General features: G+C 41.7%; 7 protein-coding genes and 1 long non-coding RNA gene across 14 annotated transcripts; 4 read left to right on the top strand and 4 right to left on the bottom strand.

The window, feature by feature from the left end:
• The first annotated feature begins 28,397 nt into the window (after positions 1-28,397).
• On the top strand, positions 28,398-32,441 carry shhb (sonic hedgehog signaling molecule b). Its single transcript, XM_014140393.3, has 3 exons — positions 28,398-28,924; positions 29,748-30,009; positions 30,386-32,441. The coding sequence occupies exons 1-3, from the start codon at positions 28,616-28,618 to the stop codon at positions 31,060-31,062; spliced, it is 1,248 nt and encodes a 415-aa protein (XP_013995868.1). The 5' UTR covers positions 28,398-28,615; the 3' UTR covers positions 31,063-32,441.
• A 35,512-nt stretch (positions 32,442-67,953) lies between these two features.
• Positions 67,954-88,171, top strand: cnpy1 (canopy FGF signaling regulator 1). 2 transcript variants are annotated; one of them, XM_014140394.3, is made up of 7 exons: positions 67,963-68,164; positions 71,216-71,267; positions 71,713-71,815; positions 81,507-81,622; positions 85,283-85,492; positions 86,422-86,518; positions 87,999-88,171. In XM_014140394.3, the coding sequence occupies exons 3-7, from the start codon at positions 71,722-71,724 to the stop codon at positions 88,037-88,039; spliced, it is 558 nt and encodes a 185-aa protein (XP_013995869.1). In that variant the 5' UTR covers positions 67,963-68,164; positions 71,216-71,267; positions 71,713-71,721; the 3' UTR covers positions 88,040-88,171. The 2 variants fall into 2 exon arrangements, with proteins under 2 accessions (XP_013995870.1, XP_013995869.1); XM_014140395.3 differs by lacking the exon at positions 71,216-71,267 and having other exon boundaries at positions 67,954-68,164.
• Positions 88,172-93,071: 4,900 nt separating this feature from the next.
• LOC106569236 (homeobox protein engrailed-2b) lies at positions 93,072-97,897 on the bottom strand. Its single transcript, XM_014140398.3, has 2 exons — positions 97,028-97,897; positions 93,072-95,058 (listed from the first exon to the last, which is right to left on the bottom strand). Exons 1-2 carry the CDS (start codon positions 97,491-97,493, stop codon positions 94,718-94,720), a joined length of 807 nt encoding a protein of 268 aa, XP_013995873.1. The 5' UTR covers positions 97,494-97,897; the 3' UTR covers positions 93,072-94,717.
• An 8,198-nt stretch (positions 97,898-106,095) lies between these two features.
• paxip1 (PAX interacting (with transcription-activation domain) protein 1) lies at positions 106,096-126,718 on the top strand. Its single transcript, XM_082960870.1, has 20 exons — positions 106,096-106,311; positions 107,401-107,535; positions 108,930-108,973; positions 109,107-109,170; positions 109,264-109,374; positions 109,971-110,612; positions 111,479-112,397; positions 112,578-112,672; positions 112,812-112,907; positions 119,908-120,045; positions 120,938-121,059; positions 121,320-121,504; positions 123,190-123,301; positions 123,490-123,592; positions 123,765-123,933; positions 124,513-124,613; positions 125,792-125,926; positions 126,027-126,102; positions 126,223-126,287; positions 126,410-126,718. Exons 1-20 carry the CDS (start codon positions 106,231-106,233, stop codon positions 126,419-126,421), a joined length of 3,405 nt encoding a protein of 1,134 aa, XP_082816996.1. The 5' UTR covers positions 106,096-106,230; the 3' UTR covers positions 126,422-126,718.
• A 3,513-nt stretch (positions 126,719-130,231) lies between these two features.
• On the bottom strand, positions 130,232-208,045 carry si:ch211-207d6.2 (sickle tail protein homolog). Of its 6 annotated transcripts, none has more exons than XM_082960869.1 (20): positions 207,490-208,044; positions 186,779-187,065; positions 176,706-176,901; positions 176,261-176,459; positions 174,672-174,768; positions 162,816-163,612; positions 161,931-162,058; positions 161,613-161,782; positions 160,792-160,976; positions 152,200-152,336; positions 151,811-151,958; positions 151,197-151,719; positions 150,549-150,831; positions 138,163-138,419; positions 137,772-137,948; positions 137,356-137,472; positions 136,604-136,687; positions 136,408-136,506; positions 133,769-133,900; positions 130,232-133,115 (listed from the first exon to the last, which is right to left on the bottom strand). In XM_082960869.1, the coding sequence occupies exons 1-20, from the start codon at positions 207,713-207,715 to the stop codon at positions 132,579-132,581; spliced, it is 4,779 nt and encodes a 1,592-aa protein (XP_082816995.1). In that variant the 5' UTR covers positions 207,716-208,044; the 3' UTR covers positions 130,232-132,578. The 6 variants fall into 6 exon arrangements, with proteins under 6 accessions (XP_082816995.1, XP_082816990.1, XP_082816991.1 ...); XM_082960864.1 differs by having other exon boundaries at positions 134,791-136,506; positions 207,490-208,043; XM_082960865.1 differs by having other exon boundaries at positions 134,791-136,506; positions 136,604-136,684; positions 207,490-208,043.
• Positions 208,046-218,223: 10,178 nt separating this feature from the next.
• On the top strand, positions 218,224-241,309 carry c14h10orf67 (chromosome 14 C10orf67 homolog). The gene is made up of 16 exons (XM_014140411.3): positions 218,224-218,530; positions 218,797-218,917; positions 219,661-219,804; positions 219,915-219,989; positions 220,239-220,391; positions 222,550-222,697; positions 223,805-223,863; positions 224,020-224,085; positions 229,612-229,677; positions 235,088-235,207; positions 235,314-235,402; positions 235,660-235,725; positions 235,893-235,980; positions 236,757-236,837; positions 236,921-237,014; positions 239,846-241,309. The coding sequence occupies exons 1-16, from the start codon at positions 218,445-218,447 to the stop codon at positions 239,965-239,967; spliced, it is 1,578 nt and encodes a 525-aa protein (XP_013995886.2). The 5' UTR covers positions 218,224-218,444; the 3' UTR covers positions 239,968-241,309.
• Positions 235,778-247,639, bottom strand: LOC123726677 (uncharacterized). The gene is made up of 3 exons (XR_006758774.2): positions 247,515-247,639; positions 239,802-239,956; positions 235,778-235,973 (listed from the first exon to the last, which is right to left on the bottom strand). It is a non-coding gene; the product is annotated as an uncharacterized LOC123726677 (long non-coding RNA).
• Positions 247,640-248,348: 709 nt separating this feature from the next.
• Positions 248,349-249,652, bottom strand: ptf1a (pancreas associated transcription factor 1a). Its single transcript, XM_014140479.3, has 2 exons — positions 248,964-249,652; positions 248,349-248,856 (listed from the first exon to the last, which is right to left on the bottom strand). Exons 1-2 carry the CDS (start codon positions 249,562-249,564, stop codon positions 248,648-248,650), a joined length of 810 nt encoding a protein of 269 aa, XP_013995954.1. The 5' UTR covers positions 249,565-249,652; the 3' UTR covers positions 248,349-248,647.
• Positions 249,653-256,666: the final 7,014 nt, after the last annotated feature.

The raw sequence follows: 256,666 nt of genomic DNA, 5'->3' as shown, positions 1-256,666 counted from the left end.
TGATTAACAGAAGTGAACAGGAAGGTGGGAGTATTTTGCCACTAGAAAACCGTTTAGCCCAAATACACCCTTGCCCTCTGGCAAATTATCATTGCTTCTCACCAATATTTACTGTCTCTATAACTCTTCTTGTTACCCACACTCAGCATAATTTTCTTCTTGAAGACCAATAATAGATGAACCAAGCAAATGATAACCCTCTCCAACCTACACAAGTGTATCCCTTCCTTCCCTCCCTCAGCTCCTCAAGTCAGGTTCTATCTCTATTTATATCTCTAGTCATTAAATAACAGCTCACAAGTATGTAGAGTCAGAGTCAGTCTGAATAATTGTTTCTGCCATCCTCAGTCGCTCGCAGTCCTATAAATAGAGCCAGGCCTGGTGCTGCATTAGTAGGAGAGGGACTGATTGGACTGAATTTGCTGTGTGAAAAAGGTTCTTAGACCTTCTGTAAAAATAACTACTCCTGATTACCTTGGTTGGCTAAAACAGTGGGCTGCATGCAATTAACAAAGACTTACACATTACCTTTCCGATGATTACACCTTAGAAATAGTTCACAGGAAAGAACCCCTCTATGAATCTAAAGAGATATAAGTAACACACTCATCTGAAACTATTGTCTAGGCCTGTATCCTACATAGACCAAGTGAAAATGGTAGGTTTATTATAAAACAAATTATTTGTCAGTGTTTTTTCCCATTCAACAATTTGTGAATGAAGGTTTGTGTTAACTAATTCATAATTCCTTATTCATTCAGTGGTTTGGGAAGAGAGAGAGAGCATGAAGGAGAAGATGAGACTGGAGTGAGAGTCATAGGCTTTTTAAAGACAATGCCTTGAATTAATTGCATCCAATGAGCAATGGAATCAGATTAGAGTCTTGTAACAGGACTTCCAATTAAGCCTGACAGACTGCACTGGGGAAAGCAAATGTGATTAAACTGAATTTCACATTGTGACACTGCATTGTATTACACTGCAGGCCATGTAGAAAGAGTTTAGCCCACCAGCATACATTGTTATATACCAGATATAGGATGGTAAAGCGTGGTGATCATAAGCGTGAACATTGTATCAGCGACTTCATGAATAACCTGAACCAAATTGATGCACATTGTCATTCTCTCAAGCTGATGCTGGCATTGTAATTTTGGGTAAGAACTAGGTGATTCGCTTTCAACTTATTTGGGAGAGCGGAGGAGCTGCTGCTAATGCTGTTGGTGGTGGCATGGAGCTTTAGGCCTAGCTAGTATTGATTGACTTCCTTCATATTGTACCTTTGGGAGATTGCGAGAGGTGCAGAGGCACTTAGGATATTAAACAAGATGCGAACTTTAGTGGGCCAACCCTTTTAGTGATGCCATCAATTAAACTGGCATTGTGTACATGGGCACTGTCTGGCAGCTGAGGCAGACAGCGTGGGCATGCAGGGTAGCCTGGCAGGTTCACTTTCAGAGAAGAACTAGTGCCAATGAATGATGCAATGGCATTAACATTATATTCCCATAGGAGCAAACTTGTCATGAGAGTTTCTCAAAATACTCCATTACTGTTGACCTTGACTGTATTTTCAATAGCATGAGGTCCAATTATTGAGGTCCAGCACGATTCATTGACCTGGCCAAGGCTTTCGACTCTGTCAATCACCGCATTCTTAACAGCAGACTCAACAGCCTTGGTTTCTCAAATGACTGCCTCGCCTGATTCACCAACTACTTCTCAGATAGAGTTCAGTGTGTCAAATCGGAGGGCTCTGGCAGTCTCTATGGGGGTGCCACAGGGTTCAGTTCTTGGGTCGACTCTTTTCTCTGTATACATCAATGATGTCACTCTTGCTGCTGGTGATTCTCTGATCCACCTCTATGCAGACGACACCATTCTGTATACTTCTTTGGACTCTGTGTTAGCAAACCTCCAGACGAGCCTTAATGCCATACAACATTCCTTCCGTGGCCTCCAACTGCTCTTAAATGTAAGCAAAACTAAATGCATGCTCTTCTACCGATCGCTGCCCGCACCCACTCGACCGACTAGCATCACTACTCTGTACGGTTCTGACTTAGAATATGTGGACAACTACAAATACCTTGGTGTCTGGTTAGACAGTACACTCTCCTTCCAGGCTCACATTAAGCATCTCCAATCCAAAATTAAATCTAGAATCGGCTTCCTATTTCACAACAAAGCATCCTTCACTCATGCTGCCAAACATACCCTTGTAAAACTGACTATCCTACCGATCCTTGATGTCATTTACAAAATAGCCTCCAACACTACTTAGCAAATTGGATGTATTCTATCACAGTGCCATCCGTTTTGTCACCAAAGCCCCATATACTACCCACCATTGCGACCTGTACACTCTCCTTGGCTGGTCCTCGCTTCATATTCATCGCCAAACCCACCGGCTGCAGGTCATCTATAAGTATTTTCTAGGTAAAGCCCCACCTTATCTCAGCTCACTGGTTACCATAGCAGGACCCACCCGTCTCAGGAGGTTCCGGACCGTGGACCGTCGTTGGAGGTTCCGGACTGTGGACCGTCGGAAGCTCTGGACTGGGAACTGTCGCCGGAAGCTCTGGACTGGGAACTGTCGCCGGAAGCTCTGGACTGGGAACTGTCGCCGGAAGCTCTGGACTGGGAACTGTCGCCGGAAGCTCTGGACTGGGAACTGTCGCCGGAAGCTCTGGACTGCCGACCGTCGCAGGAAGCTCTGGACTGGGAACTGTCGCCGGAAGCTCTGGACTGGGAACTGTCGCCGGAAGCTCTGGACTGGGAACTGTCGCCGGAAGCTCTGGACTGGGAACCGTCGCCGGAAGCTCTGGACTGCCGTCCGTCGCCGGAAGCTCTGGACTGGGAACTGTCGCCGGAAGCTCTGGACTGGGAACTGTCGCCGGAAGCTCTGGACTGCAGACCGTCGCTGGAGACTCTGGACCTTGGATCGTCTCTGGAGGCGCCAGGCCATGGATCATCACTGGAGGCTTCGAGCGTAGAGCTGGCACAATGCGTCCTGGACAGATGACCACCTTCGCATGGCAAGTGCGGGGAGCTGGCACAGGACGCACTGGGCTGTGAAGGCGCACTGGGGACACAGTGCGTAGAGCCGGTGCAGGATATACTGGACCGTGGAGGTGCACTGGAGGTCTGGAGCGTAGAGCTGGCACAACGCGTCCTGGACAGATGCCCACTTTCGCACGGCAAGTGCGAGGAGCTAGCACAGAACGCACCGGGCTGTGGATGCGCACTGGAGACACCGTGCGTATCACCGCAAAACATGGTGCCTGACCGGTCACACGCTCCCTACTGTGAGTACAGGGAGTTGGCACAGGACGTACTGGACTGTGAAGGCGTACTGGAGACCTGGTGCGTATAGCTGGCATCAATCGTACCGGAACGATTAACACTTCTCAGGACGAGTACGAGAAGCTGACTCAGGTGGCCTCAGACAGCTAACATGCTCCTCAGGGCAAATGCCGTGCATACTACGTCAAACCAACAGCTCTCTCTCATCACTCTCCTCAACTTTCGCCGCCCATTCCTCGCTCAATCTGTCCCAATATTCCTCCTCGGTCTCTGACTCACTCCTCGGCTCCGCCGACCACTCCATCTGCCCCCCCAAAAAACTTTTTGGGGCTGTCTCTCGGGCTTCCGTCGTGGTTGCGAATCCCGGAGTCGTCGTTGATCCTCCTTTGCTGCCTCCGCCTGCTTCCATGGCAGGGTCTTGTCTCCTGCCATAATCTCCTCCCACGTCCAAGAAGTCCTCCTCTCCCGTGCCCAGGATCCCTGCTCCTCCTGGTCACGCTGCTTGGTCCTGGTTTGATGGGATATTCTGTCGTGTGTATAGATGGACCAAGGCGCAGCGTGAGTAGCGTTCCACATCTTTATTATAAAGTGAAACTTAGCAAAATACAAAACAAACAATAAATTAAGAAACAAACCGTGACTACAGAGATGCTACGTGCACTAACTCAAAACACAATATCCCATAACCCACAGGTGGAAAACATGCTACTTAAGTATGATCCCCAATTAGAGACAACGATTACCAGCTGCCTCTAATTGGGAATCATACACAATCACCAACATAGAAAAACAAACCTAGAACCCCACATAGAAATAATAAACTAGACTAAACCCCCCAGTCACGCCCTGACCTACTCTACCATAGAAAATAAAAGCTTTCTATGGTCAGGACATGACAATAGCTCCAAGGAACATGGTATCTGAGACATTCAATCATAGTTTCTGACATTACGGCAGCCAACAGCTACCGTATTTGTCCAAGCCTATGAAAACATAAAGAATTTATTTGAAAACACGAAATGCTCAGAACCAAACATGTTTTATGTGCTATTAATGGCTGTTTCAAAATCTATTAACACCCATTCACGGGAGGTTAACTTGTCATAAAACCTAGATCAATATTTTACAATTAAATAAGGTTGTTTGTCACTGTATCATTTTATAATGGATTTTCCATATATTTTCCTCCATGTTAGCGAAATATTGCCTCAGCAACGTATTTCTGACATTGGAGAATGTGAGGTACTATATTCCTGATGTATGACGAATGACTAAAATCACTGTATGAACCTGAAGCATTTGTTTTTAATTCTGTACAGTGGACTCAATTACTCGGTTTACTCCAATGGCTTCATGGGCACACTTGCACACTCCTTAAGTATCTTCTCACGTTGTGCCTACATTATCTTCTCATGTTGTGCCTACATTATTTTCTCACGTTGTGTCTACAGTACCACTCTGTCAGGCTTTCACACTTCACACTTCACACACTTGTTGTTTGGTAGTGTGTTTCAGCTCATTGTCAATAGTAAATCAAGCAAGATAATCTGGAAAAACCTGAAAGTCTGAAAAAAGCTCCAATTGTCAAGATAAGGATTATAGCATCTCCTTTTCAACATGTCTCAATTGAATTGTACAAGTATCTTGGTGCAGTACTGAGAACATAGCCTACTGGCCCATGTCAGATTTATAGTCACTCTTAAAACGACTATTTTTCCTACGAGTTCATTTGGATTACCTGTCATATAGCAAGGTGACTGATGAGCGACCCTCTGTCTCAGACCAGCTAATTGCAGAGAGACATACACGGTTGTGTGAGTTTGATGGTCGACTATGGGTAACGTTATGAGGCACTTCAAATGAAAGATAGATCACGTCAGTTGTCTGTGATGTCCTTGAGCTGCTTATGGTGGGTAATCATTACCACCCATAAAAAGGAAATACGATGTCTTAATGGACATTCTATGTCTGGTTCTCTCTTGCAATTAAAATGAAAAAACATCAAGAACAACCATAGGTCCATTCCTACTTTAAGGTGGACCTTGCTGCTCTCTATTCCAAGTGGTCTTTTTTTATAAAAAATGTCATGGTATGTATATTTAAATACTTGATGACCTTAGCTTCTTTATGGTCTACCAAGGACACCAAGGGCTCCTAAGAAAAAGAGTTTTACAATTGAGGAAAAGTGATTCACAAAACGTTATCACAATCTTGTAAGATTTTGTTGTAATACCCATGATTTAGTCTCAGTATCCTTAAAGGAAACCATATCAAAACATACATGATTATTTACCTGTAGTTGTAATAGATGGGTATTGTCTGTAGGAAAATCAATATCATATAAGAGCCCTCAGTTCTACGCTGTATTCCCTACAGGCTGTATGTAGTTATTGCTTATCACAATTTCTGTACACCTCAGCAGATTTATCATTAGTGCAGTCAGTGTATTCTAACAGAGAGACTTGGGCCTTCAGTGCCAATCACTTATTTGATTATAAAGCAGTCAAGTTGAGTCAGCTGCTTTGTTCCATTTGATGGGGTCTTATACTGTAATGGATATAAAATGATAGTATTATCCTTTGCTTTTTGTTTCACCAGTAATAAGAAGGTATATGTTTTCATACTTCTCAGATTTTTCAATATTATTGTGCTCTATGTTTTATCACACACAAGTCACAGCCTCCCATGGTGCCACATTCAGTCTATTTGCAAAGTAAACAAACAAAGCAAAGCTATTGAGTGAATACCAGTAATAGATTGGATCTCGATCTTAATGTTAAACTGAATTAGATCATTTGGTTCAGTGAGAAGATCTAAAGTGCCCTTCATTAATTCTTGGAGATGATGTTGCCATGTTTTTTTTTTATCTCAAGAGGAACATAGCTAGAGAAAAAAAACGGAATTAAATACAAATCCTACATTTAGGTTTTACTTAATTTACTAAGTGCTACGTTATGTCAAACTCTCGTCTTAAAGATGGATTTTCAATAAATCTGTATGTGGTTAAGATGACAGAAAGCTCCACATATCACAATATGTGGCAGAGCTTATTACAGCCTGAGGAGTTATCGATCTGCCATTTTGTATGATATTTCACAGTGCCTTATGGCACTCATGCCCTGAAAGATGCCCAATACAAGCCTGGCTGATGCAGCCCATGTGATCACAGCACAGGGATAGCTGTGACAAACTGGTCTGGAAAGGAGGCTATTTGTTAACGCAAAATTCGCACAGAAATTGTGCAATAGGTTTGATTGGTTCTCTCAAATGTTCGTTTTTTTCCTCCTCGGGGGTTGAGATTTTAAAATCCAACCTTTGTAATGGAAGGGGACGGTGCTCGGGTGCTGTGTGTGGCTGTGCCTGTGGGTGTTTGAGTGAGAAAGATACAGAGGACAGCCAAAAGCAAAGCCACCATCATTATCAACGCATTGTGCCGACCACATCAAAGAGCCATCCAGACTAGTTAGGTGTTAGCCAGACTAGCCCAATACTACCTTCAAACCAAACAATCATTATGCACATGTCTAGTGAGGCATGTTTGCTGCTGATGTGTAGCAAAGGCACCTCACACCACATATTCTTACTTGTAACAAACACAAGAATCAACTTACGATTGACAAAAGAATGTCAATCTATACAAATATGATTGAATTGTCAATTTGTTGGTAGAACTGATCGATTTTAACACTGGTTGCTGAATGTTTGTGGTAATGATGTCAACGTGAAAGGTTATGAGGTTCATAAGCTGATCCATTGAATGGTGGCTGGGAAAAAGATTAGTGGCAAGAATTATTGCTAATTCCTGTACACATTTCCCATAAAATCCTCTTTTGTTAGTTGTTCAGTGCTGACACTCCATGTTGTTCTCTCTAACGGGCCATTTAAAGGGCCCTATATTCCCCCGATGAGAGGGCGCTATTGACCGAAACAGGATTACATATTTTATTTGAATGTTTGTAAAATTGAATTGTTTTTGTTTTTTGTAATGACATTATCTAGTAGTTGCTTGCACTGTAAAAGAGGATGAGAGTCATTTTATACTGCAGCTCCATGTTAGAAAACTCCACACAAACACAATTTCAACCACATTTCTAGTGATATCCAATTCCAACAGTTAACTCGGATGTTTCCTTAACGTTAGCATCTAGACTAAATACATCAACAACTTATGTGGTTGTTGGGTTGGGTTATCACATTTACCAGTAAAGACAAAGATTTTTTTCAAATGCAAATACACTGATTATCCAACAAACCTTGTTGTGGATTTGCAAAATGATTGCCTCAGTTGCCTTGTAACTGTTGCAAAAGGCTTATCGAGAACAATCTAGAACTTATGGTGACCTTTTCTCCCCTTCAGCACTAGAGAATGTGACTGACTTAACTAGATATCTACAGTAAAGGGGAAATAAAATTACCCCATGAATGAGCTTTGTGTGGAGGATTTATTTATTATAACAATTTTCACTTTCCTCCTATTTCTATTCTTCCTAAAATACAAGGATCAGAGCATAATACATCACTTGTTAAAGAGAACCGCAACAGTAAAGTCGTTAGCACAATATGTTTTCTCATACAATACATATACCATTACATCATGGAAGGGTCATGACCACAGGTGTCAGTCAGAAAGGAGAAAAGGTTTGCTGAAAGGTTTTTTCTGTCTAAATTGTTTTACTTTGGTGGAAGCGTTATATTTCCTGCTCTAGAACATGAGACAAGACTCAACAGAGGAACGAGGTGTGGAATACTTGCTATACTATAGCTGAGTAAAAATCCTGTGGTTGTGAGTTTTGGGTGTGTGAGTGTGAGGAACTTGTGTCAACGTTGGCACATTTGAATAGGTTGCTCATCATTATGGTTCTTGTCAGGCTTACTAGCGTCATTTCAATGATTTTGTATACTTTTGGATGGGGGCGGAAGTTGGTCTAAGTGGTGGTAAATCTGAACTATTGATATTTTTGTATTGACAGTGAAAAGCGCAATACACTAGGAAAAACAATTTTCTCTAACACTGCACACATTTCATACATTTGTATAGTGTGATTGCACTAGAAGTTGATATAACATCAAACAAGCTCAATATGCATCACATCAAAATCAATGAACACAAATGTTATTTATATAGCACTTTTAACAACAATGATTGTCTCAGAGTGCTTTACAATAACTCGGCCCAGACCCCAACGAGCAAGCAGCAGTTATGTGGCAAGGTAAAGAAAAGATGGAAGGAGCCTTCTTTAGGTGTACATAGTAGGAGTGACAAGCTGAGTATACAGTTGAAATCGAAAGTTTACATACACTTAGATTGGAGTCATTCAAACACGTTTTTCAACCACTCCACAAATTTCTTGTTAACAAACTATAGTTTTGGCAAGTCGGCTAGGACATCTACTATGTGCTTGACACAAGTAATTTTTCCAACAATTGTTTACAGAAAGATTATTTCACTTATAATTCACTGCATCACAATTCCAGTGGGTCAGAAGTTTACATACACTACGTTGACTGTGCCTTTAAACAGCTTGGAAAATTCCAGAAAATGATGTCATGGCTTTAGAAGCTTTTGATAGGCAAATTGACATCATATGAGTCAATTGGAGGTGTACCTGTGGATGTATTTCAAGGCCTACCTTCAAACTCAGTGCCTCTTTGCTTGACATCATGGGAAAATCAAAAGAAATCAGCCAAGACCTCAGAAAAAGAATTGTAGACCTCCGCAAATCTGGTTCATCCTTTGGAGCAATTTCCAAACGCCTGAAGGTACCATGTCCATCTGTACAAACAATAGTACGCAAGCATAAACACCATGGGACCACGCAGCCGTCATACCGCTCAGGAAGGTGACGCGTTCTGTCTCCTAGAGATGATCGTACTTTTTGGAGAAATGTCCTCTGGTCTGATGAAACAAAAATAGAACTGTTTGGCCATAATGACCATCGTTATGTTTGGAGGAAAAAGGGGAGGCTTGTAAGCCAAAGAACACCATCCCAACAGTGAAGCACGGGGGTGGCAGCATCATGTTGTGGGGGTGCTTTGCTGCAGGAGGGACTGGTGCACTTCACAAAATAAATGGCATCATGAGGCAGGAAAATTATGTGGATATATTGAAGCAACATCTCAAGACATCAGTCAGGAAGTTAAAGCTTGATCGCAAATGGGTCGTCCAAATGGACAATGACCCCAAGCATACTTCCAAAGTTGTGGCAAAATGGCTTAAGGACAACAAAGTCAAGGTATTGGTGTGGCCATCACAAAGCCCTGACCTCAATCCCATAGACAATTTGTGGGCAGAACTGAAAAAGCGTGTGCGAGCAAGGAGGCCTACAATCCTGACTCAGTTACACCAGCTCTGTCAGAAGGAATGGGCCAAAATTCACCCAACTTATTGTGGGAAGCTAGTGGAAGGCTACCTGAAACGTTTGATCCAAGTTAAACAATTTAAAGGCAATGCTACCAAATACTAATTGAGTGTATGTAAACTTCCGACCCACTGGGAATGTGATGAAAAAAATAAAAGCTGAAATAAATTGTTCTCTCTACTATTATTCTGACATTTCACGTTCTTCAAATAAAGTGGTGATCCTAACTGAATTTTTACCCGGATTAAATATCAGGAAATGTGAAAAAAACTGAGTTTAAATATATTTGGCTAAGGTGTATGTAAACTTTCGACTTCAACTGTATTCAATCGGATCTCAAGATCTTCAAGAGAGTGTCACCATGTATACTACCAAAAGCCTTGAAGTCTATGAAGTGAGAATGGGGAAGTTCAGAATCCTGCTTGCTCCTTCTTTAGCTTCGTGTCAATGGCAGACGCTGTACATTTTTGGTGATGCAGAATAAAAAATGGTTTATTCAAAAATGGTTGATGGCATTACCCCCAAATTGAGATTCACTTTCCAACATTAGATTCACTTTCCAACAATATAATATTTAAAAAACATTATATTGTGTACATTGTCAGAAACAACGATTTAATTGGATTTCTTAATCTATGGCTTACCCTCGTTCACCATTATATAATAATTTGAACTGTTTATGATGTTGTACTTGGCACCATTGTAATCCTTGACCATCAAAACATAGCCATAGACATTACATTTTCTGTGTTATCATGTTTGATTCAGCAGATATGAAGGAACATGTGTTGTCCGGCTTTGGCCAGGGGGCGTTGGAGGTTCGTCACTCGTTACCACAGCCACAAAGTCATAAACCATGCTTATTTTTTAAATTTTTCATCATATAATGTGATTTTAAACCTGTGATTTTAAACTTAACCCTAACCTTAACCACTCTGCTAACCTTATGCCGAACCTGAACCTTTGACTAATACCAAAAATGAAGATCGTTGGTGCGCAGGCAAGAGGTGAGGCTGGAGGTGAGGTCTTTACCAGAGCTCCACTGATGGGCACAGCAGCGTAGATCAGCTCCTGGCCCCTCATCAAAGATACTGGTCAGTCACACACACACACACACACACACACACACACACACACACACACACAGAGCACTGATTACATTATCAATGGTGGTTATGATTAGCCTGGGGGAACCAACCTGATCACTGCGTTGACCTTTCTATTTCACTTCAGATATCATAAAATGTGAAGTGAAATAGAGTGGTGAGCACAGCCATCAGGCTGGTTCCACCAGGCTAGGTTATGCCTTGGTCATTATATGCATCTAAGAAGTAGAAAATAAACAACACATAATGTCAGTTTACAAAAATGATGTTTCACAATTGGGTTATCAAATGTATCAAACTAATGAAGTGAGTAACCTTCTGTACTTGTACAAATGATGAGCCTGTGAAAGCTGTTGCTGACAGGTGAAGTTTGCTGGCCGGATAGCTGCTAACATGTGGCTGACTGCTCCATTGATAGGAATGCTCACAGCGAGGGCATGTCTGCATGATGGTCAGGAGGGCCTCCTTGATGGTCTTCTATATGCTGCATGTTCGGCTTCAAACTGGACATCTCTCGACCCCAAAATATTGTGGGGGCTGTTTTGTTAGACTTCAGTGCGGCTTTTAACGTTATTGATCATAGTCTGCTGCTGGAAAAACGTATGTGTTATGGCTTTACACCGCCTGCTATATTGTGGATAAAGTTACCTGTCTTTTAAAAAAAATGTAACCTTTATTTAACTAGGCAAGTCAGTCTAACAGAACAGAGGGTGTTCTTTAATGGAAGCTTCTCCAACATAATCCAGGTAGAATCAGGAATTCCACATGGCAGCTGTCTAGGCCACTTTACTAACAACATGCCACTGGCTTTGAGTAAAGCCAGTATGTCTATGTATGCGGATGACTCAACACTATACACGTCAGCTACTACAGCGACTGAAATTTCAGAGTGGGTGGCAAGGAATAAGTTAGTCCAAAATATTTCAAAAACTAAAAGCATTGTATTTGGGACAAATCATTCACTAAACCCTAAACCTCAACTACGATGGGGAGAAGTCTGTCCATAATAAAGCGTAGCTCTAACTTCTTAACAGCACTATCAACAAGGCAGGTCCTACAGGCCCTAGTTTTGTCGCACCTGGACTACTTTTCAGCCGTGTGGTCAGGTGCCACAAAAAAGGAATTGGGAAAATGGCAATTGTCTCAGAACAGGGCAGCACGGCTGGCCCTTGGATGTACACAGAGAGCTAACATTAATATTATGCATGTCATTCTCTCCTGGCTCAAAGTGGAGAAGAGATTGACTTCATCACTACTTGTATTTATATCAAAAACATTAATATCTTATGTTTCACCAAGTCGTGGCTGAACGACGACATGGATAAAATACAACTGCCTCTGGTAAGACAAGGGAGGCGGTCTGTGTATATTTCTAAACAACAGCTGGTGCACGAAATCTAATATTAAGGAAGTCTCAAGGTTTTGCTCGCCTAAGGTAGAGTATCTCATGATAAGCTGTAGACCACACTATTACCAAGAGAGTTTTCATATATATTTTTCGTAACTGGGTCTATTTACCACCACAAACCAATGCTGGCACTAAGTCAGCACTCAATGAGCTGTATAAGGCCATAAGCAAACAGGAAAAAGCTCATCCAGAGGGGGCACTCCTAGTGGCCGGGGACTTTAATGCAGGGAAACTTAAATCTGTCTTATCTCATTTCTATCAGCATGTTAAATGCGCAACCAGAGGGAACAATCTCTAGACCCCCTTTACTCTACACACAGAGACACGTACAAAGCTCTCGCTCGCCCTCCATTTGGAAAATCTGACCACAATCCTATCCTCCTGATTCCTGCTTACAAGCAAAAACTAAAGCAGGAAGCACCAGTGACTCGATTAATAAAGAAGTGGTCAGATGACACAGATGCTAAGCTACAGGACTGTTTTTCTAGCACAGACTGGAATATGTTCTGGGATTCTTCCAATGGCAATGAGGAGTACATCACATCAGTCTCTGGCTTCATCAATAAGTGCATTGATGATGTCGTCCCCACAGTGAACGAACGTACATACCACAACCAGAAGCCATGGATTACAGGCAACAGCCACACTGAGCTAAATGGTAGAGATGCCGCTTTCAAGGAGCAGGACTCTAACCTGGCCGCTTATAAGAAATCTCATTATGCCTTTACATGAACCATCAAACAGGCAAAGGCTCAATACAGGACTAAGATTGAATCGTATTACAACTGCTCAGATGATCGTTGGATGTGGCAGGGCTTGCAAACTATTACAGACTACAAAGGGAAGCATAGCCACAAGCTGCCCAGTGACACAAGCCTACCAGATGAGCTAAATTACTTCTATGCTCACTTCAAGGCAAGCAACACTGAAGCATGCATGAGAGCATCAGCTGTTCCGGATGACTGTGTAATCACACTCTCCATAACCAATGTGAGTAAGACCTTTAAACAAGTCAGCATTCACAAGGTTGCGGGGCCAGACAGATTACCAGGACGTGTACTCCGAGCATGTGCTAACCAACTGGCAAGTGTCTTCACTGACATTTTCAACCTCTCCCTATCTGAGTCTGTAATACCAACATGTTTCAAGCAGACCACCATAGTCCCTGTGCCCAAGAACACTAAGGTAACCTGCCTAAATGACTTTCCACCCGTAGCACGCACGTCTGTGGCCAGGAAGTGCTTTGAAAGGCTGGTCATCACTCACATCAACACCATTATCCCAGAAACCCTAATTTGCATACCACCCCAACAGATCCACAGATGATGCAATCTCTATTGCACTCCACACTGTCCTTTCCCACCTGGACAAATGGAACACCTATGTGAGAATGGTATTCATTGACTACAGCTCAGCGCTCAACACCATAATGCCCTCCAAGCTCATCACTAAGCTAAGGTCCCTGGGACTAAACACCTCCCTCTCCAACTGGATCCTGAACTTCCTGACGGGCCACCCCCAGGTGGTAAGGGTAGGCAACAACACATCTGCCACGCTGATCCTCAACACGGGGTGCAAGCTCAGTCCCCTCCTGTACTCCCTGTTCACCAAGGACAGCACGGCCAGGCACGACTCCAGCACCATCATTAAGTTTGCAGATGACACAACAGTGGTAGGCCTGATCACTGACAACGATGAGACAGCCTATAGGGAGGAGGTCAGCGATCTGGCCATGTGGTTCCAGGATAACAACCTCTCCCTCACCGTGATCAAGACAAATGAGATGGTTGTGGACTACAGGAAAAGGAGGACCGAGCACGCCCCCATTCTCATTGACAGGGCTGTAGTGGAGCAGGTTGAGAACTTCAAGTTCCGACCGCAAGGCACTACAGAGAGTAGTGCGTACAGCCTAGTACATCACTGGAGCCAAGCTTCCTGCCAACCAGGACCTCTATACCAAGCAGTGTCAAGGAAGGCCCTAAACATTGTAGACTGTTCTCTCTGCTACCTCACAGCAAGTAGTACCGGAGCGCCAAGTCTAGGTCCAAAAGGCTTCTTAACAGCTTCTAGCCTCAAGCAATAAGATTCCTGAACAGCTAATCAATTGGCTACCCAGACTATTTGCATTGTCCCCCCCCCCCCCCCCCTCCTCCCTCACCTCACCCCCTCTTTCATGCTGCTGCTACTCTCTGGCTATTATCTATGCATACTCACTTTAACTCTACCTACATGTACATATTACCTCAATTACCTCGACTAACCTGTGTCCCCACACATTGCCTCTGTACTGGTACCCCCTGTATATAGCCTCGCTACTGTTATTTTACTGGTGGTCTTTAAATATTGTCACATGGAACTCTATTCCACATCAAGTAACTGACGCAAGTAATACATTTGATTTAAAAAAAACAGATAAAAAATACACCTTATGGAACTGCGGGGACATGGAAGCAACACAAACATAAGCACAGACACATGCATACACACACACGATAACATACGCACTATACACACACGTACACATGGGTTTTGTATTGTAGATATGTGTTTGTTGGTGGAGTAGGGGCCTGAGAGCACACAATGTGTTGTGAAATCTGTGAATGTATTATAATGTTTTTAAAATTGTATAACTGCCTTAACTTTGCTGGACCCAAGAAGAGTAGCTGCTGCCTTAGCTAATGGGGATCCATAATAAATACAAATACAAAACTGCAGCAGGCAATCTTATGAGGTGGTGTTGACTGTAAATTCCATTTGGTTCAAAAGAAAGCACAAAGGTTTTGGCTAATGCACTTCACAACTAAAATGACCCGACTAGATGTACCTGCTTGAACATTTCACATAACATACATTACCTGCCGTGGTTGATTAACCTGTCTGTGTCATCACGGCAGTAACTCGGGTAACGATCAAAGGTGTCATGATTTTATTTTTATTTTTTATTTTATTTCACCTTTATTTAACCAGGTAGGCCAGATGAGAACAAGTTCTCATTTACAACTGTGACCTGGTCAAGATAAAGCAAAGCAGTGCGACAAAAACAACAACACAGAGTTACACATGGGATAAACAAACGTACAGTCAATAAGACAATAGAAAAGTCTATATACAGTGTGTGCAAATGTAGTAAGATTAGAGAGGTAAGGCAATAAATAGGCCATAGTGGCAATATAATTACAATTTAGCAATTAAACACTGGAGTGATAGATGTGCAGATGATGATGTGCAAGTAGAGATACTGGGGTGCAAAAGAGAAAAAAATAAATGACAATATGGGGATGAGGTATTTGGGAGTGCTATTTACAGATGTACAGGTGCAGTGATCGGTAAGCTGCTCTGACAGCTGATGCTTAAAGTTAGTGAGGGAGATATATGTCTCCAGCATCAGTAATTTTTGTAATTCGTTCCAGTCATTGGCAGCAGAGAACTGGAAGTAATCTGAGATAAGGCGGGGCTTTACCTAGCAAAGACTTATAGATGACCTGGAGCCAGTGGGTTTGGCGACGAATATGAAGCGGGGGCCAGCCAAGGAGAGCATACAGGTCGCAGTGGTGGGTAGTATATGGGGCTTTGGTGACAAAACGGATGGCACTGTGATAGACTACATCCAATTTGCAGAGTAGAGTGTTGGAGGCTATTTTGTAAATGACATCGCCGAAGTCAAGGATTGGTAGGATAGTCAGTTTTACGAGGGTATGTTTAACAGCATGAGTAAAAGAAGCTTTGTTGTGAAACAGGAAGCCAATTCTAGATTAAATGTTGGATTGGAGATGCTTAATGTGAGTCTGGAAGTAGAGTTTACAGTCTAACCAGACACCCAGGTATTTGTATTTGTCCACATATTTTAAGTCAGAACCGTCCAGAGTAGTGATGCTAGTCGGGTGGGTGGATGCGGGCAGCGGTCGGTTGAAAGGCATGAGGTTGAACAGGTTAGTAATAGGGGTTGCAACAATTGCGGCGGATAATTTTAGAGAGGCTCCAGATTGTCTAGCCCAGATGATTTGTTGGGGTCCAGATTTTGCAGCTCTTTCAGAACATCTCTCTATCTGGATTTGGAGAAGCGGGGGGGGGGGGGGGCTTGGGTAAGTTTCTGCGGGGGGTGCAGAGCTGTTGGCCGGGGTAGGGGTAGCCAAGTGGAAAGCATGGCCAGCCGTAGAAAAATGCTTATTGACATTCTCGATTATCATGGATCAGTGGTGACAGTATTTCCTAGCCTCTGTGCAGTGGGCAGCTGGGAGGAGGTGTTTTTATTCTCCATGGACTTTAGTGTCCAGAACCTTTTTGAGTTTGTGCTACAGGATGCAAATTTCTGTTTGAAAAAGCTAGCCTTTGCTTTCCTAACTGCCTGTGTATATTGGTTCCTAACTTCCCTGAAAGTTGCATATCGCGGGGGCTATTCGATGCTAATGCAGTACGCCACAGGATGTTTTTGTGCTGGTCAAGGGCAGTCAAGTCTGGAGTGAACCAAGGGCTATATCTGTTCCTAGTTCTACATTTTTTGAATGGGGCATCTTTATTTAAGATGGTGAGGAAAGCACTTTTAAAGAATAACCAGGCATCCTCTACTGACGGAATGAGGTCAATATCCTTCTAGGATACCCGGGCCAGCTCGATTAGAAAGGCCTGCTCGCTGAAGTGTTTTAGGGAGCGTTTGACAGTGATGAGGGGTGGTCATTTGACGGCGGACCCATTACGGACGCAGGCAATGAGGCGGTGTTCGCTGAGATCCTGGTTGAAGACAGCAGAGGTGTATTTAGAGGGCAGGTTGGTCAGGATAATATCTATGAGGTTGCCCGTGTTTATGGATTTGGGGTTGTACCTGGTAGGTTCCTTGATAATTTGTGTGAGATTGAGGGCATCTAGCTTAGATTGTAGGATGGCCGGTGTGTTAAGCATATCCCTGTTTAGGTCACCTAACAGTACAATCTCTGAAGATAAATGGGGGGCAATCAATTCACATATGGAGTCCAGGGCACAACTGGGGGTTGAGGGGGTCTATAGCAAGCGGCAACAGTGAGAGACTTATTTCTGGAAAGGTGGATTTTTAGAAGTAGAAGCTCGAACTGTTTGGGCACAGACCTGGAATGCATGACAGAACTCTGCAGACTATCTCTGCAGTAGATTGCGACTCCGCCCATTTTGGCAGTTCTATCTTGCCGGAAAATATTGTAGTTGGGGGTGGACATTTCTGAATGTTTGGTGGCCTTCCTAAGCCAGGATTCAGACACGGCTAGGACATCAGGGTTGGCAGAGTGTGCTAAAGCAGTGAATAAAACAAACTTAAGGAGGAGGCTTCTGATGTTAACATGCATGAAACCAAGGCTTCTACGGTTACAGTGTCACGGGTGTCGTAGGGTGTAGACCAAAACGCAGCGGGAAAATGTATACTCATCTTCTTTTATTTAGGACAAAGAAGGAAAACCAAAACAAACACGTATACAAAAACACAACGACGATTAACAGTCATGTAAGGCATGAAGCTATACATGGAAACAATCTCCCACAAACCCCAAAATAAACACACTCCTAAATATAGGACATTCAATCAGAGGCAACGATAGACAGCTGCCTCCAATTGAAGGCCCCAATCCCCATTACCTAAACATAGAAATACAATACCCTAGCACAGACATAGAACTAACAACATAGAACTAATAAAAAAAAACAGACTAATAAATCAAATACCCCTCTACATGAACACATATTTTTTTTATTTATTTCACCTTTATTTAACCAGGTAGGCAAGTTGAGAAGAAGTTCTCATTTACAATTGCGACCTGGCCAAGATAAAGCAAAGCAGTTCGACAACATACAAAAACACAGAGTTACACATGGAGTAAAACAAACATACAGTCAATAATGCAGTAGAAAAAAAAAACATACTCAAACACACCCTGAACCACATAAAACAAATACCCCCACCCATGTCCTGACCAAACTATAAGAACAAATAACCCCTTTACTGGTCAGGACGTGACAGTACCCCCCCAAAGGTGCATACCCCGGATGCACCTGAAAACAAAATTACCCCAAAAATAAACCCCTAAACTAAAGGGAGGGAAGGGAGGGTGGCTGCCGTCACCGACGGCTCCCGTGCTACACCCCCACCTCCCCAAACCTCCTACAGTGGAGGTGGCTTAGGCTCAGGCCTTAGTCCCCTACCTGACCAGTCCACCCCCACTGAATACCTCTGCCTGAAGCCTGTCACTGAGGACCCTGGACTGTAGTCTGGGAGCTCCGGACTGTAGGACGACTCTGGGAGCTCCGGACTGTAGGACGACTCTGGGAGCTCCGGACAGTGGGCCGTCTCTCCTGGTTCCGGACAGTGGGCCGTCTCTCTTGGTACCGGACACTGGGCCGTCTCTCTTGGTACCGGACACTCTGGACGAGGCACTGTTACCGGACACTCTGGACGAGGCACTGTTACCAGACACTCTGGACGAGGCACTGTTGCCGGAAGTTCTGGACGAGGCACTGTTGCCGGAAGTTCTGGACGAGGCACTGTTGCCGGAAGTTCTGGACGAGGCACTGTTGCCGGAAGTTCTGGACGAGGCACTGTTACTGGACACTCTGGACGAGGCACTGTCGTTGGAAGCTCAGGACTGGGCTGACGCACTGGAAGCCTGATGCGTGGGGCTGGTAGTGGAGGTACCAGACTGGGGACACGCACCTCAGGGCTAGTGTGGGGAGTAGGAACAGGACGTACTGGACTGGGCTGATGCACTGGAAGCCTAGTGTGTGGGGCTGGTACTGGAGGTATCAGACTAGGGACACACACCCCAAGGCTAGTGCGAGGAGCGGGAACAGGACGTACTGAACTGGGCTGACGCACTGGAAGCCTGGTGCGTGGGGCTGGCTTAGGGCGCGCCAGACTAAGCACACGCACCACAGGGCTAGTGCGAGGAGCAGGAACAGGACTGGGCTGATGCACTGGAAGCATAGTGCGTGGGGCTCGTACTGGAGTTATCAGACTGGAGACAAGCACTTCAAGGCTAATGCGAGGAGCAGGAACAGGACCTACTGGACTGGGCTAATGCACTGGAAGCCTGGTGCGTGGTGCTGGCTTGGGATGTGCCAGACTGGAGACACGCACCTCACGGCTAGTGCGAAGAGCGGGAACAGGATACACTGGACCGTGAAGATGCACTGGCGGTCTTGAGCGCAGCACTGGCTCCACCCTTACTGGCTGGATGCCCACTTCTCCCTGGCAAATGCGGGGCGCTGGCACTGTTCTCACCGGCCTGAAAATACTTGGCCTCGCCACAGTACGCATTACCCCGAAGCACGGGACCTGTCCAGTCATAGGTTGACTCAAGAAAGCACGGGGATTTGGCTTGGGGCTTAATCTTCGCCCAGCCAAACTACCCGTGTGCCCTCCCCCCAAAAATTATTGGGCCTGCCTCTCAGGTTTGGACTCCAACCGTGTACCCCTGTAACATTCCCGGTCCTCTTTCACCTTCCTCCATGGGCCCACTCCGGCTTTAATCTCCTCCCAGGTCCACGACTCCTGATAGTCCACCTGTTGCTCCTTCCTCCGCTGCTTGGTCCGTGGTTGGTGGGAGATTCTGTCACGGTCGTCGTAATAGATGGACCAAGGCGCAGCGGGTACGTGAATGCTCATTTTTATTTATCCAAAACAAAAACAAAGAACAATAAACTGACGACAAAACAGTGTTGTAGGCAACACACAGCAATACAAGAAACAATCTCCCACAAACCCCAAAACAAACACACTCCTAAATATAGGACCTTCAATCAGAGGCAACGATAGACAGCTGCCTTCAATTGAAGACCCCAATCCCCATTACCTAAACATAGAAATAAAATACCCTAGTACAGACATAGAACTAACAACATAGAACTAACCAAAAAACCCGGACTAATAAATCAAATACCCCTCTACATGAACACATACTCAAACACACCCTGAACCACATAAAACAAATACCCCCTGCCACGTCCTGACCAAACTATAAGAACAAATAACCCCTTTACTGGTCAGGACGTGACATACAGAAGTCAACAAATGATAGCGCCTGGGGAATAGCTGTGGTACTGGGGTCTACAGGGCCTGGGTTCATCTCTACATCACCAGAGGAACAGAGGAGGAGTAGGGTAAGGGTATGGCTAAAGGCTATAAGAACTGGTCGTCTAATGGGTTGGGAACAGAGAATAAAAGTAGCATATTTCTGGGTGTGGTAGAATAGATTCAGGGCATAATGTACAGACAAGGGTATGGTAGGATGTGAGTATAGTGGAGGTAAACCTAGGCGTTGAGTGACAATGAGAGAGGTTTCATCTCTGGTGTGACCAGTTAAGTCAGGTGAGGTCTCCGCATGTATTGGGGGTGGGACAAAAGAGCTATCTAAGGCAAGGTGAGCGGGACTGAGGGCTCTAGAGTGAAATAAACAATAAGGACTTGCCGAGACAGCAGTAGTCAAGGCATATTGACATTAGAAAGAGGCATATTGACATTAGAGGCATAAAGCAGTCACAGGTGTTGATCGGAAGAGCTAAGACAACAACGGGTAAATAGCGATGAATGGGCAGAGCCGGCCAGTTAGGTACATACAGGACCTGAATTCGAGGCTGGGAACGACAGATGAACAAAATTAGGTACCTTGTTATTGAAACAGTCCAGGGGGATCAGCTGTGTAGCCGAGTGATCATAAGGTCCAAAGAACAGCAATAGGTGAGTCAGGGAGCCGTTCAGTAGTCAGTACTACGCTAGGCCAGTGGGAGACATGGCGCTTAGAAAGCTAGCAGGCCGGGGCAAGAAGATGGGTCTTCGGTGACATCGCCACGGAGAAGCCCGTTGAGACCACATCGGGCAACCATGTCGACAAACCAGTCGTGATGGATCGGCGGGGCTCCGTGTCGACAACAAAGGGTCCAAGCCAATTGGCAAAAGAGGTATTGTAGCCCTAGAATTAGCTGGTATATGGGCCTAGCTCGTGGTTAGCTCAAGGCTAGCTGGTGCCAGTCTGCCTCGACTCCTATGTCCTCCTGTGTCCTTTCATAGGACTCGAGGAAGAATGGCAACAACAGAGGTTTCACAAGTGTACTTGTGTCGCATGACACACTTTTATTCTGAGGTCTTGTCTGACAAACTGTGAAAATAGCAAGTGAACAGTGAACAACATTATTTTTTGAGGACGCTAAGCAATTGCAATCACACTTCTGGACATGTTATGTTGCCCACCTTTGCTCCTTCTGGTAGGTCCCGACATCCCTTCATGATCAGGGGATCAGTCTGGCACCCAACTGTGCACTTGGTCAAACAGAAAAACAGGCTCAACGATTGTCATCGTCCCTCAATTATTAACATAGCTCGAGAAATAAGGTAATCTCATTTGGAAGTTAATTCTAGGCTTTACAGATGTAGACTGACTGACTCCAGATTGGATTATATTCAGGCCGATGACACCGTTACACTATGCAACCAACTGTGACGTGTTTCTCTATGGCCCTGGGTTGGTTTGTACGGAAGTCCAGACGGACATATGAATAAATAAATAAATTCCCTTGTTATGTTGAGATCACAACTTATTTATCTCATGATCACTGCATAACAAAAGTTGTTTTGTCGAGATCCCAAGATCATTTTCTTGTGATCACGAGATTACAAATGTTGTTTTATCGAGATCACGAGATAATCAAAAGTACCACACATTTCATTAATTTGTTCAGATGCATGATAACCACCTCATCAAGGAGCCCTGTGGCTGCGTTGATTTCAATGTACTCTTGGGCATATAAGCCCTGATCGAAGCCCAAGAGGCAACCCTGTCTCCCAGGCTACCCCCAAGACCACAGCCAATCACATGCAAGGAACAACACAGCTAACTTGGCTAGTCTTGTGAGCTAGCTAGGTAGCTCGGTAGTCTTGTTAGCTTGCATAACTGAAATGTGTATAATTATAAGGGACACCATGTTTTGTAGATAATATTTCAATTTACAGTGGGTGAGCTCCATTACTGACAAGCTGATCAGATTCAATTTCAGCCTCAGAGGCTGATAAGTCAGGGTGCTGCCTTGTAGGCTGTTTTATAGGTAAGGCTCCTTGTAGACAGATCAGCTGTCAAAGTGCTTTATAGGCAGATGCATATCTGATCCAGGGCGTGAGCTCTATTCCTGGCAGGCTGATCATATTGAATAGCAGCCTCAGAGGCTGATAAATTAGGATGCTGCCCTGTACAGTAGGCTGTCTGCAAGGAGCCTTACATATGAAACAGCCTACATGGCAGCATCCTAATACTTCAGAAAGTATTCACACCCCTTGACTTTTTCCACATTTTGTTGTGTTACAGCCTGAATTGTGTGTCACTGATCTACACACAATACCCTATAATGTCAAAGTGGAATTATGTTTTTAGAAATGTTTACAAATTAATAAAAAATGAAAAGCAATTAGTATTCAGCCCTTTTGTTACAGCAAGCCTAAATACGTTCAGGAGTAAAAATGTGCTTAACAAGTCACATAATAAGTTGCATGGACTCTGTGTGCAATAATAGTGTTTAACATGATTTTTAAATGACCAGCTCATCTCTGTACCCCACACATACAATTATCTGTAAGGTCCCTTAGTCAGCAGTGAATTTCAAGCACAGATTCAACCACAAAGACCAGGGAGGTTTTCCAATGATTGGCAAAGAAAGGCATCTATTGGTAGAAAAAGCAGACATTGAATATCCCTTTGAGCATGGTGCAGTTATTAATTACACTTTGGATGGTGTATCAATACACCCAGTCACCACAAAGATACAGGCGCCCTTTTCTTCCTAAATCACTTTGCCCGAAGAGAAAGTAAATGGTGATTTTAAAACCATTACAGAGTTTAATGGCTGTGATAGGAGATAACTGAGGATCAATAATATTTTAGTTACTCCACAATACTAACCTAAATGACAGAGTGAAAATACGGAAGCCTGTACAGAACAAAAATATTCCAAAACGAGCATCCTGTTTGTAATAAGCCAATAAAATAAAACTGAAAAAATGTGACAAAGAAATTAACTTTTCATCCTGAATACAAGGCATTTTGTTTGGGGCAAATCCAACACAACACATCACTGAGTACTACTCTTCATATTTTCAAGCATGGTGGTGGCTGCATCATGTTATGGGTATTCTTGTTATCGGCAAGGACCAGGCAGTTTTTTAGGATAAAACGGAATAAAGCTAAGCACAGGCAAAATCCTAGATGAAAACTTGGTTCAGTCTGCTTTCCAACAGACACTGGGAGACAAATTCACCTTTCAGCATGACAATTACTTAAAATACATGATAAAATATAGACTGGAGTGGCTTACCAAGACGACAATGAATGTTCCTAAGTGCCCTAATTACAGTTTTGACTTATATCTGCTTGAAAATGTATGGCATGACTTGAAAATGGCTGTCAAGCAATGATCAATAACCAACTTGACAGAGCTTGAATATTTTTTTAGGATTAATGGCCAAAAATTGTACAATACCGGTGTGCAAAGCTCTTAGAGACTCGGTGCCAAAGATGATTCTAACATGTATTGACTCAGGGAGTTGAATACTTATCTAATCAAGATATATTAGTGTTCTATTTTCCTTTTTTTAAATTTATATTTTTGTCCCACTTTGACATTACACTTTGACTACTTTGTGTCCATTTTGACATTAAAATAAGTGTTTCTGACTCTTATCGATGCCACATAGGCCATTTTCAAAGGGATTCGTTTTTTTTATAGGCTCTTTGACATAATTTTCACATATCACCTAGATAAGTGGTTCCCAACCTTTTCGGTTACTGTACCACCAACTGAATTTTGCTCTTCCCGGAGTACCCTTGAAGTACCCCATCATGTGCATTTTACCAGTAGGTCTATTGTCTCATGAGTCTTCTCAAGTACCCCCTATGAATAGGCCAAGTACCCATAGGGGTCCTAGTACCCTGGTTGGGAACCAGTGACCTAGACTAAAGGCCAACTCAACATACACTTTCTATTTGTCTTATCTGTGGTTCAGGTGGAGACATCTCTCAGAGGAAGGCTGAAGTCACAGTTAATCTTCATTATCCTTTGCCTTATTGATTCTGTCTATCCTACCCACCTCACAATGGTCTTTTCCTTCACCTTGTGGAATTGCCTGCCACTTTCCTCCATGGCAAAGAGTGGTTGCTATAGCAATAGACTGTTCGATCTAACCACAGACCCAAGTTCTGATTGATGAAAATAGTACTTCAATGTCTCCTCTCTTAATTGCAGTTGGCTTGGACGAATGGTTCTGAACATTAATTTGCTCGGAAAAGGACAACATGAGGATGAAATGAGAAAGGAACAGCCAGAAAGGGTATCGAAGCATTTGATATGCATCCAGAACAACTAAGGACTATTCCCACTGGGCACACACTGGTTGAATTAACATTGTTTCCACATCATTTCAATGAAATTAAGTTGAACCAACGTGGAATAGACGTTGAATCTGTGCCCAGTGGGTTGAAACCTGAGTGAGAAGGATTTCTTTACAAATACTACCGTACAAAGAAATGTTCAAATGACCCACCTGTAAGTCAATAAGGCCTAAAAAATGCACAATGCTGTGTCATTCAAAGAGGTTGCCATTAATTTGGAACAATTCTTATTACCCTGCTAAGTAATGAGATTGTAAAATAATGGACAAGAGAAGGATGTTTTTCCACCAAGGGCCACCACAGACATCACATGTGACCCAGGTTACATCCCAAATGGCACCCTATTCCCTTTATAGTGCACTGCTGGGGAATAAGGTGCCGTTTTGGACTCACCCCCAGGACAGATGTAGACTGACCTCAGGAAGACCATTCACTCACACGTTGTTCTGCTAATTGAAAAGAACGACTCGGATTTCCTGGTGACACAAATGGTCTCTAAGACTTTTTTATTGCCTAGCAAAAAGACTCAACTTGTTTGCAGCAGCTTAACCTTTCTGTCTCCCAGTGGGCAATTTAGCATTTAAGTGAAAATTAGAGATAATAGTCAACTAGATATGGAGAAATTGTTAATTAGATGTTCGAAGCTGGAGATGCTAGTGTCAATCTACCAATGCAGAAGAATGTATTTTGGTTATTGAGCATATTCAAGCACTTGCACTTTCATTTGGATACAGGATTATGGTGAAGGAAGGAAAAAACAACATGGAAACAGCTTAACATTTTTGACCTGTTAATAAGGGTTACAGACACTGTGGAATTCTACACTTAACTAAAAGAAAGGATGAAGTAGTTTCAAAACATGATCAGTTGATTACTGATACATTTCCAGGATATTTTAAGGATACTTTTGTAATTTCACAGTTTGTTGTGGCTGTTGAACATCATTGTTCTGTTGGTGGTGTTGCATGGTGTGCACTCATTCTGTTAAAATGGATGTGTTCATTTTCATCCTGGTCCATGTGACCAGTAGCAATGGAAAGGAGCACTGCATATTCCGTGTTGATGCTGTTTTAAGGACTGGACGATTATATAAAGATGTAGGATCTTAATTTGATCACCCTGTTGCAGGAGAACTTTCTTGCAATGCAGTAACTTATTTGAGGTTTAAAAAGCATTCTGATGTACTTTTCACTTTGATATTTCAGACTTGATTTTCCCTTACGAAAAATGTATCAACCCTACAAAATGTCCATGAATTATTATCCACATCATAATTCACATTTCGTGTTGCTGCAGGATTATTTTCCTGCTGTATCACACTGGCTCAATTTAAAATCCGACATCTGTAGTAGTTCCATTTGGGTTGTAGTCTGTTCCTAAATTGTATTTTCACCCAGTTGGAGCAGCTTTGGAGAACCCACATCTAAGTGGGTCTTGTATGTCTCTTCTGCCAACAAACCAACTACGATACAGACCAACCTACTGTTGTTGACCTACAGTATGACAATCCCAGTCTTTCATATTTCAATTTTTGGGCCCATGGTTACATTGAAAATACAATCCAGTCTTTAGAGCAATGTACATAAGGGATTATACACTGAGTGTACAAAACATTATGAACACCTGCTCTCTCCATGACATAAACTGACCAGGTGAATCCATGTGAAAGCTATGATCCCTTATTGATGTCACTTGTTAAATTCACTTCAATCAGTTTAGATTAAAGGGAGGAGACAGGTTAAAGAAGGATTAAGTCTTGAGACATTTGAGACATGGATTGTGTACGTGTGCCCTTTAGAGGGTGAATGGGCAAGACAAAAGATTGAAGTGCCTTTGACCAGGATATGATAATATGTGTCAAGAACTGCAACGCTGTAGGGTTTTTCCCCCTCAACAGTTTCCTGTGTGTATCAAGAATGGTCCACCATCCAAAGGAGATCGAGCCAATTTGACACAACCATGGGAATCATTGGAGTCAACATGGGCCAGTATCCCTGTGGAACGCTTTTGACACCGTGTAGAGTCCATGCTCCGACAAATTGAGGCTGTTCTCTTTAATCTTTAATCGAGATTGATTTTATCTGTTTTTTTTGTGACAACAGTGGCGACAAGAATGTAGTATGACTTACCTCATGCTAAAAGACTTGTATATGGTAGACTTGAGTTTGAATGACCAAGGAACTGTATGTGTCTGTGTGATGTCATGGTATAAGGGAAATGTTTCCAACCATTCTATTGATTCCATAGGCACAGTCCAACCTAGACTGCTTGAGATCCTTGCACTCAATTCTTACGTTTATTTTATTTGACCTTCATCCCATGTGTTTTTATGTACCACAACCAGTGTATACCAGTGTCCCCATTTGAAAATATTACGGTTTGAGTATTTTGAGTCCTTCTAAGACTCTTAACATAGTTTGAGGATCAGGATTAGGATCTCAATGTTAATTCTAATCCAAACATTTTAACAATTCATTCCTGAGTTCTGACTCTTAATTGCCTCAAATGATGTCTTTGCCACTTGAATAAAAAACATAAACACCATGTAATTGAGAAATACTGAGATATTACAGTGTGTTATATATTGTGTGTTTTGGTAATGCAATGCCTTGCTGCTATTGGATAGTTTTTTTTATTAATAGAAGTATGTAGGCCTGCCTGTACTACTCTATGGCCTTAACATGCAGCCAACTGTATTCACCTTGTAGCCATTTCCTGATTTGCACTGCTAAACCACATTTTGTACTACTCATGAACTCATTTCTGTATATTGAGTGCAGTTCCTGTGAGGGTCTTGCTCTGTAATGTGACAAGTGGGTGAGTTTTTGCTCACTTTCATACCATTTTTCTGTAACCAATGCAAACCACGACCAAGCAAACGTCAGCAATGGGACAAGGGGCAAAACTATACTGTTCAACAAATCCACTACAGATGAGAAAATGATGTGGGGCTTATTATTTTACACACTTCAACTTGGGGGCAAGAACACTTCTGAAATGTCAACCACATAGAGATGATCATAGAAATCCCATTCACTTATTCTTCTGTCACACTGCAATTAGCAGATATCATTGGTGGAAGGGCAGTTGCTGACCCATAAAGTTCAGCTGGCCCTAGGCTACAGATGCTTGCCATGTGAAGACTGGTGGTGATAGGCACAGCAGTCCAGCAGCAGGGAAATAAACTCTCTCTCTGGCGAGAGAATAGGAGATAGAAACTCTGGTCAAAAGCTGTACCCTATTCCTTATATAATGCATTACTTTTGACCAGGGCTCTGTGGTCAAAAGTAGTGCACTATATAGGGAATAGGGTGCCATTTGGGATGCATACTCTTACTGTCTCCCTCACTTCACACCCTCCTTAGCTTAATGTATTGTGACCTGCATAGCATCTTGGTGCAACTAACCTGCATAGAAATTTCTATCCAGACCCTTATGTCTACAGTTCATGTGTTTTAAATTGTATGGTCATCAACCTTGGTCCTGCAGAGCTAAAGTGTATGCAGACATGTATTCCAGACCAGCACTAAAACAAATTATTTTTTTTACTAGCCTGCATGCCACTTCTTATGATTGCAAAAAAATACAGACACATGAAATATTGAAATATACGTTTCTCAAAAAGAAAGTAAGTAAACATTTCAGGAATTACTGTTAATAAGTGGCCTATTGACACTGTCAAACCTGCTATTTGAATAGCATGGAGAAAAACGGTTTGTCAAGTGGAGCCATCACGTACTTTGTTTGACATACATTGATGAGCTATCATTAATATAGAGCACTAGTATAGAACAGAACGGAGCAAACCCATTCATATGCGTCTGGACTGGTTTTCTGAAGCAGCAGCAGTAACACAGCTCCAATGTGCTCTGAGGGCAGCGACATCAAACTGTCATTACGGCACCTGCTTTGGTAGCGGTCGTTTGATAGCCTCCTAGAGTAGAGAGAGAAAAACGAGGACACTGATACAGGGTAGAGTGTGAGAGACTGCGAGATAAGTGAGAGGATATAGCCAGCCTACACAACAGGGACCTCAATACAATTCATCCAATGGACGTGATGCTTATACTGATAAGAATTGCGCTCGTGGGCTTCATCTGCCTGTTTCTAGCATCCGATGGGTTGGCCTGTGGTCCAGGCAAGGGATATGGAAAACAAAGACATCCGAAAAAACTGAAGCCTTTGGCTTACAAGCAGTTCATTCCCAACGTGGCGGAGAAGACCCTTGGGGCCAGTGGCAAATACGAAGGGAAGATCACAAGGAACTCTGAAAGATTTAAAGACCTGACACCAAACTACAATCCTGACATTATTTTCAAAGATGAGGAAAACACTAATGCTGACAGACTTATGACACAGGTAGGCTATAGTGAGAAAGCGCATGAATATGTATGTTGTGGGTCCTGAATGTTCATTTAGCACGAGAACAATGACTGACGCTCAATTTGAAGTGACAGTTGTTAATAATTATTTATGATTTACTTTTATGGTTACTATGCATAACTATGTATAATATAGATTTTAAACAATTTCAAACAAACTGTGCACCATATCGGACTCTTTTTGTCTATGGACAGTTCTACCCTATGTCTCTAGTTGGGCTTATCGGAGCATGAAAATTAAGACAAGTCGTTATGGATGCCATGCGCACGACTGCTACCACATATTAAAGGGGCTGGTTCTAGACAGTTAATGTTAGGCTATGATAAACTTGTATTATGGACTACCCCCCCCCCCCCCCCAAACCCCCTCCCCATCCCTCTCTCTCTATCGCTCTCTTACACACACACAAGCGCAGAGAGAGAGCGAGAGCGAGAGAGGGAGAGAGATAGACTAGGGATAATTAATTAATTTAGATTCGCAGCGTCACTCGATAATCCATAACCATCTATAACATTTCTAAAATGTTTATTCGTTTCTTTTCAAATCGAAAAATGTACATGAATAAAAACATATATTGGAACAGATGCGTCTATATACAATCAATAAAGCTCTGTCTTTAGTTGCATGCTATATACATATATATATTGTGTGTGTGTGTGTGTGTGTGTGTGTGTGTGTGTGTGTGTGTGTGTGTGTGTGTGTGTGTGTGTGTGTGTGTGTGTGTGTGTGTGTGTGTGTAACCCTCCTATTTAACCCCTTGTGTTTCCTGACATCTCAATTGTCTATTTATGCTTTTCAGAGATGTAAGGACAAACTGAACTCTTTGGCGATTTCAGTCATGAATCAGTGGCCGGGAGTGAAGCTGCGCGTGACAGAAGGCTGGGACGAGGATGGACACCATTTGGAAGAATCTTTACACTATGAAGGAAGGGCTGTGGATATCACCACCTCTGACAGAGATAAGAGCAAATATGGAATGTTATCCCGGCTCGCGGTGGAGGCAGGATTCGACTGGGTCAATTATGAATCCAAAGCCCATATTCATTGTTCTGTGAAAGCAGGTAAACAGAACGAACGAACAATTAATAGTAATAATAATGATATAATATTTTGATGTAAATTTCAAATGTAAAAAAAAAAAAGTATAAATGACTTCCTCAACCGTTCATGCACTGTTCATTACGTACGTTGCTATGTCAAGAAAACAATTAATTTGATAGGGTTTGTTCGATAGGCCTAGTGCAGTCCCTTGTTATTACACAGTTATAAGACAATACTAGTGACCCATGCTGCAATGTCAACTGTCCTACCCCATTTGTTAGAGCAGTAAGCCCTATATTTGTCCAGGTCATTCAGTTTACATTTAGAATTGTATGGCAATAGTGACTTGGTCCAAAGTATTTATTTATTAACTCTTTATTGTCTGCTCTTCTCCAGAAAATTCAGTTGCTGCAAAGTCGGGTGGCTGCTTCCCTGGATCTGCCTCAGTTCTCCTCGAGGATGGGCGAAGCAAGCTGGTAAAAGAACTGGAGGTGGGCGACAAGGTGTTAGCAGCAGACATAGAAGGAAATATTGTGTCCAGCGATTTCCTCATGTTCTTGGACCAAGATCCAGTGTCAAGACGAGAATTTTATGTTTTTGAAACAGAGAAGCCCAACCGAAAGTTAAGACTGACGCCGGCTCACCTGGTCTTCATCACCAATAACGTTACGGATGACGACATGACTGCAGTGTTTGCCAGTAATGTAAAACCTGGGCAACAGGTGTTTGTTATGGACGAGGCCGTAGACCACCTGAAGGCAGTCACTGTGGAAAGGATTTACGTGGAAGAATACGAGGGATCTTATGCCCCAGTAACCTCACAAGGAACCATCATAGTTGACCATGTTTTGGCGAGCTGTTACGCGGTAATCGAGGACCACAAATGGGCGCACTGGGCCTTTGCGCCAGTCCGGTTTGGGCACGCGTTGATGTCCTTCACAGGTCTAGTCAAAAAGCGCGAGGACATACGTCAGAGAGATGGAATACACTGGTACTCAGACATTTTATACCACATAGGGACATTGCTGCTGGACATAAACTCCTTTCATCCTCTTGGAATGTCCCAAAGCTGAGACTTGAGTCGTTTTTATTTGTCCATTTCAAAGACACAAATGAATGCTCTTAAAGATGGAAATACTTTTGGGCACTGGAGCCATACATGTATATTCTTATTTATTCTCTTATGTTTTCCTCCTATCATGAACCAGTCGAATTTAGTCGTCTAGGATAGTGTGAAGAATTTATTTCTAAACATTTGAGAAAAAACTGTTGATGATCGTTATGTGCAAATGTGAACTGACTGTTATATTTTCTTGGATGAACATAGTGCTGCCTCAATAAATTATGTTTTTATACACTGAAACATGTAGCCTGCATGTCAACCTGAACAAATAGCCTACATTCTCACATTTCGTTATCTAAAATGGACATGGTTCAGCAACAGTGAAATTAGTAATCATATGAAAGAAGTGCCTTTATGCTTGTAAACCCATAAATGCCACAGCCTACTGAAAACGATTAGACTAATTCAGAAAGTGCAACAAACTTTGTAAGTCTTTAATATAATAGCCTACATTAGGCTCATTTTGCCAAATACGTTTCAGATTAAGCATTGTTTAGAATTCAATATCACTATATGCGTCTCAACTTCTGTCCACTCAGAATTGGGCACTGTCAGAAATATGTCTGTGCCTGCTTCTTCTCAATCAAACCATGGAGCAACTGGAGCCTCTGGTGGCCATGAACCACCTATATCATCTGATCTGATCAAAGCTACCACTTTGACCCTGCAACAAAGCACCTGTTCTATATAAGAGTAGGCCTTCAGATATTAGTTATATTTTACATTTAGCCAATCATATTCTCACTTCCTTTCTTGGTCTTTCATAATGGCTCTCAAATACTGAATGAATAAAGCCGAGAGAATGAATCAGAGAGACCTTAGCCTAAATTTAAGACTATTTTCGTCAATAATGAGGTTGACTATTTTCTTCAACCCCTGGCCCCTAGTGCTAGCCTAGGTTACATTCCCTAAGCAACCATGGTCATTTAGGCTACTCACAATAACACTGCTCCACTTTGACACACTTGGCAGTTGGTCAAACAGATGTCATTTCAAAAACGGAATCACACAACTTAATCAATAACTGCTCAGTCTATTCTCATCAACCCCCACCTCCAACATGCTTTACAAAAACAGGGGCAAACACATTTCCTTAACCGACAAAAATCACTAAAAACGGAATATGCGTGATTATCCATGTTTATCATCTCAACAATGACTTGTCAAATATGCTACACACAACTCTACACTGTATCATTATTCAAGATCATCTTGACTTACAGTGCATTCGGAAAGTATTCAGACCCCTTTACTTTTTTTCACATTTTGTTACGTTACAGCCTTATTCTAAAATGGATTATATTGTTTTCTTCCCCCGTCATCAATCTACACAAAACAGCCCATAATGACAAAGCAAAACGTTTTTAAATTGTTTTGTGCAAATTTATTAAAAATAAAAAACTGAAATATTACATTTACATAAGTTTTCATACTCTTTACTCAGTACTTTGTTGAAGCACCTTTGGCAGCTATTACAGCCTCAAGGCTTCTTGGGTATGACGCTGCAAGCTTGGCACACCTGTATTTGGAGAGTTTCTCCCATTCTTGTCCGCAGATCCTCTCAAGCTCTGTCAGGTTGGATGGGGAGCGTTGCTGCACAGCTATTTTCAGGTCTCTCCAGAGATGGACGATTGGGTTCAAGTCCGGGCTCTGGCTGGGCCACTCAAGGACATTCAGAGACTTGCCCTGAAGCCACTTCTGCATTGTCTTGGCTGTGGGTTTAGGGTCGTTGTCCTGATGGAAAGTGAACCTTCGCCCCAGTCTGAGGTCCTGAATGCTCTGGAGCAGGTTTTCATCAAGGATCTCTCTGTACTTTGCTCTGTTCATCTTTCCCTCAACCCTGACTAGTCTCCAAGTCCCTGCCTCTGAAAAACATCCCCACAGCATGATGCTGCCACCACCATGCTTCACCAGTGGGATGGTGCCAGGTTTCCTCCAGACGTGACACTTGGCATTCAGGCCAAAGTGTTCAATCTTGGTTTCATCAGACCAGAGAATCTTGTTTCTCATGGTCTGAGAGTGCCTTTTGGCAAACTCCAAGCGGGCTGTCATGTGCCTTTTACTGAGGAGTGGCTTGCGTATGGCCACTGTACAATAAAGGCCTGATTAGTGGATTGATGCAGAGATGGTTGTCCTTCTGGAAGGTTCTCCCATCTCCACAGAGGAACACTGGAACTCTGTCAGAGTGACCATCAGACCGGGTTCTTGGTCACCTCCCTGACCAAAGCCCTTCCACCCCGATTGCTCAGTTTGGCCAGGCGGCCAGCTCTAGGAAGAGTCTTGGTGGTTCCAAACTTCTTCCATTTAAGAATGATGGAGGCCACTGTGTTCTTGGGGACCTTCAATGCTGCAGAACTGTTTTGGTACCCTTCCCCAGATCTGTGCCTCAACACAAATCTGTTTCTGAGCTCTCCTTCAACCTCATTAATCTGACATGCACTGTCAACTGTGGGACCTTATATAGACAGGTGTGTGCCTTTCCAAATCATGTCCAATCAATTGAATTGACCACAAGTGGACTCCAATCAAGTTGTAGAAACATCTCAAGAATGATAAATGGAAACAGGATGCACTTGAGCTCAATTTCGAGTCTCATCGCAAAGGGTCTGAATACTTATGTAAATAAGGTATTTCTGAATTATAAAAACCTGTTTTCACTTTGTCATTATGGGGTATTGTGCGTAAATTGATGACGGAAAAAAACGAATTTAATCCATTTTAGAATAAGGCTGTATAATGCTGTAACGTAACAAAATGTTGAAAAATTCAAGGGGTCTGAATACTTTCCGAATGCACTGTATGTTACTGTGACTATAACAGAGCAAAATAAACAACTATTAAAGTCACTACAGTCACTATATTTGTCATTTTATAGAACAAAGCATAGATTTTTTAGCAGCGTAATGGCCTTTTCAGAGTCGAAAGTTGTTATTCCAGGAACTGCCTTCCCTGTAGCTCAGTTGGTAGAGCATGGTGTTTGCAACGCCAGGGTTGTGGGTTCGATTGGACCCCCGTGGGGCCATGTATGAAATGTATGCATTCACTACTGTAAGTTGCTCTGGATAAGAGTGTCTGCTAAATGACTAAAATGGTAAATGTAACTGAAAAAACAAGCGTCACCTTAATCCTCTCTTGGGTCCAGAGTTTGACAGATTAGAAAGAACCTGAATTCCTTCACTGGATGACTGGGCAAAGGTAGTATGCCTATCAAATATCATATTTGCAGAAATGTGTCATTTTTCATAAAACTTTTTTCCTGTTCAGAATGTGAACCAGAATGTGAGTTTCTCTTTATTTTCTGTTTCATTCAGTACCATGCAGCCTTGCCCACAAGGTGGTGCTATGCACTAAACATAAACTTGTCCAGGGAGAAATGTTGGCGTCTGTGTAATTGACACCTACATGGCATAGAAGTGTTGGGCCACCTTACATGAGGAAATTGGACATTGTCACTGAAAAATAAATGCACTATTATCTCATCAAAAGCAAGCACCATAATAATACCCCCAGTAGCTGCATTTCTCACCACCTGTCCACCTGCTCTATTCAGGAGCCATTCTATCTTGAGATGTTTATGGCCTACTAGTCTAGTGATGTGAAGTTCCTTGTGGCATGATGGAAGGCCCCTTTGGCTCCTGAATTCCCTATGAAACTCCACTGGTACAGGACGAAAGCAAATCATGACGCGTCCACATAGAATTGGCTTTCCAGACGTACATCTTTACTGAAGATATTAAAAGCAAGTAACATGAAGCAACTTTGCATATAACAAGAACCATATGCTCTCTCCTCTCACCTGTGCTAACATTTCCTGGAGACCTCCCACTGGACACAAACTGGTTGAATCTACGTTGTTTCAATGTAATTTGTCAACTTATTGTGACGTGGAATCTACGCATAAATACATTGGATTTGCAAAAAAGTCATCGATTTAGGCAGTTGTTTTGAGTGTGAAATTTCAGAAACAGGATTATGTCATCATGGTAACCATTTTTCAACATAGACAAACCTTGTACAAAATAGGTTGAATTTGTGCCTTTGAAATAGCGTCAGATCTTCAAAGATATATCCACTATCAGAAAAAAAATGTAGGCTGACCAGCACCTCCTACTGGAGAACTGATTTCTCTACAGCTATCTCTTCAGTGTCCCATGCAGGGTTTTAACTAAGCCCTGCCTTGCTTAGCTTTGATAGTGGTCACTAACTACTACCAATGTGCTATCGTGAGAATTATTATAGAGAGATCTCCACTTCAAAACTAAATAGATTCACTGATGCTGTCAAAGTCATTCTAAAGGGTAGGTTTAACAGAAGTTATTAACTGTAACCACCACACTTGATCAATCATACTGTACAGTATATCATCAATGATGCTATTTGGGCCTATACAGCAGTTACGAAGTTATCAAGAGATATTGTTTGAATTCAACCCAGAATTCAACTAAAAATAGAGAATACATACAGGCCTCGGGTTTCAAACTCTGGTTGATTTCAAAATGTAATCGACAAGTTAATAATTTATTTGTTGGATTCATGTCTTCATCTCAACAAAAAATCTAAATTAAGAATAAGACTAAATCTAATCTAATCAAACTTTAAATAAAGTTTGTTTTAATTTAGTCCTATTCTTTAATAACTTAGATTTATGGTTGAGATTGAGACGTAAATTCAACATATAAATGATTCACTTGAAGATTATCTTTGAAATCAACCAAAGCTTGAAACTCTAGGCCTATATGTATTGTCTATTTTTAGTTGAACCCTAGGTTGAATAAAAACAAAAGCTGTTGATGACTTTGCAAATGCTATATAGGCGTAAATAGTATTATTGATGATATATGACTTACACAGTGTACAAAACATTAGGAGCACCTTCTGAATATTGAGTTGCACCACTTTTTGCCCTCAATTCATCGGGGCATGGACTCTACAATGTGTCAAAAGCGTTCCACAGGGATGCTGGCCCATATTGTTTCCAATGCTTTCCACAGTTGTGTTAAGTTGACTGGATATCCTTTGGGTGGTGGACCATTCTTGATACACACGGGAAACTATTGAGCGTGAAAAACACAGCAGCGTTGCCGTTCTTGACACACTCAAACCGGTGCGCCTGGCACCTCCTACCATACCCCATTCACAGGCACATAAATATTTAGTCTTACCCATTCACCCTCTGAACGGCACACAGACACAATTCATGTCTCTTTAATCTCAAGCATTAAAAATCCTTCTTTAGCCTGTCTCCTCCCCTTCATCTACACTGATTGAAGTGGATTTAACAGGTGACATCAATAAGGGATCATATCTTTAACCTGGATTCACCTGGTCAGTCTATGTCATGGAAAGTGTTCCTAATGTTTTATGCACTCAGTGTATAAAGTATGGTTACGTTTCATTTGCTCTGTTAAACCGACCCTTTGGAATGACTTCAATAGCAACAGCGAATATATTTAGTTATTAAAAGATCTCTCAATAATTGTTCTCACAATAGCACATTGGTAGTAGTCAGTGACAAATATCCAAACCAGGCTTGGTTAAAACTGTGGATGGGAGACCAAATAAATTGCTGTAGAAAGATCAATAAATAGTATATCTCTTTTAGTGGATAAAAAGTTGAAGATCTGACATTGTTTCAAAGATGCAAATTCAACATATTCATACAACGTTTGTCTTTGTTGAAAAATTGGTATATAGGACCTTTTCAAATCAAATCAAGTTTTATTTGTCACCTTATCGTGAAATGCTTACTGACGAGCCCTTTCCCAACAATGCAAAGTTAAAAAGTAAGACAAAAAATAAATACAAATAAATAAAAGGAAATAGTAATAAAGTGCAAATAGTCAGGGTAGCCATTTAATTAACTGTTCAGCAGTCTTTTGGCTTGGGGATAGATGCTGTTCAGGAGCCACACAATTATGGGTGAACAGAGAGTACAGGAGGGGACTGAGCACGCACCCCTGAGGGGCCCCCGTGTTGAGGATCAGCGTGGCGGATGTGTTGTTACCTAACCTTTCCACCTGGGGGTGGCCCGTCAGGAAATCGAGGATCCAGTTGCAGAGGGAGGTGTTTAGTCTCAGGGTCCATAGCTTAGTGATGAGCTTTGAGGGCATTATGGTGTTGAACGCTGAGCTGTAGTCAATGAAAAGCATTCTCACATAGGTGTTCCTTTTGTCCAGGTGTGAAAAAGCAGTGTGGAGTGCAATAGAGATTGCATCATCTGTGGATCTGTTAGGGCGGTATGTAAATTGGAGTGGGTCTAGGGTTTCTGGGATAATTGTGTTGATGTGAGCCATGACCAGTCTTTCAAAGCACTTCATGGCTACAGACGTGAGTGCTATGGGTCGGTAGTCATTTAGGCAGGTTACTTTCATGTTCTTGGGCACTGGGACTATGGTGTTCTGCTTGAAACATGTTGGTATTACAGACTCAGACAGGGAGAGGTTGAAAATGTCAGTGAAGACACTTGCCAGTTGGTCAGCACATGCTCGGAGTACATGTCCTGGTAATCCGCCTGGCCCTGCGGCCTTGTGAATGTTGACCTGTTTAAAGGTCTTACTCACATCAGCTATGGAGAGCGTGATCACACAATTGTCCGGAACAGCTTGTGCTCTCATGCAGGTTTCAGTGTTACTCGCCTCGAAGCGAGCATAGAAGTTATTTAGCTCGTCTGGTAGGTTTGTGTCACTGAGCAGCTCACGGCTGTGCTTCCCTTTGTAGTCTGTAATAGTTTGCAAGCCCTGCCACATCCGATGAGCGTCGGAGCCGGTGTAGTACAATTCGATCTTAGTCCTGTATTGACGCTTTGCCTGTTTGATGGTTCATCGGAGAGCATAGCAAGATTTCTTATAACCTTCCGGGTAAGGGTCCCACTCCTTGAAAGCGGTAGCTCTACCCTTCTACCCAAAATACCGTAGATCCTATGTGAAAGCAGTAATACTATACTGTACTGAATACCAGTGTGACTGTTAATCCGATCCAAGATGTCGTAGCAGTAAGACGTGTGTGTTTGTCTTTGTCTTATCCCGTGTCTTCTCCCGTGTAAATAACCGGTCTTTCTCGTATTATCTTAATCTCACTTTCTATCTACCAACTAAATATACTTTCCTGCAACCCGCCTCACCCAATGTGGTATAGATCTGCTATTTTTATTCTTTATAACTGGAACTTCCATCAGGAGCTAGCCAGCTAACTAGCTACCAGTCTTTGTTTGCAACGGCTAGCGGTCTTCACCTTTCTCTCAGTCACCAGCCAGCTTTAGCTTGGACAACACCTGCCAGTCTGCACAGCACGATATTAATCCAGAGCATATCGGACTGCTTCTCTCTACCACGTCACCGGATTATTGCCACTCTGGATCATTACACCGGATCATCGCAGCTAGCTAGCTGCAAACGAGTGGCTACTGTTAGCTAACGCCTCTGTCCCGAAACAAGCACCAGCTAGCCTTGAGCTATCCTCAAGCTAGGCCCATATACCAGCTAATTCTAGGGCTACAATACCTCCTTTGCCAATTGGACTGGACCCTTTATTGTCGACACGGAGTAGGGACTACTGAATGGCACCCTGACTCACCTATTGCTGCTCTTTTGACCCTATGATCACTCGGCTACACAGCTGATGTCCCCTGGACTGTTTCAATAACACAGTACCTTATTTTGTTTACTTATCGGCCCCAGCCTCGAACTCAGGTCCTGTATGTACCTAACTGACCCGCTCTGTCCATTCATCGCCATTTACCCGTTGTTGTCTTAGCTCTCCTGATCAACAGCTGTGATTGCTTTATGCCTCTCTCTAATGTCAATATGCCTTGTCTACCTACTGTCTTGGCTAGTTCTTATTGCTTTATTTCACTGTAGAGCCCTCAGTCCTGCTCAAAATGCCTTAGATAGCTCTTCTGTCCCACCCCACGCACATGCGGAGACCTCACCTGACCTAACTGGTGGCTCCAGAGACAAAACCTCTCTCATCGTCACTCAAAGCCTAGAATTAGGCTTTGTCTCAGCCTCCAGTATTTATGCTGCAGTAGTTTATGTGTCGGGGGCCTAGGGTCAGTCTGTTATATCTGGACTATTTTTCCTGTCTTATCTGGTGTCCTGTGTGAATTTAAGTATGCTCTCTCTAATTCTAGCTCTCTTTCTCTCTTTTTTCTCTCTTTCTTTCTTTCTCTCTATCGGAGGACCTGAGCCCTAGGACCATGCCTCAGGACTACCTGGCCTGATGACTCCTTGATGTCCCCAGTCCACCTGGCCATGCTGCTGCTCCAGTTTCAACTGTTCTGCCTGCGGCTATGGAACCCTGACCTGTTCACCGGACATGCTACCTGTCCCAGACCTGCTGTTTTCAACTCTCTAGAGACAGCAGGAGTGGTAAAGATACTCTGAATGATCAGCTATGAAAAGCCAACTCACATTTACTCCTGAGGTGCTGACCTGTTGCACCCTCGACAACCACTGTTATTATTGTTATTTGACCCTGCTGGTCATCTATGAACAATTGAACATCTTGGCCATGTTCTGTTATAATCTCCACCCGGCACAGCCAGAAGAGGACTGGCCACCCCTCATATCCTGGTTCCTCTCTAGGTTTCTTCCTAGGTTCTGGCCTTTCTAGGGAGTTTTAACTAGCCACCGTGCTTCTACTCCTGCATTGCTTGCTGTTTGGGGTTTTAGGCTGGGTTTCTGTACAGCACTTTGAGATATCAGCTGATGTGAGAAGGGCTTTATAAATACATTTGATTTGAAATTTGATTTGATTACCTCCACTATACTCACATCCTACCATACCATTGTCTGTACATTATGCCCTGAATCTATTCTACCACGCCCAGAAATATGCTACTTTTATTCTCTGTCTCCAACGCACTAGATGACCTGTTCTTATAGCCTTTAGCCATACTCTTATCCTACTCCTCCTCTGTTCCTCTGGTGATGTAGAGGTTAACCCAGTCCCTGTAGACCCCAGTTCCACTCCTATTCCCCAGGCGCTATCATTTGTTGACTTCTGTAACCGTAAAAGCCTTGGTTTCATGCATGTTAACATCAGACGCCTCCTCCCAAAGATTGTTTTATTCACCGCTTTAGCACACTCCGCCAACCCTGATATCTTAGCCGTGTCTGAATCCTGGTTTAGGTTTCCATCCCCAACTAGAACATTTTCCGCCAAGATAGAACTGCCAAAGGGGGTGGAGTTGCAATCCACTGCAGAGAAAGCCTGCAGAGTTCTGTCATTCTATCCAGGTCTGTGCCCAAACAGTTCGAGCTTCTACTAATAAGTCTCTCACTGTTGCCGCTTGCTCACTGTTGCCGCTTGCTATAGACCCCCCTCAGCCCCCAGTTGTGCCCTGGACTCCATATGCGAATTGATTGCCCCCCATTTATCTTCAGAGTTTGTACTGTTAGGTGACCTAAACTGGGATATGCTTAACACCCCGACCGTCCTACAATCTAAGCTAGATGCCCTCAATCTCACACAAATTATCAAGGAACCTACCAGGTACAACCCTAAATCCGTAAACACGGGCAACCTCATAGATATCATCCTGACCAACCTGCCCTCTAAATACACCTCTGCTGTCTTCAACCAGGATCTCAGCGATCACTGCCTCATTGCCTGCGTCCGTCAAATGACCACCCCCATCACTGTCAAACGCTCCCTAAAACACTTCAGCGAGCAGGCCTTTCTAATCGAGCTGGCCCGGGTATCCTGGAAGGATATTAACCTCATTCCGTCAGGAGAGGATGCCTGGTTGTTCTTTAAAAGTGCTTTCCTCACCATCTTAAATAACAATGCCCCATTCAAACAATGTACATCTAAGAACAGATATAGCCCTTGGTTCACTCCAAACTTGACTGCCCTTGACCAGCACAAAAACATCCTGTGGTGTACTGCATTAGCATCGAAAAGCCCCCGCGATATGCAACCTTTCAGGGAAGTTAGGAACCAATATACACAGGCAGTTAGGAAAGCTAAGGCTAGCTTTTTCAAACAGAAATTTGCATCCTGTAGCACAAACTCCAAAAAGTTCTGGGACACTGTAAAGTCCATGGAGAATAAGAGCACCTCCTCCCAGCTGCCCAGTGCACTGAGGCTAGGAAACACTGTCACCACTGATAAATCTACGCTAATTGAAAATTTCAATAAGCATTTTTCAATGCTTTCCACCTGGCTACCCCAACACCAGTCAACAGCTCTGCACCCCCCACAGCAACTTACCCAAGCCTGCCCATTTCTCCTTCACCCAAATCCAGATAGCTGATGTTCTGAAAGAGCTGCAAAATCTGGACCCCTACAAATCAGCTGGGCTAGACAATCTGGACCCGCTCTTTCTAAAATGATCCGCCGCAATTGTTGCAACCCCTATTACTAGCCTGTTCAACCTCTCTTTCGTATCGTCTGAGATCCCTAAAGATTGGAAAGCTGCCACGAACATCCCCCTCTTCAAAGGGGGAGACACTCTAGACCCAAACTGTTACAAACCTATATCTATCCTACCCTGCCTTTCTAAAGTCTTCGAAAGCCATGTTAACAAACAGATCACCGGCCATTTCAAATCCCAGCATACAATCTCCGCTATGCAATCTGGTTTCCGAGCTGGTCATGGGTGCACCTCAGCCATGCTCAAGGTCCTAAACGCCATCGATCGACCAACCACCATCGATAAAAGACAATACTGTGCAGTTGTCTTCATTGACCTGGCCAAGGCTTTCGACTCTGTCAATCACCGCATTCTTATCGGCAGACTCAACAGCCTTGGTTTCTCAAATGACTGCCTTGTCAGGTTCACCAACTATTTCTCAGATAGAGTTCAGTGTGTCAAATCGGAGGGCCTGTTGTCCGGACCTCTTGCAGTCTCTGGGGGTGCCACAGGGTTCAATTCTCGGGCTGACTCTCTTCTCTGTATACATCAATGATGTCGCTCTTGCTGCTGGTGATTCTCTGATCCACCTCTACGCAGACGGCACCATTCTGTATACTCTGGCCCTTTTTGGACACTGTGTTAACAAACCTCCAGACGAGCTTCAATGCCATACAACCTTCCGTGGCCTCCAACTGCTCTTAAATGCAAATAAAACTAAATGCATGCTCTTCAACCGATCGCTGCCCGCACCCGCCTGCCCGTCTAGCATCACTACTCTGGACGGTTCTGACTTAGAATATGTGGACAACTACAAATACTTAGGTGTCTGGTTAGACTGTAAACTCTCCTTCCAGACTCACATTAAGCATCTTCAATCCAAAATTGGAGATGAATAATAAAAAGCAGGTGAAAAAGGTCATTCAAATAACCAAATTCAACCTAGCTAATTTCCGATATATCCGAAATTGTTTGACGACAGAGGTAGCAAAACTGTACTTCAAATCTATGATACTCCCCCACTTAACATACTGCTTGACTAGTTGGGCCCAAGCTTGCTGTACAACATTAAAACCCATTCAGTCAGTCTACAAACAGGCTCTCAAAGTGCTTGAAAGGATGCCCAATAGCCATCATCACTGTTACATCCTCAGAAAGCATGAGCTCCTGAGTTGGGAAAATCTTGTGCAATACACCGACGTATGTCTTGTATTCAAGATCCTAAATGGCCTGGCTCCCCCTCCGCTCAGTATTTCTATTAAACAGAAAACCCAAACATATGGCAGCAGATCCACAAGGTCTGCCATGAGAGGTGACTGTATAGTTCCCTTAAGGAAAAGCACCTTTAGTAAATCCGCTTTCTCTGTGAGAGCTTCCCATGTATGGAATACACTGTCATCAGACACACATAACACACACCTATCACACTTTCACAAAAAAAAACATGGCTAAAGGTCAATCAGATTTGTGAACATAATCCCTAGCTGTGTATTGCCGCTTTTCATGTTGTTTGTTGTCTGTAGCTTGTGAGGTGTGAAAACAGTCTGTTGCTTTTATGGATTTTGTCTTAATGCTTTTTGTGCTATGCTGCTCTGTCTGTATGTTGTCTTGCTTGTCCTATGTTGCTCTGCGTGTGCTCACTGCTCAATGATTGTCTGTATTGTAATTGTTTTTAATAACCTGCCCAGGGACTGAGGTTGAAAATTAGCCGGCTGGCTAAAACCGGCACTTTTACTGAAACGTTGATTAATGTGCACTGTGTCACGTCCTGACCAGTAAAATGGGTTATTCTATTTCTAGTTGTGTTTGTTTTCACTTGTGTTTGTGGGTGGTTGTTTCCAGTATAGTCTGTGCACCTTATTGGACTGTTTTCGTCGTTTGTTTTGTTTAAGTGTTTTTCCTTTAATAAATAAGAAGATGAGCACTTTACCCGTTGCATTTTGGTCCACTCCTTACGACGCCCATGACACACTGTCCCTGTAAAAAATAAAATAAACTCAAACTCAAAATTAAATCTAGAATCTGCTTCCTATTTCGCAACAAAGCATCCTTCACTCATGCTGCCAAACATACCCTTGTAAAACTGACTATCCTACCAATCCTTGACTTTGGCGATGTCATTTACAAAATAGCCTTGAACACCCTACTCAGCAAATTGGATGTAGTCTATCACAGTGCCATCCGTCACCAAAGCCCCATATACTACCCACCACTGCGACCTGTATGCTCTCCTTGGCTGGCCCTCGCTTCATATTCGTCGCCAAACCCACTGGCTCCAGGTCATCTATAAGTCTTTGTTAGGTAAAACCCCGCCTTATCTCAGCTCACTGGTCACCATAGCAACACCCACCCGTAGCACGCGCTCCAGCAGGTATATTTCACTGGTCATCCCCAAAGCCAACTCCTCCTTTGGCCCCCTATCCTTCCAGTTCTCTGCTGCCAATGAAGCTGGAGACTTATATCTCCCTCACTAACTTTAAGCATCAGCTGTCAGAGCAGCTTACCGATCATTGCACCTGTACACAGCCCATCTGTAAATAGCCCACCCAACTACCTCATCCCCATATTGTTATTTCTTTTTTTGCTCTTTTACACCCCAGTATCTCTACTTGCACATTCATCATCTGCACATCTATCATACCAGTGTTTAATTGTTAAATTGTAATTATTTCGCCACTATGGCCTATTTATTGCTTTACCTCTCTAATCTTACTACATTTGCACACACTGTATATAGATTTTTCTATTGCGTTATTGACTGTACGTTTGTTTATCCCATTTGTAACTCTGTGTTGTTTGTGTCGCACTGCTTTGCTTTATCTTGACCAGGTCGCAGTTGTTAATGAGAACTTGTTCTCAACTGGCCTACCTGGTTAAATAAAGTAAAATAAAAATTTAATTAAAAAAAAATGTGGAAGTATTCAATTAAACAACCATTTTCTACTCTTTCTCTGCTACTGTAATATTAATTTCCTAGTATTTTTCTCACTTCCCCTGTCAGGTTGTTACTACTGCTGCTCTACATAATGTATGGTTTGAAGCTTAACATAATATTTTCAACTTATAATAATAACTAGCAACATGCACAGTTAAAAGCTGTTTTTTTTTTTTTTAAGTTAACACACCTATAGACTTAAGCTGCTTGTCATGTATACTCCCTCTCTGGCCTCTAGGTCATCAGGCTGCTGATTATCCCGCACACCTGTCACCATCATCAAGCGCTCCCGCGCCTCATGACCCTCACCCAGACTCCATTACCTCCTTGATTATGTTCCCTATATCTGTCACTCCCCTTGGTTCTTTCCTCAGTTTTTATTGACTCTGTTTCATGTCGGTGCGTTGTTTGTGTTCATTGTTTTGTTAATTTATTAAAACACTCACTCCCTGTACTTGCTTCCCGACTCCCAGCGCACTCGTTACACTGCTATCATTTTATCAGAGATCGTATAGCTAACAGTACACTTTAACTTGAATTAATATTGACTTTCTGACAAAATTTGAAACGTGCAATATCTGAAAATGTAGCTAGCTAGACTCTCTTACCCGTATACTTGGATGGACGCTTCTCCCTCTCTGTCACGGATGCCATGGTTGCCCTTAGTTTGAAGATGTGATCCGGAGACAGGTGTTTCACAATAGCCTTCTGTGTGTTCTCTTTTCGACTCTGTCTGCATATTTGCAATCAAACGCCAGAATTTTCTCCATCTACTTAGCTATCATACTCTAATTCCATTGATTTCAAAACTCAGTCCTCCAGAAAATGGAAAGCAACACTTATGCAGTTCTACTACGTGATATCTTTCAAAAAGCTGCATTAGAAAGGATTACCTACACGTACTGACCAGCTCATATTATAGACAGAAGCGCGCTACACGGCAGACCAATCCAAACTCATCTCTCGGCATGTCCACCCCCAGCCAATCATGGCTAGCGGGAAGGTTACTTTACTTTTTCTGTGGCTAAACCAACTAGGCTCGTAATTTAACAATTTTATTCATATTTACAAATGGCATACAAGTTTGTTATTAAGGCACATGAAAGTTTACATGTTCCAGAAGGCATTTCTGCCCAAAAACACATTTCAATTTTTTTTTAAGTTCACATTCAAATGGCTCTCTTGTGTAGTAGTGATGCGCGACATACGCCTAGTTTCCTGAAACATATGATCATTCAGATTGATTCACACTATGACAGATAATCAGTCTGTTAACTCTATGAGCTTAGAGAGGCACTTCTCACTATCTTACCTGTTTGTTTGTGGCCTCTCTCTCTCCCTCTCCTGCCATGATCAGGCTAGCACCAAACAAAGTTTTAACACATGGAACACACCTTCAAGAACCATAATCATTGTGATGAAGTTAAAGACATCTAAGCTGAAAGCACCTGAATTTCACCAGTAAGTTTGCCAGGGGTGGCGTGAGGGCAGTTGCCAAGAACCTTACTTACAATCCTTGCACGTCTTTGGAAAAACGTTTATGTCGTCTTTTTTTCCCTTCTTTACTGGTGGCATATCCATTGCTAACTTGCTGACCCTATGATGAAGCCCAAGACAGTGATTGTGCAAGTACTTCTGTAGCTAGCCTGTATTCTTGGCTTCAAAACATTCACTATCAGTTTTTCACACATCCAGAACTAGGGATAAGCATTTTAAATAATTGCACTATTCAAATAATATCATACATTTTGGGGGATATCTGGACAGTCAAAATACATGTTTTTTTTTAACTTTGTTTAAACTTGGACAATTGTTTACTGCGCTGCCTGGGTTAATCAGGAGAGACAGTGCACGTTGCTGCAGGGAGGGGGGTGCCAGGGTCTGGTGTGTGTGACACAGGAGGGAGAAAGCCAATGACTTACGCTACTTAGACAAACTTGTAAACGCCATAGGTTATCTATCATCCCATCTAGCATGTCTTTACTACATCAAAACGATGTAAAGAAGCTAGCTAAGATAGCTATATGGCTATGTTAGCTGTCCAGGTAGCTAGCTAGCTAGCTAGACTAGTTGAGACTATGTTACGGTGCTCTCCGTCCTTATCTAGAACAACTTCATTCAGATTAAACAACATCCTGCCTGTCAGTTGTTAGTTGTAGCCTATTCCTTCTCATTTCGCTAACTTAATTACATCATTTTAATTCCATTGATTAGAGATCTCTCACTTCACGTTGCTACTCATGGAGCCACTTTTATTGTCAGACAGGCTATACGGTATGTCTTTTTATGGGGCACACGTCATAAAAACTACATTAAAAAGTTCATTGTTTTACTCAACTAAGAATTTTAAATGTCATGGTATATCCTTGTGTGCAGCAATGTTGCATAGATAATTATATTACATTGAAACAAAGCCTTTTCATTGTTAAAATGAGCCTATGATAAAAATAAAAAAATCATGAATACTCTTGCAAGTATTCAAATCTTATTGTCTGTACGGATATTTGAAAATTTGAATAACCGTGCCTATCCCTAGCCAGAACTACCCAGCATTAGCTAGTTAGATCAAATCTGACTAAACTGTAAATGTAAAGCTAACTAGCTACTAGTCAGGAGAAAGCTTATAGTTGCCACGTTTGTTCTAACATACCAAAGTTTATTCAAATGCATACACTTTGTTGTTGCCAACTATATTTACTTTACCCGGTGTTGTGAGTAGTGATCGTGGTGCTGCACAGTGTTTTTTCTCACACTCACACACTGTCATACTGCTATTAACAACCGAGAGTGAGAATGAAGCAGTCAGTGCGGGCGGGGGATGTGACTCACGTTCCAGGGGAAGTTCAGGGAGAAGTGACTCACGTTCCTGGAGAAATTCAGGGGGGAAGTGACTCACATTTTTTTTATTGGGGGGGTATTTTACCTGCTTCTAACATTGGGGTGGATATGTGCCCCTTGTTCCCCCCGGCTCCTACACCCTTGCTTGTAGAATCTATGCCAAGGCACATTGAAGCTGTTCTGGTGGCTCTTGGTGGCCCAATGCCCTATTAAGACGTATGTTGGTGTTTCATTTATTTTGGCAGTTACCTATACATGTGACCAGTGACCCTATGTGAAAGTGCCCCTAGTGTACAAAACAATCCCTAGACAGATAACATGAAGTGCATTCGGAAAGTATTCAGAACCCTTTACTTTTTCCACATTTTGTTACGTTACAGCTGTATTCTAAAAGGGATTCAATCGTTTTCTTCCCCCCTCGTCAATCTACACACAATACCGCATAAAGACAAAGCAAAAACAGGTTTTTAGAAATCTTTGCATAAAAAAAATTAAAACGGGAATATCACATTTACATAAGTATTGAGATCCTTTGTTCTGTACTTTGTTGAAGCACCTTTGGCAGCGATTACAACCTTGAGTCTTCTTGGGTATGACGCTATAAGCTTGGCACACCTGTATTTGGGGAGTTTCTCCCATTCTTCTCTGCAGATCCTCTCAAGCTCTGTCAGGTTGGATGGGGAGCGTCGCTGCACAGCTATTTTCAGGTCCTCCAGAAATGTTTGATTGGGTTCAAGTCCGGGCTCTGGCTGGGCCACTCAAGGACATTCAGAGACTTGTCCCGAAGCCACTCCTGCATTGTCTTGGCTATGTGCTTAGGGTGGAATTCCTGTTGGAAGGTCTTGTTTCTCATGGTCTGAGAGTCTTGAGCTGCCTTTTGGCAAACTCCAAGCGGGCTGTCAAGTGCCTTTTACTGTGGAGTGGCTTCCGTCTGGCCACTCTACCATAAAGGCCTGATTTGTGGAGTGCTGCAGAGATGGTTGTCCTTCTGGAAGGTTATCCCATCTCCACAGAGGAACTCTGGGGCTCTGTCAGAGTGACCATCGGGTTCTTGGTCAACTCCCTGACAAAGGCCCTTCTCCCCCAATTGCTCAGTTTGGCCAGGCGGCCAGCTCTAGGAAGAGTCTTGGTGGTCCCAAACATCAGGGAACCTTCAATGCTGCAGAAATGTTTTGGTACCCTTCCCCAGATCAGTGCCTCGACACAATCTTGTCTCGGAGCTCTGCGGACAATTCCTTTGACATCATGGCTTAATTTTTGCTCTGACATGCACTGTCAACTGTGGGACCTTATATAGACAGGTGTGTGCTTTTCCAAATCATGTCCAATCAATTTATTTTACCACAGGTGGACTCAAATCAATTCAAATTTTATTTGTCACATACACATGGTTAGTAGATGTTAATGCGAGTGTAGCGAAATGCTTGTGCTTCTAGTTCCGACCATGCAGTAATGTCTAACAAGTAATCTAACAATTTCACAACAACTACCTTATACACACACACAAGTGTAAAGGAATGAATAAGAATATGTACAATGGCATAGGCAAGATGCAGTAGATGGTATAGAGTACAGTATATACATATGAGATGAGTAGTGTAGGGTATGTAAACATTATATAAAGTAGCATAGTTTAAAGTGACTAGTGATACATTTATTACATCCAATTTCTAATTATTAAAGTGGCTAGAGATGAGTCAGTATGTTGGCAGCAGCCACTCAATGTTAGTGATGGCTGTTTAACAGTCTGATGTCCTTGAGATAGAAGCTGTTTTTCAGTCTCTCGGTCCCAGCTTTAATGCACCTGTACTGACATCGCCTTCTGGATGATAGCGGGGTGAACAGGCTGTGGCTCGGGTGGTTGTTGTCCTTGATGATCTTTTTGGCCTTCCTGTGACATCAGGGGGTGTAGGTGTCCTGGAGAGCAGGTAGTTTGCCCCCGGTGATGCGTTGTGCATACCTCACTACCCTCTGGAGAGCCTTACGGTTGTGGGCGGAGCAGTTGCCGTACCAGGCGGTGATACAGCCTGACAGGATGCTCTTGATTGTGCATCTGTAAAAGTTTGTGGTGACAAGCCAAATTTCTTCAGCCTCCTGAGGTTGAAGAGGCGCTGCTGCGCCTTCTTCACCACGCTGTCTGTGTGGGTGGACCATTTCAGTTTGTCCGTGATGTGTACGCCAAGGAACTTAAAACGTTCCGCCTTCTCCACTACTGTCCCGTCGATGGATAGGGGGGCACTCCCTCTGCTGTTTCCTGAAGTCCACGATCATCTCCTTTGTTTTGTTGACGTTGAGTGTGAGGTTATTTTCCTGACACCACACTCCGAGGGCCCTCACCTCCTCCCTGTAGGCCGTCTCGTCGTTGTTGGTAATCAAGCCTACCACTGTAGTGTCGTCTGCAAACTTGATGATTGAGTTGGAGGCATGCATAGCCACGCAGTCATGGGTGAACAGGGAGTACAGGAGAGGGCTGAGAACGCACCCTTGTGGGGCCCCAGTGTTGAAGATCAGCGGGGTGGAGATGTTGTTTCCTAACCTCACCACCTGGGGGCGGCCCGTAAGGAAGTCCAGGACCCAGTTGCACAGGGCGGGTTCGAGACCCAGGGTCTCGAGCTTAATGACGAGTTTGGAGGGTACTATGGTGTTAAATGCTAAGTTGTAGTCGATGAACAGCATTCTTACATAGGTATTCCTCTTGTCCAGATGGGTTAGGGCAGTGTGCAGTGTGATTGCGATTGCGTCGTCTGTGGACCTATTGGGGCGGTAAGCAAATTGGAGTGGGTCTAGGGTGTCAGGTAGGGTGGAGGTGATATGATCCTTGACTAGTCTCTCAAAGCACTTCATGATGACGGAGGTGAGTGCTACGGGGCGATAGCCATTTAGCTCAGTTACCTTAGCTTTCTTGGGAACTGGAACAATGGTGACCCTCTTGAAGCATGTGGGAACAGCAGACTGGGATAAGGATTGATTGAATATGTCCGTAAACACACCAGCCAGCTGGTCAGCGCATGCTCTGAGGATGCGGTTAGGGATGCCGTCTGGGCCGGCAGCCTTGCAAGGGTTAACACGTTTAAATGCTTTACTCACGTTGGCTGCAGTGAAGGAGAGCCCGCAGGTTTAGGTAGCGGGCCATGACGTTGGCACTGTATTGTCCTCAAAGCGATTAAAGAAGTTGTTTAGTATGTCTGGGAGCAAGACATCGTGGTCCGCGACGGGGCTGGTTTTCTTTTTGTAGTTCGTGATTGACTGTAGACCCTGCCACATACCTCTCATGTCTGAGCCGTTGAATTGAGACTCTACTTTGTCTTTATACTGATGCTTAGCTTGTTTGATTGCCTTGTGGAGGGAATAGTTACACTGTTTGTATTCGGTCATGTTTCCGGTCGCCTTGCCCTGATTAAAAGCAGTGGTTCGCGCCTTCAGTTTTGCACAAATGCTGCCATCAATCCACGGTTTCTGGTTGGGGAAGGTTTAATAGTTGCTGTGGGTACAACATCACCAATGCACTTGCTAATAAACTCGATTAACGAATCTGCGTATTCATCAATGTTATTGTCCGACGCTATGCGGAACATATGCCAGTCCACGTGATCGAAGCAATCTTGAAGCGTGGAATCAGATTGGTCGGACCAGCGTTGAACAGACCTGAGCACGGGCGTTTCCTGTTTTACTTTCTGTCTATAGGCTGGGAGCAACAAAATGGAGTCGTGGTCAGATTTTCCAAAAGGAGGGTGGGGCAGGGCTTTGTATGCGTCGCGGAAGTTAGAGTAACAATGATCCAGGGTTTTACCAGCCCGGGTAGCGCATTCGATATGCTGATACAATTTAGGGAGTCTTGTTTTCAGATAAGCCTTGTTAAAATCCCCAGCTACAATGAATGCAGCCTCAGGATATGTGGTTTCCTGTTTACATAGAGTCCAATGAAGTTCATTCAGGGCCATCGATGTGTCTGCTTGGGGGGGATATATATACGGCTGTGATTATAATCGAAGAGAATTCTCTTGGTAGATAATGCGGTCGACATTTGATTGTAAGGAATTCTAGGTCAGGTGAGCAAAAGGACTTGAGTTCCTGTATGTTGTTATGATCACACCACGTCTCGTTAATCATAAGGCATACACCCCCCCCCTCCCCCCCCCGCCCTTCTTCTTACCAGAGAGATGTTTATTTCTGTCGGCGTGATGCGTGAAGAAACCAGGTGGCTGTACCGACTCCGATAGCATGTCTCGAGTGAGCCACGTTTCCATGAAACAAAGAACGTTACAATCTCTGATGTCTCTCTGGAAGGCAACCCTTGCTCAGATTTCGTCTACCTTGTTGTCAAGAGACTGGACGTTGGCGAGTAGTAAACTTGGGAGCGGTGTGCGATGTGCCCATCTACGGAGCCTGACCAGAAGACCGCTTCTTCTGCCCTCCTGCAGCGCCATTGTTTTGGGTTGCCAGCTGGGATCTGATCCATTGTCCTGGGTGGTGGACCAAACAGTGGATCCGCCTTGGGAAAGTCATATTCCTGATCGTAATGTTGGTAAGTTGACGTTGCTCTTATATCCAATAGTTTCTCCCGGCTGTATGTGATAAAACTTAAGATTTCCTGGGTAACAATGTAAGAAATAATACATAAAAAAACAAAATACTGCATAGTTTCCTGAGAACGCGAAGCGAGGCAGCCATCTCTGTTGTAGAAACGGGATCAATGGAAACCTGCACCTGAGCTCAATTTCGAGTCTCATAGCAAAATGTCTGTAAATAAGCTATTTCTGTTTTTTGGAACATTTTGGAAAACCTGTCTTTGCTTAGTCTTTATGGGGTATTGTGTGTAGATTGATGAGGATACAATTTATTTAATCAATTTTAAAATAAGGCTGTAACGTAACAAAATTAGGAAAAAGTCAAGAGATCTGAGTACTTTCCGAATGCACTGTACAGTATATTCAACACATTACATGAGCAGGCCAAAATAGCACCTAAACACACAGACACACACACACACACACACACACACACACACACACACACACACACACACACACACACACACACACACACACACACACACACACACACACACACACACACACACACACACACACACACACACACACACACACACACACACACACACACACACACACACACACACAGCTTTCATGGTGGCTGTAGATAGACTGTGTTTGAGGTGTCAGGGGAATCGCTTTCTACTCCCCAACCAGGAGATCCTTCCTCAGAAGGGTTAACCTGTTTCACAGTAAATTTCACTGATCGTATCAACCTTCTCACGTAAAAAGAAAGGCTGACAGCATGACGCTCAGAACAGGTTTGACCTACCTGAATGGGTCCGACTGACATCAGCAGGTTTTTCAGTTGGACATCAGCTGCTGACGAAGAAAGCCCTTCAATTGACACGGCGGACAGGTGAATGTCTGCTGCTTCCTCCCTTTGCTCTCACTCTGTTTGTTTGGCACCAGGCGGCCACGGCCCATCTGGTCCGCTCCGGCACTGCCGCGCCCCTGAACAAAGACCTGCCGCGAGAGCCAGGAGTATGCTGAGCCAACCAATTTAGCTTGCCCTTCTGGTGTCTCGTGATGTTTCAATACATGGGAGATAAGAAACTGGCAAAAAAAAAATCCACATTCTTGTAGGTCATTTTCAAATGACTTTTTATTGAGACACTCATTGAGAGAGGTGAGATGAACAATTCAAATTGCATTTCCTCCTGTAAGTTTTACAATACATGTTAATGTAGGAGGTTCTGGGGTTCTCACTGTTTGGCATTCCAGCTCCTGTGGTTGTGGTGTTTTCTGCCCTCAGGTGGTCACTGTAGGCAGGTACAGAAAGCGCAGAAATGAGACAACCCAAATAGCACCCTATTCCCTTTATAGTACACTACTTTTAGCCAAGACCCATAGGGCTCTGGTCAAAAGTAGTACACTACAGTATATAGGGAATAGAGTGCCATTAAGGACACAGCTGTACAAGTAGCCTTATGTAGGATGCCACACACAAACGCAATGGATGCATTGCATTCATGTGCGGTGTCCTATGTAGAGCTACTGTACAACCAGTAATCTGAATATACTGTTGTCCTTGTGACCTTCCCTAGCTGCATGGCCTCTCCTCCTCTCACTGTGAGCCCTCCCACCACAGATCCTTAATGAGAACCCTTGGAGCAGAAACAAATTAGAGAGGACTCCATGTAAGCATCCACCCACCACACCACGCTGTGCCACACTGTACCACTGAACAAGTTAGTGACTCCGTTTGAAAACATCAAGGGAGATATTAAGGTAATGAATTTGAGAAAGAGCAAAGGTGAGACTGGTCACTGGCACTGCAGGGGCAGTAGGCTTACAGTAAACTACAGCAACAGGCATCTTAACAAAAAAGATGGACTAGAAAGTAATTGGAATAGATTGATAATTTCCTTTCATAGTAGACTCCCCTAGAGGACATTTGTCAGCCTCTATACGGGTTATCATCTTAAATCATACAATGAAAAGGCGTAGATGCATATGTTGTGTTCAACATTATAGTTCAAACCTTCAAGATAAACTGACAATTCCATCTGTTGGAAGTACTTCAACATGTCCAGAGACATAACTAAAATCAGACTAATCAAAATTCCTGTGAAGCAGCAGTATTCAACCGGTTCCCAATCAGCCCAACGAAAAAATGGGTTTAATCTCCCAGCCTTAGACATCACACCCCTTGATTACACCAATCAAACGCTAAGCAGTATTATCCTGGATAGACAACACTTGACAAATTCCCCGTCCACTTCCACCTACGCTTGTGCCTTCTGTAAGCTTCATATTACTCCTGATGAAAAATTAATTTCCCTTATCTGCAGCTATAAGCCTTTCAATCCAAAGCCTCCATAATGGCAGCTGTTTTCTTCAGTATGCACACACACACACAGAGACACACACAGAGACACAGACACAGACAGACAGACAGACAGACAGACAGACAGACAGACAGACAGACAGACAGACAGACAGACAGACAGACAGACAGACAGACAGACAGACAGACAGACAGACAGACAGACAGACAGACAGACAGACAGACAGACAGACAGACAGACAGACAGACAGACAGGCAGGCAGGCAGGCAGGCAGGCAGGCAGGCAGGCAGGCAGGCAGGCAGGCAGGCAGGCAGGCAGAGACACACACACACAGAGACACACAAACACACAGAGACACACACACAGAGACACACACACAAACACACAGAGACACACACACACAGACACACACAGACACACACGCACATAAAATATTAATTGCACATCTTCAGGGGGTGACATGTATTGCCGTTTACCTGAAGGATATTTGCTCCTTAGGAGAGAGTAGAAGAAGAGAGGAGAAGAGTGGAGAGGAGGAGAGAGAGATTACATTGTTAGGCTGCCGAGACTGACAGGAGAACAATGTCCCAAGGTAGCAGCATCTCACAGATCTGCCTTTCAGCGAGCCTACACCATCATGTCAAAAGAAACCCCATTGATTTGGCTGTCTGCAGATATTTCCCTGTGCACAGACATCCACCTCTACCAATCTGAAGACCGACTCTGTGTTATCTTCATTGCCAGTCAAAAGCACGCAGCCCTTCGCTGCCTTTATTCTCCGTGCTATTCGGCAAGAGTGGCGGTTAATTTGAGAATGATTGCATTGAACTGAGGGATGAATTCAACATGCATATGATAATCAACATCTTTTCTCCCACCTATGAGAGAGAATTGTTCCATTCATTAGGAATGGGAAGGCCAAGGACAAAATTCCCAGATTACATACCTAAAATGTTTGCATTAAATGCAATTCCCATCCATTTCCTGTTTCTCCCACTCTGATACACTACCCTAAAGGCATCTATACCTAATTTAATCTATAACCTAGTATATTCTGCATTATAAAAGACTTGAATAGAAGGACCACTTTGAATATAGTTGAAATGCATTAATCAAGATACTCTACGGTTGGGGAGAGGAGCCCCCTCAGCCAGCCTTAGGTTTGGGTTGAGATATATTAACCATGATAATGCCAGAGGGCACTGTCATGCTGGCCTGGGACATACTGCCGTGCCAGGGTTCTTCTAGGGTGTGCCCACTCCTCCACACTCTGTGGGACTGGCTTTAATGCTAATATAGGTAACACTCCGCAATAACTCTTCTTCTAACACCTTCTCCCTAAAAACACAGTCCTTCACAGACTGGAAACAAACATTTATTTATACAGATTACTATGGTCTAGAAGGGTTGCATCAATTTCCAACATCAAAAAGGGAGAAAGGTGTATCTGGCAGTGAAAGAGATTGATTGGAAGATCCTCCCTTTGACCAGGGCTATTGATCTGTTCCCAACACATTGTCAGACCTAATAATTGTCTCTAATGAAAGCTCTCATTGAATCCTCTTGACCTTGAGGTCTATGTGCTGAGAATGCATGTCTCTCTCATCGGCTTGCTTTGTAGGAAGAAGACCTCTTCTTCACTCCTTCGAATGAGAGGTACAGGGTCTACCCTGCTACTAGCTGACAAAGACATTTTGAGAAAAACAAATGTGGTTTCTTACGGCTAAATATTTGTTACTTTACCCTGTTCTTTGGTAAGAGAATGTTGTGAAAGAAAGGCTATTATGAGTGACCTATCACTGCAGTACAATTCACAGTTTCATGCTAAACATAAACAAATATAAAGATTTTATTCTCACGGAACATGGAGGATGGCATAGATGGGTAGTCTCGCTTGAGGTTGTTAAGAGGACAGGCACTCCTCCTCCTTGACTTTTTGAACCCAATTCCACTCTGGCACTTTGGGCACTGACAGCTAGCGCCTTGGCAGAGGGCTATGGCGTGGGTGGAGGGCTTCTGTCCAGTAATGGGCATTCCCCTGGCAACGACCGTGGTCTGGCCTGGCAACGGGCCTGGCCTGCCAGGCAGGAGGGTAGGAGGGAGTCTGCATAGTGAAGCCTAAGTGCAACTGGCTCTCACCTTCGTTAGAGCCAAGGCAAACTCTTGCTGCTGTTGTTGTTGTCTTGTTGAGCTCAACCCTTCAGGATACAATACTAACATTTGTTCAGAGATAGCTCGATTTAAAAAGGAGATAGCTAAACTTTCGGTGGTGGGCAGGATGAGACACTGTAATATATCTACAGATCTTTAAAATGTTGCTACTGTAATACCTTTCTCTCAGTAAAATAGCATAGAGATTTGTTTTAAGGCAGCACTAGAGGGCAGTATAGTGATACAAAGACACAATTACATTTTAAACATACTGTTTCATTTGATTAGATTATGGTTTATCTGAACAGAGCAATACAGTGAAAACAAGTATAAAGATGTAGAAAATGAATCACAATATCCTGAAGGTAACAATTTAAAATAGTTTGAAACTCAATTGTATCTTTATTTAACTAGGCAAGTCAGTTAAGAACAAATTCTTATTTTCAATGATGGCCTAGGAACACTGCCTTGTTCAGGGGCAGAATGACAGATTTGTACCTTGTCAGCTCAGGGATTTGAACTTGCAACCTTTCGGTTACTAGCCCAACGTTCTAACCACTAGACTACCCTGCCGCCCCATAGAGTACCTCAATATGGTAATCCCTATGCCCTACATATCTGTCACACTTGAGTCATTTGTGTCAATTACTCCTACATTAACATGTATTGTAAGCAACATAGAGTTCTGATACATGAGAATAACACAGAGTTACTGGTCATTCACGACCTCTGCCTGTGATCCTGTGCAGTGAGAAATAAGGCAAGGCCTGGCTGGGGGTGCATGCTACTGTGTCTAGGGGGAGACAGTGCCTGGGGTTGGCCACTCCAGTCCCACTCAGACTGGGGCTCCATGCAGCAGACAGTGGGCTTGATGTTGACGAGCCTCCTCGGCAGGAAACTGGGGCCTCCCAGTGTCCCTACGGAGCATGGGGGCTGGCCCTATGGGTAAAACCCTAGTCCCAGGCTGGCTAAAAGCTATATGGGACCATGGCCAGAGAGCGGACATTACTATTCATGAGTGGAGCTGGGGTCTGCTGATCAAACATATGCTGTCCTGGGAACCTTGGCTCTCTGAATGCCGGAAAAGATAAAAAGAGGGGAAGTGAACATGAGGCGCCATATTGATACACTTCCGCTGAGCTGATGTGACATTTCTACTTCTGTTGCACCTTGGGTGCAGGACAACACTCAGCAGGAGATCAATATATGCATGGCTCCACAAAGGGAAACAACACTAGAATACAATGATAGTGACCAGTTGACTCTACTGCAGTTTTTTGTGACTGATAAAAAAATAATATTTAACAGATTGAGGAAAACAACCAGTTTGGTTAAACGACAGCAGAGGCAAAGGTGATTATCTGACATGCCATAAAACACCAAATCGAACTGGCCTTATTCGTCTTAATGGACCTCCAGTCCAGCAGGCAGGTGAGGAATGTGATCTGCGCTGGTGATTGAACAAAACACCTCCGCTGAACAAATCTTGCTTCCAGTGTCAAGCGTTGTCCCCATTAACAGACTCAGTTAATCATCCATACTAAGCACCAGACAGACACGAGGAGCACCTCACCATTATGGGCTTAATCATCCCCTCTAAAAAGGTCCGCTCCAACCCTCAGTAGGATTTAATTAAAATAACCACAACAATACAGGAAGGAGCTGCTTGTGGAAATATGATAACCGAGCATGCTCTCCTGATGGCTAATCCTCCATTTACAAAAAGATGAATTGTTCAATGGGACTCTATGGGATGAGGTGTGGGATGGGCAGTGGAAACACAAGCAATTTGTATGGAGAGGACGATTTCTATGAGAGCAGTGCTCTCAAATCTTTCACATCTTGAAATTGGCTTGCATTCAATGAATTGATTTGGAGAGAAATTAACAGCAATTGAGCTTGATGCTGTGTGCATAATTAATTTCACAATCTGATCAGACAGCATAAATGGCCGTCATGCCTTCCTTTCACTACCCAGGAATCAACATACAGTCACTGTACTACCAGCTTCACTTACATACAGTTGAAGTCGGAAGTTAACATACACCTTAGTCAAATACATTTCCTGACATTTAATCCTAGTAAAAATTCTGTCAGTTAGGATCACCACTTTATTTTAAGAATGTGAAATGTCAGAATAATAGTAGAGAGAATTATTTCTTTCAGTTTTTATTGCTTTCATCACATTCCCAGTGGGTCAGAAGGTTACATACACTCGATTAGTATTTGGTAGCATTGCCTTTAAATTGTTTAATATGGGTCAAACGTTTCGAGTAGCCTTCCATAAGCTTCCAACAATAAGTTTGGTGAATTTTGGCCCATTCCTCCTGACAGAGCTGGTGTAACTGAGTCAGGTTTGTAGGCCTCCTTGCTCGCACACGCTTTTTCAGTTCTGCCCACAAATTTTCTATAGGATTGAGGTCAGGGCTTTGTGATGGCCACTCCAATACCTTGACTTTGTTGTCCTTAAGCCATTTTGCCACAACTTGGAAGTATGCTTTTGGATTTGCATTTGGAAGACCCATTTGTGACCAAGCTTTAACTTCCTGACTGATGTCTTGAGATGTTGCTTCAATATATCCACATAATTTCTTTACTTTACTGTGGATATAGATCATTTTGTACCCGTTTCCTCCTGCATCTTCACAAGGTCCTTCGCTGTTGTTCTGGGATTGATTTGCACTTTTCGCACCAAAGTACGTTCATCTCTAGGAGACAGAACGCGTCTCCTTCCTGAGCGGTATGACGGCTGTGTGGTCCCATGGTGTTTATACTTGCGTACTATTGTGTGTACAGATGAACGTGGTACCTTCAGGCATTTGGAAATTGCTCCCAAGGATGAACAAGACTTGTGGAGGTCTACAATTTTTTTTCCTGAGGTCTTAGCTGATTTTGTTTTATTTCCCCATGATGTCAAGCAAAGAGGCACTGAGTTTGAAGGTAGGACTTGAAATACATCCACAGGTTTTTTATTTTTTTATTTCACCTTTATTTAACCAGGTAGGCCAGTTGAGAACAAGTTCTCATTTACAACTGCGACCTGGCAAAGATAAAGAAAAGCAGTGTGACACAAACAACAACATGGAATAAACAAACGTACAGTCAAAAACACAATAGAAAAGTCTATACACAGAGTGTGCAAATGAAGTAAGATTAGGGAGGTAAGGCTATAAATAACCTGTAAATAGGCCGTAAATTGGTACACCCCCAATTGACTCAAATGATGTCAATTAGCCTATCAGAAGCTTCTAAAGCCATGACATCATTTTCTGGAATTCTCCAAGCTGTTTAAAGGCACAGTCAACTTAGTGTATGTAAACTGCTGACCCACTGGAATTGTGATACAGTGAATTATAAGTGAAAGAATCTGTCTGTAAACAATTGCTGGAAAAATAACTTGTGTCATGCACAAAGTAGACGTCCTAACCGACTTGCCAAAACTATAGTTTGTTAACAAGAAATTTGTGGAGTGGTTGAAAAACGAGTTTTAATGACTCCAACCAAAGTGTATGTAAACTTCCGACTTCAACTGTACATATGGGAAATAAAATGCTCAAAATGAGGGAGCATCCCCTTATCCCTGAGATGTGTGAATGCCTTGGCTTGGCATACATAGCCTGGCTGTGACCCAGACTGGAACCTCATTTTCTCCAGCTACCTTTAGCATTAATAAGCTTGCCCCACAATGTGTCAATCAGAGCCACCTGATACCAGAGAGAGGCCACCTAGCCTACTGCACACTGGAGGGGGCTAGATGCCAGATCTCCACAGCCTGTTTAGACTCTTTATAACGTTGTAATGAATCACTTTACTGATATATTTTTTTAAACTTTGATGACAATTTCACCAATCCAAAGTTTATGTTCACACCACTTTTTAGACATAAATGTTAAAGCTCATAGGCAGAGAGCCAAAACAGAGTGATACATGAAAACAACACCTTTTAGAACCTCTTTTTAGTTTCCATCATTGGGGTACAGCTTGATATGCTAAACCCATGACTGCATCCTTCATCCTTCACAGCAAAACTAAGCCCCCACCCTTCGCCCTCTAAATTAAATAAATAATAAAATCCCTGAAACTCATATCAAACATTTACAGTTATGCAAGGATGCCTATCAATGTTTACCGATTCTCCAACAGTATTTAGCCATGGCGGAGCGTTAAATAGTACCCCCTCATCCACCGCCCCCACCCCAACGCCCTGTGTGTGTGCTGCCCATGTTGGTGTGGAGAAAGAGCAAGCAGCTGCTACTCTCTGGGTGTCTCTGGGGACCCACAGCAGGCTTGTGTTTGGTTTGTGAGCACATCAAGGGCACACCAATGAGAGGAAGGAGACCATTCGATACAACGACAATGAACAGAACTCTTTCTCTCTGGAAAGCATAGGGGCTATGGTAGCTATGGGCCTACATAGACATCTTCCATTTCACCTGAGAGACAGCGAGGTAAGCCCAGGATGTGCAGTCCTCTGAGGCAGAGGTTAACATTAAAATATTGATTGTATAAATGTTTTTTATACATTACAGGCTTGTGAATGTAACACTGTTTAGTAACAGAGCAGTGTCAACTAGGTCCTGGGGAGAAAGCCCTTTGTTTTGTACACTTAATTCTATTTATTCAATATCTCAACATTATAATCCAATATCTTTCCAATACTGTCCCTTTCCATCCATCCCTTTCCGTCCATTTATAGGTGTTTCATATTCTTTGTTCACATTTCAACTTTATCCCTCGCAACCTCTTCCCAAAACACATTTCACATAGTTGATGCCTGTGTGCTGTGTTGTGTGGTGAAATAAGAACACAAACGTTATTCCTCATCGTTACGATCACACTCAGATCATACACATTTAGTTGAGGAACACATAGGACATCAAATATGTGAAATACCCCGGGGCAGGTAGGAGGAGAACACAACCCCATGCTTAAATTGAGCCTGTCGAGGGGTGAGGGAGCGGGGGCACATTTTGGCCTGACGCGCGGAACAAGCCCCTCGGCTGTCTGTGTATATTAAATCTGTGATTGGAGACGAGGCCTGAACTGAAACCAGGAGCAGGACAATACTCAGGAGGAACGCCGGATAATAATGACTCATCAGTGGACCATCAGTGTAGAACACAACCTAGATGGAGGGACAGATATTACACATCCAACCATTTCGAATGAGCGACTAGCTAAATACATCGGCAAAGCTTCATTTTGGAAACAAAACACAAGGATGAATGGAGCAGCATATTCATAGTTTGTGAAACGGTATACTATACTGTATGTTTGTATTTTTGCTTGTTTTTGGCCAACACTAGAATGAACATGTAACTGTCTGTGGAAGTTATACCTTGTACAGCAGTGGTGTAAAGATCAATTACTGTAGGCCGACAGTTGAATCTCCTGTGACATCCTTTTAGTGAACATCAGCTGGAGCACTGAAGAAAGCCAACAGCCCTGACTTGCTCCATATACTGTACATGAATACTTCACATACAAGTACCCGTCAACAGACTGAGAAATGCCACGGTACATGAGGAGTGTACAGTATTATTCAACAGTGAATAAAGATGTTGACTGTTCATCCATGCTGTTACTTCTCCAGTTGACTCTGCTTTCGCAAGATGACCTCTCTTACACACCACCTGAAAACTCAGAGTATGACTAAAGGGTCTATGAAATGGACAGTTATGGTAGACAACTGTATTATGAATTGAAATGCTTTTAGATTCTTAGCTCTAACAAATGTTTAATTAAAATCCTAAAAACAAGGAACAATATGCTGAATCTCAGTGAAAGCACACATTTAATTTAATGTCATGTGGTCACACAATGGATGACTGCCAAGTCATCTAACATAATCCATGTATCAACATGGATAAGAGAAGCAAATTACTTGGTTTAATTGTCATTTTCTAAAGCAAACTCATACTACACCCACAAGGACATGTCAAAAGAAGGGTAGAAGCTACCTGAAAATCATAAACAGCTTCAGAGAAGATGGCAAACATAGCCACTACATAAACATGGTGAGGCTGAGATACAAATATAAGGGCATCCATAGGGGTTCCTGCAGCTTCACACACCAATAGCCATTCTAAAATACTGGAGGAAAAACATGATGGAGAAAGAGAAGTGCTTATAATATTTAAAAAATCAGCTTCTGAGGAGAAGATATTCCCTAGAAGTATTAGTAATACTATTGAAATCCAGTGATGTGCAGTCAGGGTAAGCATTGCTTACTCTGAGATAATCTACAAAAAAACTGTTATAAAAAGCCAAATAAAAAATACAATGATCTAAAAAAAAAAATCGTCATTATTTTTTTGTTATTTAATGTTTTTTTCTAAAACATTCTGGTGGTTCTTATGCTCAGCATCAGCGTCGTTGTTTTGCCTAGCTTGAAGTAGTGTAATTTGTTGCAAATCAAATAAAAGTGTATTGGTTGCGTACACAGTTTAGCAGATGCAGCGAAATGCTTTCATATTTTGCGCATACATATTGCCTAAACATGTTGTGTGGGTATAACCTGGGGTAAGCGCTGCACATTTGGGATGTGTCTACATCATTTGCCGTTTGCATCCCTTGAACTGAACGAACTCGAAACTAGCTAGCTAGCAAAAACAAACGGACAAATGGACACTATACTGCACCTAAAACAATTTTCCAAGTTGGAATAATTTAATGCGCCATTTGGAGGGTTCGAAGAGTGGAACGTCAACTATAACTCAAATTAAAACCAGACAGGCAGCATTCAGGAGCTCTACAAATCAATATGTGACATGACAGGCAAGGTGAACAGTGAGTACTGGACTATCCACTTGTCTGAAACGTCATTAGCAATTAAAATACTTTTTACCCAGACTTTTACACATCTTGGACATTTACTTTTGCTTTGTGGACAGTAATGGGAATGGGAATTACTTTTTGTGTTACTGTGAAAATGGAACGCCTTGGGGATGCGTCTCCCATATGACTGGGCCTGCTGTGTGCATGCAGAATAAAATAATGGACATGGGGTGATACTGACTTCTACAACGTGGTCACCAAGAGGACCGACCAATGAGCTTCATTTACAAGTAAAGGTAGATCTAAATGCATTTTCCTTTGCAAATGTGTAGGTTAGGCTACATTTTGAACTGCATGTTTCAGTCATTCTGATTGTTGATATGGACATTTTGTTAGAATTGTATTTATTATACACTGTGTGTACAAAACATTAGGAACACCTGCTCTTTCCGTGACATAGACTAACCAGGTGAATCCAGTTAAAATCCATGATCCCTTATTGATGCCACAATCAGTGTAGATGAAGGGGAGGAGATAGGTTAAAGAAGGATTTTTAAGCCTTGAGACATTTGAGACATGGATTGTGTAACTATGCCACTCAGGTGAATGGGCAAGACAAAATAATTAAGTGTCTTTGAACGTGGTATGGTAGTAGGTGCCAGGCTTTGAGTGTGTCAAGAACATAGAATGTTGCTGGGTTTTTCCCCCTCAACAGTTTCCTGTGTGTTTCAAGAATGGTCCACCACCCAAAGGACAGCCAGCCAACTTGACACAACTGTGGGAAGCATTGGAGTCAACATGGGCCAGCATCCCTGTGGAACGCTTTCAACACCTTGTAGAGTTCATGCCCGAACTAAATTGAGGCTGTTCTGAGGACAAAAGGGGGTGCAACTCAATATTAGGAAGGTGTTCCTAATATTTTGTTACACTCAGTGTATCGCTTGTGTATCTTTGCTACATTGGTATTTACATTAGATTTTGTTTTTGTCGATTTAGGTTAATAGCCTATGTCACTCCGGTTTGTAGGAGTTATCTGTTGTATGTGAACTTGGGCTTCATAAAGGTTTATTTGTGAGTAAATCTGGATTTGAGAATAGCCAATGCTTACCCAGCCAGGGATGTCACTGTTCAAATCAATAACGCAGACAATTTGTGAAAATAACCTGGTTCAATAGGAATAGGCCTTGAATTGTAGATGGAAGCTTTAATACATAGTAAAAACATACCATATTATTAAACCTGACAGGCAATCTCCTTTAATACTGTGAATCATCAATTATTTCTCTGGTACTTAATGTCAAGATTAATTCCACCACCCTACGTAATAAGATGATTTCAGATGACATCTCCAATCAGTGGGCTTGGAGTGCTTCCAACCGATAAAAAACCTGTCACATGAAGTCAAAAGTGATGACAAAATAGAAATAACATTTGCATTTGGCTCCTCTGAAGACATACTATGAGTTAACACAATATTTCATCTGGCTACATCCAGAGAGGTGATCCTGTGTTTCATCATAGTGCATTTTCAGACAAAAATGGCACATCTGGGTTTCATTCTCACAGATCAGTGAATGATAAAACAGTCAGCCAAATGTATTTAAATACTTATCAACATAAGTGTAAACATGGATGGCATCATTAAAAGTAAAGATGACAGAGTGCGTCAACAACAGCAATGTGCCTGTCACATTTGTATAGCGACCAATCTCCCTCTGTGACCCATCCCTACTACCCCCCTCTTTCCATGCATCACCACCCACCCCAAAATCCCCCTCTCCCTGCCCTTTTGTTCCCCACTCCAGACACAAACAATGTGGCTCCCTGCTATAGATGATGGCAAACTAGCTTGGCATAGAGCCTGCAGCATGACCATACTGTGGATCTCACAGAGGAAGCCATCTGTACTTGTTTATCAGGACTCTTGAGTCCGTCACTAAAAGAGGTCCGCCAGTGAGTAACAAAATGTAATTGTTAAAGATGGACTGGTGATCATGAGTCATCAGTTTCATAAAAGAAAACGGTGATTAATCAAACTAGGGGTAACATCATAGACACGGTATATGATTCAATTCTACAGTATGTCAAGACACAGTCTATGGTTAGGACTGTTAGCTAAATATAAAGTCATAAAATAAGTCATAACTTATTATCTGGTTGCATACCGGGATTCAAAAAGCATTACAAAACTTTGCTGCAGTGTCCTGCGACGTTACAGGAAGCAACATCTTTATCTGTGGTGTAGATAAAGAGAGAGGGTTTTCTACAGTGTCCTTGCACCACATCCTGTGCAAGTAACTGAAAATCAAACACACTGGAGAGGTATCACTCCAACAGCAGCAAGGTAATCCAGTGTCTCGTGAGAATGTAAAAAACAAAGTGAGAGGAGCAACAATTATCCTATCACATCCAAGACCTCATTAGATTCAACTAAAGAGGTCAATACTCTTTTATCCAGAGAAGAACTTTATCAGATCTAGTCTTAGTGTAGACAGAGGCCGTTGTATTACCTGTCACTGGTAATTGGCAGTGGATCTCTGCAGCACAATGCATCTCTCTCCAAAGGGCTTCAGCTCCCAAGGTCAGTGCAGAACGCACCAAGAAGGATAACAGTGGAACGTCAGTTTCTGTCAAACAAGCTGTCAGCACAAACTTTGTCAGTCAGGGCACAGATGGACAAATAAACTGCTAGAGAGTGATAATAGAAGTGATCGTCCCCAATTCCAGCCCTCCCTCCATCCATCCCCCGGGACTAGAATAGATCTGAAATTGTACCTTTTGTAAAATGACATTGGCATTTTATCTTTGGAGATTCAAAAGAAAAGAAGACTCACTTGAAATTCATTACCTTGAGAGTCATTGATTTTGATGTCATCTATGTGGGCTTCTCTCTGGCTTGGACGTTTTGTCCTTCAGTGTGTAGTTTGGTCTCCATCCACCTCTGCCTCATCGTTCTCACATCTCAATATTCTTCTGCACTTTCTGGAATCCCCCATCTTCAGTCCCCAGTTCACATAGACATCTAGTATGTGGGTCCTATGAAGACCTAAGGTTGGCTATGGCATCAATGCTTAGGCCTACTGTTAGGCCATGGCTAGAAGAGGGAGAACACCACTGACCACTTTTCATTATGCTGTAATTCAACTCCAGTGATGTACACTAGCTTCCCCCCAAAATACTATTAATCCATGTGAAAACTGTTCAGGCATGCTCTTGTGGTGCCAAGCTGGTTCTAAGCTTTCCAAAAGGATGTTGGTCAACACAGTCACGTAATCCCTGTTTTCTGATTTGTCAGGAGTAGATAACACATCGTGTTTACTCTGACCTTGTTCTCATCCAGAAGCTCTCTGGGACATCAAAAAGCTAACTTTAAACTAACCACTCACCTTTACCACTGACTGTAGATGGGGGAAAAAGTTAATCTAACCTCTTAGTTTGGGCCTCCTGCTTACTGTGCTAAAGGTCATCATTCAGCTCTTCATCTGACATAACAGCACAGTTCTGGGGAGCAAGATTTACTATCAGTACATCACTATCAGTCATCACTATCAGTACATCACTATCAGTACATCACTATCAGTACATCACTATCAGTACATCACTATCAGTCATCACTATCAGTCATCACTATCAGTACATCACTATCAGTCATCACTATCAGTACATCACTTTCAGTACATCACTATCAGTCATCACTATCATTACATCACTATCAGTCATCACTATCAGTCATCACTATCAGTACATCACTATCATTACATCACTATCAGTCATCACTATCAGTACATCACTATCAGTCATCACTATCAGTCATCACTATCAGTCATCACTATCAGTACATCACTATCAGTACATCACTATCAGTCATCACTATCAGTACATCACTATCAGTACATCACTATCAGTCATTACTGGAGACCAAGTAGACAATAATATACTATTGGAATTGTATCACTAACAGCCAATTTTACAGGATATACAGTACATGCCGAATGGTTTTAAAAATACACTGTCCAATTGCATTTCAAGATCTATTCTATGGGGGCTCTGTAGAAAGCTTCACATTGATGAATATAAATATACTGTATCAACATCATGTTTATTTTAACTAATAATTGACTGATCAAACCATTTTCTTTCAGCACAAAAGAACCAGCTCTATCATATCTATCACATTGTCTCATCTATATTGAGAATTCTCAATGTACACACACTCCCCCTTTATAAGAGAAGGTGATCTGTGGTTAATATGCAGTTACTGGTGAGAAAACCAGGTCAAATTCCCTTCTCAAAAGGGCCCACCTATCACTAGCTGGAGGCACAATGTGAAACCAACAGTCACTGTAGCACACCTCTAGTTTGCTAGTAGTGCTTGACTAACCACCAAAATGAAGAGACTAAAATTGTTCATGTATAGAAAATGAGCACCATGATCTCATCACTGCCCATGAATGCAAAACAATTATGTCTAAATCAACACAAGCAATTAAATCTCCTTAAGCACAGGACCACAATTAAGCTAAGCTAACATGACTAATTGTTCATTTCTAATAGAATGGACTGGGGTACATGATGTGGGTCACTTAACAAAGAGATCAGCATAGCCTTCATATTGCATTATTAGGCTATTGGGCTTATTCACAAGGGTCGACTGAGAAGGGTATTAAAGGATAGGACTACTTGGAAAGATGGAGAAAATTTGCGCAGCGTCTATATAGTCGACTCACTCATTAACCAGCATAATCAAGATACTGTTAGCTCAAAAGCAGGTGATTGTTGCCGATCTGGAAAGCAACTCGACGCCCGGTGTTCTCAGTATGTTCATTCCCGTTAGGTAGCGTTCTGTCATTGGATATATGTGCTGAGTTTACAATACCATTGGCTCACATAGCTGTCATTGTTCTGCTTCCTGGCTGAACGTGGCAACGCCTGGAACAAGCACGTAAGTAGACACTGTCCACTGACAGTAAGGTAGATATGATCATGGTTCATTCAAAACAGGTGAACATTAAAAAACGAACTTCACTTTAGCCGTTTGTTTTATGTACAGTCAGCATTCACAACGTTGTCCCTCGCGTCTGAATCCGACTTCACTGTTGTAGCCTACCGTGCTGAAAAGTTCCTAATTCTTACTCACCTGACTGTTGAATCAGGTAAGTTCCAAGGGTCTATTGTAATCCAGTATTACGCTACCTGACTGGTGTAATTATTAGAAAATGACAGGGTAGCATATTTGGCCTTTATTTAGAATGTTTTTGACTTGGGTAGGCTACATGAAAATAGGCTGCCCCACAACTTTATCTAGGCTGGATGCTGCATTCACACAAAGCTTCGTTTTTTCCGCTTTTAACGCGCCGCCAGTGATGTATCCAAAACGCAGTCAATTCTCTGGTTGTCAATGAGAGCAAGGCGTCTAAAGGCACATTTACAGTGCTGTGGTCAATTTACAGTGCTTTGCATCCAGGATTTTTATCAAAAACGAATTATTTGTTGAACATTTTCTTTGCAATGCATTTTAACGAGGGTATAGATTTAACTAATATGTATGTAGAGGTCAGTCAACTTATAGTAGGCTATTATAGCATTGTCCTGCCAAAATCACCTCTTTCCACCACTACCTTGCTTTCTTCATACCGCATGCATTTGCTTATTTCAACAGTGATCTACTGGAAGTTGATTTTAAAGATGGAGTCGGTTATATGACAAGATGCACAAAGTAAACAGCATAGCGGGTCAATTATTTCCACAACAACTAAGAGTGTTGGAGCACAGCAAGGCTAAACTTCTCTGATGTTTTGGTCGTGGGCAGTGCCGCCTCAAGCCTTTTGGGGGGCCCTAAGCGAGATTTGGTTGGAGGGCCCCCCTCACAGGCATAACATTTTAGCATAAGTATAATACAGGAAGGCACAATTTATAGTCCAATATTTACACATGTTTTGGGAAGGGGGTATTGGGGGGCAAGCATTTAAATTGTGCACTATTTAGCAATCATAATAAGAGTCTGGTAGCAGCAGGTGTGTGTGTATGTGTGCGTGCTAAGGTGTGGAGAATCAGAGCAGGTGGTCAGTTCGGTTCAAGTGTTCAGAAGTCTGATTGGTTTGTAGGTAGAAACTGTCTCTGAGCCTGTTGGTATTAGACCTCATGTTCCAGTAATGTCTCCCCGACGCTAAGGGAGTGAACAGCTTGTAGCTGGGGTGTGTAAGGTCTTTGATGATGCTGCTGGGACTTCCTCAGGCACCGTTTCAAGTAGTCCTGGATGGGTGGGAGCACGGTCCCAGTGATGTACTGGGCGGCCTTCACCACCCACTGGAGGGCCTTGCGTCTGTGGACGGAGCAATTTCCATAACAGGCCATGATGCAACCGGTCAGGACGCTCTCGATGGTGCAGCAATAGTATTTGGAAAAGACCGGAGGTGGCATGCCAAATTTCTTCAGCCGCCTTAGGAAGTACAGATGCTGTTGAGGCGTCTTGACAGGAGTGGTGGTGGTGTTGTTGGTCCATGTCAAGTCCTCTGTGATGTGGACGCTGAGGATCTTAAAACTGCTGGCTCTCTCTACTGCAGTCCCGTTGATGTGGATCGGAACATGTTCCCTCCTCTGCTTTCTGAAGTCAACAATCAACTCCTACCACCGTGGTGTCGTCAGCAAACTTGATGATGGAGTTGGTGTCGTGCAGAGCTACGAACAGGAAGTACAGTGGACACACCCCTGGGGAGCCCCTGTATTAAGAGTCAGTGTTGAGGTGGTGTTGTTGCCAATCTTCACAGCTTGTGGTCTGCCAGTCAGTAAGTTCAAGATCCATTTGCAAAGGGTGGTGTCCAGACCCAGGGCTCTGAGCTTGCAGTCAACCTTGGAGGGAACAATAGTGTTGAATGCAGAACTGTAGTCAATGAATAGCATGTAGGGTGTTCCTCTGGTCCAGATGTGTTACGGCGATGTGAATACCGATGGAAATTATATCTTCCGTGGATCTGTTGGAGTGGTAGGCAAATTGTAGTGGCAATAACCATTTTTAACAGACATGGGCAAATTGAGTGACTGTCAGTAAGTACGTTTACATACCCAGTAATAATTCAATATTAAACTGATTATGGCAGTAGGCAGATTATGCGATAGTCATGTAAACACATTACTCTGCTTATCTTAATCAGCTTAAGGTCAAAATCGAAGTATGCATACGCCAATTAAAACACCTGGTTTTCTGAGCAAACTTTAGAATTATTAGGACATGTAAACACCTTCATCGGTGTTCCAGCGGTGTATATGATCTGTGTATGTGCTAGCACCAGCCGAGCGATCCTCCCTCTTTAGCGCAAGTGAAGTGAGTTCAGAAACAACTGAATGTATGCGTCTTAGAAGTAGTTTTCACATGCAAACTTTATATGTCCAAACTCAGAATCAAATATGCTTCCCAAAAATAACATGTACGCTGTGGTAGAACGTTTATTTTGATTGGTGATTTTCTGCATTTATCAGAGTGCCTTCAGTAGCCTGATTTCAGATCTGACCATGTAAACAGGATTATGAGGGAAATCGTTCTTCTTACAAAGCATGTATAAACGTTTCAATCGAACTATTATGTTAATCTGACTATCCACAATAATCATATTATTTTGTGAATGTAACCGTGCTCAGTGACTGACATAACAAGTGGATAACTGCTAATGCACTACCAAATTTCTAAATTGCGCCTTGTGTATTTTTACTTTTATCACTCTTAATAGTAAGTTCAGACCCCGACTGAGTTCCAGCATTTTATTTTGATTTAAACATTTCTGGGTCGGGGGCCCCCTAGCGGTTGCAGGGCCCTACGCGCAGTGCGTAGTCTGCGTATGGTAGCTATGGTCCCATAGCTACCACATTGTAAGTGCACATGCACCAATACTGTGTGCGAGCGAATTCTTGCTTCCTGCTCATAGCAATATCTGCTGTGCTGCTCCTGCTACGTCATTTTGTTAATTCTACCGTTAAAGATACATTTTAACAGTATCTAGGCTGTCAACCCCATAAAAACACAATAATGTTTTCTCTCATTCAAACTGTGTTCAGCTTCAGCATCCAATCAAAATATATCACCGAAGACATAAACATATATATTTTTGCTGGAATAAAGGACTCTTAAGGGTTTATTTACTCTCCACTATTCTAGACTACACAGACTCTGCAAACATTCATCATTCACTACACTCTTAACTTTTTGCTAGACCAAGGACCGCTAACCTCAAGGACCGCTAACCTCAAGGACTGCTAACACCGGTTTGTGTTCCACCTCCTTTCACTATTTATCAATACTTCTCACCACCATGAAGTTGTAGACTAAGTTCTGTTTGAATATTTGATCTAAAGATGACATGACTTGTGGCCAACCCCCCCCATACCCTTGTGGAGAGGCACTCAGTTTTATGGCCCATGTTAAACCCAGTTTCACTCTAGCTCTGTACAATTATACTCCTTCACATATGATATAACTTCTTGGAGCTCAACACATTCTGTTATGTCTAGACAGTTTGTGGAAATCAGTTTTCTTGTTGTTTTGTGTTAAAGTAAGGGTACTGCTATAGTAGTTTGCTTCACAACCTGATTTCAGAATATGACTCTTGCTAGATAGACTGTGGGTGGCGCTCAATGGCAAATACCTTTTTTTAAATTTGAATAATGAATTGGCTTTGCTTGCCTGCTTTATACATATCTCTTTCCCTAGGGTACGAATATGGCACCATGGATTATTCAAATTGCCTTGGTGGCAATGAGTATCTTAACCGAAACTACTGAAGGGAAAAAAGACAAGGTGCTGTATTGTTCAGGTAAATTGGGATGTTTATTTGTTCACTTTGTCCTTTTCTACCTATGCAATATGCATTTTTTCAGGATTTAGGCTTACATGTAATGCAGCCCCTGTTTATAGCCAATACAGACTATAGATTTGCAAAGGGTTGTGAAGTATTGTGATAAAATATATTATTTTGTGAAAGTTAACTCAAGCAAACTAATGTATTGTAAGCTTGTTTCCTATCATTTCACCTGCCAGGACAGCATTTCCTATTCTACATCTGATTGGTTTCTTGATTATCAAGAGTTTTTTTGTTACTGTGCAATTTTGGACAATCATTATATTAGTAAAACTATTTTGAGGTCTTATTGTTTGTGCATGCAGTTAAAAAATATATATATTTCTGTAACGTCTGCTTCCAACTCAAACACGTAGATCCCCTGAAAGCAGCTCACATTCCAGCCCACTTTCCAGCTCACACTGTCAAACATGTAGATCCCCTGAACACAGCTTACTCTCCAGATCCCAATCACCTGAATTCTCATCACCTGTTCACACACGATTTAGTTCAGTTCTTTGCCCCCATCACTGTGAGGTATTGTTTGTTTTTGCGACACACAGCTTTCAGAGATCTGTTTTTACCATGATTTACGCCTCTCGTGCATGATTTTTTTGCCTGCCTCACTAATGATGCCTTTTGCCTATTCCCTGCCTGTACTTTAGCCTACTGGATTTTCTGTTAACTACCTATTGCCTGATCTTCCGGACTATGTTACTAGCCTTTTCCCTGCCTGTACTGTTGCCCTTTTGGACCCCCTGTGTATGACCTTCTGCCTGCCCCTGGACCCAGCTACCTGCCTCCTCCTGTGGTCCTTTACCCTGCGCTTGAAACCAGCTCTCTGTCTCCCATCGTGTTCATTACAATTTCTGTTGAATTTCAAACGTGTAGAAGGACAGAGACAATTTACAATATTCTTTATCTAAAAATAAGAAAGGCGCACTATTGAAAACTTTGTCATCATGATAATTAACATTTTCCAGCTATTACATAGTTTCAGCAATTATGTTTTAAAAAGGCAAGTTAAACTTGGTAAAAGGCAGCTCATCACATTTAATTGGAGCACCATTGTCATTCTTTGAACTCAACACTGCAGTGTGACCAAACCTTGGAGTCATCCTTGCATGAGTATGTAACACTTCTCAAGCTACCAATGAATTAAAACATCAAAGCTGTGACTGAGGTACTGATAAACAGCCTCTATCTCCAGGCCATCAGACTGTTAAACAGTCACCGCCCTGCCCTGAACCTTAGTCACTGTTACTAGCCGGCTACCACCCAGTACTCTACCCTGCCCCTTAGAGACTGCTGCCCTATGTACATAGAGTCACTGAACACTGGTCACTTGAGTAATGTTTACATACTGTTTTACCCACTTTATATGTACAGTGCCTTCAGAAAGTATTCACACACCTTGACTTTTTCCTAATCATGTTGTTTTACAGCCTGAATTTAAAATGGATTCAATTGAGAATGTTTGTCACTGGCCTACAGATAATTCAATTTAGAAATTATAGGGTATTATGTATTTTATGTTTTTAAAAGTTAATTAAAAATGAAAAGCTTAAATGTCTTGAGTCAATAAACATTCAACCCCTTTTTTATTGCAAGCCTAAGTAAGTTCAGGAGTAAAAATGTGCTTAGCAAGTCACACAGTAAGTTGCACGGATTCCCTCTGTGTGCAATAATAGTGTTTAACATAATTTTTTAATGACTACCTCATCTCTGTACCCCACACATACAATTATCTGTAAGGTCCCTCAATCGAGCAGTTAATTTCAAACACAGATTCAACCACAAAGACAATGGCGCCGAAGGGGATAGCTGCCGTTTTACGGGCTCCTAACCAACTGTGCTATTTTGTTTGTTTTTTTTCGCGTTGTTTGTAACTTATTTTGTACATAATGTTGCTGCTACCGTGTCTTATGACCGAAAAGAGCTTCTGGACATCAGAACAGCAATTACTCACCTCGAACTGGCCGAAGATTGTTTTCTTGAATGAGTCCGATGCAAAGGATATACTGCTTCCCCGAGACCAGGCCCAAATCCCCATCATTCACGTGAAGAAAAGACGGAAATACAGGGGGCGGAGGTCGGGTGCCTTGTGAGAATTCGTCGGCAAGTGGGTAAACCGCCTTTACCATCCGTTCTATTGGCCAACGTGCAATCACTGGAAAATAAACTGGATGATCTATGACCGAGACTATCCTACCAACAGGACATTAAAAACTGTAATATCTTATGTTTCACCGAGTCGTGGCTGAACGACCACACAGAGAATATAGAGCCGGCTGGGTTTTCCGTGCATTGGCAGGACAGAGCAGCTACTTCTGGTAAGACAAAGGGTGGGGGTGTGTCTATTTGTCAATGACAGCTGGTGCGCAATGTTTAATATTAAAGAAGTCTCTAGGTATTGCTCGCCTGAGGTAGAGTACCTCATATGATAAGCTGTAGACCACACTATCTACCAAGTAAGTTTTCATCTATTATTTGTAGCCATATTTTTTTACCACCACAAACCAATGCTGGCACTAAGACCACTCAACGAGCTGTATAAGGCCATAAACAAACAAGAAAATGCACATCCAGAAGCATTGCTCCTAGTGCCTGGGGACTTTAATGCAGGCAAACTTCAATCTGTTTTACCTCATTTCTACCAGCATGTCACATGTGCAACCAGAGGAAAAAAAACTCTAGACCACCTTTACTCCACACACAGAGGTGCATACAAAGCTCTCCCTCGCCCTCCATTTGCCAAATCTGACCATAATTCTATCCTCCTGATTCCTGCTTACATTCAAAAACTAAAGCAGGAAGTACCAGTGACTCGCTCAACACAGAAGTGGTCAGATGACGTGGATGCTATGCTACAGGACTGTTTTGCTAGTCCGTACTGGGATATGTTATGGGATTTATCTAATGGCTTTGAGGAGAATACCACCTCAATCACCGGCTTCATCAGTAATGCATCGGCGACATCGTCCCCACAGTGACCATATGTACATATCCCAACCAGAAACCATGGATTACAGGAAACATCCGTACCGAGCTAAAGGCTAAAGCTGCCGGCTGCAAGGAGCAGGACACTAATCCGGACGCTTATAAGAAATTCCGCTATGCCCTCAGATGAACCATCGAACAGGCAAAGTGTCAATATAGGACGATTAGATGTGGCAGGGCTTGCAAACTATTACGGACTACAAAGGGAAACCCAGCGGTGAGCTGCCCAGTGACGAGAGCCTACCAGACGAGCTAAATGCCTTTAAGCTTGCTTCAAGGCAAGCTCACTGAAGCATGCATGAGAGCACAAGCTGTTCCAGACGACTGTGGGATCACGCTCTCCGTAGCCGATGTGAACAAGACCTTTAAACAGGTCATCATTCACAAGGCTGCGGGGCCTGACGGATTACCAGGACGTGTACTCTGAGCATGCGTGGACCAACTGGCAAGTGTCTTCACTGACATTTTCAAACTATCCCTGACCGAGTCTGTAATACCTACATGTTTCAAACAGACCACCATAGTCCCTGTGCCCAAGAAAGTGAAGGTAACCTGCCTGTTCAAGGCTCACATCAACACCATCATCCCGGAAACCCTAGACCCACTCCAATTCGCATACTGTCCCAACAGATCCACAGATGACGCAATCTCAATTGCACTCCACACTGCCCTATGTGAGAATGCTGTTCATTGACTACAGCTAGCGTTCAACATCATAGTCCCACAAAGCTCATCAATAAGCTAAGGACCCTGGGACTAAATACCTCCCTCTGCAACTGGATCCTGGACTTCCTGACGGGCCGCCCCCCAGGTGGTAAGGGTAGACAACACATCTGCCACGCTGATCCTCAACACTGGGGCCCCTCAGGGGGGTGTGCTTAGTCCCTTCCTGTACTCCCTGTTCACCCACAACTGCGTGGCCAAGCACAACTTCAACACCAACATTAAGTTTGCTGTCGACACAGCTGTCGACACAGCAAACTTATGATCCAGCCTGATCACGACAACGATGAGACAGCCTATAGGGAGGAGGTCAGAGACATGGCAATGTGGTGCCAGGACAACAACCTCTCCCTCAATGTGAGCAAGACAAAGGAGCTGATCGTGGACTACTGTAAAAGGAGGGCCGAACAGACCCCATTAACATCGATGGGGCTGCAGTGGAGCGGGTCGAGAGTTTCAAGTTCCTTTGTGTCCACATCACCAACAAACTATCATGGTCCAAACAAACCAAGACAGTCGTGAAGAGGGCATGACGACACCATTTCCCCCTCAGGAGACTGAAAAGATTTGGCATGGGTCCCCAGATCCACAAATAGTTCTACAGCTAAACCATCAAGAGCATCCTGACCAGTTCCATCACCGCCTGGTACGGCAACTGCTCGGCATCCAACCGTAAGGCGCTACAGAGGGTAGTGCGTACGGCCCAGTACATCACTGGGGCAAAGCTTCCTGCCATCCAGGACTCCACGTCAGAGGAAGACCCCAAAAATTGTCAGACTCCAGTCACCCAAGTCATAGACTGTTCTCTCTGCTACTGTACGGCACATGGTACCGCAGCTCCAAGTCGGGGTCCAAAAGGCTCCTTAACAGCTTCTACCCCCAAGCCATAAGACTGCTGAACAATTAATGAAATTGCCACCCGGGCTATTTACATTGACACCCCCCTCCACCACCCACTGCCTCTACTCACTGTTTATTATCTATGCATAGTCACTTTACCCCTACCTACATGTACAAATTACCTCAACTAACCTGTACCCCCTGTATATAGCCTTGTTATTGTTATTTTTTACATTTAGTTTATTTAGTAAATATTTTCTTAACTCTTTCTTGAACTGCATTGTTGGTTAAGGGCTTGTAAGTAAGCATTTCACGGTAAGGTCTGCACATGTTGTATTCGGCGCATGTGACAAATAAAAATGTTCTTTAATTAGATCGGAAAGACCAGGGATGTTTTCCAAGTCCTCGCAAAGAAGGGCAGCCATTGGTGGATGTGTTAAAGAAAGAAGCAGATATTGAATATCTCTTTGAGCTTGGTGAAGTTATTAATTACCCTTTGGATGGTGTATCAATACACCCAGTCACTACAAAGATACAGGCGTCCTTCCGAACTCTGTTGCCGGAGAGGAAGGGAACCGCTTAGGGATTTCACTATGAAGCCAATGCTGACATTAAAACAGTTACAGAGTTGAATGGCTGTGATAGGAGAAAACAGAGGATGGATCAACAACGTTGAAGTTACTCCACAATACTAACCTAATTGATAGAGTGAAAAGAAGGATGCCTGTACAGAATACAAATATTCCAAAACATGCGTCCTGTTTGCAACAAGGCACTAAAGTAATACTGGAATAAATGTGGCAAAGCAATTCACTTTTTGTCCTGAATACAAAGTGGTATGTTTGGGGCAAATTCAATACAACACATTACTGAGCACCACTCTCCATATTTTTAAGCATAGTGGTGGCTGCATCATGTTATGGGTATGCTTGTAATAGATAAGGACTGGGGAGTTTTTAAGGATAAAAAGAAAAACCTGGTTCAGTCTGCTTTCCATCAGACACTGGGAGATGAATTCACATTTCAGCAGGACAATAATCTAAAACACACTGCCAAATCTACACTGGAGTTCTTTACCAAGACAGGAGCAGAGTTACAGTTTTGACTTAAATATGCTTCAAAATCTATGGCAAGACTTGACAATGGTTGTCTAGTAATGACCAACAACCAATTTGAAAGAGCTTGAAGAATTTTGAAAAGAATAATGGGCAAATATTATACAATCCTGTTGTGGAAAGCTCTTAGAGACTTACCCAGAAAGACTCACAGCTGTAATTCTAACGTATTGAGTCATGGGTGTGAATACTTATGTAAATGAGATATTTCTGTATTTCATTTTCAATATATTTGCGAAAATTTCTAAGAAAAATGTCCCTTTGTCGTTATGGAGTATTGTGTGTAGATGGATGAAAAAATACATATTTAATCTATTTTGAATTCAGGCTGCAACACAACAAAATGCGGAATACTTTCTGAAGGCACTGTATATACTGTGTTCTAGTCATGGCTCATCCTATATAACTACTGCTCTTCACACCTTTTCTATTCATATACTGTCCTTACTGTCTATACACACCGTTTTATTTATATATTTATATATATATATATATATATATATATATATATATATATATATATATATATATATATATATATATATATATATATACAGTACTAGTCTGGACACACCTACTCATTCAAGGGTTTTTATTTTATTTTTTACTATTTTCTACATTGTAGAATAATTTAAATTTAAAGACATTTAAATGATGAAATAACACACATGGAATCATGTAGCAACCAAAAAAGTGTTAAACAAATGAAAATATCAAGGTGGCTACTTTGAAGAATCTAAAATCTAAAATATATTTTCATTTCTTTAACATTTGTTTTTTGGTTACTACATGATTCCATGTGTTATTTCATAGTTTTGATGTCTTCACTATTATTCTCCAGTGTAGAAAATCATAAAAATGAAGAAAAACCTTTGAATGAGTAGGTGTGTCTAAACTTTTGACTGGTACTGTATATACAGTGCATTCAGAAAGTATTCCGACCCCTTCACTTTTCCACATTTTGTTACGTTACAGCCTTATTCTAAAATTGATTAAATAGTTGTTCCCCCCATCAATCTACACACAATACCCCATAATGACAAAGCAAAAACAGGTTTTTATTTAAAAAAAAATCAAATGTATTAAAAATTTTTTTTACTGAAATATCACATTTCAAAAGTATTCAGACCCTTTACTCAGTACTTTGGTGAAACACCTTTAGCAGTGATTACAACCTCGAGTCTTCTTGGGTATGACGCTACAAGCTTGGCACACCTGTATTTTGGGAGTTTCTCCCATTCTTCTCTGCAGATCCTCTCAAGCTCTGTCAGGTTGGATGGGGAGCGTCGCTGCAAAGCTATTTTCAGGTCTCTCCAGAGATCTTTGGATTCAAGTCCAGGCTTTGGCTGGGTCACTCAAGGACATTCAGAGACTTGTCCTGATGACACTCCTGCGTTGTCTTGGATGTGTGCTTAGGGTCATTGTCCTGTTGGAAGGTGAACCTTCGCCCCAGTCTGAGGTCCTGAGCGCTCTGGAGCAGGTTTTCATCAAGGATCTCTGTACTTTGCTCCGTTCATCTTTCCCTCGATCCTGACTTGTCTCCCAGTCCCTGCCGCTGAAAAACATACCCACAGCAAGATGTTGCCATCACCATGCTTCACCGTAGGGATTGTGCCAGGATTCCTTCAGACGTGACGCTTGGCATTCAGGTCAAAGAGTTCAATCTTGGATTCATCAGACCAGAGAATCTGGTGTCTCATGGTCTGAGAGTCTTGAGGTGCCTTTTGGCATGTGCCTTTTACAGAGGGGTGGCTTCTGTCTTTGCCACTGTACCATAAAGGCCTGATTGGTGGAGTGCTGCAGAGATGGTTGTCCTTCTGGAAGGTTCTGCCATCTCCACAGAGGAACTCTGTAGCTGTTAGAGTGACCCATCGGATTCTTGGTAACCTCCCTGTTTGGCCTGGCAGCCAGCTCTAGGAAGAGTCATGGTGGTTCCAAACTTCTTCCATTTAAGAATGATGGAGACCTTCAATGCTGCAGAAATATTTTGTTACCCTTCCCCAGATCTGTGCCCCGACACAATCCTGTCTTGGATCTCTACAGACAATTGCTTTGATCTCATGGCTTGGTTTTTGCTCTGACATGCACTGTCAACTGTGGGACCTTTATATAGACAGGTGTGTGCCTTTCCAAATCATGTCTAGTCAATTTAATTTACCACAGGTGGACTCCAATCCAGTTGTAGAAACATCTCAAGGATGATCAATGTACACAAGATGCACCTGAGCTCAATTTCAAGTCTCAAAGAAAAGGGTGTGAATACTTCTGTAAATAAGGTATTTCTAAAAACCTGTTTTCACTTTGTCATTATGGGGTATTGTGTGTAGATTGATGATTTCTGTAACGTAAAGCTGTAATGTAACAAAAAGTGGAAAAACTCAAGTGGTCTGAATACTTTCCAAATGCACTGTGTGTGTGTGTGATATATATATATATATATATAGATGGATATATATGGGGTTTGTTGGAGGAGGAATAAGCCGGTGTCCACATACTTTTGATCATGTCGTGTATATATAAATATGTATATACACGACATGATCAAAAGTATGTGGAAACACCTGCTTGTCGAACATCTCATTCCAAAATCATGGGCATTAACATGACGTTGGTCCCCCCCCTTTGCTGATATAACAACCTTCACGCTTCTGGGAAGTCTTTCCACTATATGTTGGAACATTGCTGCTGGGACTTGCTTCCATTCAGCCACGAGCATTAGTAAGGTCGGGCACTGATGTTGGGTGATTAGGCCTGGCTCGCAGTCGGCGTTCCAATTCATCCCAAAGGTGTTCTATGGGGTTGAGGTCAGGGCTCTGTGCAGGCCAGACAAGTTTTTCCACACTGATCTCAACAAACGATTTCTGTATGGACCTCGCTTTTTGCATGGGGGGGATTGTCATGCTGAAACAGGAAAGGGCCTTCCCCAAACTGTTGCCACAAAGAATCGTCTAGAATGTAATTTTATGCTGTAAATTTCCCTTCACTGGAACTAAGGGTTCTAGCCCGAACCATGAAAAACAGCCCCAGACTATTATTCCTCCTCCAGCAAACTTTACAGTTGGCACTATGCATTGGGGCAGGTAGCGTTCTCCTGGCAACCGCCAAACCCAGATTAATCCGTCGGACTGCCAGATGGTGAAGCGTGATTCATCTCTCCAGAGAACCCGTTTCCACTGCTCCAGAGTCCAATGGCGGCGAGCTTTACACCACTCCAGCCGAAGCTTGGCATTGTGCATGGTGATCTTAGGCTTGTGTGCGGCTGCTCGACCATGGAAACCCATTTCATGAAGCTCCCGTCTAACAGTTTTGAGCTGACGTTGGCTTTCAGAGGACGTTTGGAACTCAGTAGTGAGTGTTGCAACCGAGGACTGACGATTTCTATGCACTACCCACTTCAGCACTCGGCAGTCCTGTTCTGTGAGCTTGTGTGGCCTACCACTTCATGGCTGAGCCGTTGTTGCTCCTAGATGTATCCACTTCACAATAACAGCACTTTTATAGTTGACAGGAGCATCTCTAGCAGGGCAGAAATTTGATGAACTGACTTGTTGAAAAGGTGGCATCCTATGACTGTGCCACGTCGAAAGTCACTGAGCTCTTCAGTAAGGCCATTCTACTGACAATGTTTGTCTTCAGAGTTTGCATGGCTGTGTGATCGATTTTATACACCTGTCAGCAATGTGTGTGGCTGAAATAGCCGAACCCACTAATTTGAAGGGGTGTCCACATACTTTTGTATATATAGTGTATTATGAGTTGTATGTTTTCTTATCATCAGTTCTGTATACATAATGACTTATTTACTTTTGTTTCTAGTGTGCACCCTATATTTTCACATTTTTTCTATCAAGCTTATTTCATTAGAAATCATTTTATTGCAGTTTTACTTTTGCTTTTCGCTAGCTGTGGGCATAATATGGATCTATAAATACTTGTTTGATAGTAAATGAGTGCTGTGGATTGTTCTAATCTATGTCTGTTTCTTTTAGCATGCAGGGCTATTGTTGATGAGCTCAATTATTCAATCAGTCAGATTGATCCAAAGAAGACTATCCATGTGGGAGGCTTCAGACTCAAGCCTGATGGGAGCCTGACTGATAAAAAGGTAGCTACCTCAGTAAATCATGTTGCAAAAGTAGGTATTATTCCAAAGTGCGCTCCACTGGATCAAAACATCTCATAGTACACACAAAGCTATCAATTGAACTTTCTTGAAAAAAAAGATTTGATGATTTATGGATTAAGAGATCGATGCATCATTCATACATTGAAGAATGCATATTCATACTTAAAATACTTGACAAAGCATAGGTCTAGTGGTTTCATAGTAGTTCCTGGTTTCCTGGATCTCGTACCTTGTGAAACATCCCGGCAGAAGAAAAGAAAGATCAGTGTGTAACTTAATTTCAGTTTGGGTGGTTGTAAGCATTGGTACCCGCTTTATTACTGTTTCACCTGTATTTCCCTCTGGAATATTCAAACCACTGTATTTCCTCCTTTTTCGAACCAAGCATTGTTGTGGTGTGAAGAGGTCAGACCTGGTAGTGTTCCAGTGGCCTATCACTAGTGTCCAGGGACCGTCATTAGCTGGTCAGCTCCCCTATTGATCTCAGGGGTTAATCCCCTTTTGATGGTAATTGATAGCTAGTAAAGTGCTGTTCATATAGCTAGGCTGTTTGTGGTTTTTCCTCTCCCCCGTGGCCATTTCAAGTTCACTTTCAAGTAAAAGGGATTCTGATATTATATCTCCTAATATGACAACTCTAATTATCTCTCATTCATATAGATTTGAATTAAATCAAACATTCCATAGGCATAGTATAACAAACAATATAGAGTTGGATTCGTTTTTTTCTTGAAGTATCCTCTTTACCTTCTCTTTTCAAATCAAATTGTATTGGTCACCTACACATGGTTAGTAGATGTTAATGTGAGTGTAGCGTAATGCTTGTGCATCTAGATCCAACAGTGCAGCAATATCTAACATGTACTCTAACAATTCCACAACAACTATCTAATACACACAAATCTAAGTAAAGGGATGGAATAAGAATATATACAATTGAATATATGGAAGAGCAATGGCAGAGTGGCATAGGCAAGATGCCATAGATGGTACAAAATACAGTATATACATATGAGATGAGTAATGCAAGATATGTAAACATTATTAAAGTGACTAGTGATCCATTTATTGTAGGCAGCAGCCTCTCTGTGTTAGTGATTGCTGTTTAACAGTCTGATGGCCTTGAGATTGAAAAACAGCTTCTATCTCTCGGGCCAGCTTTGATGCACCTGTACTAACCTCGCCTTCTGGATGGTAGCGGGGTGAACAGGCAGTGGCTCGGGTGGTTGTTGTCCTTGATGATCTTTTTGGCCTTCCTGTGACATCGGGTGCTGTAGGTTTCCTGGAGGGTGCTCTTGCTACATGAGAATAGTTTTTTTTGCCATCAGTTAGTCTCCGTCCTTCCTGTTTATTATGCTATCTATGGATCAGGTGTGTATGTCATAGTCACAGACTCTCATTAAATGTTTCCTAAAAGAGGGTTAATTTGAAAAGAAATGCTAATTACAGTTCCTATACCCCTGTGAGTCTTGTTCATATTCCATTTTGTTTGCCCTCAAGCTGTGGGGGTGTGCCTCTGCAGTACCCCTGTTGTTGTTAGTAGAGAGAGTGTATGAATGCAATGATATAGCTCCACTATAATTACTGAATCATAATGAATACTAATAAGAGAAGAGTTAAGCATTGAATTATGTACCTGGTTTTACCACGCTCTGAACCGTAAGCATACTGACTCTTAAGTGAAATGACCAACAGACCCAGATGGCTGATCAACTTCTGTACTTACTGCCCTATGGAAGTGTACCTTTTGCACTAATCACTGGCTTGTTTTGACTTCTGAGCATAAATCCAAGAAACCCTCCCCCACCCCACTGGCTTTTGACCCTGTCTGAATCAAGGAGGGAGGGGTGTTCAAGCTTAGATGCCATCATAGGAGATTTGCTGGTCTTAAGTCTCCTTTGCTCTCCTCAGAAAGCAGCAGGGCTCCCTGAAGGAAGGTTGACACCAGTCACACCACAAAGTTAAACCTACAACAATGAATCATTAAGCCAAAGACATTGAACTTAGATGAATAAGTTGATGGAAGTTGTTCATGTCTTATGTTTTTATATTTGTATATAGATTTGAATTTCATAAATGTATTAATTCTCAACGAATGGCTTTCAATGTTTCTGGTTAGACCATGAAAAAAATGTCTGTCACTCTTCATTAAATTACATTTCTGTATTGTCACGATAAAGGTAAATACTGCAGCGATCGTTTGTCTGTGTGTTTATGCAAATATTTCCTTTTCTGAAGACTATAACAATATTACACATTGTTGTAAATGGTGGCATTAATAGGTTCTAGTTTTTATGAATTTGTGTTTTCATTGGTCCATATTATTCACACCAGAAATTGAAAGCCCCTTTCCAATAATGGCTGGTTTTCCAATGGGAATTCAATGGAGGATAGCATCCCTGAGAAGCCTTTTCTCTGCAAGGTCTGCCTAGTCCTCTCCTCATTCTTCAGGAAATGTGTGATTGACAGGTCCCTTTCAAACCCCTCAGACTGGTAAGGAAGGAATTTAATTCCACACCATTTTCAGGATTGCATGATAAGGATTTGGCTTGACGTTGGACTTTTTCACGCTGGACTTTTTGGTGTGTTTAAAAAAACATTTAAGGCACATTTTTCTGACCAATCAAGTCAAGATCTCATCATACATATTCATAGAAATACACCTATGGTGTAATAAAATGTAATAATAATCAGAATAGCTCCATTTTTGGTTTACAATTTTTGTAAAAAATTGCTGCTATGGTTGATATTCCAATTTTTGTTTTGAAGTGACTTATTAGTTAAAAGTTAAACATTCATGTTGAAGTAGTCAAACAATTTTTTTGTTGATAGGCCATCCTCAATGTTAACTACTTAGCTCTCTGTACATTGAAAAAGGAGAGAAATGTGTACCAAGGTTCAGGCAGTTTCCTGAAACCTTTTTATCTTATTTGTGAGCAGATGGCAGTGAGCCACGGAAGCCCCTTTGTGTCACTACGAGTCAGATATAAAAAAAAAAAGAGGAGGGGGAAAATGCTTCTATAATGTAATCAGTGGGTCCGGAAGGGTCCATACTGAGGCTGAAAGGGGACAATAGGGTCAGGGATATATCTACATTGCACAAAATCCAGTTCATCTGCAATATGCCCCCCGCCCTTCCCCTTGCCCAGCACCTTTTGACCGGGATTGACAAGGAAAACTTCCTGCTTTGATCATTGGAGGGTGGAGGAGATGAACCGCCAAAAGGGACCAAAGGATGAGACTGAACTGTTTACCCTGCACTTGGCTGCTGTTTAGGCCTCCCCCTGCTCCTTAATTCAGCCCCCCTCCCTGGCCCTTTCACTGCCCCTGCCCCCCCGTCACCCTTTCCCCTCTCTCCTTCCGGGGAGGCCACGGGGGCGGGAGCATAGTGCACCTTGACCTGTCTAGACACCATTGCAAGTGTTGTCCTGTTTCCAAGGGGAAGGGGTATACTTCTACAGGTTAAATGTCATAGTTCCAGCATAGGGGAAGTAGGGGTTGTTTGTGTGATGGGAATGGAAGTTAGGGGTCACCAACATGACCCGGCCGGATCCCAAGCAACTTCATAGAACTGGAATCAAACTCGGTTAAGTTTAATTTGTATTATTTTTAATTTATTTTTATATTTTTATCCACCAGGTCCCTCTTGCTAGGTCTGAGTCCAACTTGAGTGAGCTTCTGGATGGAGTTTGTGGTAGCATGAGTGACTATGCTCTTCATATGGACCCAGACACCAAGATAAAGCAATACAAAAGATTTGCTCCAAGAAGTTCTGATGCTGGGGATTTTCCTGATTTTAACAATTTCAAGTTTGATGGCCCAGAGGGATCCAATGCCCTAAAATTTGTGGTAAGTGTGGCAATAATTTATTAATTTACTCACATATATTAATTTATTTTCACTCTTGCTGTACATCATGCTGTACATACTTCAAAGTTCAGGTGACATTTTTTCCTATGTTCTGCATTTCCAAGTCTTTTTTTTCACCTATTAACTAAGTATTTCAAGGTTGAATAGAGATATTGGTAGCAGAGGGAAACTGCTTATTATGTTTTGTTAACCAGGGTGAAACTTTGATGTAATTTAAAGCACAGAAGTCAATGTTATACCTTGGCCTTTGATATCACAGCTTGATATTATCTGAAAAACCATTTACATTCTTGATAATTGTGCCCGTAACACTAAAACGTACATTGATATTGTTTTTCCACTTTACTTATGACCTTTTTAATGAAGATATATTGCATGCGTCGTAGTCTGTAATATAGAAAGCCATTAATTGAAATTATACCAAGAAATCTGAAACCGTGTATTAAAGCTCGCATTTGTATTTTTCATTATTATTGTATTTTTTTACAGTTATTACAGTGTGACATTCAGTGTTGAAGTTTGTCATTTTGGTGCCAGGGGTGTACTGTATTCTAACCCAAAACCCCAAATTTCCTTTGTTCATTTACAATTATATTGCGGTCTTACACGTAATTTGCGCATATTTAAGATCAAGTTAGGCATCACAAGTAAGAAATCATATAATGCGCAAAGATGTCTGTGTGTGTGTGTGAGTGTATGTGTGTGTGGAATCGCCAACAATCGTGTTGCCTATCTAGGTTACATGAGTCATCCAAGATGGCTGAACGGCAAGGCGAGAGGAAAAATGGCAGTCTGCCTCACGGCCATGCCCACTATTGTGTGAAACTACATGCTTGTGAATCTCATGTGCGGAGGACCTGTTTTTGCTGTCTGTCGAGTGGCAACCTATCCCCTTTCTTCTGTTACAGTGTGAAAGCATTGTGGAGGAGTTTGAAGATTATATCATCTCTCTCTTTGCCAAAGAGACCGACCATGTGGTCGACAAGTTATGCAATGAAGTATCAGGTACGGTTTCAGACATGTTGTGGTTTCTCTCTGACCAGGCCTCCCGTTTGCCCCTTACTGCATAGATGCTACCTAGAACTATGTTATTACTCACATCATTACCCAAATGATACTACCTAGAACTATGTTATTACTCACATCATTACCCAAATGATACTACCTAGCACTATGTTATTACTCACATCATTACCCAAATGATACTACCTAGAACTGTGTTATCACTCACATCATTACCCAAATGATACTACCTAGAACTGTGTTATTACTCACATCATTACCCAAATGATACTACCTAGAACTATGTTATTACTCACATCATTACCCAAATGATACTACCTAGAACTGTGTTATCACTCACATCATTACCCAAATGATACTACCTAGAACTGTGTTATCACTCACATCATTACCCAAATGATACTACCTAGAACTGTGTTATCACTCACATCATTACCCAAATGATACTACCTAGAACTATGTTATTACTCACATCATTACCCAAATGATACTACCTAGAACTGTGTTATCACTCACATCATTACCCAAATGATACTACCTAGAACTATGTTATTACTCACATCATTACCCAAATGATACTACCTAGAACTGTGTTATCACTCACATCATTACCCAAATGATACTACCTAGAACTGTGTTATCACTCACATCATTTTATAGTTTGTTAAAATGACTAATCACTATTTTTTTGTATGAACAAATAATCACTGTATCTGGGTGTTTGGCCTTTGAAGAGCTTTGATTTGTAAAGAATAGCAGACAGATGCCCTACAAAATACTCATTTTGGTGATCTGAACGTTTTAATGTTGCTGTTTTTTGATTGTGCGACCCCAAAGATGTTTAGAAGAGTACCGTGTCGCTACCAGGGAATACAAACATGACCACTTTTGTATATTATGCATCTGAAAACAGAATATGAAAATGTATACATCCAGACACTTACTACCTTTATTACAGCTATATTTGTAGTGTCATGATTTCCCCCTTACGTAACTGTCGTCTTTGATCCACCATTTTGTTTCAACCCTGTTAAATGAGGGTTCTGAAACAGCAGCGCAACCGACCAAGTACTATTTCTGAGCAGAAACAGTTTATTTAACAGTTTAATATCTCAGAGAATGATGTTGTGAAACTAGTACTCCATTAGAGAAGCTAAAGGGCAATTTTTGTTCGACAAGATCGCGGACGTAGGCCGATAGTTTGAATGTGCTATGTGAAGAAAGTCAGGACGGATTAGGCCTCTTCGCTGCTATTTGAGTATCAGGGTTATATGGAATTCATCATCAGAAAGAAACCACAGCTCCTATCTCTCGTATGTTTTCAATATGATGTAATTCGTTTTTCGGCAGGTGTCATTGCAGTAAATGGTGTCTTCTACTGGATGTCCAATAATTGATAGTTATTTTCAATAGGCCATCTGACAAGATGGCGGACTCATTTTTGTCTACATTTCATTTCCAGATCACTGTAAAGGCACCAAATTCCAGAGTGATGAACTATAGTTTTACACGCATCTCTGCTGCCGATGACCGGACCAGTTTAGATATATATTTCAAATGAAGAAAATCATTCTTGAAGGATATTGTATCAATCAACTTGAATACATATAAATAAAGTTTTCTATTTTGAATTGAGATACTGGACTAACGTTGTCAAATCCACGGAATTGTATTATGATATAGAAAGTCAGGTGTTTCTTTAGAGGTAGTCCTAGTAACTTCCAGCTGGGTGCTGTTGTCAAAAAGTCCTAAATTATACATTTCTAAAAATATGCAGGAGGAAGAAGTAGCACTCAAAATAAGGATAAGATGGGTGTAAAAATAAATAACCAAGTTTAAATGTGCTATACTCAGCCTTGAGGGACTGTGAGGAAGCAGCCATGTCAAAAAAAGATGGCGTGGCGTCCTACAGGCAATGTCAAGATGAGCTGGATCAGCATTTCTTTCCACTTTTGTGCTTTCACTTTTATCAGCTGATCAGTTTTAGAATTGTTTGTAATGTCACAGAATTCCAAATCTGTTGATTGTACAGGCCATTTCTTGCCCAGAACTCAACTGTTGGAGATAGTGGATTTCCACATGCCAGGTTTGATTTTGAAATGGGCAGTCCCCTTACGTTCCATCATCTGCTGTCTCTAACAATTGAATTCCAGTCGTGGCATCATTTTAAACATTAGTATGTGCTCTGACATATGGGGAAGTATGTCAAATATTATGACAATTGATCCAACAGTTGTTCTAAAATAGCCCTTTTCGATGATAAGCAGAATTTTCAGTGTTACAAAAAAAAAATGCAAAGTGGGGAAAAAGAACCTCCAGGAGAGCCTTGGTAGATATACATAGCCTGATATGATTATCTCCCTATAAAAACGTTTGTAAATTCCTAAATCAGGTAAATGATCTACAAAATTGTGATAACACATATCTCAGAGCACACAGGTTGTAAATTCACCATCTACAGATTGAACACACTGCTATATGCCAGGGAAATGCAAAACCTCATGGACAATGTTGTTCCTTTTTCATATAATGACCCTCACAGCTTCATCCAATAATGACTAATAGTCACATGTGTATTTTGGGGCTTTATGGTCTAAATATTATTTAGTATTTTTGGAAAGTTTTACCCAACATGTATCTACACTTATTTGTGGAAAGATTTAGGTCAGTTTTGGAGAAAAAAAATGTAAACCTCCTTTGCTAAGGAACGAAGAACAAATGCATGGGTCAAGCTTTGTATGGGTCAAACTTCCACTGACTACATGTGACTGAAAATAAACCCTATGAAGCAGGCAAGTTGAATACTAACAGGATATAGAATTTCGATTATCATCAGGAATTACAGAATTTTCCCCCAACTGCACATCCAGTTCTTTCAAAACAAAAGTTTTCAACTTGTTGCATATTCCTAGAAGTTGTGTGTTGGGAGTTTATTCTGGCTTAAGAAAGTGTCAGCTTTGCTTTGTGTGCATAGCTGTCTCTGGATGTCTAGGGCTTGAGCTTAACTTCATGACAGATCAAGGGTTACCAAGGTGCTGTTGGCAAGGGGCTCAAAGTGGCGGGGCAAACTGGACCACTAAATGCTCATTTCCTACGCATGTTAGTGCCTTTGCAGTATGCTGAGTGGACTCCTGGAGGGGGTTTCTCAGATGAAATGCAACCTTCACACAGGTAATGAGGACTATATGATAAACCATTTGTACAATTTCTTAAATGCAATTTCAATGGTCCAGGAATACCATCTCATTCAGAAATGTTGGAAAGTGAATATTTCCCTTACTCTCTATAAAGTTTAGTCACTGATCTGCAGCATTAACTTGTATTCTAACAAGATTAAAATATATTTGTCCTGGAGATTAGCATACTTAAGTCCTCCTTTGCCTTTTTGGTAGTGGCAGCGTGCTTTGATCTGTGTTGCGTGGCAAGAGCCTAGCTTGGGCCCGGCCATCCGAGTGCCAAGTGTGAAATTGGCCTGATGTCATCCCTATTCTTCACCTTATACATCTTTCACCAGCTTAATTATATTTCCGCCACAAAGCCCTAGCGCTTCATTCCATATTCAAGTTTGACTAGGAAGCATTTAAGAACTATGGATAAATAACTCAGTGGGGGGAAGGGACAGGATGGGTCTTTTGTTTGAGAGACACACAAGAGACATCAATACTTTTCTGATATGTATTTTCTTTTTGAGTCAGACTGCCCTTTGCCTCTGCCAATTGGAGAGGTTAAATTTTATGACACGGGATATGTGAACTTATGATAACTAAGATGTAGGGCAGGCTATTTATTCCTTCATTGTCTGTGGGCATTTGCATGTGGACCTTCTTAAAGTCTCGTGACTAAAGTGGTGGCTGGAATGTTGCGGATGAAATCATGTTCATTTTCATGTCCAGAGGCAGGGAATGAAATTGTGGCACAACTTTCTATCCAAACTTTAACTTTCATCAACATGAAGAGTTATGCAGGAACTTTTTGTGTATTTGATGCTCAAAAGATATCATGCATCACTGTTATGGAGAGTTGGAGGAGAGAACGTACAAGCTTTTTGACGATGGAATTTTTGTAGAAATGTACATCATGTAATGAGATTCCTTTTTAGGGACATTTTGAATTCTGAGGTGTAGAAGAAGTGATGCGTTAAAGGAAATGAGCCACCTGCAGCTGTGACCGAGGGCTTTGACCTTCATCAGGGGATCCCGACCACAGACTCCATTGAGGAACTAACCGAGTTGCTCAGCTCAGCGTCTAAGGCACCAGCTTTTCTAACCCAGAGAGCTCATCAAGTCAGTGACCGTTGGGCGTTACTTCCACATACACAAGCTGGGCAAGAATAGAAATGCAGATGAGGTTCTGGGGCATTGACGAGCAGGTCAATGCTGAGAATGGTCCGCACAGATAGCTCTCCCTTTTGTGTTTGGATCCTTTTTCTGTTTTTTGGGGCCTTTCTATACATGTTTGAGAGCATCAGGTAATACTGAGACTGCAGAATGTTGTGACCTGTATTGGTGACTGAAGTTTTATGTGTTTGGTTATGCATGGCAGTTTTCAAATCCACATGAGTATACTGTATTATGATCATATTCAAAAGGTGTCATTCTTTTTCTGGATTTGATCAATCTTACTTCGTTGATGCATGTGAGGGGAAATTGATTTTGTTGATGAGAGACTGTTACAGTCAGAAACTGGTGATGGGATAGCTTTCAGCATTCTGGATTACTAACTCCTCTGTAACCAAACAACACGAGTGTCAAAAGGCTCATTTATGAGGATATGTATTCTATTGAACCTCCTAGTTTTAATTTTTCCATAAGCTTTTAATTCCCTGTTTGTTATTCTGCTGTGGATATGTTTGACAGAGCAAATTACTTGAAGGTGAATGTTATAGCAACTGAGTGGAATACTGAGTGAAATTGCTGTCGTAGGATTCTTAGAACACTTTTGAGATCACTGCAGAGTTATTGCACACCTAAGCACTTTTCGGAAGACAGAAATGAGTACGTTACCTTTTTGAGATGCTGGGTTTTCTCTTTAAACTCTATTTCTCTTTAAACTCTATACTAAGTATAGAAGGCCTGCATTCAGCATTGTGCACCAATGACTTTAGAGATGTAAACCTGTATTTTGACTTTGGTATGAGTTGTGGCGGTCACCCGACCACTACTCAATTGTAAAACTAAAATGAGGTATACTCTGCTGCATATAACTTAGACATCATGGTGCACCTTGGTTCAAGTTATGTGTAACTTTTCTTTGTGGTCAACATTTCTTTTGAGTATTTTGCATTTAGTAAATACATTGTAGACTATGTTTGCCTGGCGAAACCAACAGTCGTCCTTTCCATTGTCGTTTTAAAAAAATGCCATTCCTGGTGCAGGGACAAGATGCTATCTCTGCATACCAAGTTTGATGGAATTCTGTTCATACTTAATCTTGAAGAGTGCAACTTTTTAAAGTAATTTGAACTCTGTAGTAATTTAACTAATACTTTACAGTCCTGTTACTTTACTGTAGGGTTACTTTAATTTACTGTTTCACTTGTGTTTTCCCTGGTATTTACAAGGAAATTATACAGTAACTATGGATACTTCTGTTGCCACTTCCAAGAAATCAACACAACTATAACTACCTGGTATTTTGTGCAAATGCTGCTTGTTTGAATAAAACCCAAAGAAACCAGAATGCAAGTAGGCCTATTAGGTCATTACCAGCATGTAATTTATGTAAACACCACTTAAATTGCAGACTGTAAACAAGTCTAATACATTATTTCCATGCATGAAATAATGTATTCTTTATAGGTTTATTTAGCTGATGACCACCTGCAAATAGCAAATCACACAATGCAGTCTACTCTGTATGAGAAAACACGTCCACCAATATGTGTATTGAGAGCTAGCCCATCCAGAAAGAGGCATGGGGCAGGCCTTGTATCAAGGAAATGATCATGCATCATACATAAACCCACCAATTGCCTATCAGAGGACAATATTTTTAAGTGGCATTATTTGTTGTGTACTTCGATTAAATTCTCCTTGCTGTCTCATTTACCTTCAAGACAGGCCAGTAATTGTTATGCAAATTGATATTCAGTTATTTCAACATAAATGCGGCTTGTCCATATCACATTTATGCCTCAGCAATGATTCCCAGAGTGGCAGTTTGTGAATTAATAGTAGGCTATTGGTCAGCCTGTACTTTTAGAGCCCTCTGATTATTGACATGTTGTTTATATCACTATAAAAAAAATAAAGGATTTAAACTTGTCTTAGTATTCTTGTGGTTTATTTACTTATTGGTTAATTACACAGTATGATACAAATTATTTACATTTGTCTCATATCAAAGAATACTGACAGAAAAATACAACCAAAACTTTGTCCTTCTTTATACATATGCTTAAAAATTCTGTTGTGAATTCACGTTGTATACCATCTCTAATGGCAATAGCCCATTCTTGATATAAACATTTAATGTGTTATTTCTTTGTAGCACAGTTCTCATAGAAAAGTTCATTTACAGAATTTTTAAGGCAAAGTGTGTTTTAAATTTGGATTTTAATTTACACACACTTAAGATTGACAATAAAAGATCATTCACATCATAAGACCACAATTTGGTAGATACAGCAACTTTTGTCTCGTGATATACAGGTGACAGATTGCAGATTTCATGCAAAGGCTTCTAAATGTTTCATTCACAAAAAGAAGTTATTGCAAGATAAATAAATTATGTAAACATTCCAGAGCTTCTTTTAGAGAAACAATATGGCCGCTGAGTATTGTTTATAAATATGAATATTATGTTATTTGCAAATAACAATAAATTGTATTTCAAACTAAGGAATGCATGGACAATTTGAGATACATTATTTGTACAGTAGACCTATATAGGATGCATATTGACGTTACTTCAGCGGTGAAGTGTTTCATAAGAGTATAATGATTGAATTGAAGATGTTCCATATAGGCCTATGGTACAAAGTTAAAGGTCCTTGCTTGGCACTGAAATCCTGATTTGAACCGGGGTTAAATTGGATTTTGTTGTTGGTGGAAGTGACCCAAAACGGATGCATTTCCATGATAATTCCAAATGGATATCTGTTCAATTCCCATTGTTGTCATTCACCCCCACCACTCCTCCCTATTTAACCATTGGATATGAGCTACGCGCGCATAACTTGAACTTTGGGGCGAATCATAGCATTGTTAACCAATGGTAGACTTGCAAGAAAGTTCGTTTTTCGCACTTGCATACCAGACAAATATTTCGGTTTATAAAATACTGTTTTGTTTTTCTTACTATATGCTATAGGTATTTCAAGATAGGTCCTTTCGTGAAAGTGAAGTTAGGCTACATTCATTTTATGACTCGACTCATTTCTATAGTTTGGGTCAAGTTTAAAGTAATTTATAGGCCTATTGAATATATTATGTATTTATTTGTCATCAAATCTCAGTTTCATATCAATACATGTACCCAAAGCTGAATTATTTTACTGAATTTATTCATTTTTAATGCTCAAGAGATAGCTATAGTTAATGCAGCACTTGAATATAAAAATGCATTGTTATCAGATAATACGCATCATTTAATGCGTATGGTTCCCTCCATATCAACTCAGACAGGCTGTATTTTTACACAAAACAAAGGAACCTCAGAAAGCATATTTTCAACATGAACATCAAAGTACAAGGAAACAGTGTGATAAAAAAACGTAAAAACATAGATAAACACTATTTAGGCTATTTAAATTCACAGTTTCCAAAATGCAGCAGAACAAATCTTTGGACATCAGCATGTTTCCATTATTTCGGTCAAATGTGATAAAAAAACAAAACTAGCTAAAAACAAAACAAAAACAAAACAAACTTTGATGCTGAAGCAATTCTAAAGTTCCAGGGAGAACATGGCAAAAGTTTTATAACACAAAATGGTTTAAATCAAATCAAAGTGTATTGGTCGCATACACAGATTTGCAGATGCTATCGCATGTGCAGCGAAATGCTGGTGTTTCTAGCTCCAACAGTGCAGTAATAATACCTAGCAAAGTAACAGATAAAAAAATAAAATAAACTATACCTACAGAATATTGCAAAATCCTGTGTCATTCATGTTTTAAATATTTGCTGGTGTTTTTGTACACTGGCCCTTTAAAGTTATTTATTGCTTTGTATATTTTCTTCAATCGCTGTCTGATTTTTCATCCTTAGATGATGTGGCATGATTGTATAGTCCCTGTGCCATCAGGTGCAAGGCTAAAGAGTTTTTATTCCCGGTAGCCTTCTTTATTTTGGCCCTCTTGTTTTGAAACCAGATTTTAATTTGAGATTCGTTGAGGCCGAGTTCTTGTGCCAGACTCTGTCTTCTCTGTTCGGTCAGGTACCGACTAGTCTGAAACTCCGTTTTTAGTCTCTGGAGCTGTTCTGCTGTGAAGGCCGTTCTTGGACGCTTGTCATCCTTGCTTGGGGTCGTCGTCGTTGTCGTGGTAGTGGTCGACTTCTTTGGTTTACGAGATCTTGGCCCTGTAGATTAGAATACATTCAATGATCAGACTTTGAAACAGACAAAAATAATGCCTTCAACGTCCTCAATAACATGATCACTAATGCCTGACTAATTAATATGATGATCATGTCGATCAAAACAGATTCGAAGTACTCTTACATGCTAGAATAGACCTAGTAGGATAGCAGTAGTAACCAAGTATTAGTAGCAGAATAAGTATTGTGGTGGTATTAATATTAGCCAAATTGCCAGTATAGGCACAATAAGCTGTAGACCTAAAATTGTATTAGAATGTAGAGTATTCTAAAAGGGTGCAGGGTTTTGTGTGCATATGAGAGGATGATGGGTGGGTGTTGATGGGGGTGGGGTTAGAGGGAGGGGGTATAGGCGCCCCTTTCTCGCTGTTACCATAGGAACTACATTTATAAGCTTCATAAATATGTAATGAATATCGTGAACATTTCATAAAACTGTTTTTGAGTTGGCTGGTTCTACACCAAATAAGAGATCGATTCGCAGCTGCACGTTTATTGGATTCACAATAGCATCTGAATGTTATTATGATCAATAGGCCTATCTTCCATCGAAGTATATTTTTTCCGTTCTCCTGGAATGAAGTTTCTTATACCGTTTATTTCGTTACATGCAGGCCTATGCTTTGAGACCAACATAAAACACAGTGGTAACTTTTTTTGTTTAGTAATGGAACTTTCTTTTGTTACTATTTTCGAGTTGTTCAGAGAAGTTAATGTATTCATTCCATTATGCATAATATAGGGCAGTTGGAGTTATTTGGGCCTATATGTTATACGACGATGGCATATTATCGATATTAACTTCATGTTAGTGCTTTTAAATAGCTGAATGGATATTCCAATATAGTTTAACAATGTGCTAATTTTAAACGATGTTAGCTAGAAATGAAATAGCCTAGAAATTAAAACGGACAGTATCTATAATTGTTACTTTGATACACTTTGAAGTGTATTTACTTCGACATTATATGAAAAAGCTCAAAATATAACAAACATTAGGCTATAGGCCATAATGGAAGATCTGACAATCACATCCTGCAGCAGTAGATACACACTTATGCTAGGCCTAATATCATAATATGAGAATAGTTTAAGAATAAGACAAACTACATGCTACATATAGCAGAGGAGGGAAGTAAAAAGTGATTATAAAACGACGTTTTTATTCTTAATATCTGTCCAGTTTTTCTCTCGAAACTTTGCCCTCTAAAAGTCTGATTGCACGCATCTCAGTCATTTCGCATATAGATGGAATACTTTTTGCCTTGCTCCATTGTCCAAAAAATATGCTAATTAAATATTAACAAAGACGAGTGAGGAACAATGGCGTTAAACTACGTTTCAATACTGATTTAAAAGTTGCTTTACAAGTTAACTACTTCAATATTTTGAATACTTCGATACTTTCAATCTTTTTTTTTCGTCCAAAAAGTATTGACTTTTCTATTTTTTTCATCCTTTTCATTGTTTTCTTTTTTAGGGCTACTCAAACGGAATTGTCAGCTTGATAATAATTGCATGACTTGACAAATATTTTTAAGGAGATACTTATAATAACAGTAACAATACGATAACATTGCCTATAGTAGGCCTATGCATAATATTTGGTTTGTAACCGCCATTATCATCCAATCAGAATTCTAGGTCAATCGAAATCTTCCTTGTCGTTATGGATTAAAAAATAATAATAATAATAACATTAATTGGCAACCAAAAAATAATTAGAATATTATTTTATTCATTTCCTAAAAGTTTCGGACAAATAGTTTAATATAGGCTACACAAAGGGATAGTTTTTATGTTTGTATAATGCGGCTGCAGGAGATGGTTTCAGGTTTATATTTTGACTTGTTTAGTTCACTGAGTCAGTTTATATTGCACAAGTGATCCAATGGTTCATGGTATTCCTATTCTTACTTTATACTAAGGCAAGGAAAATACTATACTTTACCTGAGGATGGTCGGTCTGAATATCTTGTACAATACACCCAGGCTGGCCAGAGCATAGGTTTCGACGAAGGTGCAGAATTGGCTTGAGAACTATCCGAGTCGGAGCTTAGGCACTGATCTCCAATTTCTCCTCGGGGCTTGAGAGGCGCATCTCCAACAATATCTTTTTTGGGCTCACCGACTGAACGAGAATTCGATGTTCCTTCCCCTGCCACCGTCCCACCTAACTGCCCAGATTTTGGGGGAAGGCGAGGACTATTCTCTCGTCCATTGAGGTGATTCTCATCATAATTGAAAGTCCCGTCTTTCCGCCGTCCAAAGTCTGGTCTCAAAATATTATCAATGTAAAAGTTCGTGATTCGGTGCGGTTGCTGGTTCCCAGGTGCTTGAAGAAGAGGAAGAATAGCTCTGTTGAATTCTTCGCCCGAATCTTGACGCTCTCCATTGCGATTATCATCTTCTTCCATGGTGAAATACTCAATGTCCAATTCTGGTAGCCTACCTTTCTCGCTCTCCCACACAAAATTATGAATTCCAATGTATGAATGTTTTAGCTTTCCTTGTCCACTGCGTTTTTTAAATACAATGTAATTGGAAATAAAAACGAAATCCGTTTTTTTCAGTATCTAGTTTTGGTAGTAATAAAACCACGCCTCTTGCCTTTTTCACAAAGAAAAAACATACTTCAAATGTATTTTTCCGGCTTGCTGTGATTGATCTATTTGTTGAGAAAGTAGACTACCATTTAAAATACTGAATAGTAGTAGTCCCCTTTCAGAACCAATCCAATCTTGATGCTTCAACTACTAAACTACGAGTAGATAAAGAGGCGCTAACTGCTCCTGAAATACTTTCACTATGGATTTTTGTTCTTATTTTTAATAGGCTACGAGTCCCCCCAGTGACGTTGCAGTCCGGTATCTAAGACACGTGCCTTGGACCAATAGAGTTCGTGAAATGTTACCACATGACCAATGACTCCAAAATACTAGAAGACTGATGACAGCACCCCTACACCTCACCCAATCCTCAAAGCTGTAGTATTCAAAAAACATAAACAAGTAGGACACCATTTCTGATTCAGTCAGCCTTCCCAGTTTGTTTTTTTTATAATAAAAAACAAACTATTTTCTGCTGAGAGTTTTTTTTAAAGTTTTTTTGTTATAGACATATCTCATTTACATTTACATTACATTTAAGTCATTTAGCAGACGCTCTTAACCAGAGCGACTTACAAATTGGTGCATTCACCTTATGATATCCAGTGGAACAACCACTTTTTTTCTCCACATTTCGTTGGTTTTTCGGTTCAAAGCGCACACAAGACTTACCCATGGAAATAGGGTATCCTCGAATGGGGGAGGGGTGTGAAACCTCAAATAGGTTCCTCAATCTTCCCCCCAAAATTCTGGAAGATTGAGGAATATTACCAAACAGGGATGAGCCAGCACTCCGCAAAATGCTTTAGCAGTCCCCAACATTACTGAATAAGTTTCCAACGGTGTTTCCCAGAGTAGCGCATAGTTGGCTAAGGGGACACGATGGGTGGTGCACTTGCTAGGCTACTCGTTTCTTCGTCTATTGCACGTGAAGTAGCCCTATGTCAAATTATATGGGAATGCATCTTAATATTCCCCTATGTTGTCAAGGTAGCTTAATCAAATATGGTGCGTAATAGTCACCCATTGGTCTCTGGTTATCCAATATTATCTAGAACCACTATAGGGCATGGGTAATGTAGTCTATAGTTTTTATCATACGATTGTTGCTCTAGTGAACAGGGACAATCTGTTTGGTCTTTAGTCCAGTCAATAGCCAAAATCGGTTTGCGCGTAAAAAGGACCGTGGCGCTTCAAAAATTGGCGATGCCATCAAACAGCTGTGATATCAGATGTTGCGGTGAAGAATTGAAGACTATTCTTCTCTCGGTGGCCTATGCATATGGGTGATGTCCTCAGGTCAAGTCTTTCGGTAAAATGTAGACTTTCTGACTGTCGTATACAATCAAAGTGGGATATAATTTGACATATTGATGAGCGAAATGAGCTCAGGTCAACAAGCGCGCATCTTGCTCTCTAAACATGGTGAACTAGGTGTGCATTATATATAGTGCAGCCGTATTGAGCAAATAGTTATTTTCTATTTGATAGCCTACGTGTCATGCAGTGCCTATGGCATCACCAAAAACATGATGTTGCCTAGTTGTTGGGATTGGTCATAACATGTCTGAATCCATTATTTTGTGTTATTACACAGCGTTTGAACATTATTGTTGGCCTATAGCTTAGTTGGGGATGTAGAAGCCAGAAGTTATTCCAGATGTTATCAACGATCCGCAAAATATTTCTGTAAACAAATAATGCACAAGAATAGCCTATTAATTCATGTTTTGGACTGCTCCTTAGAAAATAGGAAATAACCAAGATTGGCTTTTGTTTGAGAATATTGAGTTGGATTGATCTGATCTAGTATTCATTATCCTTTTCCTTTTTTCATTTTCCTAATAGTTGGATGTAGAGGTTACGGGTTTATAGACAACATCACAGAGAGATTCAAAAACCTTTGCATATAGCGAAAACCGAAAAAATACATGTGTTCATGAAACACTGAGTTATAATGGTCAAATCATTCGTTATATGGCTGTATTAAATCATACACGGTTTAATAATTTATATTCCAGAAATACAATTGTTCAGAAAAATGTAATTTTTTTTTGTAGTCCTAGTGTCTTCTTAATTCATTTTTGTGATTAGTTTTGTTTAGGGTGTGCCAATTTCTGTCCTGATACAGGATATTAGGCTGCCTATTTTAGCATTTCATTGTTGCACCTGCACCAAACATTAAATGTGACATATAGACTATTCATACTGTATGCCTATAGCATTTAAAAGGAAGGCTTTGCATGTAGACTAGGTGTGCCTTGCCTACATGCGACGAAGCAAACAATGAAATTCCAATTCCATATTGCTGAAAAACACGTGCAGACTTGTTGACGTTATTTGAAAATTATTTACGCTGTTCTGCAATGCTTATTTGAAAATGTACCAGGAGTCGTTGGTGAAGTTGGACCCTGTAATCGAAAAGACATGCAGCTTGAAGTTGTCAGAGGCCAAGCAATATCAGATGTGTTTTGTTAAGCTCATATTTTTTCAGAAGCTGTATTTCGCCCACCCCCACCCCCCCCCCCCCACACACACACACTTATTCGAAATGTATTTTAACCTGCTTTGAACTTCTCAGGCAAAACAAGGATCCTAGAATGACATTCTATAGGCCTAGGCAACTTTTCCTAAATTTAATCAGGGCAGGTGAGAGAAAGTATATCCACTCTCCAATGACCTTTTATTTAACCTCATTCCAGGGGATTTACACCATTAAAAGTCCAAATACTCACTTCACCTTTGAACAGTAACTGTAACTAATTAATAAACCACAACAAGGTTGTTAAATGTTCAATCCAAGCTCATGCAGATTCGATAACCTACTGAAATGGTGACTATTCCTTTCTTGTGTAATTTAGTTGGCTTATAATAATGTTATTGCATTTATGAATTGCATTCATAACCTTGTCTTATGAAATATTGAAATTCATGTGGAAAGATGAACAAATGTGCAGAGATGTGAATATTAGCCATTTAAAATATTTGACGGACGTTTCTGTCCTTCATGTTGACATCCCCAACTCTCACAATCTGCAACACTGTCTGTCAAACATAAATAGAATTTGGCATATTGTTTGCAAATGTTCAATCGTTCTTTTACGGAGTTAATCTTAGGCCAACTCATATTTTCTAAATTATTCTTAATTGCTCATATTTAAAAACATCTCAGTTCAACCTATATGCAACTTTTCCTAAAACACTTGTCTGTATAGCCAATTATTGGCAGTTGGAAAAATAGTTCCTTGTGAGTCCAATAATTCCAGTCTAGCCTATTCTAACATGATCATCCCCAGACAATTTTAATAGGCCTAGGCAATCTGGTGCCCTTTTTCGTAACTTTCATCCTAGCTCTCCTAACCCAGCCAAAACGTTCTATTTCGGTAAACGTCTCTTTCTATTTGGTTTACTTTCCCTCAGAAAGGGTTATGCTACAGGGGCAGAGGGATTTGTGAATGAACGCCATAGCGTTGGCTGCAGCTCACAGATCATAGCCCCAGATCACCAGCACACAGATGTGCTCCATTGAATGGCTGTGATATCTGCTCTGTAACAATGCAGGGGTCATGTTGGATCCTGGCGCTTCCTGTTGGCCTTTGAAAAACAAACGGAGAGAGAAAACACTAAGGGGGTCCCCGAGGATGAGGATAAAGGTTAGGCCTACTGACCACTTCCTATAGTCTGGAAAGCTGTTGGTGAAAACGGTGCGGCACACTGGTCTCAACCCTGATAAGGTTTTTCTGGCCAGGACATAGCCTATCCAACTTTAATAGTGGTTTTGGTTCGATTATGTAGATTATCTACTGGCATGACTTAATCTCCCGACACATTTTAAAATGTTCTTATGCGAATTTATTTATACTCATACCCCGTTAATTATGTTTACCCCGTTTACCCTCACATAATGTCATATTCCAGTGAAATGAATCCTGAACTCAACTGCTTGCTGTCAACTGCTTGCTGTATTTTCATTTTAATGTATAGCCTACAATGTATAATTTTCTATAAACATGTAATTTATTGGATAAATGACATTTGAAATACTTTAGGATGTGCTTGCTATTTACTTATAGATCATTGATCTAAACTGTCCCTCCCTCTGCCCGCACTTTCCTTTATGTGCAAAGTGACCAAGTCTCCTTCAACAAGACGTTGAAAAGGCCAATGGGACGATTGTTTATGGGGTTTAATTACTGGTTAATCCCCCTGATCGCCCTGGCGTGGATAAATCCCAGCTGAATAGGCGTTTGAAAACTGAGCCAGTTTGGGTTTCTCCAGTCTACTCAACCCCAGCCTTTTCCGCTACTTTTTGGTGACCATGGTTGCAACAACTATAGCCTATATCTGGCTACAGCGGGGAAAAAGGGGTTTTGGTCCATTGTGTTTTAATTTCGGTCAGTTCAGGAAATAAATAATAGCGTGTTTCAGTGAAATGGCCTATGGCTACTTGATACACATTTATAGGCCTATGGAAATATAAAGAATTGCATCTTTAATTACATTTACTGGAATTTAACTGACACCAGCAGTGCAATTTAGGACCAACTGAAAATGCTAAGCAAAATTGTCTTGATCCTGATGACATTTTCCCCATCATAGTTCCTGTCACCATTTAAAGACATAAGGATTCCAGCCATGTGTTTTCGCATGTGCATAATAGGAATTTAGTTGACTTTTGCTTGTCTCCAGTAATCAATGATGTATTAAGTTCATTGATCATCATATAGAAAGTTTTTTCAATCATCCATTATAATATATGATTTTACACTCATTTAGCCATATACACTAATTTAGCACTGTACAAATATGTATATGTACATTAAAAAGTATAATAGGTGGGCTTTATTCAATAGTGAGTGTATAATACATTATGGCATGCTCCACTGTTGTGTGACATCTTTTGATGGCTCATATGTGACATTGGATTTGACAGAAGAGATACTTCTCATTATAATGCATTTCGTCATATTCATGTAGCATAGATTTTAAGAATACTTCATTAAGATCGTCACTCTTTCTCAGAGCTAGAGAGACAAGATGAAAAGGGTGGAAAGCAGAAATGTGAGAACTTTTGTGCAAAACTTTATTCAGTCAAAGTGCAGTAAATGCTTTGCTTTATGTTAAATATTATTTGACAATCTCTGTCAGCATGAAGGGTAAACGTAGCCTATACTACTGGTGAACAATAGCCTATACTGTACTCAGTTCAAAGAACCAAATCACAACAGGCACTGGTTTAGTTAGACATATTGATATTTTCCAAGACTCAGACCACTAGTGTGTTGTGCTAGGTGTGACTGGCTTGATTATTCAGCATCATAATTGACCATTAAATAACATATAATAACTCATATGAGTGTTTTCAATAACTTCTCATAAACGAATATGCATTGATAACCTTATGACCTTGACCTAATATAAAATAACATTGAGAAGCCATCTCCTTGACAGTACTTTAGTGGTGTTATTTCATCAACCAAATAGTAGTTCTGATAGAATATCGGGGAACAATGCCCTAATTAAAAATGTGTTGCTCCCTTTTTTTAATCTGAGCTTGCTGATTGAATCTCTGTGTAAGTACTAGTGTATATGGACCCCAGGGATATTTTATTAGATATTATGGCTCTTTCCCTTTTGCTCCAGCAGGTCATTTTCAGGTTTTCAATTAACATAATGTTATTAAAATGTAATAGCCCTGATGATCTGCTCACTATTACTTTAGAGAATATGTTCATAATTGAATTGATGTTACCCCCATATTGAACTTTCAACAGTACAGTAGGTATACTGTACCATAAAAGTTGGGGGTTTGACCTATTTGCCCTACAAACTGTTCGAAAGTGCCTTGAAGTGTGTGCAAAATGCACATGTTTGTGTGAGGGATTTTCTGTGATTTCATTCACAGCTCTCACTTAGAAAGTAGCTCTTAAATTTCTGTTCAGAGGCAAAACAATTCATAGTGAATGTTGTATCTTTCCAGCAGGGGTCTCTTCTTTGCATTATCCTGAGTGATTGTAAATAACTAGCGTATTAGAGAAAGTGTAAACAGTGCTATCTAGTGGTTCATTTGGGTTAGGATATTTCGGATGCACATGGGATTTTATTAAATACTTTTAAAATAATTTATTTCAGTTGATTTTCCAACTGTAATCTAAGAAAACTAAGACTTATCAGATTTGTTTAACCATGTAAACATGATAAACCAAAAAACCTGGTTTATGGTAATTGCCCTAACAATCTGTTATGTAAATATGTCAATATAATAAAAGTAATAATTGTCATTACAAAATTATCAACATAGGCTACATGTGATCCATGATTCTTGGATGGAACACACTCATCTTCACAACCTGAGGCACAGCTGGGGATAAGAAACAAAATGGTTACCATGGAATCGATCCAGGGAGGAAAAGTTGGCCCTGCTCCCAGAAATCTCTGGGCGGAAGGCTGACTGTCAGTCCCCCACCAGGACTATGTAGGACACTGCCTCAGAAGGGAAGGGGCTGATATAGGATGGTTGCTGCTGGTGAACCTGGTGACAGTCCTGTTAGTGAGAAGACGGATGTCTCAGTGTAATTCAAATTAATAACTAAAATAAAAAATATACTACAAGGTCTACTTGAGATGCTGTGTGTCATTTTGAGACCTGGTAAAAACATTCACTGGATTCAGAATAAGGTGTATTATTAAATGGAAAGTTCACCCAAATGTACCTGATAGAGAGTAGCCTATGGAACCAGAGAATCAGTAACCCAACGTTTTTTAAAATATATGTGCTCTATGAAGGATCAGATGTTTCTGATGTTCAAAATTTGAATCATTTTCTCTGTCCAAAATGTTTCCAAGGACCTCGGCACAGTTTGTTAGCTGTGGCTTCATGATGTCATGAAATCATATAGCCATAATGGTCACAATTCTTAATTTATTAAATGGCATTACACCAATGTGCTCGCAGGTGACCTTGATAGTCATGCTGGATTAATATAATCCTCTTGAGCATGTCATACCTGTAAAGGAGAAAGACAATATGCTCATATGGGTAAAATTGACTTAAATCAAACTGCTTCACCTTGTCAAAAGCTCCAGATCAAGGATGTCAAATTGTAACTCTGAGGTCACAAGGCCACATTCTCATACGTAATGTAGCTGTCAGTGAAGTGATCCAATTACGGCTTTAATTGGATGCATTTCAGAGTTTGTCAAGGTCTTTTCACACTGATGTCCATAATTCACTATGGCTATATCATACACACCCCTGCTATGGCCGGTTTGATAGGACTTCAATTTGACACCTTATAATTAATGAAGCAATTAGGCCAATTAACTAAGACCGTGGAGGAATGAATTCCATAGTAGATGAGATCTTCGAAAAGGTGAATTACATGTGTCTGCAACATAGGGGAAAAACATGTTACGATCTCAAGATTATAGAAAATGAATCTTTATCAGTCCTATAGTAGATGTTAGCCTGATAGCAGTCACAATCCTTAATCTAACATACACGTTATCACCCATAAACATGAATATAGTACATTTTCTATACATTTTCATGGGGAGGAGAGGCCTTTTAAAAAGTCTGCATGGTCACACTTACAGTATGATCTGTCTTTGTTTGCATGACTTGCCTCATTAAATCATAAATTGTGTCTGCTACAGTCTAATAATATGGCGCTTTTCCTGCTCTACCACTGCTAGGCTAAATTAAAGGCCACCATCACTAGGCCAACATCTGCATCAAGCCCTGTCTACACTCTTAGAAAAAGGGTGCTATCTTGAACCTAAAAGGGTTTGTTGGCTGTCCCCGTAGGAGAAGCCTTTGAAGAACCCTTTTGGGTTCCATGTAGAACCCTTTACATGGAACCCAAAAGGGTTCTCTTCTGGGGACAGCTAAATAACCATTTTGGAACCATTTTTTCTAAGAGCATAGGAGCTGCCTGACATGAGGACAGTTTTGCTTTTGGGGGCCACTGGCCCAGACCCCTGGGGCATCTCCAGCTTTTAACAGAGTTCATTAATGACCTCAAGCTGCCCCAATTACCTGCATTATTATATCTGTCTGCATGATACCTATTTTCTGTAGCTGGTAAAGAGATCCATGTTTATCGTTCAATAAAGTTAGTTAAGAAAATACCCCCCTCCCGTTTGTACCTGCCCTTTGCACTGATCAGTATTTTGGCACTTCAGCATGGCTTTTCCCCCTTGCGTCATTACTTAACTCCTCCCATAGACGTTCCATGTTTCAAATTGTTGTGGGGTAGCGTTTCTATTTGATAAATGTTTGTAGAGGTCTGTTGAATATAAGGCGATGCATTTCGTAATGAATATAATAAATATGTATAACCCAATACATCACTATATCTGAGAAACAATACATAAATGAAACAATGTTATTCCGTTCCACCCCCTTTGTCGTCACGCTCTGGTACAGGCGCGCTCAGTGAGATTTGGCGCTAGTGTGTTGCCTTGAGGGGGATAACTTTTTAATGTCTTTTGACTTTTTAGTGATTTTGTTTCACATATCTTGATTAGCATTTTATGGATAATAATGTCGGATGAAGAACCGAAGGTCCCAGAGGATCTCTTTAAAGATGTTAAATTTTACGTGGTCGGGGACATTGACCAAAAGGTGAAGCTATCACTGTTGACATATAGCTAGCTAGCTAACCAATGACGTTTACCGCACTAGCCGGTTAGCATAGCGAAACGCTAACGACCAGTCTGTTTCCATTTCACTTTTTTAACCCGTATTGTTTGCAGATTTGCTGTGTAAACTAATACATGCATTACGTTTTACAAATGTATATGAAGTTGTCATTGATCCAGATTAGGTTAGTTTGTTGACGTTAGCGACCGTAGCCAGTTGGATGCTTAGCTAGCTAGCCAGTTTTCTACTAGTGCAGGTTAGCCAACCAGTAATCTGGCATTTCTATGACTTGGTTATCCAATTTTGCAACGCAGTTAGTAATACAATAAATATACGTTTGGCATGTTTTGCATTGTATATGTATGGATTACCATAGCTAGAACGAGATGGATTGATAATATTGAGGTGAAAGCCCATCGTCGGTTTGCTGAATTGTGCGCCTGTCATTGCGCATACGCGAGGACAAATCCGCCATTGTAGAGATGCAAATGGTACTTCCTGCCAAATAATGCCTTTAATTTACGCGCCTGTGTTTATAAACTGATTTATCGTGTACATACGATGTAAATACACCACGAACATTTTCAAATTGTTCCTTCAAACTATGCTTCAAATAATTAATCCCACTGAGATTGATTTGGCCTATACCTTGCATATTTTTGTCACTTACTAACTAGTTAATAATCAACAGTATCTTCTACTGCTCATTGATAACGTCAATTTCTTAAATATACAGGCCACCCCATGATTGATGAATAACGTCTTTGATGCCTACTGTCTTTCCTTATCACACTTTGGTTGGAATTGTACACATTTATCATATCATTCATCATATGTATTTTTTTTTTTTTTTTTTACAAAAGTAAATTTTATTAAATACTTTCTTAACACTTTTTTTCTTCGTAAAACTGCATTGTTGGTTAAGGGCTTGTAAGTAAGCATTTCACTGTAAGGTCTCCACCTGTTGTATTCGGCAAATACGATTTGATTTGAACATGTGCATATAACTGGTTCAATCGACCCCCAGGTGTTCTGTTTTATTTCATTGATGTGATTTCATGTGCAATTTAGGTTGTCCAGCTGCTGAAAGCAGGGAAAGGCAAAGAGGTCTCATACAATGCCTTGGCTACACACATCATAGCAGAGGATGGAGATAACCCAGAGGTTGGGGAGTCACGAGAGGTCTTTGACCTTCCAGTTGTCAAGGTAAGGGTGTGAATTATACATTCATAACTGCCAAAATAAAGGAAACACCAACATAACATGTTTTAATAGGGCGTTGGACCACCACAACCTACCAGAACAGCTTCAATGTGCCTTGGCATAGATTCTACAAGTGTCTGGAAGTATATTGGAGGGACACAACATCATTTTCCCACAAGAAATTCCATAATTTGGGGCGTATTCATTATGCAGATTCAGTTGCAAAACGTTTCTTAAACGTAAGCCAGTGGAATGAAACGGGGAGGGACCTACCTGAATTTGTCCAATAGCAACTCTCGTTTTAGTTATGCTTTGCAACTGTTTGGCTAATGATTACACCCCAGGTTTTTTGTTGATGGTGGTGGAAAAACCTGTCTCAGGTGCTGCTCCAGAATCTCCCATAAATGTTCTATTGGGTTGAGATCTGGTTAAATGCAGAATACATATTTCAGTTGAATGCATTGTACAACTGACTATGTATCTCCCTTCACCCTTTAAACCATCTTTTGAGACCCCTCTGTCAAAGACACTAAGCAGTGGTGGAAAAAGTACTCAATTGTTATACTTGAGTAAAAGTAAAGATACCTTAATAGAAAATTACTCAAGTAAAAGTGAAAGTCACCCAGTAAAATACTACTTGAGAAAAAGTCTAAAGTATTTGGTTTAAAATATACTTAACTATCAAAAGTAAATAGGATTGTTAAAATGTACTTAAGTATCAAAAGTAAAGTATAAACCATTTCAAATTCCTTATATTAAGCAAATCAGATGGCACAATTGTATTTTACATTTTTATTGACGAATAGCCAGGGGCACACTAATTTACAAACAAAACCATTTGTGTTTAGTGAGTCTGCCAGATCTGAGGCAGTAGGGATGACCAGGGATGTTATCTTGAGTGTGAATTGGACCATTTTCATGTCAAAATGTAAAGAGTACTTTTGGGTGTCAGGAAAAATGTATGTAGTATAAAGTACTTCATTTTCTTTAGGAATGTAGTGAAGTAAAAGTTGTCAAAAATATAAATAGTAAAGTACAGACACCCCCAAAAACTACTTAAGTAATACTTTAAAGTATTTTTACCGAAGTACTTTACACCACTGTCCATGTGATCTCTTCTAGCTATGGCATCCAAAATAATGGGCAACTGGGCGTTTTAATACATTACCCTACCCTAAGCAAGATGTGCTGTTAATTGCTTATTTCTCAGGAACCACACCTGTGTGGAAGCACCTTCTTTCAATATACTTTATCCCTTATTTACTCAAGTGTTTCCTTTATTTTGGCAGGTACCTGTATATCCCTTTATGTAGTCAATTCACAAAAAAACGTGTAGCCTTGGTGGTGTGAAGGGAAAAAGTTTAACCGTTTTAAACTCTGTTTTCCTTGTTTTTCAGCCTTCTTGGGTGACTTTGTCCGTCAGATGTGGAGACCTGCTACCGTATCTTTTCATAGAAATGAATTTCATGAACAATTGATTGATGTTTCTTTATTATATTTTAACGGTAACACTTTAGCTGAATGAATAGCTGAACATTTGAGTTGAATGACTTTCTTAACATAAGATAATTCAGAGTTACCGGTTTCTCCCCAGAGTCAGGACAAATATTCTTCGGTGTCACAGCATGTCTACCTAAAGTATGTACTTTTACATATATATTGTTTTATGGATTTATTAGGATAAGTATTTTATATCATGTTAAGATCTTTCTCATGCATTTCTTTGTTTAGCTACCAGAAGATCTGAACACTCTTTGGGCCTTGATCACTTTTTATGGTGGTGATTGTCAACTCAACCTAAACAAGAAATGTACTCACCTGATTGTTCCAGAGCCAAAAGGGGTAATTATTTTTCAGTACTATTCTTGCCATATTAAGTTTTGTCATTCTTGTGTGTTGTTTGTGTTTTTCAAATGTAAAATTATTCCAATGCTCTTCCGATTCAAAGGAAAATATGGGGGGAAAAACACGACTTTCTCCATTTTGGAGAAGATGGACAAATTGGTGAATTGGAACAGTCTTTTGAAAAAGAATGTCTGCAAGTTGCTATTTTTAGGATCTATTGAGGTGCCTGCTGAGGCCTTGCTTGTGTTGGACATTTTATAAGCCTTGCTTTGGCACTGGTCTGTCTGATGGTTATTGCAGGAAGGGGATGTCTTGTTTTACTGCCGTCTTTATGCTCAGGCCCCAGGAGGTAGAGCCTGCCCATAGGTTGTCTAGTGTCTAGTCTTTGCTTGGCCACTGAGAAATGCCTGAACACATGTCTTTGTGTTACTCCAGGTTGTATTCTAATGAAACAATTCATCTCAAGATCTTGATAGCTGTACTATGTTGGTCAGATGATACCAAAACACAAATGTTTGCAGTACACAGAAGAAAAATCATACACCTGAAACGTATTATGTCTGTACATTCACGCCGTGAATTGTGTTTTCCAGGAAAAGTATGAGGTTGCCCTGAAGCACAGCAGCATCAAAATCGTCACGCCGGAGTGGATCACACACTCCGCATTGGACAAGAGCAGGAAGGACGAGGCTCTGTACCACCCCCGGCTGACCTACCAGGAGGAGGAAGAGGATGAGGATGAGGAGAGCGAGTACGAGTCGCGCTCCGAGGGCAGCTACAGCCCTCCAGGCCGCAGGCGCCCAGGCCCCAGGTCCCGGAGATCCAGCCCCTCATCAAGAGATGACTCCCCTGCTAGCGGCCGAGGAGGGACCTCGCCCAAAGCCGAGCGACGAGACGAGCTCATGTTCGATGACTCGGATGACTCTTCTACGGAGAAGGAGGAGCGGAACCTGAACTGGACCCCAGCGGAGATGACCGGGCCGCCCCTGGGTCCCAAACGCAGACTGCAGCCAGTGAAGGACTCTGGCCTGATCAACCTCTGTGCCAGTGTTCTCCCTGTGCCAGGCAGTGCAGGGCCATCAGAAGCCCGGGCTGCCCTAGTACCCAGTGCTGCCCAGCCGGGGGCAGAGAGGCCAGAGGGCATGGCAGGCTGGAGCCCAGCGGCCAGGACACTACGGAACATCACCAACAACTCTGACATCCAGCAGACCACAAGGCCCCCCAACGTTGCACACGTAAGAACACTGTTCTTTAGCGTTCTCTCAAGCGTTCTTTCTTGCTTGGTTTCGTTTGCAGTAGTGGTGTGAAATCAGGGTTTGAAACGGCGACCAGAACTCTCGCATTTGCAACCATTACTTGAGTTAGTCATGTAATTTTTTAGTTAACAACTTGCTTAAAAAAAAAGCTTTTATCATGATTTATTGAAACCATTATGTACATTTGACTAAATATAAACCATATGAAATGATCTGCCTGCCCCTGTTTCGCTGTGGTGGGCTGTGTGAGCGAACCACTCCCTCTCCCTACTGTGCCCATGGAGGAGAGAAGGATGCATTCTAATAAGCATAGAAGCATATGACTGTTGCTCAAAGTGCATTTGTGGGGGGAAAATATAGTTTTCAAAGCAACTACTGTTGTGTTAGGTAGCCTAGTGGTTAGAGCATTGGAATAGTAACCGAAAGGTTGCTGGATCGAATCCCCGAGCTGACAAGGTAAAAATCTGTTGTTCTGCCCCTGAACAAGGCAGTTAACCCACTGTTCCCCGGTAGGTCGTCATTGTAAATAAGAATTTGTTCTTAACTGACTTGCCTAGTTAAATACAGGTATAAAATGTTTTTAAATACCCAGTAGAAATTATGTTCGGGCCAGTAGTTTTTTTTAACCCTGAGTAAATCTATCCAAATCAATGTAAGAACACAAGGGCATGCTAATTTAAAATATGGCTAGTCATTATTAGCCTGGTTCTGTATGGAATGCAGGTACATATGGGACACAGGTCAGGTCATTATGGGCACGTAGCGGCAAATAATTGGTGCGATGCCATCAACTGAAAAATGTGTCATTGATAAAATGTCAACATTTGTTTGGTTTCTTACCTCAGATCCTACAGAGTCTCTCTGCCTCAACGAAGACATCAGAGCAGCAGCAGCAGACGAACCAGGGCCAGCCCAACGCCCAACCCAACCCGCTCCTGTTCAACCAAGCGAAGCCCCAAGGTCAGCAGCAGCTCACAGCCGAAGCACAGCACCAGTTACTGCAGCAGCAGTCTCATCAGGTCCCCCAACAACAACAGCCACAACAACAGCCACAACAACAACACCCACCTCAGCAGCTGCCACAGCAGCAGCACCCCATGCTGCAGCATCTCCCACCACAGCAACTCATGCAGTTGCACCACCAGCAACAACAACAACAGCAGCAGCAGCAGCAGCAGCCGCAGGTTCCTCAGCCAGGTTTCCCTCCTCAGTTGCCACAACAACAAGCCCATCAGTTCATCCAGCAGCAGCCACAGCAACAGCAGATCCACCAACAACAGATCTTCACCCAGCAACAGCAACAGCAACAACAACAACCACAACATGCATTCTCGCAGCAACAACTGCGACCGCAGCAGCTCCTGCGGCCACCAATGCAGCAGCAGCAGCTCCAACAGCAGCAGCAGCATGCTTTACAACAGCAGCTACAGCAGTTCCAGCAGCACAGGCTCCAGCAACAGCTGCAGCAGCAACAGCAGCAGCAGCAACAGCAGCAGAACCAGCAGCAACAGCAACTCCATCAACAACACCTCCAACAGCAGCAGCAGCAGCATTTCCTGCAGCAACAGATGCAGCAGCAGCACATGCAGCAGCTCCAACAACAGCAGCAGCAGCATCTGAAGAGCCAGCAGCAGTCGCTGCAGCAGCATCCGAGCCAGCAGCCACTCCAGCAGCAGCAGCAGCCGCAGCAGCAAGGGTCACTACAGCCTCAGCTCCAGCCGCCTCAAGTGCACCAGCTGTTTGGCCACGAGCCAGGGCAGGAGAGTAAGTTCTCTAAGACACAATTGAGATTTCAGTTTCAGTTCATTACACCAAGTCATCAAAATACATTAAAAAAAACAATCGTGATCAGATTATATACATCCAATGATCATCATGCTGTTTGTAATGGTTATAGTTCTGATTTGTTTGACTAACCAAACATTGTTCTGTTTGCGGCTGTAGTTCCAGAAGATGGCTTCTTGGTGGGCTGTGTGTTTGCTGTTGCTGACTACCCAGAGCAGATGGCAGACAAGCAGCTCCTTGCCACGTGGAAGAGAGTAAGAAAAAAAAAAACCTTCATTATTTTCTTGGATTTCTCTTTATCTTGTGTCTTAGAAAACAGCATTCGTTATAACTGCATTTGTTCAACTACAGTTTTTCCCCTTGCATTGCTGAGTTGTGTTTTGTGAATCACAGATTATCCAGGCCTATGGTGGAATTGTGGACTCCTCTCTCAACAACCGCTGCACTCACCTGCTCTGTGAAACTCAAGTCAGCAGCATGTATGTCCAGGTAAGCATCATCTCAGCTAAAGGCTTGTTTGAAGGACATGTGTGTGTGTGTGTTGTGTGAGTCCTGCATTGGGTCGGATACCTGCGGGTGGAATGAAAGCATTATTTCAACCCGTGGGTCGGCTTGTGGTTCAGAACAATTATTCTGCAGGGCAGAAACGTTTTAAATCAAGATAATATATTTTTTTACAAACCTAGGAGCTTGTTGTGTTGCATTGTGTTGTGAGTTCCATTCTGTGAGTGGTGAGGCAGACCTATAGGCTACCAGCTATGCATGCAGTGGAACTGTCCATTATTTGTGTAGTGTTGAAACTTATGTTTCATCCCCCCCATGTGAGAATACATTGCCAAGTTTAGGCCTACTTTCCATGGATAGCCTAGCTCACATGAAAAGGGCTAACGTAACCAGAGAATAAAAAGGTTATGAAATTCAGAATTGTGAAAATAGGTGCTGTGCAAGTGAAATCCCGGGTTTGGTTTGGAAGGATCATTGTGGACAAGAACAACAACCTGGTAGATGGATACACAGCCTGCAAAAAGTGCAAGCAGGTATTTCTTTACAATAGGCTAATTCAGTTTATTATCACGTTAAATTCAGGCTTTATTAATTTAGACCAGGGGTTCCCAAACTTTTTCACACCTTTCAGCATTAGGGAACATTCCGTGCTTATTTCCTGCAATTCTACACATTTTGTCATGGGGTGCAAAGATAACTTTGCAGTTTTAAAGCAAATTATCTTGCAATTCTATACATTTTGTCATGTCTAATGTGTGTTCATGTGATATTTGAGTGACAACAAAATTCCAACAATATCTATGGGCTAAAAAAACAAACATTAGCTGACATGGGCTAGTTGATCTGGACATTTCTGACAAGTTATAAATATCTCTCTAACCTGTTAGGGCTAGGGGGCAGTATTGACACGGCCGGACAAAAAACGTACCCGATTTAATCTGGTTACTACTCCTGCCCAGTAACTAGAATATGCATATAATTATTGGCTTTGGATAGAAAACACCCTAAAGTTTCTAAAACTGTTTGAATGGTGTCTGTGAGTATAACAGAACTCATATGGCAGGCAAAAACCGGAGAAGATTCTGAACAGGAAGTGGCCTGTCTGACAAGTTGTTGTTCATCTTGGCTCTTTTTATTGAAGACTGAGGATCTTTGCTGTAACGTGACACTTCCTACGGCTCCCATAGGCTCTCAGAGCCCGGGAAAAAGCTGAATGATATCGAGGCAGCCCCAGGCTGAAACACATTATCGCGTTTATTTTTTTATTTTATTTATTTCACCTTTATTTAACCAGGTAGGCAAGTTGAGAACAAGTTCTCATTTACAATTGCGACCTGGCCAAGATAAAGCAAAGCAGTTCGACAACATACAAAAACACAGAGTTACACATGGAGTAAAACAACATACAATCAATGATGCAGTAGAAAAAAAAATAAGACTATATACAATGTGAGCAAATGATGTGAGATAAGGGAGGTAAAGGCCAAAAAAATGCCATGGTGGCAAAGTAAATAAAGTATAGCAAGAAAAACACTGGAATGGTAGATTTGTAGTTTGAAGAAAGTTCAGAGATAAAATATAAATAATATGGTGCAAAGGAGCTAAATAAATAAATAAATAAATACAGTAGGGGAAGAGGTAGTAGTTTGGGCTAAATTATAGATGGGCTATGTACAGGTGCAGTGATCTGTGAGCTGCTCTGACAGCTGGTGCTTAAAGCTAGTGAGGGAGATAAGTGTTTCCAGTTTCAGAGATTTTTGTAGTTCGTTCCAGTCATTGGCAGCAGAGAACTGGAAGGAGAGACGACCAAAGGAGGAGTTGGCTTTAGGGGTGACCAGAGAGATATACCTGCTGGAGCGCGTGCTACAGGTGGGTGCTGCTATGGTGACCAGTGAGCGGAGATATGGGGGGACTTTACCTAGCAGGGTCTTGTAGATGACCTGGTGCCAATGTGTTTGGCGACGATTATGAAGCGAAGGCCAGCCAACGAGAGCGTACAGGTCGCAGTGGTGGGTAGTATATGGGGCTTTGGTGACAAAACGGATGGCACTGTGATAGACTGCATCCAGCTTGTTGAGTAGGGTATTGGAAGCTATTTTGTAAATGACATCGCCGAAGTCGAGGATTGGTAGGATGGTCAGTTTTACGAGGGTATGTTTGGCAGCATGAGTGAAGGATGCTTTGTTGCGAAATAGGAAGCCAATTCGAGATTTCACTTTGGATTGGAGATGATTGATGTGAGTCTGGAAGGAGAGTTTACAGTCTAACCAGACACCTAGGTATTTGTAGTTGTCCACAAATTCTAAGTTAGAACCGTCCAGAGAAGTGATGCTGGACAGGCGGGCAGGTGCAGGCAGCGATCGGTTGAAGAGCATGCATTTAGTTTTACTTGTGTTTAGGAGCAGTTGGAGACCACGGAAGGAGAGTTGAATGGCATTGAAGCTCGTCTGGAGGGTTGTTAACACAGTGTCCAAAGAAGGGCCAGAAGTGTACAGAATGGTGTCGTCTGCGTAGAGGTGGATCAGAGATTCACCAGCAGCAAGAGCGACATCATTTATGTATACAGAGAAAAGAGTTGGCCCAAGAATTGAACCCTGTGGTACCCCCATAGAGACTGCCAGAGGTCCAGACAGTAGGCCCTCCGATTTGACACACTGAACTCTGTCAGAGAAGTAGTTGGTGAACCAGGCGACGCAATCGTTTGAGAAACCAAGGCTACTGAGTCTGCCGATGAGGATGTGGTGATTAACAGAGTCAAAAGCTTTGGCCAGGTCAATGAATACGGCAGCACAGTATTGTTTCTTATCGATGGCGGTTACGATGTTGTTTAGGACCTTGAGCGTGGCTGAGGTGCACCCATGACCAGCTCTGAAACCAGATTGCATAGCGGAGAGGGTGCGGTGGGATTCGAAATGGTCGGTAATCTGTTTGTTGACTTGGCTTTCGAAGACCTTAGAAAGGCAGGGTAGGATGGATATAGGTCTGTAGCAATTTGGGTCAAGAGTGTCACCTCCTTTGAAGAGGGGGATGACAGCAGCTGCTTTCCAATCTATGGGAATCTCAGACGACACGAAAGAGAGGTTGAACAGGCTAGTAATAGGGGTTGCAATAATTTCGGCAGATAATTTTAGAAAGAAAGGGTCCAGATTGTCAAGCCCAGCTGATTTGTAGGGGTCCAGATTTTGCAGCTCTTTCAGAACATCAGCTGAATGGATTTGGGAGAAGGAGAAATGGGGGAGGCTTGGGCGAGTAGCTGTTGGGGGTGCAGTGCTGTTGAATGCAGTAGGGGTAGTTAGGTGGAAAGCAAGGCCAGCCGTAGAAAAATGCTTATTGAAATTCTCAATTATAGTGGGCTTATCGGTGGTGACAGAGTTTCCTATCCTCAGTGCAGTGGGCAGTTGGGAGGAGGTGTTCTTATTCTCCATGGACTTTACAATGTCCCAGAACTTTTTAGAGTTGGAGTTGCACAAAGCGAATTTCTGTTTGAAAAAGCTAGCCTTGGCGTTTCTAACTGCCTGTGTGTATTGGTTTCTAACTTCCCTAAAAAGTTGCATATCGCGGGGGCAGTTCGATGCTAATGCAGAACGCCACAGGATATTTTTGTGTTGGTTAAGGGCAGTCAGGTCTGGGGAGAACCAAGGGCTATATCTGTTCCTGGTTCTAAATTTCTTGAAAGGGGCATGCTTATTTAACCTGTTGGGTCTAGGGGGCAGCATTTGCACGTCTGGATAAAAAAAATGTACCCGATTTAATCTGGTTACTAATCCTACCCAGTAACTAGAATATGCATATACTTATTATATATGGATAGAAAACACTCTAAAGTTTCCAAAACTGTTTGAATGGTGTCTGTGAGTATAACAGAACTCATTTGGCAGGCAAAACCCTGAGACATTTTCTGACAGGAAGTGGATACCTGATGTGTTGTATTGACTTTAAACCTATCCCATTGAAAAACACAGGGGTTTAGGAATATTTTGGCACTTCCTATTGCTTCCACTAGATGTCACCAGCCTTTACAAAGTGTTTTGAGTCTTCTGGAGGGAGATCTGACCGAACAAGAGCCATGGAACGGTGATGTCCCATTAGACACCTGGCGCGCTACTTCATGTTGGGTACCCTCGTTCCAATACGTTATAAAAGGCTATGCATTCGTCCACCTTGAATATTATTCATGTTCTGGTTAAAAAAGGCCCTAATGATTTATGCTATACAACGTTTGACATGTTTGAACGAACGGAAATATATTTTTTCCCCTCGTTCATGACGAGAAGTCCGGCTGGCTTACATCATGTGCTAACGAGACGGAGATTTTTGGACATAAATGATGAGCTTTTTTGAACAAAACTACATTCGTTATGGACCTGTGATACCTGGAAGTGACATCTGATGAAGAGAATCAAAGGTAATGGATTATTTACATAGTATTTTCGATTTTAGATCTCCCCAACATGACGTCTAGTCTGTATCGCAACGCGTATTTTTCTGGGCACAGTGCTCAGATTATTGCAAAGTGTGATTTCCCAGTAAGGTTATTTTTAAATCTGGCAAGTTGATTGCGTTCAAAAGATGTAAATCTATAATTCTTTAAATGACAATATAATATTTTACCAATGTTTTCTAATTTTAATTATTTAATTTGTGACGCTGACTTGACTGCCGGTTATTGGAGGGAAACGATTTCCTCAACATCAATGCCATAGTAAAACGCTGTTTTTGTATATAAATATGAACTTGATAGAACTAAAAATGCATGCATTGTCTAACATAATGTCCTAGGAGTGTCATCTGATGGAGATTGTAAAAGGTTAGTGTATCATTTTAGCTGGTTTTATGGTTTTGGTGACCCTGTCTTTGACTTGACAAAACATTACACACAACTCTTGTAAATGTACTGTCCTAACATACTCTAAATTTATGCTTTCGCCGTAAAACCTTTTTGAAATCGTAAAACGTGGTTAGATTAAGGAGATGTTTATCTTTCAAATGGTGTAACATAGTTGTATTTTTGAAAAATTTGAATTTTTACATTTATTTGGATTCAAATTTGCCGCTCTTGAAATGCACCTGCTGTTGATGGAGTGCACCACAGGTGGCACGCTAGCGTCCCACCTAGCCCCAAGAGGTTAAGATGGATAGTTTAAGTTTAAGTTAGTTTAAGTTTGGATAGTGGCTGGTCAGAGTACTCTGAGACTCAGGCTCGTGCACGAGATGTTTTTATTTTCTCTCTCTTTGTACGTATACACGCTTTCCCGGTCGAAATATTATCGCTTTTTTACGAGAAAAATTGCATAAAAATGGATTTTAAACAGCGGTTGACATGCTTCGAAGTACGGTAATGGAATATTTAGATTTTTTTTGTCACGAAATGCACCATGCTCGTCACCCTTATTTACCCTTTCGGATAGTGTCTTGAATGCACGAACAAAACGCCGCTATTTGGATATAACAATGGATTATTTGGGACCAAACCAACATTTGTTATTGAAGTAGAAGTCCTGGGAGTGCATTCTGACGAAGAACAGCAAAGGTAATAACATTTTTCTTATAGTAAATCTGACTTTGGTGAGTGCTAAACTTGCTGGGTGTCTAAATAGCTAGCCCTGTGATGCCGGGCTATCTACTTAGAATATTGCAAAATGTGCTTTCACCGAAAAGCTATTTTAAAATCGGACATATCGAGTGCATAGAGGAGTTCTGTATCTATAATTCTTAAAATAATTGTTATGTTTTTTGTGAACGTTTATCGTGAGTAATTTAGTAAATTCACCGGCAGTGTTCGGTCGGAATGCTAGTCACATGCTAGTCACATGCTAATGTAAAAAGCTGGTTTTTGATATAAATATGAACTTGATTGAACAAAACATGCATGTATTGTATAACATAATGTCCTAGGGTTGTCATCTGATGAAGATCATCAAAGGTTAGTGCTGCATTTAGCTGTGGTTTGGGTTTATGTGACATATGCTAGCTTGAAAAATGGGTGTCTGATTATTTCTGGCTGGGTACTCTGCTGACATAATCTAATGTTTTGCTTTCGTTGTAAAGCCGTTTTGAAATCGGACAGTGTGGTTAGATTAACGAGAGTCTTGTCTTTAAAATGGTGTAAAATAGTCATATGTTTGAAAAATTAAAGTTTTTGCATTTTTGAGGTATTTGAATATCGCGCCACGGGATTACACTGGCTGTTGAGTAGGTGGGACGCAAGCGTCCCACCTAGCCCATAGAGGCTAAGGTATGTAATGACTAACATGACAAGAGGAACTGATGATGCACTACCCAATTTCAAAATTGCACCCTGTGCATTCTACTATGACAACTTTCAAGAGTACGTTTAAAGCCGGACTGAGTACATTTTTTTGGGGTGGGGGGCACCCCACAGTTTGGGAATCACTGATTTACACCATACACTGGCCATAGCAAGTTTCAACCGGTGTGCCTGGTAAAAGTTGTGAGTATAACCTACTAAATAAATGTATTTTTGCATCCTATATTCAATTCTGGGAATTGTTTAAGTTTCAATTAAACTATTTTATTATCTAAACAATGTTGAATGTAAAGGTTTTGTTATGCCAGCTAAGAAGGCTAATTAGAAGGTCCTTTTTTTTCAGAGGGATTTGAGTCGTCTATGTGCCGCATCTCATTGTGAAAATAAAAATATATTGTTCTTAATTCATGGCATGGTTTCCTTTTATCCAAATGTTGAATAGACATGCAGACAAATTAATTCATACAGGGAAGGGGAATATCAGCCTTCTATTCAATTAATGAACCATATCTATTATGTTATTTGGCGGGTCACGGATCGGCTCTCAGAACAATTCTATGCGGGTGTGTTGGGTTACGAGAATCAGTCCTGAGGTAGGGTATATTGGGTGGGGCTCGGAATTGATGTGTCTCCAAAAAACGGACCCGTGCAGGACTCTAGTGTGTGTGTCCGTTATATTAGGTTTTAAAGGTAATCTCTCTTGTTGCTGTACCTCAGGCCCTACGGGAGGGGAGGCGCTGTGTCACTGCCCACTGGCTGAACACAATCCTGAAGAAGAAGAAGATGGTTCCTCCCCACAGAACCCTACACCTCCCCTTCGCCTTCCCACCTGGAGCCAAGCCCTGCTCACAACACGTACGCATCACTTCCTCTTTATCTCGCTACATTCAAAACATCTAACATGGGTTGGGAACTGCTTTCATTTGTTTTTAATTTTGAACAATGGTACAATCAGTGGTGTGCTATTCCCCCCTTATAATTTCGCAATCAAAGTTTGTTCCGACATGTAGCCTATTGAATTGACCTGATATCATTTTAAAATATGCATAAAATGCATCCTCCATATTGGCTCAAATAAATGTTTCAATTTTTAATACCCTCAAACACCAAATTAGGCCTACCAAAAAATAAAAATAAAGGGCACCATCACTTCACGTTTTACGGCTGAAACGTCCAAGCTGCATGCCAACCATTTGATCTAAATCACTTTCATGGGTATATGCTTTCAGATCTTCTTGAATGATGTACATAACCTTCTGTTTGAGTGCATTTTAGAGCAGATGGAGTTCACAAGTTTGTTGTGTGTTTTGTTTGTCGAAGCACATATTTTGCCCAGTGGCACGTTCTGTTGAGTCTTGGCCTCATGATAAAAAAAAGGCAACCATTTAGCACAATCATCCTGAAGTCTTATACAAAATGATGTGTTTTTTGGTCTAACAGTAACATTGTACTAGCTATTATATTTGGTTTGTTATGTCGAATACTAGTTGATCATTAAATGATCTTGCGAGAACTTGATTCAGCTTAAACTTGATTAAATGAGCACCATTGCATTCTGAGAAGTGGCGGAGCGTTGCTCCAGTAGCGCTACACCCATGGGTACGATCCTACATTTTGCATTGGTGTATGATGAGGTAATGAGTAGAATTCCAAGGAGAACTAGGCCTATGTAATGAATAGCTCAGAAGTAGAGTTCATAGCTTCAATAGTAAGTCCATTGACGTTCCTAACATTCGTTCCTCTTCAGATCATCTCTGTGACTGGCTTTGTGGACTCAGACCGTGATGACCTGAAGCTGATGGCCTACCTGGCAGGAGCCAGATACACAGGCTACCTCTGTCGTAGCAACACCGTGCTCATCTGTAAAGAGTACGAGAAGATATTGATATGCTTTCACCTATTTAGAATGGCATGTAAATGTTGTAGACACAGTCAAGACGTTGGCGTAATCATGTTCAAAATTTGTGTGGATGGGTTGCAGGTTTTATATATATATATGTGGTGTGTGTGTGTGTGTGTGTGTGTGTGTGTGTGTGTGTGTGTGTGTGTGTGTGTTTTATGCCTGTATCATGTCTACTTTACTGTTGCGATCCCCTGTGTTAACCCTTTCTCCCTCCCGGTCTCCTCAGGCCCAGTGGTCTGAAGTATGAGAAGGCCAAGGAGTGGAGGATCCCCTGCGTCAACGCCCAGTGGCTCTGTGACATCCTCCTGGGGAACTTTGAGGCTCTCCGGCAGATCCAGCACAGCAGATACTCCAACTTCAACCTGCAGGAACCACTCATCCCCAACCAGCATCTGGTTCAGACCCTACTGGGTACAGGGCTCAGAAGTCTTACAGTGGGGGCAAGGGGACTTTACAGTGCATTCGGAAAGTATTCAGAACCCTTACCTTTTTCCACATTTTGTTACGTTACAGCCTAAAGGATGAAATAAAATAAAAAAATCCTCGTCAATCTGCACACAATACCCCATAATGACAAAGCGAAAACAGCTTTTTAGACATTTTTGCAAATTGATAAAAAAAACATACCTTTTATTACATAAGTATTCAGACCCTTCGTAATGAGACTCGAAATTGATCTCAGGTGCATCCTAGTTCCATTGATCATCCTTGAGCTATTTCTATAACTTGGTTGGAGTCTACTTGTGATAAATTCAATTGATTGGACATGATTTGGAAAGGCACACACCTGTCTATATGAGGTCCCGCAGTTGACAGTGCATTTCAGAGCAAAAACCAAGCCATGAGATCAAAGGAATTGTCCGTAGCGCTCCGAGACAGGATTGTGTTTATCTGGGGAAGGGTACCAAAACATTTCTGCAGCATTGAAGGTCCCCAAGAACACAGTGGCCTTAAAACATTCTTAAATGGAAGAAGTTTAGGACCATCAAGACTCTTCCTAGAGCTGACCGCCTGGCCAAACTGAGCAATCGGGGGAGAAGGGCCTTGGTCAGGGAGGTGACCAAGAACCCGATGGTCACTCTCATAGAGCTCTGGAGTTCCTCTGTGGCGATGGGAGAACTTTCCAGAAGGACAACCACATATGCAGCACTCTACCAATCAGGCCTTTATAGTAGAGTTGCCAGACAGAAGCCACTCCTCAGTAAAAGGCACATGGACAGCCTGCTTGGAGTTTGCCAAAAGGCACCTAAAGGACTTTGACCATGATATACAAGATTCCCTGGTCTGATGAAGATAGAACTCTTTGACATGAATGCCAAGCGTCACGTCTGGAGGAAACCTGCCACCATCCCTACAGTGAATCTTGGTGGTGGCAGCATCATGCTGTGGGGATGTTTTTCAATGACAGGGACTGAGAGCCTAGTCAGGATCGAGGGAAAGATTAACAGAGCAAAGTATAGCGAAATCCTTGATGACAACCTGCTCCAGACCTCAGAGTGGGGTGAAGGTTCACCTTCCAATGAGGACAATGACCCTAAGCACACAGCCAAGACAACACAGGAGTGGCTTCAGGACAAGTCTCTGAATGTCCTTGAGTGGCCCAGCCAGAGCCCGGACTTGAACCCGATCGAACATCTCTGGAGAGGCCTGAAAATAGCTGTGCAGCGACGCTCCTCATTTAACCCGACAGAGCTTGAGAGGATCTGCAGATGAGAAACTCCCCAAATACAGGTGTGCCAAGCTTGTAGCGTCATACCCAAGAAGACTCAAGGATGTAATCACAAAAAGGTGCTTCAACAAAGTACTGAGTAAAGGGTCTGAATACTTATGTAAATGTGATATTTCAGTAGTTTTTTTAATATAAATTTGCAACAATTTCTAAAGACCTGTTTTTGCTTGATAATTATGGGGTATTGAGTGTAGATTTTTGTTGTTAATATAATCCATTTTTGAGTAAATTGGGGGGGAAATCAAGGGGTCTGAATACTTTCCGAATGCACTGTATATGGGTAATAATTTTTTGAAATTTGAGGGGGATGGACAAAATTCTTAAACACAGGTGTGGATTATATACATTTTTCTCCTTTTGATTTTAGGTGCTTGGCGGGCTCCTGTGAAGGTTTCACCTGATGCGTTGGCAGCATTGCAGCTGCAACAGAAGCAGAGACAGTCTGAGTCCAACTCCCAGCCTCCAAATAAGAAGCCAAGGTGAGTCTCCATCACTCTAAATTTCACAGTGTTGTGTAGCACAGTATGTTGAATTAGTCAATCTGCAAAATTTGTGTTAGGAAAAATATTTGTTTCTAAAAATATATATACATATATTTGTATATATGGACACAACTCAATTACCTAAAGTTTCTCACCCAATGATCCAAATGTTCTCTCAATTGTAGACTTGAGGAGATTCAATCCCCAACCAAGAAGCTTCCACCAGAGTCGACACCGTACATTTTCTTTACTGGCTTTGAGCCAACACAGGTCCAACAATTCATGAAGGTAATTGCCTTTTTATGCCTCTGCGCAGCTGAGTCTGCAGAAAACAGTCATTGTCTTGAATTATTGTTATCAATAACCAATATTTAGCAAAAGGTATCACAGGATAACTTCTGATTCTCAGCACTCACAGACCAGCCTCTAACAGTGCATCCGATGTCTCCCGTCTTTCCAGAGGCTGCACAACCTTGGAGGGGAGGTTGCAGAGAGCGCTCAGAAGTGCACCCATCTGGTAGCCAACAAGGTGACGAGGACGGTGAAGTTTCTCACAGCCATGTCAATCGTCAAGCACATCGTCACCCCTGAGTGGTTAGAAGAGAGCTGGAAGAGCCAGAAGTTTGTCGGTACGTTAAATATGCATTCAGTTATTCGAGAATAGATCTGTGTGAGGGAGTTTCATGTTGCCGAGATACTGTTGTGATCGCTTACTTTTTGTGTGTAGCTTTGTAGAGTGTATGTGGGTTCTTAGAGGGAGTGAGTTTTTGTACATTCTTTAGAGCAGGGTTCCCCAACTGGTGGCCTGCTGACCGAATTTGGCCTGCGGGTGATTTTTTTTTTTTAAGTAAAATTTCAGAAATGTTTTTATTGTTGGACATAAGACTGTAAAACACCAGCAAATTAGTGATATTAATTTAGGAAATCTGTTCCCAAGTATTCCCATGCATAATAGATAGATACAGTATGTGTGATCGTATACAAATCTAAGCAAGGTATAAAACTATGTTTTAGTCAAATATGATCTGTTTTGGCTTCTTGCTGTCAATTTGCAGACTACAAATGACTTGTAATTATGTTCCTGACCATCTGCTTAATAAAATAATCATCCCTTGGGTGAATCTAGTTGATGATCCCTGCTTTAGACTACAGCATGTGTGTATTCGTTAGAGTATGTGTATTCTTATAGTACGTGTTTGTTTATTCAGATGAGCAGAACTACATGCTGAGAGATGCCGAGGCAGAGGTGCTGTTTGGCTTCAGTCTGGAAGAGTCACTGAAGAGGGCCCACACTGCACCACTCTTCAAGGTTAGTGAAACAATGCACTTATGGAATCTATCCCCAATGTCTATCTGCCTGGACAGTGGACACCAATGTGTACATACTTGTTCTGTCGAGTCATCAGATTGTTATCGAGTCAATTTGTCTGATTGGATGCATTCGATTAGGGCTGCACAATTAATCAAATTCACATCGAAATCGCAATATTGACATGTGCAATATCCATATTGCATGCAATATTTTGAAACGCCGGTCAGCCGCATGTAAGGTCCATTTGTATAGTTTACTGTGTTTGTCGTCGCTCTCCCTCTCTTGCGGCTGCTTCCCACACACCAAGCCCCAACCCTTCACTCAAGTAACGCAGTTCCTCCTCCCTGCTGTTAGCCCTGTTGTTAGTCACTATAAGTTTGCATGCTGTTCTGTTAAATGCAGTCAGATTGATCCAAACAAGCACGATGGTGCTTTCCACTTTGCTTCTTAATATGAATCACTCTATTTCCATGATTCCAACAGTCACCCAAGTGTTTTGAGCTATACTGTACAAAACATTAGGAACCCCTCTTTCCATGACATAGACTGACCAGGTGAATCCAGGTGAAAGCTATGATCCCTTATTGATGTCACCTGTTAAATCCATTACAATCAGTGTAGATGAAGGGGAGGATACAGGTTAAAGAAGGATTTTTAAGCCTTGATACAATTGAGACATGGATTGTGTCTATGTGCCATTTAGAGCCTGAATTGGCAAGACAAAAGATTTAAGTGTCTTTGAATGGGGTATGGTAGTAGGTGCCAGGCACACCAGTTTGAGTGTGTCAAGAACTGCAACGATGCTGGGGTTTTTCACACTCAACAGTTATCCATGTGTATCAAGAACGGTCTACCACCCAAAGGACATCCATCCAACTTGACACAACTGTGGGAGGCATTGGAGTCAACATGAGCCAGCATCCCTGTGGAACACTTTCGACACCTTGTAGTCCATGCCCTGACAAATTGAGTCTGTTCTGAGGGCTAAAGGGGGTGCAACTCAATATTATGAAAGTATTCCTAATGTTTTGTATACTCTGTGTAAGTCAAATCGCAATCGCAATATTTGGTAAAAAAAAAAACACAATTACATTTTTTGCCCATATCTTGCAGCCCTACATTAGATACCCAACTGGCTCTTAAACATGTCTTTCTGGTTTTCTCTCCCTCTCTAGGGCAAGTATTTCTACATTACCCCTGGGATCTGTCCCAGCCTTATCACTATGAAGGCCATTGTAGAGAGCGCAGGAGGCAAGGTGCTCCCCAAGCAGCCCTCCTTCCGCAAAATAATGGAGCACAAGCAGAACAAGGTACTGGTCCTCTCCATGTCGTCACAGCATTGTGTTATAAATGTGTACTTGAGGTGATGTTCTATTACTGAACTCGTGGAATGTTTTCTGTTCTTTTCAGAACCTTGCTGAGATCATCCTGATATCCTGTGAGAATGATCTTCATCTATGTAGAGAGTACTTCTTGAAGAACATTGGTAAGAGAAACCTGTAAATGCACACACGTAAATGTGCTTTGGATGTGGGCGATTGTTTCGACATTCTGTTTTGACTCTAGCCTAAACCTACTTCTTGTCTCCCCTGTTTCTTCCTAACAGACACCCACAATGCTGAGTTTATATTGACTGGTGTATTGACACAGAACATGGATTATGAATCATATCCTTTTAAATAGATCATGGGTTTTAAGATCGTGTCAATTGATTGTAGTGATTCTGATTGTGATATCCACTTTGTTGTTCTGTTAAAGCCCATCTCACCACTTTCCTTAACAATCTCACATATAAATTCACATGATGGCGAAGACAAGAAGGTGAAGATGAGGAGGCAGCAAGGAAGGCTAAAACAAGTTGCAATGTACAGTCACACTACTCTTGATATTTTGCAAGATTTTGTACCCTGTGGATAGATAATTGGTCGTTTTGTAGCTTTTTGTAACAACCGTTAATAATGCATACATAAATTGATGTTATTTTTGTGGACTGAATGTTTAAATTATGGATTGATTTTAACATGTTTTATTGTATTGTTAAAAGGTTCCAGCAATTATTCAACACTTTTGGAATAAAATCAGAACTTTGTTGTCAAAATGAATCTGAGAATTTCTTTGCTTTCTCACAAATTTGACTATTTAGATATTCATGGTACAGTGCCAAAACTCATTTTACAATCACAACTTAAGAAACAGAGTTTGTTACGGTTCATGTATTGAACTAAACTGCACTAAGCAACATAATTTAATGATCAAATTCTACTGTCATACCGGACTTTTCCAAACTACCAAATTGAACATGGTCTCTACTCTTGATCTTACTTTTAAGACATAATTCCTCAAAGACTTGATTTAATTAATTGTTAATGAAGTATTAAAGTAGTTACTGGTGATTGAAAATTACTTGCTGTCAGACAAGTGCCTGGAGTTATCTCTTGGCCCCTCTGGTGGGTGAACAGCCTGAGGTGATGCCCTCAAAAACACAATTGAATTAGTGCCTCATCCAAGGTCGTGTGCCAGATACGCTTTGGGGAGCTGATCACGTTACCAAAGATGTTGAAGTTTGGAAAACTGGAACCAAGTAATTGTTGGTGCATTGTGGATAACATTTTGGGCTTCTAAAAATGCTTTGTGTCATATTAACTATTATGTACTGTACACAATGCTGTTATCTTCTGACGTTATATCACTTTATTTTGAATAACCTTCATTTCCCGTACAGGTATTATTAATAACCTTGATAGGCCTACTGTAGTGGATCCATAGGTAACTATGAACAGGACATCCTCTTTCTTGAGACCCTTGGGTTTTAAGAAATCTAACGCTGTACAGGGATTCATAGTCTGAAAATAAACCTAGCTCTATAATCAAACAAAGGACGTACCAAATCAGTATTACCAGAAATATAGCTTACATTTGCCGACAGACGTGGGCAAGAAGAGAGATCCATAGTCCATTGCATCAAAAAAATTAAGATTTTCAGTACCTACAGTATGATGAATAGGTTTTAGCTAATATTGAACTAAAATAAATGTCTATATATGCCAGAGCTTTCCATTAGTTCCCTCTTAAAATGTATTGCATAAAGCCACTGTACTTGAACAAAGAGTATATTGCACCCACTTCCATTAATTATATATATTTTTATGTACAATTCAGTAATGAAGCTTTGCTTTTTCCCTACAGCAGCAGTTCCAAAACATATTTTTTACCATGACCCTTCTAGAGGGGCGGCAGGTAGCCTAGTGGTTAGAGCGTTGGACTAGTAACTGAAAGGTTGCAAGATCGAATCCCTGAGCTGACAAGGTAACAATCTGTCGTTCTGCCCCTGAACAAGGCAGTTAATCCACTGTTCCTAGGCTGTCGTTGAAAATAAGAAGTTGTTCTTAACTGACTTGCCTAGTTAAATAAAGGTAATGAAATGGAGCCTTTTGAATGTTCTTGTGACCACCCCCAGAACAAACACTGACGGCCATTTTCCACTGTACGGACTGCCTGCAACTCCATAATAAAAATACATTTTAGTCACATTCGCCAAATACAACTGGTGTAGACTTTAACGTGAAATGCGTGCTTACGAGCCCTTCCCAACGATGCAGAGTTAAAAATCATAAAATAGTAACACGAGAAATAAATCATAAAGTTACCAATGATTCTTTGTTTGCTCTCTGCAATACTGGCTGCTAAACTTTGCTATGATGACCTATCTAAATACCATAAAAGGCCAGCACTCACATGATACACTTTCATTGATTTAGGGCAACAGAGTTAAAAATGAAGACAATAGATTTGACCACAATCATCATAATCTATTTTTAGCCAGGACTGTAGATGGTGGCCATAGAGTGTGACCCGCCATAATTGGAAATATTTATTTTACCCACAGTGGTCACCAACACTGGTCATGGAGAGCTACAGGGTCATGGAGAGCTACAGGGTCATGGAGAGCTACAGGGTCATGAGGAGCTACAGGGTCATGGAGAGCTACAGGGTCATGGGGAGCTACAGGGTCATGGAGAGCTACAGGGTCATGGGGAGCTACAGGGTCATGGAGAGCTACAGGGTCATGGAGAGCTACAGGGCCATGGGGAGCTACAGGGTCATGGGGAGCTACAGGGTCATGGAGAGCTACAGGGTCAGTCATGGGGAGCTACAGGGTCAGTCATGGGGAGCTACAGGGTCATGGGGAGCTACAGGGTCATGGGGAGCTACAGGGTCATGGAGAGCTACAGGGTCATGGGGAGCTACAGGGTCATGGGGAGCTACAGGGTCATGGAGAGCTACAGGGTCATGGAGAGCTACAGGGTCATGGGGAGCTACAGGGTCATGGAGAGCTACAGGGTCATGGAGAGCTACAGGGTCATGGAGAGCTACAGGGTCATGGGGAGCTACAGGGTTTGTAGACTTCTGTTCCTGCCAAACACCAACACTTTAACACTTGCTTTTGTTCCACTAATGATCTATGGTGTAATTTGTTAATTGTAAATCTTGTTGGTACTGGATATGTTGGCATGTTGATCTGTAGATATTTATTATCCTTACTGGGTTAACATCTTCACCTCACCTCGCTCATGCTTTGTGCTATTGCCGAAGATCTAACAACATGGCAAATTAATTCACATTTCTAGTATTACTTACAGAAAACTACTTGGCTAATTTGGCAACCATACTGATTGACACCCTCATTACAGTAATTCCAATTAGAAATGCAAATTAGGGAGCCACATCTTTGATTAACTGACAGAAAGTTCCTTGTTGGTTTGTGGATGTCCTCCTAGACTTGTGCTGTTGATGTGGCACTACTATAAAGCATTGAGGGAGATCATAATTAACCCTATGATGCTAAAGTGAGTTATTTTTAATTACCAGCCATCCATCCCTCTGTGTTGCATCTCACAATCTGGACTCTCTTCAACTTTCCTGTGTTAAATATGATGCAGAATGATGATATGCTAATTACCGTAGATGGGCATTGGGATTCATTATGTCTGGAATTTACATGAGCTAATTATCGTTTAATGAAACTAATTACTAATAATTTTACTAATTAAAAGGATGAGATCTCATTATGTTTTTTTCTTCTCTTAGTGTGACTCCACAATGGACTGTGTGCATATACAGTATGGACAAATTGTTTCAAGAAGTGTGTTAATGACATTCACTAACAGATATTATTTGTAATGTCAAATGTCTAAATGTGTTTTCATGTAGTTTTTTCTTTGTAATCGCAATATCCTTTCATGAACTAATCATAAGACCATTCTAGATCGGTTTTAGAATTTCAGATTTTATTTTGGATTTGAAACAAAGGATTGCTTCAAAATCATGGGCAGCTGTTTGAAATGTGTTTGATAAAGAAACAAATAGTATTACATTTAGGTATAGCTATTTTAGGTAAATTATACAGAACATTTGAAAAATACTGGTATGCAAACCTGAGTTTTGCTGGCTGGCTGCTCTCTTTCCTGTACAATTGCATGTGTATATTGACCTCTGTTGGGCAATAATAGGAAGCGCAAACTGATTTTGCATTGATTCCTACAATATGTCAGTGAACCGATTTTCATACAATCACACAGATTAGTATAACATGTACACATAAAGCATACAGCAAATCACTAACAAAAAGCCCTTTATTAATTTCTCAACCTCACAAGCATTAAATTCTACAATACCTTTTTACAACATGGTTTACAGCTTTACAAAATCAGAGAACACTAAATATTTACAGAGTTGTGCAAACAGTTCTCTAACATGATAGATAAATATCTAAAATCTCTAAAAAGGCATGCATAGGAGTGAAGTTTGGCAAGTTAAAATACTTTTCTGAAGACAAAACCCTCTTAAATACATACACTTGCATGTAAACTTCTGTCACTAATTATGAATGTAAACACCAGTTACTAATATGAATATAAGTCAGTTGCCATCCCAAAGGTAAACATTACAATGTCCACACAGTGCATGTCTTAGATACATGATCTGTAAAACCAAACACTTTAGTACAAGCATGTTAGTACATCTACTGCCTTAAAAGGCCTCTAAACATTATTTTGCATGTACAGTAGCTATCTTGTTAGCTCAAAGGATTTGGCAGTGCATCGGAAGCTTGAGAAATCACCAAGCATTTTGTTCTTCAAAGTTCCACTCGCACAACTCTACACATCTAAGATCATTGCATAAGAGAGATGACATCTGAGTGACTGCTGCTAGATGAAAGTCTGCATCTATGCCTTTATCCACCATAAAAATGTAAATAAATGATTTGATTTCTTTACATAAATTGTTATTTTAGATCAAATCTTTATATTATTAAGTGTCAATCAAATTCGTATAAAATATAACACCATCCGTTAAAATCACAGATTTCTCACATCAATAAAAATGTAACTGGATTTCCAGCACTACTAAACTACATTAGCATTAACTCTAGAATGTTTGCACCTTTTGGTGTTGATCATTTATAAAGCAAGTAGTTATCATCATACAACAGGGGTCGTTCCACCAATTCGGTGCCTTTTGAGAAGTGTAACTTGGAGAAAAAAAACCCTGTTGATTTCACTTAATTTTTACATTCGGTCATAAAATGCACATGTTTAACTTTATAAAAAACAATTTCACGTAAAACAAAATGACCCTATTAAGTGCCAAATAAAGTAATATTTCATCTTAAATCAGCCATAAATCCCCTCGTGACAGGGGGAATGTAAGTTTTTGTGTGCAACAGGGAGTGGCAATTAAATGCAAGCTTCACAAAAACAATGAAATAGCTTAAACATTTCTAGCTTGTCTTATCTATGTGTTTTGCTCGACCCATTCAGTTTTCCACCACAAAACACCAGAAAATGGCCAAAAAGAGTAGAAACGGCTCACCTGCTTTTACACTATGATTTGACTATGTTACATTTTTATTACGATTTTTTTTTTAAAGGAATAGTTTCACCATATTAAAACCAGATTTCAGTTCATGTAACAGGATTAACCTTAAAATGTAAATGTTTTGTCTTTTAGAAGACACTCTTATCCAGAGCGACTTACAGGAGCAATTAGGGTTAAGTGCCTTGCTCAAGCGCACAGACAGAATTTACACCTAGTCAGCTCGGGGATTCAAACCAGCGACCTTTCGGTTACTGGCCCATCGCTCTTAACTGCTAAAACTACTTGCCTCCAAAATGAGAGATAGATTTAAATGAATCACTAATCACATGAAATAAAAATAAAAACTTTTCAGAAATGACTGTCAAACCAACAACTAGGGCTTAACAATGATGGTGAAATGATGGAGAAATCTTTGGATTAAGTGGGTTGAAATCTTCCTAAAATGCTGAATTGGCACTTTAGCAAACCTTTATTCATATTTAAAAAAAAAGAATTGAATTCTCCATGGAGTCTATATTAAAGAGCACTTAATTTAATATAACAGGCTTTTACAATTCAATACTGGTGCACAATTTCTATTTAAAATATCAAAGGGATGCAAAAGGCGCTCTTTTCCTGGAACATCCCATAAACTGAGGCAGAAATTAAAAAAAGGTCCCCTTTCTCAAAAGGAGCATGGAATGAAAACCAGCTCACGCTATTCTCTGTTTTTGTATGTGAACTCAAATTGATCATGATCAAAAACTTATATAGCTTGAGACACAAAAGAATGCCCTGCAATTGTATTAGGTTGCCATGAAAACAGCACTTCCCTCCACTATACTTTATATACTGTTATGTAACAGGGGTCTGTGTGCTGCTAAAAGCTTAGCTTCCTCCACTGTCCGACTGCCCCATACTGGGTTCGAACCAGTGATCCTCTGCTTCGCAACACACGTAACCGTCCTACTTGACAATGTTCCAACATGTTGAGCCACCCAAAACGTACAAATTGGATGGCTCCATCTGCAACATTTCAAGCAAGCTGTGGCATGAGCTTCCGGTACGTTCTTAACTTTGTTACATACAGATATAAAAAGATTATCATATGTCCTTGGACAAAGAAGCTGCTGGTGTATGTGTGGTTTTGCTGCTGTATCCACCTTGCATCTTGTGTCCGGTGAAGCTGGGTATATGTGCAATGCGGTGGATACTCCTCGCACCTTGACTCATGGCAGTCGGGGAGAGGAGGGAAGGAGAGGGAGGGGAGGAGGAGGAAGTGGATGTGGGGGACAAAGAGGAGGAATTGGAAGAGGGGGAGGTGGAGGAGGAAGATGAGCAGTGATAGAAAGGGCTGGGTCGGCCATTTTGGGTTTGTGATGAGAAGGAAAGATTTTGACGTCTGTCATTGAGAGAAGGGCTAGGAGGGATGAGACGACTCAGATTAAGAGACGGGATGAAAGATTTGTGTGAGGAGGACGGGGAGGAGGAAGGTGATTTAATTGGGTTAGACACAGTGTTTGGACCGGGCAATGACATATTTTTTCCAGAGCTATGACAAAAGGCTGGGATCTTAGAAGCAGGTAAAGCAAGGAAATAATGGTTACTATCCCCACCAGCTTTCTTAGCACTTCTGTTAGCCTGCGAAACAAAGATGGCGGGAGATATGGAATGTCAAGAAAGGCAAAAGAAGGGTTATTATACAAAGATAAATAAGCATCATGTTAGAAAGCAAAAAGGTGGCACTAAAATACACTAATTATAGATCATTTCCTGACTTCATATTTTCTATGAATCACCTACAGGGTTAATGATGCCCACTAATTCACTAATTCAATGCACTAACTCATCACACACATGCAGTGTTTATGACATAAATATCATGCTTCTCAGGGTGAGATAAAGAGGGTTAAAGAATATTTGGACAGTTGACAGAAGGTGAGTTTAGTTTGAATATAGGTTTAGTTTAGTTGATTTAGTTTAAGGTTGAAGATGTTGAAAAAGTGAAGTGAATATATCCTTGCCAATCTTCTATCCTTGCCTCCACCTCCAAGTGAATTACAGTTACATGGTGAGCATGCTCAAGGAGCATATAGAGGTGAAGAAGAGGGTACAGATGGTAACAGTCAAAAGGTCTTGAAGACATACAGTAGGAGAACAAGACAGAGAGTGAGTGGATTCAACAAACATATCCTAGAATTGTACAGTTTCCAAGGCTTCATGTAAACTTCTCTAAATCATGAAAGTAGTTTCTCCAATACTTCCTAACACAGGCCATCTTATAGTAAAACTACCTGTGGAAACTGCTTCTGATTGGCCTGGAGCTTCTGAGTTTTTCCTCCTGGTTTGTCAGCTGACCCGGCTGGTTGCTGCCAGGACTTTGCAGAAAGAGACATCTGACTCGAAGAAGGAGAGCCACTGGTATTCTGGAAATATTCAAAACAGACAAAAATCATATATTAGGAACAGATTGTGAAAACACCGAAGAGCCAAAGCAACAACAACAAAAAGACATGTATCCAGAGATAAGATGGCAGTATGCTTACAGTAGATATGTGTTTCCCAAACTGAGGTACTAGTAGAGTTACCAGCTCCAGGGGGTAGTCTGAGACTGTAATGGGGGATTTTGTGTTCAGCTGTATTCTTTTTTTAGTTTGCACTTATAGTTTCACATGCTGTTTGGACATTATTAGTAAAAGCTAATTAGGTTATTTTACTATCAGCTGAGGATAAATTAGCACCCTTGTAATTGATGGTTAATAACAAAGAATATTTATTTATGGAGTTGCGGTATGCCAGAGATGTTTTCAAAGTAATAACGTTATATTGCCTGTGATACAGGCATTTGGGTATATCTAGAAAGCTGCTGAGTCAAGTTAGGGGTCCTCATTTTTTTTTCTAAAGTTCAGGAGCCACTGACCCGCCTGCATCAACACTGAGAGCAAAGCATGCACAGTGGAACCATGGCCACAATATAAAGCCAGTCATTTTAAAGCCAGTCACTTTGAACCAGACAAAGTTCACTGTTCAAAGTCCACAATTAGGAGACAAACACAAGTCATAGCAACCCAGGTACCCAGGGACAACAATCATGTCAGCTGACACCACAAAGACAGCTTATAAGCAGAGGTAGATCCCAGCTGTATCCCCAGCAGCGCCTGAAAAACATGTTCATCTTTAGTGGTTAGAGGGAGAGAAGGTGGGAATCTACCAGAGACCCAGCCACCAGCCCAGCCCTCGCAGGGACCCAGCCACCAGCCCTCAGAGGGACCCAGCCACCAGTGCAGCGTTAGGGGGAAGGAGCTTTAAGAGAGACCTGTTTCTTGGAGCTGCTTGTGATGGATGGCCTGGGAAGCTCTGGTTTGGACTTCTTACTCTGAGGATGCTTCAGGAACTTTGAGACCTGAGGAGGGGCAGGCCTCTTGGAGGGACTGCCCTCCCTCTCTCGTTGGGGTTTCACTGTGGCTGGAGACTCTTCACAGGAGTCTGTGTTAGGCGCTGCTGGGCTTATATTGTCCACAGTGATCTCCAGCTGTTTAATGTTCTCCTCTAGACTGGTTATGGAGTCGTAGGCATTCTTACAGATCTCCTCTGTCCTGCGTTTAGAGTTTGACCTGGTGAGAGTGCTTGGTGACGTGATGTTATTCACAGAGGTGAGGTGACTAAAGTCATTTTGTGGTATGCTACTGCTGTTGATCTCAAACCTTTCGGTCTCATTCATGTGTCCGTCCCACTCCTCCTCGTCCTCATAGACCACCACCTGAAGTGTCTTCTTCCCTGTTTTGGTCCCAGTGCGAATCGCCTGGCTGATGGCCGCCAGCTTATTTTTTGGGAACTTGAATTTGAACTTCTTTTTGGTCTCTGGTTTTCTGGTGTTTGAGGGCTCCGTTTTAGACTGTTCTGGCAATGAGCACTCTGCTGTGCTCTTCTGTTGCGCAACCACAGCAGGAGTATTATCGTGACTGGTTGCAGTGTTTCCTGTCACTGCTGTCTTGTTTGCCTGATGTAGATAAGTGTTAGGCTTTACCTGAGGTACACTCTTCTCTGATCCTTCCTCCTCTGCTTCCTCCTTGATGCTCTCCTGATGCAGCAGCCTATCCAGCTCCTCCTCACACTCAAAGATGGTGGACATACGCTTGTAGGCCGACCGGATGTCCATGGGCTCGTCGAATATGATGATCACAGGCTTCCTGTCGAAGCCACTGTGCTCCTGGCTGATACTGGTGGTGTCGTTCCCAACACTGACGGTCTGAACCTCGGACATGCTGGTACCATTCACTATCTCCTGGTACTCCCCAGTGGACAGAGCCTGCACTCTGTTGCTGGTGATCATCATGAAGGAGATGTTCTCAGGGGGAGGAGGGCCCTCCTCGTCTGGGAGGTCAGGGCTCAGGCTGCTGCCCTCCTCTACATACCGTGGTGCTCTGCTTCTGGAGGACCTCAACACTACCTGCTGGCTCTGGCTGTCACCCAGGCCCCTGCTCTCTGGTGGAGACCCTGGACTACCTGAAACCTCTTGGCCTGTACTACTCACAAACTGGATTACTGGTACTGGTGGTGGTGAAGATGATGATAGTGGAAGTGGTGGTGATGCTGGTGAAGATGGTGGTGGTGATGATGACAAAGATGATGATGATGGTTTACTGTTAGTAAGATAACAGTCTTGCTGAGAGGGTTCAGATATGTCCTGCTTCTCTGCAGGTATTGGAGGAGACACAGGTTCAACTACCCCCACTTTCTGACTCTGAACAGGATCCTTCCGGACATTCTCATCAACGAGGCTCTCCTTCCCACTATCTTCTCCAACTGCTATCTTCTGTGTATTAGGAGGACAATCTTGGCCTTCCAGCACTGAGTTACATGATACCAGAGGAGACATGTCTGCTATTAGTAACTCTGGCTGCTGGGAGTCAAATGTATTTGAGTTTGCCACCTGTGACGGGGACAATGTTCCCTCCCTGCCTTCCGATTGGTCTGTTTTTCCCGATGGAGGCTTCTCATTGGATAACTGTCCTGTGACATAATACATGACCTGGAAAAAAAAATCAGGGAAATATCAACATCAAACATATACAATATACTGTATTCTGACTGAGGAACATGGGTTATATGGGGGAGTTAAGACTTACCCTGGGACTCTTTGGAACAATGTCAAATCTGTTTTCATCAGTGTTGGGCACACTTTTCTCTTTACCCTTGTTCTCCTGACTCTGCTAGGACAGTTTAGGAGATAACATCATTGCACAACAGCTCTCTGAGTTCAGTTTACATTTCAAATTACATTGAGGAGACCAGCCTTGGCAGCCAAGAGAGCATGCTTAGAAAACTAAGGGAAATAGAGTCAAGCACAATGTCATAAGAGAGATATGCTACAAAATATCAGATGCAGATTCATTCACGGAGCCAGGCAAGAACACTGCACAGTGTGAATGACAAGTCTAATCTCAGAGTGGAAGGAAATGGAAATTAATTGAAGATAATATCACATTTGGAAACCAAGAGCAAACATTTTCCAACACCAAGAGACACCATACACCTTTTATATGAGATCAGCCAATTCAGTGAAAGGCATCGATAACATGACAGGAAACACCAAAAGAAACACCAAACCTCCGGCCCCCAGGCCATTCCAATAGCAAAACACAGCACTGAGTGGCAGTCAGACCAGTGTTCAGAAGCACATTCAATCGAAAGCAAGCTTTAGATCCAAGCTCAGACCAGATTCAGAGGCTGATTAAGCTGTAAGCACAGACAGACAGCACAGACAGGCAGGCCCCAGATCAGATTAGTGTTAGAGGCCAGATAAGCAGTGAGTGAGTTACAAGCAGTGCATGCCTAAGGGGGCCAGAACGGGTTAGAAAAAGGGTACCACATCTGTTACCTTTGGGTCTTTGGGTGAGAGGGAGAGTTCTGGCTCTATCTGTCTGACTTGAGATGCAGTCTCAAGGTCTATGACACACTTTGTGCTTACATCTCTAAGAGTGTACTTCTGAAACACCTGAGGAGGTCAAATTGCAGTGATTAGATCACAGATCGTATATCATGACAAGGCCTCTGTGGCTGTACAACAAAGGCTGAGTTAAAAATATCACAGTAACTGGTGTATTTGGCCGGGCATATTCTTGTTCACACAGACAAAACCCATTCCTCCAATGAACAACAGAGGGAGACATGAACACATTTTCATTAGGTTTTTGTAGTAATGCAGGTAAGATAAGACCACATACAATAGTGCTACTGTTTATATTAAAAAAGGTTTTGTACATATGTGGTTTACATGTGACAGTGTATTTTTACCTGTAGTTCCTTCATGAATTTATCCTCCTCCTCATCATCCTCTTCTTCTTCGTCCTCCTTTTCCCCTGGCTCAGCGGAGGCTATAAAAACAGGAGTGGTTTGGGGCTTGGGCTTGACCTCTGGGGGCTGTCTGGTGGGTTTGGGACTGGGTTGAGGGACCACCTCCTCTTCATCATCCTGAAGGAGATAGTAACACACTGACTTGGACACTGGAATACTTGACAGAGCAAAACTGGCTTAGATAAATTGCCACTGTATCCCCCACTAGGTCATGTGTGCATACACTACTAAACAGCCATTTGACTGGCAGTGTTATGAGGTTATCCTGTTGAAGACAGCTGTCTGGGAATGCTGCTTGACTACTGAAATTGCCAACAATTGAGTCGCACACCTGGGCGGTGGCGGCTTCCTTCCTGGTAGTAAAGATGACTTCTCCAGACCTCCCTGTGGTCAGCCCTGGGCCTGACGGTGAAGGGAAGAACCTCCGTGGTGGGGGTGGTGGAAGAGACTTCCCTGACTTCTCTGGGCTGTTCTTCATCTCTCTCTCCACACTGGGCCTGCGAGGCTTTTCAACCATAGGCTTATGTGGTCGCTCAGGGCTGACCTGAACAGTCACCTCAGCAGCCACATCAGCTGGCTGAGTGGGTTCTGTCAGATGACGACACACATACACAGACAACTTATACTGTATGTAGAGCATAAATAATACATACACATCTTGACAAAAAGTTTTATTAAACCATGTTTTCCACCCCTTACCACCCCGCCTGGCAACACAGGGTGGTTATCCGTTCCCACCCCCCCATATCTCTACCTGCCCCCCACCCCTACCCCTTATCCCCTAACCGAGGATGCTTTTACGTCCACGGTATGAGCGGTATGAGCCACAGTCTAGGGGATTCTTGGCCTTTTTTAAGCAAAACCGAAATAGTCGCCTGGGTAAGTGTCTGTGGCAGTTTCTGACTAGAAAGGATTTCATTGTACATTGAGCTGAGGATAGGGGATAATTTAGAGGAGAACGCTTTATAAAATTCAACAGGGAAGCCATCAGGCCCAGGGGCTTTACCGCTCTGCATGGACTGGATTGCCAGAGTAGCTACATCATCACTTATTGAGGCATCCATGTTGGTTTGTTCATCTGAATTGAGACAGGTGATGTCCAGATTGTCTAGAAATGCAGGCATACGAGATGTGTCAGGAAGAGCCTCTGGCGAGTAATGAGCAGAATGGAATTGCTTAAATTGATTGTTGATTTCTTTGGGATTAGTAGAAGTTAAATCAGCTGCTACACAGATTTAAGGTATGATGCTGCTAGCAGCGGATTGTCGAAGCTGGTGAGATTACAACTTCCCAGCTTTCTCTCCGTGTTCATAGAATTTTTGCCTCGACTTAAACAGAAGCTGCTCCATTTGTTTGGTGGAAAGATTGTCAAATTCCGATTGGTGTAGCAGTCTCTGTAGAGTTCAGGAGTCAGAGAAGAAGCATATCTGTTGTCCACATCTAGAATGAGTTGAGATAGCTCCGATAAGCATTTGGTGCGCTGTATGTTGTCATACGTTGTGTATGAAATCATTTGTCCCCTTAGATATGCTTTTAACGACTCCCACACAGTAGAGTGAGACACATCAGGGGTGCAGTTGATCTGTAAAAAGACATCAATGTGAGTTGATATGTATTTTTTAAAAGGCACTACAGGATAGTAGTAGTGGGTCAAGTCGCCACACGCGTTGTGACACAGTACTGTCCGGAAAGTGGATATCTAGCTGGACAGGGCTATGGTCTGATATAATGATGCTGTGATATTGGGGCGGCAGGTAGCCTAGTGGTTAGAGCATTGGACTAGTAACCGAAAGGTTGCAAGATTGAATCCCCAAGCTGACAAGGTAAAAATCTGTTGTTCTGCCCCTAAACAAGGCAGTGTAACCCACTGTTCCTAGGCCGTCATTGAAAATAAGAATTTGCTCTCGACTGACTTGCCTAGTTAAGTAAAAGGTAAACAAAATATATATATTGGCTGTTAGTTACAAAAGGAAGAATTCTATTGTCAAAATCAGGCACAGTAATCAACTAATTTCTAGAATCCTATAATTTGTCTGATCCATGGAGGAAGAGCAATCCCACTGCTAAACAGTAGTCCTTTTTTTCTCCAGTCCACCAATCATACTCTAGGATAGACTTTTTTCCTGTGGGATTGCTCCTCCTCCATGGATCAGACAAATTATAGGATTCTAGAAATGGGTTGATTACCGTGCCTGATTTTGAAATTACATTGTTGGATCTGGATCTGTCTAGACTTGGATGCAATACACAATTGAAATTTACGCCCAATATCAAATGATGAGAGTTAAGGTCGGGAACTGTTGCGATAAGGTCAGAGAAAAATTTAGCGTCATCCCAAATAGGACCATAGAGGTTTGCCAGAATAAACAATTTCCCCATCACTATAATATATCTGCCATTAGTATCTGAAATGACTATGGAGGAGACATACAGGGTGCCTTTTCTGATAAGGATGGCTGCCCCGAGGGCCTTAGCACCAAAGTTGGAGTGAAATATTTGGTCTACCCATTTTCTCTTTAGTTTATCATGGTCGCTGGACCGGAGATGGGTCTCTTGGAGAGAAACCATGTCCGGACTTAAGATGAGCATACACTTGGCTACACTTGACCACCTGGTTAATTCCTTTCACGTTCCAGCTGATAAAGCAAGTGGAGCCTAGAGTATGTGAATTAGGCATAGTAATCAGAAATGAATGTGTGATGGCCAGTGTGATGAAAGGTCAGAGTAATAAAATATAAAGAAAATAAAAAAAACTGCTAAAAACAGCAAAATACCCTAAAGAAAACCCCGTTGGAAGGCTGCATCTACCTCTCCTAGAGGAGAGCAAAATACTACCATGTTAAACTGAAACTCAGTAGAGCTCTATCCAGGGCCAACATAATTAAGTATACACCTAGGGAAGGGGATTCTGGAGGGAACCTGTCACACCCTGAACTGGTTCACCTGTCCTTGTGATTGTCTCCACCCCCTCCAGGTGTTGCTTATTATCCCCGGTGTATATATCCCTGTGCTTCCTGTCGCTCTGTGCCAGTTCGTCTTGTTTGCCAAGTCAACCAGCGGTTTTCCTTGCTCCTATTTTTTTTCCCAGTCTCTGTTTGTTTCTAGTCCTCCTGGTTTCGATCCTTGCCTGTCCTGACTCCGAACCTGCCTGTCCTGACCACCAGCCTGCTTAACCCCTTGTACGGTTTTGGACTCGGAACTGATTTCTGACCCCTGCCTGGCCTGACCTTGAGACTGCCTATTGTCTGGTACTGTTTGGACTCTGACCTGGTATATGAACTCTTACCTGTCCCCGACCTGCCTTTGACCACTCCCTTTGTTATAATAAATATCGGAGCTCTACCATCTGGCTCCTGTGTCTGCATTTGGGTCTCGCCTTGTGCCCTGATAGAACCACCTCAGCCATCCAAGGTATCTTAAGCTATATGCATGTTTGAAGGATAGTAAAACAATAGATAAAAAAAGGAGGTATGTCCCCCCCGACCAACCCCATCCACTTGGTATGACTTAAAACACATACAGTTGAATGCAGAAGTTTACATACACTTAGGTTGGACTCATTAAAACTCGTTTTTCAACCACTCCACAAATTTCTTGTTAACAAACTATAGTTTTGGCAAGTCGGTTAGGACATCTACTTTTTGCACGACACAAGTCATTTTTCCAACAATTGTTTACAGACATATTATTTCACTTATAATTCACTGTATCACAATTCCAGTGGGTCAGAAGTTCACATACACTAAGTTGACTGCCTTTAAACAGCTTGGAAAATTCCAGAAAATGATGTCATCACTTTAGAAGCTTCTGATAGGCTAATTGACATCATTTGAGTCAATTGGAGGTTTACCTGTGGATGTATTTCAATGCCTACCTTCAAATCCAGTGCCTCTTTGCTTGACATCATGGAAAAATCAAAAGAAATCAGCCAAGACCTCAGAAAAACAATTGTCTGGTTCATCCTTGGGAGCAATTTCCCAACACCTGAAGGTACCACGTTCATCTGTACAAACAATAGTACGCAAGTATAAACATCATGGGACCACGCAGCTGTCATACCGCTCAGGAAGGAGACGCGTTCTGTCTCCTAGAGATGAACGTACTTTGGTGTGAAAAGTGCAAATCAATCCCAGAACAACAGCAAAGAACCTTGTGAAGATGCTGGAGGAAACAGGTACAAAAGTATCTATATCCACAGTAAAACAAGTCCTATATCGACATAACCTGTAAGGCCACTCAAAGGAAGAAGCCACTGCTCCAAAACCGCCATAAAAAAGCCAGACTACGGTTTGCAACTGCACATGGGGACAAAGATCATACTTTTTGGAGAAATGTCCTCTGGTCTGATGAAACAAAAATAGAACTGTTTGGCCATAATGACCATCGTTATGTTTGGAGGAAAAAGGGGGATGCTTGCAAGCCGAAGAACACCATCCCAACCGTGAAGCACGGGGGTGGCAGCATCATGTTGTGGGGGTGCTTTTCTGCAGGAGGGACTGGTGCACTTCACAAAATAGATGGCATCATGAGGTAGGAAAATTATGTGGATATATTGAAGCAAAATCTCAAGACATTAGTCAGATGAGACCAAAATGGAGCTCTTTGGCATCAACTCAACTCGCTGTGTTTGGAAGAGGAGGAATGCTACCTATGACCACAAGACACCATCCCCACCGTCAAACATGGAGGTGGAAACATTATGCTTTGGGGGTGTTTTTCTGCTAAGGGGACAGGACAACTTCACCGCATCAAAGGGACGATGGACGGGGCCATGTACCGTCAAATCTTGGGTGAGAACCTCCTTCCCTCAGCCAGGGCATTGAAAATGGGTCGTGGATGGGTATTCCAGCATGACAATGACCCAAAACACACGGCCAAGGCAACAAAGGAGTGGCTCAAGAAGAAGCACCTTAAGGTCCTGGAGTGGCCTAGCCAATCTCCAGACCTTAATCCCATAGAAAATCTGTGGAGGGAGCTGAAGGTTCGAGTTGCCAAACGTCAGCCTCGATACCTTAATGACTTGGAGAAGATCTGCAAAGAGGAGTGGGACAAAATCCCTCCTGAGATGTGTGCAAACCTGGTGGCCAACTACAAGAAACGTCTGACCTCTGTGATTGCCAACAAGGTTTTGCCACCAAGTACTAAGTCATGTTTTGCAGAGGGGTCAAATACTTATTTCCCTCATTAAAATGCAAATCAATTTATAACATTTTTGACATGCATTTTTTTCTGGATTTTAGTTGTTGTTATTCTGTCTCTCACTGTTCAAATAAACCTACCATTAAAATTATAGACTGATCATTTCTTTGTAAGTGGGCAAATGTACAACATCAGCAGGGGATCAAATACTTTTTCCCCCTCACTGTACCATCATTGTTCATAACGTTAAATTACTGGATGAATAGTCGTCATTTTTTTGGCAGTATGGTGGAGGCACGTTTCTAATCAAGATATGAATTCACTAGTTGGTCCTAGGTTGCGTTAGCACGGCTAGTGCAGGGTCACAGTATCAGCCCACAATGGCTAGTTAGTATTATGTCGCCTGTCCTCCTGTGGATGTAGGTGCGCGACAATGTATTCTTTGGACTTGGTCGGGTCTAAGAATTATCTTCTGCTCGCGGGAGGGAGTAGTGATCTTCAGTACAGCTGGGTAAAGAATGCCGAACTTGGTGTCCAGACAGCGGCGTAGGAGCCACCTCATCTCGTTGAAGGCTGACCTCTTCTTCATGACTGCTGCCGTGTAGTCCGGGTAAATGCAAATATTCCGGCCGTCGTGGGTGATGGGAGCCGCTCGCGCTGCCTTACGGAAGACATCCTCCTTCTCCTGAATGTAGTGGAATTTAACTAACTTTTCGGTGCGGACTCTATGCTTCTGTGCGAGTGGGGGTGTAATCGAGGCCTAGAATTTCCTGTAGCAGTTTAGCTATGGATAGGGTAGGCTGCATTCCGCCTACGGTCTCGAGGCCCTCTCTCACGCCGAAAATTCAACTGTTCCTCTGGCGCTGTCTGTTCTCGAGGTCCTCAACCTTGGAAGTGAGTTTGACGACATCTGATGATAGCCGGGTGACTTGCTCTTTGTATCACCACTTTGTCGGAGTAAATATTTGCGCCATCTTCCAGGCTATTCAGACGGGTGTCATGTCTCACCAAGTCTAGATTAACGGAGTCGATCTTTATGTTGACCTTGGTGGCGAGAATAGCTATTTGTGCGGATAGGTCAGTGGATAATGACTCCATCTTAGCCAGCACAGTCTGTTCAGATTTAATGATAGCCGCCATTACCATGGCTAGGTCAGGGGGATCAGAATCCGTGTCAGGTGAGCCCGAGGTTTCAGCAGTGGCCTGCTCCTTTGTGGCCCGAGGGCCATTGTTGTCTCAACATTTTACGCTAAAAATGCCAACATTTTCAGAAAAAAAGCCAGATTAGTAAATTTGGTTTGATTCCAAAATAAATGGTACAACATTAACACGGTGGGGGAGGTGTTGGTCAAGTATTAATAGTAAATTGTTCACCCTGGATCGGAGCACCGAGAAAACGTGACTTCACATGTTAATGCTCACCAGCGCCCCCCTTTTCTCCCTTTTCTTATGTTAAAGTCTTACACTAAAATGTATATAAAAAAAAACATTTCTCCTCAATCTTTTTTTTGTGTTCCACAAAACCACTGAAATCTTGCATTTACATAAGTATTCAGACCCTTTACTAAGTACTTTGTTGTAGCACCTTTGGCAGCGATTACAGCCTTGAGTATGATGCTACAAGCTTGGCACACCTGCATTTGGAGAGTTTCTCCCATTCTTCCCTGCAGATCCTCTCAAGCTATGTCAGGTTGGTTGGGGAGCGTCGCTGCAAAGCTATTTTCAGGTCTCTCCAGAGATGTTCGATCGGGTTCAAGTCCGAGCTCTGGCTGGGCCATTCAAGTACATTGAGACTTGTCCCGAAGCCACTCCTGTGTTGTCTTGGCTGTGTGCTTAAGGTCATTGTGCTTTTGGAAGGTGAAGCTTTGCCCCAGTCTGAGGTCCTGAGCACTCTGGAGCAGGCTTTCATCAAAGATCTCTCTGTACTTTGCTCAGTTCATCTTTCCCTTGATCCTGATGCTGCCACCACCATGCTTCACCATAGGGATGGTGCCAGGTTTTTTTAAATCAATTTTAGAATAAGGCAGTAAGTTAACAAAATGTTGAAAAAGTCAAGGGGTCTGAATACTTTCTGAATGCATTGTATATGGTTGAATCATCAGCATACATGGACACAAAGGCTTTGTTGAGTGCCAGTGCCAGGTCATTGGTAAAAATATAAAAGAGTAGATGGCCTAGAGAGCTGCCCTGCGGTACACCACACCCTACAAGTTTCACATTAGAAAGGCTTCTATTAAAGAAAGCCCTCTGAGTTCAATTAGATAGATTGCCATATCGTGGATTCAGAGCTAAGGTTGAAAATGCATAAAACATACAGTACCAGTCAAAAGTTTGGACAAACCTACTCATTCAAGGGTTTTTCTTTATTTTCTACATTGTAGAATAATAGTGAAGACATCCAAACTATTAAATAAAACACATGGAATCATGTAGTAACCAAAAAAGTGTTAAATCAAAATATGTTTTTTATTTGAGATTCTTCAAAGTAGCCACCCTTTGCTTTGTGTAGGTGTTTCCAAACTTTTGACTTCTACTGTAAGTTAACAGGTTATGGTCAATAATATCAAAGGCTCCACTGAAATCTAACAGTACAGCTCCCACAATCTTCTTATTATAAAAACAATTCAATCAATCATGAGTAATTTGTGTCAGTACAGTACATGTTGAGTGCCCTTCTCTATAAGAATGCTGAAAGTCTGTTGTCAATATGTTCACAGAGAAATAGCATTGTATTTGGTTAAGACAATGTATTTGGTCAAGGCAAAACAGTTTGCTAAGATCTGGCAACAAGCTGATAGGTCTGCTGTTAGAACCAGTAAAGGCCGCTTTACCACTCTTGGGTAGTGTAATGACTTTGGCTTCCCTCCAGGCCTAAGGACAAACACCTTCCTCTAGACCGGCTATTCCCAAACTGGGGTACGCGCAATGCCGTCGGGGGTACGCCAAATAAAAATGTGATTCACATTTTCTAACAGTCCATTTAGATTTTCCAACGGGGCTATACATTTGGGTGATGTTTTTTTCTCGCCCGAGTAGCCTCGTTTCACTGCCTAAAATAAAATTAAACCATCTAGTGTTCAGCGAAATAACAACAATGTCAAATACAGGTAGCCTAGTCAAATAATTAACATCCAATCACATTAACCGTTACTCTCTCGCGGGAATTCCACTAACGGTCCGTATGTAGCCAAACGTAGCTGCTGCTCATTCCGTTTGCTCGAAAATTGATAAATGGTTAAAAAAAAGTAAGGCCCGCGTCCATAGACACACATACCAGCCTCTACTGGTAGTACTGCTACTACCAGCAGTACTACACCTGCAACTGTCAACAACACAAGTTGTTCTGCTTCCATGAGCACATCCAATGCTAGCATCAGTAATTCTACATTTGTTGCTAGCCCAGCTAGCATGCACACTGACAGTTGTGAATCTGATGCAGCCAAAGAGCTACTGCCCCCTTACCCGGGAAAGCACCGAACAGACAGGGACGTTGGACCTTTGAAGAGACGCAAATATGATGAGAACTACATTGGTTTGGGGTTCACTTATATTGGGAGTAGTGCCTTTCCTCAGCCACAGTGTGTTTTTCGTGCAAAAGTACTAATCTCACAACTCAATGAAACCTTTACTCCTGCGCAGACATTTGGAAACGAAACATGCCAATTTCAAAAATAAGCCACAGGAGTTTTTTGAGCAAGAATTAAGATTACTTTTGAGTAGTAAGACATGTATAAAAGCAACAGATACCATTAATAAGAAGGGGCTAGAAGCGTCTTATGTGGTGAGCTACCGAGTGGCTAGAACAGGCATGCCCCATACTATTGTGGAGGACTTAATTCTTCCTGCTGCCGCGGATATGGCTGGGACAATGCTTGGGGAAAAGGCCCCCAAAAAATATACAGACAATGTCTTCATCAAACAACACTGTTTCACGATGCATCAGTGACTTGGCAGGCGATGTATTAAAACAATTACTGCTTCGCATACAAGCCAGTGAATTCTATGCGTTACAGCTGGAGGAGTCAACAGACGTGGCGGGCCTGGCACAGCTCCTGGTATATGTCCGTTATGTTTATTTGGGGTCAATTAAGGAAGATATCCCCTTATGCAAACCACTGGAAACCAGGACAACAGGAGAGGATATTTTAAAAGTACTGGACAGCTTTGTGACATCAAATGGACATTGTATCCGTACTGATGGCGCAAAAGCCTGACAGGGAGACATAGTGGAGTGTTAATGCGCGTGCAAGTAGTTGCTCCCGACGCCACTTGGGTACACTGCAGCATCCACCGAGAGGTTCTTGCTGCCAAGGGAATGCCTGACAGCTTGAAATACGTTTTGGACACTACAGTGAAAATGGTTAACTTTGTTAAAGCAAGGCCCCTGAACTCTCGTGTATTTTCTGCATTATGCAATGATATGGGCAGCAAACATGTAACACATTTACAACACACAGGTCTTTCCATCATTGTATGATTTTGTGTGTGCAAATGAACAAGTTTACGGACAATGTTAAATGTGATATAGCGAAGCACCTGAGTGAGCTGGTTGCGCAATTACGCAGGTACTTTCCCAAAACGGACGACACAAACAACTGAATTCGTTATCCCTTTCATGCCCTGCCTCCAGTCCACTTACCGATATCGGAATAAGAGATCCTCATCGAAATTGCAACAAGCGGTTCTGTGAAAATGTAATTTAATCAGAAGCCACTGCCAGATTTCTGGATAGGGCTGCACTCAGAGTATCCTGCCTTGGCAAATTGCGCTGTTAAGACACTGATGCCCTTTGCAACCACATACCTATGTGAGAGTGTATTCTCGGCCCTCACTAGCTTGAAAACGAAATACAGGCACAGACTGTGTGTGGAAAATGATTTATGACTGAGACTCTCTCTAATACAACCCAACATTGAAGAGTTATGTGCATCCTTTCAAGCACACCATTCTAATTAACCTGTGGTGAGTTTTTGATGAACAAATAAGGTTTTATATGTAATATGGCTAAATAAAGAGCAAAATTATTGATTATTATTATTGCCCTGGTCCTATAACAGCTCTTTGTCACTTCCCACGAGCCGGGTTGTGACAAAAACTCACACTCATTCTTATGTTTAATAAAATATCTCGTATAGTGTGTGTTTACAATGATGCTTACAATGATGGAAGAAAAAAAACATTTCAGAGTGCACTGACCCGGTTTGTCATTATTGATTGATAACAATACTTTTCCCACCTCTCCCACACAAACTTCCCAAAATTCAAATTGACAATGCTTTTCTTTCATTATTTGGTTAGATTAATTTTATAACTTGAAATTAAGCTGAATTTATCTATGGTCTTCAATGCGTTTGGGAGCGATTGAGATACATTGTCTAGATATAGTAAAATATTGTCCGCGTATAATGAGATTAAGTGATCAGTAGATTTTAGGGAAATTGGTGTTATTTCCTTCGATTGACGAATTGCCTGAGCCAGGGATTCAATGGATAATAAAAATAGCAAAGGAGAAATTGAATCACCCTGTCTAATGCTTCTAGTGATTCTGAATGGAGCAGAGCAGATATTGCCTGTTATAACTATGGCTGAGGGATTGGCATACATAGTATTTTAATCATATTAATGAAATTGGAGACAATTCCCATATGTTCCAAGACAGACAAAGATATGACCATTCTAGTTTATCAAAACCTTTTTCTGTATCGGGAGATAAAACAGCCCAAGGAGCTGTTGTTTCTGATGAAGCATTTAAGATATGTAATAGTCGATGGAGGTTATCCGAGGATAAAGGTTTTGAGTCTTGAGACGGGACAACAACATTTTGGAAAACATTTTAATATCTGTGTTTATCAAAGATAGGAAGAACACTGGGTGGCATTCTTACCTTTTTTTAATAAAAGCAAAATTTGTGCTGTATTCACATCTCTCCCAAATGAACCTTTGTGAACGGCTGTGTTAGAAATTTCGAGCAATGGTGGACCTAATTGATTCCAAAGAAATGTATAGACCCCAGGGGCAATACCATCCCATCCAGGTGATTTGCCTTTATTCATGCTATCCAATGCTGTTTTGAGTTGATTGAGAGAGATTTAGGCTCCCAGCGAGGTGGCTTCCTCTGTTGAGAGGAGTTCTTTATTCTTTTAGAAAGGACTTAGTCTGGCTTGGTGTGGATTCACACCAAGGTGTACAGTTCTTTATAGAAGGGGGATAAGCTTTGATTGGTAGCCTAGTGGTTAGAGCGTTGGACTAGGAACCGAAAGGTTGCAAGATTGAATCCCCGAGCTGACAAGGTAAAAATCTGTCGTCCTGCCCGTGAACAAGGCAGTTAACCCACTGTTCCCCGGTAGGTCGTCATTAAAAAGAAGAATTTGTTCTTAACTGACTTGCCTAGTTAAATAAAGGTAAAATACATTTATATTTTTTTAATTTAGGATTCAGATACAATAGTTGCTATATCAGCTAATTGATCATTACTGCTTGTTGGCCAGTAAACAACTGGGAAGTTAAACAACCATGGAAGTTATGGTTGAGTCTAAGTCGAAAGACGGCAAATTATGCTCTCTGTCTTATCAATAAATTAAGTTATGTATTGACTTTGAAAAGAGTAACAGCTAACTAGTCTGAAAAAAGTGTTTATTGAGAACGCTCTAACGCAGTTAACAGCATTTCCAATTCTGATATCTTCTTTAATTGTGATTTATTCAACCCAGATGCAAATGCAGTTGCATTATTAAAAAAAAAAAGAAAACTTTGGTGGCATCCCATAGAATCTAGGGGTCATCGCCTGAATTTTTATTGATCATTATGAATTAATTTAGTTACATTTCAAATTGATCACAGAATGTAGGATTTTGTAGTAATAAAACATTGAAACGCCATTTTGTGGCTCTTTTAGGAGAATCTGAAATGTGTAATTGGCAGTAGTAGGCGTGGTGATCGGACAAGCTCATATGTCGATTTTCTATTTTCTTAATTTTAGAAAAATAATAATAGATAAATAATATACAATTGATTCAGGATAATGTTTTATGCCTGTTTGAGTAGAACATTTACTAATTTGCTTTTGGATTCTGTGCTTGCCAGGCATCACTGAGATTGTAATCAGAGAGTATATGCTGGAGAGCCTTGGTTGCGTGTGGATTGTAGTTAGTCTTATTAGATTTGTCCCGCATGTCCAAAATGGCATTCATGTCTTTCCCAATAACCAGATGGAATTTAGTTAATTCTAACAATATGCTGTTCAGAGAATCAAATAAAGTAGGATAATATGAATTTGGAGCATTCACATTAATAAAGGCAATTTTCTTTCCATTATGGATGCATTTAAGGAAAGTGATTCTGCCTTATTGGTCTTCGCCTTTAACCAAGATGGTTATTTCCACATTTCTTATGTATCATTATGATAATTTACACCTTTAGTTTTGTTTGGGGATGATGAAAAATCTGCCAGTTTGTCCAATGGTTCTGCATTCTGCGTCCTTCCAGAGTTTCTTACAAAAATACAAAACATTACAGCAAACTGGTAACTTTGATGCTTCTAACAATTGAATGGGTCTATTAACTTCCATAGTTTCTTACCTGGAAGAGATGCCTCAGTAGGTTGAGGGGCATCTACTTCGTCTGGCAGTGGAGTGTTGAGGGGAAGCTCTGGGTCTGGGAGAGATGGCTGGTCTGGAGCTAGGGGTGGAGGGGAGGACTGAGCCTCCCTTCTTCCTGTCTCAGTCACCTTCAGGTCGGGTATGGCCTTCATCAGGCTGGCCTGGGTCTCCTGGAGAATCTGCTCAAACTCATTCACAGAAGAGGTGGCTGCTGAGTTCTGTGGTGATCTTCCCTCCTCCAAGTCCCGCTCTCTCTCTGCCGTCTGTGGGGTGAAGGAGAATGGCCCAGACGTCTCAATGCATACCGATCAGAAATGTAGATGCACTTTACTGAGATTGCCAGTTCTCTAACATAAACCAGAGGGCTCTGTTTAATCATCTTGAGTGATAGTGTGGTTTATATTACATTACACAGTAAGTAACAGTCATCTCAGTTTTAAAGACTTTCTTCATCTCAACCCAGCTACCTTGAGCAAGTTTCCTGGACCCAGATTAAGTTCAGTCTTAGGCTAAAAATAATCTCAATTGAATATTATTTTTCTCGGTTTAGGCTTAAACAGGAAACTGACCCATGTGTTTTTACAGACAATAAAATAATTACTAGGATTATCAGACTGACTACAACTACCTCAACGTCCTTGACGATGTGTTTGATGCTGCCCCTGTTGGTGTGGCTCTCCTCTGAGCCAGGTGGTTGTGAGGTGGTCTCAGTGCTGCTGGCCATGGGTGCCGGTCCATCGCCACACCAAGGGACTATTCTCTTCTGCAGGGCCGGGCTGTTCTCCCGGCTGCGGGGACTGACCTTGGCCACGGTGGGGGAGTCTCGACCGTGGGTGGGGGTCAGTGGGGGGCTGGGGTGGTGTGGCAGAGCCGCTGAGTGCTGACAAGGCTGCATGTTGACGGGAGAGTTCTTCACACGGTGGACGATGTCAGGTGAGGTGGGGGCTGTGTCTGGCCTGCCTGCAGGGTTCTTGACCTGTGGCTGGGGGGGTCTGACAGAGGGCCTGGGCTGAGGTTTGGGGGATTCCATGGTGGGGAGATTCTTCCGGGGGGGTTCAGACTGGGCAATGGCAGGCTCTACACCCCCCTCTGCTGTGGCTGCTTTGGCTGCTTCAGGCTCGGGATTGTGAGGATGATTCTCTGTGACACATCTGAAGGGAACACAGCACGACTTTATTTGACTACTCAGATCATCAATCATCCTTTTACATGTCCTGGATGATATATAGGATCAGCATGTACCTTCTGAGGCCGCTGAGCGCCTCTGTCAGGGCTTTGACCCTCTTAAGCATGCTGTCCATCTTATGAGGCTCCTCCTTCAGGAAGCGCACCGCCTCCACCTCCACACGCAGCACCGTCCGCATCTTCTCATGCAGGCTTGGGAACTCACCTGACAGAGGGGAGGGAGGGACCATAAATCCTAAAATTGTCACACATCGACGAGGCGTCAGCTATCCACAGTGTCCTTTCTTACCCTTCACATATCTTAAAAGATTACAGAACTGACTGGTTGTATATGATTAATGCTGCTATGGAGCATCTCCTGCTATTGGTAACTTAATCACTTGAACATCTTCTACCTGTGGTCAATGATGTGCTAACCTCTAGCAGGAGCCCCAGACAGTGCTCACCTTTAAGTCCAGCCAAGGCCTCTCCCACCCTCCTGAGGTTGACAGCTCCCTCCTCCACGTCCCTGAGGGTGACTGACAGCTGACCTTTGCCGGAGGACGAGTCTCTCCTCAGACGTTCCACATACTCCTCCAGCTCCCTGAGAGACACACGTTCCACATCTGGTCATAACATTACAGTAAAACCAATGTTCATGTTTGGCATGACAAGGAAAGACATTGGTGATTGGCCTATATTATGATGGTGCTCACTGCTCAACTAATAAATGGTTCCGTTTTTGCATCTTCTCCCAGGCACTGTAGTATTTGCATGGTGATTTCTCCTAATGTAATAACGAGCAATAAACATCAGATGGCAGCGAAGTAAACGTTGAGTTCATGCAAGTGTGTGCAAAGCGGTCATCAAGGCAAAGGGTGGCTTCTTTGAAGAATCTCAAATATAAAATATATTTTGATTTGTTTAACACTTTTGGTTACTACATGATTCCATATGTGTTATTTCATAGTTTTGATGTCTTCACTATTATTCTACAATGTAGAAAATAGTACAAATAATTAAAAACACTTGAATGAGTAGGTGTGTCCTAACTTTTGACTGGTAGTGTATATACACACATTTTGGGGGACACGCTGTATATTGTAAAATTCGACTGCACGGCAGACCACACATAATTTAATATCCAAGTTTTTACCTAAATGATTCATACTCATTTATATGTTAGTATTAAACTGTTATCTACTTACTCAAAACATAAGATTAATCTGCAAAACAAATGAGACATTATTTGGTTCCAACACTGAAGAAGATGTTGGTGAAGAACCATTTTTAAGAGTCTAAAGGAGGGTGAACCGGGCTTCATAAAAAATGATTACTACCTTACTATTCTGCGCAGGCTGACAAAGACCAATTAGGCTATTTCAAACACTTCAAGCTACAAGGAGTCAAAAGCCACCTACTGGGCCAAAAAAATCTGAGGTGTGCACAGATTATTTGGACAATAATACTTTGTGGAGTTGTTTTCATTAGTGGGAAGAAGTTTAACTAATGTCTTATTGTGGGGTCCTAGGTAAACAAAAGTGTCACAAAGCATAAATCAGGGCATTTGAAGCCAAGCAGAGATCTTCATGCCTTCTGCTAAACCTGGCCTGATATCACAAATAAGATGTGTCCTGTCCCAGGTGGAATGAACGTAGATGGAGCCCTAAACATATTTTTCATGGGGACAGATGCCTTGCAATCTCTAAAGAACAGTTTCAGATGCAATGTGCGTATGAATTAGTAGTCGAAACACGTTGCAGTTGTGCGTCCTGATATTCAGGATGTTTTGCTCCTAAATGTGTTCTTTTGTATACATTTTCTGGAAATGGTTCACCAAAGTCTATTGTACTGTACTTGCCGCCTACTTGTTTTTTTTTTCTCCAATCAAATCTAAAATAAATTGAAAAATAGCCTCCACACGGGGATGTATTTTTCAATTTTAGGCTTTTCAAATATATTCCATTCTCTTGTTTATATTATGGTTATATTCCCACTAATATTCCTTTGTGTAATTAAACTTTGACGTGTATTTTTCTGTCTTTATAATACTAATATTTCACTTGTAAAGAGCATTTCCCACGCTCAATGCAAATTAAGTTGGTTGGAGCTTGCTTTGTGCACAAATCATTTGACTGCTACAGTTTGAGACTTATTCTCTTTTATTTATGAAAAGAAGCTGATACTGGCCTTCATTACTTACGATTTATTTCTGATATTTTAGCTTACTTAAAATGGCAATATGTAACTTTTTGGGTGACCCGACCAAATTTAGATAGTATAGCGTAGAGAATCATTGTACCATCTTATTTTGTCACATAAACTGAAATTAGGTGAACTATTAGAGTTTTAGCAACCAGGAAATGGCAGAGCGATTTCTGCATAGTGCAAGCTAAAATGTATATTATGGTATTTCTATTCCAAGAAAAACAAAAATACATGAAATGTTATAGTAGCCTATGTATTGCCTACCTAAAACATCCGTTAACACATTTGAAGTCATCCAAAATAGAAAAAAATACATAGTTGAAATCAGAAGTTTACATACACCTTAGCCAAATACATTTAAACTCAGTTTTTAACTTGGGTCAAACGTGTCGGGTAGCCTTCCACAAGCTTCCCACAATAAGTTGGGTGAATTTTGGCCTATTCCTCCTGACAAAGCTGGTGTAACTGAGTCATGTTTGTAGGCCTCCTTGCTCGCACACTCTTTTTCAATTCTGCCCACAAATTTTCTATAGGGTTGAGGTCAGGGCTTTGTGATGGCCACTCCAATACCTTGACTTTGTTGTCCTTAAGCCATTTTGCCACAACTTCAGAAGTTTGCTTGGGGTCATTGTCCATTTGGAAGACCCATTTGCGACCAAGCTTTAACTTCCTGACTGATGTCTTGAGATGTTGCTTCAATATATCCACATAATTTTCTATCCTCATGATGCCATCTATTTTGTGAAGTGCATCAGTCCCTCTGCAGCAAAGCACCCCCACAACATGATGCTGCCACCCCCATGCTTCACGGCTGGGATCGTGTTCTTCGGCTTGCAAGCCTCCCCCTTTTTCCTCCAAACATAACAATGGTCATTATGGCCAAACAGTTCTATTTTTCTTTCATCAGACCAGAGGACATTTCTCTAAAAAGTATGATCTTTGTCCCCATGTGCAGTTGCAAACCGTAGTCTGGCTTTTTTATGGCGGTTTTGGAGCAGTGGCTTCTTCCTTTCTGAGCGGACTTTCAGGTTATGTCGATATAGGACTCGTTTTACTGTGGATATAGATACTTTTGTACCTGTTTCCTCCAGCATCTTCACAAGGTACTTTGCTGTTGTTCTGGAACTGATTTGCACTTTTCTCACCAAAGTACGTTCATCTCTAGGAGACAGAACGCGTCTCCTTCCTGAGTGGTATAACAGCTGCATGGTCCCACGGTGTTTATACTTGCGTACTATTGTTTGTACAGATGAACGTGGTACCTTCAGGTGTTTGGAAATTGCTCCCAAGGATGAACCAAACTGGTGGCGGTTCCAATTTTTTTCTGAGGTCTTGGCTGATTTCTTTTGATTTTCCCATGATGTCAAGAAAAGAAGCACTGAGTTTGAAGGTAGGCATTGAAATACATCCACAGGTACACCAATTGACTCAAATGATGTCAATTAGCCTATCAGAAGCTTCTAAAGCCATGACATAATTTTCTGGAATTTTCCAAGCTGTTTAAAAAGGCACAGTCAACTTAGTGTATGTACACTTCTGACCTACTGGAATTGTGATAGTGAAATAATCTGTCTAAACAATTGTTGGAAAAATTACTATGCACAAAGTAGATGTCCTAACCGACTTGCAAAAACTATAGTTTGTTAACAAGAAATTTGTGGAGTGGTTGAAAATCTAGTTTTAATGACTCCAACCTAGGTGTATGTAAACTTCCGACTTCAACTGTATACCAAAGTTAAAAAGTAGAAACCATATACTGAACAAAAATATAAACGCAACACATAAAGTGTTGGTCCAATGTTTCATGAGCTGAAACAAAAGATCCCAGAAATTATCCATAAGCACAAAAAGCGTATTTCTCTCAAATTCTGTGCACAAATTTGTTTACATCCCTGTTAGTGAGCATTTCTCTTTTGCCAATATTATCCATCCACCTGACAGGTGTGGCATATCAAGAAGCTGATTAAACAGCATGATCATTACACAGGTGCACCTTATACTGGGGGACAATTAAAGGCCACTAAAATGTGCAGTTTTGGTACAGAACACAATGCCACAAATGTCTGACGTTTTGAGGGAACGTGCAATTGCCATGCTGACTGCCGGAATGTACACCAGAGCTGTTGCAAGAGAACCCAATGTTAATTTCTCAACCAGAAGCCGCGTCTATTGTCATTTTAGACAATTTGGCAATATGTCCAACCGGCCTCACAACCACAGACCACGTGTATGGCGTCGTGTGGGCAAGAGGTTTGCTGATGCCAACGTTGTGAACAGAGTGCCCCATGGTGGCGGTGGGGTTATAGTATGCGCAGGCAAAAGCTACAGACAATGAACATGAGAAGATCCTGAGGCCCATTGTCGTGCCATTCATCCGCCACCATCACCTAATGTTTCAGCATGATAATGCACGGCCCCATATCGCAAGGTTCTCTACACAATTCCTGGAAGCTGAAAATGTCCCAGTTCTTCCATGGCCTCCTTACTCACCAGACACGTCACCCATTGAGCATGTTTGGGATGCTCTGGATTTACATGTACGACAGCGTGTTCCAGTTCCTTCCAATATGCAGAAACTTCACACAGCCATTGAAGAGGAGTGGGACAACATTCCACAGGCCACAATCAACAGCCTGATCAACTCTAAGTGAAGAAGATGTGTCGCGCTCCATAGACAAATGGTGGCCACACCAGATACTGACTGGTTTTTGGATGTACATCCCTACATTTTTTTAAAAGGTATCTGTGACTGTAGAAAAGGCCCATGGAGTTGGTGGAAGAATCCTTTAATTCATGGCCAGTTGCTCAGCTGGGCCAGAGGCACTTTAATTAGGTCAGGGGAAATGTCCGAGAGATCAACTCATTAAAAGTAGGAAATTGCCATCGCCCAACCTCGCTGCTTTCTCTTCCTTAACTCCGTCTAATCCAGACGTTCTGTGCGTCCATGAAGCCTCTTAAGTCCACCGAATCTGTTACCTTTTCATCTGAACTATCTGTTGTGATCGGGAGAGCGGGCCATCAGTTATTGTTTATAGTTATTACCGCGGGGGACGGCTTGGAGCGCACGCTTCAAACCCATTGTGTAATGTAAATGGTCAATGATCACAGCCCTACAGATCATCACAGGCCAATTAGGCCATCAATATATAGTTAATAGGTAATGAAATTACATGTACATATGAAGACAAACTTGAAAGGGTGAAATATGAAACGTCATTGTTTGCTGAACTGATCAATTCTGATAAACTAATGGGGATTATAGATTGAATAACCGATCACTGATTGAATTATTTGTATTATTCTTCTCATGATTATGATGAATAGTTACAAGCCTAAATGACTCAAGGATGATTCCTATTGACTTCTTACTGAACTGAATTGCTGAAATTACCTAATTATGTTAATAGTGAATGAATGCAATAATTTGATCTTTGTGATTATGAATTTGATTGGATACATGTTATTCTGTTTCCTTTGTTATGCAGCACAGACTACCCAGTAAATATACCACTTCATGGTTAAAGGAATTCCTGCCTCAGTCTCATCCATTCCTCTGTCACCTGACCTGTGACCACCTGTTCACCTTCACTGTCAGTCATCCTACCTGTCCAGCTATCCACACAGATTCCACTAATCTTTCAGTGACCAACATGCATATCGGTATTCCCAATCATGTGAAAGCTATAGATTAGGGCCTAATGAGTTTATTTAAATTCATTGATTTCCTTATATGAATGAGCTGTAACTATATACTCAGGCATTCAAAACAGCCCTGCTTTAGGCTATCAAAGAGCTGTCAATTAATAATCATATAAATGGATGGAATCAGTGAATTAATGGCTGCAGCAACCATTACACAGTCTGACAAGCTACATAACAAAAATTATGCCTAATTAGACAAAATAGCAATTAAGTAGTTCAAACGACTTAATATCTTCTTTAAACTACTTAGTATCTCATGTGAATGACTAAGTCATTCAAACAAAATAATTCTAAGAGTCTACGTTTTTTTTGAATGTATTTGCCTTGGGCTTCAGAGCTTCCGTAGTTATAGACAAAACATAAGCTTCTCATTAATCTTCTACCCTATTCTAAGCAAGCACTGATGTTATGTCAGGAGGGGATTTCAAACTTAAAGACACACTGTTGCTGACAGATAAGAAACCTGTTTGACGTGCTCAGTCAGAAGCTGTTTGTTGACAACAGTCTGACGAGCAGTCTCTGTGTCAGCTACTGCTATCAAAGTACTCCACATAAAATAACACTCAAAACAGGTGTTTGACGGCCAGATGCAGAACAATGACAGTGACCAATCTAAATGTATTAGTCAATTAATTTCCTTATTAAATGGTTAAGACGAATATAAAAAGGGACCAAAGGTTGGATTCTTTGAAGTGACTATGTTTAATCCAAAGTCACAAAGAAAGTACATGCATGTCTGGACCGAGAACTGCCTCACTATCCATAAAAACTATAGTTGGGTTGCCTGACAACGTCACGAAAACGATGCATGAGTTTTGACTCATGTCACATCTATGCCAATATGGCTCAAATTTGCTAGCTAACTAATCAACTGTAAGAATGTATTTAAGAGACGTGTTCATTGTGAAAAGGTATTTCTGTTTTCAATAAATTTGGAGAGGAAATATAGTTTACATGTTGATAACAATCCTTTGATTCTAAGCCAACCAGTCTGTTTTGCCCCAAGGGTTGCGCACACATCGGTTTTGTTGCTAAACAACCCAGCCGGGGGCAGCAGGTAGCCTAGTGGTTAGAACATTGGGCCAATAACTGAAAGGTTGCTAGATCGAATCCCTGAGCTGGTAAAAATCTGTCGTTCTGCCCCTGAACAAGGCAGTTAACCCACTGTTCCTAGGCTGTCATTGTAAATAAGAATTTGTTCTTAACTGACTTGCCTAGTTAACCAAAGGATAAATAAAAATGTCTACACTAAATGACCAAAAGTATGTGGACAACTGCTTGTTGAACCTCATTCCAAAATAATAGGCATTAATATGAAGTTGTTCCCCCTTTTCCTGCTATAACAGCCTTCACTCTTCTGGGAAGGCTTTCCACCAAATGTTGGAACATTGCTGCTGGCGACTTGCTTCCATTCAGCCACAAGAGCATTAGGGAGGTTGGGCAATTAGGCCTGTTTCGCAGTCATCGTTCCAATTCATCTCAAACGTGTTCGAGGGGGTTGAGGTCAAGGCTCTGTGCAGGCCAGTCAAGTTCTTCCACACCGATCGACAAACCATTTTTGTATGGACCTCGCTTTGTGCACGGGGGCATTGTCATGCTGAAACAGGAAAGGACCTTCCCCAAACTGTTGCCACAAAGTTGGAAGCACATAATAGTCTAGAATGTCATTGTATGCTGTAGCGTTAAGATTTCCCTTTGACTGGAACTAAGGGGCCTAGCAAGAACCATGAAAAACAGACACAGACCATTATTCTTCCTCCACCAAACTTTACAGTTGGCACTATGCATTGGGGCATGTAGCATTCTCCTGGCATCCACCAAACCCAGATTTGTCCGTCGGACTGCCAGATTGTGAAGCGTGATTCATCACTCCAGAGATCGCGTTTCCACTGCTCCAGAGTTGAATGGTAGCAAGCTTTACACCACTTCAGCCGATGCTTGGCATTGCGCATGGTGACCTTAGGATTGTGTGCGGCTGCTCGGCCATGGAAACCCATTTCATTAAATTCCTGATGAACACGTCTTGTGCTGACGTTGCTTCTAGAGGCAGTTTGGAACTCGGTAGTGAGAATTGCAACACTCGGCGTTCCTGCTCTGTGAGCTTGTGTGGCCTACCACTTCGCGGCTGAGCCGTTGTTGCTCCCAGACATTTCCACTTCACAATATCATCACTTAGAGCAGGGCAGAAATTTGACGAACTGACTTGTTGGAAAGGTAACATCATATGACGGTGCCAAGTTGAAAGTCACTGAGCTCTTCAATAAGGCCATTCTACTGCCAATGTTTGTCTATGGAGATTGCATGGCTGTGTGCTCAACTTTATACCTGTCAGCAACGGGTGTGGCTGAAATAGCCGAATCCACTAATTTGAAGGTGTGTCCACATACTTTTGAATATATAGTGTATGTTAAGCGTGAAAAAGTGTGAGAAATAGCTGTTTCCCAATATCTGTTTTCCCACCCAAATGGTGCTCTCAAGATTACATAACAGCTACATACAGTATACAGTAACACAGGTGTTTAACACATAGTATTGTCTAACCCCCCCCCCCCCAGTCTCCAAGATGAATTTGGCCCAGTGATCTGACATTAGTAAAGTAAGACATAGGCTTTGACTCCATTACTAATCTCTACTATCACCGTCAGTACCACAGTCCCCCCCCCAGATCACACACTTAACAACCTCATTAGCACTCAGTTAAACATTGTGCAACATTACTAGCAATTTTTGGCTGAACACCAATGACTCATTCAATAGCTGAGTTAGTGTACGTACCACATGCTGGTAGATAGACTGTGCTCTGATTCACTGGAATTTGTTCTGACTACATAATCAGAGTAGATTAACTAATCCCACTTTAGCGGCAACTAATTACTTCACATTGCAACATAAGATCACGCTCACAATGTAAGCTTCAGCAGTTAAGCCAAATGTAAAAAACGAATAAGGCATCTGGAGCAATTACGTATTACTGTCGTCTGATCACTGTTTATTGTAGGAAGTAGATTTCTCTTTTTGTTGCCATAGGATATAATCTGTACTCTTGTTATTAACAATAGCTGTGTAAAAGTAAGATGTGCTCAACAAAGTAAATGCCTTCAATTAATTACATATCCTGTCAGTCAGTGTGTGGGGTTCCAAACCCTTACCTGAGCTGGGCCAGCACTCTCTCCTCCATGGCCTGGTACTTGTGTCTCTCCTCGTCCACCGTGGTCCTCTGTCTCTGGCCAGGCTCTGTCTCCTGCTGTTGTCTCTGTAGGGTCTCAGACATCACCTCAGCTAGCTCCTCCTCTGCTCTCTTCAGCATCCCCCTCACACTGTCCTGGTTCTGCATCTGGTAATGGACCATATACATTGGTTTCATTGGCATTACAACACACACCCAATGAATGAGATGCACTATACGTGATGGAGGAGTATAATGGAGTACATAATATAAACACACACCATGTCAAGGTATACTGTATATATTGGATCTAGATATATTCAGATTCTCTCAGATACCACAATTGTGAATATTGTACATCTGTCTTTTACATTTGTGTTTTCACTTATGGTGCTTGGATGACAAGAGGTATCACTTAAAGCTGCAATAGGAAACTTTTTGGGCGACCCAACCAAATTCACATAGAAATGTGTGTTATATATAGAAGGGTCATTCTCATTGAAAGCAAGTCCAAGAAGTGGCTTTCCGTTCTTAAGTTTCGATTTTGCATCTTTGACTTTCGGTTTTGTACACCAGCTTCAAAACAGCTGAAAATACAATATTTTTGGTTATGGAAAATATATTTCACAGCGGTTTAGATGGTACAATGATTATCTACACTATACTTGCTTGTTTTGTCACAAACTGAAATTAGGCGAACTATTAGAATGTTTGCAACCAGGAAAGAGCGGAGCGATTTCTGCATAGTGCATCTTTAAACAATTCTGATAATGGATGAATGTAACGTGCAGGTGTCTTGAGTACCTGTAGCTGTCGGAGTTGGTGAAGCTGCTGTCGGAGGTCAGTGATGTTCCTCCTGACCGTGGTCAGTGTGACCTGCAGGGTGGAGTCAGGGGAAGGGGCCCGAAGGACTAGAGCATTGGAGCCGTCAGCAAGGAGGGCCGGGGTTCTGGCTGCAGGAACTGGTGACACTCCTACACATCAGATCAGTTACTATGAGTTACTGTAATACCAGATTAAAATAGGGCAGATTCAAAATAACTTTCATTATTTATGCATGAAACCACAAAAAACTAATCCTAATTTGACTTTGTAACACTAATAGTTGTGTAATAACAGCACCTGCACTGTTGTTGACATGGAAAGGAGAAGCAGTCCTCCTATCTATCTCAGCTGGCCCAAAAGCAAGTGCATGCTGAACAAGGCCAGCCAGACTGGCAATCTGTTGTTCCATGGCCTTCATTCGCTCACTGCAAAACAATACATGTTTGGCCCAAAACAATACTGTGCTATGTACAGGTAACTGCCAAAATAAAGTAAACTCCAACCTAAAGTGTCTTAATAGGGCGTTGGGCCACCACGAGCCAGAACATCTTGGCACGAGCCAGAACAGCTTGGCATAGATTCTACAAGTGTCTGGAAATCTATTGGAGGGATGCGACTCCATTCTTTCACAAGAAATTCATAAGAAATGTTGTTGATGGTTGTGGAAAACGCTGTCTCAGGCGCCGCTCCCGAATCTCTCATATGGTTTACATCGTTTTCATGCTCATCAAACCAGTCGGTGACAACTCAAGCCCTGTGGATGGGGGTATTGTCATCCTATGGGGGCATAGCCATGGTAGACAAAATAATGGCCTGCCCAGGATTTTCTATACATAACCCTAAGCATGATGGAATGTTAATTGCTTAATTAACTCAGGAACCACACCTGTGTGGAAGCACCTGCTTTCAATATACTTTGTATCCCTCATTTACTCAAGATATTCCATTATTTTGGCAGTTACCTATAATACATAACAATAACAACAACAACAATGCATTGTATTTCTAACGTGCTTTATCAAAAACCCAAAGTTGAAGTGGTAGTTAGTCACCCAGCACGCTGGAAAACAGAGGCAATCGTTACTGAGTGGACTATCCTGACTGAACAAATAAAATGAGCCCTCTGTTATGTGTGTATCAACATAGTTATAGAATGAGTAATTCTATGTCTGTGAGTCTCACCTGGTCTGGGGGTCATTGGGGGTGAGGTGTCCCTGAAACAGCCTGTCCCCATAGTGCCCTGGGGGGAGCTCCACGAACACAGGAGAGGAGGACACAGAGGACACACTACCCCTGGTCCTGTTCACCACCTCCACTGTATTACCATTACTCTCCTTCCGCAGAGACCGGCGAATAGGAGAGCCCCTCTCTGAGGCCACAGGGCCATGGTTGTCATTCAATCTGTGAGGGGAAGGGGGCGGGGTTTTGGTGCCGAGTGGCGGTAGTCCCTGGCTTTCCCCGTACCTCCGGGACTTCTGCCTGTAGAGGGAGTGCTGCTGCTCCGGGTTCTCTGTATAGGAGGCTGTGGACTTGACCGAGGCTCGGTGGAGGCTACCACCACCTATGTCGACCATGTCTTCCGTGTGGCCGCCCCCCTGGGAGGAGGCGATACTCAGCCGGCCCTCCTGGACAGCGTAGGGGTCAGTGACGTTGACATACAACCCGTCGGCACGCACCAGCGCCATACTTTTACTGCTCAGGTCCTCGTCAGGTTTGACGTCTCTTCTCTCCAGGATAGCACTGGGGGAGGGTGTGACGGACCTGCTGGGGGGCCCACTGGACATGCCAGCCCTGGGGAGGGTGGCACTGCCTGGTACCCCTCCCCCAGCTCGGGGGCCGTAGGGGATCCTAGAGGGGGAGGAGGGCATGGAGCGGACCGTGGGGGGAGACATGGACCCCTGTATGGAGTGGACAGGACTGCAGGTGGATTGTAACGTGTGTACAGGGCTATGACTTCCATACAGTATCTCCCTTGGTATCTGAAATTCAGAGAAAAGATCATCAAAGTCAATGGAAAGAGACTTGATGTGCTATGCAGAGAGACTCTCAGTCATTAGGTTAACGGTATGTCTGTCCCCCCCAAAAAATACATCTATGAATCAAATGTTGCTTTCAAAATGACAAATCGTAGACAGGATGTGCATATGTTTTGACAAAGGCCATACACAGAGTGTGGGAGAAAAAGAGAGGAAAACCACATCCACAAAGGTGGAATTGTACCACAGGTAAACAAAGCTATCTGTTTAGACATGTCGTTGTTGCACAGTCATGCGTCACTGTGCAGAGTGAAGACACAGAGCGTTTGTTGTGTATGCTGTGCGTGCAGGACTAATTCCCAACATTACCATTGACACATAATTCTCCCTGATCTGCATCTTTGTCTGTATTCAGTTCAGAGTCTTTTCACAACAACAATCTAAAGACAACTTGTTCAGATCATATGGTCACTTAAAATAGACTCTTGACACGATTCCCGTGAAAAAGTCCATTAATCAAGCCTTGCATGTGTAAACATGCAAATCACTGAACTGGAGCTAATCTAAGCAAAATTACATTAGCCAGTAATAGTTGACTATAGTCTCAAGAATATACTTGTTATGATACTCACACTCTTCCTAGTCCTCGTGCTGCAGGTACATGCTCTACCTTCAGCAGTTGAGCAGATTTGAACAGTGATCAGAAAGTTATAGAACCGTTGCATGATGCAAGAGGGGTGTTGGCTAACTGTGAGTTCTGCTTTTTCACCTTTCATAAGGTGGCTTGTCATAACAGATAAAACTGCATTTTGAATATTCTAGAATAACCCTAGAGTCAAACAGGTGACCTTATTCACAACGACTGGGAATAAAGTGAAAACCGGTTGTATTGTTTTATGAAAATAAAAGAGCAGCTCGTTCATACACAACAAGTCATCTGATATGTTTGTTGTAGTATTTTAAACTCAAAATTCCCTTCATGATCTTTTGCGCATAACATTGATACCCAAATATTTCCACAACAAAGCAGACAGACATTTAACATAGGCCTGCTACAATGAAAATATTCTTATCTTATTTCCCCCCCCCCATTTCACCTTTTCTCAACCTGTGCAAAAACAACAGGAGTGCCTCAAACAGGAAATATTTTGAGAGTATGGCATTATCAATCTTATCTGGTCAGAAACACCCTAAAACACATGGGGCTATTCCATCTATGGAAAAACATACTGGGCTGACCACCAGTGGGTACAGTAATAAACTTAAACAAAGACACATTTTCATGCCGACTTGCATTCCAGACCAGGGTAAAAGTGTTATCATCTTTCATCCACAAGCCTAAATGTCTCTGTGCCTACACTCTTAGGAAAAAAAGGTTCCAAAAGAGTTATGCGGCTGTCCACACAGGAGAACCCTTTTTGGTTCCAAGTAGAACCCTTTTGGGTTCCATGTAAAACCCTCTGTGGAAAGGGTTCTACATGGGACTCAAAAGGGTTCTACCTGAAACCAAAAGTGTTTTACAAGGAGCCTAAAGGGGTTCTTCAAAGGGTTCTCCTATGGGGACAACCGAATAACCCTTTCAAGGTTCTAGAGAGCACATTAGTTTCTCTCTGTGAAGAGGAAGATCTGCACTACCACAGACATCACATGCATTTATGGGCAGCAGGTAGCCTAGCGGTTAGAGTGTTGGCCCAGTAACCAAAAGGTTGCTGGTTCGAATACCCGAGCAAGGCACTTAATCCATTGGCAACTTACTACTATGGCTGACCCTGTAAAACAATGCATTTCACTGCACCCATCAGTTGTATGTGACATCTTTTTTTTAATATATAGTCTGATCTTGTGAGGTGTGAGTTAAATCAATGCGTCTAAGGTGTGAGTTAAATCAAGTGGTAAATCATGTCCAGGATGGTCGGGCACTTCCTTCAGTGTTGCAACACAAGGTTGTACACAGTACGTGCATCCGTCAATCTAACAGAACACTCCTTTCCTGAGCAACAAGGCCCCTGATCCCTAGGCACTACTCCTCAGATCACAACACAACGTGCTGAGAACAACACCCACCAAAGGAATTTGAGCTCTTTCCCAGCAGGATTACATGCCTCCCAATTAGGGTTGCAAAATTCTTAGAACTTCAACAAAGTGCCTTGTTTTCACGAAATCCAGGTTGGAAGATTCCCGGAATCAGGAGGGAAAACCAGGGAATTTATTGAAAGTTCCTGGAATTTTGCAACCCTACTACCAATCCATGGGCCACTCAGGCGCCCACCTGACCAACTGAGCTAATTGATCAGTTCAGTGATTGCCTAAATTCAACACACCTGTCCTTCCAGGTCGGTTAAATAAAAAACACGAAGTGCCTGCAGGACCAGGTTTGCCTACCCCTGCACTATGATGTCAATATGGTGCAGACCAGTGGCGGTCGGAGCCATTTAAGATGAGGACATTTTTTACTTTTTATGAGAGTGGCCTTATTTCTATTGCAACATATTGGATGACAGTCATTCATATTCTATTCACTCTGTTCAATGTAACATCGATAGATTTAGGCTACTACATGATAGTCAAATACCGCCTTGCACACTCTTGCCTGCATCTAGTGGATCTAGGGTTGTAATCATTGGTCCAACAGTTGTAAATTAGTTTCTATTGGACAAATTCAGGTATGTTTATCTCTGTTTGCTTCTGTTTAACAAACATTTTTCAACAGAATCGGTGGAATGAATACATGCCTGATCACAAGTAAACACAGTTCACTTTCTTAGCAGCCACGTTGTATTCCTTCAGGCATCTACTCGCTCTCCTCCTTTCACCTTTTCCCTTCACTTGTGGACTTCAATGCACAACAGCTGTCTGTGACCAGGCGAAAAATCCTTTCCAACCATACCATAACCACTACACACAGCCTACATCGTTGTCAACATATTAGCTAAAGTTATGTCATAGTCAACATAGCAAATAGAACTAATGTGCTAGCAAACCTGCTGCAATCATGCAGTACAGTAAGTAGGTAAGCAGTTTAGCAGCTACACCGGCAGGCTCCGGTTGAAATAAATTAGTAAGACCAAAAGCTTGCCTAGACTTGGAAGAGTTCCAGTGTTGGATAGTCATAGCCAGCTAGCTAACATAGCATCCCTCTCTGTTTGAGCTGGGTGTTTGAGTAGGCCAAACTAGCTAGCTGCATTTGCTAGCTAAGTAAGTAAAAGTGAAAGTTAATAAAAATGACTAAATATAGCTCTCTCCCTCTTGCGTCTTCATTTTCGAAGAAATTAATTTAGTCAAAACTGTTCAACTACTGTCTTTCTCTCTCTTTGTTTCAAATACTCACCACATTTTATGCAGTGCTAGCTAGCTGTAGCTTATGCTTTCAGTACTAGATGCATTCTCTAAACCTTTGATTGGGTGGACAACATGTCAGTTCATGCTGCAAAAGCTCTGATTGGAGGACGTCCTCCAACCTGTCATAATTACTGTGTACGTTTTTGGAAGCAGGTGAAAACCAATGTACCCAGAGGAGGACGGAAGCTAGCTGTCCTCCGGCTACACCATGGGGCTACCCTAGAGTGCTTCATTGCAATGCAGTATGTTTTAATCAATTATTTGGTGACATGTCAATATATTTAGTATAGTTTAATCTAAAAAGGATAACTTTTTTTATGTTTCACTAAATAAAAAAAATAAGAAATTCACTGGAGGAGGATGATCCTCCCCTTCCCCTCTGAGGAGCCTCCACTTGTGCAGACATCCACTATCCAAACACAACAAGATACAATATCAAATAACTTTCAACAGTTTGTTGAGACACAGCTCTGCCCTATTAAGCAAAAGAGCAGTAGATGCACATTTGGTCAAAAATGTGTTATTATTTTATACATTAAATACATGCTTTATCATGTGTACAAAATATCCTGCCTCCATTGTGTTGTATTATGGAGAAAATGGGGGGTCATGTTGGCAGTAACTGCAGAAAGTTACTGTCTTTTTCCTTGGTGTCAATGTCACTCACATCAGTTACTGCCTTTTACCTTGGTTTCACTGATCTTTGGGCTGCAGTGTCTACGGTTTACATTGGCATTATTTATTGTTCTTTGATGATACAAGTATGAAATTAGATGCCACTGACAGCCACATACAAATAAATATATGAAAACAAGTTTGTGTTTAAAAGAAATGTGTCATGGAAGCGTATTCCAGGGGGTGTACCAAGCAAGAAGGCAGTAACTGCAGTCTAGGGTCACAGGTCATGTCAGAGGTCAGGGTCAATATGAATAAAAAATAAACTCATAGTAAAACAACCACATCTCCAATGATCTGCCGACAATTGATTTGGCTGGACAATAAAAATAAAACAACTTTGAAGTCATTTCTCTCAGTTTCACTCTATGAGCAGTTACTGCTCTTTTGCTTGGTAGTCTAGAGCCTTCAGAAAGTATTCACACCCCTTGACGTTTTCCACATGTTTTTGTGTTACAGCTTACATTTAAAATGGATTAAATTGAGATTGTGTGTCACTGGCCTACACACAATGACCATAATGTCAAAGTGGAATTACAAATGTATACAAAATGAAAATCTGAAATGTCTTGAGTCAATAAGTATTAAACCCATTTGTTATGGCAAGCCTAAATAAGTTCAGGAGTAAAAATGTGCTCAACAAGTCACATAATAAGTTGCATGGACTCGCTTTGTGTTTAAAAATGGTGTTTAACATGATTTTTGAATGACTACATCATCTCTGTACCCCACAAATACAGTAATATGTAAGGTCCCTCAGTCGAGCAGTGCATTTTTCAAACATAGGGCAAATCCAACATCACTGAGTACCCCTCTTCATATTTACAAGCATGGTGGTGGCTGCATCATGTTAAGGGTATGCTTGTGATCGGCAAGGACTATGGCCTTTTTTTAATAAAAAGAAACTGAATAAAGCTAAGCACAGGAAAAATCCTAGAGGAGAACCTGGTTCAGTCTGCTTTCCAACAGACACGGAGACAAATTCACCTTTCAGCAGGACAATAACCTAAAACACAAGGCCAAATATACACTGGAGTTACTTACCAAGACGACATTGACTGTTTTTGAGTGGCCTAGTTACAGTTTTGACTTAAGTCTGCTTGAAAATCTACGGCAAGATTTGAAAATGGCTGTCTGCAATGATCAACAAACTTGACAGAGATTTAATAATAATGTGCAAATATTGACAATCCAGCTGTACAAAGCTCTTAGAGACTTACCCAGAAAGACTCACAGCTGTAATTGCTGCCAAAGGTGATTCTAACATGTATTGACTCAGGGGTGTGAATACTTATGTAAATTGGATATTTCTGTATTCCATTATCTATTCATTTGCAAACATTTCTAAAAACATGTTTTCAATTTGTCATTATGGGGTATTGTATGTAGATGGAGGCTAAAAATATATATTTAATCCATTTTGTATTCAGGCTGTAACACAACAAAATGTAGAATAAGTCAAGGGGTATGAATACTTTCTGAAGGCACTGTAAGCGGCTACAGTATTACTTGCCTCTGGTTTTATTTCTATATGACATGAACTAACTCCGTGATGGTCAATAATATCCTAGTGTAACTATTTCGGAGACAGACTGTAACTGTAATAGACGTTCAAATTCTACAGTAAATACGTGTCATTTCTAATCCAGAATGGGAGCTTGCCTTGAAAGGATCAAAAATACAGTACAGTACATTAGTGGCATGTAGCATGCTTTCAATTCAGTCCAATAAAGTGATCCTATCCCATTGGGAACAGAAGTAATTTCAACGTCCAGTTTTTATTTACATTTTGTTGAGCTGTCAACTAATGTGAATTCAACGTGAAATCAAGGATTTAGGTTAAACGTTGGGTTAAAAAAAATACTAAATTCCTTTATGTTGATGGCTTTTTGCAAATCCAATCAGTTTTCCACATTGAATCAAAGTCATCACATTGAATTTTGTTATTGTTGAAATAACGTGGAAACCACAGTTTTTGCCTAGTGGGATGACATGGCTAATGTGATTATTGGAAAAAAGACAGTTACGAGATGAGTTGTTCATACTATCAGGGTCATAGTATACTGACTGACAGAAGAGTTCTTGAAAACTGACTTTTTTGGCCCGCGACCTTATTTTGATATAAAATAAAATTTGCGACCCCACCATGTAAAAGAAAAGTTAGCTAGTTGGCTGTTGATTACCTATGAAAGTCTATTATAAATCAGTCTGACAGTACTTCTGACTATATTTCAATCTGAAGGAAGTATGGTTTGAATGCATAAGAAAGGTATTGGAAAGTTCAGAAGATCATCAGGCAATAATTTTGTATGATATTCTTCAAGTTTCAAGTTTTAATGTTACATGCACAAGTACAGTGAAATGCCTTTCTTGCAAACTCAAAACGCAACAATGCAATAATCAATAACAATGTATTACTAGAAAACAACATAAATAAGAATAGGATTTGTGAAGTACACAATAAAGTAAGCAAGCAAGCACACTATATACATTAAATATTTACAAAGTCAGATCCAATACCATATTTACATGTGCAGGGATACTGGAGTGAGGGAGGGAGGTAGATATGTATAGGGGTAAGGGGACTAGGCAACAGGATACAAGATAAACAGAGTAGCAGCAGCTTGCATGTGAGTGGGTGTGCAGAGTCAGTGTGAATGTACGTGAATATAATGTGTCAGTGACCAAATGATGGAGTGAGTGTCTGTGTGTGTGTGTTGGAGTGACAGTGTGTGTGAGTGTGCAGGGCCCTGTGAGTGTGCATAGCGACAGTGCAAATATTGAAATAAATGTAAATAAAGATACAAGGTAAACTCCGTGTAGCTGTTTTGTTTGCTATTTATCAGTCGTATTGCTTGGGGATAGAAGCTGTTCAAGAGCCTGTTGGTGTCAGACTTGATGCACACGTACCTCTTGACGTGTGGCAGCAGAGAAAATAGTCTATGGCTTGGGTGGTTAGTGTCTGACGATTTTCCAGGCCTTCTTTTCACACCGCCTGATATAGAGGTCCTGGATGGCAGAGACCTCGGCCCCAGTGATCTACTGGGCTATCCACACCACCCTCTGTAGCGCCATGTGATCTAGAGCGGTGCGTTTGCCAAACCAAGCAGTGACGCAGCCAGTCAATATGCTCTCAGTGGTATAGCTGTAGAACCTTTTCAGGATTTGAGGGCCCATGCCAAACTTGTTCAACCTCCTGAGGGGGAAGAGGCACTGTTGCGCATTCTTCACAACTGTTCATGTGTGTTTGGAACATTTTACGTCTTCAGTGATTTGGAAACTGAGGAACTTGAAGCGGTCTACCTGCTCCACTGCCGCCCGGTCGATGTGGACTGGGGTGTGCTTTCCCCCGTTTCCTGTAGTCCACAATCAGCTCCTTGGTCTTGCTGACGTTGAGGGAGAGGTTGTTGCTCCGGCACCACACTGCCAGGTCACTGACCTCCTCCCTGTAGGCTGACTCATCATCGCCGGTGATCAGGCCTACCCCCGTCGTGTCGTCAGCGAACTTAATAATGGTGTTGGAGTGCGTGGCCATACAGTCATGGGTGAACAGGGAGTACAGGAGGGGACTAAGGACACACCTCTGTGGGGCCCCTGTGTTACGGATCAGTGTGGTGGAAGTGATGTTGCCTACCCTAACCACCTGGGGTCGGCCCATCAGGAAGTCCAGGATCCAGTTGCAGAGGGAGGTGTTCAGACCCAGAGTCCAAAGCTTGGTGATGAGCTTGGAGGGGACAATTGTGTTGAATGCTGAGCTGTAGTCAATGAACAGCATTCTCACACAGGTATTCCTTTTATCTATGTGGGTGAGGGCAGTGTGGAGAGCAATTGAGATTGCATTGTCTATGGATCTGTTGGGGTGGTGTGCAAATTGGAATGGGTCTAGGGTGGCTGGGATGGTGGAGTTAATGTGTGCCATAACCAGCCTCACAAAGCACTTCATGATTACAGAAGTGAGTGCTACAGGGCGGTAGTCATTGTGGCATGAGGCTCAATGTTGTTGTTGTCAAAGCGTGCATAAAATACATTGAGTTCGTCTAGTAGAGAGGCATCGTTGGGCAGATAACGGTTTGGTCTTTCCTTGTAATCCATAACGGACTGTAGCCCCATTCGGACTGTAGCCCCTGTAGCCCCAATCCTATATTGTCCTTTAGCTCATTTTATGACTCTGCGGAGGTCATAGCAGGCCTTCTTGTACTTATTCCTGTCTTTGGCTGTAGCATCAGGTTTGTCTACGATAGCTCTGTGTGCGGTAGCCCTGCTCTTTAGTTTTGTGCCAACCTTGGTGTTAATCCAGGGCTTTTGATTGGGGAAACAGCGAACCCTCACCATGGGTACAACGTCGCCAATGCATTTTCCAATGAAACAGGTGACAGAGGTGGATAGCTCATCAATGTTATGGGTGGAGTCTCGAAACATATTCCAATCAATGCTAGCAAAGCAGTCCTATAGCATAAACTCTGATTCTGGTGACCATTCCTCAAAAGAGAGAATCATGGGTACTGTTTCAGCTTCTGCTTGTAAACAGGAAGCAAGAGTACAGAGTCATGAGGCAAACCCCTCCCCCCCTCGATTTCCCTGACTCCACTGTCCTGTCCGCTCGGTGAATGGAGAAGCCATCGAGTTGGATAGCCATGGCGGTTATCCTGTCCGAGAACCATGTTTCTGAAAAGCAAAGAATATTGAGAGTCCCGTTGGTAGCAAATCCACGATTGGAGGTCATCCATCTTATTATCAAGTGACTGTACATTAGCTAGTAGAATGGAGGGAAGAGGTGACCGATCCACCCTCTCTTGCCTCTGTAACGCCGGTGTTTCCTCTTGGGTTGCCTGAAAACTGGGTTGGAATTACAGAGAGAGGAACCATCAAACAGGCAAAGCATCAATACAGGACTAAGATCGAATCGTACTACATCGGCTCCGACGCTCGTCGGATATGGCAGGGCTTGCATACCATTACAGACTACAAAGGGAAGCACAGCCGAGAGCTGCCCAGTGACACAAGCTTACCAGACGAGCTAAAAACTACCTCTATGCTCGTTTCAAGGCAAATAACACCGAAACATGCATGAGAGCACCAGCTGTTCCGGACGACTGTGTGATCACGCTCTCTGCAGCCGTTGTGAGTAAGACCTTTAAACAGGTCAACATTCACAAGGCCGCAGGGCCAGACGGATTACCAGGACATGTACTGCGAGCATGCGCTGACCAACTGCATTTTCAACCTCTCCCTGTCCGAGTCTGTAATACCAACATGTTTCAAGCAGACCACCATAGTCCCTGTGCACAAGAACACTAAGGTAACCGGCCTAAATTACTACCAACCCGTAGCACTCACGTCTGTAGCCATGAAGTGCTTTGAAAGGCTGGTCATGGCTCACATCAACACCATTATCCCAGAAACCCTAGACCCACTCCAATTTGCATAGCGCCCCAACAGATCCACAGATGATGCAATCTCTACTGCACTCCACACTGCTCTTTCCCACCTGGACAAAAGGAACACCTATGTGAGAATGCTTTTCATTGACTACAGCTCAGCGTTCAACACCATAGCGCCCTCAAACCTCATCACTAAGCTAAGGACCCCGGGACTAAACACCTCTCTCTGCAACTGGATCCTGGACTTCTTGACAGACTGCCCCCAGGTGGTAAGGGAAGGTAACAACACATCCACGACGCTGATCCTCAACACAGGGGCCCCTCAGGGGTGCGTGCTCAGTCCCCTCCTGTACTCCCTGTTCATTCATGACTGCATGGCCAGGCACAACTCCAACACCATCATTAAGTTTGCAGATGACACAACAGTGGTAGGCCTGATCACCGACAATGACGAGACAGCCTATAGGGAGGAGGTCAGAGACATGGCCGTGTGGTGCCAGGACAACAACCTCTCCCTCAATGTGTTCAAGACAAAGGAGATGGTTGTGGACTACAGGAAAAGGAGAACTGAGCACGCCCCCATTCTCATCGACAGGGTTGTAGTGGAGCAGGTTGAGAGCTTCAAGTTCCTTGGTGTCCACATCGCCAACAAACTCACATGGTCCAAGCACACCAAGACAGTCGTGAAGAGGGCACAACAAAACCTGTTTCCCCTCAGGAGACTGAAAAGATTTGGCATGGGTCCTCAGATCCTCAAAAGGTTCTATAGCTGCACAATCGAGAGCATCCTGACTGGTTGCATCACTGCCTGGTATGGAAACTGCTCGGCCTCCGACAGCAAGGCACTACAGAGAGTAGTGCGTACGGCCCGGTACATCACTGGGGCCAAGCTACCTGCCATCCTGGACCTCTAACCCAGCCGGTGTCAGAGAAAGGCCCTAAAGATTGTCAAAGACTCCAGCCACCCTAGTCAGACTGTTCTCTCTAATACCGCACAGCAAGCGGTACCGGAGAGCTAAGTCTAGGTCCAAAGAGGCTTCTAAACAGCTTCTACCCCCAAGCCATAAGACTCCTGAACATCTAATCAAATGGCTACCCAGACTATTTGCATTGCCCCCCCCCCCCCCCCTCTTTTATGCCGCTGCTACTCTCTTATTATCTATGCATAGTCACTTTAATAACTCTACCTACATATTACCTCGACTAACCCTGCACATTGACTCTGTTCCGGTACCACCTGTATATATTCTCACTATTGTTATTTTACTGCTGCTCTTTAATTACTTGTTCCTTTTATTTCTAATTCTTTTTCACATTTTTTTAACTGCATTGTTGGTTAGGGGCTTGTAAGCAACCATTTCACTGTAAGGTCTACACCTGTTGTATTCGGCGCATGTGACTAAAAATATTTGATAACTGCTTGGCAGGGTATACCCAAACATAGAGAAGAATAACCCTGCTTCTGATCCTACTTCTATTACAATCAAGAATACACAAGGCTGCTTTTATCCCTGTGTGTGTCTCAGAATGATGAGCTAAGGGCCCCTGGTTAGGGATTTAGGACCGGAAGCTTCCTTGATGTCAAAGGTAGCGCACTAGACAGATGGATTTAGGGGACTTAGGGGAGTTTGTGTGCTTGGCTGTGTTATCATTTGGGCTTCACTCACCCTGCCCTCAGCATTGTTAGGCCTTGCGTTGCTGCGATTGAAGGCATGTGCAGGGTCTTTGTGGTACACCTTCAGACAGCATCGAGATGTAATATTTCTGGAAAAAAGAAAAACGTCCAAATTTACACTGCTTGTGTGGACCCCTATTCCATTTTGTAAACGCACACCATTTTGTAAAACACAGGTTTTTATTTTTACATTTTTTTTAATTGAACCTTTATTTAACTAGGCAAGTCAGTTAAGAACAAATTATTATTTACAATGAGGGCCTATGAACAGTGGGTTAACTGCGTTGTTCAGGTGCAGAACGACAGATTTTTACCTTGTCAGCTCAGGGATTCGTTCTAGCAACCTTTCAGTTACTGGCCCAACGCTCTAACCACTAGGCTAGGTTGTTGACATCTAACAGCAAACTACACTCCGCTGTATAATTGCTAGCCCTCACCGCACTATATTCCTCAGTCTACTGTAGAGCAGTGGTTCTCAAACCTCTCCTCGGGGGACCCCCAAACATTTCACAATTTTGTTGTAGCCCTGAACTAGCTCACCTGATTTACCTAGTCAAGGGCTTGATGGTTAGTTAACAAGTTGAATCAGGTGTGCTAGCTCTGAAATATATCAAATACATGGAACCACTGCTGTAGAGGAGTGTCTGTGCAGATTAGGGTGTGGTGAAGACAGACACCCTGTCATCAGCAGACATGGGCCTCCTCTCTAGTTGCCTCAACAATACCCCATTTAATGCCTCCCTGCCTAAACTGAAAAAGCAGGACGTGGAGGAGTATTCATGTTACGCTTAGAATGCTGAAATGCCGAAGTAGAGACTAAATTACTTGCAAGGCTTCCCCTGTAATTTGAAGATCTATACCAAAAGATGGATGTTTTAACAGCAGTGTTATAGATACTTGTACTACTATACAGCACACAAAGCTTGACAATCCCTTTTTTACCCAACCACACAACATACCGTAGCATTAGGTAGTATCATACTGTACCAACCTCCTTTGTTAAGTAAAAGTGTGCCAATTTGTGTCTTTCAAGTGTTTAACTATACCCTATGAAAGTCACGCCTACTTCCTGTTGCAAGTCCTAAACAGTTTTTGAATGAGCTTCAAGCTTATATCATAAAATTCCTGAAAAAGTGGTCATTTAAGATATGTAAAATTCTATTCGTGGATTCATTTACTTCTACCTGATGCTTTTCATGAAGGTTTTCGATTATGAAAAAAATGAAAAAATAAATCGCAATCAAAAAACTTTATGAAAAGCGTCAGGTTGAGGTTATTTGTTTAACACTTTTTTGGTTACTACATGATTATGTGTTATTTCATAGTTTTGATGTCTTCACTATTATTCTACAATGTAGAAAATAGTAAAAAGAAAGAAAACCCCTTGAATGAGTAGGTGTGTCCAAACTTTTGACTGGTACTGTACGTTTTCATTAATTTGTATGATATAAGCTTGAAGCCCATTCAAAAACAGTATGGGCCTTGCAACATAACATGCTCATTGGAGGGGAAACGTCATCTGAAGAAATAGATCACAACAGAAGGTAGAGTCACTAATGTACAGTAGATAGATGAACACACCTGACATCAGTTAGCTCGTGGTACATGTTCCTGGTTTCATCTTTGATGTACACAGCTACACTGGGAGACTCCAGCATCTTTATGGTGAGCTGCTGGGGGAAAGCACTAACAAACAGAGCCCTGATTGTGTCTATGCTGGTAATCTCATTGGGCATCCGGATCTGCTTGGTTTCCTCTGCGTACTGCAGGTACAGCACACCTGAAGAGGGAGGGTGAGGAAACACTATGTAACATCAAACTGAGAGAGAGAGACAGAGAGAGAGACAGAGAGAGTGTGAGAGAAAGAGACAGAGATGGGGAGATAGAGAGAAACCGTGTGAGACCTCAAGGAGTGAGAGCGTAAAAGATTGGGAGAGAGAGATAACGTGTCAGAGTACAAGGACGTGTGTGACATAGAGCATGCGAAATAAAAAGCTTGGAGCCCTGAGAGCTCCATAGTACCTACCTAATGATCTGTCCCTGGTCTGGTTGGCAGAACGGACCACCGGCAGGCTGGCCCGTGCCTGGCAGCCACGGGTGAAGGCGGCTAGACCGTCTCCCTCTGACATGGTCTCCAGAGACTCCAGAGAGGCCAACGAGAGGTGCTCGAGCTGCTCCCCTATACCGGGCGGGAGGCTGGCAGAGTGCTGGGGGCTCCTGGCCTGTAGAAGCAGGAGAGATGGAAGATGGAGAAACAGTCACACACACAATCACAAAAGTTCTATAGTCAGGGATGTGGTGTATTCAACCTTAAGTTACATCTACTTCCACTAAATTACTGTCAAACATGCATGCTTGCACACAGAAATATGCTAAAGTAGGACCAGTCTGCTTAAGGGCACCTTGCTCACTTTTGAAAATAACAACTGTCAACACGTCTTTAAGTTAATTTGTAGTTAACTGTCATACTTGCAAAAAAAGCTGATTTAAATGGACTTGTTCTGTGTGTTTTGGCAAACACACATCATTTGATGTGAATGTGTCCCTGATGCATGCTGCCTCTGTAAGGGTTACTTCTGGGGACATCTGCAACCTGACACACAAACACGCACACTGAGTCACTCACTGCATTTCCATTTTAAGCTTGGCACTGACTGGGCTACGCTGACACACTCTGGTGAATAACTACCTCAGGGAGCTCTGGATCAGAGTGCACTCTCCTCTTCACTTTGACTCACATAATTATCATTACATTATTTGATGCACAGGAAATAAGTTGAATTCATGAAATGTACATAAATACAGTATAGCTAGTAGTAGTACACATGCTTTGTTTCAGTTTTAACTCTGCATCTCATTACAACAGACCTATTCCATTTCTATGTCAACATATGCTTTGTTTGAACATGTATTTCTAGACTCATAAATATATCCAATAACGATATCCAAATTCCCATAACAACAATGAACATGGAATAACAATATGCCAATTTTGGCTGATGTTTATTCTCTATCAACATAGTTTTGGTCTCTCCTTTCATTCCCATAATGGTAATGCCTTACCGATAATACTAAAACTTGAGAGCAAATTTGAGCTCAGAGCAAATCATTTGTTTAGTTATTCAAAAGGTACCCTTAAAGGCCTCCAATAACTTGAGCTGTGGCTACTGGCGAGAAAAACATACTGGTTACATCCAGTTAATTCTTTCCCAATAGATTTACTTCATCTTTCAGAAAATATCAGTATTTCCTACCTAAAAGAACACAAGATTTGGAGTTGACAACGAGCATGATCATTATGGGTGTTAACTGTCATGCACTTCAGGTTGACCCTATGAGTTTCAGATAGTGTTAATAATGCATTAGAAGATTTGACTAGCTAGAGAAGCTACCTGTGCTGGAGTTGAAGGCACCTACAAGTCAAAGACTTTACAGACTCCTACACTGGGATTTTAACTTGGCTATGGAACAAAAATAACTGTCCCATTGTTTAGTAAGTGGGAGTAAAACCACGTATTACACACAATAATTAGACAGGTACAGTGACACTACAGGTTCACACTGTGATAGTGCATATAACTGTGATACCGGTTTGAAGCTGGCACAATAATGCAACAAGTGAAATGTAGTACATTGTAGCTACTAAATGCAGCTACTAAATGTTTAAGCCAGCGTCACTAAAGCGGGACTCAGCGATCTGGTTAGCTAAATCTTGTAAAGGTCCCCTCTAGAAGGACCTCTCCATCTGGGACACTGTAAAGTCCATGGAGAATAAGAGCACCTCCTCCCAGCTGCCCACTACACTGAGGCTAGGAAACACTGTCACCACCGATAAATCCACGATAATTGAGAATTTCAATAAGCATTTTTCTACGGCTGGCCATGCTTTGCACCTGGCCCGCCTACCCCGGTCGACAGCCCTGTGCTCCCCACAGCAGCTCGCCCAATCCTCCCCCACTTCTCCTTCACCCAAATCCAGATATCTGATGTTCTGAAAGAGCTGCAAAATCTGGACCCTCTCTTTCTAAAATTATCCGCCGAAATTGTATTACTAGCCTGTTCAAACTCTCGTTTGAACAGGCACCTGCCCGCCCATCCAGCATCACTACTCTGGACGGTTCTGACTTAGAATATGTGGACATCTACAAATACCTAGGTGTCTGGTTAGACTATAAACTCTCCTTCCAGACTCACATTAAGCATCTCCAATCCAAATTTAAATCTAGAATCGGCTTCCTATTTCGCAACAAAGCATCCTTCACTCATGCTGCCAAACATACCCTCGTAAAACTGACTATCCTACCGATCCTTGACTTCGGCGATGTCATTTACAAAATAGCCTCCAACACTCTACTCAGCAAATTGGATGCAGTCTATCACAGTGCCATCCGTTTTGTCACCAAAGCCCCATATACTACCCACCACTGCGACCTGTATGCTCTCGTTGGCTGGCCCTCACTTCATATTCATTGCCAAACCCACTGGCTCCAGGTCATCTATAAGTCTTTGCTAGGTAAAGCCCCGCCTTATCTTAGCTCACTGGTCACCATAGCAGCACCCACCCGTAGCACGCGCTCCAGCAGGTATATCTCACCGATCACCCCCAAAGCCAATTGCTTCTTTGGCCGCCTTTCCATCCAGTTCTCTGCTGCCAATGACTGGAACGAATTGCAAAAATCACTGAAGCTGGAGACTCATATCTCCCTCACTAACTTTAAGCACCAGCTGTCAGAGCAGCTCACAGATCACTGCACCTGTACATAGCCCATCTGTAAATAGCCCATCCAACTACCTCATCCCCATACTGTTATTTGTTTTTGCTCCTTTGCACCCCAGTATCTCTACTTGCACCCCAGTATCCCAGTATACTTGCACCCCAGTATCTAAAAAAAAATGTGATCATATTACTCCAATGCTAGCCTCCCTACACTGGCTTCCTGTTAAGGCAAGGGCTGATTTCAAGGTTTTACTGCTAACCTACAAAGCATTACATGGGCTTGCTCCTACCTATCTTTCCGATTTGGTCCTGCCGTACATACCTACACGTACGCTACGGTCACAAGACGCAGGCCTCCTAATTGTCCCTAGAATTTGTAAGCAAACGGCTGGAGGTATGGCTTTCTCCTATAGAGCTCAATTTTTATGGAATGGTCTGCCTACCAATGTGAGAGACGCAGACTCAGTCTCAACCTTTAAGTCTTTACTGAAGACTTATCTCTTCAGTAGGTCCTATGATTAAGTATTGTCTGGCCCAGGAGTGTGAAGGTGAACGGAAAGGCTGGAGCAACGAACCGCCCTTGCTGTCTCTGCCTTGCCGGTTCCCCTCTTTCCACTGGGATTCTCTGCCTCTAACCCTATTACAGGGGCTGAGTCACTGGCTTACTGGTGTTCTTCCATGCCGTCCATGGGAGGGGTGCGTCACTTGAGTGGGTTGAGTCACTGACGTGGTCTTCCTGTCTGGGTTGGCGCCCCCCCTTGGGTTGTGCCATGGCGGAGATCGTTGTGGGCTATACTCGGCCTTGTCTTAGGACGGTAAGTTGGTGGTTGGAGACATCCCTCTAGTGGTGTGGGGGCTGTGCTTTGGCAAAGTGGGTGGGGTTATATCCTGCCTGTTTGGCCCTGTCCGGGGGTATCATCGGATGGGGCCACAGTGTCTTCTGATCCCTCCTGTCTCAGCCTCCAGTATTTATGCTGCAGTAGTTTATGTGTCGGGGGGCTAGGGTCAGTCTGTTACATCTGGAGTATTTCTCTTGTCTTATCCGGTGTCCTGTGTGAATTTAAATATGCTCTCTCTAATTCTCTCTTTCTCTCAGAGGACCTGAGCCCTAGGACCATGCCTCAGGACTACCTGGTATGATGACTCCTTGCTGACCCCAGTCCACCTGGCCGTGCTGCTGCTCCAGTTTCAACTGTTCTGCCTGCGGCTATGGAACCCTGACCTGTTCACCGGACGTGCTTGTTGCACCCTCGACAACTACTATGATTATTATTATTTGACCATGCTGGTCATTTATGAACATTTTAACATCTTGACCATGTTCTGTTATAATATCCACCCTGCACAGCCAGAAGAGGACTGGCCACCCCTCATAGCCTGGTTCCTCTTTAGGTTTCTTCCTAGGTTTTTGGCCTTTCTAGGGAGTTTTTCCTAGGGAGTTTTTCCTAGGGAGTTTTTCCTAGGGAGTTTTTCCTAGCCACCGTGCTTCTTTCACATGCATTGCTTGCTGTTTGGGGTTTTAGGCTGGGTTTCTGTACAGCACTTTGAGATATCAGCTGATGTACGAAGGGCTATATAAATACATTTGATTTGATACTTGCATATTCATCTTCTGCACATCTATCACTCTAGTGTTTAATTGCTAAATTGTAATTATTTCGCCACCATGGCCTATTTATTGCCTTACCTCCCTTATCTTACCTCATTTGCACACACTGTATATATACTTTTTTTCTATTGTGTTATTGACTGTATGTTTGTTTATTCCATGTGTAACTCTGTTGTTTGTCGCACTGCTTTGCTTTATCTTGGCCAGGTCGCAGTTGTTCTCAACTAGCCTACCTGGTTAAATAAAGGTCAAAAAAATACAAGCTACAAGCCTCTCAGACCAAGATGGACCGAGCCTGTCAAGAGTTCAGTAGAACAAAAACACTTCCAGGTGTGCCCCCAAAACCACTGAATCCATCTATCCAATATGGACCCCATGTGTAGAGCTACAATTGCATACCTCTCCACCATAAGGTAGCACTCAGTCACTGTTCAAGGTGTTACTTGTAGTGAAGTGAGGGAAGAGCACAGCACAGTGAGCCAGCTAGGGATGAAAGCAGGGCCAAGCATCAAATGGTCCACTTTGATCTCTAATCACTGACAGATGCATGGGCAGAGACCAGAGAGACCAGAGAGACCAGACCATGGTTCATCTGCTTTGGTAGAATGCCAGGTCTTTGAAAGCATTGGCAAATGTTTCATCCTCAACCCCTCCCTTGTGTTGCAGACCATTAGAATGATCACACGGTAACAGGTGGATGGATGAGCATTTTACTAACACAGCAACATGGACTTCACCACATAAGAAGAGTAGACTATGGTTACACTGCTACTAAAGTCCTTGAAATCATTCCATTACCAAACAGTGAAGCATTTTACAACAATTGTACACATTTTATAGCAACTGTATACATATGTACAGTTGAAGTCAGAAGTTTACATACACCTTAGCCAAATACATTTAAACTCAGGTCAAACGTGTCGGGTTCCTGACATTTAATCCTATTAAAAATTCCCTGTCTTAGGTCAGTTAGGATCACCACTTTATTTTAATAATGTGAAATGTCAGAATAATAGCAGAGAGAATGATTTATTTCAGCTTTTATTTCTTTCATCACATTCCCAGTGGGTCAGAAGTTGACATACACTCAATTAGTATTTGGTAGCATTGCCTTTAAATTGTTTACCTTAGGTCAAACATTTTGGGTAGTCTTCCAAAAGCTTCCCACAATAAGTTCGGTTCATTTTGGCTCATTCCTCCTGACAAAGCTGGTGTAACTGAGTCAGGTTTTAGGCCTCCTTGCTCGCAAATGCTTTTGAGTTCTGCCCACAAATTTTCTATGGGATCGAGGTCAGGGCTTTGTGATGGCCACTCCAATACCTTGACTTTGTTGTCCTTAAGCCATTATGCCACAACTTTGGAAGTATGCTTGGGGTCATTGTCTATTTGGAAGACCCATTTACGACCAAGCTTTAACTTCCTGACTGATATCTTGAGATGTTGCTTCAATATATCCACATCATTTTCCATCCTCATGATGCCATCTATTTTGTGAAGTGCACCAGCCCTCCTGCAGCAAAGCACCCCCACAAGATGATGCTGCCACCCCCATGCTTCACGGTTGGGACAGTGTTCTTCGGCTTGCAAGCCTCCCCCTTTTTCCTCCAAACATAACGATGGTCATCATGGCCAAACAGTTCTATTTTTGTTTCATCTGACCAGAGGACATTTCTCCAAAAAGTACGATCTTTGTCCCCATGTGCAGTTGCAAACCGTAGTCTGGATTTTTTATGGCGGTTTTGGAGCAGTGGCTTCTTCCTTGCTGAGCAGCCTTTCAGGTTATGTCAATATAGAACTCGTTTTACTGTGGATATAGATACTTTTGTACCCGTTTCCTCCAGCATCTTCACAAGGTCCTTTGCTGTTGTTCTGGGATTGATTTGCATTTTTCGCACCAAAGTACGTTCATCTCTAGGAGACAGAACGCGTCTCCTTCCTGAGCGGTATGACGGCTGCGTGGTCCCATGGAGTTTATACTTGCGTACTATTGTTTGTACAGATGAACGTGGTACCTTCAGGTGTTTGGAAATTGCTCCCAAGGATGAACTAGACTTGTGGAGGTCTACAATTTTTTCTGAGGTCTTGGATGATTTCTTTTGATTTTCCCAAGCAAAGAGACACTGAGTTTGAAGGTAGGCCTTGAAATACATCCACAGTAGAGGTCGACCGATTAATCGGAATGGCCGATTAATTAGGGCCGATTTTAAGTTTTCATAACAATTGGTAATCGGCATTTTTGGACAACGATTGTGGCCGATTACATTGCACTCCACAAGGAGACTGCGTGGCAGACTGACTACCTGTTACGCGAGTGCAGCAAGAAGCCAAGGTAAGTTGCTTGCTAGCATTAAACTTATCTTATAAAAAACAATCAATCTTAACATAATCACTAGTTAACTACACATGGTTGATGATATTACTAGTTTACCTAGCTTGTCCTGCGTTGCATATAATCGATGCGGTGCCTGTTATTTTCTCATCGAATCACAGCCTACTTTGCCAAACGGGTGATGATTTAACAAGTGCACTCGCGAAAAAAAGCACTGTCGTTGCACCAATGTGTAGCTAACCATACACATCAATGCCTTTCTTTAAAATCAATACATAAGAATATATTTTTAAACCTGCATATTTAGTTAATATTGCCTGCTAACATGAATTTCTTTTAACTAGGGAAATTATGTCACTTCTCTTGCGTTCCGTGCAAGCAGAGTCAGGGTATATGCAGCAGTTTGGGCCGCCTGGCTCGTTGCGAACTGTGTGAAGACCATTTCTTCCTAACAAAGACCGTAATTAATTTGCCAGAATTTTACATAATTATGACATAACATTGAAGGTTGTGCAACGTAACAGCAATATTTAGACTAGGGATGCCACCCGTTAGATAAAATACGGAACGGTTCCATATTTCACTGAAAGAATAAACGTTTTGTTTTCGAAATGATAGTTTCCGGATTTGACCATATTAATGACCTAAGGCTCGTATTTCTGTGTGTTATTATGTTATAATTAAGTCTATGATTTGATATTTGATAGAGCAGTCTGACTGAGTGGTGGTAGGCAGCAGCAGGCTCGTAAGCATTCATTCAAACAGCACTTTCGTGCATTTGCCAGCAGCTCTTCGCTGTGCTTCAAGCATTGAGCCGTTTATGACTTCAAGCCTATCAACTCCCGAGATTAGGCTGGTGTAACCGATGAGAAATGGCTAGCTAGTTAGTGGGGTGCGCGCTAATAGCGTTTCAATCGGTGACGTCACTCGCTCGGAGACCTTGAAGTAGTTGTTCCCCTTGCTCTGCAAGGGCCGCGGCTTTTGTGGAGCGGTGGGTAACGATGCTTCGAGGGTGGCTGTTGTCGATGTGTCCCTGGTTCGAGCCCAGGTAGAGTCAAGGAGAGGGACGGAAGCTATACTGTTACACTGGCAATACTATAGTGCCTATAAGAACATACAATAGTCAAAGGTATATGAAATACAAATGGTATAGAGAGAAATAGTCCTATAATTCCTATAATAACTACAACCTAAAACTTCTTACCTCGGAATATTGAAGACTCATGTTAAAAGGAACCACCAGCTTTCATATGTTCTCATGTTCTGAGCAAGGATCTTAAATGTTAGCTTTTTTACATGGCACATATTGCACTTTTACTTTCTTCTCCAACACTTTGTTTTTGCATTATTTAAACCAAATTGAACATGTTTCATTATTTATTTGAGGCTCAATTGATTTTATTGATGTATTATATTAAGTTAAAGTAAGTGTTCATTCAGTATTGTTGTAATTGTCATTATTACAAATTAAATCGGACGATTAATCTGTATCGGCTTTTTGTGGTCCTCCAATTATCTGCGTTGAAAAATCATAATCGGTCGACCTCTAATGTACAGGTACACCTCCAATTGACTCAAATGATGTCAATTAGCCTATCAGAAGCTTCTAAAGTCATATCATTTTCTGGAATTTTCCAAGCTGTTTAAAGGCACAGTCAACTTAGTGTATGTAAACTTCTGACCCACTGGAATTGTGATACAGTGAATTATAAGTGAAATAATCTGTCTGTAAACAATTGTTGGAAAAATTACTTGTGTCATGCACAAAGTAGATGTCCTAACCGACTTGCCAAAACTATAGTTTGTTAACAAGAAATTTGTGGAGTGGTTGAAAAACATGTTAATGACTCCAACCTAAGTGTATGTAAACTTCTGACCTCAACTGTATATATAAACCTATTAATCTATAAATATCAATAGGAAAAATGTTTAAGATAGAACAGTATTTTTTCAAGACATAACTGTAGACCTAGGCTATTCCCCTCATTTAAAGGGATAGTTAACCCAAATTACAAATGTATACATTGATTCCCCTACCCTGTAAGCAGTCTATGGACAAGGTATGACAACAATACATGCGTTGGTTTCGTTTCCCTGGAACTGTTCCCAAATGCTAATGTTTTAGCTTTGTGGGCTTTGTGGCACAAATAGCCAAGTCACGGTAGGTTACATTTTTTGCTCATCATTTTCAAATCATCTATAAACAATCCATTTTTGATACTTTCGGTTTATTTGGACATGAGGATGTAGAAAATGTCTAATATCGTACCATGACTTGAATGTGAGTTGTGCCACAAAAGCTAAAACGTTGGAATTTTGAAACAGTGACTGGGAAATAAAACCAAAGCATAGACTGCTATCATACATACCTTGTCCATAGACTGCTCACAGGGTAATTTGGTTAAACTATCACTAAGAAAAATACAAAATGAACGCAAATAGACATTGATGTGCATGGAGTGTAGGCGCCAGACTAAATTGAAATGAGAGAAGAAAAAAAACATACGTAGAAATAAATGTATATACTGGTAACATAGGTTACACTGACTGGAAAGTGTGCAGGGGAGATTATTGCGTGTATCTGCTATTCTCATATCGAACAAGTTTATCTGCAAACCACCAACAAGTTATCACTACTGTGCAAGCATCTGCGCTATAGGCTACCTACTGTAACTGCACAACTGGAGGTAATCTAGGTAAAGTAGTCTAATGTAGGCCTACTTTCAACGATAGTTTACCTGAACGTAGCCTAAATATCAAATCCTCAATCCGAGGGTGAGCGCGCGTAGAATGAGTCCTACTCAATTCGGAGTAAACGGGTTTCTTTCGCAATGACTGCAACAAGACGGCGTTCGCTTGTAAAATGAGCTTTCCTCGAGGTGACAGGTGTGGGCATGGAAACGATCTCCACCTAGCCCAAATGCGGGTCTGGATTTACCTGTCTAACTTGTAGAACAGTCACAGTTTATTTTACCACATGGCCACTTCTAGCATCAACGCGCGCACGGCACCTCCCCCCTGGCGAGGCGGCACAGCTATTTCAGGTAGGCTGGCCATAACAGTAAGCTAATACTGAAATTGTTAAATTCTTTATTCTGTTTTACTGACAATTCTTATTGTCTCTATCTTATCTCTATTTCCATAATTTACATTAGGCCACACTCCAGGCCAGGCACACCCGACACCACACCATAGTATTGAATAAACGTATTGCAAGTATTGATGAAACACCATGTATTGAATTAAATTAAAAAAATCTGTTCTACATTCATTAAAGTCTTCAATTCAAGGCATAGTGAGACAAATGTGTCATATGTGCTTTGAAATCCTTATACAGTGGTTGATATACTCACACCAATACAATAACAACACAAGCCTACAGTGTATATCATGCCATTATGCAGGGGAATCAGAACCAACCCTTAAAAAAGGGTTCCCACTTACATGGTCTCTGATGCGGTCCTGATGGCCCATGATGACAGCAGCATGGTGAGGATACCTATGCTTCAGGTGCTCCAGGAACACCTCTTTCTTCCTCTCTACGTCAGCGTGCTGCATGGTCAGGGGGTTTCTGGCACTGCGGGGCCCTTGCCCTCCGATGGTGTACCTCCTGGGGACTGTGCTGGGGGAACGTGGCTCAGAGTGGTGGTTCTTGTTCTCTACAGTCTGCTGCCTGTGGAAACGCTCGACATCCTCAGGTGATGAGTCTCTCTGGTTGTTGTTTCCTAACTCTATTAGTAAAACAGATATAAAAAGAGGTAATAATACAACAGATATGAAAGAGAATCATATATTACGTTATAATAATACAACAGATATAAAAGATAATTATATATTACGTTATTGGGATTCAAACACGCCAAAGACATTATGTTGTTATGAAGTCAAACACAACCACAACTCTTACATGAGGGTGTTAACTGTTTATCAGTTGAAGGCATTCAGTTGTACAACTGACTAGGTATCCCCCTTTCCTTTCCTTTCCTTTCCTTTCCTTTCCTTTCCTTTCCTTTCCTTTCCTTTCCTTTCCTTTCCTTTCCTTTCCTTTCCTTTCCTTTCCTTGTTTATCAAGACACGCAAACATCCAAAGACAAGACCATGCATGATGTGTACAACAGTATTTCATGTGATGAGTAATCATAGCTGTCTGTTTCATGAACCTTCAGAAAGTTGTTTTGCCTTTAAGAGTTCCATGGATGACAATCTGTGCTACACTCATATTCCTAGCACACAATGACTACATCAAGCTTGTACAAAATTGTTGGATAATACTTTTTTGGAATTCTTTTTTTTTTAAACATTTATTTAACTAGGCAAGTCAGTTAAGAACAAATTATCATTTTACAATGACGACCTACCCCGGCCAAACCCTCCTCTAACCCGGATGACGTTGGGCCAATTGTGCACCGTCCTATGGGACTCCTGATCACCGCCGGTTGTTATACAGCCCGGGATCGAACCAGGGGCTGTAGTGACACCTCGAGCTCTGAAATGCAGTGCCTTAGACCGCTGCGCCACTCGGGAGCAAATGGATGCATTTGCAGTTTGTTTTGGTTGTGTTTCAGATTATTTTGTACCCAATAGAAATGAATGGTAAATCATTTGTCACCATTATTGTAAATAAGAATATAACATGTTTCTAAACACTTCTACAATAATGTGGAAGCTACCATGTTTACGGATAATCCTTTATGAATCGTGAATAATGATGAGTGAGAAAGTTATAGAGGGTCAAAGATCATACCCCCAAGACAAACTATCCTCTCACCATCACCAATAACAGGGGAGGTTAGCATGTCTTGGGGGTATGATCTCTCACTCATTATTCACGATTCATTCAGGATTATCCGTAATCCTTGTCAATCATTTTGACTCCTACCCTTTTGAGAAAAATAATATTACTTGTTAAACAACATTTCTTTCTCTGAGCAATTGTATTAGTATAAAATACATTTTAAAAAGCTCAGTATTTGAATTATTTATTTTATACAGTAATTATTGCTAATGTTTATTAAGGGTGTCAATCATTTTAGGACCCCTCTGTATGTTACCTAAATTAACACCTACAACATGAACCCAGAGGGTGAACAACACACAACTCAAAAGATTTAAACAAACTGAAACAGGCATGTGCCTTACTTTTACTATGCTATAGATCCAACATAGAAATGTGGATCAAAAAAGCAAGAATCCGACCTTGTATGGCTTAAGAATGATAAGGCCACCATGGAGTTTGCTTTTGAAAAGGGTGGTATCACCTCAGCATCTTGAATATGAAGGCTTAGAACCTCAAAGCAGGCAGACCAAATGAGAGAGCAGTTCTAATCCTCTGTATTCATTATATCTATCACACAGTGCTGATTTAGTCTGGAGTCAGACTGTCTGTAGTCTTGTTGGGGGAGATGTAGGCTTACTTTATCTCTTGGACTTTCATCACACGATTGTGTGGTGGTATACGTGCCTACTGTATGAATACACAGTACAGAGCTTCATATTAGAACAAATGCGTAGATTTTCAAACACGTGGACAAAATGATTCTGATATTTTAAATGCTTTACTCAGAGCATGCACAAGCTGTGTTTACTTCATCTTGACTAATGACTGATGTCCACATTGTTGCGTAGCATTTTGCACAACTTCAGGCAAAGAATAATGCGACACATCTTGTTGACATTTTAAATGGACCTAAAGGTATGCCTTTTCGGTTAAGCAGAAAATGACTTTTAGAATTATGCTGGAAGGGCGGTGTGTGTGTGTGGGGGGGGTTGTGTCACGAGAAACAAATGGCATCAACACAAAGCTGCAGTTTTGTAAGAACGCATCTGTTGTAGTATAATTACAAATCCTGTATAGGAAAGAATTCAATGCTGGGACAATGCGTCATCAAGAGAAGTCTCTTATAGGTTATGTTCAACATAGATGTGCTTCCTGCTCAGAACAATGCCTATCCCACAAGGAAGCCATTCCACGTTGGTTAAGGTTCTGCTGGAAAAACGGACTCCCATCTGCATGTGTTGTTTGTCTGGAAGAAGATTGCTATCTCTTCAATCTAACAGGGGCAGGCCTAAATCAGTAATCAGCCAAAGACTGGAGCAAGTCCCCTCACCTATTAAGCTTTTAAACAGAGTGGATACAAGCAGGACACCTCAGAGGATATCCTCAACCCCACACCTTGAATATACCAGGGAACTGTTATGAGACGTTTTCCACTTACGGCATGGAGGACAAATACACTGAACAAAAATAAAAACACAACATGTAAACTGTTGGTCCCATGTTTCTTGAGCTGAAATAAAAGATCCCATAAATGTTCCATATGCACAAAAAGCTTATTTCTCTTAAATTTTGAGCACAAATGTGTTTACATCCCTGTTAGTGAGCATTTGAAGCACAGAGTGACCGTGACAAGATCCTGAGGCCCATTGTCGTGCCATTCATCCGCCGCCATCACCTAATGTTTCAGCATGATAATGCACGGCTCCATGTCGCAAGGATCTGTACACAATTCCTGGAAGCTGAAAATGTCCCAGTTCTTCCATGGCCTGCATACTCACCAGACATGTCACCCATTAAGCATGTTTGGGATGCTCTGGATAAACGTGTACGACAGTGTATTCCAGTTCACACCACTATCCAGCAACATCGCACAGCCATTGAAGAGGAGTGGGACAACATTCCACAGGCCACAATCAACAGCCTGATCAACTCTATGTGAAGGAAATGTGTCGCACTGCATGAGGCAAATGGTGGTCACACCAGATACTGACTGGTTTTCTGATCCACGCCCTACTTTTTTTTTTTAAGGTATTCGTGACCAACAGATACATATCTGTATTCCCAGTCATGTAAAATCCATAGATTAAGGCCTAATGAATTAATTTAAATTTACCAATTTCCTTATATGAAATGTAACTCAGTAAAATCTTGTTGTTGCATGTTGCGTTTATATTTTTGTTCAGTGTACATCAAAGGGTATGACACACACTGAGGTCAAGGAAGGTCTTACTACAGTCCAGAGGACAGCTGGGCTTGTAACCAGAATATAGCAAGTTCAGGTCCTTTCTGTATCATATCCCAACCCATCCAGTTGGATATAAAATGAAGCAAATGTGTGAGTTTAAATCAGCAAGACTACCTCTGCTTTTATACTCCGGTTATAATGGAAGAGAGCATGAGGCATGCTACCAGGAAACAAAGACAGAAAGCAGAGATTGTAGGCAGGTCAGAGACCCATGTATGAGTCTCAGTTGTAGTCAAGCTGGACTATTTATCTTCCTGGAATTAGGCAAGAGGAGCCGAGGGAGAGAGGGAACTCATTCTGGCATGTGCAATGTGCTGTGAAGCCTCCTCAGGAGGGGGGGTGGGGATGGGCAGGCAGGCAGGGATGTACACAGCTGTTGAGAATTTCCCCAGTGCTTCAATCTTGGCTATGAAACATGTTTTTGTTGATTTATCTGAAACAGTTAAAGAGGCAGGACTATTTTGTTTTCTGTTGCATCATTTGAGTGCACAGTAGTTCCTTAACCTGAAATAGACTATGGGTCAGGAGCTTATGATGAACTGTAGGTCTGGGTTACAAAGCAGAATTACATATGCCTAACTGTAGTGTCAGATTATATTCGGCTATGTGTAGACTTTCTGTATCATATTTTGTTTCTTCAACCAGCTGCACATCGAAGTAACATACAGTATAACACCATGTGAGCTAGACCTACAGTTCATCATAAGCTCCTATGTAGACATACTTGTCAGGAAACATGCTTAGTGTTGTAAGAATTCTCTGCATGTCAAAGTCTCAGACTAATTGATGAGCTTCCAAGGAATGGGCTTAATCCATCTATGTAATACAGTTTCTAAATACAGTAATACCGCTCGGGAACCTTGTCCTCCCTCTTGTCTTTTATCCTGCTATAAATATTTAAGCTTAGCGTTCCCCACTTGACTGAGTGTTTAATTAAGCTAAAACTGGGTATTAGTTGGCTAATACGAGGAATATTATTAAAGTGTCTCTCTTACTACTACCACTGACTGCTGCTTTAGTTCAGGTTCAGTTTACTGGTGATTCCTCGATGACACCTTGGATCATTATTCACTAACATGACAGTCACAGTATCCAGACACATCCACCAGAGGAATACTGCAAAGACCACAGAGACACAAATCAACAGATAAACATTTAGTCTTTACTTAGATTACTTTATGCTATGGCCTTACCTCTTCTCCCTCTCCAGTGAGTATGCCGTATGTACTGATATTCCATGACTTTGTACGCTATTCCCTTAATCACTATGAATTCTGCATTGACAGTGCACACAGTGTTCAGGTCTTTCTGTAGTGCAAGGTTATACGTGGAAAGTTATGGTCAAAACAAACGTGTGTGTGTGTGTGTGTGTTCCTGAGGAAGCTCCATTGTAAAGCTGTCCTCACTTTTTCCAAACACCCTGTTTTCCAGCCTATGAGTGCATGTTGGGAATACATGGCTTAACCAATTAATCAACAAATACATATCTTTACAACATAAGTTCCAGATGGTCAAAGATTGAACATATGTACCTTTATAATACAAATGTACTGTATAATTCTCTTTTTCATAATAATACAAAAGGTTTGATATCATTAGTCTGTCCTCTGTGGGGCCCACCTCCCCCCCCGTTCCCTCTTCACACAGCTGGACTCTGAGGTCAAGGTCATGGTCAAACTGGAAACCCCACCAATAGTTTCCATGAAAACTTTAAAAATAACTACTATTTGGGTCTATTGTTCAAATCAGCATTCATTTTCTATCAGAAGTGAACCTGCAAACCAAGGCCATGCAATCAAGCATAGGAAAATAGGCTAATTCCACAGCGAAGAGTAATGTTTTGTTGTTGTACTTAAATTCATCAGGCTTTGACGTTAGATGTTAGTAAGCGGACTAAAATGTGTCACATTTAGTATTTGAGCTTTCATAAGAACAGAACAAAATTATACAGAACAAAAATATAATTTTCTCTCAATACAGTTTGACCTCCATGCATTCAATTTTCACTGTTGGGTAAACCTAAGACACTCATGGTAGGCTGTATCAACACTCATTTTAAATGTTCCGTTGGGCATCGTTGATATTGTACATGGAGAAAAGCCCTGAAACTGTAGTTTCACATAATTTCATACAAGTAATGCTCTTGCATAGTGCACTGGTTGTATATACAGTGCTTTCGGAAAGTATTCAGACCCCTTGACTTTTTCCACATTGTGTTACGTTACAGCCTTATTCTAAAACTGATTACATTGTTTTTCCCCCACAATACCTCATAATGACAAAGTAAAAAAAAAACATTTTTTTTTTACATTTTTCCAAATGTATTAAAAATTAAAAACAGATATCACATTTACATAGGTATTCAGACCCTTTACTCAGTACTTTGTTGAAGCACCTTTGGCAGCGATTACAGCCTCAAGTCTTCTTGGGTATGATGCTACAAGCTTGACACACCTGTATTTGGGGAGTTTCTCCCCTTCTTCTCTGCAGATCCTCTCAAGCTCTGTCAGGTTGGATGGGGAGCGTAGCTGCACAGCTATTTTCAGGTCTCTCCAGAGATGTTCGATCGGGTTCAAGTCCCGGCTCTGGTTGGGCCACTCAAGGACATTCAGAGACTTGTCCCGAAGCCACCCCTGCATTGTCTTGGCTATGTGCTGAGGGTCGTTGTCCTGTTGGAAGGTGAACCTTCGCCCCAGTCTGAGGTCCTGAGTGCTCTGGAGCAGGTTTTCATCAAGGATCTCTCTGTACTTTGCTCCGTTCATCTTTCCCTCAATCCTGACTTGTCTCCCAGTCCCTGCCGCTGAAAAACATCCTCCCAGCATGATGCTGCCACCACCATGCTTCACCGTAGGGATGGTGCCAGGTTTCCTCCAGATGTGACGCTTGGCATTCAGGCCAAAGAGGTCAACCAGAGAATCTTGTTTCTCATGGTCTGAGAGTCCTTTAGTTGCCTTTTGGCAAACTCCAAGTGGGCTGTGCCTTTCACTGAAGAGTGGCTTCCGTCTGGCCACTCTACCATAAAGGCCTGATTGGTGGAGTGCTGCAGAGATGGTTGTCCTACTGGAAGGTTCTCCCATCTCCACAGAGGAACTCTGGAGTTCTGTCAGAGTGACCATCGGGTTCTTGGTCACCTCCCTGACCAAGGCCCTTCTCCCCCGATTGCTCAGTTTGGCCGGGCGGCCAGCTCGAGGAAGAGTCTTGGTGGTTCCAAACTTCTTCCATTTAAGAATGATGAAGGCCACTGTGTTCTTGGCGACCTTCAAATGGTACCCTTCCTCAGATCTGTGCCACGACACAATCCTATCTCAGAGCTCTATGGACAATTCCTTCAACCTCATGGCTTGGTTTTTGCTCTGACATGCACTGTCAACTGTGGGACCTTATATAGACAGGTGTGTGCCTTTCCAAATCATGTCTAATCAATTGAATTTACCACAGGTGGACTCCAATCAAGTTGTAGAAACATCTCAAGGATGATCAATGGAAACCGGATGCACCTGAGCTCAATTTCGAGTCTCATAGCTAAGGGTCTGAATACTTATGTAAATAAGGTATTTCTGTTTTTTATTTGTCATAATGGGGGCTTGTGTGTAGATTGTTGAGGGGGAAAAAAATATTTAATCCATTTTAGAATAAGGCTGTAATGTAACAAAATGTGGAAAATGTCAACGGGTCTGAATATTTTTCGAATGCACTGTAAGGATATACTGTATTAGGCTATTAAATCGCTCAAATGAATATCATCACATCATTATGATGATTGTAAATGTAGCCTACATGTTCATAAAGAATATTTCATTTTCCTATAGCAGAACATTTGACATTTAGTCTAATATGGCAGCTATACAGTTTTGTTTTTTGGCCCCCCCCAAAACTGCCAATTTTTGTTCAGCAGTTGAATTAATTTAACATGAAAAGCCTGCCAAGTGGATGTGACACTTAAGGTCCACTGTGTGACAGTCCGCACAAGTGGATTGAAGAGTGTTGAGAGAGAGAGACAGTGAGAGAGAAAGAGAGACGCAAGGGAAGCAGCAGATAGAGCCGAGGAGAGGAAAGGAAGCCTAGTCTCGCTCTCTCCTTTTGACAAAGCTGAGCTGATTGATCTAGTTCACTTCTGCCCCGAAGGTGGATCTCTGATCTGCCATGCTGCATTGGTTCACTGACTACACTACACAGCCAGCCAGCGAATGCTTCAGCTTCAACTACATATCGCTTTGCACAATGCTGGAAAATGTCATTATGGTTATGAGGAAGATATTTTTCCGGATGGGTTTTTGTATCCTTATCGCAGAGTAGAGATAACGAGAGAAGGACAACCATGACAATTCGAAGAATTGTATCTCAATGCTGAGAATAAAAAACTTAAGGGTGATGGCACCCTCTACTGGTGGGTCAGATCTTTACTGATTTTGTAAAAGTAACTCTCAATGTCTATCATTGACTAGCATGTCATATTCCAGGACAGAAACACAATGAACACTTCACTCACAAACATATGGACTTCCAAACCAAATACAATACTCCATAAGGTCAAAGTGAAATTATGTTTTTAGACATTTTTACAAATTAATTAAAAATGAAAAGCTGAAATGTCTTGAGTCAATAAGTATTCAACCACTTTGTTAAGGCAAGCCTAAATAAGTTCAGGAGTAACAATCTGCTTAACAAGTCACATAATAAGTTGCATGGACTCACTGTGTGCAATAATAGTGTTTAACATGATTTTTGAATGACTACCTCATCTCTGTACCCTACACACACAATTATATGTAAGGTCCCTCAGTCGAGCAGTGAATTTCAAAACAGACTCAACCACAAAGACCAGGGAGGTTTTCCAATGCCTTGCAAAGAAGGGCACCCATTGGTAGATGGGTAAAAATGCAAAAAAGCAGAGGTTGAATATCCATCCCTTTGAGCATGATGAAGTTATTCATTACACTTTGGATGGTGTATCAATACACCCAGTCACTACAAGGATATAGGCGTCCTTCCTAACTCAGTTGCTGGAAAGGAAAGAAACCACTCAGGGATTTCACCACGAGGCCAATGCTGACTTTAAAACAGAGTTTAATGGCTGTGAAAGGAGAAAACTGAGGATGGATCCACAACATTGTAGTTACTGCACATTACTAACCTAAATGGCAGAATGAAAATAAGGAATCCTGTACCGAGTAAAAATATTCCAAAACATACATTAACTTTATGTCCTGAATACAAAGCATTATGTTTGGGGCAAATCCAACACAACACATTACTGAGTGCCACTCTTCATATTTTCAAGCATGGTGGTGGTTGCTTCATATTATGGGCATGCTTGTCATCAGCAAAGACTAGGGAGTTTTTTAGGATTAAAAGAAACGGATTAGAGCGAAGCACAGGCAAAATCCTTGAGGAAAACCAAGTCCAGTGTGCTTGCCAAAAGACCCTGGGTGTAATGATGTACGCTGAAAGTCGGGAAGCAAGTTCAGAGAGTGATAACATTTAATAAATAAATGAACAAACAAGAAAGATGAACAGCGCACCGACATGAAACAGGAACAATGACGACTGGAGAAGAAACCAAAGGGAGTGACATATAAAGGGCAGGTAATCAAGGAGGTGATGGAGTCCAGATGAGTGTCATTATGTGCCTAACGCTGGTGACAGGTGTGCACCCTAATGAGCAGCCTGGTGACCTAGAGGCCGGAGAGGGAGCACACGTGATACTGGGAGACAAATTCACCTTTCAGCAGGACAAACAAACCTAAAACACACGGCCAAATAAACACTGCTGTTGCTTACCAAGACAACATTGAATGTTCCTGAGTGGCCTAGCTACAGTTTTGACTTAAAACGGCTTTAAAATCTATGACAAGACTGTCTAGCAATGAATATAACAAATTCACAGCTGTAATCAGTTCATGCTGCAAGAGCTCTGATTGGTTGGAGGAAGTCCTCCGGAAGTTGTCATAATTACTGTGTAATTCTATGGAAGGGGGTGAGAACCATGAGCCTCCTAGATTTTGAATTGAAGTCAATGTACCCAGAGGAGGACGGAAGCTAGCTGTCCTCCGGCTACACTATGGTGCTACCCTACAGTGTGCTGTTGAGGTTACTGTACTACCGGACTTCATTGTAAAACAGTGTATTTTAATAAATGATTTGATAATGTGAATATATTTAGTATTTTTATGAAATTCACTGAGGAGGATGGTTCTCCCCTTCCTCCTCTGAGGAGTCGCCACTGATGTATGTGTGTGTGGATGTGTGGATGTCTGTGTGGGTATGTGCGTGAGTGAGTGCATGTGTACTAAGGTGCGGAGAGTCAGTGCAGGTGGTCAGTTCAGTTCAAGTGTTCAGAAGTCTGATTGGTTTGTAGATAGAAACTGTCTCTGAGCCTGTTGGTATTAGACCTCATGTTCCAGTAATGTCTCCCCGACGCTAAGGGAGTGAACAGCTTGTAGCTGGGGTGTGTAAGGTCTTTGATGATGCTGCTGGGACTTCCTCAGGCACCGTTTCAAGTAGATGTCCTGGATTGGTGTTAACACGGCCCCAGTGATGTACTGGGCCGTCTTCACCACCGGCTTTAGGGCCTTACGGTCGTGGACAGAGCAGTTCCTGTACCAGGCTGTGATGCAACCTGTCAGGACGCTCTCGATGGTGCAGCGGTAGTATTGAGAGGACACGAGGTGGCATGTTTCTTCAGCCGCCTTAGGAAGTAGAGGCGCTGTTGTTGTTGGTCCGTGTCAAGGCCTTGGTGATGTGGATGCAGAGGAACTTAAAACTGCTGACTCTCTCTTCTGCAGTCCTGTTGATATGGACATGTTCCCTCCTCTGCTTCCTGTTTTGCGGACATTGAAGGGGAGGTTGTTGTCCTGGCACTACAATGCCAGTTCACCTCCTCCCTATAGGAGAGCTACGCAGTCGTGGATGAACAGGGAGTACAGCAGAGGGCTGAGAACACACCCCTGGGGTGCTTCTGTGTTAAGAGACAGTGTGGATGAGGTGTTGTTGCCAACCCTTTCAGCCTGTGGTATGCTCGTTAGAAAGTCCAGTATCCAGTTCCCAAGGGTAGTGTCTAGACCCAGGGCACTGAGCTTGGTGGCGAACTTGGAGGGAACAATGATGTTGAATGCTGAACTGTAGTCAATGAACAGCATTTTCATGTAGGTGTTCCTCCTGTCCAGATGGGTTAGTGCCATGTAAATAGTGATGGCCTCTCCCATGGATCTGTTGGAGCGGTAGGGAAATTGTAGTCGTTCCAGTGTGCCTGGCATGCTGGCCTTGATGTGGGCTGTGACCAGCCTCTCGAAGCACTTCATGATGACATGGGTGAGTACGACGGGCCAATAGTCATTTGGGCATGTCACCTTGCTTTTCTTGGGCACTGGGACGATGGTCTCCTTGAAGCAAGTGGGGATTACAGCCTGGGACAGGGACAGGTTGAAGATGTCCAATTAGATGCCCGCCAGCTGGTCAGTGCACACACTGATGACGCGGTCAAGGATGCCATCTGGGCCGGCGGCTTTGTGAGTATTCACTCTTTTGAGCTTTCAGCCTCGGAGACCTGGTAGTCCGGAGCACCGAGAGCTATCCTGGACCAAAGTTTAGCAACATGTCGGATGAGATAGCAAAAGCTCAGGTTGCCCAGGCCGGCGGAGATACAAAATCATTCGGCAAAATCATTCGCAAGGAGATTCCTGCAAAAATATTATTTGAAGCGAGCATAGAATATGTTAAGTTCATCTGGTAGGGAGGCTTTGGTGGGTAACACATTGAGTTGTCTTTTTGCGTCCCTAATGGATTTGTGGAGCTCGTACCTGCTTGCCTTGTACATGTCATCTGGGCTCATTCTGCTGACATTGAATGCTGCAGTACAGGCTCTGGAGTTGGGTTAAATGCGGAAGACACATTTTGGTTGAATGCATTCAGTTGTGTAACTGACTAGGTATCCCCTTTCACCTTTCCCGTTTCTCAGCATGGTACGGATTTCTCCGTTCATCCTGGGTTTTTGGCTGGGGTATATCCGGATTGTTATTGTGGGTACAACATCATCAACACATTTCCTAATGAAGCCTATGAATGGCGATGTACAGTACATTCAGTGTCCAGTTTATTAGGTACACCACCTCATTCACGAAAATGGTACGCTCCTACTGACAGTGGGTCATGTGGCTGTGGTTTGCTATAAAAAAAACAGGTAGACAGGCATTGAGGCATTCAGGAACTGTTTGATTGACAGTTAGAATGGGCAAAACGAGTGACCTAAATGGCTTTGAGCGTGGTATGATTGTCAGTGCCAGGCGCGCCAGTTCCAGTATATCAGATATAGCGGGCCTCCTGGGATTTTCACGCAGTGTCTAGGATTTACAGAGACATGTGCAACAAACAAAAAACCTTCAGTCAGTGGCAGTCCTGTAGCTGAAAACAGCTCGTTGATGAGAGGTCGAAGGAGAATGGCAAGAATCATGCAAGATAACAGACGGAACACAAACAGGCAGATATTGGTGCAGTACAACAGTGGTGTGCAGAACAGCACAACTTGCCGGTCCTTGTCACGAATGGGCTATTGCAGCACACGACCACACTGGGCTCCACTCCTATCAGCTAAAAACAAGAAGAAGAGGCTCCAGTGGGCACGCGATCACCAACACTGTACAATTGAGGAGTGGAAAAACATTGCCTGGTCTGACGAATCCCAGTTCCTCTTGTGTCATGCTGATAGAAGAATCAGGATTTGGCATAAGCAGCATGAGTCCATGGCCTCATCCTGCCTGGTGTCAACGGTACAGGCTGCTGGTGGTGGTGTAATGGTGTGGTGAATGTTTTTCTGGCACACGTTAGGTCCCTTGTTTCCATCCCCCGAATAATTCAGGCTGTTCTGGAGGCAAAGGGGTTCTGACCCGGTACTAGATGGGTGTACCTAATAAACTGTTTGTATATTCCTTCATGTAGGAACTATCTTCCTTTATGTGCAATCAGTGAAAGTATTACCATGTTTATCTCTCAATACCACAAGGATGACACAAGTTAAGTTTAGTCTAGTGCTGTAGGTTGGCTATCTTTGAATGCAGCAGGTAATCATTCTTAAAGTCATTACTTAATATACACTTAATATATATATATTTATATACCAATAATGGGGTCAATATTACTAATGGTTTATGTTAAGATTTGTGAAATATTTTCAGCTTTATTTTCATGATATTTCACATTGTTCGTCTGCATAATTTAAATCTAACATTTGCATGAGACAAAGTCCACTTGATCAATAGTTTTTGCTCTAATATCCTATGGTGCGACTGGTGCCATTGACATCTATAGTGCCACAAACTGGTCTGGTGCAGCCATCTAATTTTGCAGTGACTTTATATTCTCACAGCTTCTGAGGACATATACAATATGTTCACATACCAAATTTCATGGCCCCATGTCCATCGATTCAGTTCTTATAGCCCTTGTGAGATATGGTGCCATCTAGTGGTGTAGTGTGCCCAACTTAGCATATGCGCTAACATGCATCTATAGGTACAGTGCGTGCATCTATAGGTACTTTTTTCTCAAAACCATTAAATACTGATGTAATGAGTCTAAATACAACATCTGGAGTGAATCTGATGTATGGTTCACGAGGAGAAGATGATTGCAGATAATTTTGAGCATTAAAGTTACATATGCAAAGAATGAGTTATTTATAGTTTCCAAATTCAGTGTGGTTCATCTTAGGGACATCCATGATATCAATGACAAGTTTGATAGGCCACTGTGGAGTGGATTTACAGTGGTTTAAATGGACATGTAAAATCAGACATGTACCATGGGTAAACATTCCCCAATAATTGTCATTTGGTCTTGTGTTTCATGAGAAGAAGATGTTGGAAGTATTTCTTAGTATATTAGGTCACAGTGCCATCAGAAAGTTGACTTATTTATTGAAAATGAAATACAGAAATATCTAATTTACATACACTATATATACAAAACTATGTGGACACCCCTTGAAATTAGTGGATTCCGCTATTTCAGACACACCCATTGCTGACAGGTGTATAAAATCGACCACACAATCATGCAATCTCCATAGACAAACATTGGCAGTAGAATGGCCTTATTGAAGAGCTCAGTGATTTTCAATGTGTCACCGTCATAGGATTACACCTTCCCAACAAGTCAGTTTGTTAAATGTCTGCCATGCTAGAGCTGTCCTGGTCAACTGTAAGTGCTGTTATTGTGAAGTGGAACATCTAGGAGCAACAACGGCTCAGCCATGAAGTGGTAGGCCACACAAGCTCACAGAACGGGACTGCTGAAGTGCGAAGTGCGTAAAAATAGTCTGTCCTCGGTTGCAACACTCACTACTGGGTTCCAAACTGCCTCTGGAAGTGACGTCAGCAAAATAACTGTTCGTCTGGAGCTTCATGAAATGGGTTTCCATGGCTGAGCAGCCACACATAAGCCTAAAATCACCTTGCACAATGCCAAGCATCGGCTGGAGTGGTGTAAAGCTCGCCGCCATTGGACTCTGGAGCAGTGGAAACGCGTTCTCTGGAATAATGAATCCCGCTTCACCATCTGGTAGTGCGACGGACGCATCTGGGTTTGGCAAATGCCAGGAGAACGCTAGCTACCTGAATGGTCTGGGGATGTTTTTCATGGTTTGGGCTAGGCCCCTTAGAATGTAAAAGTCCTTGAGTGGCCCAGCCAAAGCCCAGATTTGAATTCCATTGAAAATCTGTGGAAAGACTTGAAGGTGCATCTACTGGTATAGTGTGGCCATCTTTTAATGCATCAATGTTATTTTCTCTAACTCTTTAGGGACTATTGTGATGAGTGCAAAGAGCAAATTTGGAGTGAATCTGACTTTTAGTCTACGAGAAGATTTTTTATGATTATTTTAAGCATAAGCGTTCCATAGTCAAAAAAGTTAATTGTTAATAGTTTGCTTTTTTATATCAATGCCAAACTTAACATGGTTCATCATGGTAATGTCTTTGATGACGCCAAAAGGTTTCAGTAGAGAGGATTTACAAAGGATTTAAATGAACACGTAAAATCTGATTTCCTGATTTATCAATAACATTTACATTTACATTTACGTCATTTAGCATACGCTCTTAACCAGAGCGACTTACAAATTGGTGCATTCACCTTATGATATCCAGTGGAACAACCACTTTACAATAGTACATCTATATCTTTTTTGGGGGGGGGGGGGTTAGAAGGATTACTTTATCCTATCCCAGGTATTCCTTAAAGAGGTGGGGTTTCAGGTGTCTCCGGAAGGTGGTGATTGACTCCGCTGTCCTGGCGTCGTGAGGGAGCTTGTTCCACCATTGGGGTACCAGAGCAGCGAACAGTTTTGACTGTAACTCAGCCATCTCTTAATCAATCCCTTAGCTTTTCTCAAACTGCACTGAACAAAACTATAAACGCAACATCAAACAATTTCAAAGATTTTACTGAGTTACAGTTCATACAAGGAAATACAAGTCAATTCAAATAAATTCATTTTTCCCTAATCTATGGATTTCACATGACTAGGCAGGAGCGCAGCCATAGGCCCAACCACTTGGGAGCCAAGCCCACCCACTGGGGAGCCAGTCCCAGCCAATCGGAATTAGTTTTTCTCTTTATAACAGACAGAAAAAGTCTGCGGTTGTGAGGCCGGTTAGATGTACTGCCAAATTCTCTAAAACAACGTTTGAGGTGGCTTATGGTAGAGAAATTAACCTTCAATTAGGAGAAATGCTCAGTAACAGGGATGTAAACACATTTGTGCACAACTTTTTGTGCGTATGGAACATTTCTGTGATTTCTTTATTTTAGCTCATGAGACATGGGACCAACACTTTACATGTTGCGTTATATTTTTGTTCAGTATAAGTTAGGAGGTAACATGGGTCTACATACCCGAATTTGGTGTTATTTGGACTTAAGGTTCATGAGAAGCTTTCCAAAATGTCCAGGTTGGAGGAAAATCTGTCCTAACAGAATTTATGGGTCCTTGAGGCAAATTTGTTCAGCATGAAGAAATACACCTACATACAGTACAAAGTTTCAAGCCTCTAGGTCAAACGGGGCGACGGATATTTGGGTTTAAGTGAGACCGCATATAGGCCAATTGGTGCCATTCTTTTTGACCAAGTTACTCATGGCCTCTACATACAAAGTCAAATAACTCAAGTATAGATTGGTAATTAGAAAATAAGTTACCAAGCTACAGTATACTTTAGTTATTTGATCAATGAAAAAAAAAACATCTGAGAAGAACAACAGAATCCTGTGAACAACAGAATCCTATAAAGGCAGTCTGGTCTAGAGGAGGCAGACTACATATTGTTGATATTGTGAGACTTATCTGATGCACTTCACTGAGTCTGAAGGCTTGGACATTCAGCCTTGAAAATATGCTATGAAATAGTATGTGACAAGGTTTTATAAACCCTCATGAGCTAGAAAAAAAATATCTTATGAGACCGTTTTGAAAGATGAGTCCTGGGAGAGCAAAGCAATAGCGTAGTAATATTTTACTCTTCCTTTCTGTCTGCTCACAAGGCTACTTCCCCATCCTTTTAAGACCCCTCGTTCACTAGTTATGCATCCCAAATGGATCCCTTTTCCTATGTAGTGCACCAAGGGATCTGGTCAAAAGTAGTTCCCTGTGTAGGGAATAGGATGCCATTTGGAAAGAGCCTAGCTCTATCAACTCATACAGCCCTACTGATCACTGACTTTAACACAAGTTATCCCAAGGATTTCCCCTCCCCTTTTTACACTCCTGAAGGATGTTGGCTTGTCTGTTAAGTGAATTTTCACTTATCTTTCAATTATCTAGATTGCCCAACAATTTAATCAAAAACCTATTCCCGTATCCATCTCATGTAAAGACATGGGGAGGTACGCCACACCCGCTTTAAATCAAAACCTGTGTTCAATGTAATTTACTTAATTGACCCTTCAGTCAGTTTTCAAAGATGTTGAGAGGGTGGAATTGATGTGCTGCCTGAAATAGCCTATAGCCTACTATATACAGTATAACACTGTTGGCATACTGTAGCAATAAAACACCTAATAAACACAGACTTTCACAATAATCGATGCCTCGCATGACATCAACCTGTTGCTTGGTTCAGGGTAGCATTTTATAAATAGCATAGAAGTCTGAACTGATCCTTTACGGTTTAATACTAATAATACATGCCCTATTATGCTCATTATCAGCTGTTATTAACTTTGCCAACCACAGTTTCCAAATACATTTTCTTTATAGGTAATTTGGCATGCTATCACAAAGACTAGGTAAATACATTTTAAGTACAATAGTTTCAGTAACCTCGTGTGAACTTGACCAAACATGGCTTTAGGGTACGCTCTAATCAGTTTATACAGAATGTGCTTATTCTTCTCTCCCTAGCTTGTTCATCCTTGTTGCATGACTTAGATCTCACATTATGCCCCCAGCCACTAGTATGCGGGGGAGTGTTTTTAATAACTGTCTTGGTGGGGGCTGTCAAGCATATGGTGTGCAACAAAACGTTACAACAATAAAAGCATGTAACATGAATGTCCTTACATACTTACTGTAACAGGTTATGGACATCAAGAGAGAGGGACATCCAGAATTTGTATTACATTTTTTTTTAGCCTGGGTGGCTCTATTAGCTACAATAACATACAGCTACAGGCTGTGTGTACGCTCCTCTGTTGGCCTGTGAATCTACCAGAGGGAAGAAAAACAAACGGCAATGAAAACTTTCATTTTAAAGGGTTCTTTTAAAGTAAATATCTGCAGGGTAGCTGGGTAGTTACTTAAGGCAATCTGAGTCAATCATAAACTTGGAAGAGAAGGGGCACAGTTCTAGTTATAAGGAGTAATTTGGAGAATTAGGGATGGTTTTCCGAATGGGAGAGCAGGAATTTCTATTGTTTATGAGAACATTGGCCTCGATGATGTCATCTGTATGCATCTCATCCCGAGACTAAACCAAAGCCACAGAAATAGCCATGTCACGCCAGTATCACCTAAATCATTATTAACAAGGAAACAAAATGAAGTCTAAATCAACTGAGCAGCTGTTTCAGATGTTGTGTTGAGTTCATGAAAGCATGCATCACTGTTGTGGCTATAAAAAAGACACATGTCATTAGGGCTGTAGTGTAGAGGCTGTAGAGGTGGGAGGTGGGGGTTGGGACGGACGGGACCGGGCAGATTTCCGTCTGATCTGAAATCACGCAGCTGTCAGAGCGAATCAGAATCAAGGTCTGCGAGCTAGGCTGCTGCCTGAGATGACACAAGGATTGCCATAATTAACAGATCACATGGGTTACGTAACTGAAAATGAAGTGCCTTGGTCAAAATGAAAAAGGTCTGTTAGATCCAATAATGATGCACAGATGAGGGTTTTTTAGGCAATAAAGAATACAATGTAATGAAAAAAGTATAATTCACATCCTAAATCCATTTCTACTCCACATCATGACAAACAGTCTTCATGTTGCAATTGACAGAGCACTTAGGTTAAATTTCACAAGAGGATTGTACATTTCAGTGGATCATTATTCTGATAATAATACCATCAGATTTGCCCATTAGTTTAATCTAGTGGATATTGATGTTTAAAAGTATGAACTTTAAAACCTGTCAACACTTGCTCAAAAACCCATCTCGATCTTTGGAGACAAGGTGTTGATGAAGACACCAGTATCTTTATCTAAAAAACAGGCATCCACTTTGAAGCTGAAACCTGAGAAAGCCTGTTGAGAACTGTCTTTTCTTTAACCCTATCAGCCCCAAGACCCCAGCAAAAAATGGGCATTTCATTTATCTGCGTGTCCCCCCTTATATTTAGCCTCTCAATTAAGTGTTTTACAATTATTTTCAGGACAACCAGGGCTACAAATAGAACAGATAACAATTTGACATAAACAGTTACATTCAAGGTCCGCCAAAGCAAAAACCTGATAACAATTCATTTATATGAATACTGTAAGTATGGAAATTGTTTGCTCAATGGGAAATGAATATCTAACTACTCAATGACAACTGTGTGGAGTGTGGAGTTTGTGACAGCAACTATGTGAGCTTATTACAGTATCATAGACACTACAGTATGTCCTGTGATTTCCTATGATCTTCTATGTAGACGAACCCCTTACCTTCTAACGACTCTTGTTTAGCTTGAGAGTCATAGAGCAAAATGTGCGTGTTCGTGGGAGTCTCAGATTTTCATAGATTGCTTTTAATAGTTTGTAGCTCAAATCATTTGGACTCCACAGACAATTTTGTAAAAAGACCAGGCCCCGCGGCTCCTTCGGGATCTGTCCTTGTCTCACAAACACCACTGTAGCTCAGCCCCCGTTAATCACACAGGCTAATGGTTGGTATCTACGGATGCAGAAAAAAATATACGAATCCAATGGTACAACCCAGTCTGTAGCTTAAACAGCCAATGTATAAAAGGGGTTAAAAGGCACAAAAGTCATCCGGTTAATACTACAGTTTTGGGTGATCTTGCAGCTTAGATATTGACATATGCACTGATAATTACCACCAGACTGTGTCCAGTGGCAGGCATTGAGATGCGCCAAAAGATTTAGATCAAAAGAAAACGGTATAATTATTATTTGACAGAAAATATATGGAGCAACTGGCAGCAACATGGTGAATTGTGAGTAGCTACAACTTACATTTGAATATTAGAATTGACAATACTAACTAAAACACAATAAACAACAGATGTAGACAATGAAAGATGAGATCATCATCAACTGTTAAGCAGGCGAACCATGGCTGGGATGGCCCTCATGATGAATCATTCACACACTAAAACTCAACAGGTTATTTACTCCCAACTAAATTGCTAGACTACTATCACTCACGATAGAAGACCAGGTTCAGTACTATTCTATTCTATTTTAAGTCTACTCTATGTCACTTGCATGTGACAGCAAGTGTGAGAGGATTTTAAGCCGAGGGCTCAGTGTGAGAAATAGAGTTTGTCACAATGTATGGAGAAAGGGAAGGCATTTCAAAAATAGGCTGGTTAAAGGGTAGTTTAGCAGAACAGTCTTGTATCATGTCCTGAGAGGAGAGCAGAGGATTAGTGTTCAGATCTTTCTACAAATACATGGTGTTAAGCCTGCCACTGGCAGCAACTGACGATTGATAGACAGCCACAGGAAATGTCATCTGTTAGCTATAGGCCATGTATCGCAGCCATTGTTTGTCAGCTCAAATTATATATTAAACCTAGAGGGAACCTGAGTTCACTCACAGCCTCATTTGTACCCTGGATAGTGTGAGAAATGTTTTTTCTCTATGCGACTGATTCCAGCTGCAGAGTTGGCAAGGTTAAATTCAAAACGGTACAATTTGCAATCAGAGGGTCTGCAGCAGCAGTTGCTTTTGAACCGGGGCAGGAGATTAACCCAACTTTACTGAAAGAGAATGTGATGATAAGAGGGGGAATGTAACTAATCAGCACAATGAGAGCTAAAAGGGTTGACCCCAGGGCTTAATCCACTGGCCGCTGAGGGGGCCTAGGCAGAACAATGTGGCCAGACTCGTGCTTCACCCAGGAATGCATGACAATACAAAATAGCCCTCTGACAAGGTGATCTAAGCCCTCCACATACTGTACAGTAATTGTGTATCTCTGTCTGTCTGTCTGTCTGTCTGTCTGTCTGTCTGTCTGTCTGTCTGTCTGTCTGTCTGTCTGTCTGTCTGTCTGTCTGTCTGTCTGTCTGTCTGTCTGTCTGTCTGTCTGTCTGTCTGCCTGCCTGCCTGCCTGCCTGCCTGCCTGCCTGCCTGCCTGCCTGCCTGCCTGCCTGCCTGCCTGCCTGCCTGCCTGTCTGCCTGTCTGTGTGTCAGCGTGTAGGTGAGGGCGATAAAGAGAGTGTGAGAGTGTTGGTGGGGTGATCATGACTGATGCACAGAGGCATGTACTGTTGGCTACAGTAGCACTGTAACACTATACATAATCAGATTTCATTTGTGGTGTATTGACTTTGACACAATGTCATTGTCAATACAATATCCTATGGCTCATACAGTACATCATCAGAAAACAATGAGTTAGTAAATTACTGCTAAAGTCTTGCAGTACAGTAGTAAGTGCCTTAGACTATAAGCTTAAAGACTTTGAGAGTTCCTACCTTTGGGTGTGATGGAGCCGGACTGTTGGTGTCCTTCCTCCAGGGGTGTCTGCTGGACAGGTTTGGGTCTCACTACATGTAGGTTCCCCTCACTCCCAGCCCTCATCAGCCTCTCCCCGACCCGCAGCATACAGGAGCGGTTACCCACCGGGCAATCCTTCCTCTGAGAGGGCTGCTTGGACCCTGCCGATGAGGGTCTGCCCAGCCTGGACGACTTGGATGTCATCTTTCCACCGTCAACACGAATTCCGGTCAGATACTCCAGGACGTCTTGTATATCCGTCTAGCTGGCTCCTCTCTCTCACACACTTCTGTCAGTCTGTCAGTCCAGTTGGTAATCAAACTCTCAGTAGTCTGAGTGCCAAGCCTTGAGCGGACACGGAGGATTAGCTGTCTGTCGCCTACAAGAAAAAAGTATCTTTAGACAAAGCCCAGCTCCTTAGTTAGATAGGACGTACATGTGCACTCTGCTGTGCTGTGCCTTGCAGTACAACGGTCTGTGAGTCTGCATTGGGAGAGTCAGAAGCCTCACAAGCGCTCTCTGTGTCGCTGACCTATTGCTGTTTTTCTCTCTCTCTCTCTCTCTCTCTCTCTCTCTCTCTCTCTCTTATTGCTGTTGCTGTCCCTCTTTCGCTCTCATATTGCTGTCCCCCCCCCCCTCTCTCTCTCTCTCTCTCTTTCTCTCTCTCTTATTGCTGTCCCTCTTTCTCTCTCATATTGCTGTCCCCCCCCTCTCTCTCTCTGTTAATCTCTTCACATGCTTATAGTAAATTATGCTTAGATGATCCCACACTGGTGACAAATTACCTCTAATCTAGTCGAACGGATGCCAGGGTAAAGGTAAAACCCTTCCTTAATATGAAGGTAATCTCAGCACGGAATGTTTAGCCTACACAGTATTAATGGCATAAGGTTGCAGAGAGCACAGATGATTACAGTTTGACAGTTGTCCTGGTTCTGCTGAGTAGGCATGGATGCCAGCGCATGCAGGCAGCTACAACCTTACTAAGTAGTGTGTAGTGAGCTCTGCTCTCTGATAGGCTGCCTCAGGGAAATCTGCTTGCTAGTTAGTAGAGAGTTCACATCATCAGAGACGACAGATATAGAGGTAAACTAACAGATAAGTTGTAATTTAAGATAATGGTAGGCTACATAGAGACAACAGGGAATTGGTTCATTGTTAGAATATCTCTGAATAATTAGTGTTTTTTTTGGGACAAAATCCAAAGAGTTGATGTGGGTTTAGATGACAGGAGAGATTGGATGTGTTAGAACATGCCATGACAGAAAACAGTAACAACTAAAATACAGATAAATAGAATATATTACAAGTAAATAAAAAAGCTGGTTGTATATCAAATATAACATCTTATTTGGCAATAAAAGGTCAGCTAAAACACCTTACTGTAGCATAGCGTGCACATGTCAAAATCCACCTGAATAACATGACATGAAAGCCTTTATAGAAAATCAAACCCCAGTAGAACCAACCCAGACAAATCTGAAATGGGTAAAAAAAAATCAAAAAACACCACGGGCAAGTGTCACACCCTGATCTGTTACACCTGACTTTGTGATTGTCTCCACCCACCTCCAGATGTCACCTGTTTTCCCCATTATCCCGGGTGTTTTTTATCCCTGTGTTTCCTGTCTCTGTGCCAGTTCGTCTTGTTTTGCCAAGTGAACCAGGGGTTTTCCTAGCTCCTATTTTTGCCAGTCTCTGTTTTTTCCTAGCCCTCCTGGTTTTGACCCTTCCCTGTCCTGACGCCAAATCTGCCTGCCTGACCACTCTGCCTGTCCTGACCTCGAGCCTGCCTGTCGCCTTGTACTGTTTGGACTCGAACCTGATCACTGAACCCCTGCCTGTCCTGACCTCGAGCCTGCCTATCGCCTGGTACTGTTTGGACTCGGACCTGGTTAATGAACTCTCGCCTGTCTCCGACCAGCCTTTTGCCTGCCCCTTTTTGTTATAATAAATATCAGAGCTCAACCATCTGCCTCCTGTGTCTGCATCTGGGTCTCGCCTTGTGCCCTTATAGCAAGAGACATAATGCAGATGTGCTGCCATGCGAGCCAGTACCCTGTCCTTCCCTCGTTGGACGGGTCAGGAGCATTCAGGAAGTATAACTGACCCAGTTATGCTCCCAGCCTCCATAGCTTAAAGAAAATTAGGATGTGACAGTCAGATAAACAGAGCCAGGAAATCACAAATGAAAGGCATCACGTCAACTGAATACAATCTCTAAGCCTTCTCTGTGGGCACATTTACAAAACATACATATGTAACAACTTATCCTAAATGTTTGGTTGGGGTTAGTTTAAACATAATAATGATAGATGATCTTTAAATAATTCCTTCTATTAAAAGAGTATCTGTAGGTTATTGCGGTGAAATTCATCTGTCTGTGTTGCTGGTTGGAACTATCCTTATAGCCACATAAACCAACAGTACAGGACCTAAATGTGGGGTAATGGACTGTGGTTCAGCCCTGTGGCTCAGCTTCTCACTAAACCAGTGATCTCCACTCTCCCTATCCTACTGGACCTCCTGGAGTTAAACTAAATGATCTGTATTACAATCCTCTATAAAGTCCTGGCCACTTCACAGTTAAATGACCCAGTTCAATCATATAGAATAAGGGACCAATTCTCTCTGTAGTGGTGGTGGAGGAAGATAATCTTCCATTGGACTGTTCCCTCATCATGATACTGACACGGGATGGTCAAACTTCATCACCACAGGAACAGCCCTGGGTGGCTCCATGGCATTTGGTCATGAGAAAGCATTGCATTGGTAACAGTCCCTAAATACTGGTGACTTAATATTTATATGGTACTGAAACATTGAAAACAACTACTGCCATAACCATTTCTGTTGGTGAAAATGGGTTTCTGAAATTCTTACCTTGAAATTGTACGCTAAACATGTCTTGAAGACTATTATTGTCTTCAATAAGAGTAGACCGACCCCCAGACTATCCAAATAATTCCTCAATGTTATATTCATAAACAGGACAGTCACAACTAAGTATACTATTTATTGACAAAACCTTTCACATGTAGACTGTTTATTTTTTAAATCACTGCCCCCAAAATGACCCATCGTGCGATTTTCCCGAGACCAATTTAAATGTCATTGGCTACTACGTGCTAAAACACTCACTGGTGTAAAGTACTTAAGTCGTTTTTTGGGGTGTCTTTACTATACATTTTTTTTTACAACTTTTACTTCACTACATTCCTAAAAAAAAGAATGTACTTTTTACTCCATACATTTTCGCTGACACCCAAAAAGTACTTGTTACATTTTGAATGCTTAGAAGGACAGGGAAATGGTCTAAGTCACACTTATCAAGAGAACATCCCTTGTCATCCCTACTGCTTCTGATCTGGCGGACTCACTAAACACACATGCATCATTTGTAAATGTCTGAGTGTTGGTGTGTACCCCTGGCTAGCCGTCAATTAAAAAAATAAGAAAACGGTGCCGTATGGTTTGCTTAATATAAAGAATGTGAAATGATTTATACTTTTACTTTTGATACTTAAGCATATTTGAGCAATTCTACTGGGTGACTTTCACTTTTACTTGAGTCATTTTCTGTTAAGGTATCTTTACTTTTACTCAAGTATGACAATTGGGTACTTTTTCCACCACTATGTTTCCAAAACACTATGTTCTAAAGTGTACACGCAGTATATGCAATACAGAAGCATAGGACCATATACTGTAGATAAGATGCATCATTAATTGTCATCATAATAATTAAGATCACTGTCCTGGCTCTCTGTGTCATGTATAGGTTTGTGGTCTATTTGCAGGCTAATGTCCCAAAATATCTCCCACAACATGTTACAGAGGGAGACAGTTTCTGCTGTCATGATTCTCTGAAGCAAGAATAAAATGGCTTTAATAGGGGTTTATTTTCAGCAGTCCCTTCATGTCTTGAGGAAGGGCCAAGGGGGTTTCCCTAGCCCTGAGAAAGGGTATACACACACAGGCAAGGAAGCACACAGAGGTCCCTAGCTATCCTCTTAGGGTTATAGGAATATAACCTGTCACAAGTAGTATAACCAGTATGTGGTGGGCACTTGAGTGGGCACTGTTTTACAATGGGGCAATTTGATCAATTCAAAACTAAATAAAGCCTTGTATAGAAACGGCAGAAACATTATAGGGAATGCTTAAACATTTATACCACTGAGGGTTAAACATCACCTTTATGTAGCTAGTAGTGAATGACAGGTGTTGATAGCGTGACACGTTCTGTGCTTTTCACAGCACATTGCTCACACAGGCTATAGGGTGATTTTTTCAATGTAAGTGAATGTTAGTATGTACTGTATTCTTAAATATCCCAAATCTATTGAGAACCAGAAAATTGTAGCTCTACTCTGGTTTTGTTATTGATACTGAATTACTTATTTCAGGTGGGGTCCTGGAACCAGCATTTTTTTTAAAGAACTGTCTTCTCAGAGCTCTCTCTGGGGCCCTCGTGTGGTCATACATGTATCATATTTGGTACATTTTTCAGACCCTTTCTAAAATGATTTGCCGTTGGAAGAAGCCTCACCTCTGATTACACCAGTTTTACCTTACAGTAGTCATATACTATGCCAAGTACCAAAACATTACATTATATGCAACATTAACTTGTTGGTTTCTGAATGAAACCAACAAACCATGCAGCTCTTTTCAGGAGGACTCAGAGAAACAGAGGGCCTTTTATTCCTGCTTGCCAAGTGACTTATGGTTTAATGATTTTATTCCCACTCTTGGCCACAGAAACTGATGGATGCGTCCAGGAGAGTTTACTATCACAGAGAAATGACAGAGGACAAGAAGGGAGGAAATATATTAAAATAAAGTGTTTCCTCTCCACTAGGCCCTGATGTAAAAGTGACGCCAATTCAGTCATTTTCTCCACAGACTGGGCATAAAATGGTTGTGTGTCATAATCATAAAGGAACCGTTCTAGTTTCTTTATGTAATTGAAGCACATTGTAATGGTCTCAACTAAGAAGGGATATAATATGGCTGAGGCTCCTCTTCTCAAAAGGCTTGTGACCATTTGAGATCCTATTGCTATGCCTGTGATGTCATCACATAAAACATCAGAGATTATGTTGGGGGGAACAGATGATATAATATTATGGAACTAAAATATTTGTAGTCTGAATCATATACAATTAGTATTCTACCCCCTAAAATCAGTTTTAAACCTTCTGTATGACAACACTCCTCTGCTCCCACAAACAAACCATATGTCAGATTAAAACCTCAAAGTGTCAGATGCTCCTAACCCTCTGACTAAGTAATTACTTTTTTTATTTGCATATGGAGGCTTCGCAGTTCGGATTATTTTAGTATGGGACGCCATTTGTTCCAAATATTCACATTTCCTCTGTTGTGATGTTATTGTCGCTGGCTATTGTGGGTGGGCTGGCCTAAAAAAGCTTTGTTTTGATTTATTTTCCATCCAATCTGGCCCTCTGTGTGTGGACCATGTTGTGATCCCATGGGGTTAATTTGCTGACTCTGTCCCCTTAACACATCGCCTGCTGTGGGCTCTGTCTGCCTCTGAATGATTGGGTCATGTGCTGCTAGGCTTAATCTACTTTGTGCCTGGGGTATTTAGTGATTTCATCATGCCTTGGCTTTCCCCACTTGAGTTATGATGTCAATTTTTACTCTCTAGTCTATTTTATAGGCTGCAGCTATGTGAGGTGATATTTTGGATGTTTCAGATTTTTTGTCTCAAAGCAGATGGCACTTGATTCTGATTAAATCACACAGTAATAAATGGAAAATATGGATGTTGATCATTTTACATTTCTTAGAATTTGTATTTGTTTTAGGATTCAATACTGCTAACATGCTATGCTGCTTGGAAATGAAATTGTTTACATTATGGCGACAGCGCTGTTGGATAATTGGCTGAGTGCCCAACTCTGCCTAGGTTGGTTGATAAAAAAAACAACAGCTTTGCTGACTTGAATAGAACAGAGAATTAATAATATCAAATACTGGGGTACTGCTTAACAAATGCCATGCAAGCTGTTGTGTTTATTATCATTACAAATGTGTTACTTAAGCCTACAGATTACAAATGTAACTTTACCACAATTCGCATCAACAGATTGACTCATGCAGCCTTTGCCTAAACGACAAATGTGATAAATGTGCAGTTTATTGTTGCAAGATTTAATTCCCCAATGAGGTACTATCCTATCACCACTAGAGGGCAACATGTATTCTAAAACTCTGCACCATCAAATCACTGTTACAAAGGGAGAATCTAAATTGGAATTCTGTCCTCTCCTCGCCTCCGCTTGAAAAAGGTCAAAGGTAATCAGATGTGCAGAGAAAACGTGGATACTAATGTGCTTGTATGAAATGAAACTCTCCTTCATCTCTCCTGAGGGCTCCTGAGTGGCGCAGTGGTCTAAGGCACTGCATCTCAGTGCTAGAGGCATCACTACAGACCCTGGTTCAATTCCAGGCTGTATCACAACCAGCTGTGATTGTGCACAATTGGCCCAGCATAGTCTGGGTTTCGCCAGGGTAGGCTGTCATTGTAAATAAGAATTAATAATAAGACAAAAAATAATAATACAAAAAATCTCTAGTGTATTGTCAGGAAAATTCAATCACAGAGGGGGAAACCCAAAATACATGTGTAAAAAGAAATGTAGATAGTTGTGCTATACATTTTATAGATAAAAGCATAAGTAGCGTATTGTTTTTAAATGTGTGCATTCTTTTCTCATCTGAGAAAAACAACAGCTGTTTCAAAGTGTGTGTGGTGGATTTCAAAACTCCACCGCAGTAGGATACACGAATTGACACTCTCCTACATATGGCGACAGCGTAACAGTTTTTCCGGGTCCTGGAGGAGAGAAGGACGGAAGCCTGGAGGAGAGGACAAAATATCAGTTATTCATAGGCCAAACCATTTAAATTCTATGAAAATGGAACGGTAAATCACAACAGAACAGAAAGACCGGACTAGCCTACCGACAATGTTGTTTAATTTGTTTAGAATGTATTATGTTGTTGACACAACATACATCTAAAAAGAAACATCCCCTTTTCAGGACCCTGTCTTTCAAAGATAATTCGTAAAAATCCAAATAACTTCACAGATCTTCATTATAAAGGGTTTAAACACTGTTTCCCATGCTTAAACAGTTAATGAACATGCACCTGTGGAACGGTCGTTAAGACAGTAACAGACATGACCCTCTAGCATGACGGTAGGCAATTAAGGTCACAGTTATGAAAACTTTGAACACTAAATAGGCCTTTCTACTGACTGAAAAACACAGAAAGAAAGATGCCCAGGGTCCCTGCTCATCTGCGTGAACGTGCCTAAGGCATGCTGCAAGGAGGCATGAGGACTGCAGATGTGGCCAGGGCAATAAATTGCAATGTCCGTACTGTGAGACGTCTAAGACAGCGCTACAGGGAGACAGGACGGACAGCTGATCGTTCTCGCCGTGGCAGACCACGGGTAACAACACCTGCACAGGATCGGAACATCCGAACATCACACCTGCGGGGCAGGTACAGGATGGCAACAACAACTGCCCGAGTTACACCAGGAATGCACAATCCCTCCATCAGTGCTCAGACTGTCCCCAATAAGCTGAGAGAGGCTGGACGGAGGGCTTGTAGGCAGGTCCTCACCAGACATCACCGGCAACAACGTCGCCTATGGGCACAAACCCAATGTCGCTGGACCAGACAGGACTGTCGTGGTTTTGTCGCGGTTTTGTCTGACCAGGGGTGATGGTCGGATTCGTGTTTATAGTCGAAGGAATGAGCGTTACACCGAGGCCTTTACTCTGGAGCGGGATCGATTTGGAGGTGGAGGGTGCGTCATGGTCTGGGGCAGTGTGTCACAGCATCATCGGACTGAGCTTGTTGTCATTGCAGGCAATCTCAATGCTGTGCGTTACAGGGAAGACATCCTCTTCCCTCATGTGGTACCCTTCCTGCAGGCTCATCCAGACATGACCCTCTAGCATGACAATGCCACCAGCCATACTGCTCTTTCTGTGCGTGATTTCCTGCAAGACAAGAATGTCAGTGTTCTGCCGTGGCCAGCAAAGAGCCCAGATCTCAATCCCATTGAGCACGTCTAGCGCCTGTTGGATCGGAGGGTGAGGGCTAGGGCCATTCCCCCCAGAAATGTCAGGGAACTTGCAGGTGCCTTGGTGGAAGAGTGGGGTAACATCTCACAGCAAGAACTGGCAAATCTGGTGCAATCCATGAGGAGGAGATGCACTGCAGTACTTAATGCAGCTGGTGGCCACACCAGATACTGACTGTTACTTTTGATTTTGACCCCCCCTTTGTTCAGGGACATTATTCCATTTCTGTTAGTCACATGCATGTGGAACTTGTTCAGTTTATGTCTCAGTTGTTGAATCTTGTTATGTTCATTCAAATATTTACACATGTTAAGTTTGCTGAAAATGAACGCAGTTGACAGTGAGAGGACGTTTCTTTTTTTGCTGAGTTTATAATGAACGCTGACTTTAACACAAACAAAGTCAACTCATAGCATTGCAACTATAAGGTCCTATGCAAAGGGAAAAACAAAATCTTGACGTCTTTAAACTGTCAATTACAATTAAAGTGTTTCAAATGCAGTGAACATGCTTTTCTTACATGCCTCTGAATTACATCAGAAACAATTATATCAATTAGTGTCGTAGGGTTCACAATGTCTCATGTTTTCTCTATTGAAGAAACACACTTACCAAACACTTCACAAGGGCCCTTCAACTCCAGCCCTGTCACACTGTTGCATTACGGCGTCACAATTAGCAAATCAAATTACTGGGATAGCCCATTAATGCACTATGGGTAACCTATGTGCTTCATCAATAGAAATCACCAGCATTACTGGAGCTGATGGGGGGGAGTCTGTCTGTTTTCCAATATGTATTTGATAGAGCAATTATGCATGCACAATCTAACTTGTGAGGATTAGATCATCTTTTTTGAATCCATTATTTTCAAACATTAGCAAATGTGTCCCAAAATTCATCCTTTGTTCAAAACAAAAGTATTGGTTGAATACATTTTTTTTTTTTTTTATCTCCAATGCATGGGGACATTTATTTTTTAATAAGACACACTTATATTTCCTGTAGTAGTCGTTAACCAGTGTTACTGAATGGAGACCCCCGTGTCGTTCTTCCTTAAAAATGTGACATTGTTCTGGGCTGCAGATGGCCTATTGTTCTCACCCAGTATGGTCAGGAAAAATATGGACTCTGACAAGTTTCCCCTCAAAACCAACAGTTTGATAAAACAATAACAATAGATTTCAATTCTGTTTAAGTTAGTTAAACTTACAAATACTGTATGTGAACAACCATGAATACATAATACAATCTCTATGTATGTTGTGAAGTGTTGCTAAATAAGATGTTTGAGACAATTGCTTCAGTGGTGGTCAACACCCACCCCCCACACATCCCTCCCCTGAGTCTCCACGGCGGTTAGGCTGTATCCCTATTGACGTGGGTGGTATTGATCTTCAGTGTGATTCCATTCCAAAACCACATAGCTGTGAGGCACTGAATCTTAAAAGAGAATATCTCAAACAAAGACTTCACATTCCAGAAAATAGGATTATATTCACTAGTAAACACAGAAAAACAAATAATAATACCATCACCTCCTATTCATTGGACTAAACTGTTTTTGATTAATTAAAGTGCCATACTGCCTGGCCCTCAGGGCAGACTCAGATGTACTGTAAGCAACGCTGTGTGAAAGGGGGAGGGGAGGAGACATACCTAGTCTGCTGCCTCTGTGACTGGCTATGGATGGGGCTTTACCAGGGGAATAGATTTCAGATTTAGGGATTATGTTGCTCAATCAGACTCTAAGAGATTATGTTATTTAGACAGACTAGGATATTAAAACTATTTAAATGTTTTTGTATTGTGTGATAACAATTCATACTGTGAGTTTTTCACTAATCTCAGATCCATTCAATTTTGAAATGTGTACAATTTAATTGGCCCTATTTTGCCCTATTTGCCTCAATTTCAATAATCAACAAAAATATGATGAACTGAAATTCACAAGAGTGGTAACAGTGAAGCCTGCCTGGATACAAATTGTTATGTTCACAGGAACAGAATGTTACACATTTGGAAAGGAGTAAATTATAGATCAAATAGTAATCTGAATCAACGAATGCATTCATCATACATTTGCACAAAAATAAGTGTCATCATCTGAAAGTTGCAGTTTCACAGATTCATATTTTGATTATGCTGTTAACATCAGTTGGTTGTTATGAAGAAAAAAAAAACATTTAATTGGGGTCCCTCTGGTGCCCAAAACCTCTTCATGACGGTCAACCATAACCTGCACGCTAGACTGAACAAGCACTTGCGGTGGCGGTTTACACTAGTTACCACAGCCACCAAGTCAAAATTGGCTCAATATGGTAAAAATTCATGAAATCAAAAACTAGCTTTTTAGGGTTAAGGTTTAAAATCACATTTTAAGAAGATAAATTGTAGAAATAGGCGGGGTTTATGACTTTGTGTTTGTGGTAACTAGTAACGACCCTTCATAGCAGTGCGTGTCAGTGTTGCGCGTGCGCAGGCAGATAGACCTCTGGTTGCAAGCCAGCTAGCTGGTTACAATGTAACGTAAAGAAAATAATAATAATTGTTCGATAATCGTGGCTGGAGAGAGTTGACACGTCTACTATTCAAATAACTAGCTCAATGACAATTTAAAGTAAAGAAGATAGAAACAAGTAGAAAATCATACGTGCTCCTGATGAGAGCTAGTTTCCCAGTTGTGTCCAAGTTGCTATAGCAACACCATAATCTGGAGTGGCAAAGACAAACTAGCAAATCAGCTAGCTAGCTAGCAAGTGATTTTGAAACACAAAATCTGTCTGACATTCACGGTCATGAACCTCGCTATTAAACAAAAAAAGATGCGTATGAATGAGGACGAAGAGGAGCTATTTTCTAAAGAAATAGAGGAAATTCGCAAGTAAGTAGCTAGCTAATTCGCTAACGTTAGCCAAACAAGCTAGCTAGCTACAACTTTTTTCTGCCACATGTGCACATTCTAACGGTACCCAGCTATCTCTTGACTCTCAATATTGGTAACGTTAGCTATCTTGGTTATCTTATTGGGCAAGCACCTGTAAAAAAAAAATAGATATTTTTTAGAATGATTGACATTGTTTTCTCTACCTGTGTGTTTTGTTGTCTGTCTAATTTACCTGTTTGTCTGCTGCGGCGCCTAATGTGGAGGTTTTCACTGGGGAATCAATTGAGGGTGGGATTCTTTGGTACAGATGCTTCTGTCCAAACCGATGTCTCAGAATTACCCACTGTCAAGTTACTATCTGACCACACTGCTGAACTTATAAAGGTAGTTTACTTTAGTTTGTACATTGCTTGCTTATATAATAACTTTGTTTCTCCATACAATAAATGCACATGTTTATTACAAAATAAAGATGCAATTTATACAATCGAAAAGTTTATATTTTCAAACAACTCCAATTATTAGTATTATCCTTTTTGATTTGGCTATGTGCAAAAAACACTGCAATCAGAAGAGCAACATAGAAAGTGAAATGCCTGGGTGACAGTGACTTGTGCATTCCTCTAGATTTGCTCAGTGTTTCAATTCACTCTGCATCCCCTTTCATCTCAAAATTCCTATAACTTTAGGCCTAAATGCATGGCTCTTATATCTCCCCAGTCCCCTGCTGAGAGGGCATATGGAGGCTTTGTTCTGGGGAAAAAATGTTAGCAAGGGCGCAGCAATGGCTGCCCTTGCCTGCAGAGTTAAACAAATTGATTGGCAGGCTAGTAGATTTGTGGGGTATTCATCCTCCAAAGATTGAAAGTGATACCAATTCAACAAAGAAGGAACCGAAACAGAGTACAGTAGCTACTTCCTACTGATTCAAGCTGATTATTCTAGCTGCTGAGTTATACTTATGTCCCTTGTGCTTTAAAAGAGCACAGTCTTGATGTAGACTAAACAACATCTAGCTTACAGTATAAGAAGAAGATGCATTTCAGTTGATGAATTGTGCTGGAATGTGCTTTGGCTCAACATGCCTACGTAAAAAATGTTGACTAATCTCCCCTTTTGTTTGTTAGAATATGGATACCCTGAAAAAAGAGATTTTTTTGAAAATAAAGTTCGTACAGGCACACTATGAGTCCAAACTTCAGCAAGAGGCAGAGTCCTTGTATACCAGCATGAATGACAAAGTGAAGAGTTTGGAGAATCACCATAAGGAGGTGACAGATATTTAATTTGTACAAATTATTTTGTTATATAAATAATTACCATGTTCTCAGTCAAATTGCATTATGCTTATAAACTAAACTAAACATATTGTTTCATACAGAAAGTAAAAGTTATTCGGAAAAGTTATCAACAACAATTCAATGATGCAATCCATGTGATCAGAGGCAGCTACAAGGTATGGAAACATTAGGCCTAGTTGGTGTGTTACAACACGAACATGTTTCACCGTGTATTGTCATAACTCTTATTGTATACCAAATACTAAAGAGCATTGCATGTGTGCATGTCTCTATCACCAAGTTTTTATAATGCTTTCAAAATATATTGACTGTGTATTTCAAGCATTTCGCTACACCCACAATAACACCTGCTAAACGTGTATGCGAACAATAACATTTGATTTGACTGTGTTGTTTTATTTCAGAATTACTACCTTAAAAAAGGAGAAAATGTAGCTGCTGTTGCTAGTGACACAGGGAGACTGAAAGATCTGATGAATGAGATCCAAGAGAAGAACTTGAACATCAAGTGTATGAGTGAACAGCTGAGGGAATATGAGGAGAGAGTCTTCACAAAGGTAGGCCAGGATCAGTGTGTTCTTCACTTTGCCCACTTACTCTAGTGATGTGAGTCACATATTGTATTTTGTCTTCTAATATAGCCTAATTATATTCCAAATTAAGAAGTTAAAGAATTAAGAATATTCAAAGGTTCTGCTAGAGCTGCCAGTGGTGAACAATACGATTGTAGTTAATCATGGTTAGATTAAAATGCATTCAAGAGAGGGGTGGTGATATACACACCTTTTGTTTGACCAAAAGGTATTCATTTCTCATCAGTCTCTCATCACTCATACCTTTTATGTGGTGAGTGACACCCCCCCAGAAATCAACATTAATTAGATATTTAGTGTTACAAGGTGAGGTGTATTCCTCTAATTGCCTTGTTTTAATGAGCCTGGGCAGCCCCTCACTCTATCTCTTGAGTCCTCTCTCGCCCCTCAGTATTTTAGTTTTGTCCAACACAAGTGGGACTCTACTGTAGGCAGATGGCAGGGAGAGCAGTCACACAAAACCAGCCTCTCAAAGTGAAACAGATGACTGCAGCTCTGGAGAATCGCTCCTTTGTTCTTTGTGCTAATGAGAGTGGTCATGGCCATGGGAAAACCGCATGGCTAATCACTCGTAGTTACCACTCTACGGCAGATGGTGGAGCCAGAGGTAAAGGAAGTAGCGTTTCTTCTTCAATCGCAGTGGAAACCGTCACAGTCAGCCATGCAGTGTTTTGGGTTTTAGATACAGCTGTGTAGAGAGAAACAGAGACAGAGGGAACCCCCGTAAAACAAGAAAAACTTGTGTTTATTGCTGTCACTCATAGTTAGGTAACTTTATCTTGGATGGGGGAGAGAGACGAGGGGATGGATGGTGTTTGGTGGTGCGTGAAGAGGTGATCATTTGTTGATGCCGGTCGGGTCGGGGCTGGGCCAAGGTAAATGGAACGCTGCCCAGGCTGATTACAGAGAGGACCAACTGGGTAATCCTCTGGCATGACATGTAGCTTAGCCTAACGCGGCGTCAAAACTGAAGTGTCACACGCAACGCAAGAACTCCTAACCTTATAATCCCTCTAAATAGTTTTTTCATTATTTGATTAACGCTGATACAGCATAATAGGTTAGTCCATAAAGTGCATGCAGTTCCTAATAATGTCAAGCTTATGAAGCATGGCTTTAACTATGTGTGTTTCCTTTTTAATTTAAATGTGTCTTTTGGCAAACCTGATTGTATTGGGTGGCTCTCTGTTACAAAAATCTATTGAATTCGCACAGTTTTGGCCTCATTCCAGCTGAAACAAAAAGGCATTCATATTATTTTAAAAAGTTAGATTTCTTTACTCAAATATGACCCCTGCTCACAAAAGTACTGTCTTCTTTCATTCTAAAACAAGAGGAGGAAACAAAACAAGGGAAAAGCAGGGTGGGGGGGACCTTGAAGCTTTGAAAGCCTTTGAACGCCTGCACACTGCACAGTCCTAAGTGTGACAGGCATGCAAAAGCCCTGTTAATGTCCAGGGCATGAATGGTGGCTGCAGCACAAAGTGGAGAGGGCCAACTGCGTGGATATCACAGGAACCTGATGGGCTCCATGCGGCTCCCAGTCTGCAAACTTCACTGCTCTGACATGTGATGTGATCCTGGTGACACTGGCAGCGCTGCCACTGAGGGAAGACACAAAGGCAACAAGCCCCCCCCTGGAAGCTGTGCACTTTTCAAACCCCCTGGTGTTGCCCAACCATACTCCCCCAGTCTCCCCCCTTAGCCCTGCCTAGTTACAGGCAGCGGTTGTTAGACACCAGGGCCCAGACCGTGGGTGGAAAGGCCCAGCTGCCGCTTTGGACTTCCAGAATAAATTGACCTGAATGACAGGGGCACGCAAACAGTATGATATGTATTATCCCTGTCAATAAAAATGTCCCCATGAATTATGGTCTTTGTATATAATGTACTGCCTTCTTTCTTCCGGGCAAAGAGGGGTGAAAAAAACTCATGGCCGGAGTTCTTTTTTGTGTGCCTCGGCTTTTTATTATTCAGGGGGAAATCGTAGGAGGCAGAAAGTTGTACGATTGCTTTGTTTCTGAAAAGGACTCATACTTGCCACGCAGCTTGAGCTGTGTGCCTTTTGTTTTACGGATTAAAGAAAAAAGGTTAAAAAGGAGTTGTCATTTTTTTTCTTCAGATTAGCTGTGAGGCTGTGGATGACCCGGATAAAGAATGGCTGAGACAAGAGAATCAAAAGCTACAAGACAACATTGACTCCATGCACATTGTCATGGACCAGGTCCGCAATTCCTTGGAGGCTAAAGAGCAGCAGTTGGAAGATCTTGGTATTGTGGGGATTTTTTTCTTTTTTGTAACAAATCCTATTCCCCTGCAGTTTTTTAAGATGTGCTTATTGAAATGTTATAGGATTTAAGATGTTAAGTCATAGAATCTGGACCATAAAATCCATGTTGATGTAATTCTGTGACTCAATAACTATGTTGAACTGTTTAGTGTAATTGATAAATCTTTACTTTTTAACCATATATGCAAACTTCCTACATCAATTGCCGTTTCAACTAGGCTAATCATGTGCCCCCTGCAGCAGATATTGTCTGGAAACATGAGCTAATAACTCACAGTTTGGCAGCCATTGGTCAGATTGTAATGTTTGGCCATCCAGTCCACAGTGTGGGAGTCCTTCAAGAGAAAGTAAACAGTGCACAGGTGTATTTTCAAGGATCAGCGTTTTATCTCTCTAAATGTTTGATGTTCATTAATTGCTTATGTAACTTAGGTAACCATCTGAATATGTTCCCCCGGATGTATAGATACAAACGGAGCACAAACATATCTCACCTGATAAAATGTGATAGCGCCAAGGCCTCCGTTGACTGCTACATGTTACAATTCATATCGGATGGGGTTTTGAAGAGGGCATATCTCATTAATATGACCTTAACCATATTCTTAAAATGTGGTGTGTGGTGTCTCTGCCCAAAGAGCATCTCCTCTTTTATATGTCGTTCATTCAAATCAAGTAAGTGTTTTGTATGTGCTGTGACTAACTATAAGAGCTTTATCTGAAGAAGTTGGGTGCAAAGTTTGCAAACCCACACTTGGTTCTTGAACTTAGTGTTTTTAGGTCACCAGAGGAACAGTTGGTGGCAGGCCAAGCTCATCAAGGGTGGAATGCCAGGTCAGAACCCTGTCAGGACCTAGGCCACACTGGATTCAAGTGGACTTTCTCAGGCCACCGCCGTAACTCAATGGGACGTGGATGGACGTCATGTCACACTACTCTCTCAAACTCCAACAACCCTGTCTCTTAGGCCTACTCTCCCCTTCCACCCTATTCCTCTGATAGCCTAAAACCAAATGAAATTGGAAGTGTTTCCTGTCTCTTGCTATCCATCTCAGCTAACCAAAGTGCTCTTTTTACTTTTTTTCAGCACATAATCTAAACGATGTGAAAGCAAAGTTAGAGGACGAGAAAAAAGCCCTGCAAAAGGTACATGCAACAATGGTTATTTTGCAACTATGCATAAAGCAAAACATTTATGTACATGTAAAGCAAAAAGGATCACCATGCATTGTTTTGTGTAAAGTGGAGCGAATTACGAGAAGTGGTTATGGTAACCCCCCCTCCCCCCCATTTTAATTCTAGATGACCAGTGACTATGATCATCTGAAAGTACAACTCAGCATTGAGAAGGACTCCGCCAGAAAGAAGGTAAGCATCCTTTTCCTTGTCACCAGTCTTTACGACCGCCAAGTGAGTCAATGTTGAATTTGGCTGGTGAGAAAACTATGTTTACAAAACATGTCTCAAAGTTCTCCACCCTCAACCCTGCCCATGCTGAACTGCTGTTCTATCCACATTACAAGGCCTGAGAGGCAATCTTCCTGGCAGTGTTTGCAGTCCACTCGTATAGAGTGGGAAAAAAGCCTTGCTAGCATATGCCAGGTAAGACAAGAGCCCTGATAGATTTCAGTGCAGGTGAATGTTCTGTTAGTTTTGTCATCAAAATGAAGGATGCCGACACATTGCTGCGTCTCTCTTACTGTAAAGCAACTGGTAAGTGGAGGAAGACAATCTAAATGGTTTTATGAGGTATTATCAACCTTTCACTGAGAAAAAAAAGGTTAATATTTGACAGTAGTCTGGTTTCATTGGTGCAACATTTGGCGAATGGGCCTTGAAGGCCATGCTTTAATGTGTTAGGTTAGGATTATTTATCATTCTTTATTGATACTGTAAATGTAGATGATCTGTTTAATAGTCATATGTGGTGTGAAAAATGGAATTCTGCCATATAATTTTACTGAATTGTGCTTGAAATGATAGAAATTGTACAAGTTCTACTATTCATGCCTGTCAACTCTTTTGAACAGCTCTACCCTACAGTATATATTTCTTGGTTATTTAAAGGGACTACCAGCTGTCGTATTGATTTGGTCAATGTAGAAAAATACATTCTTACAAAACAACTACACCCTTGGCTTTTTCATTTACAAAAGGTAGCAATCATTACCCACAGAAATGGGTGAGGTGGATTGTTGATAAAGCAAATATACCAGTCATAATTGTTTTTCTCAGCCACCTTCTCTTTTCACTTTAAAGATACTAATCAGTAGTGGTAGAATCTAAAAGCTAACACTTCCTGTGCTACTCTAGCACTCAATTTGGCCACTTCTAACACACTTTATTGAATGCCTTGCCCTGACCCCATAGGGTTGCTAGGATACATAATTTGTATCTAATAAAAGTAAGTCTCACCTCATTGATTATTGTAATTAACTGCGTACCGATAAAAATAAAATATTCAATACATAAATTACATTGTATAAGGCATAAGTTATTTGTTAATTTGTCACAGAATACTTGAGATTTACTACAGGCCTTCTCCCTCTAATCATAGTTTTCTTTGGACATACAAAACAATTGTCCACCTGAAGGATGCATTATTAGTATCCAATAATAACCTAGGTCATTTTGGGACCTGTAGGTGCAATGGTTAAAATAAAAGTGAACATCAGAGAAAGCACTCAGTAAAAGGAATCTGAACATAGATACTGGGCTTCATCATAATCAAAACAACAGTAATTGGCGATCTTGGTCAGAGGATGATCACCATTAGAAATACAGAAACAAAAAAAGATTGGTTAGAGATCAAAAGTGTGGCTCATTGATAGACCCCGTTCTTTTCACTTCAATAAACACCAAACAGCCAGGGATGAGTAGAGGTTAATGGTGTGTGGGGCAGATGGTGTGTATCCAAACTCCTTCTAAGGAGCAGCTTTAGTTAAAGACTTCTAATAAAGATGTCCTTAATGTAATTTCAATCATCAGTCAAAAGGATTATACATATTTAATGTAACAATTCAAATCCCCCTCTTTTCAAATGTCTTTGTTACCGGACCTTTTGTACCCTTCCTGTGACTGACAAACTCAATGTTAAGTGCTACTATAGTGTTTATGCATAAAAATGTAAAATGGGAAAAAAAAGAGGACGTTTTTCACATTATTTTGCTGACTTTGATCAATGAAGCAGAACATTTGCTTCTTCCATAGCTGTAGGGCCCCAAGGGAGAGACTTCCAATGGGAGGCCAAAGCCTAGCCGCTGAAAGCCCAGCTGGGTGTAAGCTTCAGCTACCCATCTCAAGACTCACTCCCTCATCCCTGAATGTCACAATCACATAGAACACTAACAGTACATTGGCTTGCATCAAGGATGAATTATACACAACATCTATACTTGTAAGAACACCATTTTATTTGAACAGAAATGTATATGGAGCTATAAGGTGACATTTTCAGCACGCAAAAGAATACAGATCTGTGCAAAAGCTACCGTAAAACTCATAATCTGCAGCACAATTACCTTTTAAGTGTGTGATAAGGAGAGGATTATTTAAGTTTAGTCAACTTAAGTTTAAACTGTGGGAGTCCATGGGATGCAACTGAAGCAATCAAGAGTTAGTGTTTGGAACTCGCATGTAATAATATGTCATCCTGACCCGTGTATTGCTCAAGCAAAAATGTTGCACACAGTATATGTAAGGGCACCATGGGTGTCACGCCCTGACAGCAGCCTTTTCCCACTGGGGTTTTGTGGGATCTTGTTTTTTTGGTTAATTGCCTGCGAGCACGCCATCTACTTCACGTTTCGTTTGTGTTTTGTTGTTTTGACGGTGTTCATTTTTAATAAAGGAAAAATGTTCGCCTACCACGCTGCACCTTGGTCTCCTTCTTACGACGTACTTGACAGAAGATCCCACCTAAAACGGACCAAGCAGCGTGGCCAGGAGGAGTGGACATGGGAGGAGATCCTGGACGGCAAAGGGCCCTGGACGCAAATTGGGGAGTATCGCCGTCCAAGGGAGGAATTAGAGGCAGCAAGAGAGGAACGGCGACAATACGAGGAATTAGTACGACAACGACGGAAGCCCGAGAGGCAGCTTAAAAAAAAAATGGGGGGGGGGGACACACGGGGAGATTGGCGGAGTCAGGGTTTAGACCTGAGCCAATTCCCCATGCTTACTGTGGGGAGCGTGTGACCAGTCAGGCACCGTGTTATGCGGTGATGCGCACCGTATCTCCAGTGCGCATTCACAGCCCGGTGCGCTCGTTACCGGCTCCCCGCATTCGACGGGCTAAAGTGAGCATTCAGCCAGGACGGGTTGTGCCGGCTCAGCGCTCCTGCTCTCCAGTACGCCTCCTCGGTCCAGGATATCCTGCGCCAGCGCTACGCACTGTGTCGCCAGTGCGCCTTCACAGCCCAGTGCGTCCTGTGCCAGCGCCCCGCACTTGCCGGGCTAAAGTGAGCATCCAGCCAGGACGGGTTGTGCCAGGCCTACGCTCCAGACCTCCAGTGCGCCTCCACGGCCCAGTATATCCTGTGCCAGCTCCGTGCACCCGGTCTCCAGTGCGTCTCTCCAGCCTGGTACGTCCTGTGCCTGCTTCACGCACCCGGCCTCTAGTGTGTCTCCCCAGTCTCGTCAGACCGGTTAAGGCTCCACGTACGAAGCCTCCAGTGATGGTCCGAAGCCTCCAGTGATGATCCATGGCATGAAGGCTCCAGTGATGATCCATGGCCCGGAGCCTGTAGTGATGATCCATGGCACGAAGCCTCCAGTGATAATCCATGGCCCGGAGCCTCAAGTGATAATCCATGGCCCGGAGCCTCCAGTGATAATCCATGGCACGAAGCCTCCAGTGATGATCCATGGTCCGAAGCCTCCAGTGATGATCCATGGCACGAAGGCTCCAGTGATGATCCATGGCCCGGAGCCTGTAGTGATGATCCATGGTACGAAGCCTCCAGTGATAATCCATGGCCCGGAGCCTCCAGTGATAATCCATGGCACGATGCCTCCAGTGATGATCCATGGCGCGGAGCCTGTAGCGATGATCCATGGCACGGAGCCTCCAGCGACAGTTTGCAGTCCAGAGCCTCCAGCGACGGTCTGCAGTCCGGAGTCTCCGTCGGCGGTCCGGAGCCTCTGGCGACGGTCGGCGGTCCGGAGCCTCCGGCGGCAGTCGGCGGTTCGGAGAGCCTCCGGCGGCGGTCGGCGGTTCGGAGACCCTCCGGCGGCGGTCGGCGGTTCGGAGCCTCCGGCGATGGTCGGCGGTCCGGATCCTCAGGCGATGGTCGACGGTCCGGAGCTTCCGGCGACGATCGGCGGTCCGGAGCTTTCAGCGACGAACCCCCGAAGTAGAGTCACCACCGAGGATGGCAGATCCGCGAACAGAGCGAGGTCTACGTCCCGCACCGGAGCCGCCATCGAGGCTAGATGCCCACCCGGACCCTCCCCTATTGAGTCAGGTTTTGCGGCTGGAATCCGCACCTTTGGGGGGGGGGGGTACTGTCACGCCCTGACCGTAGAGAGCCTTTTTATTTCTCTATTTGGTTAGGTCGGGGGGTGATTTGGGTGGGCATTCTAGATTATGTATATCTATGTTTTTGTATTCCTATGTTGGCCTGATATGGTTCCCAATCAGAGGCAGTTGTCATTCGTTATCTCTGATTGGGGATCATATTTAGGCAGCCTTTTCCCACTGGGGTTTTGTGGGATCTTGTTTTTTTGGTTAGTTGCCTGCGAGCACGCCATCTACTTCATGTTTCGTTTGTGCTTTATTGTTTTGTTGTTTTGACGGTGTTCATTTTTAATAAAGGAAAAATGTTCGCCTACCACGCTGCACCTTGGTCTCCTTCTTACGACGGACGTGACAATGGGAGGAAGTCTTGTCCATGTCCCATAACCTTTTCACTGTGGGATACTGTGGGACCCTGTACCAATTCTAGGCCGGGTGGAATGCGGACAGTCATGAAAGCAGGGTAGCGATAGGTCAATCATACAGGCAGGTACAGTCTGGCATCTAGCTTACCCTGTCAGGGCTCTACAGTGCAACCATTTTGGCGTGTATGCTACAGTATTAGCTTGCTAACTAAGAACAGAGCCTGGTAACCACAGATGAAAGTTATCATAATCTTTGTGGGAACTTTACCAGTAAACATTTGGTGGCACAGAAAGAAAGGAAATGGAAGAGCTTCTTCAGGGGATGTAGCTAAGATTCATGATATAGGCCTTATATAGACTATATCTCAATCTTAAAGATCTATTCTTCTGCTCCTAAACCCAGTGCTTTGTCATTGCTGGAAATTCTTATCATTAATACCCCAAGTATGTTTTGATTGTGCTCTTATATTTATTTGTGTGCTCCTAAGATCTTTTACTTAAGAGCAACTGTGCTCCTTGTAAAAAATGTCAGCGTAGAACCCTGCCTGTGGATCCTGTCTTGCTCTACCCACATTATTGTTGTGCTGAATGATCTTTGTGTCCACCCACAGTGTCTTTAGAGGGCTCTTCATTCAATGCAACTGAAGAAACTTATATCCTGGGTGTTGATTTTACACAATAGCATTTAACAAACACCTATCAAGGAATCAAAGCCTTCAGTGTCCTTTTTAACTAAATTGAATCATTTTCATTGGCTTCTTTTTTTTTTTACTTTAAGTGCTTTATCGCTAAAATCATTATCTGCAAAAGTACTTAATGAACAAACCACAGTGTCATCATTATACTCTCGTAATCTCTTCAGATGATAATCATGTGTTGCTAATGAATGATATTCAATGAATTTCTCAAGACTAGATCGATAAACCATTTGGTACTGTTTTATCATTCAGAAAATGTATTTTAAGGAAAATAGGATTGTCTTCTCTGTAACAACCTTGTTTATTAATTTCACAGATGAAGTCGCTAAAACAAGAGCTGGAAAAAGAAACACAACTCATTGAAGACTTCCGGAAGAGTGAGGTAAGTAACTGACATGACCTGGCTGCACACGTTTCGCGAGTCGTGGAAGCCACCATTACATTTCCAAATTCCCTACAGGTAAAAACGTGCCACGGTCAAGTGCTGCTATCAGTGTCAGGATGTTTAAAAGTCTGGGTCTCTCCAGTGAAGGACAGTTAGTCCATCAGTGCAGACATTAGGCTCATAAAGCAAAGAGAGGGGATAATGTGCGCACGTGTTGTCTCTGTCCTATTGATTTTAGCCATGGGAGTTGGGTTAAAATACAACCTGTTCCACATAAGTCAACAGCGAAGTGAAATCATCAACGAAGTGTCTGTCGTGGCACTATTTTGAGACGACACAAGGAATGTCTAGGCAATGCCTTTTATTTCGGTTTCAGAAACGTAAAACAAAAAGTGCTGAATGTTGCAACTTTAAAGCCCTGCAGCCTCATTATAGCATAACACCATATTGCTTCTACACTCACACTACCACAGCTGGATTTATTGAAAGCACAAAATCTATACTTTGTTATAATTGTTCTAAATAATTTTAACACCAAGCCTTGATACCCCCCTCCCCACACACACACACCTACCTACCTCACCACCGCTACTATATTGACTATAGAGTTTACTCAACAATAAAGCTGAAGCACTTCAGCTATATATCACTCCCACTTTTGCTTATTCATCCCTTGGTCTGGGGGGGAGGATGGGTATGATTCTGTCAACACACTGACCACATAGAGCCGGAGTGTGTGTGTGTGTGTGTGTGTGTGTGTGTGTGTGTGTGTGTGTGTGTGTGTGTGTGTGTGTGTGTGTGTGTGTGTGTGTGTGTGTGTGTGTGTGTGTGTGTGTGTGTGTGTGTGTGTGTGTGTGTGTGTGTGTGTGTGTGTGTGTGTGTGTGTGTGTGTGTGTGTGAGAGAGAGAGAGAGAAAGGGAGAGAGAGAGATGCATGCAGCTGACACAACACGCTGATGGCTGGAGTGGATTGGCTAGCCCGATTTAATGGACAGCCACAATGAGTGGTTGAAAGTCCACTTCATAAACAATGACTTAACAATACAGGGACCATAGTGCCTGACCATTATGGATCTGTCAAGTTTTTTATGGAAAATATGTACTGTCTCATCCTACTCAGGGCCATCGTCTACCAGTTGACAAGTTTGCTCTGGGTCCTGCTATTTAATATGGATTCAGTGCAATGAGCTGAGTTGTCTGTTAGGCACCAAAAGTCATACAAGACGATTTTGCTGGGAGTTTTTCTCAGTACCTAAATGGTTATAAAAGAAAGAAAAATCAATGATGATCAAACTGGAAAATGTTATGGATTTACAGTTGAAGTCGGAAGTTTACATACACTTAGGTTGGAGTCATTAAAACTTGTTTTTCAACCACTCCACAAATTTCTTGTAAACAAACTATAGCTTTGGCAAGTCGGTTAGGACATCTACTTTGTGCATGACACAAATCATTTTTCCAACAATTGTTTACAGACAGATTATTTCACTTATAATTCACTGTGTCACAATTCCAGTGGGTCAGAAGTTTACATACACTAAGTTGACTGTGCCTTTAAACAGCTTGGAAAATTCCAGAAAATAATGTCATGGCTTTAGAAGCTTCTGATAGGCTAATGGACATCATTTGAGTCAATTGGAGGTGTACTTGTGGATGTATTTCAAGGCCTACCTTCAAACTCACTGCCTCTTTGCTTGACATCATGGGAAAATCAAATGAAATCAGCCAAGACCTCAGACAAAAAATTGTAGACCTCCACAAGTCTGGTTCATCCTTGGGAGCGATTTCCAAACGCCTGAAGGTACCACGTTCATTTGTACAAACAATAGTACGCAAGTATAAACACCATGGGACCACGTAGCCGTCATACCATTCAGGAAGGAGACGCGTTATGTCTCCTAGAGATGAACGTACTTTGGTGTGAAAAGTGCAAATCAATCCCAGAACAACAGCAAAGGACCTTGTGAAGATGCTGGAGGAAACCGGTACAAAAGTACCTATATCCACAGTAAAACGAGTCCTATATCGACATAACCTGAAAGACCGCTCAGCATGGAAGAGGCCACTGCTCCAAAACCGCCATAAAAAATCCAGACTACGGTTTGCTACTGCACATGGGGACAAAGATCATACTTTTTGGAGAAATGTCCTCTGGTCTGATGAAACAAAAATAGAACTGTTTGGCCATTATAACCATCGTTATGTTGGAGGGAAAAGGGGATGCTTGCAAGCCCAAGAACACCATCCCAACCGTGATGCACGGGGGTGGCAGCATCATGTTGTGGGGGTGCTTTGCTGCAGGAGGGACTAGTACACTTCACAAAATAGATGGCATCATAAGGATGGAAAATTATGTGGATATATTGGAGCAACATCTCAAGATATCAGTCAGGAAGTTAAAGCTTGGTCGCAAATGGGTCTTCCAAATGGACAATGACCCCAAGCATAAATGCAAAATGGCTTAAGGACAACAAAGTCAAGGTGTTGGAGTGGCCATCACAAAGCCCTGACTTCAATCCTATAGAAAATTTGTGGGGAGAACTGAAAAAGAGTGTGCGAACAAGGAGGCCTACAAACCTGACTCAGTTACACCAGCTCTGTCAGGAGGAATGGGCCAAAATTCACCCAACCTATTGTGGGAAGCTTGTGGAAAGCTACCCGAACCGTTTGACCCAAGTTAAACAATTTAAAGGCAATGCTACCAAATAGTAATTGAGTGTATGCAAACTTCTGACCCACTGGGAATGTGATGAAAGAAATAAAAGCTGAAATAAATCATTCTCTCTACTATTATTCTGACATTTCACATTCTTAAAATAAAGTGGTGATCCTAACTAACCTAAAACAGGGAATGTTTACTAGGATTAAATGTCAGGAATTGTGAAAAACTGAGTTTAAATGTATTTGACTAAGGTGTATGTAAACTTCCGACTTCAACTGTATATGGTAAGGTATTCTTGTTATGGCCTGGTGCTTTATCCAAGCTGCTGAGGCTGGCTGTAGGCTACATCCTGTTGTTACGGATTAACACCTACGACTTTTCTCCCTTTCTAAAGACAATGAGTTTCTGAAAGGTGACAAGAAGGCCTTCCTTTCTTTTTCTCTCAAACTAAGAAGAATGGAAACCCCATCCTGACATCCTTGTCTTAACTAGACTAACAACACAGCTATAATACACCCACCACTCAATATGGCAAATCTTAGTCTTTCCCTATTCATTCATTTCCACATAGGAACCAACTGACTCTCTGTCTCAAGCCTTTATAATGAGACCTGAGTTAGTCCTTCAGATTATGGGAGCATACTCTTAAAGACACAATATGTAACATTTTCTGCTGTTCAATGAGCATTTAAAGGAATAATTATTGAGGAATATAACTTAACGCTTTTATGAGCATACATATCCCCAGCCCCACCCCTCTGCTTACAGAACAAAGTGGCAGGGTTAGGCTATTGATATTACAGATGCCTTTTTGATACAAAAGACAACCAGATATGTCTTGAGAGTCACAATTTGGTCTTTGAGGACTCTCAATTTCTTAAGAAAAGCCGATGTCCAGCAGTGACCTGACTTGACCTGACCTTCACACGCCCCAGACCATGTGCACTAAATCAGCTAACATGGCCATTCACAATGCTGCCTTAGGTTCTGATTATAACGGCCACTAGTTTGTTTAAAGCAACCATTGTTAGACCTGAGTTAGTGGGATGACTCAAAACATAGGGCCCCCCAGAGCCATATATATATATATATATATATAGAGAGAGAGAGAGTTCGGCAAGGTTTTAGGATGGCTGTCATGTTAGCTCCTGTATTCTCGGAATGTTAGTGATATAACAACACGAGCGCCACAGACAATTCCCTATAAAATGAACCTCTGTAAACAAGCAAAACTGAGCAGCGATTTTAAGACATTTTTATTGATTCATGATCATGTGTATCCAAGTTTGTTCTGTGTTGTGGTGTCAACAAATTGCATGTCTACTTTCACTGGATATCTTCATAGGTGTTCTAAAAACTATCAGAAATAAAAAGCACAATGCGTTTATAGCAACAGCTATAGAGGAGAAAGTGGCGTTCTCGGAACGTTCAGACAGAAACCTCATTAGCCCAACTCTCTCTCTCACTCTCTCGCTCGCTCTCTCTGTATATATATATATATAGGATAATGTGTATACACTACTGTTCAAAAGTTTGGGTTCACTTAGAATTGTCCTTGTTTTTGAAAGAAAAACAGCTTTTTTGTCCATTTAAAATAACATCAAATTGATCAGAAATACAGTGTAGACATTGTTAATGTTGTAAATGACTTTTGTAGCTGGAAATGGCTGATTTTTTATGGAATATCTACATAGGTGTACAGAGGCCCATTATCAGCAACCATCACTCCTGTGTTCCAATAGCACGTTGTGTTAGCTAATCCAAGTTTATAATTTTAAAATGCTAGTCGATCATTAGAAAACCCTTTTGCAATTATGTTAGCACAGCTGAAAACTGTTGTTCTGATTAAAGAAGCAATAAAACTGGCCTTCTTTAGACTAGTTGAGTATCTGGAGCATCAGCATTTGTGGGTTTGATTGCAGGCTCAAAATGGCCAGAAACTAAGAACTTTCTTCTGATACTCATCAGTGTATACTTGTTCTGAGAAATGAAGGCTATTCCATGCGAGAAATTGCCAAGAAACTGAAGATCTCGTACAATGCTGTGTACTACTCCCTTCACAGAACAGCGCAAACTGGCTCCTACCAGAATAGAAAGATGAGTGGGAGGCCCTGGTGCACAAGGAAAAGTACATTAGAGTGTCTAGTTTGAGAAACAGATGCCTCACAAGTCCTCAACTGGCAGCTTCATTAAACAGTACCCACAAAACACCAGTCTCAACATCAACAGTGAAGAGGCAACTTCGGGATGCTGGCATTCTAGGCAGAGTTGCAAAGAAAAAGCCATATCTCAGACTGGCCAATAAAAAGAAAGATTAAGATGGGCAAAAGAACACAGACACTGGACTGTTTCTCAAACTAGACACTCTAATGTACTTGTCCTCTTGCTCAGTTGTGCACCGGGGCCTCCCACTCCTCTTTCTATTCTAGTTAGAGCCAGTTTGTGCTGGCTCTAAACCTATCAATGTTACATTGAGCTGGGTGAGTGGAATATGAATTCCAGTCATACAATATGCTGTAATAGAAATAAGGCCATGCTCATGAAAAAATAATTGTCCTCCCTCGTCTTAAACGGCAACGACCGCACAGTACTGTGTGACTCTGGGGCCCCCCATTTTTAAATTGAGTTTGAAAATGGATAAAACACACAAGGGCCTCTAGAATCCTATTGTTCCTTTTTTCGCAACTGATGGTCAAGGGATAACAATGTGAGTTACCAAAACTGAATAGCCATGTTTTTATTTCAGAAACATGCTGTGGAAAAGGAAGTTAATGAGAAATTGAGTGCAGAGAAGGAGAAACAAAAAAGAGAAATGCTTGCTCAGGAAGTCATCTTAAAAGCTCAAGCAGCAGAAAAACAGCCTGTGGTAAGATTTGCTCTCCTCAGTATCCATACATGACATGATTTATACTAAGCAGGAGAAGAAAACCGCTGAACACATGATTGGAATCTTCACTAGTTTATTTCTATAGTTTCAGGTTGCTGAAGGGGGGGAGGAGTTGATCGAACAACTTAATGAGCTGAAAAAGATGGAGACCTTACAGAAACAAGATATAGAGAAGTATGTATCTACTTTATCTAATCTCATTTTGGGTTGGAAAGAAGGGACATGAATAGGTTAGACAATTACATGTTATTACTGCATTATCTACTAGTATTACAGTGTTGATGATTGCAGTGTTAAAGATCAGCCTTGATATAACATTTATAGTAGGATCACCTACCACGCTAATCTCAGTGCATGTCAGACTCTGTGCATCTGGCTCAACATGGGATTTAATTCGCTCACACTGTATTTTACTTTGTTGTTTACCAAAGACTCCAAAAGCAGTTGTTTCGCTGTAACGGAATATGGGAAAAGAAATTTGAGATTCTGAAGGCGAGGTATGTATGAATGTGTTTTAACTTTGATTTAGCGCATAGCAAATTGATCATAGAATGTCAATTGCATCTTTTATTCAATAAAAAAATATTGAGCCAGTTGACATTTTGTTTAATTATATTGAAATCTTGTTTTTGAGCAAATGTTTCTCTCAAACATCCATTGTAAGTTTCCATGCCATCAAAGATGAGATGTTCTTGCGACAGACGTTACAGCGGCAGGCAGCTTCACTGCAACATGCCTCAGTCAACTACATGGTGAGGAACAAAGCATTCATAATGAGATTTTAGGATGGGTTTTTGGGAAAGTGCATGTAAAGATGTATATTAATACATTTGGATAAAGGTAAGGGCAGTACAGTGATCTGAAAAGAGAATGTAGTAGGGATACAGTACATTTCACTGAGTATAAAATTCTAACCATTACATGGGCTTTGGCATGATTTTTGTCAGCCAATTCCATGGCTCAATCACCAGAGGAAACCAAAACCTGTGTAATACACACACCACACACACACACACACACACACACACACACACACACACACACACACACACACACACACACACACACACACACACACACACACACACCTCACTCACTCACTTATTCACTCACACATGCACACACACCCAGTCTTGTTTTTCACATGGGTACATCAGAGCACACAGATCAGAGTTTAAAAGGTGCAGCCCCATGTAGCCCCTCATTTAGTTCTCAATTGGATGTTGCTTAAGAATATTTATAGGTTTGGGTCCGGCTTTTTTGATTGTTTCCCCCTCTTTTCCACACATGGCTGTTCACCATGAGCAGTCAATCATTAGAAAGACAGTTAAGATGAAAGCTAAAGATGTTTCTCTAAAAGCTCACTGGTGTTAAGATTCTAATGCTATGGATGTGAGCTGCACAGTGCTATACACTGATCGCACTGCAAACCTATCACTCTAAGCATCAATGCAACCAATTGCATACAGTAGCCTGCTCCAATTATAAAGATATCTTGTGTTATGAATGTCTATTTTATTTCCTGTAGATAGACCGTGCTGGTTCTTACCAAAGTCCTGTGTACAATGGATTCAAAATGCCGAGCAGCTATGCCACAGGGATACCTCTGGTTTGTATCAAAAGAAAAAGGCAGAAATGTATTCTAACTTCTTGTGTGTTGGATTCTTCAGCTAAACGTGTTTTCCATGTCAGCCCAACATAGGTACTGGAGGTTTTCAGAAGATGGACAGGACCGGTGAGATCATGGACATCGGTGTGTTGAGTGGCAGAAGAACAGATTGTTCAGGTAACTCATTTAACCAACCACTAGGACCAAATCCTAACCTGAGACATGCATTCATAACTCGAACTTTGAAGCTTAAGTTCCATTGTCATTGATGCAAGGATGTGCTTCTAATGTTTGGATTCAGCCCCAACATGTCAAATAAGAAATGACCTAAATACCTTTAGAAAAGACATTCAGGAATGGATTATTTCAGTATCCCTGAAGGTGTATTGTTTTCAATAAAGCGACATGGTTACTACCTATATGCAAAGACCTATATTTACTGTCCCAACACACAGTGTAACTTGCCTGATGAAAAATTACTTTGAGTTCATATAGATACATGTCCATTTGCCTTTGGAAATGGATTACAGATGTATAGGATTGGGATCCCTTGTTAATGTGGTATCAGGAGTGACAGAAACAGGAATTAACCTGGCTAAGCTCCCTTTAATCTTCCTGTTTGTGCACTATTGACTTTCTGATAATTGGGATCCCCACTAATGAGCTTAGCAGACATGACTAGGCTAGATAAGTAGGAGGCTTAATTCCTTCTGTCAATATGAAAGCTCTCTCTCAGACAGAACTATCTGACGCACAGAAGCGAACAAATTAATCTGATAGATTACTCTGTCGTCCTGCTGAAATATGTAGCCTAAACAATCCAATAACCTAAGAAAATATGTCTGTGTCATTAGGACTAGCTACTTCCTCCTTTCCCTTGAACACTTTTTAATGTCACAGATATGATATTATTCAAATGACTTAGACACTGTGTAACTTTTGGTTAAATGTATCCATTCAAATTCGATAGCAAACATGGATATACATTTTATAATTAATAGTTTATTATGATTAGCTGTATCACTGTTAGTTGTAGTTGTGTTAATTCATGTTTTTAGTGATTTTATATCAGGTAATTTATTTGTATATTGGTAAGTTTATTTGTATGTTCTGTGAGGTTTTATGACTTGGTCTAGCCCTGTCCAAGTGTCCATTGATACAGACCTAGCTTTGTGTGAGAGGTCCAAAGGGCCCGCTGATGCAATAGCGTAGAGTCAACATGGCTGACAAACAGCATGGTGGAGGGTGACAAAGTTGAAAAGCCACTGGTCTTCAGACCGATTGGTCTGTGGGCAATGACCTCTACATCATGCATCCAGCCCCTGACTAAACCATGGGAATTTAGCCCATAGATCACCATTGACACTCCATAATTGAAACATTGGAGATAAGGCACCAGCCAGCATACAGGTCTTGACACTTAGTAAGAGTTGGCAAACACTGTTGTCACACATCAGATTATGTTTATTCTGTGGGTCAGTAATCTAAGATGGTCTGAATGATTTTGGCCCTATATTGCACGCTCGTGCTCTGTGTCGTGCTCTTTGATTGCTGACCAGTTGAGTGGAAAGGGTTCACATACTGAGTAAGTGGTGGGCTTCCAATAAACAAGGAACTTATATTAAATTGCTCATAAAACAGGCTAAGCTTTAGGCAGTGATTTGAAATGTTTGTATAATTGTTGATCATGTCTGTCACTTATACATTTTAAATAGGCCTAACTGTAGTTGTTCTTATTAATATAAATTCATATTATATTTATGCATATTGCTTTAAACATACTTTTGTCTTTATTAGCAATAAGGACCCAGTGTTTGCTTGTAATCTGTATAACATTCCAAGAACATTTTAATCTAAACACATACAAGTTAATGGTATCTAAAACAAAATGTTAAAAGGGTACACATTTTATATTTTTATGGCAAGCAGTTTTAAAATGCTAAGTGAATTTACCCCAAAAAATATCTTCAAAAAAGGGTTGTTAGAAGAACATACAAGGCTAATACATTTTGTCCGTCTTTGTCAGTGAATACGTCTGGCCCCCATATGCTTCAGTACAAAGCTATGTGAATAAGGCATTTACAAACCCAGGCCTACCGCATTAAACTCTATTACAATCTTTGTTCATGGTAAGTTATCAGTCTCAATTAATCAACTTCAACAATGGGAATTGTGATGTGTTCAAGCACCCTGAAACCTCTAGGTCAGTAGAAGGGCACATCAGAGCCCCGTTCTCAATTCAGCATCCTTTTCATTTTATTGCCTTTTCCAAGTCTTAAAACATTGTTTACCTATATACAATTTTCATATTTGAATAACTACTACAAATAGAAGCAAGCAAATAAACCAAAAAAGATTAGAGAAAGAGCCTAAATGTTCTTTATTCAAGGGCCTCATTGGCTTTCTAGTTAATAAAAAGTATCCTAGTCACTCCCTAAGGACCATGTCCTCTGTGCTGCAATGTGAATGGTATTGTTATGGCCATTCCTCTGCTGTTGAAAGGGGGTAACCACTGGTTTGATTCAGTTACACGGTTTAGTAAAGTTCCCCCTCCCACTGCCTTGGGGTCTATGGAGCGTCCATGACCTGTTTAGAATTGGCCAGGGAGATGTCATGTCGCCCCTCCCATGGGCAGTACCCAAATTCATGTTATTGGTAAAAAAAATTACTTGGGATGGTGAAACCACTGCTTTTGAATCAGAATTTGTTGAACCGGACAAGAAAAATACACATTGTAAAGGTGGGAATCAATCCACAAGGATGGATCAATAGTCCAGAATAAAAGTGTCAATGATCTTTGAAATAAGAAATAATACCCCAAAAAATGTAAACATTTGTGAAATGCTTTACTGCACACATTGACTTTCGTTGCAAGATTATACATCCTTCTCACGTCATCCTGTAGGTTTAGAACAATGATAATATCAGAATCATAATGACAGTTGTTTTAACGGTTTAACTTACAGTCCATGATGCCAATAAAGTAATGCCACATTATTTTATTGTAGAATCCCAGATGGAATCAGGAGATGAAGAGGAGCTGTGTGGAATTCTTCCTCTTCCTGGCCCTCTGTCCCATACCAGGCAAACAGCATCCCTCACATCTGCAATCTGCACCCCTTCAAAATGACAAACCTATACCAACATTTATGCTTTACAGACAATTAAACAAATTAGAAAGTTACATACATATCTGATGCATTTCAGTAGCCTAAGGCTGCATTTACATAGGCAGCCCAGTTCTGATCTTTTTCCCACTAATTGGTCTTTTGACCAATCACATTAGATCTTTTCACATCAGATATTTTTCAGAGCTGATCTATTGGTCAAAAGACCAATTAGTGAAAAAAGATCAGAATTAGTCTGCCTAATTTTTCTCTCTGCCCCATGTAATATGTGTACGGTTGCAGTAAATCAGCTTTAAAACAGCAAGATTTTCTTTCATCCTCATTGGCAAAATGTGTAGATTTGTAGGAAGTTAACAGTTTTTTTTGTGGGGCTTGCTCAGACCTTGCTTGGGGGGCCCGCGAAACTGTGGTACACCACTAATCCAGCCAGCCACATCTCACTTTCCCAGGCTGCATTCAGAAAAAAAGCCAAACCCCCACAGTCCGCTGCTGCAGGCCCCTTTCATGCCAAACCTCATGACATTAAACGACAGGCTTATAATCAATTAGCAATTTCTCCTTCAATTGGATGTCATTTATTACTGATGATGGTTAGAATATGACTCTCTTTCACTGTCCCACAGTCCTCTTTATAAACATTATGTGATTATACATTAACTCCTTGTTATTTTCAACAGTCCATCATTTGGTGACTTTAATAAGACACTTTTACATTCTAGCCGGTCATTCAGTAAAACACTATGGGCTGTAGGGTAACCATGTTGTCATAGAAACTGCTGGCATATATATTATGTCCCTTAAAAGTCTCAGGAGGGTTTCTTACTCGGGACGTTTGCCTCTTTCAGAGCTTCTGCTTTGGTTGTAAGACAACAAAGTGGGGAATTTTTGTTGGACTTAAAGTAATTGCTTTCATTAAATGCTGGATAAATAGAAATTGCTGGTATGGTGGAGTCCAGCAGAGTTTCAGCATACAGGGTTAATCAGAGTAAGTGCTGGCTGGAAACCTTCCCAAAACCATGGCTCTCAGCCATCTAAACAAGTCCCCAAGTTTATGGTCACTTAGTACAGAACTACTCAGTTCAAGCTTTACCATTTTATTCAACTCTTTGGAATAGAATGTGAAAACTGATTGTTTATAGCACAAGTTGAATAGACCCACTGTCTGCAAGTTATACAATCCCTTCAAATTATAATAATATATGTATTTGTCATTATTGATTTACACCTTGCACCATCTTTTACTCAACCTGTATAGTCTACTTTACTGAATATCTTTGAAGTATATATGGTAACTTTTTGTAAATATATACCAGTTCTTCCATTAAAATATTATCAGAATGTAAACCCGAACTTCTTGTCTTTTGAAATGTAACCATTTTGTTTTCACATAAAGCTGAATTTATCCGAAACGTTTTGTGCCACTTGAATCTCAGCTGCATTTGTCTTGCAAATGCATCCCTGCTGCGCAATGCTTAGAATAGGAAAAGAGATCAGTTGGACAGCAGTGAAGTTCAAACCAGCGAACAACTAAAGGGCCTGTTTCATAGATTTCCTTTTGTGAATATTAAAACGAGACCTGGTGAAAAATGATGCATGCTTTTACACTTCTGGAACCTGGCAACTGAGGGGAGAAAAAAAACTTTGAAGAGCTAAATCTTGGAGAAGAAAAGAGCTGGACACATTTAGCAGGATTGCAACGAGTTTTGTGTCCCAGGCGCATGACGTGCATCACGGAAACATATTGTATCGAAATAGTTTTGAGGAGAATACTGGGGATGAAAGAGAAAGGGTCTCTTTGATCAGCGCCCTGGGGTCCCCGCTCCCCGAATGCGCTCAGACTGACTGCAAGGCGTTATTCACTTTCAGCTAGACACACTTACATTGCCTATGAATGAAATTAGCATATTTGTAATTTATCACATTTTTTTCAACCTTTTTGTTTCGTTACTCAAGGTAAAAAGTAGACTAAATGAAAGTAGATCAATCATCAACGGAGAGAGAGGGAGAGAGCCAAGCAATTCAGTTTCCCAAAAGGGGGAGAACGTTATCAAAACTCAGTTTGATGATATGTGAAACAAATGTGTTTCCAGCATAACTTTAAAAAAAATAAAAATTATTGACACTTTCAAACTGTTTGTCGTGGAAATGTCATAATAGGCCAACTTTTATTTAAATTTGGAATCAGAAACCTTAGGCTACATTATTAGTCTACAAACCTAACTGTCAGGAATCAATCAGGTCTACCCAAAAAGTGAAATATCTTATAATTACGTTTATGGGAAATGTAATGGCATGACAATTATTATCATTAAACTTTCTAGGACGTATGCCTATAGGAAAATATATAAACGTTTAAAATCAAACGCGTTGTCCTGTGAACGTCCAACCCATATGGTCACTGGATCCTTGGCGTGAAAGAGCGTTAATGAAAGGACTCTAATATTTCATATGGGGCACGCAAAAGCTGTGCAAAATGCCTCTCATATTAAGCACAATATCCACCACTCTTTCAGTCGAACAAAGATCATAGCAAGACGTCTTTATGGCTAATTCAGTCAAAAGCCCATCTCCCATTCCCCCGTGGAAAGGTCAGTGTTGTTGTGTTTGGTCCACCAAGGGGGCTTTTTCAGCCGAGAGTCCAAGCCAGCTGTCTCTGTCATAGTCCAGCTATTGGGAGAGCGCACACTCTCATGCTTGTTATATTGCTATAGGTCTACTGATTCAAACATTTTGCAATATAGAAATAAGTTTACTTTTGTTAAACAAAGTCCCCAACATAATTAAACAGGAGGTATAGTTTGTCGAGTTTTTCTAAATAATAAATGTTAAAATGTTATTGGAATCTTTAGAGGAATACCACTCAGATATGCTGTACTATTATCATAAAATGTCAATGTATCTCAAGTAGGCATAGGTGCTAAGGCCTGTATGCTTCCCACTTCATGAAATACTTAGAATGTTACGCACAGTTATATATATTTTCACCCATGAAAACATGGTTGACATCAACATGCCAATGAACAGAAGATAGACCACATAAGAAGATGAAGAGAGAATTACTGATACAGTAATAGATGTGCTCATTTTTGTTCTATATTTCGCTGATATAGACTAGGCTTCACCTCAATTGTTTGCTTATCCGTTACAGTCAAGACGTCCTCTCATTTTCAGTCTGATCTCACGCTCCATCAAACATCACTCTCGCTCCATCAAACATGACTCTCACTGAGATTTCACCCACTCAATGAGCCACTCACAAAAGTCAGCGTCTTTTGTCAGTACAAGATCACATTCAAGTATTATTTATTGAACGTCTTGGTTTAAATTGATTAAACAATGTTAAAATACGGTACATGCTGAGTGGTGGTTTTAGATGCCTCTCATTTGTGCGCTCATCTGAATGTGCCAAATTATATCCTTAATATATGCACATAATTATCATAATTTAAGGTATGTGCGCGTAAACGTCAGTGCATATTAAGAATCGGCTATGAAACTATCCATTACACGTAAAAGTATTGGATTGGTATTTTTATTTAACCATCATGAATCTATAACGACATGAGCTAAAATACCAACCCTCCATAATTAAAATACTTTTTTTGGCTATAGACTAATGTAATATGGGGTAACGTTAACACTCTACTACTGCGTATAGAAAATGTATGTTAGCTAACCAAAGCCTATATAACTGAAATATTAACAACTAACGAACAATTGACGAACAAGGACCATGTACAAGACGTGGGTATTTAAGTCTAGAACCGGTCTAGGCGTAAAAGAACAGAGAAGCTCTCCATTAGCACCCTTACATTCACCTGTCCATTCATAGCCGAGGATATAGCTCCATGCGCAAAACGGTCACGATTTTGGTGTATTTATTTCCTCCCTTTGGGTCTACAGTTAGGCCTACGATAGTTTTCATCATTAAATGGGGTTCATTTTTCAGGGAAGGTTATAAATGTACCTTGCACCATCTTGTACTCGCGCGCATTGGGGACACTTGTTGCCTCGATCACGTTTGTCTATTGAGAAGTGAAATATCCCCTAAAACACACAAGTTACCATCTCGAGGGCTTCCCCAGTACAAAAGACTGGTGCCTTAGCACTATATGCTTAATGGATTTAGCCGTGGAGGCTTTAATAAAGGTAAAACGCGGTCTTTTAAAAGTTGGAAAGGGTCCTTTATTTGCTTTAGATGGAGTACTTGCGCACAAACCAAAGCGCGCCTGGGCATTGACTCGTCCTTTCTTTCAGGAAGCAAAGCGACCACCATAGCTTGTTTCATTACAGCATAAGCTTTTCATCACCCTGCTTTGTTCTGAATGAAAGTAATGCTGTGAATTAAAGAAATGACAATATTTTCTATCAGCTTGAAAGTCCAAGAGAAGGGCCCTCGAGCTTGGCAAAAATCAGGCACATCATTCATCATGTCACCCCGCACCTGTGGTCTTGGCATTGAAAGTACACAAACCTATTCCTATTAACCTAATTATTCAAAAACGCCACAATGGTTGAAATAGAGCAGGTTGAAGTCTGTTTATTGGTCGTAAATGTTTTTTTTTAAGATCTCCCCAACCTCTTTGTTAGTTCGGCGCGGAGTCCGCCTCTTCCTTTCAGACAGGAGTAGCCCTGGAGTTTTCCATTTTCAATCGTAACATCTGCTTAATCTTACGGATCAAAATATGGAGACAAAACATATGTAATGGAGATTTGTAAAATCCTGGTAATGAGTTATTAACAGGAGAAAACAATGGCGCAGGATGGAGAGAGCCTTACGGTAACAAGAGTCGCCAAATGAAACGCCTGACATTTTCCTTGTTGGTAAATGGAACCTGTTTGAACGCCAGGTGATGGTAAGAAAATCAATGTCCTTAGGAACCAGGCTAGCTCTAAGTCCTTTTTTCTACTTGAAAAAATTAGCAGACATAAATTTAATTGGCTTATCAAGGCACAGCAAAAGGCCGCAGTCTAATTGCCTGCAGATAGACCGGGGGACAAAACGAGATTGAATGTTTGCTGTATCGTAATAAAGCTTTCAATCCAAGTGTATCATTGAAAATGTGTTTTATTATAACAAAACGTCATGCTTTACAGTTCCCATTTTGTATCTAGACAATGGTTTGGGACATTAAAGACGAGAAAACCATGCCAACACGTATTGGAGACATTGTAAGGACCTCTCTCTTTACTTGTTTTAAGCAGCTGCTGTCCAGGACCCAGAAGCACAAAAATAACAAGTTTGAAATACCAGGTGCATCCTATAAGAACGTCGACGGGGATGGATATGTTACAGCCTAGTACATGTGAGTAATAAAGATATCATTTGGATTGTAAGGCGTCTCCACGCCATGTAAAAGGAGAGGCGCCTGGGCAGCGCGTTCTCTGGCAACCTCGCCCTTCCCTCCATGGGTCTCTGTACTCATTAACCCGGGCCAAGTCCTACACTCTTAGAAAAAAACATTCTGGATAGAACCAAAAAGGGTTCTATGCTTTCTTCATATATAGCACCCCTTAATGTTCTATATAGAACCTAAATTGGGTTCCATAGAGAACCCCAATATATAGAGCCAATTTTGGTTCAGTGAAGAAGAACCCATGGGGTTCTGATCAAAGAATCCTACAAAAGCGTTATATATAGAACCTTTAGGGATGTCATATATGAAGCAACCTTTTTGGTTCTATCCATAACTTTTTTTTCTAAGAGTATAACACCTGTTGGCTAGCTAAGTCCTAACATCCAGAGTACCACAATAATCTATTTTCAATTATCACTGGTACGTGAATATGGTTTTTAATCATCATTTTGGGCCATTTGAACATTTTGGCACTTGGTGCGACAGGATTTATACGGCTACCCACGAGGTTTACACTGCCCATGGGGCAGACTCAACTGGTGCTTGTTCAACCTCAACCTCGCAGCTGGTACCCCGATGCCACCGTGGAGATACATTCATGAAAACGCGGGAGTTCGGGGGATTTAAAGACTGAGGCCATATTTTTATGCGCGATAATCCAAAGTATGAGCAGATTTACAGTTTATGAGAATCTTATTAGGCGTCCTTCCCAGTGCTTACCATACGCTTATTTGAGGATTATTATAGTATTATAGACAATGAATACAATGCGTTTAATCATTTTTACTTTCATCTGATTAATAGAGATATGACTGAAATATGTTGGATATTATAATGTAGCCTACTTTCATGAAATAATATTCTTAGTGGTTGGTTTTCCAATATAGCCGAATTATTTGTAATTCTAACACTTGTCATTATTAACCTAGAACTGCTTTTTGTTTTATATTTCTTCATATCTTTGATCTTCTACAATGTATGTTGAGTTGCATGCAAACTGATGCGCATAGGGCTGCGCTTGGTCATGGACACCCTTGTGCGTAATTTCTATTTTTTGCAACAACTTTTAAATGGTAAAGATAGGCTATATATTTGATTTAAAAAATACACCAACACGTGTTCATTATGAAGAGTGTTGATATAATTGACAGTGAACAATGTCATAACACATCCATAAACCTCGTATTTTTCTTTTTGCCAAGAGGGCAGACAGACAGACCGACACCGTGGAATTACTTGGGTCTATACGACTACCGCGCTAATAACATAAGGCTGTTTCTATGGCTTGTGACACATTTACTGACCATAAACTTGCCTTGCATGCCAAAGCACCTCCGCCAGTCTGCAACAGGTAGTCAACGGCTACCCAAATGCTATAGGGAATTGCAAGCCTTTTCAGTATCACTAACTTATTCTGAACCAAATTGGAGCTTGGTATGGTTTTCCAATGTTTAGCCGAGTAAGAAAAGGAATAAAACCTGTCAGCCTGTAAATGGTGCTCTTTTAAGCCTTTGCCAAGACCAAGCACAAGAGTGACAAGATAGAGACCCAAGTGTTTCACTGCTTAAGCCCTTCCCTTCCGCTTGATTGGTATTGCACCAAAGGATGTTTTGAGGGGTTTTGAACTGTGCTTGCACACAAAACCACAATCGCTCAAAAGCATTAGGTGCGACCAAACAATGATGCTACTGTTGTTTTATTGTTCTCTGCCACTTCACCAAATTAAATTTAAATGTTGCCCCCGACAAAATAGATGAAGACCAGCTACAAGACTTTCTGGGTCCTTTATTAAGTTTAAGGCTGACTTGCGAACATTTGACTTTCTAATGAATGTAATGAGATTACATGGTCTCTTGTGTGGTGTCTAGGACGCGGATAACTGCGTTGTTAATGAGGCGGTAATGCAATAAGAGATGGGATTATAGGTCGGTCCACTGAGATTCCTAAAAAGCACATGCACTGAAAACTTGTCAAAATATTGAACTGGAGAGTTTCAAGTTAGAAAAAAGCACATATCTCATTATTTAGGAACAAATTCGAGTAGGGTAATAATATTATCCATAACAATAATACAATAACTATGCATAATAATAATAATAATAAGAAGAAGAAGAATACTTGTAATAATAATAATAATAATACTTAGAAGAAAATAATCGAAATGCAAAGACTAATACAGAAAATGAATATACCTTTCTCTTTCCCCATCCGAAATGCAAGTGTTATCCGAAATGCTCTTAGCCAGATGGTTGAATGAATGTGTGTTTGCAAGTTTGGGCATAGGCATATATCTGGGCTACCACTACATAAATGGGGGAGAGCTGACGTAAAAATGGCAAGGGAACACGTTGGAAGGATGCCGCTACCACGGGAAAATTTTGCCTTGAAGCACCTGCAGCACATTGAAGAAAACAGCTTTTACAGCAAGCCATCGGTTTAGTCATGCCCCTTTAAACAATATAGTAGACCAACATAGTACAACTATGGTTTATAGCTGCAGGCCCTGGTATTTTAAGCCATTGAATTGTATCTGCATGCTTGTTTTCATTTACATCTGCTTTGCATTACCAATTTAGATGTTGTTTTTATGAAGTTTGTTGGTGTATATAAGTTACATTACTAAGACCTACGCAGGCCACAGCTTTATAAAACGTAGGGCTCTAGAAAAGGAGTTATCAGTCTCCATCATCAGATACCCAGTATAATTACTATTTGATAATTAAGTATATGCATATGCGGGCTTGGTTTGAGGCCCAATACGTCATGCATTTAAACTTATACTGCTGGATATCACTGACTTTCAGGTGAACAACCACGTTCTAAAATATAACTTTAGTTGATTGATTGATTAATGCATGTTGATTGATTGATTTATGCATGTTGATTGGTTGTTGCACTGTTGCTATGCGTAATAACTTTCCTTTTATGAGTATTATCTTCACCACATGGAGTTAGAAATGACATGTTTTGAATGTGAGCAGGAGCCTATGTGGAGGAAAGGTGTATAGACCAGACAACACAATGTATTCATAATTTAAGATACATTTATTCTCAGATTGCATATAAATATAAATTATTTTACAATTTATTATAAAAATAGTTTGGTTTTCGTATATTCATCAATGTTAAATTAAAACATATATTATCATGAAAACAATTAAATAAATTTTGCTACATATAAAATGATTGCCCAGCTGCCTTAATTAGGAGAACATTGACAAATATATATTTACACGTAAATAATCAACGTTACAGACAACGTTATATATTAACATGAATTTACAATGTGTATAACAATACGTACTTTTAGACATAAACATAACATTTATTGGGCTGAGGTTAAGCTGAAAGGAGGCTCGTTTTCAATGTTGTTCAGGGAGGGTTTCATGTGCAGTTTTCGTGGGTCCTCGGGTGTCCAAACTTTAGCGGTTCTAATGATGTTCTGGTCTTTCAGCTGTTTCTCGTCTGTCCAGGACAGTGAGTGGCCGGCAAGGGGAGGCAACCCGTAGTCAGGGTCACTTGGAGACGGAGATCCTGAGAAGGGGACAAATTATTAGTAATGGACCAAGTCTTTCACAAATGAGTAACAATACTGTCCAAAATTAAGTCATTATCATTATCTAATCATATGAAATACTTACTTGTTCCTCTGTGGCAAATTATAACTTTTTTGGGTTGAGTCGGTGCTTCACTGTCGGAGTTTCGGATGGGCATGTCCGACTGTACGAGCTCAGCGAGGAAGTTGATGTAGCCAATGGCCAGGCGCAAGGTATCGACTTTGGAGAGCCTCTTCTCGTATGGCAGAGTGGGGATGTGAGACCGGAGTCCCTCGAAAGCATCGTTAATGGACTGCATCCTCCGCCGCTCCCGGACGTTGGCAGCCTGCCGTAAATGTTGCATCTCCATATCGGATCTCATCCGCCTCCGCCTTTTTAGCATCGGGACATCTCCTCCCATCTGAGGCGACAGCTCTGAGGTGCTGTCAGTGCATTCATACGAGAAGGTAGAAGAGGAGGAAGAGAAGGAAAAGTTGCCAATTTCACAGTAGTCCCCATCGTGCGCTAACCTGCTGTCCTTGTAGTAATCTTGGAAATGGCTGGTGAGAAAGTCGACATCGTCATCCAGAAACTCGTCTGTGTCCAAGTGGTCCCTGGAGGACTGGTCAGTAAAGAAATCATCCTCGTCAAAATAAGGGGAAGAGAAGGAGTCCAATCCTGTAAATGTATCTAAGACAGTGTCCATTTTTTTGCTGTTGTTTTCGTGTTGCCCAGTAACAACAAATTTGATCTTTGCGCTGCCTCTGGATGCTCAAGAGATAGTTCAGTTGAAGGCTGACACGCGAGGACTCTTATAACTACATCCACAGTCGCGTGCCATTAAGCAAAAGCGTCAGCCAATCAGCGTTGAGTGTACACTACGCTCCGCAGCCGAATGTGCACCTAGAGATAATCTCTTACCACTCCGCCCCCCTCTACCGCGCAGTGTTTACCCCCCTCCTGCACTACATGGAAAACCGAACACAGGGCTAAATGGGCAACAAAGCATTACAGGACCAATGACCAACTAAGTCCAAAACATGCAGCCACCCTAACATTGTAGGCTACCTTTAAATCTCTACAATTATTTCAAAGAAAAGAGAAACCCACACACTGCTCTTGCAAGTATCATTATTTATTTATTTATTAAAGCTTAGCCTACTTGTCGGGCTCTTGGCCTTCGTCAGAGCTTTTGTGAAAGTTTGTATTTGAGCAAGAGCAGTGTAGTGTTTTTTATTTATTTGAAGTAATCGCCTTATTCCCACCCACCTGCAACGAGAACTCAGGGCGGTAGATTTTTTGAATGTTGATTCAATACAATCATAAAAGGATTTACTTGCAACCTAAGTGTCCATATCTGGTTGCATGCTTCCACAACAATATATTATTATTATTAATACTAGTAGGCTATTATAACTATTAGGCTACAATAATAGTGTAATAAACATCAGAGTCTTTTCCAAGGCTCCACGTCTTAATTATCCTATTGGTCTTTTGTCAATGCAATCTAAATCTGTTTCCTCTTATTCAAAACCTACCTTTCGAGCTTTATACAAGAACCTACAAAGTCTGAATTGAATAGGCTTATATTGCGCTTAATGCACCCTTGCATCTATTGGGACTGAACAATGTGTAAAGTGAAGAAGAAAAAAACATTTCGACAGTAGCCTCATTAAAGGGTCGAGCAGATAACAATGATAACATCCCTGACACTTCATGAAGGCATGCACATCTTAAAGCAGGTACCTTCCTCATTCTATAGCCGACCACGCATGCCTGCAGCAAACTGTAGAGCCCGTTGGTCTGATCACTTCATTACTAGGCCACCCTGCTATATTGGAGGATTCCAATTCCTATTAGAACCCATAGAACGCAGAGCAAACATGTGCATGTCATTTGAAATGAAAAGTCGTTTTAGTGTTAGACAGGCAGACATAATGATGTGTTCATCAATTATAGGTTTTACGACGCCGCTCTGCCTACACGTTGGCTCTACGCAGTGGACACTCGCTTGTTCACGCCGCGACAATGTAAAAACATACCACATATTGCAATAGGCTACTCCAGATAAATCGTAAATTTTGTTTGTTCTCACGCAATCATATCCAACACTGACAGTGCAACAGGTTGGCCTATTTAAGGTAGCTCTAGTTAAATATTGGCATGGGGTAGACTATTTTTATCAAAAGCATGCAGACACAGAATACCAGGCATCGCTTGCACAATGTTCAAAACTTGCATAATTTTAAATCTCGTTGACATTTTTGTTACCGTTTTCACATTTATTAAGGTTGAATTAACCTGCCTTTATCTAAAAATAGCCTATTTCTAATATAATATAAGGTTGTCTTGAAACCATGTGTGCTGGAATAGTTTTCATTTTCAAGGAAGGTTTATGTATTAAGCTATTGTTAGTTTTTTCTAGACTGCATAATTTTATAAAATAAGGATAAAGCTGGAATTTGAAACAACATTGCTTCGTTATCTTGGCTTATATTCATTAATGCGACTTCTGAATGTGCATAAAAACGTACTCAACATGGGATACCAAATAGACAATACTAAAAGAAAAACTCGACTTAAATCCTTCAGGTGTTCAGCACCATAATAACAATCCTTCAGTCTAAGTGGTTCCACGAACATAAATAAATGCACCAGTAAGGAGACCGACAGCCCACTTATGACAGCAAGTATGGTTTTATTATGGGGAAACTGGTGTCAGAATAATGGCAGTGTGGCCTCACAGTGAGCGTCAAAGAGGGGGTTTGTCAGACACCTCACAACAAATTACGACGGTACCTGAAATATTGACTGGTCGGAGTCTATAGGACACCCCCATTCAGATTGAGATGGAGGGGGTCACTTTGTTACTTGAAGGAGAAAAAAATATTTTAATGTAGGCTATGGGTCTTGCGCCTCGCCGCAAGCTGCAACACGAGGCAATAGAGGCACGGTCCGTGGGAATAACGCCACTTGCGCCTTGAGCCAGTCAATGCAACTCGTCCCATAATAATGAGGGCTGCTGCTGCTTTGCACCTTGCATGCGCATTTTGTTCTAGTTCTCTGTGAGTTTGCTTTTCTTGGAATTAAAACACGCTGATGTTAGAAGAGCTAATATAACATATAATATATTTCCACATATCAAATATATTTTGGAATGAGACAGTCTGCTATCAATCCATGATGAAAATAAACAACACATTTGCATTAGTCATACTGGTTTAAATAATATTTTCGATTTGATTTATTAGTTTACATTCAATATATCAGCGTTATAAACTGGTCCACTAGTCTGCATGATTGTCTGTTGCGCCAGACTGGTACCTGAGCGCTGACTGGTCGTTAAGCAGGACTCTCACAAATTGCTCGCAGACAGGACCGTGACCGTCAACGTCACACGATCAATTCACCAGTGTGACATATCTCAGTGCCAGCGGACGCTGCAAAGCGAGCGCTGGCATGGGAACAGCAACACTTGGGTCTCTTCAACAGACGGTATAATGGTGAACATTATAAATGAGATGTCGTATTGCGAAGGTCATGGTGTATTACAATTCATGGTGAGGGAGGGCCAGTGACGCATGATTCCAAGACTCGATACGTGTAGGCCTACAGTTTAATTGTAGATTTTTCAAAGTAGCTTTACGCTCAGTAAAGTTCTAAATTCACATATACTTACTTGCTGTCTGCTGTTCATAAAAAACGTTATGGATATTGAACATCTCTTTCTTAGAGACTGAAAAGCTTACTTCAGTGCAAATGATGGACGTAATCCTCACAGTGGAGCGTCAAGATAAAGCCATGTAAGCTTGAGTGACTTAATAAATCTTACACCTTGCTAAGCAAGTTTGCAAGTGCGTTGGAGCGCACATGTAGCCTATAAAAACAGCAAATGATCAAGATACAATGTATAAATTGGGTTAAGAAAAGGTGCTATAAATATTTATGCTGAATATGAGCCTGAAATATGAACGTTCTCAGGTGACCATTAGCCTATGTCACCAAAGCACCTGTAACTAGTCAATTCATACTAATGCATGTTACCATCACAAGTTCACACAAAACGAATAGTGACAGAGTCAACAAGATACAGTTGATCATTTCCCCTTTCACGTTTCCATTTTAAGACTCACAGGTTACCCAATGTAACCCCAGAGGATATCCTGTGGTGCTGAAGTCAGCCCCGCACCATAGACGCACTTCCAGCCTTGCGCCTTGCAGTTGCTTTTATTCTGCTCGCACGCTTTTCTTTTCATCTCACATTTTTTAGTGACCTGGTACCTGAAAAGCTTGCTGGTAAAGTGCCATTGACTACCACAACCATGCGTTTTCATGGCCTGATTGAGGAGGTCAGATGTCAGTGCGAGCTGGATGCGCAAGATGCCGAACACTGGGGATTCCCTGGGAATCCCACCACATGCGCCCTGGCCACTGAAATAGCACGCGGGGTGCTCGCTCTCCAGATTGCCAGACAAATTAGAACGGTGCTCATGGGGTCTGGAGAGACTTGAGTCATTGATAGCAATGAATGCACACAACGTTCTTAAAATAATGTCTTGTTTAATTAAGATATTATCTTCCAATTTTCACCTGACATACCAAATGCAGCATGAATAACTTGTTAACTAAATGCTTGAAGGCTTATAATAGGCACAGAACGCAGAGCAACGTCTTGTTTCTATGATGTAGTGTAGCTGATCATTATTCTGATCATTTCCAACAAATCTGATGATTAGCCTATGATTCAATCAATTAATTAAACATTTCATCCAGGCACTTTAACAGGCAGCGAAATGAACCACCAATCAAATCCCCCCAATGCCCCCCTCCACCCACACACCCTTCTTCAGTGACAAAATATTAACATAAATATTGCTTAAGTAATCATAAATATATCCTCAAAGAGATTAAGGAAGATTATTGATTCACTATTCCTTGGCCTAATTGATTTTTTGCTGTAATCTGAAAGTCTCTGACCTGAGCCCTGGGGTGGTTATGGCTATTCACGCAGGGAGAGATTAGGGTAGGGATATTCTAGCGTCCTACAAATCTTTTAATACAATGCGGGAAACCTGATGCTTCCTGTCTGGGTTGGTCTCGTTTGCAACAAATCTGTCAGTCTGTTTTATAAGTAGCCAAGCAATAGCAGTTTAGTCAATTGGCATTAAATGAAAAGTGAATAACTACCTCGACATCTGGGTAACCATTTGATACATGGTACATCAACATTGGGTTTTAGGATGGTCATCTGGTGACCTGTGTTAACGTGTAGGTTTACCATCTCTCTCCCAAAGCGTCAGAGCTCAATCACAGGGTCAGACAGACAGACAGAACAAGAGACATCCAGGCAAAATAAACACATAAACACATTAACCACATTTGAAGTTGATTAGTTAAATCAGGTGTGACATAGGCTACACATATGAGCTACTGGGACAAAAAAAAACATGCAGTTATGTAGCTCATGTCATGTCTCACCTTCCCAAAGGAGACAGCTTCAAATGCCTCCTTCATATTTTAAGACTTTTGAAACTGGCTTTTAATTTGGCATATGATTATGTTTTGCCAGATACAGTATGTGTTATGCACATTTTGTGTGGAAAATGGGATCTACAAATAAATACATTTTGCATTGGTTATTATTTGATAGAATCTTGCGCAGGTTGTTATAACAGTATTATCAACCTATAATTTTTAATTAACTGCAGGTAAATTGACACATTTTACAGCAACAACCTAACTAAAAGTTGAAGGGTAGAGTAGACCGTTTGAATGACCCAATTAGCCTTACAACTGGGAATTAGAGCACAATCTGAGCACTCATGTTGAGAATCTAGCCAGGACACTGGGGTTAAATCACTAACTCTTGGGATTAGTATCGGATTAGAGGTTTTAGTGACCACAGAGGATCAGTACAGAAAACCCTGGGGTGTTGGTGTAGAGCGATAAGTACACCGTACTGGCCCTCCAATACCAATACCAATACCCAGCAGCGTCTGGTCTCTGATCTAGGGATGGACCAGACCCAACACGGTTGAGTTTCAGGTTGCCCCGGAGCAGGTTTTAATCCAGATCAAAAATAATTCTGTGTTAGATTTTAGATTCTGCTCCCCAATAACCTCTGTTCAGCCTCCTTGTTCAAAAGGAAACAGAAAGTTAATTAATACTTTAACCAAATGTCATGGGATCATTAGCATACGCTTGACTGTAGTAGCATATGATGTGGTATCATCGGAAGATAATTCATTTGAATTTCTCTCAAAATGTTATCAAAAAGCAGAGGGATCAACATACTGTACACTACATGGCAAAAAGTATGTGGACACCCCTTCAAATTAGTGGATTCGGCTATTTCAACCACACCTGTTGCTGATAGGTATATACAATCGTGCACACAGCCATGCAATCTCCATAGACAAACACTGGCAGTAGAATTGACCATTCTGAAAAGCTCAGTGACTATCAACGTGGCACCGTCATAGGATGCCACTTTTCCAACAAGTCAAATTTCTGCCCTGCTAGAGTTACCCCGATCAACTGTAAGTGCTGTTATTGTGAAGTGGTAACATCTAGGAGCAACACCGGCTCAGCCGCAAAGTGGTAGGCCACACAAGCTCACAGAATGGGACCGCCAAATGCTGAAGGGCGTAGCGTGTAAAAGTTGTCTGTCCTCGGTTGCAACGCTCACTACAGAGTTCCAAACTGCCTCTGGAAGCAACGTCAGAACAATAACTGTTCGTCGGGAGCTTCATTAAATGGGTTTCCGTGGCCGAGCAGCCACACACAAGCCTAAGATCACCATGTGCAGTGCCAAGCATCGGCTGAAGTGGTGTAAAGCTCACCACCATTGGACTCTGGAGCAGTGGAAATGCGTTCTCTGGAGTGATGAATCACGCTTCACCAACTGGCAGTCCGACGGTCGAATCTAGGTTTGGCGGATGCCTGGAGAACGCTACCTGTCCGAATGCATAGTGCCAAGTGTAACGTTTGGTGGGAGGAGAATAATGGTTTGGGGTTGTTTTTCATTGTTTGGGCTAGGCCACTTAGTTCCAGTGAAGGGAAATCTTAATGATACAGCATACAATGACATTCTAGACGATTCTGTGCTTCCAGATTTGTGGCAACAGTTTGGGGAAGGCCCTTTCCTGTTTCAGCATGATTGGTGTGGAAGAACTTGACTGCCCTGCACAAAGCCCTGACCTCAGCCTCATGGAACACCTTTGGGATGAATTGGAACGCTGTCTGCGAGCCAGGCCTAATCACCCAACATCAGTGTCCGACCTCACTAATGCTCGTGGCTGAATGGAAGCAAGTCCCTGCAGCAATGTTCCATCCTCTAGTGGAAATCCTTCCCAGAAAAGTAAAGGCTGTTATAGCAGCAAAGGGGGGGACCAACTCCATATTAATGCCCATCATTTTGGAAATAGATATTTGACGAGCAGGGGTCCACATGCTTTTAGCCATGGTGTGTAATTTAACACAGCACAAGGTTATTTGAACCTAAATAAAACATTTGGACAAATTGACCCCTTATGTGACATTTAACCCATCTTCTCTCTCCTATCTTGACAGGCAAGTTGTGATATGTTCATATGGATATCTAAATATGAATTATTGACAAATCATGCAATTTAAGTTTTACACAAACATATAGTTTTGATGTATAGTTCCTTTGGATGAAGTAATTTAAATCAAAATGTAGTAAGCCATTTGTGGGGTGCACCAGGTAAAGTTGCAGATAGAAATCTAATGTGAAAGCTGACAATTTTTAATGTACACTCAGAAAAAAAGGTGCTACCTAGAACCAT

Source organism: Salmo salar, chromosome 14 (assembly GCF_965601325.2).
Source record: "Salmo salar chromosome 14, fSalSal1, whole genome shotgun sequence".
Taxonomy (NCBI): domain Eukaryota; kingdom Metazoa; phylum Chordata; class Actinopteri; order Salmoniformes; family Salmonidae; genus Salmo; species Salmo salar.
This window is presented reverse-complemented; position numbering and strand designations above follow the sequence as displayed.

Excerpts from the sequence above, each read along its gene's own strand:
- shhb (XM_014140393.3), top strand. The coding sequence starts at position 28,616 with ATGGACGTGATGCTTATACTGATAAGAATTGCGCTCGTGGGCTTCATC. Across the intron at positions 28,925-29,747 it reads CTGACAGACTTATGACACAG|AGATGTAAGGACAAACTGAA; the intron begins GTAGGCTATAGT and ends TATGCTTTTCAG. Across the intron at positions 30,010-30,385 it reads TCATTGTTCTGTGAAAGCAG|AAAATTCAGTTGCTGCAAAG; the intron begins GTAAACAGAACG and ends GCTCTTCTCCAG.
- LOC106569236 (XM_014140398.3), bottom strand. The coding sequence starts at position 97,493 with ATGGAAGAAGATGATAATCGCAATGGAGAGCGTCAAGATTCGGGCGAA. Across the intron at positions 95,059-97,027 it reads TTCAGACCGACCATCCTCAG|GGCCAAGATCTCGTAAACCA; the intron begins GTAAAGTATAGT and ends TCTAATCTACAG.
- cnpy1 (XM_014140395.3), top strand. The coding sequence starts at position 71,722 with ATGGCACCATGGATTATTCAAATTGCCTTGGTGGCAATGAGTATCTTA. Across the intron at positions 71,816-81,506 it reads CAAGGTGCTGTATTGTTCAG|CATGCAGGGCTATTGTTGAT; the intron begins GTAAATTGGGAT and ends TGTTTCTTTTAG. Across the intron at positions 86,519-87,998 it reads GTTATGCAATGAAGTATCAG|ATCACTGTAAAGGCACCAAA; the intron begins GTACGGTTTCAG and ends TTTCATTTCCAG.
- si:ch211-207d6.2 (XM_082960864.1), bottom strand. The coding sequence starts at position 207,715 with ATGACATCCAAGTCGTCCAGGCTGGGCAGACCCTCATCGGCAGGGTCC. Across the intron at positions 176,902-186,778 it reads AGGACCGCATCAGAGACCAT|GCCAGGAGCCCCCAGCACTC; the intron begins GTAAGTGGGAAC and ends CTGCTTCTACAG. Across the intron at positions 137,473-137,771 it reads AATTCATGAAGGAACTACAG|GTGTTTCAGAAGTACACTCT; the intron begins GTAAAAATACAC and ends TGACCTCCTCAG.
- c14h10orf67 (XM_014140411.3), top strand. The coding sequence starts at position 218,445 with ATGAACCTCGCTATTAAACAAAAAAAGATGCGTATGAATGAGGACGAA. Across the intron at positions 235,208-235,313 it reads CAGCAGAAAAACAGCCTGTG|TTTCAGGTTGCTGAAGGGGG; the intron begins GTAAGATTTGCT and ends TTATTTCTATAG. Across the intron at positions 235,403-235,659 it reads CAGAAACAAGATATAGAGAA|ACTCCAAAAGCAGTTGTTTC; the intron begins GTATGTATCTAC and ends TGTTTACCAAAG.
- paxip1 (XM_082960870.1), top strand. The coding sequence starts at position 106,231 with ATGTCGGATGAAGAACCGAAGGTCCCAGAGGATCTCTTTAAAGATGTT. Across the intron at positions 121,060-121,319 it reads ACCGTGCTCATCTGTAAAGA|GCCCAGTGGTCTGAAGTATG; the intron begins GTACGAGAAGAT and ends CGGTCTCCTCAG. Across the intron at positions 125,927-126,026 it reads TGGAGCACAAGCAGAACAAG|AACCTTGCTGAGATCATCCT; the intron begins GTACTGGTCCTC and ends TGTTCTTTTCAG.
- ptf1a (XM_014140479.3), bottom strand. The coding sequence starts at position 249,564 with ATGGACACTGTCTTAGATACATTTACAGGATTGGACTCCTTCTCTTCC. Across the intron at positions 248,857-248,963 it reads AATTTGCCACAGAGGAACAA|GATCTCCGTCTCCAAGTGAC; the intron begins GTAAGTATTTCA and ends TCCCCTTCTCAG.